This window comes from Schistocerca americana, chromosome X, assembly GCF_021461395.2.
Source record: "Schistocerca americana isolate TAMUIC-IGC-003095 chromosome X, iqSchAmer2.1, whole genome shotgun sequence".
Taxonomy (NCBI): domain Eukaryota; kingdom Metazoa; phylum Arthropoda; class Insecta; order Orthoptera; family Acrididae; genus Schistocerca; species Schistocerca americana.
In genome coordinates this window covers 948629859-948901222 of record NC_060130.1, presented here as the reverse complement: position 1 = coordinate 948901222, position 271364 = coordinate 948629859, and the positions used below count along the sequence as shown (strand labels likewise).

General features: G+C 40.6%; 1 protein-coding gene across 2 annotated transcripts; it reads right to left on the bottom strand.

Moving 5' to 3' along the window:
• Positions 1-35134: 35134 nt before the first annotated feature.
• Positions 35135-187821, bottom strand: LOC124556468 (solute carrier family 22 member 7-like). 2 transcript variants are annotated; one of them, XM_047130420.1, is made up of 8 exons: positions 187568-187821; positions 179844-180071; positions 151157-151314; positions 124766-124934; positions 118664-118885; positions 98591-98805; positions 98199-98386; positions 35135-35404 (listed from the first exon to the last, which is right to left on the bottom strand). In XM_047130420.1, exons 1-8 carry the CDS (start codon positions 187681-187683, stop codon positions 35207-35209), a joined length of 1494 nt encoding a protein of 497 aa, XP_046986376.1. In that variant the 5' UTR covers positions 187684-187821; the 3' UTR covers positions 35135-35206. The 2 variants fall into 2 exon arrangements, with proteins under 2 accessions (XP_046986376.1, XP_046986377.1); XM_047130421.1 differs by having other exon boundaries at positions 35257-35404; positions 98591-98800.
• Positions 187822-271364: the final 83543 nt, after the last annotated feature.

Below are 271364 nucleotides of genomic sequence, written 5' to 3'. Positions count from 1 at the left end.
AGCAAAAAATTCATATAAAAAACCTGTTCCACAAGCACCATAGAAGTCATCAAATTAAAATTTTCAGCGAGAGTAGTTATTAAATTTTGAATGGTACCAAAAAATGAAATATTTATAGAATAATTTGGTTTATAAAATTTTGGTCCTCTAAACTCAGCACTTCGTTTAAATGAAGAAATAATAATAAATTCTCAATGAATATTATCATTACCTTTAACAAATATTCTATCAGCTACATTAAAATTCATTGTTTTTAAAGTTCAAATGGAATGATTTTAGGAATGTTATTAGCAATTGCTTTTTCATATGCTCCAATAATTTAATTATTAAGTCCTAAAATTTGACCAATCCAATTTCTTTATCTGTAAATAGTTTAATATTACTTTCAATAACAGCTCTATTTAACATTTCAACTTCTTTAATGTGTATCTTAAGTTTTTTCCATTGAATAAATTTTCAAAAGTTTTCATATTATACTCACCAACAGGAAACTCTATCATTCATTCATCAGTGTATAATTTGTTATTATTCATTGTAATATTTGGAGTTAAAAAGTTGAATAAAACCAAATAGGGAAACATTTTTACTAGTATATTTATTAGAACAGTTTATCTTTTTTTTCAGAAAAGGTGAATTATGACTGAATTGAAGTAATGTACTCATTTATATTTAAAAAATTTGTTAATGACAGATTGGGAATAAAAAACAAGAATGCTTGAAAAAATAGAAGAAAGACCATCTTACTTTTATCAAATTCCATTCAATAATAGGATCAAGTGATTGTGGAAAATCAACATTCATGATTGATAATTATATTCTAGCTCCAGAATGGTTAAACTGGAAAAAATTCATCATTTTTACATTTATTCTTATAGCTCAGATCGACCTAAATATCTAGATATAAAATTGGATGCAAATTAATGAAAAATTGTTTCTTTTATTGAATATAATAATGAAGTTATTACATTACACGAATGAAAAGATAACTCAGTTGTAGTTTCTGATGACTGTATTCTTGAATATCATGATACAGTTAGAGAATATTTTACTAGAGTTTCATGAAGCAATATGTGGTCATTTTGTGTTTATATGTGATCAAACTATTATTATGGAGTTGAAGTTTAATAGTACTTTACATTTCATAAATGGAGATTTTAGGCAATATGTTATATTTCAAACACAATAACAATTTATAAAAAATAAATGATTTTCAGCCATTAGGACCAAAAATTATTATGGAATTAATCTGAAAATTCAAGATTCTCAGCCAAAAAAGGTTATAAATGAAAACTAAAATTAATTAGTCAACAATAAATCCACAAATTCAAGAAGAATTGGAGTAAGGATTATTAAAAACCGTCAATGCAATTATCAGAAATAAAATTTAATGATATTCCGACAGCAGTAGACTCAAAATTAAACAATTAAAAAAGTTAAATCTTATTTTTAATGTAACCATAGGTTATACTAGGTTTAAAGGTAGAAGAATTGTAAGCATAAAATAGCCAACTGATGTAAAAGCTCCAATGAACAAAGAATTTTTTAGATTAAGTTGAATATACAATAATTTTCACACACTTGAATAATTATCTCACTAAAACGGATTTCAATCAGCTTAACTGAACTGATCTAACTAACGACTTTACAAAAAACGAAATGGAATAAGTTATACGGAATATTTCTCGAAAACTGTTTTTACTTCATACTTAAATGATGGAAGTATTCTTGAAGATGAGTATATAATAAACAAATATTTAAATTTATTTTTATGACTGGAAGCGAATAAAACTGCACAATTTAAATGAATATGATTTTATTCTTAGAAAGTTTGTCGTTTTTGGTATAAAGAGATTTAACAATTAATGATTTTTATCTGTATATGAGTGCTTTTACAAACTTTAGAAAGTAATTCTTTCAGTTAATAATAACAGTGCATAAATCGAATTTTCCAACTTTAAGTAATTTTGTTAAAACAGTCCCAGTCGATAAAAAGTTTATTTTATTGGCTATAACAAAATCAATTATTATTTATTATATATAAATGGAAAATTATACTCACACCTACTGTTTGTAATATAAAAAGTTTACTCTAACACATATTCCTCATAGCGTAACCCTAAACATGAGAAATAAAGAATGGAATGCCTTTGTTCAATTTGTGAAACAAAAAAGCAAATTTTTAAAAAAATTGTAGGTAATGGATTAAACATTTGCAAAGAAATTCTTAATGAATTACATAAACAAACAAGAAAAATTTTAAGGAAAAATGTAATTTCCTTGGAGTAGATGGTTTATGGCCAGCTGATTTACTAGAAAATGATTTGTGAAAATTAAAAGGAATTTCAAAAATAAATAAAGGGTATAAATATTTATTAAATGTTATAGGTGTTGTTTCAAAATTTGCTTGTACTATGATAGTCAAAGATACAAATTGGAAAAATAAAATTAATTTTTTTGAAAAAAATATTGACCCAAGAAAGCCAAATAATTTACAAACAGATAATGGCTAAGAATATACAAAAAATTAACTATTATTCATTTTTCAACATTTAGGGAATTAAAATAATTTGTTGTTGAACAATTTAACAGAACATTAAGAGAAATAATTTGGAAGTAATTTGACTTACACAGAAATTATAAATTTATGTATGTAGTTTTTTAATTAATTCATCAATATACCGACACAAAACAGTCAACAATAAAAATTAAAACAAAAATTTAATCAACGAAAATGAAAAAATTATTGAAAACTGTTTATGTAACAAATTGGTTAGATGCTAAATATAAAATTGGTGATAAAGTAAAAATAAGAAAATCAAAAGGAAATTTCGAAGAAGGTGAAACTTAAGATGTTTTTCGTTCAATTAGAATCACATGTAAATTCATAGATTTATTCGATGAAAAGATAGGAATGTTTTCTGAACAAGCATTGCTGAAAGGTAGTTTCGAGTTGTTTATCATTTTGCAAAAGTTTTAAAAACGATTGATAATTCATCATATTTTAAATGGTTAAGAATGGTAATTCAAACAGCAGTTACATAAATAATAATGATGTAATTTTTTAAAATGTTACATAAATTTTTATATATAAACAGAGTTAGTTACCGGAATTTTAAATGTATTTCGTATTGAAAATAATTTTCATTATGTTGATTGTTTTATTAAAGAAGATAGATTGTAATTTGATACTGAAATAAAGGTTAACAAAAAAAAACTTAATGTTGTAATTACTTGAAAATTTTAATTTTGTATCAATGGAATCAAATGGTTTTAATGAATTTTCTTTATTTTTTATCCAGGGTGTTGCAAAAAGGTATGGTCAACCTTTCAGGAATCATTCCTCACACACAAATAAAGAAAAGATGTTATGTGGACATGTGTCCGGAAACGCTTAATATCCATGTTAGAGGTCATTTTAGTTTCGTCAGTATGTACGCTCAGTGGAGTACATTATCATGATTTCATACGGGATACTCTGCCTGTGCTGTTAGAATATGTGCCTTTACAAGTACGACACAACATGTGGTTCATGCACGATGGAGCTCCTACACATTTCAGTCGAAGGGGTCGTACGGTTCTCAACAACAGAATCGGTGACCGATGGATTAGTAGAGGCGGACCAATTCCATGGCCTCCACACTCTCCTGACCTCAACCCTCTTGACTTTCATTTACGGGGGCATTTGAAAGCTCTTGTCTACGCAACCCCGGTACCAAATGTAGAGACTCTTCGTGCTCGTATTGTGGACGGTTGTGATACAATACGCCATTCTCCAGGGCTGCATCAGCGCATCAGGGATTCCATGCGACGGAGGGTGGATGCATGTATCCTCGCTAACGGAGGACATTTTGAACATTTCATGTACCAAAGTGTTTGAAGTCACGCTGGTACGTTCTGTTGCTGTGTGTTTCCATTCCGTGATTAATGTGATTTGAAGAGAAGTAATAAAATGAGCTCTAACATGGAAAGTAAACGTTTCCAGACACATGTCCACATAACATATTTTCTTTATTTGTGAGTGAGGAATGCTTCCTGAAAGTTTGGACGTACCTTTTTGTAACACCCTGTATATATAAGTCGTTATGGATGTTATTTAAAATTAAGTAATTAAAAAAGTTTGACATTTAATTTAAGTTTTAAGAAACTTTTGCTACATTGGTTAGATCTAGATACAATTGTTCTTTTGAATAATTATTCAAAGTATTGAAATAATTTCGACAACTGTAATTCTTACAATTACTTTCCTTTGTTGACATAAATGTACTGAATTTCCTAAATAATTAGTTCTTAAAAATTCTTCACAATTTTGATATCTGTTTTTATTATAATCTATTTCTTTATGAATATTTTTAAATGGTATGCAAATAATGTATATCAAATTGTTCAAATAGCTCTAAGCACTATGGGAGTACCATCTGAGGTAATCAGTCTGCAATAATTTAGTAATGATCATTATAATCATAGAATCTTCAAATAGGTCATAAATTTGGATGAAGTATTAGAGTAACCACATATAGTAATAATCTATGTGTTTGCTCATTTGTTTCACGTAAAATTTCCACAGTTCTATAATATTTTTCACATGTTTTTTTTTTGTATAAAAGTATCCTTAAATTTATTCAGATCTTTTAAATGACTTATTTGACCTTCAAGGAGTTGTTCAAAATTAATTCTTATTCTATATTCACCATATTTCTAACTGAAGGTAAAACATGTTGAGTAACCCTGTTTTAAATTGTTTTGCTTCCTGTTTTTTTTTTTATTTTAAAGAATGTGATCTGGATTCATTAATTAGCATTGTCTGTTCTTTTGTCAGTTAGAGTCTGAAATTGTGGGTCTTAAATTATATAAATTGTTTTGTCATCTTCCTCTACATGTTAAAACGTTAACTCTATGGTTTTATGTGGTAAATTTTTATCGAAATCTTTTCCTTTAAAAGAAGGATTATTATTTTCAACAACAATTGTAAAAACGTTTTATCACTATGTGTACGTGTGAAATTATGTATATCTAATAGCGACTCCAAATATATATAAATAGATATATACAATGTAAAATATATTTATTTCATTTAATTCCAATAAATTTTTTCTTTGTTAATGAAAAGTGAAAATAAAATGTTTTTCCATTGTGCAATCAAGAAAAAGAAATTCATAAAGAAATAAGAAAACAAAACACAATAAATCTGAAAAATGGGTGTGTGAAAAATCAGATAAAGAATACAGGGAAAGTAAATATTGAGATAGGATAGAGCTTGATGATAACTGGAATAACAAGCATTAATATGTTACAATTCGAAAAAATAAAAGTTCTAATTGTATTAATAACTGTGATCACATCAATTGAAAAAGAGATACAAATTTTCCATTATCAAAATCGTATAGACAGGGTTTAACAAGGAGTTGAATGTGCATGGAAAATTTGTTTTTAATATGTATTTGAAAATTCATCAAAAATTTCCATATCTGGAGAAAACATAAAAAAGTGGTTAATTTTTTATTTCATTGTATGTTTTGTTAATCTGCTATGCAACTGTTTAGTTACCAAAAGGAATAAATCGTATCATCGGGAGTTGAAGCTACAGTGCCCAGCCCATATCGTAAAGTATCAAGTGCATCATTATCAAAACTAAAAATAATTTCGTTACATTTCCCTGTATACAACATATATTTAAAGTATCTAATTTAATAAATTGTGGGATATCGTTTTATTTTGTTATATTAACAAGTTTGTGATCGTGAAAACTAATTTCTCTTTTACAACAGATTTTCTAACTTTTTTAGATTTTTTGTTTTAACACCAACTTTATAAGCATACATTTTCGATCTCAAACTAACATGAAATAGCATAGTATTCCATAATCTTCATCTTTAATTTTAATAAATCTTTCTTTCTTTCTTATGGAATTCCATAAATGTTATCTTTAGAATAATCAGTCACGTCAAATTCTTTTGCCATCGATTTAATGTACTTATAAAAATCTTCAGTTCATAAATTATAATTAAAGGAATCTCTACACATATAACATACACATATATTTTCAATGTATTTTGGTTTCATTTCATTTAATGAAAATATTACATTTTTATTTTCGAAATATCTACAATACTCATTCGAATATAAATTAGTTATTTCAGTGTTACTTTTTTCATATGAATTACAAGTAGATTTATTGAAAATATAATAGCATGTTCATAATTTGCTTTGGAATATATTTCATATATTTTTCTCTATCTGTTATTATTTGGCTACTTCTGATATTTTCCATTGTTTTTCCAAATACTGAGTTATTTATTATTTATAGAAATCTTCTTCAATATCATTTCACGCTTTAGTTCCCATTTCAGTATCAAAATTAATATTTTTTTAATCAATCTGTTTGTTCAAATGATAAGTTTCTGTGTAATTTCCTTAACTTTAATCCTAATTTTAAACAATGTTTAAGGTTTCTTTAATGTAAAATATATCTTTCTTCATTATTTAATGTTTTTACTATTTTATTTTCTCCTTCTGGTACTAGTGGTAAATCAATACGTGAATCATGTAACTTTTTTGGCTATTCTAAATCGACTTCTAAAATATATTTCATATTTGTTACCATCTGAGATTTTAAGTATTTTTTAAGACTGAAATAATTTTCACTCTAAAAAACTAAAATACCTTAATGTTGAAAATTGAGGCATTACTAGTCGTATAAATTATTTGCGTCTAAATAAGTAATATAATTTGATTGATTTTGTATCACGAAATTGTTCATTTATTTATTTTTTGATTTAGCATATCTTTTAATACTTTGGGACATGCCACCTCAAATTCCTTTTCCAAGAAATTAAATCATATCAGATTCGTTTCATAATGATAACTGAATTTCCGTCATTTTTAACATAGAGTCTCAAGATGAACCAGTCGCTCCAAAATACCCAAATGCATTTAGTTTATAAGATTTATTAAACCTGCTGGTATTAATACATTATATTTATTATATATTCTTGTATACTCATTTAAATTTATAAGATTGAAGTTTTTCCAACTGTTTTTGCGCGATTATTATCTTCAACAGAAATATTTTTTTCTTAACTCTTGGTTGAAAACATTTTTTAGGTAATTTAGTTTATTGTAATTTTTCTTCAGAATCTGTGTATTCATAATTTCCTTTTTTATTTATTAAATTAAAAATGTTCCCTCAAAATCTTTTGCTGTTTCTCTAAATTGTTATTCTGTAAGTTTAGAAAATATTTTATGATTACTGGAGGCCATACATTTAAATGAATATAAAATATTTAATTTACTCCATATTCAACTCTTTTACTGAAAGAAATATATTTTGTTCATTATCTACAGGAGTGTCAATATCTCGATTATCTGTTCCTAACTCTTTATTTAACAAATGTACATCTTAATTTCTTGAATTATGAATATAAAATGGAATAAATGATGAATTTTATTACTTAAGCGTATAAGTTTTTTAAGCACTTCTCACTAGTTTCCTCTTAAATGACAATGATCACTTACTTTTTGTCACACACAGTCAATTCCTTTTCACAATTAAAACATTTTTTAATTTTTAAACATTATTTTATCTTCATTGGTTATTATCTTTGGCATATTTCGTCTGAATGTATGAATCTAGAGAATTTTTTTCTAGATTCTTCTTTTAACAAATCAACTAGTTTTTTTATACATCTTTAACAGCGTAGGTGATACATGAAATTAGTAAATGTTTTGATTTTTATTAATATTAGCTTTTTCAGAATTTGGTTGACCAGTGTCAATATCTCTTAATAAGCATTCGATTCTTCATACATTATAAAAGGTAGTCATGATGAATGATAATATTTCCGAAATACAATTTTATCACCCCCTAGAGGCTTATCTACTTTTACTTCTTTGTGTTCTTTACAATTGTTTTCATGATGGTTTAATTTTCCTTGTGAATGAAAATATTTTAAACATCTATCACAAGCATAAATTCTTCAATTGTGTTCAATTGTTTGTGAACTAATTAGTATAGATAGATTTTTATCCAATAATAATACAATAATTTTATCTCCAATTAAAAGAAGATTAACATGCTTTTTTGTAAAATTTTAGTTTGGCGAAGAGGATATACAAAAAATATTTAATAACAGGCATAAATATAAATAGAAATATTTGAGTATTGGAATATCTGTTAACAGAATGGGAAAATTAATGTTTTCATTTTCAAAATTTCTCTAACATTTTTCTGATATTTTTATATTTACTAACGATTTCTCCATCAAGATCTGGTGGATGTAAGGTAGATTGTATTGAATAACAAAAAACGTTTTTGATCTGTATTTTTACATTAATTAGTGTTTTTCTACCTTTAATTTCTTTTGGTAAATCGGTATCTAACAACCAAAACTAATTATGTCTATTAACATTTAGTTCCAAATTATTGATTTACAATAATAACCAACCAAATTTTTTCTTTGCATTTCTTCCATTCAGTTAATAGTTTATTTGCAAATTTTTTGTAATAATCAGCTACATTACTTGTTCTTAATAAAACTTCATTACTTGTTTTCAGATTAAATTCTTGTGTTTTGTCTTTATTTTTATAATTACTATAAACCTTCATATTAACTTTAATTGCTCTTCTTTGTATTAAAATTTTCTTTAATTTGGTGATTACTTCTTGTTTAATTTGTTAAAAATCCTTGTGGTACATTATTAATCCCATCAGATTCTTAAGTTAATTTAAAAAGGTCATCTAGAAAATTGAACCCTGTTAAATGTCAGTGATAATTATTTCCTTAAAATTTTTTGGTATTTATCTACTAGAAACTTGTGATATTAATTCTCATTTTCAATAATTTTTGTAGTGATCTCTGATCTATTGATAAGATCTGTTAATTCCTGTGTACTAAGATTAGAATATTTTCAAATTTTTTTTTCCAGATTTGGTGAAGTTTTTTGGTGGTTTTTTAATTAATATTTTGTCATTGTTACTAAAATTTCTCTCAGATTTTTGAAATGTTTAATTAACTTTTGTTTATTAAGTTTCGAATAATTTTTTAAATTTGTTTTAGTTTTTATGAAGTTCTTTTAAGGATTTTTTTGTATTTTTATTGTTATTACTGTCAACAGGATGTAGAATAAGATTGATTAATTTTTCTTTATTAAGTTCAGTATATTTAAATTTTTTGTTTTGCAAACTGATCGAAGTTTTTTGTATCTGTAGTTCTGAATTCTTTCTTATTCGTTTATTTCATATTAAAATAATCAATAAATTCCCACAGATCTTTTCTAGTTACATATGATTATCTTTTCACTTTACAATAATTTTCTAAATCTATATAACCCAACTATCAATTATATTTTTTACTAGTTTTCAAAAATTTGAAATAGCTCAGCTTTGGAATATATCGGTTTTTACATTTTATTTATACAGAAAAAAATTAGATTTTTTTCACTTTTGCTTACTCAGAGAAATTCGCTATAGAGCAGCAAAAATGACTGAATCAACATCTGCTGTCTGTGATAAACCAGCACAAGAACAAATGCCAGATGCAAAAAGGAGATGCATCATCTAGCCTAGAAATAAGGATATAAAAACTCAATATACTTGTCATTAGTGTGGAAGGCATATGTGCATCAAACATTTCCTGACAGTCTGTGATCAGTGTCTAAATGGTAATTGTAATGAGTTATCTGAAGAAGACTGTTGAATCACTGAATGTTCATTTTACATTGTTTAAACATAATTGTAGGTACTGTATTTTATCTAATGTAATGAAATGGATTATTTATTTAAATAAGCATTAGTTGTTTAAATTTCACAATTTATATGGTTACCTCTACATTAATTTGTATTAAATAACCTATTTATTAATGTTACACATAGGTAGCATCATTAACATATCATGCGGATCCAATGGACCCTACATTACCACTTTTCTAAAATAATGCCACATTAACAAAGCAAGGCTAATTACAGAGTGGTGCTGCTTAGTGCAGCCTGACCATTGGAAAGCATCCAATGGGATGGGAGAATTCAAGCAGCCAGTTTCAGAAGTTATTTTTTCGCACATATTTTGTAAACAATTAGTTATGTGATGTAAGGGTCATGGATATCGATCCTGTACGTGGCAGATCGAATCTACCCTTATGCGTCTTTGCTACAGTGCAGCAGCATTAATGACGGAGATGCCATGTTGTTCTAGAAAGGACAGATTGGCGCCTGGAAATCATTTGACATGAGGTAGTGAGTCAGTTGCACCACAGCCATCAGGCCAGTAGGACACATATGCACGTAAGAAAAGCGATTGTGGTTAAAATAATAATTTTGAAGCGCAGCATCAATTTTGTATCAGGAAAACGTTTATACAATTAAAAATATCGACTTTACTGTAAAGAATCAGCAGTGGTAACCTAATATATACTCATGACAAATGAGTACCTGTAATTGTAGTGTGAGTGTGATCAGAACAAGCAGGGACATGCTACTTGAAATTAAATTGAAATAGACTGTGTCATATAAAAGTGTTCATATATTGCAATCTCTTCATTATTATTAGAAAAATTTGGAGCAGTGTAGGAGAATAGACAGCGCATGCATGATAGTTCCAGAGTCAGAACTTTAAGTATCGATGCCATGTATCTTGGGATTTAGATCGCACTCCAAAAATGGCTACTATTGAATATCCGATGGCTAATTTCACAACCGGCCAGACCACAGCATGTAATAGTCAAGTATAAATCAATAAATAGTGGCAACCTACATGCGACCCTAATGGCACTCATCCTTCACCCACATGCTCTTCCCCCCAGTTTCCCCTTCCTCTGTTCTGTCACACTGTCTCTGAACCATCATCTACCCTCTCCCAACTTTCTCTCTCGCTCCCCTCCTCCTTTCTCCTGGCTCCCATTCTACCCAACACAGCCTCTCGCCCCATGCAAGATACAGAAAGTCGTCTTGAAATTATGTATTCATCTGCCACAATGCATTTGTAAAAGTGTACACTCCTGGAAATTGAAATAAGAACACCGTGAATTCATTGTCCCAGGAAGGGGAAACTTTATTAACACATTCCTGGGGTCAGATACATCACATGATCACACTGACAGAACCACAGGCACATAGACACAGGCAACAGAGCATGCACAATGTCGGCACTAGTACAGTGTATATCCACCTTTCGCATCAATGCAGGCTGCTATTCTCCCATGGAGACGATCGTAGAGATGCTGGACGTAGTCCTGTGGAACGGCTTGCCATGCCATTTCCACCTGGCGCCTCAGTTGGACCAGTGTTCGTGCTGGACGTGCAGACCGCGTGAGACGACGCTTCATCCAGTCCCAAACATGCTCAATGGGGGACAGATCCGGAGATCTTGCTGGCCAGGGTAGTTGACTTACACCTTCTAGAGCACGTTGGGTGGCACGGGATACATGCGGACGTGCATTGTCCTGTTGGAACAGCAAGTTCCCTTGCCGGTCTAGGAATGGTAGAACGATGGGTTCGATGACAGTTTGGATGTACCATGCACTATTCAGTGTCCCCTCGACGATCACCAGTGGTGGACGGCCAGTGTAGGAGATCGCTCCCCACACCATGATGCCGGGTGTTGGCCCTGTGTGCCTCGGTCATATGCAGTCCTGATTGTGGCGCTCACCTGCACGGCGCCAAACACGCATACGACCATCATTGGCACCAAGGCAGAAGCGACTCTCATCGCTGAAGACGACACGTCTCCATTCGTCCCTCCATTCACGCCTGTCGCGACACCACTGGAGGCGGGCTGCACGATGTTGGGGCGTGAGCGGAACGCGGCCTAACGGTGTGCGGGACCGTAGCCCAGCTTCATGGAGACGGTTGCGAATGGTCCTCGCTGATACCCCAGGAGCAACAGTGTCCCTAATTTGCTGAGAAGTGGCGGTGCGGTCCCCTACGGCACTGCGTAGAATCCTACGGTCTTGGCGTGCATCCGTGCGTCGCTGCGGTCCGGTCCCAGGTCGACGGGCACGTGCACCTTCCGCCGACCACTGGCGACAACATCGATGTACTGTGGAGACCTCACGCCCCACGTGTTGAGCAATTTGGCGGTACGTCCACCCGTCCTCCCGCATGCCCACTATACGCCCTCGCTCAAAGTCCGTCAACTGCACATACGGTTCACGTCCACGCTGTCGCGGCATGCTACCAGTGTTAAAGACTGCGATGGAGCTCCGTATGCCACGGCAAACTGGCTGACACTGACGGCGGCGGTGCACAAATGCTGCGCAGCTAGCGCCATTCGACGGCCAACACCACGGTTCCTGGTGTGTCCGCTGTGCCGTGCGTGTGATCATTGCTTGTACAGCCCTCTCGCAGTGTCCGGAGCAAGTATGGTGAGTCTGACACACCGGTGTCAATGTGTTCTTTTTTCCATTTCCAGGAGTGTATTTTTGTGCATATGTGTCTGTGGGTACATGTAATCTAGCTTCAAGAAAAATTCATCCGAAAACTATCAAAGTTAATGTACCTCGTTTATATGCATGTTGATGACTCGATACCTCTATTGTTTGGTGAGTTGTCTGCTGTTTGTTTTGTGCAGCTAAAGAAAGACCAATGATGGTTACACTGGCTTCTTTATTGAAGCTTATTTACAATCGTTTGTAGGCGGTGCAGAATAGATCATGGTGTTTCCCCAGAGCAGCGGGCGGCGGCGGCTACGAGGACGTCAGACTGCATCACCCTCTATGATCTGGAGTGCTGCGGACTTCTGTATAGACCCTGGTGAGGGCAGAGATGGCTCGATCCTCACGTCGTCGTCTCGGGACTGCAGCAAAGTTTAGGGTAGCCCCTGACACCAAGATGCCTAGGTCGCAGACAGCTGTTCATGTCCCAGTCGAAGTAGAGTTGTCTGCATCATCGGTGCAGTGCTCAACAGTTCGGGCTCGCCATCACATATCTGCCACTCAGTCTGACGACGTGCTGGTTCGGCCACCATTAAATACTTCTTATCCTTGCTGATTTTACGGTAAAAGTGGTGTTAGTGTATCACGCCTAATAGTCTGCAATGCGGCATCAACCCAGTCGTCGTTATTAGTCTGCTATATATCCTGCATGTTGCCCTAGCCTTGGCACATGCAGCCTGTCATCATAGACATGGTTGAAGGCTGCCGAACACACAATTCACCAGCCGTACTCTGCCTCAGATGTGGCCCAATTTCGTCGTGCTGCTGCACTGCTAGTCCCAAGTCTCGTTTATAACTTTACCCTCTACTTTTCCCACCTTCTATAAAGAAAATTCGCACTCGAATTTTGCTGAAACAGAGACACTCGTTTTTTACAATTATTTATCCTTCACAATTTCACTTCAGTTCATAGTATCATTTTGCCCTTTGCACTGTTTACATTTGCCGTTCGACTGCATTAGTATTTGGCTCTACACATGGGTCTTTGTTCATTGTTCATCTTGACACTCGTCAGTTTGCTTCTGGTTCGTGCCATTGTGACTCACCTGTTGGTTGAAGGTTGGTGGGGATGTAATTTGGGCTACTTTTGGCTTGAATCATACGGGTCCTACTACTGCGAAAACCATACAGGCAGGTGAGGTTGAGGATCCTACAACTTAGTTGCTGTACCTTTTTATATGTCCTAGAAGATATTCCACTGACATGAGGCCATGCTGCATGATTAAAGTTCAGTTTAGGCAGGCAAGCAGGGTTGTGTCCGTTGCCGTTATTTAGGAAGCTTAGATTTTCTGTGGATAACATTTCAAGGGATAGATTGGGTACATAAGACAATGTGTGGGTTACATTCAGGATGGTGTTACTATCATAGTGACGGATAATCGGAAAGTTGGTCCGGATATCTCAAATAAGGTAATTATGATTATCAGACCCCGACTTCTGAGTTCTGTTTGGCACTTCGTCGACCCTGCTTGTGACAAGTACAGATAATGACTGTTTGGTTTGCTGCAGAGCATAACCAGCGTAGACGCACTCTTCTCTAAACCTCTGCTTTTCTGGCACGACTTCTTTCCGACATTCTGCAGCAGAACTGTGGGAGTGGAGTAAGGAAAACACACATGACCTTGGAACGATAGGCACCTGCTTGGCAGGGCAAATTGTGATTGATCTAGCTCAGTAGTGTAGAAAATTCAGCATAGGTAGTGAGCCATTTTGTTGTCTGTTGTGTGCTACCAATAGCACTTTGTGCACTTTTGATTGTTTAAATTTTTAGGGGTTTCCGCAACATGGGGTAAGCATGAAGACTGTAACATTATGGTCCTTACACATTAATGGTGTTTCAATATGGATTTCGCTGATCCGGTGGCGGTAGTGTTGGTGTTAAAGGCCTGCGGACAGTGTGTAACATGGCTTCCTTATTTCTCTAGTCTTAATTTGTGCATCAGTGATACTATCAGTAATGTTGCAGATTAATGGGTTTGTGGTTTTGGAGGAGGGGACTAAACAGTGAAGTCATCAGTCCCATCGGAGTAGGAAAGGATAGGAAAGGAAGTTAGCTGTGCCTTTTCAAAGCAACAATCTTGGCATTTGCCTGGAGTGATTCAGGGAAATCACGGAAGACCTAAATAAGGATGGCCGGACGCGGGTGCGAACCGTAGCCCTCCCGAAAGGGAGGCCAGTGTGCTAACCACTGCGCCAGTTCACTCAGTAGGCTATAGATTAATTTTGCAGTCATTAATTGTATATGTTATTCAGGCAGTCCTTGAATATGTCCATGTCATGATTAGTTGTGTCGAATGCATGAATGTGGGACATTGTCATAGTGGCCAAAGAGCACAGCTGACTTGTATTATTCACAACGTCCTTTTCCAGACTGGTGAGGTACATAGTCTGCAAGTTCTCTGTTTCCTGGTTGCCGTTCACATCCACTTCTCCTTTTTCTAGTTCCTTATTAAATTTTGTAGGTCCTCAGGATCTGCTGTTGCGAAAACTATTTTCAAAAGTCGTCTGCCGCGCCTAACCACCGCCTTTTTTTGTCGGTCTCGAGGGACTGACTTCATAGTCTGATGTACCCGTGCCTGTAGCCATTAAAAACGCGAGCAAAGCAACTGATACTCTTCCCGAGTATCGCTAAACCTTGTCTGGCTATTTATCATGAGATACAATTCGCCAAGTGTGTCTTCCAACCTCTGAATTTCGTTCTCTAGTGCGCAAATATTGATATCTAGTCTTAGGGTCCTCTAGTGATTTGAAAGTCAGTTTGTCGGATCGGGCCCAGATCTATGGGCAGGGGGGGGGGGGGGGGGGGGGCGGGGGGCAAACCGGGGTATTTGTCCCTGGCGGTAAATTCAGGGGGCACCAAATTCATATTCTTGAAGAAGGAAAACCTTGATTCACAAAGCGCCTAGCATCCTTTGCACGGTGGTGTGTAGATAGTTCGTATGATTTAGAAATGCACCCCTGTTGGTTTTTCAACTTTTTTGAACACATACTTTAAGTTGACATCTGAAAGAATCGTAAGTTGATTTTTGAATGCGTGGATAGTGTACGTGATGTCTCTGACAGGAAAATCCCCGTCGCATCTAGAAATAAAAACTTTCCCGCAGACAAAAGGGGACGGGGCTGTACGAGCTGAGCCAAATAAACCCTTACGGGTGAATGTCAATTGCTGTTTCTTTATGTGGTTGATTGGTTGTGCGAATGATAAGCGTTTTTATAATTACTAGCGAATTCCATAGATTCAGACTACCAGAGTGGAAATAAATGACTAACAGGAATAATAGGTAATATTGTTTTCTCGGTGTATCCAAGAAAAAGAAATTTTGACAGAAAATTTTTGCCAGATCGCTACACTACTAAGGACCAGTTTTACAGTCCCAGGTTAGCAGCCGCTTAATACTGTTCTCGTAACAGCGAGAAAAACTCGTTGTACGAACACATAATAACGCCTAACCGGAGAATAAACGCGGGATAACTGGACCGGCGATTCTGGCACGGTTAGCAGAGTGAAAAGGAGAATAAGTTTTGACAACGGCAGGAATATTTACAGAATTAGTGATGACAAGATTGTTTGCTAGAAGAAGTGAGGAGAAGAAACGGGGACATCTCACAAATTATATGGAAGAATACGACGATTCCAAATATATATAAAAATTTCCTACTACTACTACTTTTCGATCTCATGCTTGAGAAACTGAAGTATATGAATGAAATTTGAAACTATTTCTTATAAAAAACTTTCTGCTTGTATTAGGCCTAATAGGCACTTGGTATTGTTATTTTGTAAATTATTTATTCTGACGTGTTATTTACGTAAATGAGGTACATAAACATGACAATTTCTGCCAGATCACTTTCTTTTACTTGGAGTGTGTTACAAATGCTACAATATTGGAAAGACTTATTTTATTTTATCTGTCAGAAAGTGACAAAGTAGACGTAATCGAATCGATAAACCACATCAGGTTTGGGTACTATTCGTACTATCAGTTTTTTCAGTATTAGACAGCGACATTTTGATTTTTCATGTAGCAAAACGTTTGACGAACTTTGATGAGGTAACAGATTCTTTCGCAGAGAGGAAAGCACTCCGTGTAAAGCTGTAGCAAGATTAGAGAGAAAAAATGCTAGGACCTAAAAGTTGAAGATATGTTTACTATCTTACTTGTCTCATGGCTTTACAGCTTTCATGTTTTCTATATTGAATTTTATGTCACAAAAAAGAGAAAATTATTAGCTGATAGGCAATAAAGAGTGCAAATTTTCTGAAGAGTTCTTATTCTCCCGATCACAAATAATCACACCCAGTATTAATTGTGAGCTTTTTTCCTCTTTTTTAAGGGAGCAGACAGACTGGAAGCGGGAGAGGCACCAGAGGACATTTTAATTTCCACTGTCGAGAATATAGGTTTGATAGCTTCCATTACAAAATATACACGTTTGAATTCCACAGAGCGAAATACAGTGACGCGCGATAGAAGAATGCTGTGTGAATGAAAACGCGTGGCACTAGTCCTTGGCACACTTAAAACCAAATACCATGTCTTACATTTCCTCGAACCTACATGCTTCATATATCGAACTCTTCAGAAACATGTGCTCTACAAACTGAATATATGTTTGAAAAATCGATTTTTTTTTTTTTTTTAGATTTTTGCGATCCTATCTCAAACACTCGAGGGGGAGGGGGAGCGCCACTAGCAAGTTTTTGCCCCAGCTCGGAAATATCGTAGATCCGGGACAGTGTCGTATAAACAAGACATCGCCTGCTTACAGGATGTACCTTAAGAACTTTTGTCACCCCGAAACAACGTATTAGACTTATTATGACGAGACTTTTCGTCTTCTTTTTCCTTTCATCTCAAGCCCGATGCTTGGTGCTGGAACTGCTTCTTCTCATTGTGGGATGGAATCATATGCTCTCAAGGAATAGGAAATCCTGTATTATATATATTATTCTTGCTCGTGGCCTATGTGTGTAGTGATTGTTGTGTTAACTACAGAACTGCTTCCCTTTCCTTGTGTAATCTATCCCTTCTTTCCCTTTTTCCCAAAATCATCCCTCTTCTCTTTTGGAAAGCCTGCCAACAGTGGAGGGAGCACCTCTATGGTTTCTTTAAAAAGATAAATTCGACTAACGTGAACTATCGCCCGGCGAGTTGGATGCTGTAGCATAATGTTAACAGATGAAATCATTTCTGTCACTTGAGAGGGGACGAGATATCATGTCACAAATTTCTTAGTCGTGATCAAAAGTATCCGACACTCCCAGAAACATACGTTTTTCATATCATGTGCACTGTGCTGTCACCTACTGCCAGGTATTCCATATCAACGACCTCAGTAGTCATTAGACATCGTGAGAGAGCAGAATAGGGCGTTCTGTGGAATTCACGGACTTCGAACGTGGTCAAGTGATTGGGTATCACTTGTGCCATATGTCTGCACGCGAGATTTCCGCACTCCTAAACATCCCTAGGTCCACTGTTTCCGATGTGATAGTGAAGAGGAAACTATAAGGGACACGTACAGCACAAAAGCGTACAGGCCGACCTCGTCTGTTGACTGACAGAGACCGCCGACAGTTGAAGAGGATCGTAATGTGTGATAGGCAGACATCTATCCAGGCCATCACACAGGAATTCCAAACTGCATCAGGATCCACTGCAAGTACTATGACAGTTTTGCGGGAGGTGAGAAAACTTGGATTTCATGGTTAAGCAGCTGCTCATAAGCCACACATCACGCTGGTAAATGCCAAACGACTTCTCGCTTGGTGTAAGGAGCGTAAACATTGGACGATTGAAGAGTGGAAAAACGTTGTGTGGAGTGACGAATCACGGTACACACGGGATATTCACAGTAGCTTCTCAGTATATATACTCTCTTATGAAATTTGTTATTAACAACCAAACCCAATTCAAAAGTAATAGCAGTGTGCATAACTACAATACTAGGAGAAAGGACGCTCTTCACTATTCAAGATTAAATCTAACTTTGGCACAGAAAGGGGTGAATTATACTGGCACTAAAGTCTTTGGTCACTTACCAAATAGTATCAAAAGTCTGACAGATAACCAACAAGTATTTAAGAAGAAATTAAAAGAATTTCTGAATGACAACTCCTTCTACTCCATAGAGGAATTTTTAGATATAAATTAAGAAAAAAAAAAAAATATATTAAAAAACAAATAAAAAAATAAAAATAAAAAATAAATAAAAACAAAAAACACAAAAAAATTGTTTTATTAACTTAAGTATGTTGTTAAATTAACCTAATTATGTCATGTATTGGAAAATTCGACTCGTTCCACATTATTACGAAATATCGTATTCATGATCCATGGAACTAGTATTAATCTAATCTAATCTAATCTAATCTGGCGATCCGATGACAGGGTATGGGTATGGCGGATGCCCGGTGAACGTCATCAGCCGGTGTGTGTAGTGCCAACAGTAAAATTCGGAGGTGGTGGTGGTGTTATGGTGTGGTCGTGTTTTTCATGGAAAGGGTTTGCACCCTTTGTTTTTTTGCGTGGCGGTATCACAGCACAGGCCCACGCTGGTGTTTTAAGCGCCTTCTTGCTTCCCACTGTTGAAGAGCGATTCGGGGATGGCGATTGCATCTTTCAACACGATCGAGCACGTGTTCATAATGCACGGCTTGTGGCGGAGTGGTTACATGACAGTAATGTCCCTGTAACGGATTGGCCTGCACAGAGTCCTGACCTGAATCCTATAAAACACCTTTGGGATGTTTTGGAACGCCAACTTCGTGCCAGGCCTCACCGACCGACATCGATACCTCTCGTTAGTGCAGCACTCCGTGAAAATTGGACTGCCATTCCCCAAGAAACCTTCCAGCACCTGATTGAACGTATTCCTGCGAGAGTAGGTTCAAATGGTTCAAATGGTTCTGAGCACTATGGGACTTAACATCTGTGGTCATCAGTCCCCTAGAACTTAGAACTACTTAAACCTAACTAACCTAAGGACATCACACACATCCATGCCCGGGGCAGGATTCGAACCTGCGACCGTAGCATGCGAGAGTAGGAACTGTCATCAAGGCTAAGGGTGGGCCAACACCAAATTGAATTCCAGCATTACCGATGGAGGGCGCCACGAACTTGTAAGTCATTTTCAGCCAGGTGTCTGGATACTTTTGACCATATAGTGTACCTTTTGGTACGTACAGATTGGTCGTAATAACCCACTGACCTATGTGATACTTAGGTAACTCTGCTTTCTTATTATGTCTCCTGTCCTGTCGTTCGAAAGCTTTCAAATCAGTCTTTTTCCCTGTTGCCAAACAGTTTTTAACCTTTTGAGAAAATTTTCACTACCAAAATAACTCTTCATGGGAGAAACTTACAAAACTCAGAAGGAGACGGCTTTTGCTGATAAAAATCAGCCATGTAAGGGGACAACACAACGCTCTCAGGGATTTTCGAATTATATTTTCATGTGACGAATGCAAAGAGGGCATCCCCATTATTATGCTGTGAGATAACGTAATAGCTTAATATCTTTGCACTTGTCTGATGGATCCATTGATCCTCTGTATTCGACTGTTTGCATGTGGATGTAAATCCCAAAGTTTCTTAATCCTCAACGATATACCAAGAGCGGGGGGGGGGTTACTTTATGCCCACATTTTAAAAATATTGTAATCTAGTCATGTATTTAATATTTTGAAAAACTATTTATTGTTTTAGTGACTTCTTATGCCACATTCCGCAACTGTTTTTGATTTGTCAGTTAAAAATAGCCCAAAAATTTATGTCTTAGTAGTAAATGCGACTGTTCACAACAAATGTAATATCCATTTTTTCAAGTTCAGGATCCTTCTTACAGATCTACATATCTTTATAAAGTATGTTGTGAATAAAACTTAAGGATAACTAACGAAGTCAGTATTTTTAAAAAAATTTACTGTGTACGCATTGTTATAATGCATTGGTAAAGTTGTGATTATGTTAAAAGATATTTTCAGGTTCTGGATATTTCTTACACACCAGTACGTATTTACAAAGGATGTTATTAGTAAAAGTTAATAACAATTAAGGAAATTTTTAAGTTTTTGTGGAGGTTATAAAAAACTCGTTACAGAAATTATGTTGCTATTGCTAGAGTTAACATCCAATAACTAGCATAACTGTTTCATTAAATCAACAAAATTTGTTCCTTGATGAGCTATCATTGTTGCAGGCATTCCGAATTTTGCTATCCGCTCTTTCACCATTGCATTTGCTAGTGATTAGGCCTGCTGGTTTGTTACGGCTGTCATAGAAACAAATTGCGAAAAATGATCGATTATTGTCAATACATAATGATTTCCTGCTGTTATTTGCTCAAATAGCCCAAAAATACCCGTACTGATCATCTGAAGTGGTTTTTCTGCCTTGGCTAATCGTAACACAATCCTTGAATGACTGAGTTCCACCCTTTGTGGTTGTCTGCATGTTACCCATCACAAATTTTGCACTACCCTGCATTCCGTTGCCCTGCTATAAGCATGTGCCGCTGAAATCGAATTGTGGACCTGCTTCAGTATATCATTTCGTAAGTTCTCTGGCATTATGATGCATAGCCCACATCTCATCTTCCTGTACAACACTCTGTCCTCTGTGCTGAATTACAATCGTCTATAAAACTACTAACAATCTGGGTCATTGGTTTCTGCTTCCTTCTGTTCATTATTTTCTATGCTAGCACATTTCATGGCATATATTTAGCAACTCAGACCTTCTCCAATTGTGTGTGATCTTCCTGGATGATGCATTACTTCGAAGTCAAACTCACTAAGACGCAAGGCTCACATAGTTAATCTACTAGTTGTATCTTTAAGCCCCATTTGAGTGCTGCGTGATCAGCTATTTCTTTTAAAAAAATTGAAAATTTGTGGTACGTTCTGTGGGGCCAAACTGCTGAGGTCATCGGTCGTTACGCTTACACACTACTTAATTTAACTTAAACTAACTTACACTAAGGACAACACACACACCCATACCCAAGGGAGGACTCTACCTCCGATGGGGGGGTGCTGTGCAAACTGTGACAAGGCGCCTCAGACCACGTGGCTACCCTGCGTGGCTGTTACTTTAAAACTTATTCTGTATTTATGATATTGGAAATAATTTATTCTGAATATTAATCCCAGCATTTCTTCCTCAGTTATTCAATGACTGTACACTACCTTATTAAGCTGTATGTATGCATACTCTATTAGGTGTACCTGTCCATATATTTCCTTACTAAAGACACAACCTAAGGTAAAATGGCTGGAGTCACGTGACAGTATAAACTGTTTCTGGCAATCCCTTTACTGTAGTGGGTGTCATAAAAGTTTTGGTGATATTAACAAGTCGTGGATCGGTGCAGACCCTATGTTGGTCGATAACATGGCCAAAACAACACATTTCTTTTAAAATGAAATGCCACTTTTCTAGGCTAAGTGTTATCTGTGCTGCATATAGATAATCAAAAACTTTATATGGACACTGTGGTGTCACCGCCAGACACCACACTTGCTAGGTGGTAGCCTTTAAATCGGCCGCGGTCCGTTTGTATACGTCGGACCCGCGTGTCGCCACTATCAGTGATTGCAGACCGAGCGCCGCCACACGGCAGGTCTAGTCTAGACTCCCTAGCACTCGCCCAGTTGTACAGCCGACTTTTCTAGCGATGGTTCACTGCCTGCATATGCTCTCATTTGCATGACGGCAGTTTAGCATAGCCTTCAGCTACGTCATTTGCTACGACCTAGCAAGGCGCCATATTCAGTTACTATTGATATTGATATTGTGAATCATGTACCGTCAAGAGCGACGTTCATCATTAATGGATTAAAGTTAAGTATCAAACTACTTCCGTCCGCTTTCTGAATTCTAATTCCTTGTCATGTTCCAGACCTCACGTCAGTATAGTTCTTCCCTCCTCACGCCAGCCTGCGTGAGCTAAAACGCGTGCACTTCGGCCTCCTCTAGTAACACGGTGTTGGCTCTTCTGCCAACACTACAGACACATTATATGATCCTGGATATCTTTGGAGAATAGTCGGAAATTACACGTCACATACTCCATACGACTACATGTAAAACGTTTAACATCCATATTACCTTCTTGTCCCATGGCTTGGTGACCACATCTATATCATCTAGCACCATAGCGATTTCTACTGTTTCATTCAGAGTCTGGAATTTTTTCTGAACTCTTCACGACCTTTCTGGCTGTAGCCGCCATAAACAAGCGTCAAGTGACCTGTGCTATGCTTTCTGCAAAATGGCTTTGGATGCATCATCATCTTCCATGAGCTCATATGTACTGACATCACTTTTGTCAATACAATCAGTAAAACACACTATGGTTCCCCATATTTTTGAAACAGTTTTAAGTTACTCACGGTAGTATCTGGACGTATTTTTTCTCCTATATCTGTCCACCAATCCTTCCTTGAAGTCATAAAATGACGGTGCTTCCCTCAACTTTTAATGGTTCATAACTGAAGTAAAAACGAAAAGTAAGAAGAAAGGGCAAAGAAGCAAACTTGCTGCATAGGACGCCCCTGCTGCAGAACGTCCATTGTTTTGGTTGCTGTCTTCTGCCTGCCCATCTTCATCCTCAGCATTCGTTCTGACACCAATTCTAATTGGGTAGATGTAGTAGTCATTCCCTGAAAATAATTCTAACAGTGTGTGTAGAATGACTTAGTGTAAGCTAGGATTCTCTGCTGAGGAAGGATGTGTTGCGTAACTGAAGAAAGATCGATAATTGTTACAACTGCTTCTTTATTGAGGCTTGTTTACAATTGCTAGTTGACGGCATGGGACTATCACAGCAGAGGCTTCCAGCTGCTGGCTGCGCGTTCTGCTGCTGCTGCTACTGTTGCTACTGCCAAGTCACTAGATTCCCATATTTCCAGGCCATAGTAAGTGTGGCTGACAGTGGTGGCTACTAGGACGTCAGCCTGTGTTATGCTCAAGGTTCTGGAGTGATCTTCTGTAGTAAATGCGGATATGGTTGGACCCTAACGTCATATTCTCTGGATGGAAGCTAAGTGGGAGGCTGTCCTGGCGCCCAGGTGCTTAGACAGTAGGCTGCGGTTTGGATCTCACTGGCGGTAGAGATGTCTGTAACATTGGTGTGGTACCCAACTGCCAAGGTGTTTGATATTGACGAGCTGGTTGAGCCGCTTTTAAATACTGCTTCTCTGAGTTGATTTCATGGTAACAGCAGTGTTGGTGTACCATGACCATTAGTCTGGAACGTGGCGTGGACGCAGCTATCGTTATTGGGCTCCAATACTCTCTGGAGGCTGGCCCGGCATCGGCACATGTGCCCTGTCATCGTAAACACAGTTGCGAGGCTACTGACCATGCAGTCCACTGGCCAGAGCCCAACTCGGCTTTAGCCTGATTCTGTCATGGCTCTTCAATGCTCGTTCGAAGTCTGGTTTGTACCTTTACCCTTTACACTGAATATTTTAGAAGCTTCACTGCTGTCACTTATTGTTTGGATGTTTCCATTAATACCAAAGTTCTCACATTCCCCAACTAATTCCTTGTTTCTCTTTCAACTATTGCTCACACAAATTTAAGTTTTGTTATCGATAGTAATGGAAGTTATGGTAGAATGTAGATAACTTAGGAAGGAATATACAGGAACGACTATTTTAATCCATAATGGGGAATAATTCGGTATAGAGATGAGATACAGCAACATTTTTAGATAAAAGTTGTAGGTGGCAATGAGGTTTACGCACTGCTATTAATGGACGTGACCTTAAACTTGATTATTGGGGTTATTTGGAAGTTAAAGTGAGTTTTTTTAAATCGGAACCCTAATATTTGATTTAAGATTTTAAAAGAGCGGCAGATTTTACGTATGAAATGATACATTATTCAAGGTCATGGCATGGTTCAATGAAGGTCGAATAAGCAAATATGTTTTTAGTTCTAGTAAGGATTAATTTATAATGGAGGAGGCATACAGCAGAATACAATGTTAGATACAAATTGGAAGCAGTATCCCGAGGAATCAGAGACGAAGGGACTCACTCAACGATGTATAAATGAATGATCTACGTTTTAATTATGTTTGTTCCTTCTGCCAAATATCAAAACTACATTGATATCTTGTGGTGTATTAATTTTGCCAATAAACTCGTTGTTGAAAACTTAAATTCAAATCTCTCTGCCCTCTTTCCAAATCCGACGCCACAAATAGGGGTTTCCATGAAACAAAACTCAACCAAGTGACATTCCATAATTTCGTTTAAGACCAAGATCATTGGTAATGATACGTGACTCCTTATGCCCCTTCCAGTTCGTATCTAATATTGTATTTTACTGTATACCTCCTCTATTCAAACTTAATCCCTACTAAAACTAAAAACATACTTGCTTATTCGACCTTCATTGAGCCTTCCCACGACCTTTAATTATAATGTATCATTTTATACATAAAATTTGCCCTTCTTGTCAAATCTTAAATCAAATATTTGGGTTCCGACTTCAAAAAAATCACTCTACCCTCCATATCACCTCGAAAATCACGTTCACGGTCGTGGTCATCAGCAGCAATGCGTGACCCTCGTTGTCACCTACAACTTTTATCTAAAACATTTTGCTGTGTCTCATCTCAGTCCCAAGACATTTTCCATTGTGGGTTAAGACAGTCCACCCATATATATATTACAAGAGATAGAAGAGGACTTCCAACGAGCTTATGCTTCAAACGCTTCAAACGATAGGACGGAACACTGGAGACAAACTCGAAAAAGGACTGCGAAATGTTAGTGCAATTCTTTGACACACTACCAAGTTGGGATAAACCGATGCAGATCCTAAAGTTCGAGAAGCCAGAACGCAACTTCGATTCCAAACCGCCAACACATGAAGACATCTGAAAATAATAAAATCATTAAAAAATAACAAAGAACCTGGAGAAGATGGAATGCGGAAACCTGGAAATTAGACCACATCACACCCAAAATACACAAAATCATCAAAAACGTCTGGGAAACAGAAAAGGTACCAGAAGAATGGAAGTCAGCGATAATACAACCCTCCACAAGAAAGGAGACAAAACTGACCCTAACAACTACAGAAGAATTTCACTACTGCCTGTGACATAAAGTTTTATCAAAAGTCCTCTTAAATAGCTGGAGCCTCAAATGGACCTACAGAAAGGATAGTGCCAAGGAGGGTTCAGAAACGGAAGATCATGCAGTGAACAGATCTGGTGCATGAGAACAATATTAACAACAAGAAAGTCCAGGGACACCAATAACATTCGTCAATTTCAAGAAGACCTACGACTCCATAGACAAAGAAACATTCTTCAACACACCGGAGGAAAAGAAAGTTGACAACAAAACCAGAAAGCTAATTCAGGAAATATTAACAAATAAACATCCAAAGTGGAGTTTATGGGAGAAATCTCGAACAGGAGAGATCTCGGAACTATTCGAAATAAAGACAGAAGTGAGGCAGGGAGATGGCCTGTCAACCATTCTATATTACTCGGTTTTGGAGAAAGTAATCAGGACATGGTGAAGAGGAGACAGTGGCATAAAGCTGGGGAGACACAAGGATAGAATCGTCAAAATAAAATGTCTGACCTGAGCTGATGATCTAGCTTACATAACAAATAACAGTATGGAAGCAAAGGAAGCTCTAGAGACACTACACGAAATCTCAGTCAAAACAGGACTACAAAACTCATATGAAAAAACGGAATACATGGACACAAAAACCACAGAAAGCCAACCAACTGGTAGCAAAGTATGGAAAGACAACACAAGTAGAAAGTTTCAGATAACCGGGAGAGATTGTACAGAAAACAGGACTGAACGCCACATTCAATGAAGGAAGAAGGAATACAAATCTACGAAAAGCGTACAAACTTACATGGAACCATTGCAACAAAAGAAGTATTTCTACCAATGCCAAATGAAGACACTACAATACAGTAATCTTAACAGAGGCCTTGTGAGCCTCAGAAACAACAGTAATCAAGGGAAGATCGAAAATGAAGGAGAAGGAAAAACAAGAGAGGAAAATACTGAGAAAAATGTACGGGCTAGTTCAGAAAGAGGCGATCTGGACAAAGAGACCAATAAAGAAACTGTATAGACAGACAAAGGCTATTACAGACAACATCATAAAAGAAGGACAAAGTTCTATGGCCACATACACAGGATGAACGAAAATAGATTGACCAAGAAAATTTTTAACATTGTGACAACTAATACAGAGAAAACTAACTGGGTAAAGGAAACCATGGAAGAACTCAAGAAACTGAACATCTGCACAGAAGACATGACACACACGGAAAAATAGAGAGCAAAAATCAGAAAACAGAAATTTCAACAAATTCCCAAAGAGAAGAAAATAGTTAAGAAGTGGACCGAAGACGAGAAGAGGAAACGCAGTGAATAGATGAGAGATTTTGGGAAGAAAAAAGAAAGACAGAGAGACACAAAATGACATGAAAATTGATTGTGTTTTAGCGCTCACTTTAAGAGGGAATTAACGTTAGGCAACAGGTGTACGCTAGCCCCATGCTCCACACCCATCTCCATCCTGTCCCTACACACTAATTTCACTCACCTTCATCCGTATCCTCTTCCCCAGTCTGCCGTTCCCCTGTTCTGTCACCTCATTCGAATCTACTGTCGCTCTCCTATCTAGTGCACCCTCTGCCTCTCTCTATTGCAACCCTATCCTTTACACCTCTTGCTTTTTTCTTAACCATCATCCACCCTCACCCAACCATCCTTTTTTGAGCTAGTTCGCACATTCACACACGTAGCACGGTTGGTGGATATCAGGTTTGTAACGTAGCAAATAATTACGGATTGTTAGCTTGCATTGAAAGCGTAGCTTGCCGTAGAACCTGGAGGAGAGCTGATCTTGATTCTCACGCTCGCCCAGCTGACGCTGGCTACTGGGTCCGAAGGGCCGTGTGCTTGCCTAATGCTGCGCGCAATACGTTATACATACTCTATATGAATCTTAAGAAGTTCTATTAAATATTAATCGATCATTTTCATTCATAGAATATCAAATTATATAGAGAATACAGCCATACTGTTAATATTTCAAATCAATAACTTCCATACTTTCAGAGATATAAATTTTTACCTAAAACAATGATAGCCATTTTGGCATTGTGAAACCGAGTTATGGACTATGATGTATTCATCTATAATGTCAATTGAAACTTCAACCAAGAGCATAGGTTAACAAAATCTAATTTTCCGGAATTTTCTTTAGTTTCATTACCACAGACTTCTGACGTAATTAAAAGTACTTTAGAAAGTATTATTTCATCGTGGTTTGGTTGTGTGAGTGTTTTGCAGAGACTGAGAGAGTGAATGGAGGATATATGTAAAGTCATAATGTGATGTTTTATTAAAATTATGCCGGCTGGAGTGGCCGAGCGGTTCTAGGCGCTATAGTTTGGAACCGAGCTACATCTACGGTCGCAGGTTCGAATCCCGCCTTGGGCATGGATGTGTGTGATGTCCTTAGTTTAGTTAGGTTTAAGTAGTTCTAAGTTCTAGGGGACTGATGACCTCAGAAGTTAAGTCCCATAGTGCTCAGAGCCATTTGAACCATTTGAATTAAAATTATGTAAATGTATGCGTTAGGAAGTTGTTGTGTAACAGGGGAATTTTTGACGTGCGTGTAAGTTAGCTCGATTTTGTAAAAGACAGCCAGAAGGGGAGTTGAGTATTAAATTTATTAGTAATTTATTTTGTAAAAGAAATCGTATTTTGTGTCCGTTAAATTTTATTTAGTTTCGGAATTACGAGAGTTCTAGTCTAATTTACTTGTGGTAATCTGATTGGCTGTCATAAGAAATACCGCGAGTATAGAAGTGCTCGAGATCGTCTCATTGGCTGCTTAACATACTACCCAATAGGAATTCAGCATTTCCCATGCATTTGAGTAGGGCTCTGTGCCTTAGCTTAATGAGTCGAGAGATTCGCTTGGGAACTGTCTTCTGATAAACACCTATGTTAAACCGCACTTATCAGATTTGTACCAAAATGAAGAAATTCACGCGTTTGACTGGTTCTCGTGTCGTTGACGAAAAGCGATTACGGTGTTGAGTATTTTGTGAAAGTTTGACCTTTATGAGCGATTTAATTTACGAGATATTCGTCGATAAACACCGCGTGGGGTGTTTCGTGCAGATAACGAGACATTATGGCGAGCACTTCTTTACAACAAGCCACCTGAATGTATTAACTCGCAAGTAGTTGTGGGTCAGTGACTACGACGTTCAAAATATCGGGTCAGACTAAATATCCACAGGCTGCTTTCGGTTATGAATTTCTAACGGAGACAGTCATAATTGATGTCGAGATATTACACTGGAGTCAAAATTAAAGCAACAAGTCGCTATTTCCCCGCCATGTGTCTAATTCAGGATATTATCATACAAACTGTCAACAGATGTTTGTCCGATCGTGTTCTGCTCGGAAGATTGCATCCTAGTCAACGGGCATCCACGCCAACGACGATGTCAGGGCACCTATCCAATGTGTCCGGTAGTCCCACATCCTGGAAGCGGGACAGTGGCAAACTGATGTGACCTGATGCCTTAATTAGAATCTTTCTTTTGTTTCTCGGACGTGGCGACAGTTTATAGAGACCGAAACTGTACCCCGAAGACCAGAGCACGGCCGACCACGTGCGACATCAGAAAGAGAGGACCGTTGTTTGACTGTAAGGGAACGACAGTACCGCATAGTACTACACAGCAACTGGTATCTGACATCGCAGCATCCACCGGACGTGTTGTACCGAGGCAAACGGTGTACATAAGGCTTCAGCAGAATGGTCTTTATTGTTGAGACCTGCTGTATGTGTACCTCTGATGAGTCTTCGCAAAAGGGAACATTTAGATTGGATTGTTGTGGGGGGAGGAGACCAGACAGCAAGGTCATCGGTCTGATTGGATTAGGGAAGGACGGGGAGGGAAGTCGGTCGTGCCCTTTCAAAGGAACCATCCCAGCATGTGCCTAGACCGATTTAGGGAAATCACGGAAAACCTAAATCAGGATGGCCGGACGCGGGATTGAACCGTCGTTTTCCCGAATGCGAGTCCAGTGTGCTAACCACTACGCCACCTCGCTCAGTGGAACATTTAGAGTGTAGTCGTCAACATGCCACCTGGGCGGATGAAAAGTGGGCCAGCGTTCTTTTCACAGATGAGTCCCAATTTGGTCTGGAGAGTGATTCTCGAGGGATTCACATCTGGAGGTAACGTGGAACACAATTTCGGGATTCAAACATTGTGGAAAGAGGCCAGTTTTGAGGAGAATCCGTAATGATATGGGCGGGGATTATTGTGAGCACTCGAACACCTTTTCATAAAATTGTATGGGTGTATCGGCAAGGTTTACCTGCTGTCAGGTATCGTGACGGTATCTTGGGGCCTCAAGTGCGGTTGTTGCACCGTGTTGTGGGTCTATGCAGTGTAGTGGGCCCAGACTTCATATTGATTTGCGACAATGCCCGACCGCACAGAGCACAGGTGGCTGATGTTTTCTTGGAAACAGAGAAGATATTGCATGCATGGCGTGAGCTGTCCGCTCTCTCGGTATGAATCCCATGGAGGATGTCTGGGATGCACTAGGGAGACGGATTGCATCACGTAAGCATCCACCAACCACTATCCAAGACTTGCGAGCAGCTGTGCAGGAAGAATGTGCGTTATTGCCTGAGTATGAGATGGATGACATCATCCACAGCATGTCCGCTCGTTGGCCTGTTTTGCACATCCCATACTGAGCATATTAACCAGTTGTAAGCACGTGTCTGCAAATCCGTTAAGTTGGAATAAAACGAAGAACATTTTTTTCTACCGTTATGCATGTTGCACTTGCTAACGTTTTGTGTTCTTTGCATTGGTCTCCCACAAGTCCAACCCCTCGTCCAAGTCGTGGGAGATGGGCAACGGCATGAAGTAGGGGATTGCCTGAAGGAGCGAGGTACAGTGGGGACTGTGTGTGCCCCGGGACCGCTGCAGTAGCTGTGAAGGAACCTTGAAAAGTGACGGCTAAGGGGGCTCTGTTGAAGCTACGATAGGCCCACCAAGCCAGTTGTGGATTATGATTTCTGCTTTCAAAAATAGAACGGGCCTCGGAAAGGACGGATTTAATCGACAACGAACTGGCTGTAAACAAGGACTACGATTTGGAACATTAAACATACAAACATTGACTGCAAAGGTGGAGGAGATGATACACATGATGGAAAGAAGGAAGTTAGACATATTGGAGTCAACTGAAACGAGATGGAAAGGAGAAGGAAGGAGAGAGCTGAGGAAAGGCTACTGATTGTATTGGAGTGGATATGAGGAGGGAAGGAGAAATGGAGTCGGAATAGTAGTAAGAGATGGATTTAAAGAGGAAGTGAAAAGAATAAGTGATAGGATGATGAAGACCAAAATATCACTCAAGGGGACGACCATAGAGGTAATGCAAGTGTATGCGCCGGAGGTGGGTTGCACTTCTGAGGAGAAGCAAGAGTTTGAAGAGTAAATGCAGATGCAGATGGGAAGGACGAATATGATAGTAATGGGAGATTTAAACGTGCACGTTGGAAGAGAAAGACAAGGCTGCGAAAGTGTGCTTGGACCAGAGGGTTGGGGCTGCCGAAATGAGGAAGGTGAAAGACTGTTGGAGTTCTGTCAAAGGAATGGCTTGCTCGTTGGGAACTCTTGGTTCAGGAAAAGGGATAGCCACAAGATTACCTGGTACAGTCAAGACTTAAAGAGAAAGTCGATAGTTGACTACTTCCTGTACGATAGTGAGACAATAGGAACATCACTGACATTAAGGTTATACCATCACTGGCCTTCGATAGCGACCACCGTTTGCTGGTAATGAACCTGAGAGGGACTAAGGATAATAGAGGAGCAGAAAACCAGGAAAGACGTATGAGGGTATGGAAGTTGAAGGAGGAAGAAAGCAGGATACAGTACTTACAAGTAGTAAAGGAAAGCATCCCAAAGGATGACCCAAAAATGGTAGAAGAGGAATGGGGTAGATTCAAGGGAACATTAGCAAGTGCGGCGGGAGCAATATGTGGGAGGACAAGCAACAAAAAGAGAGGGAAACAAATACCCTAGTGGAATGATAAAACAAAGGATATATTACAGACGAAGAATAGAGCCTTTAGAGAATGGTTCCAGAAGAGAACAGTAGAGATAAGAGAAGAGTATCAGGCAAGAAAAAAAGAAGCAAAAAGAGTGGTGGCGGAGGAAAAAAGAAAGTGAATGGAACAGTGGACTAAAATGATGGAGGAGGATAGTGAAGGTTCAAGAAGGTGTTATATGGGATGATTAAAAGTAAGAGAAAAAACAGTACGACGGATTATGCTCGAATGGTGAACAAAAGTGGACAAGATGTAGAGAATAAGGAGGAAGTCAAGAATATGTGAGAGGAGTACTTTGAAGAACTTCTGAACCCGAATGGAGGCATGCATAAGGAGGAACAAGCCGAGGAAGAAAAAGAGGAGGAACAGCAAATAGAAAAAGACGTTACATGGGGAGAAGTGGAAGAGACATTGGGCAAGATGAAGGGAGGCAAGTCACGAAGTCTAGATGAGCTAAGTGTAGAGATGGTGTGAGCAGCAGGAGAGGTGGGGATGCAATGGCTATATCGAGTAATGAAAATTGTGTGGAGACAAAAGATGATATCAGAAGACTGGAAGAAGGGAATAACTGTCTCGATCTTTAAGAAGGGAAATAGAAAAGAGTGCAAGAACTATCGGGGGATAGCACAGGTGAGTCATTGTGCGAAGATTTTTGAGAAAATTTTAGAAGCACGAATTCGCGTAAAATTGGAAGGAAGAATGAGAGAAGAGCAACATGGCTTCAGAACAGGAAGTTCCACGGTGGATCTTATTTTTGCTATAAGACAAGTGTAGGAACACCACTATGAATATGGAATAGATCTGCTAATGACCTTCCTGGAGATCGAAAAAGCGTATGATAGAGTATGTAGAAGCAAAGTGTGAAAGCCCTGGAGAACAGAGGAGTAGCAAAACAGATTATTTGGAGGATAAGGTTCAAATGGTTCAAATGGCTCTGAGCACTATGCGACTTAACTTCTGAGGTCATCAGTCGCCTAGAACTTAGAACTAATTAAACCTAACTAACCTAAGGACATCACACACATCCATGCGCGAGGTAGGACTCGAACCTGCGACCGTAGCGGCCGCTCGGCTCCAGACTGTAGCGCCTAGAACTGCACGGCCACTCCGGTCGGCGGAGAATAAGGGAAATGTACCATGGAAGTGTGAGCTATGTGAAAGTGGTAGGGGAGAGATCAGCTTGGACTGAACAGAAGAATGGCTTGAGGCAGGAAAGTGAACTTTCACCATTACTCTTCATTGTAGTGATGGATGTTATAATGAGTACAGTGGTGGTGTTTAGTGTTTAACGTCCCGTCGACAACGAGATCATTAGAGACGGAGCGCAAGCTCGGGTTAGGAAAGGATTGGGAAGGAAATCGGCCGTGCCCTTTCAAAGGAACCATCCCGGCATTTGCCTGAAACGATTTAGGGAGATCACGGAAAACCTAAATCAGGATGGCTGGAGACGGGATTGAACCGTCGTCCTCCCGAATGCGAGTCCAGTGTGCTAACCACTGCGCCACCTCGCTCGGTCTGAGTACAGTAGCACATGTAATTGGTGAAAGGAAGATGAAAGCTGTGGTGTTTTCAGATGATCTGATGATTTGGGGGAATAAGGAGGAGGAAGTACAAGAGCAGTTGGACGTATGGGAACGAGCAGTACAAGAGTATGGGATGAAATTTAGTATAAGTAAGAATGAGATGATTATCACAACAAGAAAGAAGGAGAGAGGAACAACTGGAATAACAATTGGGGGGTAATGATTGAGGAGAGTGGAAAGTTTCAAGTACCTAGGAAGTCTGATACACGAAGATGGGAAGAACGACAGAGAAATAAACGGGTGGAGGAGAAAAGCAAAAGCTTTTCGGTAGAGTGTTGGAAGCCTGATATGGAGCAAAGATGTACCCCAAATCAGTAAAAAGGTTATATTCCGATCATACTATGTCTCGAACCTGACATATGCATCAGAAGCCTGGGTTATGAAAGGAAGAGAGAAAAGCAAAGTACAAGATAGCGAGACGAAATTCTTGAGAAACAGTATTGGAGTGACAAAGATAGACAGGTTAAGAAATGAGAGGATCAGAGAGGTAATGAAGGTGGAACCATTACAGGAGCAGATAGAGAAATCAAGGCTGAGATGGTATGGACAAGCCGGCCGGAGTGGCCGTGCGGTTCTGGGCGCTACAGTCTGGACCCGAGCGACCGCTCCGGTCGCAGGTTCGAATCCTGTCTCGGGCATGGATGTGTGTGATGTCCTTAGGTTAGTTAGGTTTAATTAGTTCTAAGTTCTAGGCGACTGATGACCTCAGAAGTTAAGTCGCATAGTGCTCAGAGCCATTTGGTATGGACACGTTAAGAGAATAGAGGAGAAGAGGATACCTAGGAGGAAACACGAGACGAAACTGGAAAGAAAGAGACCAAGAGGAAGTCCGAGAGACAGATGCCTGAAAGGAGTGGAGGAATGCGTCCAGAAGAAAGGATAAGACTGGACCAAGGTGAAGACGGAGAGATGGTGGCAAGACATAAGACAATGGAGAGGCCTATGTTCCATACAGACCCGCCCAGAGGCTGGAAACTGTCCAAGATGATGATGATGACGTTGGTTCTACTTTACTGTTACCTGTTTATACTGTTTTTTGGCAAAATAAAAGCAACGTTACAAAATTTCCATTTGTTGCTTTAATTTTGGTCACCAGTGTAAATACGGGCCTGATAGCCATTTTCGTTGTTTTGAACACAATAAAACAACTTCAAGGAAATCTTGACATTTTGACAAACGACTCACGCTAGTATCCCGAATGTTCAATAATTTAACAAACATTCAGCTACTGCCCATGGACTGGAGTTATGTGGCCTTTGCGTGTAGGTATTTAGTCAAATTTTCGTCAACGCTGCTTTTGTCGGCCAAACCAGTATCTATTATCGCAGAGTGAAGGGCAGACAGCCCGAAACTTATCCAGATAGGTGGAATGATTGTTTAAAGGATCGTGAGGGGCCAACCCTCCCCGCCGTAGGCTGCCAACAATATGTTGCTAATATACTGTATAAGAAAAATCTTTGGTTACTTTTTGGAACAGATCATCTATTGTGACAGGTATTATGGATGTTTCTCCCATATTTACAAATATTTACTGAATGCAGATACAGTCTCATAAAAAATATAAAAGCACTGAAATGCTGAATTTTATTTGTTTCAACACTTTCCTGCATGAGCGACTGACGTGATTGACTGTGTTCAGTGCATTTTCCTTCTCTCTCTCTCTCTCTCTCTCTCTCTCTCTCTCTCTCCTTCCCTCCATCCCTCCCGTCGCCTCTCCCCCCCTCCCCCCGCTACACACACACATTAATTCATAGACCATACAATAGTTGACTTGGTTCCTTATTTCTTTGGTTTTGGGTGACTTTTGTTATAGGTGTTTTCATTGGGTATTATATTTATCATCTTGTTCCCAGCGAAATGCATCTGTGGTGTTATGTTAATGCTTACTAAAAAAACAGCAGTCATTATAATAGTGGTACGGCACACAGCAGACGTGTAAAATATTACTCAGAATTTCGAGAAATTATACTTTATTCACTCATACATAAAAATAAGCTTACAGGCTGAGGTGTACTGGTATATAAACTAGGGCTTTCTGCTTCCTAACGTTCCTTTAGGGAAAAATATCCAGTACTTCTGCGACTGGCCAAATGTAGAAACATCCACTAAAGTCTCTGGAAGTATCTTGTTCAAGGATTCTGGTAGAAATGATATCAGAAGCGAAGTAATAAGCATAATGGTTCCAAGTATCCCAAACATGTACCGAGATTCAATTTCTGCTCCCTGAGAAAGAAAAATTGAAGTTACGTTATGTTAAGATACAGTTCTGCAAGACTTATACTGCAAAGGATTAAACAAGAGTATGTAAAATATACGCTGAAGCGCCAAAGAAACCGATACAGGTATGCGTATTCAAATACAGAGATATGTAAACAGGCAGAATACGGCGCAGCCGCCGGCAGCTTCTATATAAGAAAACAAGTGTCTGGCGCAGTTGTTAGATCGGTTGCTGCTGCTACAATGGCAGGTTATCAAGATTTAAATGAGTTTGAACGTGGTGTTCAATCGGCGCACGAGCGATGGGACACAGCATCTCCGAGGTAGCGAAAGTAAAGATGAAGTACGACGATACAGTAAAACATCAAATCTCCGACATCGCTGCAGCCGGAAATAGATCCTGCAAGAACGGGACCGACGACGACTGAAGAGAATCGTTCAACGTGACGGAAGTGCAACCCATCCGTAAATTGCTTCTGATTTCAATTCTGGGCCACTAACAAGTGTCAGCGTGCGAACCATTCAACGAAACATCATCGACATGGGCTTTCGGAGCCGAATGCCAATTCGTGTACCCTTGATGACTGCACGACACAACGCCTTACGCCTCGCCTGGACCCGTCAACACCGACATTCGACTGTTGATGACTGTAAAAATATTGCCTCGTAGAATGAGTCTCGTTTCAAATTGTATCGAGCGGATGGACGTGTACGGGTATCGACACAACCTCATGAATACATGGACCCTGCGAGTCAGCAGGGGACGGCTCAAGCTCTGTAATGGTGTGGGGTGAGTGCAGTTGGAGTGATATGGGACCCATGACACGTCTAGATACGACTCTGACAGGTGACACGTACGTAAGGATCCTGTCTGATCGCCTGCATCCATCCATGTCCATTGTGCATTCCGATGGACTTGGGCAACTCCAGCATGACAACGCGACATCCCACACGTCCAGAATTGCTACAGAGTGACTCCAGGAACACTCTTCTGAGTTTAAACACGTACGCTGGCCACCAAACTTCCCAGACATGAACATGATTGAGCATATTTGGGATGCCTTGCAACGCGCTGTTCAGAAGAGATCTCCACCCCCTCGTACTCTTTTGGATTTATGGGCAGCCCTGAAGGATTCATAGTGTCAGTTCCCTCCAGCACTACTTCGGACATTAGTCGAGACCCTGCCACGTCGTGTTGCGGCACTGCTACGTACTTGCGGTGGCCCTAAGCGATATTACGCAGGTGTAGAAGTTTCTTTGGCTCTTCAGTGTTTATAGTGAAAAAATAAAATAAAAATACATTTAATTTTAACTCAAAAGCCTAGTTAACATAAAAAGCAACTGATTTTTGGACACTCTGGTAGAAGCTGATGGGTTTATAGGTATGGTACGTAAACATGTGACCACTACATTTCTAATACCGTACTTGAATATTTTATCATTAATATCCCATATGACAGTCTGTCTAAGCAAATATTTTATAGATGACATCGTGATCTATGGTTATAAAGAGCTAATAGAACTCGTGTCCACTAGAGCCACTTATAGTAACAACAGTTCAATAGATCCTGTTATAATGTATAAAATGCAGTAAAATTTTGCAAAATAGTCAGTTTTATAGAATTAATAATATTTTAGCCGAATACAAAATACTCTCTCGTATTTATTTAGTCGTACTAAGCGAAATGAGTAAAGCAACCTATTGAAAAAAATGCCTATGTACTTACAGTTGTTATGATCCATAGCAAGACAAGCATTGAAGAAGGCAAATACAACACTTGTCAGTTTCTGGTACTGTGAACAAGCACATCACATTTCATGTGAAGTATCTCCTGATTTTCTGTAGCATATATATCAATAAGGGCTATGGGCTCTCGTTATGCTGAGACATTTAAAGTATAAAAATAAAAAGTTACAGTATAATACACAGTTTATTTATTTTTCTGTGGGAGACAATTCGTTCCAGCTATACTAACCATCATCGGACGAAAATTGCGGACCACTGAGGAACCCAAACTAGGAACCACTGTGCAATTCTATACGATGTCTGTCACCAGCAGTCAGTAATTTTACTAGTTTCAGTAATTTTTCATACTGGCGTGAATGTAAACCACACGCAGATATAAGCTGCACCCTTTATTTTGAAAGAGGGATGGAGGTGGGTGTGGAAGACAGAAACTCAGTGGAGAAAATTTTACATCACAATACCCACTTACATTTGCATGACTACTCTACAATTCTCACTGAAGTACGTGGCAAAGGGTTCATCAAATCACCTTCAGATTACTTTTCCAGTTTTATTCTCGAACAGCGAGTAGGAAAAACGAACACTTAAATCTTCCTTTTACTGATTACAACTTTGTTATAGTTTAAGTGTGTTGTAGTGCTTATTAGTTTACTGCAAGAGTAGCGCCATAGGTAACAAACGTGAATGTTACCGTAGGTTGATTGGTATGGGAGAAAGATTTTAGGATTGTAGGTTGTGTTTCACTGGCGACAATGCAGCGGGGAAGTAACAAAGAGTGTAAGATGAGCCACTTCCATGGAGTTCTGGATTATGTAGTCGAGACAAGAAAATTGTGGAACAGGGGAGAAAGATTTGTGTCCTCCAAGCAAAAATAGAACTGGCATATTTTGAATTAGATACGTTAACAGGTGAAACAGATAGTATGAGCTGGGAGTAGGTGACAAGTAATGGGCAAAAAGAGAAAATCTCATAAATCACACTTCCAATTCCGATTAGCAACCAGTTTGACCACTGTCTGAGCTTAATAGGGAGCAGCAGATTCGTAGGAATGACTTTAAGATTAGGTCGGTAGAAGAGTCACGTAGAAAGAAAAGAGTCTTCGTACTAGGAAGCAGTCACGCAGAGGTGTGGGCTGACTGCTACAAGAAAAACTAGACCTAGAATACCATGTCACAAGCATCGTGAAACCTAGCGCCAAACTCAGCCAGGTGACAGAGATTTTGATGGCAAAGGTAAGGTATTTACAGTAGGAGGACCAGGAAACAGACTGGTAACAACAACAATATAGCATTAAAGGTGGCCTGGAGGAAATACGAGGGTTGTCCAGAAAGTAAGTTCCGATCTGTCGTGAAATGGGCACCACAGTGAAAACTCAATGAAGCTTTACACAGATGTGTTGGGTAGTGCCTCTAGTATGACCGTCGATCGCATCAAGATGCTTTTTTCAGTTGTGAGCGCACTCTAAGCGAGTAAAGGTGCCTAGAACAACAATGTCTCCCGCCAAGTAGGAGGGCCCGCTGAGAGGCTTCGCCTTAATGAATGCAGCCCACCTAACACCACTGCTACGCACTTCCTTCCTCATAGCAATTCTCAGCCGCACTCTGCAGGGGCAGTGAAGACGCTCCTGCAGCCTTTTCGATGGGAAGTGCTCTATCACCCACAACACAGCCCTAATTGGCTCGTCCTGAGTATCATCTTTGTTCACATGAAACACTGGATACGAAGAAAACAATTGGGTGCAGGCTACGCACTATAGGACCAGTGTAGAGAATTATCGGAAAGCACAGGCAGCTGCCTTCTATGACGATGGTGTTGGAAATTTTGTATAACGCTCCGACAAATGTTTAAGCTGGAGAGGCGAATATGTAGAGAAGTATCTGGAAAGTGTAACTAACTCTTGCAAATAAAATGTTTCTGATTTTCACTGTGGTTTCCATTTAGCTAACGACTGGAACAACCCTCGTTGAAGCAGAAACAACACACACTCGTGGGAGGGGGCGGGGTGGGGAGAGGGGGGGGTGTTCTCCAGGGTTTGCAGTGATATGACCAGCCCTGAGTTAAAAGGCAGTTAGCAGCGTGAACAAAGAGCTGAGCGAATTGCTTTAGACTGAAACAGAGTCTCATAAGTGTGTTGTGCCTGTTACTGCGATTGGGAGATGGGGATACACTATGCATGGTCTGCACCTGAACAGCAGGGGAAGGAAAGATTAGCTAAGCCCCTTGCATAAAATATAAGGGAGGCCACAAGCACACAAGATAAAATCCCTGTGATTGCTGGAATCAAGAGGCGCACTTTTTAGAACAGAGTCAGGTTACAGATAGAGAGTATCGAAAGATATTAGAACAGTGCTAGACGTGTAACAGTTTGCAGAAAAATAAAATCAGTTGTTTGATTAGAACATTTGATGGTTGCAAAGCAAGACAGATGAACTTATTGTATGCTTGGAACACGTCGAAAATTCTGAAGTGATAGATGTTGTGTGCCTCTCTTAACACTATGTAACCACAGGGATGGAGAAGTTAAATATCAGGGCTTATAGTCTTGCGTCATTGTCGTGTAAAGTTATCATAATAAAGGAGGAGTTTGCACCATATGTAAAAGTTAGAATAAAGTCAATAATATTGAAACAAATAGTTTTCGTATTGATCTGAACCTAGAAGCAAGTGCTTCTGAGTTGTTATTGCAGAATACTTCTCTGATAATTGTAACAGTTTACAGATTCCTTCTAGCAAACTTTCAGCCATTTATGAGAAATCTAGATGCTTTATTGAGCTACACAAGTTCCAAGTAGTCTTAACAATCACTTTCTAAATGTAGCAGAAAATACAGGAGTAAACGGTTTGGTTGAAGGAGCAAGAGAATACATTAAAAATTTCATTCCACAAACACTTAAACAGCTAGAAGTAGCACCAACATCCTTCACAGAAATTAATACAATCATAAAAATTCTAAAAAACACAAAAGCTCATTTGAGGTTGAGGGAATTAAAAACAGAATTATGAAAAGTTGTTGCAACTTAATAAGTAATGTCTTTTGTGATATATACAATACATCACTGGCTCAGAGAATTTTTGAATACAGGATAAAACATGCAATTATTAAACTAGTCCATAAAAAAGGAGTCAAAACGGACTTAAACAATTTTCGTCCAGTTCCCTTACTGACATATTTTTCCAAAATATCCGAAAATGTAATGTACTCAAGAACAGTCCGACACTTAAGTGGAAACGATTTACTTAGCACATCACAAATTGGATTCCAGAAGGGTTGCTCGACTAAGAATGCTACTTATACATTAACTAATCAAACATTATAAACCTTAAATTATAATATATCATCAGTTGGTATTTTATGGGCTCTTTCAAAGGTGTTTGACTGTGCAGGTCACGATACTCTCTTAGAAAACTCAAGTTTTATTGAGTTGATGGCTTTACACACTGCGGGACCGAATCATGCTTAACAAACAGAGTGCAAAAAAGTAATGATGAATAATTCAGACAATGTTAGAGAGGTAGAAAATTTTAGTGGCTAGGAGGAAAAAAAATTACAAGGAGACTTCCACAGAATTCAGCTTTGGGTCCACTCCTATTCCTAATACATTTGAATGACCTTCCACTTAACATTCAACAAGCAAAATTGGTACTTTTGGAGACGATTCTAACGTTATGATAAATCCCATTAGAGAGAAAGGAACAGTAGAGTTGGCCTATAATATTTTCCAAAGAATTATTAAGCGGTTTTCTGAAAATGGACTCTCCCTAAGTTTTGAAGAAAAACACACTACATTCTGTTCCGTATAACAAACAGAGTCATAGCAACAACTGATGTAGTAACATGATCAGGAGGCAGTAAATAGGGTACAATGCTCCAAATTTTTGAATACATGCATTGAGGAAAACTTGAACTTGAAGAAGCATATTACTGAGCTTCTAAAACAATTAAGTTCAGCTACTTTGCTCCTCGTACACTTGCTAATCTTGGAAAAAAACCTATCAACCTCATCACATATGTTGCATATTACAACACAATAATGTCGTGCAGAATAATTTTCTGGGGTAACTCATCACTTAGAAAGAAAGTATTGATTGCACAGAGACGAACAGTAAGAATGATATGTGGTGTTGACCCACGGGCGTCATAAAGGTACCTTTCCAAGCAGCTAGGCATTTTAACTGTGCCGTCACAATATATACATCCGGTAATGAAATTCTTGATGAATAAAACATAACAATAGAACAGTGATGTCCATACCTACAACATTAGAGGGAAAAATGACCTTTATTATCTATTGTTTAAGCTGACTGTGGCTCATACATGAGTTCAATATGTAGTAACATGAAAAATTTTTGGTCATTTGCCCCATAATATAAAATGACTAACATGTGGCAAGGCAAGTTTTAAATTTAATTTAATATCATTTCTGTTGGACAATTTCTTCTCTTCCACTGATGAATTTCTTCTTAAAAACTGACAGTTATTGGAAAGGTAATACGAGATTAACTTGGAATTTTTTTTTCAATAGAATTTCCGAGTTAAGCTTGTACTACCTTTCCAGTAACTGTAAGTTTTTAAGCAGAAATGAGAAAGAAAACTGGTGTTCTACGGATCGGAGCGTGGAATGTCAGATCCCTTAATCGGGCAGATGGGTTAGAAAATTTAAAAAGGGAAATGGATAGGTTAAAGTTAGATATAGTGGGAATTAGTGAAGTTCGGTGGCAGGAGGAACAAGACTTTTGGTCAGGTGAATACAGGGTTATAAATACAAAATCAAATAGGGGTAATGCAGGAGTAGGTTTAATAATGAATAAAAAAATAGGAGATCGGGTAAGCTACTACAAACAGCATAGTGAACACATTATTGTGGCCAAGATAGACACGAAGCCCACGCCTACTACAAGTTTATATGCCAACTAGCTCTGCAGATGACGAAGAAATTGATGAAATGTATGACGAGATAAAAGAAATTATTCAGATAGTGAAGGGAGACGAAAATTTAATAGTCATGGGTGACTGGAATTCAAGAGTAGGAAAAGGGAGAGAAGGAAACAAAGTAGGTGAATATGGATTGGGGCTAAAAAAATGAAAGAGGAACCCGCCTGGTAGAATTTTGCGCAGAGCATAACTTAATCATAGCTAACACTTGGTTTAAGAATCATGAAAGAAGGTTGTGTACGTGGAAGAACCCTGGAGATACTAAAAGGTATAAGATAGATTATATAATGGTAAGACAGAGATTTAGGAACCAGGTTTTAAATTGTAAGACATTTCCAGGGGCAGATGTGGACTCTGACCACAATCTATTGGTTATGAACTGTAGATTAAAACTGAAGAAATTGCAAAAAGGTGGAAATTTAAGGAGATGGGACCTGGATAAACTGAAAGAACCAGAGGTTGTACAGAGTTTCAGGGAGAGCATAAGGGAACAACTGACAGGAATGGGGAAAGAAATACAGTAGAAGAATGGGTAGCTTTGAGGGATGAAATAGTGAAGGCAGCAGAGGATCAAATAGGTAAAAAGACGAGGGCTAGTAGAAATCCTTGGGTAACAGAAGAAATATTGAATTTAATTGATGAAAGGAAGAAATATAAAAATGCAATAAATGAAGCAGGCAAAAAGGAATACAAACGTCTCAAAAATGATATCGACAGGAAGTGCAAAATGGCTAAGCAGGGATGGCTAGTGGACAAATGTAAGGAAGTAGAGGTTTATCTCACTAGGGGTAAGATAGATGCTGCCTACAGGAAAATTAAAGAGACCTTTGGAGAAAAGAGAGCCACTTGCATGAATATCAAGAGCTTTGATGGAAACCCAGTTCTAAGCAAAGAAGGGAAAGCAGAAAGGTGGAAGGAGTACACAGAGGGTATATACAAGGGCGATGTACTTGAGGACAATATTATGGAAATGGAAGAGGATGTAGATGAAGATGAAATGGGAGATATGATACTGCTTGAAGAGTTTGACAGAGCACTGAAAGATCTAAGTCGAAACAACGGACCGATGACCTCAGATGTTAAGTCCCATAGTGCTCAGAGCCATTTGAACCTCGAAACAACGCCCCAGGAGTAGACAACATTCCATTAAAACTACTGACAGCCTTGGGAGAGCCAGTCCTGACAAAACTCTACCATCTGGTGAGCAAGATATATGAGACAGGCTAAATACCCTCAGACTTCAAGAAGAATATAATAATTCCAATCCCAAAGAAAGCAGGTGTTGACAGATGTGAAAATTACCGAACTATCAGTTTAATAAGTCACAGCTACAAAATACTAATACGAATTCTTTACAGACGAATGGAAAAACTGATAGAAGCCGACCTTGGGGAAGATCAGTTTGGATTCCGTAGAAATGTTGGAACATGTGAGGCAATACTGACCCTACGACTTATCTTAGAAGAAAGATTAAAGAAAGACAAACCTACGTTTCTAGCATTTGTAGACTTAGAGAAAGCTTCTGACAATGTTGATTGGAATAGTCTCTTTCAAATTCTGAAGGTGGCTGGGTAAAATACAGGGAGCGAAAGGCTATTTACAATTTGTACAGAAAGCAGATGGCAGTTATAAGAGTCGAGGGGTATGAAAGGGAAGCAGTGGTTGGGAAGGGAGTGAGACAGGGTTGTAGCCTATCCCCGATGTTATTCAATCTGTATATTGAGCAAGCAATAAAGGAAACAAAAGAAAAGTTCGGAGTAGGTTTAAAATCCACGCAGAAGAAATAAAAACTTTGAGGTTCGCCGATGACATTGTAATTCTGTCAGAGACAGCAAAGGACTTGGAAGAGCAGTTGAACGGAATGGACAGTGTCTTGAAAGGAGGGTATAAGATGAACATCAACAAAAGCAAAACGAGGATAATGGAATGTAGTCGAATGAAGGCGGGTGATGCTGAGGGAATTAGATTAGGAAATGAGACACTTAAAGTAGTAAAGGAGTTTTGCTATTTGGGGAGCAAAATAACTGATGATGGTCGAAGTAGAGAGGATATAAAATGTAGACTGGCAATGGCAAGGAAAGCGTTTCTGAAGAAGAAAAATTTGTTAACATTGAGTATAGATTTAAATGTCAGGAAGTCGTTCCTGAAAGTATTTGTGTGGAGTGTAGCCATGTATGAAAGTGAAACGAGGACGATAAATAGTTTAGACAAGAAGAGAATAGAAACTTTCGAAATGTGGTGCTACAGAAGAAAGCTGAAGATTAGATGGGTAGATCACATAACTAATGAGGAGGTATTGAATAGAATTGGGGAGAAGAGGAGCTTGTGGTACAACTTGACTAGAAGAAGGGATCGGTTGGTAGGACATGTTCTGAGATATCGAGGGATCTCCAATTTAGTATTGGAGGGCAGCGTGGAGGGTAAATATCGTAGAGGGAGAGCAAGAGATGAATACACTAAGCAGATTCAGAAGGATGTTGGATGCAGTAGGTATTGGGAGATGAAGAAGCTTGCACAGGATAGAGTAGCATGGAGAGCTGCATCAAACCAGGCCCAGGAATGAAGTCCACAACAACAACAACAACAGAATTTTTTTATTTGATATAATTAGACGTTGCTGTATTTTGCATACAATTTGACATCCGATCTACTTTACTATGTAATTACCGTTCGAATTTAGGCACTCGACTTAGTGTTATCCACTCAAAAAATCTTTCAATTTCGGGAATAAGTGACAGTCACTCGGGGGCTGAGTCCAGATTGTATGGCGGATGTTGAAAAATTTGCCACTGAAACCGCTGTAGCAAGTCCTGTATCACTCCCGCTGCATGCGAACGTGCATTATCGTCGAGGAGGATGACTCCACTGGTTAGCATTCCGCGCTGCTTGTTATTAATGGCGAGGCGAAGTCGTTCAAACGTCTAACAATAAGCCGCTACAGTCTACTAATTTTGAAACGCCTATCTACTTGGACTTTGTGTTTCACTCCTCGTGTTGAGTCCGTCAGTCACCGCTGAGGGCTGGCCCGAGCGATATTCGTTGTGAACATTCGTCCGCCGTTAAACAAGATATACCACGTTCGAACTGACACCTCGTTCGTCACGTTTCCATAAACCTCAGTTATCTATGCATAAACTTCGATGGGTCGGACTGCCTGCGCGTTGAAAAAGCGGATGACACTGCTTGCTTCACACTTGGCGGGATCGTCATTTTTGTCACACATTTTAAAGTCGCACACCTAAGCAGTGATCAACCGTGCCGTACTGGATCGTAGCTGCCGCTAAGCTGAAGCGGATGAGTACCAAGTTCAGTGGTCGGTCAGGGGGGCTGCGGTCACGTGTCAAAACAAAACGTTCTTTACGTTCCGAACGATCCTAATAATAATAATAATAATAATAATAATAATAATAATAATGATGATGATTATTTAAGAATAGTTGCATGAGTAGGGCTAAAAACTATGTGTTCATTATTGTTAACACTAATCGTGTATTGACATCTTGTAGACTGACACGTTCCACATCATTTCGATAAAAGGAAGTTCAAATGATCTACTGACAAGCTTTCTGTGGGGGTTCTAATGCCTCTAATTTTATTACGTTGGTCACTTCCTCGTGTTTAGGTGGGCGCCAACAAAATTATTTCGCATTCGGAACAGAAAGTTGCTGATTGAAATTTCGTGGAAAGGTCTCGTCACAGCGTAAAACCTCTTGCTTTTAATGATTACCACTTCAGCTCGAGTATCATATTCGTGACTCTCTCTCCTCTATTTCGCGATAATACAAAACAAGTTGCCCTCCTTTGAACTTTTTCGGTGTCCTCCATCAGTCGTATCTGGTAATGATCCCATATCGCGCCGGTCTACTCCAGATGAGGACGGAAAAGTGTAGACATTTTGAATCTTCTAAGTTTCTGCCAATAAAACACTGTCCTTGGTTCGCTTTTCCGATAACTTTTCTATGTGATCGTTTTAATTTAACCCCCTTCTGCATGGTATTCTTCCTTTAGGGAAAAATATATGTATTGGCTTTTGAGGTTACTATACTGAGGTGTTGAAAGTCATGGGATAGCTCTCAATATTGTGTCGGACCTCCTATTGCCAATCGTAGTGCGGCAACTTGACATGGCATGAACTCAACAAGTCGTTGAAAGGCACCTGCAGAAATATTGAGCCATGCTACGTCTATAGCCGTCCATAATTGCGAAAGTGTTGTCGGTGAAGGATTTTGTGCACGAACTGACCTCACGATTACGTCCCATAAATGTTCCATGGGAGTCATGTCAGGTGATCTTGGTGGCCAAACCATTCGCTCGAATTGTCCAGAATGTTCTTCAGACTAATCGCGAACAACTGTAGCCTGGTGACATGAAATCTTTGTTTGGGAACATAAAGTCCATGAATGGTTGCAAATGTTCTCCAAGCAGCCGAAGATAAACGTTTCCAGTCAATGATCGGTTAAGTTTTTTATTTTACACGTCTAGTTACGTAAGACCAAATTGAGGAGGAAAGCTCCAAGGTCCTGCAACATGTCAGTACATGAAATTACAACATAAAAGTAGCAACAGATAAAATAAAATGTTTATGGGCCCAAAAAAGACAAGCCATAAATTTATGGAAACGCAATCAACAATATAACACAGAAATCAGCTTAATTTTTCAAGGAACTCCTCGACAGGTTAGAAGGAGTGTCCCATGAGGAAACTCGTCAGTTTCGATTTGAAAGCGCGAGGATTACTGCTAAGATTTTTGAATTCTTGTGGTAGCTTACTGAAAATGGATGCAGCAGTCTACTGCACACCTACCTGCACAAGAGTTAAGGAAGTACGATCTAAATGCAGGTAGGATTTCTGATGAGTATTAATTGAGTGAAAGCTGCTTATTCTTGGGAATAAGCTGATATTGTTAATAAGAAATGACAGTAAGGAATATATATATATATATATATATATATATATGTATATATATATATATATATATATATATATATATATGCTAATGTCAAAATACCCAGACTCATGAACAGGGGTCGACAAGAGGTTCGCAAACTTACTTATTGCCCGAACCGCCCGTTTCTAAGCCAAAAATATCTTTTGAGAATGGTAAGACTCACCCCAAAATATAATACTATACGTGATAAGCGAATGAAAATAAGCAAGGTAGGCTATTTTTCATGTCGAACTATCACTTACTTTAGATAGTAAAAATGGCAGCATTAAGTCTTTGAAGAAGATCCTGAACGTGGGGTTCCCACGACAGTTTACAATCTATCTGAACACCTAGAAATTTGAACTGTTCAGTTTCACTAATCATATGTCCATTCTATGAAATTGAAACATTGACATTGAGTTTTGTCGATATATGTGTTACAAAGTGTAAAAACTGAGTCTTACTGTGATTTAGCGTCAGTTTATTTTCTACAAACGATGAAGTTATGTCATGAACTGCACTATTTGAAACAGTGCCAATGTTGCACAGAACATCCTTTACTAACAAGCTGGCGTCATCAGCAAACAGAAATATTTTAGAATCACCTGTAATACTAGAATGTCTATCATCTATATAAATAAGGAACAGAAGTGGCCCAAGCGCTGACATCTGGGGCACCCCCATTTGACTGTGCCACACTCAGACCCTGCATCATAGCCATTCTCAGCACTGTGGATAATGACCTTTTGCTGCCTGTTGTTAAAGTAAGAGGTGAACTAGTTGTGAGCTGGTCCCCATATTCCATAATGGTCCAACTCCTGGAGCAATATTTTGTGATCAACGCAATCAAACGCCTTGTTGTTGTTGTTGTTATGGTCTTCAGTCCAGAGACTGGTTTGATGCAGCTTTCCATGCTACCCTATCCTGTGCAATATTCTTCACGTCTGAGTAACTAATGCAACCTACATCCTTCTGAATCTGCTGAAACGTCTTAGTTAAATCAAAAAAGATGCCTGGCGTTCGAAACCTTTTGACTAATCCGTTCAGTACCTCACAGAGCAAAGAGAATCTAGTATTTTCAGTTGTTAAACCACTTCTAAAACCGAACTGTATATTTGATAGCAAATAATGTGAAATAAAATGACCAATTACCTTTACATACACAGCCTTTTCAATAATTTCAGCAAACACTGATGGCATAGAAATAGCTCTAAAATTTTCTCCATTATACCTTTCTCCCTTGTTATAAAGCGGCTTTACTACTGAGTGCTTTAATCGTACAGGAAACTGACCATTATTAAATGAAGAAACACAAATATGGCTCAGTACTTGGCTAACACGTGCAGCACAGTACTTTAATATCCTGGTGGACACTTCATCATATCCGTACTTTAATATCCTGGTGGACACTTCATCATATCCGTCAGTCCTTAGTCTTCAATGATTTAATTATTCTCTCAATTTCCTCCTTGTCAGTATCACAAAGGAGGATTTCAGATATCAGTCTGTTGGAAAAGGAATTTTCCAAGAGGGTTATATGATTCCCTGTAGAAACTGTTTTTATTTAATTCACCAGCAATGCTCAGAAAGTGATTGGTAAATACTGTACGTATATCTGACTTATCAGTAACAGAAATATTTTTACTACCAACTGACTTTATATCGTCAACATTGTGCTGCTGACCAGGCACTTCCTTCACGACTGACCATATGGTTCTAATTTTACTCTTTGAAGTAGCTACTCTATTTGCGTACCACATGCTCTTTGTCTTCATAATGACATTTTTAAGCACCTTGCAATACTGTTTGTAGTGAGCTACTGTAGGTTGACTGTGACTTCTAACATTTTGATATATTCCCCACTTTTTTCTACATGATATCCTTATCCCACTAGACAGCCACTCAGGCTGCCTTCTACTGCTAGTATCCTGTCTAGAACGTTCTAATTGAAAGCAACCTTCAAAGAGCATGAGAAATGTCTTAAGGAAAGCATTATATTTGTCATCTATGTTATCGGCACTATAAACATCCTGGCACTCTTATTCCTTAACGAGGATTAAAAAACTTTCTATTTCCGTTGGATTAGCTTTTCTACAAAGTTTTTAATTATATACAACATTTGTTTGAATACTAAAACCTTTGTGCGTCGTGGTCTGAACGGCCATTCACCCTTTTACTAACAGAATGCCCATCTAGTAATGAAGAATGAATAAAAATATTGTCTATGGCTGTGCCACTGTTCCCCTGCACCCAAGTTGGACAAAACACATTCCTCAACAGATCATATGAATTTAGGAGATCTTCCAACATCCTTTTTTTTGCACAATCACATACAGAATTAATATTGAAGTCACCACATATAATTAATCTTTCGTACTTCCTATAAAGTGAACTAAGAACCCTTTCTAGCTTGAGCAGAAATTCTCTGAAGCCAGAGTTAGGGCCGGCCGGATTGACCGAGCGGTTCTAGGCGCTACAGTCTGGAACCGCGCGACTGTTACGGTCGCAGGTTCGAATCCTGCCTCGGTCATGGATGTGTGTGATGTCCTTAGGTTAGTTAGATTTAAGTAGTTCTGAGTTCTAGGGGACTGATGACCTCAGAAGTTGAGTCCCATAGTGCTCAGAGCCATTTGAACCATTTCAACCCGAGTTAGGGGACCTATAAACAGCAACAATTAGAAGTTTAGTTTCACTAAATTCAACTGCCCCAGCACAAAAATCAAATACCTGTTCAGTGCAGTGCCGTGATACATCTATGGACTCAAATGGAATATTGCTTTTTATGTACATGGCCACTCTCTGACTCCGCAAAGGACTCCTTGAAAAACAGACAGCTAATCTGCATCCTAGTAGAGGAAGTATCTGGATTGTCAAATTATTTAAGTGGTGCTCCGATATACCAATAATGTCAGAATCAACATCTATAAGCAGTTATTAACTTTATCTCTAATACCTCTTATAGTTTAATGAAATATGCTAATTCCTTCATCACATGGATACCTGACCACCTCTGAAGGTGATTCCATCGTTAGAGGGGCTTTCTTTAAGCAGGGATACCTATGAGCTGACTTCAATCTAAAAAATATGCAGCTCTAACACCAGCTACTACAGGAATTTTATCATGAGTGATCTCGCCAACGCCCACTAAACTGTCACTTATAAGCTTTTCCAGCCTCCCCTTTTCATACCTATTGAGGTGCAGGCGATGCCTACTGAAACCCGATCTATTCAGAGACTCAACTGCCACCACTGCAATGTGAGCCACACCATCCGCCATCAGTGCCTTCTCCAGCCCCATGTTAACACGCCTAACAGCAGCATTAAGATGAGGCCGATCATGACGCTGAAACAGTTGCAATTGAGTACCATAAGTTTGAGTAACTACCTCTACTAGGCCACCACTTACATCACACTTCCCGTCGTTGTCAAGACTATTCTCATCTCCACCCACAATCACTATCTGCTCCTCTTTCGTAAAATTCCTACATAACTCTTCTATGTCAACAGTCACCTGAACCAGTCCTGCACTAGGTTTCACAATTCTGATGACCTGGCACTCACTCCCCAACACTTCCTGCGGCTGCTGGCCCACACCTCTGCCATGCGAACTACCTAGCAGCAGAACCTTCTTTCTGTTAGAATTTGCAGCTGACTTACAGAGTGCATAACTGCTGAGGACTGCTGCGTATTTGCTACACCTACAGCTACAAGAGGCTCCTCTCCACTCAACTCTGACAGTTGGCTATACGAAAGTACAACTGTTTGAATACCTCCTCCTCCTAGCTGCCTTCTTACCAACTGCGAGTTCCCATTGCCCAGCGCCCTTCACCCTCCTCGGCCTATCTAGTGCCTCCTTTGCGTGTTGCAACTTCACCTGAAGGGCACAGATCTTACGCTCCTGCTCCTCCATCAACTTATTTCTGCTACGAATTCTGCATTTCCTGGAGAGGATCTCGCTAGAATGCCCACTGTCTTCCCCACTGCAGTCCCCCCGATGAAAATACTTTGAACAAATGCCACATTGTAACCCACTAAGCCGGCCGGAGTGGCCGTGCGGTTCTGGGCGCTACAGTCTGGAACCGAGCGACCGCTACGGTCGCGGGTTTGAATCCTGCCTCGGGCGTGGAGGTGTGTGATGTCCTTAGGTTAGTTAGGTTTAATTAGTTCTAAGTTCTAGGCGACTGATGGCCTCAGAAGTTAAGTCGCATAGTGCTCAGAGCCATTTGAACCATTTGTAACCCACTACCCACAAACCTATGATGAAGCCCACACTTCTCACTCGTGGTAAAGTTTTAAGAGTTACTGAGAAAAACTAAACGTCTATGTTTCCTACGTTCAGTTACAACAGTAGAACTATTTAAAGAACTAACAATAATGATCTCGAATTTCGCTCTCTACTCAGAAAGCAACTACTTTAATACTACTAAACAATAACTAATGCGATATCACAAAAGCTTCACAAAATTTCTTATCTAAAACCAAAAATTCAAGGGACCGCTAGAACATTCAACGAAATTAAACACAGTGAACAAATATTTTACTGAAAATTGCGCTACAATAAGAAACGTCAGTTGAAAACTTTTTGATAAATGACTTCAACGCACAAACAACTTTAAAGAACACAGTAGGCGAAAGTTTCCGAACGTTTATTAAACCGTTATTTCTCCAGAAACAGCACGAGACACCGTTGAAAACTACTAAATTTTATAACCGAATAACAGTGCACAATCAACTTTGTCAGAACTTAGCTTTAGAACCGCTACAGCTGACGCCGCAAACTGTAAACACACTGCTAGAATTTGGATTAACGATTGACAACTACCAAATATAATATTCGAATACAGCGTACAAACATCTTTGTCAGTAACTTAGCTTTAGAGCCGATACAGCTGCAACCGCACGCCGCGAAATGTAAACACACTGCTGAGACTTCGATGAACGAAGTAAGCACGCTCACGAAAAGAAAGATCGAGATGAAAGGAAACCAACTAATAGGCTACTTCTAAAGCAAATATTAACACCAATAATCATTAAAATAAGTATCTGAAGTCTAAAACTTTATAGTCGCGTAAGGTAACCGAGCGTTTAGCCGGCAAGGTAGCTCAGCGTGTTCGGTCAGAGAGCCGGTTGGCATCTGTACTAAAATGAGTGGAACAATCAACAAACCCATTTGAACCGATGGCATGTGACGTCCGTAAAGACCAAACACAACGATCAACAAAGAATAAAATGAAAAGAAAAAAAAAGCGGTCTAAGGCGCATTGTCGCGGTTCGCGCGGCGCCCCCCGTCGGAGGTTGCCATAACACCTTAGCGCTATGTTAGTTTAAGTTATACAGGGTGATTCAAAAAGAATACCACAACTTTAGGAATTTAAAACTCTGCAACGACAAAAGACAGAGCTAAGCACTATCTGTCGGCGAATTAAGGGAGCTATAAAGTTTCAATTAGTTGTACATTTGTTCGCTTGAGGCGCTGTTGACTAGGCGTCAGCGTCAGTTGATGCTAAGATGGCGACCGCTCAACAGAAAGCTTTTTGTGTTATTGAGTACGGCAGAAGTGAATCGACGACAGTTGTTCAGCGTGCATTTCGAACGAAGTATGGTGTTAAACCTCCTGATAGGTGGTGTATTAAACGTCGGTATAAACAGTTTACAGAGAATGGGTGTTTGTGCAAAGGGAAAAGTTCTGGACGGCCGAGAACGAGTGATGAAAATGTAGCACGCATCCAGCAAGCATTTGTTCGCAGCCCAGGAAAATCGACTCGCAGAGCTAGCAGAGAGCTGCAAATTCCACAATCAACTGTATGGAGAGTCCTATGAAAAAGGTTAGTTATGAAACCTGAACGTCAACTACCCGAGGCGATGGATCGGCCGCCAGGCAGCCCGTGACAGAGCACTTCATCACTGGCATCCAAGAAGCCCTGATCTTACCCCCTGCGATTTTTTCTTATGGGGGTATGTTAAGGATATGGTGTTTCGGCCACCTCTCCCAGCCACCATTGATGATTTGAAACGAGAAATAACAGCAGCTATCCAAACTGTTACGCCTGATATGCTACAGAGAGTGTGGAACGAGTTGGAGTATCGGGTTGATATTGCTCGAGTGTCTGGAGGCGGCCATATTGAACATCTCTGAACTTGTTTTAGAGTGAAAAAGAAACCTTTGTAATGATGTATAACAGAAGGTTATATTATGTTTCTTTCATTAAATACACATTTTTAAAGTTGTGGTATTCTTTTTGAATCACCCTGTATTAAGTAGTGTGTAATCTTAGGGACCGATGACCTCGGCAGTTTATTCCCATAGTCCTTACCAAAAATTTCCAAAAAATGTCTAAAATTTTATGCAGTATTGGAGAGCGATTTGAACTGCAGTCCAACGCCAAAGATCATAGTTGGGCTACAGGACCCAGTCAGTTCCATGTAAACACAGCCATTATAAAGCCACCATCAGCTTGCACAGTTTCTTATTGACAACTTGAGTCCATTGTTTCGTGGGGTCTGCGCCACACTCGAAACGTTCCACCAGTTCATACCACCATGCCAACTGAAATTATGATACATCTGACGAGGCCACGGTTTTCCAGTCATCTAGGGTCCAACCGATGTTGTCACGAGCCCAGGAGTGGCGCTGCATCCAATATTGTGCTTTTAGCACAGGCACTCGCATCGGTTGTCTACTGCAATTGCCCATTAACGTCAAATTTCTCCGCACCGTCTTAACGGATCCGTTCGTCGTACGTCCCACGTTGATTTCTGCGGTTATTTCACGCAGTGTTGCTTGCCTGTTAGTACTGAAATCTCTACCCAAACGCCGCTGCTCTCGCTCATTAAATGAAGGCCGTCGGCTACTGCGTTTCCCATGCGAGGGGTAATGCCTGAAATGTGGTATTCTAGGCGCACTCCTGCCATTGTGGATCTCGGAATATTGAATCTCTTAACGGTTTCCGAAATGGAAAGTCACATGCGTCGAACTCCAACTACCGTTCCGCGTTTAAAGTCTGTTAATTATCTTCGTGCGGCCATAATCACGTCGAAAATCTATCCACATGAATCACCTGAATTCAAATGACAGCTATGCCAACGAACTGCAGTTTTATACCTTGTGTACGTGATACTACCGCACTCTGTATATCTTCATATCGCTATCCCATGACTTTTGTCATCTCAGCGTAAACCATAGTCACAAGCAGTTTTGAAAAAATATTTTGCTTTCATAATATAAAAATGGTTTTTCACTTTCCTCACATACCAAGCACGTAAGGTGCAATACCTAGCAGTTCTGTACCTTTTTACTACTATACTACTGGCCGTTAAAATTTCTACACCACGAAGATGACGTCCTACAGACGCGAAATTTAACCGACAGGAAGAAGATGCTGTGATATGCAAATGATTAGCTTTTCAGAGCATTCACACAAGGTTGGCGCCAGTTCCGACACATACAACGTGCTGACAGGAAAGTTTCCAACCGATTTCTCATACACAAACAGCAGTTGACCGGCGTAGCCTGGTGAAACGTTGTTGTGATGCCTCGTGTAAGGAGGAGAACTGCGTACCATCACGTTTCCGACTTTGATCAAGGTCGGAGTGTAGCCTATCGCGATTGCGGTTTATCGTATCGCGACATTGCTGCTCGCGTTGGTCGAGATCCAATGACTGTTCAAAAAAATGGTTCAAATGGCTCTGAGCACTATGGGACTCAACATCTCAGGTCATCAGTCCCCTAGAACTTAGAACTACTTAAACCTAACTAACCTAAGAACATCACACACAGCCATGCCCGAGGCAGGATTCGAACCTGCAACCGTAGCGGTCACGCGGTTCCAAACTGAAGCGCCTAGAACCGCACGGCCACACCGGCCGGCCCAATGACTGTTAGCAAAATATGGAATCGGTGGGTTTAGGTGGGTAATACAGAATGCCGTGCTGGATCCCAACGGCCTCGTATCACGAGCAGTCGAGATGACAGGCATCTTATCCGCATTGATGCAACGGATCGTGCAGCCACGTCTCCATCCCTGAGGCAACAGATGGGGACGTTTGCAAGACAACAACTATCTGCACGAACAGTTCGACGACGTTTGTAGCAGCATGGACTATCAGCTCGGAGACCATGGCTGTGGTTACCCTTGACGCTGCATCACCGACAGGAGCGCCTGCGATGGTGTACTCAACGACGAACCTGGGTGCACGAGAGACAAAACGTCATTTTATCGGATGAATCCAAGGTTCTGTTTACAGCATCATGATGGTCGCATCCGTGTTTGGCGACATCGCGGTGAACGCACATTGGAAGCGTGTATTCGTCATCGCCATACTAGCGTATCACCCGGCGTGATGATATGGAGTGCCATTGGTTATACGTCTCGGTCACCTCTTGTTCGCATTGACGGCACTTTGAACAGTGGACGTTACGTTTCAGATGTGTTACGACCCGTGGCTCTACCCTTCATTCGATCTCTGCGAAACCCTACATTTCAGCAGGATACTGTACGACCACATGTTGCATGTCCTGTACGGGCCTTTCTGGATACAGAAAATGTTCGACTGCTACCCTGGCCAGCACGTTCTCCAGATCTCTCACCAATTGAAAACGTCTGGTCAATAGTGGCCGAGCAGCTGGCTCGTCACAATACGCCAGTCATAACTCTTGATGAACTGTGGTATCGTGTTGAAGCTGCATGGGCAGCTGTACCTGTACACGCCATCCAAGCTCTGTTTGACTCAATGTCCAGGTGTATCAAGGCCGTTATTATGGCCAGAGGTGGTTGTTCTGGGTACTGATTTCTCAGGATCTATGCACCCAAACTGCGTGAAAATGTAATCACATGTCAGTTGTAGTATAATATATTTGTCCAATGAATACCCGTTTATCATCTGCATTTCTTCTTGGAGTAGCAATTTTAATGGCCAGTAGTGTACTTTTGAAAATTTGTGCAAGTTCCTATGGGACCAAATGCTGAGGTCATCGATCCCTAGGCTTATACACTTCTTAATCTAACTCAAACTAACTTGCGCTAAGGACAACATCACACCCATGCCCGACGGAAGACTCGAACCACCGACTGGGGAGCCGCGAGAGCCGCCTCAGACCCCGCGGCTTCACCACGTGGCACTACTACTTTACTGCACGATATAACTACTATTTTACTCATGCTGTACTGTGACACATGATCTGTATCAGTACTCCTTTACACAAGCAGTGCAGAGTATTTTGAAACGGTTTCTGTCTTTATAGCCTTCCGCTGTGGTCGAACGGGTCTAAGCGCTTCAGTCCGGAACCACGCGGCTACTACGGTCGCAGGTTCGAATCCTGCCTCGGGCATGGATGTGTGTGATGTCCTTAGGTTAGTTAGGTTTAAGTAGTTCTAAGTCTAGGGGACTGACTGATGTTAAGTCCCATAGTGCTTAGAGCCATTTGAACCATTTTTCTGTCTTTATACATACTAATGACCTTCATACTTCGAGCACACGGCAAAGAATCTGCTCTTATGTTGTGGAAATTTGCATCGCTGTCGATCACCCCACGTAGGTAATTGTCGTATATTGTCCAGTCAGGAACAACTGCAGAGTGTCCACTTTGTCCATTCTTGTCCACTTCATGTTCAACTTCATTGCTGGGGCATCCTCTATAGCATCTGAAAGGCTTTTTTCAATTTGTAGAGGGCATCAGTAACTCAGTTTTTCTGTGAACCAGTGGGATGGACAAACCTGTCTTTCATCATCACATAAGCCAAGCATTTACTATGGCTGTGTGAAGTACATGATGAAATTTTCTCATGTGCCACTTCTTAGATCGAGTCATTATACAGTAATAGCCTAGAATTTAATGCAAGAGATCGACCGTTCGCATGTGCCTTATAAATTTTCACAATATTTGGACATGGAATCTGTTGAAATTCGATCTCTGGTTTCAAGAAACTTTTTTTTACCCGACTGGCTGGCTTCCTGCAGTTGATGATAGTACACACACAATTTTGCTGTCGTATCAAGTGACTGTGCATAGCTTCACACTGTCAGCAGTTGAAGTTCTCCCAATAACGGCTCCCACTCATTTTTCTTCACGTTTATTCAGTTGGCATATCAACGACTCTAAGTCTTTTGAACCTTATAGTTCCTATTGCAATTATACCTTCCTTTCTCAGATATACCTATAATTGCATGTTCTTGAACGTTTTCAAACAGAACTGTGTAGTTTAGGCTCCTTGGAACAGTATGTGAAAGACTAATAACAACATTCCTATTAACACCAATACCTGGTTCACTTGGAAATAGTACATTATCTGAAGCATCAGTAAATACAGGGTGATTCAAAAAGAATACCACAACTTTAAAAATGTGTATTTAATGAAAGAAACATAATATAACCTTCTGTTATACATCATTACAAAGAGTATTTAAAAAGGTTTCTTTTTCACTCAAAAACAAGTTCAGAGATGTTCAATATGGCCCCCTCCAGACACTCGAGCAATATCAACCCGATACTCCAACTCGTTCCACACTATCTGTAGCATATCAGGCGTAACAGTTTGGATAGCTGCTGTTATTTCTCGTTTCAAATCATCAATGGTGGCTGGGAGAGGTGGCCGAAACACCATATCCTTAACATCCTTCATCACTTAACACAATCTTTGAAACGAAGGATTCATCTGCTTCCATTTGAGAAAGGATAAAATCACAGAAATCGATTCTTTTAATCTTATCAGCTGCAGACAGTGCTTGAACCAATTTCAGACAACAAGGTTTCATAACTAACCTTTTTCGTAGTACTCTCCATACAGTTGATTGTGGAATTTGCAGCTCTCTGCTAGCTCTGCGAGTCGATTTTCCTGGGCTGCGAACAAATGCTTGCTGGATGCGTGCTACATTTTCATCACTCGTTCTCGGCCGTCCAGAACTTTTCCCTTTGCACAAACACCCATTCTCTGTAAACTGTTTATACCAACGATTAATACACCACCTATCAGGAGGTTTAACACCATACTTCGTTCGAAATGCACGCTGAACAACTGTCGTCGATTCACTTCTGCCGTTCTCAATAACACAAAAAGCTTTCTGTTGAGCGGTCGCCATCTTAGCATCAACTGACGCTGACGCCTAGTCAACAGCGCCTCAAGCGAACAAATGTACAATTAAATGAAACTTTATTGCTCCCTTAATTCGCCGACAGATAGTGCTTAGCTCTGCCTTTTGTCGTTGCAGAGTTTTAAATTCCTAAAGTTGTGGTATTCTTTTTGAATTACCCTGTATATCAAAGTCATAGCTGAACCCAGATTTACCACTAAGAACGAAAGCTGCACGTACGATGTTTCACTGGATTGTAATGTTGTATGGACATCCTGCGAACCTCAGCTCGCTGTGTTCCTCCATGAGATCCATAGCGCCGGGCTCAATGGCGCTCAGGTTGATGCCGTGTTCCTTAACTTCAGGAAGGTAATTGACACCGTCCGCCACTGACGTTTAATGAAAAACGAATACGAGATTATCGAGTATCAAAGCAGATCTGCGACTGGATTCAAGACGTCGTTGTGGACGGAACGCTACACGTCGCTCTTAACGGAACAAAATCGACAGACGTAATTTCCGCAATACCCCAAGGAAGTGTGGCATGACCGTTAGTGTTTACAATATATGTGAATGATATAGTAGAAAGCTTCGGATGCTCTTTAAGGCTGTTCGAAGATGATGCGGTTGTCTACAACAAAGTAGCAACTCCAGAAGATAGTAACGATTTGCAGAATCATCTCCAGAGAGTAGATGAATGGTGGAGTCCGTGACAGTTGGCCCTAAACGTAAATAAATGTAACATATTGCTCATATACAGGGAAAGAAATCCACTACTGTATAGAATGAGATGTTCACTCTGCAGCGGAGTGTGCGCTGATATGAAACTACCTGGCAGATTAAAACTGTGTGCCCGACCGAGACTCGAACTCGGGACCTTTGCCTTTCGCGGGCAAGTGCTCTACTATCTGAGCAGATGGTAGAGCACTTGCCCGCGAAAGGCAAAGGTCCCGAGTTCGAGTCTCGGTCGGGCACACAGTTTTAATCAGACAGGTAGTTTCATATCAGCGCACACTCCGCTGCAGAGTAAAAATCTCATTCTGGAAACCTCCCCCAGGCTGTGGCTAAGCCAGGTCTCCGCAGTATCCTTTCTTTCAGGGGTGCTAGTTCTGCAAGGTTCGCAGGAGAGCTTCTGTAAAGTTTGGAAGGTAGGACACGAGATACTGGCAGAAGTAAAGCTGTGAGTACCGGGCGTGAGTCGTGCTTCGGTAGCTCAGATGGTAGAGCAATTGCCCGCGAAAGGCAAAGGTCCCGAGTTCGAGTCTCGGTCGGACACACAGTTTTAATCTGCCAGGTAGTTTCACTACTGTATAGGTCCACTATTGATGACAAATCGCTGGAAACAGCACCTGCCCTAAAATATCTAGAAGTAACTAACCTGAGCGACCTTAAGTGGAATGACCACATGAAACAAATAGTGGGAAAAGCAGATGCCAGACTCAGATTCATAGGAAGAATCTTAAGGAAATGTAACTCATTTACGAAGGAAGTGGCTTCTAATGCGCTTGTTCGATCGATTCTTGAGTACTGTGCATCTATCTGTAATCCCTGCCAGATAGGACTGATAGAAGAGATAGAGAAGATCCAACGAAGAGCAGTACATTTTGTCACACGATCGTTTAGTCGGCACGTGAGAGTTACGGAGATGATCAACAAACTCAATTAGCAGAAGCTTCGTTCTAACTGAATAGAATGTTCTTCAGACCAATCACGAACATATGTGGACCAGTGACATAGCACATTGTCATTCATAAAAATCACACTATGGTTGTAATTGTCTCTAAATAAACATTTCCAGTCAGTGATCGGTTTAGTTGGACTATCCAGTCCATTCCACCGAACACAACCCACACAATTATGGAGCCAACACCAACTTGCACAGTGTTTTGCTGACAACTTGAGTCCCTGGCAGCTCTTATCATATGAAATCGGGACTCATCTGATCAGACCACGGTTTTCCAGTCGTCTAGGGTCCAACCCAATACTGTCAAGAGTCCAGGAGGGGCGCTACAGACGGAGTCGTGTTGTTAGCAAAGGCACTCGTGTCGCTCTTCTCCGCCATAGCCCATTAACATCAAATTTTGTCGTACTGTCCTAAGAGACGTTCATAGCATGTGCTATGCTCGTTCATACTCGTACATTCAAATTGCCGCATTAAACATGCCGCTTTAATTTTTTTACTTCTTTACTATTCACTGTATTCCTGACACATTTTGCAGGCAGTAACCACATATGCCATTGAATGTACCTACAAAAAAACATATCATAGTGTGACATATAGTTTAAGAGATATGACGTCATAAATATTCAGTTGCGCGAAAATGAAACTTCAGGGCGAAATTCGCTAGAGATTGGGGGCACCAAGATATTATACGGGCCCTGCAACAAACTTGGGACGTCACGGTAGTCCCCTTGTCCGCCACACTTCTCCAACACTTGGCTCCGTACAGGGCCCTGGGAAAATCAGTATGTAACTGAAAAGGTACCAACTAAAGGTCTTAAATTTCCCAAGTGCTATCGAGAGCTTACATACATTTAAACGTGCAGTGAAGAATTATTAAATTCATCTGAAATAGTTACTCGTCCCCGCCAGAGATAGTTGCTGACACTGGTAAGACCTGCAGTATCACATGCTTTGATGTACATGTCATAGCCGGTCTTTCTCGTGGGCCTCGCTAGAGATACAGGTGAATTATGTGTACAAATACTTGTGAAATATATAAAATATATTTGAGAACAGTGTACGCAAGTTAAGACATGAGTAAAATGCTCATCCTAAACACTTCAAACGATTTAAGCCATATTTGGTACATGTACTAGCTACGATCTGGAAAGGAATACTGTGAGGATAGGAATCACGAGCCTCCTATTAGGGTGGGTGTGATTACATGGAGAGAGGAGGGACAGAAGGATATGGACAGACAGAGTGGGAATGAGGAGATGGACACAGATAGAAGAGGAGTAGGATATGGACTGAGTGAAGGGTAAGTGGAAATGGACAGAGAGAAGAGAGAGGAGGAGATGAATAGAGAGAGGGATGAGGAGGAAATGGACAGAGAATAGAAGGAGGAGAAGGTGGACAGAGGAGGGAGGAGGAGATGAACAGGAAGATGGGTAGGAGGATGTGGGGGAGAGGGGGAGGAGGGGACGGACAGAGAGAGGGGAAAGAGGAGATGGAATTAGAGGGGGGAGGAGAAGATGGGCAGAGGGGGAAGGAGCATAGGGACATTTTTTCTGTCTTAACATACGTGACAACTCCTCCTTTTCACACATTAGTTCTGCATGTAACTTCTCTAACACTGTGGCTAAGTGGTGCTCAGATAGGCCAGGATGTCTATATTTTCAGAGTTCTATAAATATTCCAAACAGAAAAGAGTCTCTTCTCCTTTATCACTTAACCCTCTAATATTCTGATAAAATAAGCTAACCTTACTTTTCAGTGCATTCGTAATCATTTTGTGAGGCTCTTCTGTTATTTACACTCCTTTCATAACAGGATGCCTGAGCCTTTATTTAAATCTAAAGCAGGGACCCCTCTTCACCAGTAAGCACAGGGTTCTTGATGTATGTGATGGTGGCCGCCCACACATTTTCTGGAAGAAGCTCAGCCAATTTATCTTTGTATCATTTATTCATTTTACGTGGACGCTAAAGCATTGCAACCAACGTTTTTATATTATAAAATAAGGCAACAATGATAATATTCAGCAAGGCACCCAGAGCTCAGTGTATCTAGCTTAAGAAAACTTAAATATTTATTTTGTAGTGTTTATTGTACATCAAGGAGAACTATGACAACTACTAACGGTATTACCTTTTCCACAAGCACAGTACCAGGAACAAACGTGGCTTAATATCTCTCCACTTTATCTATGCAGAAACACAGATATGTTTTATGTACAAATCAATAAAAATTTTAAAGCCATTCTTCTACATATTAGGAACGTAACAATTCACCTAATCAAAAGTAAGGTTGAGGAATATTAATTACACCCGAGGACCTGTGAATACGAAGAATTTGTGAGTGATGTAAAGGAAAAAGTGAGAGTGAAATATTTGAATTCTTGTACTTATAAAGTGTCATGCATAATGTATCCTTTATTTCAGAGATTGTGAATCTGGTGTTGTATTAATGGTTATAGCTATATTGTACTTGACATTTTAAAAGCCTCACATGACCTTTGAGGAGTCTACAATAAAAATTAATTCATTAATTTATAATTTTAAATTGAAGGAGTTGTTACAATGGCAACTTGTCAAAGAGGTGCACACCAGATGATCATGGGGACCACAAAACTGCTTGCATTTGTATAATTAACACACTCGAAGACCACAATAAAACGCACCACAAAGGAATTATCCGGATGGGACGGAAACTGGTAGATGTAAAGTACAGTCTTAAGACGTGAAACTCAGCTTCTGGTCAGCTGCCGCCAAGACAAGTCGGAGTCGTTCAATTAAAGTCGGCCATTATAACCAGCCTGGCCACCCCTCCGAATTCAAAGTCCGGCCATATGTAAAATGTGGCAGCACTGTATGATGTGGAAGTGTGTGAAGGAAGTGCTACAATTCCTCACGAGTTGTTACAAAGCTGTGTCTACTTGTGGGCTAGTGGTAAAAGTCGCACACTGTAGACAGAAATTCACGAGTTCGAGACCCCTCGATGCCTTATTCTTTTAGACCCCATTTCGGGTATCTGCTTAAGTTATGTCTGATGGAATCTCAAAGATAATTCGCTTCACTAACACACCAGTAATAGAAAAAACTTGAAGAAACAATTCCGCCAAACAGCTCGTAGCTGCGTGAAGATCAGAAAGTTCACACTCGAGACTTTCCTCGCCCTTCAGCAGCCAACAGCCACCGGCTACTGTCCGTAAGCCCCACCGCAGAACTTTCGGGAGTTATCATTGTGAGCCGCACTGGGTAGCCGCGGAGTCTTGGGTGCCTTACCATTTCCTCTCAGACAGCGGAGGTGAGCGGATTGCTGGACGTTAAGCACCCGCTTGCTACTTACGCCGTCGCTCCCCAGCATGCTTGGACGACACGAAAAGGGAAGCAAAGCTGCCGCCCTGCTGCAGTTGCTGGGCCTCGTGCTCAGCGCATCAGAAGATGGGGGACGCCAGAAAACGACCGAGCGGAAGGAGCAGTGTTACCGCTGGCAAAAACTTGGCGACGTTGCCAAGTACTGTCGGAATCCAGTGGTGTGCCTTCGGTGTGCGCAGGCACACGATTCACGCCACTGTACGAAGAAGGACACCACACGCTATTGCACCAACTGTGGCGGCGCTCACGTGGCGAATTACCGAGGCTGCTGTTATATTAAGAGCTGGAGTCGCGGTGAGAAGACAAGACGGGAGACGCAAGACCACCAAGAAGGCGGACACAGCCGCGGTCGCTGCATCGTCGCCACCCCCCATCTCTGGCGGATCCGGGGTGGTCGATGACGCGGCTGTTCGTACGGACGCAGTCAGCGAGGCGTGTGCCAGGGTCTGCGCCGCCGTCGACGAAGAAACTGCTGCCCTCAAAGCCGCAATGGCGGAAGAGAGGGCAACACTCCGAGCCGAACTAGCCGACTCTCGGCAGCTGGTGCACAGTCTCCGTGATGGACTGGCCAGCCCGCCCCGCCCAGCACAGAAGAAGGACGCCAACACGCAGACTGCCGCCTCACTGGAGACTGTAGTAATACAGGAAGCCACTTGGGTGGTAACAGAAGACGCAGACGTACAGACAACCGTCGCGGCGAAGACCAAGGCAACCCAGGTTATCGTGGAGGAAGCTCCTTGCCCCCTATCCAAGACGCAGCTGCAGAAGATAGTGTCCATCCACTTGGACACTCTCAGGTCCTACTCCTGTCGAGTGGGAAGTTCTCGTTACCTCGATAGAACAAGCCGAGAACGGAAGCAAAGAACAAGGTGCGAGGACCGCCGAAGACGCCGAAGCCGCCAGCTGGGAGGATGTGACAGATCCCGAAGAGTCACAAGCAGACATATACAAGAAGAAGAAGAAGAAGGACAAGAAGAAGCACCCAGATGCCAAGAGGACTTAGAAGACTCTCCTCATTACCGCGCAGGACACCCATCATCATCATCGCCGTCATCAACCACTCGCCCTGTCAGTCGCTGACTGGCAGTCTCAGGCGTCAACAGGTCCAGTCAAGAAAAGGCCCCTAGTCGACGCGTCTCTGTTATTCATGTAACCTACCGCCTGTCCCTGACCGGCAATCATTAGTAGCTATTACGCACAACAATCCCAGCTATTCCCAAACGTCCCAGCATACTTCAACCCATCCCAAGTGTAGTAAACGTCTAACAACTACAGACTCCTCATTACCTTTCTCAAGAGGGAAATTCAAGTGCGAAGAGAGAGGGCGCCTTGTCATGGTTCGCGTGGATCTCCCCGTCGGAGATTCGAGTCCTCCCTTGGGCATTGTTGTGTGTGTTGTCCTTAGCGTAAGTTAGTTTAAGTTAGATTAAGTAGTGTGTAAGCCTAGGGACCGATGATCTCAGCAGATTGGTCCCATAGGAACTTACCACCACCGCTACCAGTTACCAATGTCGTTTCCATAAGCCATTTGATACTAAATCGACGTTTGTGATTTAGTTGCTGTAACACACATTTTAACCAGCTTACTGTGTTATGTCTGGTTTTCCCTTTAGGAGCAGTGTACATTATCTACATCTACCGTATATTAAAGTGATTTCGAGTTTGTTAGGGACTATAACCTCGAAAAGTTTTAAGAAACTAGTAATTTTTTCCAGAGGTTTTCCTATTGCTTCAATAGAAGTCTTCTTTCGTGAAGTAAATGCTTCATTTCTTAAAGGAAATTAGTAATATTCAAAGCTCAACGTATTATAAGATAATCAGCAAGCTAACTTTTAAGTTATTTATTCACTTTCCTGTAAAACATTGCAATACGCACAATGCAGCCCCACAGTGAATGCGGTTCTCAAACACGGGATGAGTTAGTTGACGTTCGTAAGCAACTGTAAATCGTCCTGACTACTAGTATTGGGGCAAGGGAACCTATGCACCAAAGTACTGTTATCCAAGATGGTGGCGATGACGTCATCAACTGACGTCAGTTGATGACGTCATCCAAGATGGCGTATGTAACGTCAGTTGATGACGTCGTCCAAGATGGCGGTCGTGACGTCACCCAACCCCAAGGCGTTTTCTGCGCCAAACTACCATTACCCAAGATGGCGGCGATTACGTCACACAACCCTAAGACAGTTTCTGGCACCAAGTACCAAGATGGCAATGATGACGTCATAAACTGACGTCAGCTGATGACATCATCCAAGATGGCGTTAGTGACGTCAGTTGATGACGTCATCCAAGATGGCAGCCATGATGTCACCTGATGACGCAAGGTGGCAGGAAATTGTAATGCCCCTCTGCCACACCCCTCCTGCCACCCCCCTCTTGGTGGGAAGTTCAGATTCCATCAGGACAATGCAACCTCTACTAATCTAAGAAAATGGCGGGAAAGAAAGGTCCCCACTAACCCAAGTCACCCGGCCGCCACATCACCCTATGAACTGGCGCCAACTCTGAATTTTGGCATAAAGAGAGGTCAGTTGGGCTGCCTCCACTGACCTAAGAAAATTGCGGGAAAGAAAGCTCATCTCCACTAACCTAAGTCACCAGTCCGCCACCTTGTCCTAGGAAATGGCGAGAAGTTTGAACTTTGGTGGTAAAGAATGGTCACTTGGACTATCTCTACTAACCTAAGAAAATATCGGGAAAGAAAGGACAGTTCCACTAATCTAAGTCACTGCAACGCCACCTCCTCATAGTAGGGATTGGTACAGGAGAGGACTTGACCTGTGCTGGACATAAGTCTTTATTTTGCATAAACTATTTATTTAAACAATTAGAGGCAGTACCACCATCAAGTGTGGTCACCACAAGGTCTGGGTGTAGTACACAGTACCACCACCTGAGGGCACTGTCATCCCTTCCATGATGTAATCCAAGATGGCCATCTGATGGTGGAGAGGAAGGGCCTCATAACTGGAAATTCAGGGGTATACTGTTCATTTATAAAAAAATCAGTTTGTGGGGGTTGGATTTCTCTTGCTCATCACTCTCTACTGTTCAGAAACATGTAGGTCTTGTAAGAAGTAACTACAGGGAGCATACATGATGCATAACCTAAGGTTCAGCACTGTACTCTGGGTGTCTTAACATAAATAGCATTTAAGCTATAGTTCTGTTAAGTGATTTTCCATGTCACCCCAATTTCCTTGAACTATTCTACTGTCATTGATACAAAATTAAGTAATTAGTTATGTCCTTCCATCATTTTCTGGTACACTTTTCGGATTCCACATGCTTTTGAACGCCTTTTCTGCCACATTCTTCTTTGTCACCCACACCTTAAACTTCTGTACTGCATTTACATAAAAATTATGCAAATTAACCTAGTGTTCTGCACTTAATCTGCTGTTTTGCTCCATGACACCCACTCACACACACCCTCCCCTTAATTATAGTGCCACTAACACCATGTTGATATAAAAAAATTATTCAAATTAATTAAATCGATATTTTTCCCTTGTTTTAGGTAGTTTTTTTAGTTTGCAGCACCTACTGCTCAGTGAAATCGATGGAACACAGTTTAAATAAAGGATCACTAATAAAAAACGCATGCCCAATGCCACAGACAGCCCCGCCACCGCCACAGCCACCGCCGCCACTCCCCCAGTCCAGACTCCACCCCGGCATCGGCCACCACAGCATCAGTGTGGTGTACATGGGTCACCCTCCCTCAGGCTAGCGGGTTAGGGCTGCAGCAACCAAACCTGCCACAGCTCTCCCAGTAAAAAGCCGCCCGCACCTTCTCTGCCGTCACGTCCTCGCCGATCACGTGAGGTACAGCACGCACCCATGTCCACCTCGCCGCAGAACTCCAAGGTGCACTCACACCAATCCATGATCCAATACGCGTAACACCTGAAGCTGAAACGTGTGTTTACCATTGCTGGCGCTAAACCTATGGATACTGACGTCACAGACCACGCTATAGAAACCTGTTCCAGAATAGCACAGGCTGCTTTCCCCCTAGCGATTCTAATGGAACATACGAGCTGCGTCCAGCCATGCATACCGGCCCCAGCGTGACTGATACCTCGCCGTGAAATGTCTACGTGGTGACTTGCCATGTAAAATGATCTCAGTGTTATTCTGACATCACATGGCTTTGTAAAATGAGAGACAGGTAAACCACTTGAAAATTGTATAGTGTCCCAGAAATGGTTAACGCTCGCTTTCTTGATGTCTCAGCTTGTATGCATGGAAATACTTGCCCTAACAGAACCTGTTTACGAAAATAGCGCGGAATAACGTCGAATGCATTCCTCATGATGGCCCTAACTTGGCACCCCATCCATCACGTGTTACCCTTCATGCTTTCAACATACACAAACGTTCTCACTGCTATGTAGAGACTCCAATATCCCAGCACAAAGGACGTCTTGTGAATGAATGGGAGATTATGATTCGCTATTAGCGAATTTTCCCGCTGATTGCTGATGTCGTCTGTGTGGAAGCACTGTCCGCCTTTTCTTTTTCTTTCAAGTGTTCAAATGTCTGTGAAATCTTATGGGACTTAACTGCTAAGGTCATCAGTCCCTAAGCTCACACACTACTTAATCTAAATTATCCTAAGGACAAAAACCCACTCCCATGCCCAAGGGAGCACTCAAACCTCCGCTGGGACCACCCGCACAGTCCATGACTGCAGCGCATGAGACCGTTCAGCTAATCCCGCGTGGCCTGTTTCTTTCTGCAGATGAGACTTTCAGTGGCAAAAACTATTTTACACAGATAGCCATATTGAATCGACAATTAAATCCTGAAAATGATCAAATACAGAAAGACTCTTACTCATTTACACTTCACTTCCACTGAGGACAGGTGATTGAATATTAGAACGTGAAACCAATCTCCGACCCATCAATATATCTCCGCATACTGTATCGATCTAGTAAACATGCAATTTGTATCCTGCGCCATACAAAAATCACCCCTTTTACATTATTCGTACATATACCGTATAGACAGACAGCATAGTACTTATACTCGTGGCACATGATATATCCCTGCGAGGTCAGCTCGCATCCACTCCCAATGGGCGACCAGAGCGCCCTCAGCAGGCCAAAGTCAGAACTGTTCTACAAATTCGGCCTCGTTTCCCCCTCGACACAAACACGTTACTGTTTCTTGTCTGGACCTGCTTCCCTTCTTGCTTTTTCGTACACCCATCTCCAGACTCTGGGATTACAACAACAAATATATTTTGGCATGGTTTGCACACGGCAGTATCCTACCGCCCGCTCACGCAACATAATTCCAAAGATGTGGACTGGGAATTATTTCTCAACAAATTCCAAACTTTAGCTAGGTGGAGCGTGCTCTATACCATTGAGTAACTAGAAACCAATCACATCCACGAAGGCCTTTATGTGAGAACTCGAAACAAATGATAAAATATACACTTAGCCTCGCGAATACTGATGTTGGTGGTGTAGCAGATTCCAAATCATCCCTATAATTTACAAAGTGAACTAAGGTGTTTCTCATGTCTAGAGAACCGGCAAACGTGTCTTCCCCCTGCTAGATGTGCACACCACAATCGATCTTCTCTCAACTAAAGAAAGACGGTAAATGTGAAGAAACAGAAAACCGAATGATTTACATGGGAGGGAATAATTGCCCTGCACAAACACATGTCCATATTGAATCTCGTCAAATTTCCACCCGATCACAATAGCTATCCAACACATACTAAGTATTAGTTCGCTATTCGGTCGTCCAGAACACAACACAGTTAATTCATCTACATTCCTACACTCCAACAGGCCTCTCCAGTCTGACAGCTCCTACCATTAATGGGAAACGTGAATCAATCCCACACAGGGCACAGGCGCTACGGGCTGAGCTAGCACAGGTAGAATGTTTATTCTAAGAAATGGGGCAAATGTATATTTTAATCCTGTACTTAAAACTAAATGTTACAATCGTGATCTCAGTTGAACGACATTCAGCAACGACTGAAGTATTGGAAATACACCCTGTTGATGGCTGTGGCTCTGGAAATAGAAATATCAGTACCATTCTTATGACTTGAAATACTCTTCCCTTTGCTATCATGGTACTCGATGTGAAATCCATACCTTCCTCACAACTTGACATAGTCATTCTCTTTTACACATGTCAGAACATATACATTAAAAAGCTGATGCTCAAGGTGAACCTGTCATGCATCCCCTACTAGTACTAAGTATAATACTTCATCAATAACTGATCGCTGGCGATATGAAATAATACTGACCAAAAATCTGAGAGGGGTGGACATTTGTCATAAGTTTTTCTTGTGAATGCTATCACCAAATCTTAGAAAGAGAGATCCACAAGCAGTCGTGGTTCTACAGGTGCACACAAGTATCAATGTTAAAAGCTATACTGGCTTTATAAATCAAGGTACGACATTACCTCTAAATGAGGCGGTTTTTTATCTGGACAAATACCAAGACGACTATAGCTGGAGTGTATATTATCGGACCAACACATCACCTATGGTGCAACATCATGATAAAAGTACCGCATTTTGAAAGTGATTCGCCTATGAAGCTTGGTATGTAAGTGGTATTTGAGACACCCTCACCCCCCCCCTCCCCCTGCACCCCATCTAGATATTTCTCCAGTATTTGTAACGCATTCTGACTCAATGAAATGTCAGAGTGTCGATGATATATCCACTGAGTTATTTAAAATCATCCAGTGTTATGGTAACAGCGGTAATAATATGGTTTACACAGTGCGACGTCTAGAGGTGGCCCAATTGATCTACTGTCTCTCCAAAATTCAAACTTCCAGCTGTGGAGGGCTTAGCAGGGGGTGTGCAGTACTTTCCAGCCATCTTGGGTAGCAGCACTCGCTTCATCAGCTACCGTCACGGCAGTCATCTTGAATGATGTCAATCGCGTCACAGTGCAACATCTTGGATAACTGTACTTTGGGGTGATGTCCTTGTTGCCTGTGAGAGGCCACAGATCAGAATGTCTTAATTAATGACGTCAATCGTGTCATCAGCTGACGTAACAGCAGCTATCTTGAATGACATCAATCACATCACAGTGCAACGTCTTGGATAACGGTACTTTGGGGTGATGTCCATGTTGTCTGCGAGAGGCAGTAGATCAGAGCATCTTAATGTCAGTTTATAACCTGACAAAGACCTCAATGTCTTGGCATAAAACAAAATGTTTGCCAGTGTACAAAGCGTATTAGAGCACAAAAAAATTATGTTTCAAACAACGAGACAGGGAGCGTCTCTTGCGGCTTACAGTATGGTCTGTGGGGTATACGGTCATCCTCCTACAGTACAGGTAATGGAACTTTAAACTGGTCTGTGCAGTTCATCAATACCTTTATATTTAATAGGATCGTCACATGTGTCCGATGCCTGCATGCATGTGGTATTTGTTTTCGATATACGGGAGGAGGGAGATGCGGTAAAAATCTTATCTACTTATATATCGGATGTAGTTAGTTGAGCTTTCATAGGTCTTAATTTTTCTCTGATGGATGGTACAGAATAACGAAGATGGCATGTTGGGGAGATAGATGTGAATGGACATGGATCTGTAGTATTTGTATGTAGTTTGGAGAAGCACCACAACGCAGTAGCAACATCCACGTCCTTCCCCCAGTTCCCGCACTGTCTTTTGTACTACTTCATGTTGCAGGTGCAGGGTTCGTTTCCATCGAATGGTCAAAACACATTTCTGTCAGTAACTCAGCTTCGCCTGCTTCTGCACGGATTGCAGGAGGTGGTAGATATAGTTTCTTCTAAACCCTACTCCGTTCTGACTTACGCTGGAACGATCACATGCGCAAAGGAGCAGGGATGGTAGCGTAGAGTCTGAGGAGGCATTTGCAGGATGCATAGGGGCTACCTTAAATGATGCGGTAATTTTACTATAGCAGATAGATTCGAGAAAGGTGGATCGTTTGGAGATATGAGAGTGCCAGAAGTATGATTGAGTAGTGGTTGTAATCATTAAAGGACCCACTGCTGGTATGTGCTTAAATGGAAAGACTTGATTTTAATCCAAGACAGCATTTCTAGCGGATAGAGTGGCTTTAGATATCTTATAAGCTTGTGTACATTTCTTACGACCTCACCCATCACACCATCTACTACTGTTTGTAATCCTTCTCATCTACATCTACATCTACATGATTACTCTGCAATTCACATTTACGACCTCACCCATCACACCATCTACTAATGTTTGTAATCCTTCTCATCTACATCTATATATACATGATTACTCTGCAATTCACATTTAAGTGCTTGGCAGAGGATTCATCGAACCACAATCATACTATCTCTCTACCATTCCACTCCCGAACAGCAGACAATGGATTCGCATTCGGGAGAACGACGGTTCAATCCCGCGTCCGGCCATCCTGATTTAGGTTTTCCGTGATTTCCCCAAATCACTCCAGGCAAATGCCGGGATGGTTCCTTTCGAAGGGCACGACCGACTTCCTTCTTCGACATTCCCTAATCCGATGAGACCGATGACCTCGCTGTCTGGAACCCTTCCCCAAAAATAACCCAACCCCAACCCCCGAACAGCGCGCGGGAAAAACGAACACCTAAACCTTTCTTTTCCAGCTCTGGTTTCTCTTATTTTATTTTGATGATCATTCCTACCTTTGTAGGTTGGGCTCAAAAAAATATTTTCGCATTAGGAAGAGAAAGTTGGTGACTGAAATTTCGTAAACAGATCTCGCCGCGACGATAAACGTCTTTGCTTTAATGACTTCCATCCCAACTCGCGTATCATATCTGCCACACTCTCTCCCCTATTACGTGATAATACAAAACGAGCTGCCCTTTTTTGCACCCTTTCGATGTCCTCCGTCAATCCCATCTGGTAAGGATCCCACACCACGCAGCAATATTCTAACAGAGGACGAACGAGTGTAGTTGTAAGCTGTCTCTTTAGTGGACTTGTTGCATCTTCTAAGTGTCCTGCCAATGAAACGCAACCTTTGGCTCGCCTTCCCCACAGTATTATCTATGTGGTCTTTCCAGCTGAAGTTGTTCGTAATTTTAGCACCCAGGTACTTAGTTGAATTGACAGCGTTGAGAATTGTACTATTTATCGAGTAATCGAATTCCAACGGATTTCTTTTGGAACTCATGTGGATCACCTCACACTTTTCGTTACTTAGCGTCAACTGCCATCTGCCACACCATACAGCAATCTTTTCTAAATCGCTTTGCAACTGATACTGGTCTTCGGATGACCTTACTAGACGGTAAATTACAGCATCATCTGCGAACAACCTAAGAGAACTGCTCAGATTGTCACCCAGGTCATTTATATAGATCAGGAACAGCAGATGTCCCAGGACGCTTCCCTGGAGAACACATCGTATCACTTCAGTTTTACTCGATGATTTGCTATCTACACTACTGGAAATGGAAAAAAGAACACATTGACACCGGTGTGTCAGACCCACCATACTTGCTCCGGACACTGCGAGAGGGCTGCACAAGCAATGATCACACGCACGGCACAGCGGGCACACCAGGAACCACGGTGTTGGCCGTCGAATGGCGCTAGCTGCGCAGCATTTGTGCACCGCCGCCGTCAGTGTCAGCCAGTTTGCCGTGGCATACGGAGCTCCATCGCAGTCTTTAACACTGGTAGCATGCCGCGACAGGGTGGACGTGAACCGTATGTGCAGTTGACGGACTTTGAGCGAGGGCGTATAGTGAGCATGCGGGAGGCCGGGTGGACGTACCGCCGAATTGCTCAACACGTGGGGCGTGAGGTCTCCACAGTACATCGATGATGTCGCCAGTGGTCGGCGGAAGGTGCACGTGCCCGTCGACCTGGGACCGGACCGCAGCGACGCACGGATGCACGCCAAGACCGTAGGATCCTACGCAGTGCCGTAGGGGACCGCACCGCCACTTCCCAGCAAATTAGGGACACTGTTGCTCCTGGGGTATCGGCGAGGACCATTCGCAACCGTCTCCATGAAGCTGGGCTACGGTCCCGCACACCGTTAGGCCGTCTTCCGCTCATGCCCCAACATCGTGCAGCCCGCCTCCAGTGGTGTCGCGACAGGCGTGAATGGAGGGACGAATGGAGACGTGTCGTCTTCAGCGATGAGAGTCGCTTCTGCCTTGGTGCCAATGATGGTCGTATGCGTGTTTGGCGCCGTGCAGGTGAGCGCCACAATCAGGACTGCATACGACCGAGGCACACAGGGATAAAAACACGGCATCATGGTGTGGGGAGCGATCTCCTACACTGGCCGTACACCACTGGTGATCGTCGAGGGGACACTGAATAGTGCACGGTACATCCAAACCGTCATCGAACCCATCGTTCTACCATTCCTAGACCGGCAAGGGAACTTGCTGTTCCAACAGGACAATGCACGTCCGCATGTATTCCGTGCCACCCAACGTGCTCTAGAAGGTGTAAGTCAACTACCCTGGCCAGCAAGATCTCCGGATCTGTCCCCCATTGAGCATGTTTGGGACTGGATGAAGCGTCGTCTCACGCGGTCTGCACGTCCAGCACGAACGCTGGTCCAACTGAGGCGCCAGGTGGAAATGGCATGGCAAGCCGTTCCACAGGACTACATCCAGCATCTCCACGATCGTCTCCATGGGAGAATAGCAGCCTGCATTGCTGCGAAAGGTGGATATACACTGTACTAGTGCCGACATTGTGCATGCTCTGTTGCCTGTGTCTATGTGCCTGTGGTTCTGTCAGTGTGATCATGTGATGTATCTGACCCCAGGAATGTGTCAATAAAATTTGCCCTTCCTGGGACAATGAATTCACGGTGTTCTTATTTCAATTTCCAGGAGTGTATTACTACGAACTGCGACCTTCCTGACAGGAAATCACGAATCCAGTCGCACAACTGAGACAATACCCCATAGGCCCGCAGCTTGATTAGAAGTCGCTTGTGAGGAACGGCGTGAAAACCTTTCCGGAAATCTAGAAATACGGAATCAGCTTGAGATCCCCTGTCGATAGCGGCCATTACTTCGTGCGAATAAAGAGCTAGCTGCGTTGCACAAGAACGATGTTTTCCGCAACCATGCTTCTCAATCAACCACTGTCTATAATTCAGTGGATATATCACCGACCCTCTGGCATTGCATAGAGTCAGAATGTGTTACAAATACTGGAGAAATACCTAGCTGGGACGGTGTGAGGGAGTCGCAAATACTGCTTACATGCCACACTCCTTAGCCGAGTCACTTTCAAAATGCAGTACTTTTACCTCGAGAGTGCACTGTCGGTGACGAGTTGGTCTGATAATATACACTCCAGCGATCACCATCTCAGTATTTGTCCAGATAGAAAAACCGCCTCATTCAGAGGTAATGTCGTACCTCAATTTATAAAACCAATATAGCTTTTAACATGGATACTTGTGCACACCTGTAGAACCGCGACCGCTTGTGACAGTAGCATACAGTAGTTGCTGCGATTGGATTTTTTAACATCTGGCCGATTACATCTCTCTTTCTAAGACGCGGTGGTAGCACTCGCAAGAAAAACTTATGAGAAATGTACACCGCTCGCTGATTTTCGGTCAGTATTATTTCGTATCGCCAGCAATCAGTTATTGACGAAGTATTATACTTAGTAGTAGTAGGGGATGCGTGATAGGTTCACCTTGAGCATCAGGCTTATAATGTATGTGTTTGTGTTCCGACATGTGCAAAAGGGAATGACTGTGTCCAGCTGTAAGGAACGTGTGTATTTGACGTTGAGTAGCGTGATACCAAAGGGAAGAGTATGTCAAGTCATAAGAGTGGTACTGATATTTCTATTTCCAGAGCCACAGCCGTATACAGGGTGTACATCCGATACTTCGTTCATTGTCGAATGTCGTTCAACTGAGATCGCGATTGTAACATTTAGTTGTAAGTACAGGGTTAAAATATATACGTGGGCGATTTCTTAGGATAAACATTCTACCTGTGCTTGCTCAGCCCGCAGCGCCGGTGACCTGTAAGGGGGTGATTCACGTTTCCTGATAACAGTAGGGGCTGTCAGACTGAAGAGGCCAGTTGGAGTGTAGGAATGTAGATGAATTAACCGTGTTATCCTCTAGACGACCGAATAGTGAACTAATACTTAGTATGTGTTGGATAGCTTTCATGTTCATGTGGAAATTTGACAAGATTCAATATGGACATGTGTTTGTGCTGGGCCATTGTTCACTCCCATGTAAATTGTTCAGTTTTTTGTTTCTACACATTTCCCGTCTTTATTTAGTTGAGAGAAGATCGATTGTGGTGTGTACATCTAGCAGGGGGAATGTCTATTTCTTCATTTGTTTCGAGTTCTCACATAAAGGTCTTCGCAGACAGATTACTTTCTAGTTACTCAATGGTTTAGAGCACGCTCCACCTAGCTAAGGTTTGGGATTTGGTGAGAAATAATTTCCAGTCCACATCTTCGGAATTATGTTGCATGAGCTGCTGTGTGCAAGCTATGCGAAAATATATTTGTTGCTGTAATCCCAGAGTCTGGAGATGGGTGTATGAAGAAGCAAGAAGGGAAGCAAGTCCAGACCATAAACAGTAATGCGTTTGTGTCGAGGGGAAAACGAGGCCAAATTTGTAGAAAAGTTCTGACTTCACCCTGCAGATGGTGCTCTGGTCTCCCGTTGGGAATGGATGCCAGCTGACCTTGCAGGGAAATATCTTGTGCCGTGAGTATACGTACTGTGCTGTCTGTCTTCGCAGTGTATGTACAAAGGATGTAAAAGGGACGATTTTTGTATGGCACAGGATACAAATTGTATGTTTATTAGATCGATACGGTACACGGTGATATATTGATGGGTCGGAGATTGGTTTCACGTTCTAATATTCAATCTCCTGTCGTCGGTGGAAGTGCAGTGTAAATGAGTAAGAGTCTTTCCGTATTTGATCATATGTAGGGGCACTTTTCAGGGTATAATTGTCGATGCAATATGGCTTTCTGTGTAAAATAGTTTTTTGCCGCTGAAAGTCTCTTCTGCAGAAAGAAAAAGAAAAGGTGGATGGTGCTTCCACACCGACAGCATCAGTAATTCGGCAGGTAAATTCGATAAGAGCCAATCATAATCCCCTATTCATTCAGAAGACGTCCTTTGTGCTGGGATATTGGAGTCTGTACATAGCCGTGAGAACGTTTGTGTATGTTGAAAGCATGAAGGGTAACACGTGATGGATGGGGTGCCAAGTTAGGGCCATCATGACGAATGCTGTCGGCGTTATTTCGCGCTATTTTCGTAAACAGGTTCTGTTAGGGCAAGAATTTCCATGCATACAAGCTGAGACATCAAGAAAGCAAGCGTTAACTATTTCTGGGACACTATATGATTGGCTCTTATTTTACAAAGCCATGTGATGTCAGAATAACATTGAGATCCTTTTAGATGGCAAGTCGCCATGTGGACATCTTGCAGTGAGGAGTCAATCACGATAGCGCGGGTACTCATGGCTGGGCACAGCTCATATGTTCTGTTAGGGTCGCTAGGGGGAAAGCAGCCTGTGCTATTCTGGAATAGGTTTCTATAGCGTGGTCTGTGACGTCAGCATCCATAGATATAATGGCAGCAATGGTAAACACACGTGCCTCCCATATGCGTTATGCGTATTCTGTGGCGAGGTGGACATGGATGTGTGCTGTACCTTACGTGATCGGCGAGGACATGACAGAAGAGGACTTGCAGACAGCTACTTACTGAGAAAAAGGCGGCAGGTGTGTGAATGAAAAAGACTACCCCATACATGTGAAAAATATCGATTTAATTAATTTGAATAAATTTTTTATATCAATGTGGTGTTAAGGAGAGGGTGTGCATGAGTGGGTGACATTGAGCAGAACAGCAGGTTAAGTGCAGAACACTAAGTTAAATTGCTTAGTTTTTATATAAACACAGCACAGAAGTTTAACATGTGGGTGACAAAGAAGAATGCGGCAGAAATGGAGTTCAAAAGTATGTGGAATCCGAAAAGTGTACCAGAAAATTGTGGGAGGACATAGCTAATTAGTTAATTTGGTATCAATGGCAGTAGAATAGTTTAAGGAAATGGGGGTGACATGGAAAAACGCTTGACAGAACAATAGGTTAAGTGCTGAGAAATGGCCCAATATTATGTTAATACACCCAGAATACAGTGCTGAACCTTAGGTTATGCATCATGTATGCTCCCTGTAATTACTTCTTACAAGACCTACATGTTTCCAAACAGTAGAGAATGATGAGCAACTGATATCCAATGTCTACAAACAGATTTTTTTTATAAATGAACAATATACCCCTCAATTCCCAGTTATGAGGCCCTTCCTCTCCACCATCAGACCGCCGTCTTGGATTACATCAAGGAAGGGATGACAGCGCCCTTTGGTGGTGGTACTGTGTACTACACCCAGACCTTGTGGTGACCACACGTGATGGTGGTACTGCCTCTAATTGTGTAAATAAATAGTGTATGCAAAATATAGACTTATGTCCAGCACAGGTTGAGTCCTCTATCCAACCAATCCCTACTACAAGGAGGTGGTGTTGGGGTGACTTAGGTTAGTGGAACTGCCCTTTCTTTCTCGATATTTTCTTAGGTTAGTAGAGATAGCCCAAGTGACCTTTCTTTACTGCCAAAATTCAAACTTCCCGCCGTTTGTTACGACGAGGTTTCAGTCAGGTGACTTAGGTTAGTGGAGGTGAGCTTTCTTTCCAGTGATTTTCTTAGGTTAGTAGAGGTAGGCCAATCGACCTATCTTCATGCCAAAATGCAGACTTGGCGCCAGTTCATGGGGCGATGTGGCAGTCGGATGACTTAGTTTAGTGGGGATAGACCAAGTGACCTATCTTTCCTGCCATTTTATTAGATTAGTAGAGTTTGCATTGACCTGACAGAATTTGAACTTCCCGCTAAGAGGGGTGTGCAAGGGGGATGTGGCAGAGGGGATGGCACTTCCCCACCATCAGTACTTGTGTCATGAGCTGACACCATGGCCGCCATATTGGATGACGTCATCGACAGACGTCATGGACACCATCTTGGATGACATCATCAACTGATGTCATGGATGCCATCTTGGATGACGCCATCAAATGACTCATGGACGCCATCTTGGATGACGCCATCAACTGACATCAGTTGATGACCAAGTGACCTATCTTTCCTGCCATTTTATTAGATTAGTAGAGGTTGCATTGTCCTGACAGAATTTGAACTTCCCGCTAAGAGGTGTACAATTAGAATTAAGTGAATTGTTTGAGACTATCTCATCAGCTCACAAACAAATCATCACACTTGGATCTAACCTAAACCAAAGGCAACATTGCAGCTCATCAGTTGCTGACTTCATCCAAGATGGTGTCCATGTCGTCATTTGATGACGTCGTCCAAGATGGCGGCCGTGACGTCACCCAACCCCAAGGTGGTTTCTGCGCCAAAGTACCGTTATCCAAGATGGCAGCGATGATGTCACACAACCCTAAGGCTGTTTCTGGCATCTAGTACCAAGATGGTGAGGTGTGCTTGCTTGTGTGTATGAACGGTGTGTGTTTCTTTTTTTATGAAGATGGTTGTGATGGAAAGCTTTGTGTAAGTATCTTTTAATTGTGTCTGCATGCATTCTATGTGTTATCTTTATGGTATGTAACAATCTATCTTTTCCTACACTGTTGATATTCCTACCTGGAGATTCCATTGTTTGAATCACTGATAGATGTAGATGTAACTTCTGCTGTGTGATAAGGTAGTGTGTTGGAACCCTTGCTGTGCATGTTATACATTAATGACTCAATAGAAAACATTAATAGAAACCTCAGACTTTTTGCAGCTAGTGCAGTTATTTGCAGTGAAGTATTATCTGAAAAAAGCCATACAAATATGAGTTCTACATTAAGGTTCAAAGTGGTGCAAAGACTGGCAACTTACTTGAAATATTCTGAAATGTAAAATTGTAGGACTATATGGAAGCTTTTGATATTACATTCAAAAGAACCTACTAATACCAGATGTTGTCTTTGATCTAATAGGTAATGATGTTATGAAATGAGATGTTATATGTGTGAAAACAGATTGAGAACAGAATATCATTTTTTGGAACACATTTTGCAGTGACAGTCTGAGCTGCAATGTTGCCTTTTGTCTAGGTTAGATTCAAGTGTGATAATTTGTTTGTGAGCTGATGAGATAGTCTCAAACAATTCACTTAATCCTAATTGTACACCTCTTAAAACAAAACAAAAACATAGTGTCCTATGACTATAATTTCAATGAGTCATAACTGAAATAATCAACTCATTCAAATAACTGGTTGTGACAGTTTGTAGAGATATGAATTGGAATGATCACATAGGCTCAGTTGTAGCTAAATGATGTGCTAGACTTTGCATTTTATTAGTATCCTCCCAATGAACCAGACAGTCTACAAAGGAGATTGCTTGCAAAATACCATCCTGGAATACTGTTTGATGACTAAGAGGAGATATTGAATGCATATGGAGGAGGGTGACACTAATGTTCACTGGTTTGTTTGATCCATGGGATAGTGTAACAGAGATGCTGAAAAACATGCCAAACACCTGACTATAGATACTAACTGTCCTGTGGAGATTAGATTAGATTAGATTAGTACTTGTTCCACAGATCATAAATACGACACTTTGTAATGATGTGGAACGTGTCAGGTTAATAAAAGGTGTCCATACAAGATATTACATAGGTAAGTGACCAAAGACTTTTGTGGCAGCATAATTTACCCCCTTCTGAGCCAAAGTTAGATTTAACCTTGAGTAGTGAAGATCATACTTTCTCCTAGTGTTGTAGCCATGGGTCCGCCGGCTCTTTCTAGGGGGTCCGCGGCCACCTTTCACCAAATCGTGTAAACTAATGAGTAAAATTATTGAATAAAAATGTGAAAATCAAATTCATCACTAATGTTTTTTCGTGTGAAAACCGTGTGTACTTTTACTTCAGGTCGTATTCCCAAGCAGCCTTTGCGGTTCCTAAGTGAGAACGCATACACAGTTTAGTGCCGGAGAATGCGGCTTCTCTGATCGACTGTTTCGCAACAATACGGGGGTCATTTGTACGCCGTCTCACGACGCTAGATGCGCTGAAACCTTTTACACATACGCGGAGCGCAATCACAATCGCTCGCTGGCATGTATGCGGCCCCAGGCATCATTAAAATTAATGTTAAACTTGCTTTGTCAGTGCACTACCTATCTCATAAGTCGAGTTTTGACCAGTTTATTACTTCTAACATGGATCGGTGGCTAAAGCCACAGTTTCTCCATCGCCTTCACAACAAGGGAAGTTTCCAGTTGATATGAATGAGGAGGGAGGACGACCAAAGGAAGAACAGTCACAAGAAGTTCCACAGCCGAATTAATTATGTGAAAACGCTGCAAGTACTCCATTGGTTGCAATATCCTGTGGAAGTGGAATAACCAAGAAGCGTAAGTACAACGAAAGCTATTTAGAAATGGGCTTTATGGAGACAAAGGATGGTAAAGCTCAGTGTGTAATTTGTGCACGAGTCCTTCCGAACAGTTCAATGGTTCCAGTTAATTGAGCCGTCATTTTAAAGGTACTCACCCGGATTTCCAGGCTAAAGACATCGATTTTTTCAAAAGGAAGAGTGCTGAACTAGCTGCTTCTCAGCATTGCATGAAAACCCATGCAAAAACAATTAATGAAAATTCATTAAAAGCTTCTTTCTTGGTTAGTTAGCGAGTGGCAAAAACAGGCAAAGCGCATACCATTGTAGAAAATCTCATAAACCCGAGTGTTAATGATATTGTTTCTTGCATGCTACACGAAAAGGCAGTAAAGCTTGTATCTTCGGTGCCATTATCAAACAATACTGTCTAGAGACGTATTGTTGACATGTCAAATGATGTGAATGACACTCTTGTTTCTCGCATCCAACACAATTCATTTTCTCTGCAGATAGATGAATCCACTGCTGTTGCAGGATAAGCGATTTTATAGGCTTTTGTCTGTTATGAATATTCTGGATATTTTGAGGAGGACCTCTTATGGTGCAGACCACTACCTGCCAACACAACAGGTGCTGAAATATTCAGTCTGTTTGATGATTTTTTAAGGACTAACGAAGTTTCATGGTCAAATTGTATAGATGTGTGCACAGACGGTGCAAAAGCTATGACGGGTCCTACAGTCGGAGCAATAATGAAATAAAAGAAAACGCCAAGAATTGCAGCAGTAGTCATTGTGCTCTCCACAGCCTGTTTCGTTCAAGAAAGTTTTAGACGAATCCATTCAAATCACTAACTACATAAAATCAAGGCCATTGAAGTCAAGACTTTTCACAATACTGTGTGAAGATATGGGAAGCCTTCATCATTCCCTGCTTCTCCACACAGAAGTGAGGTGGCTGTCACGTGGGAATGCACTCTGTCGGTTGTACGAATTAAAATTGGAGGTCTTAGCTTTCCTTTTGGAGCATAACACCAAATTAGCAGCAGACCTTATCAATGACGAAAATTGGCAGTGTACACTTGCCTATTTCTCAGATATTTTCTCCAAAATGAACGAAATGAATATTTCGCTCCAAGGGCAAAGTGAAACAAAGGTCACTGCTATCGACAAATTTCGAGCATTCAAGACGAAAATCAGTTTTTGGGCAGAGAGTGTCGAGGAGGGGGAGGTCGAGTGTTTTCCTCTTCTCAAGGAGTTTTTGAAAAACAAAACATTGGCGCTTGGGAAGAATTTGTTTCATCAAATCCTGGAACACCTCCGAAGCTTGATGTCATTGTTGGAGCATTATTTCCCAACAGCTGATGATGAGAAGCTGCAGAAATACGAATGGGTGGTCAACCCATTCACTTTATCCAAATCTGAGTTGTTGATAGAAATTGCTACAGACCCTACAGTACCTTGAAATCAAGTTTAGACATTGACAGTTACTCACACTTTTGGATCCATTTGGATAACAAGAAATACTACCCCCTTGTTAAAAAGGCAAAATGTGTACTTCCGTTTGCCACAACATACATGTGTGAATCTGGATACTCGATCTATGCTGCCCACAAAACTAAGTAAAGAAGCTGTCTAGATGTGGAACCAGACATCCATCTCCAGTTGTCAAGAACTGAACCCAACTTTTCAAAATTGTGTCAGCAGAAGCACCCTCAACCATCACATTAGGATTCCATTATTATTCTTACAGACTCATCTAGAGTAAAGAAGAAAGCATTTTTCTTCGTAGATGCTCAGTGAACGTACCTGACTATAACTCCGTAGGAATTTTGTTTCTGTCTTCTATCATTTACAAAATAATTATTAATTGAATGCTGTTGGCATTGATATTTTTGTTACGAAAATTAAAATGATCTCTAAAGCTAATTCCTTTTCTTTATAATATATTCCGCCCTCTTAGTTAAAATATGACCTGCCTATACTTCAATTACAATTACTTGTTCTTGCTCTGACACTATATTGTGCCAACTGGCTGCGAGCGTGGTAAACCTCCTCTGCTAGAATTGTTTCCTTTGAGAAAAAAAGTCTTACGTTGTGTGAAATGCTTTGTATTCTTATAGAGAAATAAGAGAGTCTGTTTGTTTGTTTTCCTAATTTGTATACAGTCAAGGCTGACTGCCATGATATAGTGTCCAAGTAGTAGTTGAAGTTGCCAGCTGTGGCTAAACTGTTGCCACGCCGCCTGCCAGTTGCCAGCTACCAACTGACAGTACACTGTTGCAACGCCGCCTGCTAGCTGCCGGCTATGAACTGACAGCTGCCGTTCAGTAGATACGCAAAGACATAAAAATAACTACACTTTCCGAGCTGTTTGCATGGGCACGAAAATCGATTGTGGAACTGGAAAACGGCTTTATACAAGCAGATTACCAGAACAGATTTTGAAATGTTTACCTGACCAACCAAAAGCGGAACTGGGACATCGGCTTACAAATCTGGTTTTGGAAACGCATGTAAACTGGGTGAATGTATTCCCACACATTGCACAACAGATGTCACAATAGTCTTTTAAAGGCAATTCCTTGGCCTCTTTCCTTTCGTGATGTGTTTGTATCCCAAATCATGGGTCTGCCTCTTTGCCTCATGGCGGCGCAGTTTTAAAGCGCCACGTCGTCGTGGATTGCGCGACCGCTCCCGCCGGAGGTTCGAGTCCTCCCTCGGGCATGTGTGTCTCTGTGTGTGTGTGTGTGTGTGTGTGTGTGTGTGTGTGTGTTGTCGTTGTTGTTGTTGTTGTGGTCTTCAGTCCTGAGACTGGTTCGATGCAGCTCTCCGTGCTACTCTATCCTGTGCAAACTTCTTCATCTCCCAGTACCTACTGCAGCCTACATCCTTCTGAATCTGCTTAGTGTATTCATCTCTTGCTCTCCCTCTACGATTTTTACCCTCCACGCTGCCCTCCAATACTAAATTGGTGATCCCTCGATGTCTCAGAACATGTCCTACCAACCCTTCTTCTAGTCAAGCTGTGCCACAACCTCCTCTTCTCCCCAATTCTATTCAATACATCCTCATTAGTTACGTGATCTACCCATCTAACCTTCAGCATTCTTCTGTAGCACCACATTTCGAAAGCTTCTATTCTCTTCTTGTCTAAACTATTTATCGTCCACGTTTGACTTCCATACATGGCTACATCCACGGCCGCCTGTATTAGAGGCTGGAGGACTGAAATGTGGCAACGTTACGTTAAGGCCTACCGCATGGCTGTGGCTATAAGGTAGCGAATGGAAGCAGTTGTTTACGTACTTTCGCGGTGTCTGTTTTATCCGACATTACAGTGCACTTATGCTACACTGGACTCTGCAAAAATTATAGCAGGTAGTCGTGACTACAGTAGAAGATATAACACAATGTAAGTATACAATTCTGTGAAGTTTGTAGTGTTTTTACATGTATATGTGCAAGTGTGCTACGTGAACGACATTCGACTACACAATTGCAACAAAAGTTCTACTATATTCTATATACAATTCGAAAATAAAGTTTTGAATTCATAAGGTTAGTATCAGAATCTTCTCCTAAGTGATTTGTGTTAATATTATGAATATTTCTACACATTTGATTCTATTGTAGACTTGTGTTTCGTGATGTCCAAGCAGTAGAAAAAACCAGTCCACTCAAATTTTCATTTGCTATTTTTACATAATAGTATTTTGATTTAAGATGTTAGCAATTAATGCATCATTCTATTTGCAGATGCCAGAAAAATGTTGTGTTCGTGGTTGCAACAGCAACTACAAATCCAGCAATGAAGAGGGTTACATCTCAGTGTTCAGATTCCCTACTGAAGAGGAAAACAGAAAACGATGGACAAGAAATATCCCCAGAAAGGACTCGACTCCATCAAATGCATTAAACATTTTGAAGAAAGTGACGTATCAAGAGTGGAGATTTACAAGGATTCTGATGGGAACTGTCACGAGTTTCCTCGTCAAAGGCCAGCTTTTACCAGAAGCTGTGCCAAAAATATTCCCTGGGTTACCATCGTATTTAAGTAAAGTGCAGCCTCCAAGAAGGTGTTTGTCATGTTTGTCATTTATATAGGAAGGAATATGATAATACATTCCAAATAACAGACTGAAATAATTGCAAGTCTGCAAATAATGCTAGTAGGCAACTCACAAAATTGTTTGCTGAACTTGTATATCCAAATCTCGGGTAAGAAACGTCATAATATGAAGAACATGTGAGTTATTGAAAAGTTCATCGTTGCAAGGAAACGAGAATAAAATGCGTAATTCCGACATAAAGTCGGCGTAATACCGCGAGTAATTAGCTTTTCTAGGTTACTGTCTTATTTATAGGGACCAAATCTACAAAAAAAAGTGATTGCGTATTTATATCTGACACGTCTTCTCCATTCGACGAAATCTAAACTTTAGTCTCGGCCTAGGTCGTTGTCAGCTTGACGACTCCGGCGTCTAATACAGGCGGCCGTGCTACATCCTATACTAATATTTTCAGAAAAGAATTCCTGGCATTTAAATCTATACTCGATGTTAAAAAATTTTTCTTCTTCAGAAACGCTTTCCTTGCCATTGTCAGTCTACATTTTATATCCTCTCTACTTCGACCATCATCAGTTATTTTGCTCCCCAAATAGCAAAACTCCTTTACTACTTTAAGTGTCTCATTTCCTAATCTAATTCCCTCAGCATCACCCGCCTTCATTCGACTACATTCCATTATCCTCGTTTTGCTTTTGTTGATGTTCATCTTATACCCTCCTTTCAAGAAACTGTCCATTCCGTTAAACTGCTCTTCCAAGTCCTTTGCTGTCTCTGACAGAATTACAATGTCATACGCGAACCTCAAAGTTTTTATTTCTTCTCCATGGATTTTAATACCTACTCCGAACCTTTCTTTTGTTTCCTTTATTGCTTGCTCAATATACAGATTGAATAACATCGGGTATAGACTACAACCTTGTCTCACTCCCTTCCCAACCACTGCTTCCCTTTCATACCCCTCGACTCTTATAACTGCCATCTGCTTTCTGTACAAATTGTAAATAGCCTTTCGCTCCCTGTATTTTACCCAGCCACCTTCAGAATTTGAAAGAGACTATTCCAATAAACACTGTCAAAAGCTTTCTCTAAGTCTACAAATGCTAGAAACGTAGGTTTGTCTTTCCTTAATCTTTCTTCTAAGATAAGTCATAAGGTCAGTATTGCCTCACGTGTTCCAACATTTCAATGGAATCCAAACTGATCTTCCCCGAGGTCGGCTTCTATCAGTTTTTCCATTCGTCTGTAAAGAATTCGCATTAGTATTTTGCAGCTGTGACTTATTAAACTGATAGTTCGGTCATTTTCACATCTGTCAACACCTGCTTTCTTTGGGATTGGAATTATATTCTTCATGAAGTCTGAGGGTATTTCGCCTGTCTCATGCATCTTGCTCACCAGATGGTAGAGTTTTGTCAGGACTGGCTCTCCCAAGGCTGTCAGTAGTTCTAATGGAATGTTGCCTACTCCTGGGGCGTTGTTTCGAGGTTCAAATGGCTCTGAGCACTACGGGACTTAACATCTGAGGTCATCAGTCCGTTGTTTCGACTTAGATCTTTCAGTGCTCTGTCAAACTCTTCAAGCAGTATCATATCTCCCATTTCATCTTCATCTACATCCTCTTCCATTTCCATAATATTGTCCTCAAGTACATCGCCCTTGTATAGACCCTCTATATACTGCTTCCAACTTTCTGCTTTCCCTTCTTTGCTTAGAACTGGGTTTCCATCAAAGCTCTTGATATTCATGGCAGTGGTTCTCCTTTCTCCAAAGGTCTGTTTAATTTTCCTGTAGGCAGTATCTATCTTACCCCTAGTGAGATATGCCTCTACATCCTTACATTTGTCCTCTAGCCATCCCTGCTTAGCCATTTTGCACATTTTGTCGATATCATTTTTGAGACGTTTGTATTCCTTTTTGCGTGCTTCATGTACTGCATTTTTATATTTTCTCCTTTCATCAATTAAATTCAATATTTCTTCTATTACCCAAGGATTTCTACTAGCCATCGTCTTTTTACCTGTTTGATCCTCTGCTGCCTTCACTATTTCATCTCTCAAAGCTACCTATTCTTCTTCAACTGTATTTCTTTCCCCCATTCCTGTCAATTGTTCCCTTATGCTCTCCCTGAAACTCTGTACAACCTCTGGTTCTTTCAGTTTATCCAGGTCCCATCTCCTTAAATTCCCAACTTTTTGCAGTTTCTTCAGTTTTAATCTACAGTTCATAACCAATAGATTATGGTCAGAGTCCACATCTGCCCCTGGAAATGTCTTGCAATTCAAAACCTGGTTCCTAAATCTCTGTCTTACCATTATATAATCTATCTGATACCCTTTTGTATCTCCAGGGTTCTTCCATGTATACAACCTTCTTTCATGACACTTAAACCAAGTGTTAGCTATAATTAAGTTATGCTCTGCGCAAAATTCTACCAGGCGGGTTCCTCTTTCATTTCTTAGCCCCAATCCATATTCACCTACTATGTTTCTTTCTCTCCCTTTTCCTACTCTTGAATTCCAGTCACCCATGACTATTAAATTATCGTCTCCCTTCATTACCTGAATAATTTCTTTTATCTCATCATACATTTCATGAATTTCTTCGTCATCTGCACAGCTAGTTGGCATATGAACTTGTACTACTGTAGTAGGCATGGGCTTCGTGTTTATCTTGGCCACAATAATGTGTTCACTATGCTGTTTGTAGTAGCTTACCCGTACTCCTATTTTATGATTTATTATTAAACCTACTCCTGCATTACCACTATTTGATTTTGTAGTTATAATCCTGTATTCACCTGACCAAAAGTCTTGTTCCTCCTGCAACCGAACTTCACTAATTCCCACTATATCTAACTTTAACCCATCCATTTCCCTTTTTAAATTTTCTAAATTACCTGCCCGATTAAGAGATCTGACATTCCATGCTCCGATCCATAGAACACCAGTTTTTCTTTTCTCCTGATAACAAGGTCCTCTTGAGTAGTTCCCGCCCGGAGATCCGAATGGGGACTATTTTACCTCTGGAATATTTTACCCAAGAGGACGCCATCATCATTTAATCATACAGTAAAGCTGCATGCCCTCGGGAATAATTACGGCCGTAGTTTCCCCTTGCTTTCAGCCGTTCGCAGTAACAGAACAGCAAGGCCATTTTGGTTAGTGTTACAAGGCCAGATCAGTCAATCATCCAGACTGTTGCCCCTGCAACTACTGAAAAGGCTGCTGCCCCTCTTCAGGAACCACACGTTTGTCTTTCCTCTGAACACATACCCCTCCGTTGTGGTTGCACCTACGGTACGGCTATCTGTATCGTTGAGGCGTGCAAGCCTCCCCACCAACAGCAAGGTCCATGGTTCATGGAGGGGATTTTGTCCTTAGCGGAAGTTAAGCTTAGGTTAATAGTGTGTACAGGGCCGGCCTTAGCCATCCAGGTGCCCCGGGCGAGTCGTCCAGTTGGCGCCCTTTATTGTATAAATAACGAACCTGGCAGTGCTTTGCAACACGGTATTTGACTGTTTTCTAGAAATTGTCTTATGTGGTTAATGGCGTCATCTTATGATCATAACATGGTTTTTTCCATCTTAAATTTGAGTATTTTATTTTTTTAAATGGAAATGAAATCCAAATAATCTGAAAGACCGCGAAGACGCTCCATGTGAGTCTTGTGTAGCCTGTGACGTCAGTCCAGCATGCTGCTGTCGCTGCCGTAACAGTCAGTATAGCAGTGATATATTGTTTGGGCATTCACGTTTTGGGAAATTGTCTAAAAATATTGCGTAGTACTGCACTGTACATCTACAACAACTCCAGAAAATTGTTTTTGCGTGTTCCAAACAAAGAAAAGATGCATAAAATGTGGTTGAAACAGGCTCGTATATCCCAAATATTTCTTTTCTTTTCTGAAGCACCCCTGTACTAAAGCGAACAAAACAAAACAAAAATTATTCAAATTGGTAAAGCCATTTCTTTGTTTTGGTGAGACTAACACACAACAATTGATTTTTATATATAGGAGGTAATATGTATAACGAAAAAACACTAATTTTGAATTGGGTACCATATTTTTATTGAATTTAATATAACTGTAAGCCATAAACCTATATTTTCTGTCAGTCATCTGAACACAAAACATATTACGCCTAATGAAAAACAATTATAAACGACTAAAATTTTACTTTTCTCGCTTTTCTGTCGGCAAAGTCTCTGATCAGATTAGCAAAGTCCAGGTTTTCTGCAACTTCATTTTCAATGGACAGTGAGGCCAAACTGGTTAGTCTTGTTTGAGACATTGTAGACCGCAAGTACGTTTTTATCAACTTCAGTTTGGAAAAACTGCGTTCGCCGCTTGCGACAGTCACTGGTATTGTTAGCAAAATACGTAACGTTATCCAGGTGTTGGGATATTACTCTTGAAGATTATGCTTCTTTATGAAGTTTAAGGCTTCAATAGGCGTTGCCTGGCTGTCTTCGTGATAGTGTTGCAGGCCTAAAATTTCGTCACACAGCAAATTTCCATCAATATCTGACTTCATGTTGACAGTTAACTTTTCTTGTAATTTAGAACAGCATTGTATTAGTTCTTCTTTATTTTGATTTTTTTTAATGTCAAACAAGAAACTCCACGTCGCAGAAAATTCTTGCATCTGTTCAAATCTTTCTTTCATGGATATGTGCACGGTGTCTAACAGTGCATTGAAAAACTCTACTTTAAACTTCTTTTTTGGGTCAGTTATTTGATCATCAACAGCCTCTTCACCCGGCCTGCGTTTAATACGTCTTAATCGCATTTGTGGTTTAAATAATGGCTGCATATCAAGATCTGAAGCCAGTTCAGTTGCTGTTACAATAGCTTGTTCGAAACCTGTTTGTCTATATGTTTCCAAATAAGAGCAACATTTGTCAAGGATTCCCATAAACTCGCCAAAGTTGATTGTGGGTGACTGACTTGCTTTACTCACAACGTTAATTTGAAACAGAACATCATACCATGTCACGAGAGAAACAATGAAGCTGAAGTCTTTTAATTGTCCTCCTAGTGTTGTCGCTTCGTGTGACACCGCAGCATCGCTTTATTCAGTAGCATCGGCCAAGGAAACCAAAGCGTCATGCATTTCGCATAATAGATAACGAACCGCTTTGACGCTATCAATTCGAGCTTCCCAGCGTGTGTCACTCACATTTTTCAGGGTGTATATCTTCAGATGGTCGGTCAAAATTTTCCATCTATTTACCGATCCAGCAAATAGATTAAACATTTTTTGTAACATTCCGAACAGTGTCACGGATTTTACTGATGATTTTGCCGCATCACACAATACCAAATTATAAGTATGGCATCCACATGGCACAAAAAAAGCTAGTGGATTTAACTTCTTAATTCTGTTCTGGACGCCTTTATTTTTCCACTTCATGTTCGCGCCATTATCGTAGCCCTGTCCTCTGCAGTCATTAATGTTAAGGTCAAGATCACTCAATGTTTTTAAAATGCTTTCTGTGAGGCCTTCACCGGTTGTATCATCTACACTCCTGGAAATGGAAAAAAGAACACATTGACACCGGTGTGTCAGACCCACCATACTTGCTCTGGACACTGCGAGAGGGCTGTACAAGCAATGATCACACGCACGGCACAGCGGACACACCAGGAACCGCGGTGTTGGCCGTCGAATGGCGCTAGCTGCGCAGCATTTGTGCACCGCCGCCGTCAGTGTCGGCCAGTTTGCCGTGGCATACGGAGCTCCATCGCAGTCTTTAACACTGGTAGCATGCCGCGACAGCGTGGACGTGAACCGTATCTGCAGTTGACGGACTTTGAGCGAGGGCGTATAGTGGGCATGCGGGAGGCCGGGTGGACGTACCGCCGAATTGCTCAACATGTGGGGCGTGAGGTCTCCACAGTACATCGATGTTGTCGCCAGTGGTCGGCGGAAGGTGCACGTGCCCGTCGACCTGGGACCGGACCGCAGCGACGCACGGATGCACGCCAAGACCGTAGGATCCTACGCAGTGCCGTAGGGGACCGCACCGCCACTTCCCAGCAAATTAGGGACACTGTTGCTCCTGGGGTATCGGCGAGGACCATTCGCAACCGTCTCCATGAAGCTGAGCTACGGTCCCGCACACTGTTAGGCCGTCTTCCGCTCACGCCCCAACATCGTGCAGCCCGCCTCCAGTGGTGTCGCGACAGGCGTGAATGGAGGGACGAATGGAGACGTGTCGTCTTCAGCGATGAGAGTCGCTTCTGCCTTGGTGCCAATGATGGTCGTATGCGTGTTTGGCGCCGTGCAGGTGAGCGCCACAATCAGGACTGCATACGACCGAGGCACACAGGGCCAACACCCGGCATCATGGTGTGGGGAGCGATCTCCTACACTGGCCGTACACCACTGGTGATCGTCGAGGGGACACTAAATAGTGCACGGTACATCCAAACCGTCATCGAACCCATCGTTCTACCATTCCTAGACCGGCAAGGGAACTTGCTGTTCCAACAGGACAATGCACGTCCGCATGTATCCCGTGCCACCCAACGTGCTCTAGAAGGTGTAAGTCAACTACCCTGGCCAGCAAGATCTCCGGATCTGTCCCCCATTGAGCATGTTTGGGACTGGATGAAGCGTCGTCTCACGCGGTCTGCACGTCCAGCACGAACGCTGGTCCAACTGAGGCGCCAGGTGGAAATGGCATGGCAAGCCGTTCCACAGGACTACATCCAGCATCTCTACGATCGTCTCCATGGGAGAATAGCAGCCTGCATTGCTGCGAAAGGTGGATATACACTGTACTAGTGCCGACATTGTGCATGCTCTGTTGCCTGTGTCTATGTGCCTGTGGTTCTGTCAGTGTGATCATGTGATGTATCTGACCCCAGGAATGTGTCAATAAAGTTTCCCCTTCCTGGGACAATGAATTCACGGTGTTCTTATTTCAATTTCCAGGAGTGTATTTGCAGAAATGAGATGAAATGTTCTTTTACACTTACGCCATCCTCTGTTATGTCGGCGCATCTTAAAGTTATTGAAAGTTGTTCTTTGTGGCTTATATCTGGAGTACAGTTAGCTGTGATTGCAGAATACTTTGAACCCTTTATGCGGGATACGATTGTAGACATAAATTGTGATGCCATGAGTTCTATTCATTCATTTTGTATATTTTTGCCGCAATAATGGTCAGCCAAATCACCATTCAATGCCAGTCTGACGTGCTCTTCCATGATTGGATCAAACTTTGCCAATAACTGTACAAGACCTAAGAATTTTCCATTATTTGGGGTAAATAATTTATCTGATAACCCTCTGAATGCCATATTATTTTCAGCCAAATACAAAGTAATGTGCATCAATCTTTGAAGCACATTGCTCCATCGTAAACTTTCTTTAGAAATTAGCTTTTGTTCTTCCTTGTCAATAGTTAATCCAGCTTTAAACCTGATTTCAGCTTCAGTCCATTGAGTAAATGCTTTTTTGTGGTTAGGACTATTTTCATGCAGTTTCAGAGCTTCACTTAAATGTTTCCAATTTCTGAAACCCACAGTGGTAGTCAAATTAGTAGTTGACTTTAAATCAAACAGTCGACAACAAAAGCAAAAGACACTGTCGTTTGATACAGAATAAACTAGCCACCGTCGTCTGATAGTTTCTTCGTTTGATAGTTTTCTTGTGTAATGAGTTGAAGAGAAATGACACCCATTTTCATCTTTTGGAAAGTTATTTAGACATACTTGTGAGGGTCCACATATTATAATGCGATCTATATCTCTAGCATTAAGTACTTTTGGCCACGTACCTACATCAGAAACATTGTATTCTTTTATTGCAAGAACGTTGATACTTTCATCGACCACAGATGTCATGTATTGATTTTGACTTGGAGAAATATCAGAGGATTCATGCAAAGATGTACTGCGCTGGTCAATTTGATCACCTTCAATAGGTGATTGTATATTTTTTGTGTATAATTGTTCACAGTCTGAAGAAATATTTGCTGATACATGGACTTTTGATTCAATATCTGAAGTATTTGCTTTAGAATTTCCTTTAAGGTACTTATAAATATTCATGTGCTTTTTAGTTTCTTCAAGAACTTTTTCTTTTTCAGCTTTTCTTTTCCGATTTTCTGAACCAGAAAGCTTTTTTTTAATCATTTCCTTCTCTTCTGGCATGATTTAATAATTTGACAAATTATTGCTTGGACACTGCTCTATTTCGCGACCACAATATTCGATCTATAACAAATAAAGAAATTCACCTATCAGTAGACGTAACTAGAAAAAAACCTGAACTGAAAGATAAAAATGTTTTTCGCACCTACCAGAAAATTAAAATGTTGACACAGTCACGACACTCGTTTCACTCACAATTATTCAGCCACGAAAACATGACCGCTGCCTCCGACTCTTACTGACAATTACTGACATGCGGGTGCAAATCGTAGCGCTGCCAACATATGCAGTCTAACAAACATTGTGTGGCGCTGTATTATTTCAGTAAGTTAGGGGGGAATTCTCTTTGAATGCAGCGCACGCATTGCATGATCTATTAATTAATGTACATGAGTCATTAAGTCACAAATATTCGATATAAATACATTCGTATTAATTAAATCATAATGTAATGTGTATTTCACAGTCTGTATTTTCTTTTATTTGGAGCGACCGGTAGTTTCTGTTGTAAACGAGAGATGGTGCGGCTGCATGGGCTCTTCCCTGTTGCAGTTCTTGAAACAAATAAGAGAGGCGCTTTGGTAGAGCCCGTGCTAGCCCGCGTCAAACATGGATGGTTGCAGACAATACGAAGATTGCATTCAGCATGATTTCTCTTCTGCTACCACGAATTCATCGCGCATTCGTGAGATTAGCGACGTATGTTGAATGAGACTGAATAATATTTTAGTTTCGCGAAATGGGTGATTGTACATTGTAATTTTTTTTTTACATGCGTTTAGTACGTGGCGCCCCTTGGGCCCCGGCGCCCTCGGCGACCGCCCGAGTCGCCCCACCCTAAAGCCGGCGCTGAGTGTGTATGACTAGGGACTGATGACCTCAGCAGTAAGTCCCATAGACTTTACATACATTTGAACATTTTTCTTCGGATTTCACGAAAAACCACACACACACACACGACTGTTTCGAAATATGCATGCTCCTTACACAACAGTAGCCAAACAGTGGAAGTGAACAGACCACAAGCGGCAGCTTCTGAACGGGGAACAGTTTGGACGTGACGTTGATTGCTTTTGGAGGAAGGAAGCTCCAACGTGTAAAATGTCAATTACCAAGTATTTTTATCCAGGCTATAGCGTGTTGAACAAACGGAGTAAATCCACTAGTAAGTGTCTGGATACAGTGGAAATTCAAATTGGATCGTTAATTTCAAGTCGTTTTCATTCATCTCTAAACCAAAGACTATTGATACTTCGGGAGGAGGGGGGGGGGGGGGGAGGGGAGGGGGGGGGTCATTGTTAACATGACACTTGCATTAAGAAGCTTTCAGTTCCCTGGGTTTCGCTCTGAAAGTTACTGTGCTCTTGACTGACTAGGGGTCCGCCGTGGATTTTCGACTGACAAAGGTGTCCACCAGCTGAAAAAGTTGGGAAGCACTGATTTAAACCATATGAGCGCTGTCCCATTCATACCACAGTACTTGAGCTTATCCAGAAGTATTCCATGATTTACACAATCAAAAGCCTTTGAGAGATCACAAAAATCCCAATGGGTGACTTCCAGTTACTCAGAGCTTTTAATATTTCATTAGTGAAAGTACATATAGCATTTTCCGTTGAAAAACCTTTCTGGAAACCAAACTGACATTTTGTTAAAACTTTATTTTTATAAAGGTGTGAAGCTACTCTACAATACATTACTTTTTCAAGAATTTTGGATAAGGCAGTCAGAAGAGAGATTGGGCGGTAGTTGTTGACATCAGACGTATCCCCTTTTTTATGCAGTGGTTTAACAATGGAATACTTCAGTCTATATGGGAAAATATCCTGTTTCAGATAGCTATTACATATGTGGCTGAGAATCCCACTTATCTCTTGGGAACAAGCTTTTATTATCGTGCTGGAAATGCTATCAATTCCACGTGAGCTTTTATTCTTGAGAGAGTTTATTATCTTCATAATTTCAGAAGGAGAGGTAGGTGGAATTTCAATTGTATCAAATGGTGTGGGCAAGGCCTCTTCCGTTAACTGCCTTGCTTCTTCTAATGAACATTTAGATCCTATTTTCTATAAAACATTTAAAAATTGATTATTCAAAATGTTTTCAACTTCTGGCTTGTTGTTTGTCAAGTTTCCATTCGCTTTGATGGTAATATCATCATCCTGTACTCTTGGTTGCCCTGTCTCCCTTGTAATAATATTCCAAATTGTTTTGATTTTGTTATCAGAGGTATTAATCTCAGATATGATGCACATGCTTCTGGACTTTTTAATAACCTTTCTTAATGTAGCACAGTAGTTTTTATAATATTTGGCTGTTTCTGGGTCATTATGCTTTCTCATTGTTAGATACAGTTCTCTTGTGTGGTTACAAGATATTTTTATTTCTTTAGTAAGCCAAGGTTTCCTTGCATGGTTTCTTATAATTAGATTTAACTACTTTCTTGGGGAAACAGTTTTCAACTTCCCTTACAAGTGTATCATGGAATAAGTTACATTTTAAATTAGCATCGGGTTCCTTGTACACCTCATCCCAGTCTAACTGCTGAAGATTTTCTCTGAAATTTCTAATTGTTGATTCATTAATTGAAAGCACAACTTTGGAGGGTAGTTTTGTATTTACTGAATGGAGCTGTCATATACTGTAACTAGCTGAGCACCATGATCAGCAAGGCCATTCTCAACAGCACAAGAATTTATGTCTTTAAACTTATCTTGGTCTATAAAAGTGTTATATATCAATGTGCTGCTGTCCTTTACTACCCGAGTAGGAAAATTAGTGACAGATGTCAAATTGAAAGAACTGAGCAAGACTTCCAGGTCATTCTTCCTATTACCCACTTTCAGTGAATCAACATTGAAGTCCCCACAAATAATAATTTGCTTTCCCCTATCTGACAGAAAGCACAACATGGCATCCCAGGTTTCCAGGAATAATTGAAAGTTTCGTGAAGGGGACCTATATACTGTTACAATTATAAAACAATCATATGTACACAGTGTCATGAGACACACTAGCAACAAATTGAGAAATATACTACATCCCTTTGTGCACTGCTCCTATAGGGACCTTAAATACAGTAATAAACAAATTAAAGTGTGCAAAAAGGAATTTAAGCACTCATTCCTATAGCATTCTATACGCAAATGGAATGAGAAGAAGCCCTAAAAATTGGCACACTTGGAAGTACCCTTCACTATGCGCTTCTCACTGGTCTGCAGACTATAAATGTAAATTTAAGTGTTGATGATGTCATGCATTCTCCTTCTGACAGCTAATCAGTCATAATTTAGTATCTTTCTGTGTAAAGCCCTATCCTTTGTTTTCAGACTATTGTGCAATAGTCACTGTTTAGAATTGTCTTTAGAGACATTTTACTGCATGGAGTCTCCACGTCATGAACTGTTCCAGTAAAATGATATATGCATATCCAGTGCTTGGTGAACTATTTTTCTGAACTTGAGCCACATTTCTTGTACATGCTCATGCACAGAGGTACAGGTTTAGATATGATGCTACTTCGTCTTTACCTACTTTACTGAAAATGTATACCTAATCTTTGTGTTACAGCTGCCTCATTGACACCAATATCAATTTCAGTGCAGAGATCCTCAGAGAGGTCAGGTCTATTTGGTGTTATTAAATCAAATATATTTCTATGATGAGTTGGCTTCAAAGCTAACTGTTCTATGTAGTTTCCAGAGAAAACTTTTACTGTTTCAAGTCTGCTAGTAAGACCCAAGTATTAAGGAACTTCAGACAGTAAGTATCACATGGCCTTTAACACCAAGAAGATTGCACAACAAGAGTAGCACACTGTCAGACAAGCGTATGTGTCATAGGTTTCCTGCAGACTCAGTTTTGTTGCAATATGCATAACAGGTGCATCACAGTGTGCAGCTGAACTGGTCTGACAAATGGAAACTTATTCCAAAGTTGACATTTACAGGACAGTATGATTCTTGAGGGCAAAAGACTAAATTGCACATAAATTCACTGTGAAATTCTGTCAATAATATAAAGTCCAAATTCAATGTCATACCCACCTGCAATGAAATGGTACGAAGAATTTGACTGAGGTCACACAGACGTGGGTAATGCTGATTGGGAAGGAAGGCAGTTGACATTGACCACAAATGACAATATCTTTACAACCAAGGAACTGATCCACAGCAACTGGAGGGAAAAGAAATTTTCCAATGATGACATTCACACAGTGAATGTTGAAAAAAACTGTCATGTATTTGTGTTGCTTTGAAGTGTAGTGCAGTATTCAATTAAAGTTATGGTACTTGGCCTACCATAAAGATGTGTAATTTACTTTTTGAATTTCTCTCATGTATGTTTCTGCCCACTACTGATACTGAGGATTGCCCAATTACTCAGGCTTGCAGTTTCAGTTTCTGTTTTCTATTTTACTTTCTTGGCTACTGCAGTGAATACATTACTTTCATTTTATAATAGCTTATTTTTTATATTCATTTAGATCTGTAGCAAACCACATTGCTGTCAATTTTGAGTTTTTAACAGCTTTCTGTACCTATTATGTTAACATCACTACTTTTTAGAAGCAGTTCAAAGTTTACCACTTTAATCAGAGTTCCTGAGATGATTGATCACTAGGATTTTAGTAGTCTCATCTGTTGAGGGGCATTTCTTTGATTCTTATACTGATATATCTCAGGGTCTCTTACAGGTCATTATCTCAACTGGATTTGCCTAATGATGAATATAAGAGGATCCTACATTTTTCAACCCCATAATACAGGTAATGGAAATCTTGCTCTTGTTGCAGAATCTTTAGTCTTCAGTTCAGGCTTTCCATTCAATTCTGTAACTGGGATGCCACGATCATTTCTGGGGACAACTCAGCAGATTGTGAGCTTCACTGAAATTCTGTGAGGAAAGTTGATCTTCTTAACTTAACCTTTGCTGCCAGTCACTGGAATGAAACAAGTATGACATCAGAGCTCAGATGAGAGGCATCATTGATGCCAGTGTGTGCAACAGTCCACAGCTGGTGGCACCATGCTTTCTCAGTGTCTGCCTGTACAACCTCTTCAATACCTTCAATGTGGATCCTAGACATACACACTGAGTAAACATAGTGATCCTTTTTATCCCTTGCACCCGCTTCCATTATTCAATGGAGACAATAAACAGCTTTTGAAGGGGAAAATACACTGTAACATGTTGGGACAGTTATAATATGTTCAAACACAATCTTATCCCATAACCGGCAACTTAACATGGTTTATGTTTACATCACAATCTTGAAGTATCAAGCATTTCCTCATAACAAGCTAGTTGTTGAGCATGAAATAGAGTAATATTTCACTAACCTTGTTAGTACAAACCTTTAGATACTTACCACAAAAGCAATGTATGGAGCTACACATATAACAGCATTCATAAGCATATATTCCATAGCCACACTTGTTTGTCTGACACATGTAGGATGTATCTCCAGGCTCTGCAAGTTTGTGAATGAGACTGATGCTTGAGCACAGAACTGCACCGCCAGAGTACTGGCAGTTACCATCCATTGTGGTGATGATGCTGTAATGTACAGTATTAAAAACGTTTGTACCTTTCGCTACTGTTCTTCATACAAAACAATAAAACTATTTTTAATAGTTGTCATCAGATAAAAATGATATTAGACACTCTGATAGCTACAAAATATCTAAAAGGTATAAATTTCTTAGGCATTAGTATGACTTGCTCAAACATTTGAAAAAGAAGATATAATTTATACTGTACCAGTGATTAAGCAGATGATAAGGTATAACAAAATAGCTGCAGTTAGCACTGTAAACGAATGTGAACATCGTCTTCCAAATTTGTTGCCAACATAATGTGACATACTTATGGCTGGTATATGAAGAGCTGCCTGCCCAATGAAGGGAACAAAAGGATTTCCTCCAAATGCCTTGGTACTCAACAGCAGAGTAAGTGTAATAAGTCCTGAAGCTGCCCTGCAGCAAAAGAATGTCACATAGATGTTTCTGGTATGTGAACTATGTAAATGATCAACATGTAGCTATGTTTCTATACCAAAGATGGCAATTTTAAGTAAACTAACTATTTGTACTTTATTACATCATACTGTGAAAAGTGACCAATGGAATGTGCAACAAAGTAATTAACTATGTAAAAAAGCAATATTAAACAGTTTGTCAGTTTATGACAGCAAAATACTTTACCTGGTTAGGAGTTACTAGGAGAGGTGAGATAGTGTATAACAAAACCAAAAATAATAGCTAATAAGAAGAAGTTCTGCCATTTGCCTCACAGAATTTCATGATTTTCAGCAGATTTAACTTTTAAGTTTTTCCCATCTTTAATAAGGAGAGAATACTTTTGGAGTATATGGACAGGTGTTAGTGTACAATGGACACAATAATACAGCAAATGGCCCTCCTGGCATAATTAGGTGAGCTAATAATGTTGGCAACATGCTTCTTTGTGATATGTTGTTCCTGTTTAACACTGAGACATGACTGTACTCACAAGAACTTTACTCTGCTTGAGCAGTGCTCTGTTAGAGCCCTACATTATGATTTTTGTTCAGTCACAGAATCAAATTAATATTCGTTCACAAAATTCAGTGTTTTCATCATGACAAAGGACATGATATTTACAAGGGGATGTGATACGTATGCAGTTTGCAACATAACAATCTGATTCCGGTTCAAGCTGCCGAAGTTTTTGGTCATGTGCACGTGAAGTTTGCTTGCTTGTGTGAATGAATGATGTGTTAATCTTTCTTTTTCTGATTAAGGCTGTGGCTGAAAGCTTATGCATAAGTGTTTTGTAATTGTGCCTGTCTGCAACTTAATGTATCATCTTTACAGTAAGTAGCAGTCTATTTTTTCCTTCATTGTACATGATAATTTGAGAGATATTTCATCCTGTATCAAATGATGCCATGTTATTAGAAACCTTAATGTGAAAACTCCACCAGCTGCTGTAAGCTAACGATGGTGGTAGCATGTTCACCTTATATTCCACTATTCATTATTCATGTCCACCAGACGTACTTTTATTAAACATTTTTTTATGTAAGATAACTATGCAAATTTACTTTGCTTTCATTTCCTGTATTGTTTTCAATGAAAATAATGAATTTGTCATCAATTGCAAAGAGGGAAATTTGACAGGAAATGAATAAGCAGTATTCAGTTGATTATCTATTTTTGAAATACATATTTTGGTTTGGGCTCATAATTTAACTGTGTAATAAAAAATTCTAAAACAAATCAGCAGTGCATATGCTGCAGGAAGACTTTCCATTAACAAGTTCCTAATGATGAAAAACAACTTCATGGAAATCTTTATATGCTCTTACTGAGACAGTTATTTAAGAGGTGTTTCTACTTACTTCTGCTGTATAAGTCTTTCAGTACAGAAGGTAAAAGCTTAACTTAAAAAAAACCCTTACCAATAGTGCTTTTTAAACCCTTGAATAGCGTTCTCGCTTCCCACGCCCGGGTTCCCGGGTTCGATTCCCGGCGGGGTCAGGGATTTTCTCTGCCTCGTGATGGCTGGGTGTTGTGTGCTGTCTTTAGGTTAGTTAGGTTTAAGTAGTTCTAAGTTCTAGGGGACTTATGACCACAGCAGTTGAGTCCCATAGTGCTCAGAGCCATTTGAACCATTTGAAACCCTTGAATAGTACCATTATTTCATGCAGATCAAAAACTTTTGCAAATGAAAAATGTCCCACTCCATACAAAGTGAGATATTCTTTTTTTCTAACCCTTATTAAATATTAAGTAATGATCCTTTCTCTGATTATACTATAATATTAATAAAAATACAATGATGAGCCAAAATTATTATGACCACCCAATTAATAGCATGTTGGTCCATGTTAGGAGGGCAATCCAGTAGCATGAATTCAATAAGTCCTTGTTAGGTTTCAAAAAGTATGTGGTACCAGATTTATATGCACAACCCACACAGTTCCCATAAATTATTGGCCAGTGGTTTGTAGATGCAGAGCTGGTGCCCAATAGCATCCCAGACATTTTCCATTTCGTTCAGATGAGGCATGTATGGTGGCTAAGTCGTCAATGTCAGTTAATTCTCATGCTCCTAAAAACCGTAGCAAGATTGTGACATGGACAGTTATCCTGCTGGAAGATGCCATCTGTGTCAGGGAAAAACATCAACCAAAAATGTTCACATGTTCCACACCTGTCATTGGTGTCTTCAGTCACTACCATGGGAGTGAAGGTGAATGCCCCACATAGCACAATACTAGAAAAACCAGCTTGCATCTGTGGTACAGTTCATGTTCTGAGTAGCTGTTCTCCTGGATTACAGCGTGTCAGGACACAACCACTGGCCTGGTGTAACTCTGATAGATAATGTATTTGTACAGCAAGATGATGTAGAACAAACACATGCTGTGGTAAATGGATTATCTGACCATGATGCACAACTGATTAACTGACAAAACGTAACAGGGTGTACACTTCAGAAACTATTAAGTGAAAGTGTGAGGGTGCTCAACCCGGTATCTGTAGATCACTTCAGAGAAAGTTTAGGAAATGTAAACTGGGAAGATGTATATAATGAGCCAAATGCTAATGATAAATGCAGCATATTTCTTGATAAATTTATATCCCTTTTTCAACATTGTTTTCCAAAGAAAATGACTAAATGTAACACCACAAACTTTTCAAATAAACCTTGGATTACTACAAGTATTAAAGTGTCTTCAGAAAGAAAAAGAAAACTGTATGAGACAACAAGAACCAGTGAAGATCCTGAAGTAGTTTTACACTGTAAAAATGATTGTAACATACTGAGAAAAGTTGTAAGGAAATCAAGAAATATGTATGTTAGAGAAGAAATTAACAACTCCAGCAATAAAATCAAATCAATATGGAACGTTATTAGAAGGGAGACAGGAAAAGTAACCACTGGGGTAGGTAGTATTACTGTTAAAGAGAATGAGACCATCTTAACCAACAGTACACAGGTAGCCAATGTATTTAACAATCACTTCTTAGATGTAGGAGAAAAAAATTGGTGAGAATAGTTCAAAAGAAAAAGCCAGGCAGTACATGGAAGAGTCAGTTTTGAAAAATTTAGTCAGATTAAGTTTCATCTAACAACCTCTTGTGAAATAAGGAAAATTATTAAATCTTTAAAAAATAAATGTTTTCTTGGAGTAGATGACATCTCTAACAAGTTATTAAAACAATGTGGAGCAACTACAGCTGATGATTTGAGTCACATATGTAATGCATCACTGACTCAGGGTATTTTTCCATACAGGTTAAAATATGCCATTGTCAGGCCTCTCTTCAAAAAGGGAGAAACTACAGATGTCAATAATTACCGGTCAGTATTCTTGCTTACAATATTTTCGAAAATCTTTCAGAAAGTAATGTACTCGAGAGTGGTTAGCCATCTCAACAGTAATGGGATACTTAGTAAATCACAGTTCGGATTTCAGAAATGCTGTTCCACTGAGACAGCAATATACAATTTAACTGTCCACATAATAGAGTCTTTAAATAGTAAAATGTCACCAGTAGGAATATTCTATGACTTATTCAAGGCATTTGATTGTGTGAACCATGACATTATGTTGGAGAAATTACAATTCTATGGTATAAATGGAACAGCATATGAGTAGTTTAAGTCATATCTACAGAACAGGAAGCAAGAAGTCTCTTTATATGCTTCAAGTGATTCAAAGGAGTTTGCCACTTCATCTAACCGGGGTGAAATTACGTTAGGTGTTCCACAAGGTTTGATCATGGGTCCCCTCCTGTTCTTGATACACTCCTGGAAATGGAAAAAAGAACACATTGACACCGGTGTGTCAGACCCACCATACTTGCTCCGGACACTGCGAGAGGGCTGTACAAGCAATGATCACACGCACGGCACAGCAGACACACCAGGAACCGCGGTGTTGGCCGTCGATTGGCGCTAGCTGCGCAGCATTTGTGCACCGCCGCCGTCAGTGTCAGCCAGTTTGCCGTGGCATACGGAGCTCCATCGCAGTCTTTAACACTGGTAGCATGCCGCGACAGCGTGGACGTGAACCGTATGTGCAGTTGACGGACTTTGAGCGAGGGCGTATAGTGGGCATGCGGGAGGCCGGGTGGACGTACCGCCGAATTGCTCAACACGTGGGGCGTGAGGTCTCCACAGTACATCGATGTTGTCGCCAGTGGTCGGCGGAAGGTGCACGTGCCCGTCGACCTGGGACCGGACCGCAGCGACGCACGGATGCACGCCAAGACCATAGGATCCTACGCAGTGCCTTAGGGGACCGCACCGCCACTTCCCAGCAAATTAGGGACACTGTTGCTCCTGGGGTATCGGCGAGGACCATTCGCAACCGTCTCCATGAAGCTGGGCTACGGTCCCGCACACCGTTAGGCCGTCTTCCGCTCACGCCCCAACATCGTGCAGCCCGCCTCCAGTGGTGTCGCGACAGGCATGAATGGAGGGACGAATGGAGACGTGTCGTCTTCAGCGATGAGAGTCGCTTCTGCCTTGGTGCCAATGATGGTCGTATGCGTGTTTGGCGTCGTGCAGGTGAGCGCCACAATCAGGACTGTATACGACCAAGGCACACCGGGCCAACACCCGGCATCATGGTGTGGGGAGCGATCTCCTACACTGGCCGTACACCACTGGTGATCGTCGAGGGGACACTGAATAGTGCACGGTACATCCAAACCGTCATCGAACCCATCGTTCTACCATTCCTAGACCGGCAAGGGAACTTGCTGTTCGAACAGGACAATGCACGTCCGCATGTATCCCGTGCCACCCAACGTGCTCTAGAAGGTGTAAGTCAACTACCCTGGCCAGCAAGATCTCCGGATCTGTCCCCCATTGAGCATGTTTGGGACTGGATGAAGCGTTGTCTCACGCGGTCTGCACGTCCAGCACGAACGCTGGTCCAACTGAGGCGCCAGGTGGAAATGGCATGGCAAGCCGTTCCACAGGACTACATCCAGCATCTCTACGATCGTCTCCATGGGAGAATAGCAGCCTGCATTGCTGCGAAAGGTGGATATACACTGTACTAGTGCCGACATTGTGCATGCTCTGTTGCCTGTGTCTATGTGCCTGTGGTTCTGTCAGTGTGATCATGTGATGTATCTGACCCCAGGAATGTGTCAATAAAGTTTCCCCTTCCTGGGACAATGAATTCACGGTGTTCTTATTTCAATTTCCAGGAGTGTATATGTGAATGACCTCCCTTCTTATGTGAAACAAGATGCTGAACTGACACTGTTTGCTGATGGTACAAGCATAATTACTAATGCAGTAAAAGAAAGTCTGATAGAAAATGATACAAATAAGGTCTTTGGAAAAGTTATTAATTGGCTTTCTGCGAATGGGCTTGCTCTGAACTTTGAAAAAACACAGTACAACCAATTTTCTGCTGCAAAAAGTATAATGTCTTCAATAAACATAACACACCAAAAGAAGTCAGTAGCCAGGGTAGAGAATACTAAGTTTTTGGGTGTACATATAGATGAGAATCTTAATTGGAAAATTCATATTTTGGATCCCCTAAAGCGACTAGGTTCAGCAACTTTTGCAATAAGAATAATTGCCAATTTTGAGGATGTATAAATTAGTAAGCTAACATACTTTGCATACTTCCACTCTCTGTAACTTCTGCACAATTTCAGTGCAGCAATATGTTAATTGTAAATAAGTGTGTGTGTGTGTGTGTGTGTGTGTGTGTGTGTGTGTGTGTGTGTGTGTGTGTGTAAAAAAATTTTTTTATTTTAAACTCAGTGCATTAGTATTTGTAAAATGATTCTTTCATATAGTGTTCATTAAAAAACTGACGATCATTCCACTTGGGACGTGTGGAATGGTACATTAGCTTATTTGATTGAGTTGTAAATATTTGTCATGTATTGTTGTTTTTCTGACATGTTCTACATCCTGGAGGACCTCCTCACTATGGATCAATTGGAATGAAAGTAAATCTAATCTAATCTAATCTTCACTGTGGCTGTGGTCACAGTGTTTTGACTCATTAGGGTAATATGTACTTCTATAGAAAAAAATAAGGACACAGTATCTACACAAACTGAAATTTAATCTTTAGTTCATTACATACTTAAAAAATGAAGTTGCAATTTGACAAAAATCAGAAGCATTTCAGCTTTTGAACGTATGCAATTCAGTTTGATGTTCAATAAATCATTGTAATTTTTAAACTTATTAGCAGTAACTATCATGCCAGAACTAGAGAAACCTTCTATAGAATCAAAAAACCAGGAAGATGGAAAAACTGGGCCATCACATTCCAACAATGCGGTAGACCACACTGAATCAACAAAAATAGAATCAGATGCAGCATTAAGAGCAGTATTGGAACAAGCATTGTCATTATCCTCCCAAACAGCAGAACCATAACCACCACTGGAAACAGTAGCAGAGCCACAGTCACCAGTGGCAGCAGCATACCCAGAATCATTATCATCAGAAACACAGGCAACAAGAAAAGAATCAAAACCAATAATGGTAAATACAACATAAACACTGGCAGAAGTAATAGGAGCCACTCATCCCCTTAACAAGACAAGAACTTTACCACCATGCCATCTGAAGGACCAGTCAGCTTTGGAAAACTCATCAAACTGTCATATACTGAGGAAGAGGAAAGCAGTAGTTCCATCTCATCTCAATGCTTTGTGCTGAGGTCTATAGGAAAACCACAGTAAAATAAGTAAAAGTATAATGTTCTTACATATTAATGTGCAGTCTCTTAAGAACAAACTTCAATATTGGCTGGAAAACTCAAACTGCACTGTGATTAGAATAAATGAACACTGGCTTAGCAATGATGAAATAAAATTAAGTGTACCATGAATTGGCAACCAGCTACTGTGGAACAAGTATTAAACATGATGGTGTATCGGTAATGTTAAAAATAGTATGATCATAATCTATGAAGTTATAGATGTAAGTGGACTGTGCATAGAAGCAAAATTTGAAGCTGCAGCCATAATGTTGCCAAAACAAGAAATTATAATAGCTTCAGTATACTGCCACCCAAAACATAATGAAGACCTGTGTGTGGAGCTTCTGGAGAAACTGATACTCTTGTTACTCAAATAAAAAGATCACAGAAAACTAATATTTGGTGACATCAATACAGACATTAGGTTCAAGAATAAAAAGGTTGATCACTTGCTAAATACAGTAAGATCCCTTAATTTCAGTTGTGTAAATGACAAATCCACGAGGCAGGAAGCACGTCTAGATAATATAATTTGTAATTTTCATCTAAACAAAACAGAATTCAACACAGTCAAGCTAGGCATTTCAGATCATGAGGGACTATGGCTCAGACAAACTGTTAACAGTAAAGCAACTGAAACTTTCATGGACTGTAGAAAAATTATAAGACCAATTAACAAATCAAAGCTAAACAAGTTGATAAGTAAATTGAATTTAATAAAATGGGATAAAATAATAACCACTTCAGGTGCAAATGAATCTACCAACAAATTTATAGAACTGTTATCTGAAAATTTTGAAGCATGTTGTGCTAAACACTGCAAGAAAATATCAAAGCAAAATCGTTACACCAAACCAAAAAATTTAAAAAGCTGGTACACTCCACATCTAAGTAGAATAAAAATCATGATGTTACTCTATCATAATATGTCCAAGCACAATAATGCTGACAAGAAAATGTATATGAATGTGAAAATGATTTACAGGTCTGAAATCAAGGCAGCTAAGTGCAAAGCAAATGACATGTATCTACTGAACTCAGTGAATAAATGCAAAGCTGCATGGGAAATGATTAAAACAGAAACTAGCTGTGATGATAAAGTATACCAGAAACTAATTCCACCTGATATTCTAAATGCACATTTTGTCAGTTCTCAATCAGATAAAAGCATAATGGGGAATGTGAGTAAGGCAGAGGCACTGCTGCCAGAAATGAACAGTAAGCAGACAGACAGATTTCACTGGATTTGTGTAACTGAAAAGATGGTCAATGAATCAATAGCTAAGCTCTGTAATTCTAGAGCAGAGGATTACTATGGTCTCTCAAATTATGTTATTAAATATATCAGAAATCAAACTGTAACACCACTGACTGAAATAATCAACAAAATTTAAGAGAAGGTAACTATCTAGAATGTTTAAAAAGAAAGGAGATATAGCATCTTCAGATAACTATCAACCAATACCACTTATACCCATAATATCAAAAATAATAGAATACTGCATGCATAAACAGATCAGTCAATATTTTGAACATGATATACTCACCTCCTCACAGTATGGTTTCAGAGGCAGCCGTTCTACAGTCAAAGCAGTTGAAAGCATGGTAGTAAAAATATACAATTGTTTTGAAAATAAAGATATTATCTGTGCAACACTGTTGGACCTCAGGAAAGCTTTTGATATGGTCTCCCATAATATTCTCATAAAAAAGCTCTACTACTACAGAGTGAGAGAGAATGCTCTATGCCTAATGCAGTTATACTTGGACAGTAGAAAACAGTTAGTTAAGGTAACTAATCAAATGTCAGAATGTCTCCCAATTGTAAAGGACATACCTCATGGATCTGTTCTTGGATCTTTCCTTTTCATTATTTATATAAATGATTTGCCTGCAGTTGTACCATGTGATGCAGTGCTATATGCTGATGACACAACACTCATCACAGGTGATACCAATATGGAAAATGTGCAACACAGCATGGCAGTGGCAATGGAGAGGTGCACTACTTGGTTTGAGGTAAATGTTCTGCAGAAGAATGACTGTAAAACTGAAGCTATTGAATTCAAGCTGAATCCTCCCAGTCATGATAACAAAAAATTAAAATTATTAGGATTTCATATAGATAAAAAGCTCGTCTGGGATACCCACTCAGGGAAGATATGTGGCAAAATGGCATATGCTGTACGAGCTGAGGAGCAGTGTCAGCAAAGAACTTCTGTTATATGCATATGTTGCATTCTTCCACTCACGCCTGAATTGTGGAATTCAATAGGCTCAAAATTAGTGTTTAAATGGCAAAAGAAATCCATAAGGTGCATAGCAAGACTTAGCCCATATGACTCATGTTGAGATTATTGTAAGAAACTAAATATAATGAAAGTGCATGATCTGTATATTTACAACTGCCTTGTCTTTGTTAAAGAGAATCTGAGTAAATTTGACTTAAGGAGAACAGTTCTTGATGATTACACAAGAAGGGGACATACAATTGATATTCCATATGCTAGGCTTACAAAGACACATAACAGTTACAAATATCTGGTCCTGTTTACTTCAACAAATTACCTGGAAATGCCTACACAGTGCTGGTAAATAGATTTAAAACTAGTCTTTTGAGGTGGATGAAATGTAAAGCAATTTACTTTGCTCAAAAACAAATGACTCACTTTCCTTATGAGAATGAACTGTAAATTAACTGCAAACTATACATATGCCACACTGTTTAATGTACTTATTGTTAGTTATCTGTTCAATTACTTAATTGTCATTCACTGAACAATGTAGTTCATTTACCTTGTAATTGATCTGTTGAGAAACTTCTTGTTGTTATTGACATTTGCACAAATGTGTATTGTATCCACCTTTAATTATTATATTGAAGTTAATAACATTTGTCATGTTGAAGTTTATATCATTATTATTGTTATTATTACTTCGTTAACACTGATGATGCCAATTGCATGTATATATGTTCAACGGTGGAATAAAACATTTTTATTTTTATTTATTATTATTATTATTACTACAGATGATTTTAAAAATATATGAAACATGAGATAATGTTATGCTAGGCTTCAATAATCCTCTTCAAGGTGGTACTTGATAAATGGAGATTTCTTACAGTTATAGATTAAACATACTGTGATCAGCCAGAATACTATGACCACTAACCTACTATTGATATAAACCCACCCAGGTGATAGCAGAATCACCTGATGAGGAATGACTGCTAGTAAGACACACACACAGTGCGTGTAGTATCAGTGAGTGTGCTGTCCATGTGTTTATTTATTTATTTGTTTATTGTCCTCTGAATCAATACTGTACATGACATGCACATGGTGATGCACAAACATACATTTGATTTTGGACATTATGATAATTTGCTGGCATGAAGTAATGTGCCAAAGTTTACACAAACATGAGCTTACATACATATTTTCTGAGAAGTTATGAACACACTAATTTATGAACACACAAATTACATACTCAGTTACACATTTGTATTTTAGTGCTGTATTCCTCTAACACATATACACAACAGTACCTGGTTGCATATTCTTTCTGCACTTAATTTGCTTAGTAGCAGATGATATAGATGCAAGATTTTTGCACATACTTGCATTAATGTTTTACTCTTTACAAAATTCTGTGCTGCAATTTGTTTCACGTTTATTTCCACCCATGTGGAGCAGAAATTCACATGCACTGCAGAAGCAATGATCAAGTAGGAATGATTTTAATTTTTTGTTAAATACAGTCAGGGACTTACTGTTTTTTTTTAATTATATAGATATATTTCTGATGGCAGGCTACTGAATATTTTAATGCCTTTTTTGAAGGGAGAGTTTTTAAAGTCAGAGGTGCATATTTCTTTAACACGGAGTTTCATTTTCCGTCTAGTACCATAGTCATGGACACTTACATTTTTATTAAATTTTGTAATATTACTTTTTACAAATTTGCATAGTTATAGTATATACAGGCTGCCAAGGGGTAGGATGAGCAACTTTTAGAAGAGAGGTGTGCAGCTATCAGTCGGCTTTGCCTTGTTCATTATTCTTATAGCTCTCTTTTGGGTGAGGAGAACGTTTGGGCTATGTGTAGAGTCTCCCCAGAATATAATACCATACTGCATTACACTGTGGAATTGTGCATAGTAGGCTGTGTGAACAGTTTCTGGGCTTGTGCTGTATGCGAGGATTCATAGGGCATAGCACACTTGGTTCAGCTTACTATTAGTTTCATTAATGTGTGTTTGCCATTTTAGATTATCCTGAATCCATAGGCCTAGAAATCTTGTTTCTGTATTTGGGGATATTTGGGAACCATGTAATTTCATATCAGGCATAATTTTATTTGATCTTAGGTGAAAGTTTAGGTAAGTGGTTTTCTTTGTGTTAACTATGAGCTTGTTTTTCTCAAACTTATCACCAAGTTCATCTGTATTTCTATTTATGGCCTCTTGGAGTTATGTTCATTTTCTTTGTTATGAGGATACTGGTATCATATGCAAAGTATGTACTGGTGCTGGCATTGATGCTTGACAGTAGGTCATTTATGTACACAAGGAAGAGCACTGGCCCAAGTATTGAGCCTTGGGGCACACCTTGTGTAATATTGCAATAGTCAGAGTAGTATGTTTCGATATGTCCTTGGTTGTTTTGATTTATTGACCATTTTTTGTTTCCCATTTGTCAGGTATGAGCTGAACCAGTTTAGTGGGGTGCCTCTGATGCCATATGACTCCAGTTTGTTGAGAAGAATCTTTTAGTCTATGACATCAAATGCTTGGACAAATCTAGGAAGATCCCAACTGCTTTTTGTCTTTTGTCGTGGATTTGTTTTTTCTGAAACTGTGCTGGGCATCAGATAGTATCTGGTTCTTATCAAGAAAATTTATTAGTCTTTGGTGACTTAATCTCTCCAAAAGTTTACCAAACACGGGTAACAGTGATATGGGTGTGTAATTTTTTGTGTTGAATTTTTCGCCTTTCTTAAAGATTGGGGTGACTTTAGCCACTTTCATGCATTTTGGAAATGTACCTGCCATCAACGATGAGTTGTACACATTTGAGAGTGGGAGAGCTATTTTGTTTATGCACTTTTTGATGATAAAATCTGGGATGTCATCGATTTCAGATGAGAATTTGTTCTTTAGGTACTTTGCACTTAGTAAAATTTCTTCAGGAGTAGTTTCCCAGAAGAATGTAGATTCTACAGGAGTTGTTATTTTGTTTTGTCTGTTGTGTGTGAGTTTGTTGATGCTTTGTAACAGATTTTTAACAATATTTTCATAGTAATTGTTGAAAATATTTTCAATTTCTTGTGGATTAGTAACTGTGGTGTTGTTGTGGATCAGGATAGTGTTTTCATGTTTACGTGGCTGTTGATTCGTTTCGTTCCTTATGATGTTCCACACTGCCGTGGTTTTTTTTGAGGATGTGCCCACATAGTTGCCATTTGCTGTTTGATTTGCTAGTACTATGACTTTTTTTAAGAATTTGACATATTTCTTGATATATCTTTCTTGAGATGGGGTGGCAATGGTGGTGTTATTTTTTAGATACTTCAACAGATCTCTCTTCCTTCTGCAGGAAATCTTTATACCAGTTGCTATTCATGGCTTCTTATTGGGTTCTTTTGATGTGGTGCATTTGAGTGTAAGAGGAAAGGTAATATTGAAGTGATATAGATATGTGTATAGAAATGATTCCATTTTGTTGTCTGTATCGTCTGCTTCATATACTTTGTTCCATGTTTCTGCAGCTAAGGAATCATTGAAGATTTTCATGTTTTCATTGCTGTAGTTTCTTACTGTAGTTGTGTATTTGTTGTTGCAGTCTAAAGGGAGAACAGTTGTAAGGTATAGGACTTGGCCACAGTGATCACTATAGCCCGTGTCCAGAGGTTCGACTCTGTGGTAGGGACAGTTTACAAATATTTGGTCGAGTGTGATTTTGGAGTTGTTTTTGCACCTTGTGGGGAATGTTACTGTGGGATTCAGACTGAATGAGTTAGTGAGATTCAGTAGGGATCCTTTCACACACCCTGTAGACTGGAAATCAACATTGAAATCACCACATAAAATTAGTACCTTTTTGTTTTGGTGAATTTTGTTTAGGAGTATTTCAAGGTTTTTTAGGAAGACACATACATTGCCTGTTGGAGAACGATAGATACATGTTATCTTTATATTTGCTTCTAGAGTTTCAATTACAGCTGCCTCAAAATCGTTTTCTTTATTTAAGTGGTCAAACTGGCCAAAACTTCTATAGTATATGGAATTTTTTATAAATATGGCAGCACCTCCACCTTTCTGGCTTTTCCTGCAATAGTGGAAAGCTAATGTGTAACCAGGTATGCTAGCTGAACTAATTTGGTCTGGTTTCAGCCAATGTTCTGTAATGCAAATGACATTTACATATTGTAGGTCTGCTATGAATAGGAATTCAATTTCTGCAAGCCTGTTTGTTATTGATTGCACATTTTGGTGGTATATGGAGAAGTTGTATGTATGTAGACACTGGCGGCTCTTTTTTATCACCTCTGCAGAGGTAGGGGGCTAGGCCATAAAAAAATTTCTAGATTTAACATCCTACCATTGTTCGTGTAACCTGTATAGTTTACACTGGTTTTTTCTTTGGGTGTAAGGTTTTTTTACAGTTATGTTTTGTTCCTTAAATCTAAGAGGTATTATAGGATCACTTTGTCCTTTCTTTTGCTCTACAGATTGTGATATGTGATTTGTAATTTCTCTTCTGCCAAGGTCATTCAAGTGGAACCTATGTCGTGTGTAGTGTTCTCTGCAAAATTTTCTAGCTTCAATTACGTTGGCATTTGCAAATTTTGAACAGAATCTATAGATTTGTGAGTTTGTGTTTGTTACGTCTGTGTTTACACGTGACCTGTTTGGAAGGTCGTGTCTAAAAAGTACGTCAACTAGGAACACTTTCTTTGAGGAAAAGCACAGTAGTTTGTTTCTTATTGTTTTTAGTAGATTCTGGCTGTTGTTGCAAGTGACATCGTTTGTTCCTGCTGCAATTACAACAAGTCAGAGGTGCATGTTTTTGGAGAATGGGTAAGACACATGATCTGTCTGAGTTTGACCAAGGACAAATTGTGATGTTCCAGAGGGTTGGCACAAGCATTCTGGAAACTACACAATATGTCAAGTGTTTGAGGAGTGCTGTGGTGAGTGTCTCCAACACATGGTGAAACTGGGATTAAACCGTGTCCAGTCATCATGGGGGTTGGGCGGCCACCCTTCATCACAGATGTTGGACGTATAGGTTGGGAAGACTGGTAAAACAAGACAGGCAGTGAATTGTGGGAGAACTAACATCACACTTTAATGCTGGGCGGAGTACAAGTGTGTCTGGACATGCAGTGCACTTTTTTACACACTCTGTTTTAATTTTTTTATGCCTTCACAATGCATTTTCTGTAATGGCACATTCTTTACCTGCTCAGTTCACTTAAATTATTTGAAGATTTACATTACTTGTATGTAACAGAATTTCTCTGTGGATATCCACATTTTACAATCAATGCTGTGCTGCTGTCTTCTCAATTGTGTTTCCCTGCTTTTGGGGTAGATCAATGACAGTGTTCACAAGAAATGCATTTTTTAAGCCTCTAAAGATCAAAAGATGAGGTAAGGTGTAATGCTTAGATTACAATCACTGTATATGCTCAAAAAAATGAATCATGTCTGGTGAATGAGAATTTCAGTTTATAGTGTGCTTAAGAAAGAAAACCAATAATAATTGTTACAACCACTGGTGTATGATATATGATTTTTCAGCTTGCAGTTGGTGAATCTGAGAGTTATTAGAGTTCAAGCTCTAGCCCCTATGCCTGGTTATAGAAATGAGAGTAAAAAAAGTCATTGGCCAATACTTTTCATATTTTGGTGTTGTGATGCATCTTTGAGACACGAGCTATGCTCCTCACTTCCAAACCTGCTCATGGCAACATCAGCTGTGCAAACACATCAGTTGTGAATAGTATAACTGACAACATCACATTACATGTTTGGCAACTCTTCGTCAAGCTACCTCCTGGATTGGCATGGAATTATTGTGCTAAATTCTTTTGCTGTTTCCTTGTCATCTTCATTACATAAGCTGAGTGATTTTTCACATAAGGTGCAACATCAGGTTATCAAATTTGTAGTTTTGTGTCTAAAATGTTGTTCCACAGAGAAAATACAACTACTCTTGTTTTTATGTTGCAAATTATTTATATTAGCCATCAGTACGTCAATGACAGACCAGGGAGCACAGCAATGGCTTGCTAGCACAGTGATAATATGATTTCTTTAAACTGCTAGGCTAAAAATGGTCAATGATATCTCAAGGAAACTTCTGCACTGTAAGTCTTCCCATAACCTTGATTCAGTATTTTATAGATTTGAAGGCGAAAACCTTATGAAATTCCTGAAGTGCACATTTTTCCTGCCTTGACCAGCAAAATTTAAATTTTTTTGTTAATAAATAATTTAATTAAATACTGCATGATGCTGAACAACCTGTTAAGGAGTAGACAACTTACTTTCGTCTGTAGGAGACTGAGACTTTGCCATGCAAGTGATAAATAGTGCTTCCAGACAAACACCCTACCTTGGACTTCCAGCATGTGAATTGAATGTAAATTATGTTCCTGGACATAATTTAATTTTGTGTTATGTAAATATCATTTACTATTTAGGCTAAATCATCTGACAGAGAGATATAGCTGAAATGCTTAATGGCAGTTAAATGAAGTTGTTTGACATGTTTTGAACTCTGGTAGGCTATTGTAAAGGTAGAATGTCGCATTTGAGATAGGTCCTAATAACATCAACCTGTCTACTCATACTGCTGCTCATCAGCTCTTGCTTACATGAAAAACTATGGGCCATATAAATAAAACATAAAGGAATGACAAATGGCTATCTAGGCTAACAACCCCACTGTTGGTATTGCCATGGAAGAACTTGACAAAGTACTTAGGAATTCAAAAAAATGCTAAATGACCATTTTAGGTGATGTGGGAATGGAACAGATTAAACCTTCAGGCCCAAAGGAAGTTCATTACATCTATTAGTTGATTTGTGTATGAGTGATGAACATTTGAGTCCAGATGCACACACAGGAATTTACAGCTGTTTGCTTTCATCACTGTTATCCCACATACATTGTTTGTACATGAGTGCTGTGAGCTGCCAGTCACAAATATTAGCAGCTGGGATTTGCTTACAGTGATCTTTAGTCCTTGAGAATGGAAATACATCTTGACTCTAATACACCATTAGTTTCTGAAAATTCCACATCCTCACAGTCTTTACCATAGAACAAAGCCCAGATATCATCAGTATAATTTACACTGTGTTAGTTAAAGGGAGAAACAATGCCATTAATGTAAGCTAGAAAAAGGAATGGGCCAAGAATTGAGCCTTATGAGGTTCCTTGTATCACTGCTCCATTTCTAGATTTGAAAGCTAAAATCTTATCATTTTAATATGTAAGTTCAGTACACTGTTCCTGATACGTTGTTAGGAGGGCCTAGACGTTTAATTGGCACATCATTTATATTCTACAGCCACAGACTTTTTAAGATAAGTCCATAGTTTACAGAGCCAATAGCTTTCTTCAAGTCTAGAAATATTCCAGCAGTGTTCATACACATTTCTATGTTACTGTACACTTCATGGAAGAAACTGGTAATAGCAGTAGCCATGCTTAAGTCTTTCCTGAATCCATGCAGTGATTCAGTAGGCATTTAGTGTCTGGACAAGAAGGCTGTGAGTTAGGACAGGATAATTGTTTCAAATATTTTACTGAAGGTGGGTTGATATTAGTCTCCCTTACTTCCCTTCTTATGGACTGGCTGAATTACACTTATTTTTAAGGCCTTTGATTATGAGTTTTCACTAATAATACAATTAATGTGTTGTATCATGGTATTTTTGCCTGTCTTATACATATTTCACACAAGATGGTTAATTTTGTCATGGCTGGCCCTTCCAAGGGTGATATCAGTTATGAATAAATTATGTCTATCCCAGAAGTCTTGTTTTGGCTAAGGTCTCTCAGTTCTCTGTCAAATTCATTTCACAGCATCATTTCTCTCATCTCGTCTTCATATAATTCCTCTTCTCTGCCAATAACATTTCACTCAGCCTTGTTTCTCTCATCTAGACTTAAAATATATTCCTTCTACTTTTCAGCTTTTCCTTCTTTCTTTAGTGCTGGTTTGCCATATGAGCTCTTGATATTCATATAGCTGCTTTTCTTTTCTCCAGAGGTCTCTTTAATTTTCCTATAGGTGGTGTATATCTTTCCCATTGTTATGTGCATCTACAGCCTTGCATCTGTTCTCTAATATTCCCACTTGAACATTTTGCACTTTCTGTCACTCTCATGTTTTACGTGTCTGTATTCCCTTTTGCCTCCTTCATTTGGTGTAGTTCTATATTTTCTTCTGTTGTCAATTAAATTAAATACCTTCTGTGGTATGCAGAGATTTCTAGTAGGCTTTTCCTTTTTACCTACATTATCTTCAACAACTTTCCCTATTTCATGTCTCAAAGCTACCCATTTATTTTCTATTGCATTCCTTTCCCCCGTTTTGGTCCACTTTGTCTGATGCTCCCTCTGATACTCTCAAAAACCTCTGATTCCTTCAGTTTATCCTAAATTACTTAGATATATGCAATGTTTTCACATTCAGTCTGCAGTTTACAAGCAATAACTTGAAGCCAGGATCCACATCTGCCAATGGAAATACTTTACAGTTTAAAATCTGATTCTGAAATCTCTGTCTTACCATACTTTAATTAATCTGAAACCTTCCAGTGTCTGCAAGTCTCTTCAATATACATACTATTCTTTCCTGATTCTTAAACCACGCATTAGAAATGATTAAATTATGCTATGTGCTAAATTTTATCAAGTGGCTTCCTCTGCCATTCCTTTTCCCCAGTCAGTGTTCTCCTGCTACTTGTCCTTCTGTTCCTTTTACTACTACTGAATTAATGTCATCCATCACAATTAAATTTTTGTCTCCCTTAACTATATGTATAATTTTCTTTGTGTCATAATACATTCTTTCAGTCTCTTAGTCATCGGCAGAGCTAGTTGGCATATAAATCTGTACTACTATGATGGGTCTTGGAGTCATGTCTGTCTTAGCTATTGTAATGTGTTCATTACACTGTTCACAGTTGCTTATATGCACTTCTATTTTCTTGTTCATTGACAGGTATACTCCTGCAATTCTTTTTATTGTTATATAACCCTTTACTAACCTTACTAAAAGTCCTGTACTTTCTGCCACTGCTTTTTACTAATTCCCACTACATCTGACTTCAACCTATCCATTTCTCTTTTCAGATTCTCTAACTTACCTATCCTGTTACTGGATTTAACATTCCCCACTCCAACCTGTTGAATGCCAGTTTTGTTTTTCCTGATGATGACATCCTTGTGAGTAGCACCACCGGGAGTTCTGAATGGGAAGTGAATTTACTTATGGAATATTTCATCCAAGAGGATACCATCATCATTACAATACAGCGGAGATGCATGTCATCATGAAAAAGAAAGAGCAGCTGTAGTTTCCCTCAATTTCAGGTATTCACAGTACGAACACAGCAAGGCCATTTTGGCTTATGGTGCAAGGCCAGATCAGTCAATCATCTGTGTTGTTGCCACTGAAGCTAATGAGTAAGCTGCTTGCCCTCTTCAGGAACCACATGTTAGTCTGGCTTCACCACTGATACCTCTCCATTGTAGTTTCATCTACAATACAGTTCTTTTTAGTGTTTAGCCATGCAGGCCTCCCCACCTTGGCAAGGTCCATCTGTATTTCAGAGGGCTGGCAGAGCCTGCTGTAATACATAAAATCTGTCAAAAATGGACATTTCACTACATGATTTGACTCAAAGTGAACATATTATTCTTAGATCCTAGATTAGTTGCCATTTTTCTTATTCCATTTTTAACACCATATCATTTAACAAGAATAAAGATATTACATGCACTGTTTCGTTGGTTTTGCTTCATTTTGTCAGTGTCTTGCACTATTATTCACTGTATGAAAGTGTGTAAGATCACTTTTTTTGAAGATGTATGGTTAAATTATTTTCTATAAAGCAAATTAGATAAGATTTTGGAAGATATATGGTTCAAGAATTTGCTATGAAGCTTTCATAGAAACAGTTAATTGATTTTAGTATTTTATCCATCCTCAGCAACTGTAATTGTATATGATGAAATAATAATCAACCAGTTGCACAAAAGAAATTTAATTTCTTCACCAGTTTCATGCAGATAGTGCCCTACACCAGTAAAGAAATTAAATTTCCTGTATGCAACTGGTTGTTATTGTCCATTGATGTTTTTCTTATGCAGTATTTTGTGTATTTGGAAAAACTTGTATAATCAGCAAACAATTCTATCTTTACGTATATGCATAAAAGAACTGGTTGATCATTAGTTTAGAAATAAAAATGAATGGTTTGATGATTTAATGTCAAGGAATTCTTTGATAAATATTTTCTCATTTTTTCACTGATAGTGTTACACTTGTACCTTCTTTGGTCATGGCTTTCAGATCTTGCACCTAACACATGGAAAAATAAATTCTGATGGCAAATTCATAATTTCAGGATCAATACATATTACTGGAACTACCTACAGTAGAAGAAAAGAACTGTACCAGTACATCCATTAATGTAACACTTTGATTGATTTCTTAATGGGCCCAATGACAGGGGTCAGTTAGTAATTAATTTTAGTTCTTTTTCAAGCACCACTGGTTTTATAGGTACATGTACAGCCTTGTGAACTGTAGTTATAACCCACCCACTCCAATCCATCCCATGGAAATCTGTCAATCACAAAGTTATTATACTCAGGTTCTAACAATAAATTTATCTGTGTACAATGCACAAACTTTAAGCATTTCTTTTATGCTTTACTATTTTTGCAGCAATTTAAGACACATATCCTGTTATAATTTTTAGAGTTCCATTTGTATATTCCCATTTATATATTCATAAGTTAGGAAATTATAACTCAAAGTACCAAAGTTCAACATACCGGCTCCAAATGAGAAGCAGTGTATTCTTTAATAGAATTTTATTCAAAAATATAGTCTTCAAACTAAGTTTTCCTGTTGTTTGTTTAGACAGATTCTTCAGTTTGATGAGAGTATCATCTGGCAATACCCTACCATTTGTCGTAGCAACACCCCGAAGCACTTTAAGAGCCCTTTCTGGATGCCCCTTGGCAACACACCAACGTGGAGACTCAGGCAGATACCTATAAAAAATTATGTTATAGTATTTTTGGATTCTTTGGGGTACAAGTATGTATTAATCATTACACAGAACTAGAAATGCCATAAGGGTTCTGAGAATCAATTAAATCAATGAAATAAGCATTTATGAAAAGTATTTAACAAAAGAGTGTGCTAATATATGTTCATTAGTTGTTTTTTCCAATTATAAATGCCTAGTATCATATGCAATGTTATTATGACTCAGAATTACTTTAATACCATATATTCTGTCAAAAAGGAACAGCTTTTTATAAAAAAACATGCAAAGTATACAGCTGCATTAATTAGTGAATACCAGATACTAAGTGCTGTTAACTGTTAAACAGATAAGATTACCAGTATCAATCATAAAGTATTATTGAAGCAGTAGTTTTCCTTTTGCTCTTTCAATACATTCCTTAAAAAATAGCATAATTAAATTTTGCCACCTTATTATATTCTGTCACAGATATTAAACTTGGTTTATCAGATTGTTTATTTTGATAATAGCTTATTTCCATAACTTTCTACTTGTAGCTCATTCTAATGTTAATTTTTGACTGCACTTTTCTCACAAGGAACCCACTGAGTGCATGGTCACAAAAGGCCAGTGATGTTTATAACATTTGATGCCCCACATATTGTCTACCATGCAATCACAATATTGGCTGCTAATGGCAACATGGGACAGGACAGGAGGCATCCAGTAGTCAGCACAGCATGAGCCTTTGGAGCATAGTTGAACCACTTGGTTGATGAGTAACTAGCTACAGTGTTAGTGGTGTTGATACAAAGCAGACAAATGGTAACATTACACAAAGCAGTCATTGCCTTATATCTACAACAACAGTTGCCAAAGTTGGCATTTCATCGGAAAGGAATTCCAGGAATTTCTCAGAGTGAAAAAGAAATGGCAGCTTAAATATTAGCATTTCTGCAAGGTAAGTCGGTGGAATTTGTAGTGTTATATACACTTTACTGTGCAGACAATGTACATGAGAAGTACAGTGATCATTATACGTGCTTAACAAGTAGAAGTGGTAATGAAACAGGTGTTAAGCCATGTAGTTCAGCATCCTTATTGGGCAGGGTGCCGCAATTCATGTCTCCAGTGAAACATAGTGAAGGACAATCATTGTCTAAGGTACGGGTTCTACACACAGTTTTGTACATGGAAGATCATCCATAGCATCATATAAGAACAATTAAGAACATATTTTGAATAAATTTGCAGCAATACAACTATGTAGTGTATAAGAAAAACTATGAATATTCAAGAAAGGACAAGGCACACTTGTTACAAAAATGGGTTTTGGCACATTTCATGGATGTTTGATGCAGTTTACAGGAGGTGACCTGCTACATTATGCATGTCAGACTTCAGATGACATAGATTATAGAGATTTCAAGGAAAGGAGTGGATGGTTATGTAACTTCAAACAGTGCTATAGAATTGGAAGATGTAAGATAATGAAATTTCAAACAAAGCGTCATCTTTATGATGCACAGCAAACTGCGGAATCAGCCCAAAAATTTGTAGATGAGATAAACAAACTTATCCCATCATTCATTAAGGAAGTTGTCTTCAACTCTGAGGTATCAGCCTTTGAAGAGGAAATGCATACGAATGGAAACCTGGAAATTAGAGGTACCAAGAGAGTTGTACCAAGATCAGCAGTGCCATAACACATTCATATACAATTATGCCAAGTGTTAGCCTGGATGTTAAATTGACTGAAAAGTAATTTATTGTGCTGCAAGAAGATGGATGTGTTCTTCCTTCTATGATTCTTTCTTGTGTGCGTGATCTTGCAGGGGGACTACGGAATATTTATTTCACAGTAAGCAAGTGTGGGAAAATGGGCAAAAAGATCAATTATGGTAAGGGCACTGCTTTTGTCCAATAGCTGGTTAAAATAACTTGCTTTTGTCTGGTTTCTGATCTATGTATAAAAATAATACTCCTTTATAGCAAAATACCCCTCCTGAAAAGTGTGTGTCATTGCAGTTCATAATAACATAATAACTGGAACTGCTGGACAAATTCAGCCTCTGGATGTTTGTTTTCTCTGTGCCTATAAAAAATATTATTGGACTATCTGCAGCTACACCTTAAAAGACAGCCAGTTTCATGATAAGCTCCAAGACAGACTGTTTGGTATTCAGTTGCATGCCATTACATTCCATCAGTTCTCATCACCCTGTTACATCAATATGATTTTGTACACATTCTTTAAGAGTGGATGCCTGGTTGAACATTCTGCATGACTGGTAGCTCCCAAGGAATTTGCCTTTGATCTTGATGGTATGAACCTCTATGGTCATTGTGGTGTGCTATTTTTCATTCAGTGTTCATGGTGCAAGATGATGGTTTGTTTTGAACACTTCTTGAATGTCGATGCTGTACATTTTGTGAAGTGTAATACATACGTCCCATAGAAGGTTGATCTCTGCACATCCCAGACACTCATTTTCTGTTGCCTTTCTAATGGAAATGGTGAGTCATTAGCAGCTAATATTTTTCCTATCATAATTGTTAACAGGACTCTTTCAAATGAACCTTCCTAAAGATTGAACTTGCAACTTCCCATTCAAGTAGTTCCTTGTCAGTTTGCTTCTCATCACTAACATTTCAGCAAAAAATTTTCCAGCTATTTAACACAATAATAAAAAGCTCTGATTGGTTACAAGCTTTTTGTAGTGGAAGCAATGCAAGACATATAGTCATTTTTTTAAATGTGTGACATCTTCATTAAAGTTCAGACAGTAAAATGTGATAGTAAATGTTTTGTAAACTATTGCCATTACTGAGTTTATTTATATCCAGTTTTATGCCCTTATAATTTTCTCCTTAACATAACTGAACAAGATTTAGCATGGGACTATATATTTGTCTCAATTCTGTTTTCATCTTGAACATTTCATAAAATTCAACCTGCAGATTGGTGGTCTAGAATGTGAGAGGTTGCTAACACACAAGTTGTTAGAATAGATTTTTTGGCATACTTGAATATTACTACCAAAGCAGTACATTACATCAGTTAGTGGCAGCCAATAGCACACCCACGTGAGCCAAATGCCTGAAGTCAAAGATTTTTCTGTGCATAGTAGTTGCTGGAAATCTAGAAAATGCCAAAGAAATTAAGATGACTGGAAGAAAAGAAAGGCAGAAGTATGGAGAAACTTGGACTACACTACATGAGTGCAAAAAGTAACATATCCACTCCAGCAAAGAAAGAAGACAGTAGCTACAATTTCTCTGTGAAGTCTTTGAAAGCTAACCTCAGCTGGTGTAAAAATCACACACTTATAGTGAGTAATAAGGACAATCTCTTTACTGAGTTTTATAAACTAAGAAACTAAAATCTGCAAACTGCTTCTTTGTGCCATCTTGCATGTGGTACAGCAGGGTGCACAGAACAAGTGCTGATTTTGACAGTGGAAGTCAAAAAAATCTATTGAATACATATTGTGAATTTTCTTTCAGTGACATTTATGCTAAAGGAAATTGTGATATTTTAGCAATATTCTGGCAGTATTTATCTACTACCTGAGGAGTCCAAAATACACTAATATCTGACATTCATCATGAAATGCCTAATGACATTGATTATTCTGATGGCAAGTCTCATAATGCACAAACATTAGAAAGCAGAGAAGCTGTAACAGCCTGCAAATTTTCTCCTCATGTTGATCGAAGAGGGAAGCATGGCAAACAAAAGTCAAAGTTTATCAGTTTAGAAAATGGACATAAAGCATAGTTTCTTGAGCAAGATGACGATCTTTAATAGTTCTGTGTGGTTAGCCTCAGCTGAATGGCCATTACAAAGTTAGTGACTGATGATCAGTTGTGATACACAAATGCACAAAATTTGTTTATGGAACAGAAGCATTTATTGTCTGTTGAAGTCTTTCAAGAAACTGAGAGCTCTGAATTTATGTGTTGTTTCTGCAAGTACGCTCTCAACTGCATGAGCAAGATGGAAGAGCAAAGTGAAGAACAGTATAAAGACTCAGTTATAATAGCAATTTCCATAATTTTTAAAGTCCTGGGGGCAGGTCAGCTATAGCATTCAAATAGTATCATCATTTTATAGCATATTGCCTACGAGCTGAGCTCTAGAAGGATGCCCTTTGTTAGCACTAAGAAGAATAGAACCACTAATAGCATCAGTATACAGCAGAACAATAGGTCACAGCTTCACTTCCCTGTTTCTTTGATCCACCAAAATAGTGTTCTCCATAATAAGAGAGTTTATGTGCCCATCATTGATTATTTCTGTCTGCATTAGTAATACAGAATGTAGTTTAATAGGTGCAAATAAAAATCAATCTAATCATGAGCATGATGCTCTAGAAGTTTTATGTCCAAATCTGTAGTTGTTTCACATTCCATATTTGGCTTTATTTGTCACATTTTAAATAAGTCACACTGCTAAGATACTGCCTCACCTTTAGTTCTATTGAAGGGGAGATCATAATTGAACACACAACTGTGAGAATTCCAAGAGTTAAACAATGTCCAGTGTATCAGCTGTATGTTTATCAGAAGTGTCAATTTGAGTGGAGTATCCTTCCTTCAATAGGAATACTTAGAGGTTATGTTCAACATTGTCTCAGACATAAGTCTGTCATCAGGATGTGACTAATTGATGCCCTAACTGTTCCATTCAATCTAAATACAATAAGACTAAGGATGATTTTCTCTTTACTAGCAACTATTCCCTATGGTACTGATAGGGATTTCAAATCCCAAAGAGAGATAGTTATATGTATAGATACAACTTTATTCCATAGAATCACAGTGAGGAGATCCTCAAGGATGTAGAACATGTCACTAATACACTCACTACATACTTACAAAAGAGCAAATGAGTTAATGTTCCTTCCATAGGTGCTAAATGAAATGGTTCTCAAGGTTATGAATGATCAAATTTTGGTATAAAACACTAGTAAGGCACTGAGCGGACTAATCAATAAGTACAAAAAGCTATGGATGGAGTTTACATTATGTCTCCCACATAAAAGAAGAGGGCATGTATTAAAATTATTGCGAGGAATTAAACATTTGTGAATTAATAAATCTGGGAAACCCTATGCCTCAATGAAATTTTAGATTATATTTCCAAGAAGGGAGCCAGTAGTTACAATGATCTGGCATTTTCAGTAAGCACTGTTAACTAGACAACTCATACCAACAGTAGATGCTAGAGTGCCGTGGCCTGATAAATGCAGACCCAATTGAAGAAAACTGCCTATAATTGCTAACTTGTCTACTTCTGATTTTATATAACGAGGAACTCACATTCGCAACTGATGTAGAAAATCTTTTGATGACAATTTTTATCTTGCAGACTGTATGCAGTGCCAAGTGATTAACACCTGTTAAGGCTGATGATGATGCTGAACTGATAATACACAGATAACTGTAGTTGTAACAGGACAGATTTCTGTGTGTGTGTGTGTGTGTGTGTGTGTGTGTGTGTGTGTGTGTGTGTGTGTGTGTGTGTGTGTGTGTCTATATATATATAGTAACAACTCATTGGGGAAGGAATGGTGAACATTGTTAATGTGTAAGTACTCGACTCCTCGTTCCTTTCCCTTTCATAACAGTATTTCTAATTCTAACAGCCATTTCACAGTTTAATGCTTATTGTGGGATAAATTTTATGACAGAAATTTGTATTATTTAGTGAAAACCTACTCCAATTGCCATTAAAAACTCTGTTGAGTCCACTACTAGTTTTGGCTTTCCTATTAGGCTACTTTCAAGTGGAAAAGATGAAGAAACAAAGCTTACATATGAATAATTTCAGTATAGAGCACACAGAGAAACTAATAAAAGAAACTTGTCTTTTAATACTACCAGATTTTAATATTACCTGATAAAAAATAAAGGAATGGCACACAATACTGCTGCTACCAGCGTAAAGTAAACCCAGTTTCTCAAAATCCAGGCTATCAGTATTATACTAATAGTTCCCATGGCAAAACAGAGAGACAACCTAAAATTATTGGCTGATCGATGCCTGATGCCACACAACTCTATTCCTGAAATGAAAAAAGCAGAAGACATCAATGTTGAGTGAAACAAAATATTTAAAGCTACACTGTTATAATGTCAAGTTGAACACATATATTTCAAAAAACGACACAACACATGTAAGCCACAGAGTAACTTGACAAAGCAAGACATGTGAACACGGTAACATTCAAATCAGCACTGAATCCAAGTCTGGCGGCCGCTGGCTGCCTGGCCACGTAGGTGGCACGGCTGCTGCATGGCTGGTGGGCAGTGCCGCATATAGAGGATGCACGTAACTGCGCGGCGGAACTTTGAAAGATGGGCGAGTCACAACATAAACGATATATATATGGAGCAGATCTGACAGTAGCTAAAATAATGTGATTGTGTGATTAAATTACAAGCTCAAACATATTTGACAATAATGCAGTTGAATGTTCTTTGTTATTTTTTCTAACTGATTACATATTTTTAAAGCTTCAGTGTATCAGGACCTGGCTTTGTAATGTAGATTCACACTGTTGTAAGTGCTGCCATCATGTGATTCACTTCCAACTTTGTGACCATTACAAACAGTAAACAACCAGTTGTGCTCCAGTTGTAGACCAGTAAGCAGCTACCTGCAGCAGCAGCATGTAATTTCTATACTGCATTTAATTATTAACTTTTTTATGTACCCAGCTGGGGCCCATACGATGTTGTGAACATGTTCAGAAATGTTCCTAACACAGCTGGTGGGATAACTTGTGCCACTTGTCTGTCTGTGACAGTCTGATAAACTGTGTCTGGTTGGTAGCAAAATGGGTTACACTTGCTACCAAAATTGCCCAGAGAGTCAGCACTCATTACATATCGTTCATGTACATAAGGATGTTCCCAACACAGCTGGTGCAATAACTTGTCCCATTGTGTCTGTCTGTAACAGTCTCATAAACAGTGTCTTGTTGGTAGCAAAATGAGTTACACTTGCCACCCAAATTGTCGAGAGGGTCAGCACTCATTATATATTTTTCATGTACATGAGGGTCATTGTTGGCACCAACAGCACAGTACAGAAGAGTGTCACTTTCGTATTCCACAGAAAATGTAGAGTTTTCCAGATGATTTGGAGAACTGCACTCAGAGTTCACCAGAATTGTAATTGTGTGATGGGTCTATTGTTAGCATGTAAGTCATGAGATAAAGCATGCAGAGTAATCCACGGTAGATGCTGATATTCATTGTGACATCACCAATGTGGGGAAGATCCACATGGGAATACTTGTACTGGAACAATGTAGGGATTAATTGCATTTATTGCTGGTATCACAATACACTGGAGACTGCATGCACACACAGCTATTGTTCAGGGTGAACTGCTAGCCTAAGATAGTGCCCTTGCGGAGCTCTGCCACATGGTCCAAAGAGTTTGCTAAGGGAGTCAGTGTTGAGCCACCATGAGGGAATCCCTATAAAGCAGAAAATTGTTTCATAATATAGTTCCTATAATTTCAGTGATTTCCTGGTTATCCAGTCAATAGCTAAACAGACTTGCTCCTTTGATCTCTGTAATTTCATGTCCACTACTTTTGCTACCTCTCCTGTTATAAGGTAAAATACACTGAAGAGCCAAAGAAACTGGTGCACCTGTCTAATATCATGTAGGGCCCCCACGAACATAGAGAAGTGCTGCAACATGATGTGGCATGAACTCAACTAGTGCTGCAGGGCTGCCCATACATCCGTAAGAGTTCAAGGAGTGGAGAGCTCTTCTGAATAGCATGTTGCAAGGCATCCCAGATATGCTCAATGATGCTCATGTCTGGGGAGTTTGGCAGCCAGCAGAAGTGTTTAAACTCAGAAGAGTGTTCATGGAGAAATTATGTAGCAATTCTGGATGTGTAGGGTGTTGCATTGTCTTGTTGGAATTGCCCCATTGGAATGCACAATGGGCACAAATGGATGCATGTGATCGAAGAGTATGCTTATGTATGTGTCACTTGTAAGAGTCATATCTAGATGTATCAGGGATCCCATATCACTCCAACTGCCCATGCTCCACACCATTACAGAGCCTTCACCAGCCTGAACAGCCACTGCTGACATGCAGTGTCAATGGATTCACGAGGTTGTCTCCATTCCAGTACACAGCCATCCACTTAATACAATTTGAAATGAGACTCGTCTTACCAAGCAACATGTTTCCAGTCATCAACAGTCCAATGCTGGTGCTGATGGGCCCAGGCAAGGTGTAAAGCTTTGTGTCGTCCAGTCATCAAGGGTACACGAGTGGGCCTCTGGCTCCAAAATCCCATATTGATGATGTTTCATTGAATCGTTTGCACGCTGACACTTGTTGATGGCCCAGCATTGATATCTGCAGCAGTTTGCAGAAGGGTTGCACTTCTGTCACATTGAATGATTCTCTTCAGGCATCATTGCTTCCGTTCTTACAGGTTCTTTTTCCAGCCATAGTGATGTCAGAAATTTGATATTTTACCATACTCCTGATATTCACAGCACACTCATGAAATGGTCATATGGGAAAATCCCCACTTCATCGCTATCTCAGATATGCTGTGTGCCATAACTTTTGCATTGTCTATAACACCACATTCAAACTGAATTAAATCTTGATAACCTGCCATTGTAGCAACAGTAACTGATCTAACAACTGTGCCAGACACTTGTTGTTTTATATAGGCATTTCCAACCTTAGTGCTGTATTCTGCCTGTTTTCATACCACTGTATTTGAAAACGTATGCCTATACCAGTTTATTTGGCTCTTCAGTGTATAATAACAGATTTTGATTTTATTCATATGCATTTCTATAACCAGTTCTGCAGAACAATACTTCAATCAGTCCTTGCTCAGCAATCAAAATGTGGTCATCTCCATGTCATTAGTAATTGTTCAGTTGGTAAGAGTCACCCAAAAAAGTGATCATTTCTGTTTTATTTGTTTCATTACTATTATTTAATTTGTTAATAATGCTGAAATTCTGTGAAAATGAACATTTACACACATGAGAAATTATTGCTTTATTAAACATGATCCACTACATACCATAGCTTACAGAGACTACACACATGCATTCTGCCAACCTCTGAATACAAAATTCAAGCTCCAGTTATTAAAAATCCATCAGTGCTCTCCATTATTTAATAACTTGCAAATTCCAGTATTATTGTTGAAAGCATTTGTGTAATAATACTGAAATTGTAATAGAAAATAATGGTTTTGTTAGTATGCCAGCAAGTTTTTCTTCAGTGTCTGCTTTTGAAACTGCAGTTTCACCAGCACTGGCTAATTCATGAATAAAGAAATGCCTTTTATGAATATGTTTTGCTGTTCCATGAAACTCAAGATTCTGGACAAGCCAGATGGAAGCCTTATTGTCAATCTGTAAACTTGATGTTTCTTTCAACTGGGACAATTCTGTACAAATTCTTGATCCAGACAATTTCTTGAGCAGCTTCACTAGCAGCCACAACCTCAGCTCCAGTTGTGGATGTGGCAATAAAGAATGCCATTCACTGCTCCAGAATACATATGCCCTAGATACCAACTGAGAACACCTGCCGTAGAGTGCTCTGCGGCAACTACACTACCACGTTCAACATCACTGTAACATCTAAAATCACCTTTTTAGAACCATTTTTGTAAAAATCATGTAGTTTCTTATGCCTCCCAGGTACTGATAATCCTTTTAACTCTAACTACAGCACCATCTGTTGGATTTTCAAGATTTCTTGATACAACACTAACAACATATGCCAATCAGGTGTGTTCCACACATCAGAAACATTAGTGCTCCAACTGTCTGGCTGTATGGAAATTCAGAGTTATGAGGACTTTCTTCTGCGTCATTATCCTTTGTAACAGGAGTAAATACACCCTTAAGGTTACTCATGTTGGAGCATACTAATTTCTTCTCTGTGTAATGATTTTGAGTTACATATACAGGTCCATCTTCTTGTCAGTCAGTTTCCAGACCTAAGAAAAATGACACAGGCATAAAAGTAATTTTGAACTCTGTAGTTGATATTAATTTACTCTGTGGTTATTTATCTTGTGCCGCAAGAACAGAGAATAGATTCTTTTGAATCTGTGACACACACCACACATCTGCCCTAGTAATTTTGTACCATTTTACTGTAGCTGCAGCATCCATTGCATCTTTTCTGATTGGTTCAGTTACCAGTACATCACTGATAGCTGTAGTTACTAAGTTTTTTGTTAAATAAGACTATAAACTCTATTTATATCTGTGTTAGCTAGGTTTGGAGGTTTGTCATCAGCTGCTCACTTTCTGCACTCTTTAATTGTGTGGTTTGGTTTCCTACAGTACTTACTTGTTAATTTATGTTTAATCTTTCTCTCTGAGATTACTGCCTTGATGAATCTTTAGTGAGGCTTTTTGTTTACTAAAATCCTTCTCCTTTGTCCTCAAATATTTCTCATAAGCACAGAATTGATTTTTCAGATTTTCAGTTGTTCTACAATCTCTAGAAATTAGCATCCAACTAGATTTGAACTAAAAATAGTCTTCTGTTAGTGTACCTAATACTTCACAAATCAAAAACAAATCAGGTATTTCTGGATTATTTACAATATTTTTAGCCACTACCAATTTCAGTTTGCTCCACATATATTTCAGTTTTGAAATATGAGATGTACCATTTTCAGGAGCCTTTTGTAAAAATATCCCCAGTCCACTCCCCCTCTCTGAAAGATATTTAATAAACTCACTACGCACCTCATGGCAAAAAGAATGCCAATCCAAGACACACACATCATTCACACTCTCATGCACACAAAAACATATAGAAGAATGATAACATGAATGGTACATTAGAAAAACAACATCCTGCAGGGCCAGTCTAGATTGCTTGAGCCAGGTACCCTTCCTACTGGACCTTTAAACATTACCACTACAGCACTGCCATGTGTACAGAGCCCTCATTTGAGATGCAGAAACTCTTGTTTGTTTCACCAATATGCCATACTGGCTTAGACGATATAACTGTAATTATCTTATAGTCACCGCCATATCCTCAGCCACTGCATCCACTACCGGATGACCATTCAATTAAATTTTTAGGTCCATGCCTAGAAACGAACTACAAATGCATAAAATTAAGTTCTGCAAATGAAAAAATTCAAATGGCAAATCAACAGCTCCAAAACCAAAAACAAATTGGTAGCCAATAACTACCAAAACTAACACAACTTGCTGACAAGCCAACAACAACAACAATAACATCTGAAGATACCAAGTACTAAATAGGGAAAATTCCAATGCCCGACTAACATCAGTCACAAACAGATTAGGGAAACAAATATTCAACACTAGCACTGCATCAGCAGTTCTTCCAACATGCCCTCCAAAAACAAGATCCACTTCAAAGATGCTGTGCCTCAATGATTTTACTCAACAAGACACAGTAACCGCACAGATAAAAGCCGATGGGTGGTATTGCAGCTGCTGGTTGACACTGTGTTAACAACAATTGGATAGTGAAAATGTTCTATAAATATGGTGCCACAGCCATGTTAAGTATAGGATACTGAACTGAAATACATTAACGATTGAAATCATTATTGTAAGCCGATCATCAATATTTTATACATGTTGATAACTGTGAAAATATTGTGAAAATATCACAACTCAGACAGTGTGTGATGGTTTGCCCTGCTTTGTTTATCTCTTCATTTTTTGTCCTTGGTGTCGACATCCTGGTTGAGAAAATAGGGGGTGGATATGTAGTACTGTCTTCTGTAAATGATGTAGGCGACAGATGCACAGCTGTGTTTCTCACTCTTTTGCTTTCACTTTTCACAACCCCCCCCCCCCCCCCCCCCCCCCCAATAACACACAGTTATATATGGCCAGTGCACTATTGTTCTAATTTCCTATAAGCCTCATGAATAGTTAGCAGGCGAAAATCCACATACTGCTACAATAGTTTACTGTTGAACATCTACAAGCAGAAATAAGATAACCATATAGTTCACAATCCTTCAAATAAACTGAACAGTCACTGTCATCCTTTTAACACATGGCCTAATTGTGTAACACTTATTACACTGTTAAGTTGATGGATTGTTGTCATTCTGACCAACACAGGTTCCTCGTCTGAAATTTGGCTGTGAACTGACTCTCTCGTGACCAAAAACTGGGCCCTTATATATCATCACAATAGTAGGTGCTGAAACTACGCATTGTTTGATGTTTAATTTAAAGAAATTACAATTAAAATAACTCATTAAATTAACTGAATACATCAAAAAATTTGTTCTTTTTAATAGTTTCTTCTACTACAAGAGTTAAACCAAATTATTTGTTTCAATCATGAAATTAACAAATATAGTTATGCAAACAATACTTTTGACAAAATGTTAATTACTTTGGAATTAATGAAGGCCTGGTTTCACTAATATGTTTTTGTATATCACCAAATAGATCCTTTAAGAATGCTATTGTTTCATCTCCCAAATGTTTATAATTAGTACCATATAGAATTTATATTTGTTTATACATCAACAATAGAATTTAAATTACGAAAAAATTACTGATTTCACCCTATAACAAAAGATACTACCCAGGAATAGTCAAAATAAATTAGAAAATCAATTACATATCTAAAATTAACCACAAAATTAAATCTGGTGTTATATTCCCTTAAAACTGAGGGCCTACCTTTCTCTTTTATGAAAATGTAGATTATACTCACATATGTTACTGTTAATTAGTTAAAAGTGAAAAACCGAATTTAAGGAGGCAGATGGCAAAACAAGAGGGGAAGTAAAAAATATCCCAGCTTGCTTTGTCGCAAGTGTTGTGTTCGTCATTTAACAAATTGCCTAATAAAACCAGAAAACAGCAAGAAGCAATACACTAATAAGCAGCAACACTATGTCAGAGGAAAATATCAGGTTAGTATCACAATGCCGATTCCCACTAAACACCAACTGAATGTCATTCAATGTCATATCAATGTCAGGGTGTATTTAGAATGGATATTGTGTCTCATCATATAACATCAATTCACATAGCCCAGAACTGAAGGTGAATACGATGTCATGAAATACCATCCTTGATACAAAAAGTCAGAATAGCTGTAGCATCTATAGTATCAGAACTGAGGAACTAACAATGTTATAGTTTATTAATGGCCAAAGCAACCTTCATAGCGGATATTCTTGATCAGTTTTTATAATAAATTGCTGAGCAGTGAAGCAACATTTCAGAACATCAACATTTATTTGTTAGTTCAAATACGTACTTACAAACACATCAAACAGTATTTATAAGGGAATACGTAGAGCCTGTTTACCTTATCCATTATTACATATTTACATGTTAGTAAATAACATGATAAACAACTGTAGTTTTCTCCTTCAATAGAGCTAACTTTTCATTTAATAAATGGTTATTTAATGAAAATTGTTTCATCAATTTATTTTGTTACTTATACACAGTTCTGGCGGCAGTTCTATTATGTTATCGTAAAATCTAATCCATTTTTCATTTTCAGATATCTGGCTTTGCTTATAAAAGAACTTGCAAAAGGAAAAATGTCCATCTCTTTATGAAATATCTACAATTTGTCATAAAAACAAAGAAAAATCATAACATACAGTTTAAGAAGACACAAAAGTGTAACGTACACAACAGTAACAAGAGTGACAATGGGAAATAGGATGACCCAATGTTCACAGCCAACAGCACATTTTCCCCAAGCAATTTCACCATCAAAATCTTTCTGCTCAATAGCTCTGCATTTTATTTAATGTGTAGTGCTTAGAACTGCTGTTTGCATCATGCCAGGCATTTCTTTTGTGTTCCAAGAGCCACTTATGATAGTTAGATGTCCCAGTTAAGTGATCTCTCTTGTAGCAGCAGCAGCATATCGGAGTACGGTGAACTGACACAAAGTCTGATAAAAGTGATTTATTTTAAATTTTGTCAGCATTCTTTAGCATCAACTCCTATATTTTGTGTATGTTTGTGTATTTATCAGGCACAGTTCTGCACTTTAATAGCTATGTAGTGCATATAAACTGTTTGTACCATGCCACACATTTTTTGTGTTTCTAGCGCCATTCGTTGTAGTTAGACCCCCTAGTCGAATGATAGCTCTCATAGCAGCAACAGCAGCAGCAGAAGCTCTTTGGAGTACTCTGTGTTGACAGAGTTTCTCATAAAAAGCAAGATACTTTACATTTCATTAGTGTTCTTTAGCTTCTGGTCCTATATTTTGTGTGTGTTCATGTGTTTGACAGGCCATCTTTAGTATGGATATGAACTGTGATTGCTGTGGGCTGATGTGAGCCACGTTGGTGACCCTTTTCTCACAGCTCCAGATGGTGCTGATTTTGGTCACACAGCTTGAGGCTGTTGCAAATAGGCATCACTTTGTTGGGCCAGACAGAGTGATCCAAGGAACATCCAGCACAACCCATGACGTCCCTTGATTGGTCCACTACTGTGGCCACCCCTGGTACTGCCCTCAGTGAGGTTGATGCCATGGTCAAGTGAGAGTCATTTCTGGGTGTGGGCAGCAGCAAAAGACTTTCTGAGGGACCAATCAGAGAGCCTCCTTGGTTTAGCTAACTAACAGGTTTCAGGAGCTATCTATGACTGATGAAGTCCCTGAGCCCAATGAAGTCACTTGCCCCACCCCAGAAGTATTCTCTCAGCCCGCAAGGTCTGGGTATTCACAAAGGGTGCAATTACAGGTGGTTGGGAGTTCCAACATTAAGTGCTTAATGGGGCCCCTTAGAAATATGGCTGCGAAGCATGGACAGAAATCCAGTGTGCACTCTGTGTTCATACTGGGAGGAATCAACCCAGATGTGGAGTGGGTGATTCCAGATGCCATGAAGAGCACAGAGTGCAGCCAACTTCAGGTGTTAGCTCATGTTGGTACTAATGATGTAAGCTGCTTTGGATTAAAAGAGATTCTCTCTGGTTTCAAGCAGTTAGCTAAAGTTATACAGACTGACAGTCTTACTTGCAAGATGAATGTGGAGCTCACTGTCTGTAGTATAGTCAACAGGACCAGCTGTGGTCCTTTGGCACAGAGCAAAGTGAAGGGTCTGAACCAGAGGCTCAGGCAGTTCTGTGCCCATTGAGGGTGCAGATTCCTTCACTTGTGCCATAGGATGGTGGGTTTCTGGGTTCTGCTTAATAGGTCAGAAGTCCACTACATGCAGGAAGCAGCAACACGAGTAGTGGGGGCTGTGTGGATGGGATTGGAAAGTTTTTTAGGTTAGAGAGTCATGGGAAAGTGCAGAAAGGGCTTCAGCTTCGAAGGTTGCAGGACGACCACAGGAAGACGATAGACATAGGAACAATCAATATTGTAGTTGTAAAATGTCGTAGCTGAACAGTCAAAGAAAACGTGTCATTTCAAACAGGTACTCCACTTATACAATTAAAGTTGGTTGTGACTTCAATCTACCCTCAATATGTTGGTGAAAACACATGTTTAAAGTCAGTGGTAGGCATGAAATGTGTTGTCCAAAATCGTACTGAATGCCCACTCACAAAATTTTTTTGAGGAACTAATTCAGGAGCCCACTCAAAGTGTAAATGGTTGTGAAAACATATTTGACCCCTTAGCAACTATTAATCCTGACCAAATAGGGAGCATCATGACAGGTACAGGGATTAGTGAGCACAAGATTGTTGTAGCCAATGGCAATTGAGAGCTATATACCAAATAAATTAATAGGATATGGTACCAATCCCCCATAGCACACAAAATGTGTCAGAACACTATTACAGAAGCATCAAAAACAGCACACCAAGATTAAAAGAATACAAAATCCCCAAAATTGGCAAAGTGTTACAGTAACTATAAATTTTGCTTTTAAGAGTTCCACAGTGAAGTTCTGTCTAGAAATCTGGCAGAAAATCCAAAAAGATTCTGGTTGTATATAAGACACACAAGTAGCAAGATGCAATCAATCCCTTCACTGCACAATAACAATGGTGATGTTATTGATGACAGTGTGACTAAAGCAGAGTTACAACATACAGTTTTCCAAAATTCCCTTTCAAAAGAAGACATAGTAAATATTCCAGAATTTGTATCCAGAACTACCATCAAAATGAGTAACTTAGAAGTAGATATCCTTGGTGTACCGAAGCAGCTTAAAACACTTAAGAAAGGCAAGGTCCCCAGTCCAGATTAAATACCAGTCAAGATATCCTTGGTATACCGAAGCAGCTTAAAACACTTAAGAAAGGCAAGGTCCCCATTCGAGATTATATACCAGTCAAGTTCCTTTCAGAGTATGCTGATACAATAGCTTCATACTTTGCAATCATATAAAACCAGCAGCTCATAGGAAGACATGAACCCAAAGATTGGGAAGTTGCACAAGTCACACCAATACCTAAGAACGAAAATAGAAGTAATCCACTGACTTACAGACCCATATCACTAACATTGATTTGCAGTAGGATTTTGGAACATATACTGTGCTTAAACATTATGAATCACTGTAAAGGAAACAATTTATTGAAAGATAATGGACACAGATTGAGAAAATATTGTACTTGTGAAACACAACTAGCTCTTTATTTTTTCAAAGTAATGAATGCTATCAACAATGGACATCAAATTGGTTCCATACTTTTAGATTCCCAGAAGGCATTTAATTCCATTCATCAGCAGGAACTTCTAATTAAACTGCATGCATGTGGAGTCTCATCTCAGTTGTATGACTATATTTGTGATTTCCCATTAGAAAGGTCATAATTTGTAATAACTGATGGAAAGTCTTGGAGTAAAACAAAAGTAATATCTGGTGTTCCCCAATGAACTGTTATAGGCCCTCTGTTGTTCCTGATCTACATAAACTATCAAGGAGACAATAACACTCTTATATAGTATGCAGATGATGTTGTCATTTACCATCATTTAAAGTCATGAAATGATCAAATTGAATTAAAAAATGATTTAGATAATATATCTGAGTGGTGAAAAAGTGGCAATTAACTCTAAATCATGAGAAATGTGGTCATCCACATGAGCACTAAAATAATATACTAAATTTCAGTTGCACAATAAATCATACAGATCTAAAGACTATAAGCTTGACTAAAAACTTATGGATTACAATTATGAATAATGTAAAGTGGAACAATCACATAGACAATGTTATGGGGGAAGGAAACCAAAGACTGTGAGTTATTGATAGGATACTTAAAAAATGTAATGAGTCTACTAAAGAGATTGTTTACTCTATGCTTGTTCACCCTCTTCTGGAGTATGGCTGCACAGTGTCAGATCCGCATAAGATAGGATTGATGGAGGACACCAAGAAAGTTCAATGAAGGGCATCTCATTTTGTATGATTGTGAAATAGGGTTGAGAGTGCCACAGATATGATACATGAATTTGGGGTGGCAGTCATTAAAACAAAGGCATTTTTCTCTGTGGCCAGATGTTCTCACAAAATTTCAACCACCAACTTTCTCCTCAGAGTGTGAAAATACTTTGTTTGTGCCAACCTGCATAAGGAGAAATGAATATCATAATAAAATAAGAGAAATCAGAGCTTACACAGGAAGATTTAAGTGGTTTTTCTTTTCCTGCTACCTGTCTGAGAGTGGAATGGTAGAGTAGTAGCTTAAAGATGGCTTGATGAACCATTTGCCAGGCACTTAAATTGTTAATTGCAGAGTAATTGTATGGATGTAGATTTATATGGGAAGCCTTGATAGTGACATGATGTGTCGTGACATTCACATAGGTCATCAACAGCATGGAAAGTCATATCATATCACTGTTCTTATTTCTTGGGAAGTAAGTTTGGATGGAGACCTCGGTGAAGGGAGATGGGTTGCCATCTGCTAAAATTCGAAGTTGACCTTATTCCTATTATACTAGTAGATTTGATAAATTTGTTTCATCTTAATATTTATTTAATTATTTCATTCTCTTTTCATGATAAGCTGCAAATGTTCTATGAAAACTTGGAATCTTCTTCCATTGAGTATCCTCCTGTAAGCAAGGCCAGATATATGAAAATGAGAAATGATTCAGGTTTTACAATAACGGAACACAGTTGCCACCTATAGTGTGTATAAATGAGAACATAATTGAAGAAGCTGTAGAAGTTTTCCTCTGTATAGTGTAAGGGAATTCACCAATATAACTGTATACAAGTATCAGAGGTTAAAAATTTATTTATGACTGCACAATACACATATCACTCAGTGTGAACTGCCTGCCCAATGTGCAGTCGCTCCACACCTTCATCAGCCATGTCAGATAGTGACCTTCTTTGCCTCAATGTGCACACAGAGCCCCCACCCCCTTGCTCCCTTGGAGTACAGAGCATTGGAGGGCGTGGTATGAAGTAGGCATTTGCAGGTGTGAGGGTTGTCAATTGACATCACCGGTTGTTGCACAGATATTGAGTACATTTGGAACAGCAAGAACTGTGGCGGAAGCCCATGTACTCAACTGTAGCGAGAGGCAGAGGGGTCCAGCATTGGTTCTTCCACTGGTGATCATGGTGTTGAGTCATCTGTGGTTGGCAGGTGGTTGAGTTGTGTAGCTGAAGCTGGCAAGCTACTTGGAATAGTAACTGGCAGAGTGATCACGAGTTCACCTGCCAAGGAGAGGCATGAAGACACCTCCATGCAATTCACTGTTGTTGGTAGGTGTAAGGTGTTAATTATCATTGTAATCATGATATCCAGGTCTTTAAAACATTACTGAAAAAAATATTAAATCTAACAACTACAGACAGCAGTAATAGTTTATTCAAAGTTGATGTATGTACACCTACAATGTCAGGACATGAGTACCTCCAATGTAAAAAGCCTTTGTAAATTACGTACTATGTAAATACAAATAAATATGATTGCTTGCAAATGTACTGATGAAGGCAATGAAGTTTAAATAAGTTTATATGCAAAATAAAATATCAAGCAGTGTACCGCGCGCTAATTCTCTGAATTCTTTTACTATACCGTACTTTATTAAATTCTATTTTTGTATTTGCATGACTGTGGACATGACTAAATTTTTAATTTTGTAATTGTAATTATACTGATTTTATTTTTATTTAATGGCCACTGACTATCGCTGATGTAATGCTGCAGATAATGGGTGGGGATCTTGCTACATATGTGATGGAATCCGTGTGTTATGAAACAGTTGTTCTTCACACCTTCCTAGAGCTGTTCATGTCCATGCCACCATCTCCAGCAATCAGCTTGGGTATTTAATTTTCTAGTTATATTGCAGTTATGGCACTGTTATTCTTGTGTTTATTTTTTACATACTCTTTAATAACTTTGCTATTACTCCATTTATACACCGATGGGGCAAAAGTCCTGAAATGGTATTTGTGTAGAGTTGTCAGCACTGACAGACAAGCAAAACCATGCAAAATAATGGTAGAAATCAATGTGGGACTTACGATGAATGTATGTGATAGGACAGTGTGGTGAAATCTGGCATTTGTGGGCTATGGGAGCAGACAACAAACGTAAGTGCCTGTGCTAATCACCTTCAGCACCCCTACTAGACTCATAGTCATATCAGTTGGACCCTAGATGACTGAAAAACCTTCACCTGGTCAGATGAGTCTCAGTTTCAGTTTTTAAGAGCTGGTAGCAGGGTTTGAGTGTGGCATAGCCTCCACGAAGCCATGGGCCCAAGTTTTCAACAAGGCACTGTGCAAGCTGGTGGTGTTGCCATAATGGTGTGGGCCATGTTTACATGGAATGGACTAGGTCCTCCGGTCCAATTGAAATGATCATTGACTGGAAATTGTTATGTTCACCTACTTGGAGACCATTTGCAGCCATTCCTGGACTTCATGTTCCCAAACAACAACAGAATTTTTATAGATGACAATGCATCATGTCATCAGGTCACAACTGTTAGCAACTGGTTTGAAGAACATTCTGGACAATTTGAGTGAATTATTTAGACACCCATATCACTTGGCATGGGACATAATTGAGAGGTCATTACATGCACAAAATCCTGCACTAGCAACGCTTTCTTAATTCTGGACAGCTATAGTGACAGTATGGCTCAATATTTCTGCAGGGGACTTGCAACAACGTGTGGAGTCCATGCCTCACTGAGTTGCTGCACTATGCCAAGCAAAAGGAGGTCCAACATGTCATTAGGAGGTATCTCGTGACTTTTGTCACCTCAGTGTACAGTAATGGTCTGAAGTTGATCAAACACTGATTGAAACCAGTCACCATTTTTAACATAAAATTATAGTATGCATTCTAGACTGCTTTTATTATAGAAAATTTTAATATTGTTTTGTAACTGCCATTATTTCTAAGAACTATGTTTCAGACTATTTTATTTGAATGGGAACTACAAAACCTCAGGTCCATCTCTGGAGCCACTGGTTATGGAATGAACAGATAAAACTAAGATGATGAAGTATGAAGGTAATAGGGAATGGCAGGATGAAGTACAAAAGATTGACCTATTAATCTACATACAAAGAGTGAGCAAATAAGTGGGCAAAATGCTCTGCAGAGCAGGTATCAAGCCAATTTCCCAAAGTGTCAACAAAATATATAATGTTCATGGGTCACATCAAATTATATACTGCTGGAGTCTACGAAATTGGCTGTAAGTGTGGACTAGCTTATGTAGCGGAGATGGGAGAACCAATCAGCACAAAGAATATCTGGCTGAACATGAACAATAAATTCATTTGAGGCATGCCACAATACCAGTAGTGGCAGAACACCAGGATGAGTGTGATTAACCAATAATATTTTGAGAAGCCCATGTATTGGTAAAACAGCCACTTACCTTGAGGAGGAAGATTAGAGATGCAACAGAAAAAGCTTAGCAACCCCCCAACATGACCAGAAAAGATGGATGCATACTTCCAGTGTAACAGTGCTATGGGGCAACAGAATTTGCTAAGCAACTCACATAGACATGTGGGCGACCACAGCAGCTGTATGTACACAGAGTACTTGCACACCTTAGTTGGCACCAGGCAGCAAGTAACCAGCACTATGTCACAACTGCCACCTGTTTCTGATTCGCCTATTTCCACCAGTGGCAAGAAACAAACTCAACACCAATAAATGATGTCTATTTCCACCAGTGACAAGCCATAAAACAAACACCAATAAAGGATATCTAACACAGCTCCTCCTCATTCTCAACACTGTATCAGATTACAAAAACAGCTTCTTCCACTAGTTTATAAGAACTTAACTTTTTCTCATTCAGCAGTCAGTACAACACCCTGAGAAAGGCCATTTGCAATGATGGCTGAAATGCTAGAGTATTTTCCTTGTTGAAAGTGTGGTCACATATCGCAACGAATTTTACTGAAAGTGACAGTGGTTGCAGAAGCTTATGCTTACATTGTTTGATGTGTTTGTACAGGGTGTTTCAAAAATGACTGGTATATTTGAAACGGCAATAAAAACTAAACGAGCAGTGATAGAAATACACCGTTTGTTGCAATATGCTTGGGACAACAGTACATTTTCAGGCGGACAAACTTTCGAAATTACAGTAGTTACAATTTTCAACAACAGATGGCGCTGCAAGTGATGTGAAAGATATAGAAGACAACGCAGTCTGTGGGTGCGCCATTCTGCACGTCGTCTTTCTGCTGTAAGCGTGTGCTGTAGACAACATGGTTTATTCCTTAGAACAGAGGATTTTTCTGGTGTTGGAATTCCACCGCCTAGAACACAGTGTTGTTGCAACAAGATGAAGTTTTCAACGGAGGTTTAATGTAACCAAAGGACCGAAAAGCGATACAATAAAGGATCTGTTTGAAAAATTTCAACGGACTGGGAACGTGACGGATGAACGTGCTGGAAAGGTAGGGCGACCGCGTACGGCAACCACAGAGGGCAACGCGCAGCTAGTGCAGCAGGTGATCCAACAGCGGCCTCGGGTTTCCGTTCGCCGTGTTGCAGCTGCAGTCCAAATGACCCCAACGTCCACGTATCATCTCATGCGCCAGAGTTTACACCTCTATCCATACAAAATTCAAACGCGGCAACCCCTCAGTGCCGCTACCATTGCTGCACGAGAGACATTCGCTAACGATATAGTGCACAGGATTGATGACGGCGATATGCATGTGGGCAGCATTTGGTTTACTGACGAAGCTTATTTTTGCCTGGATGGCTTCGTCAATAAACAGAACTGGCGCATATGGGGAACCGAAAAGCCCCATGTTGCAGTCCCATCGTCCCTGCATCCTCAAAAAGTACTGGTCTGGACCGCCATTTCTTCCAAACGAATCATTGGCCCATTTTTCAGATCTGAAACGATTACTGCATCATGCTATCTGGACATTCTTCATGAATTTGTGGCGGTACAAACTGCCTTAGACGACACTGCGAACACCTCGTGATTTATGCAAGATGGTGCCCGGCCACATCGCACGGCCGACGTCTTTAATTTCCTGAATGAATATTTCGATGATCGTGTGATTGCTTTGGGCTATCCAAAACATACAGGAGGCGGCGTGGATTGGCCCCCCTATTCGCCAGACATGAACCCCTGTGACTTCTTTCTGTGGGGACACTTGAAAGACCAGGTGTACCGCCAGAATCCGGAAACAATTGAACAGCTGAAGCAGTACATCTCATCTGCATGTGAAGCCATTCCGCCAGACACGTTGTCAAAGGTTTCGGGTAATTTCATTCAGAGACTACGCCATATTATTGCTACGCACGGTGGATATGTGGAAAATATCGTACTATAGAGTTTCCCAGACCGCAGCGCCATCTGTTGTTGAAAATTGTAACTACTGTAATTTCGAAAGTTTGTCTGCCTGAAAATGTACTGTTGTCCCAAGCATATTGCAACAAACGGTGTATTTCTATCGCTGCTCGGTTAGGTTTTATTGCCGTTTCAAATATACCGGTCATTTTTGAAACACCCTGTATGAATATGTTTTCACTAGCAAATAATGTCAAAATTTAGAAATGTTGTTTTATTTCTCAGCAATTTACCGTACAAAACTGATCAAGATTATCTGTTAGTATGTTTGCTTTGGCCATTAATAAACTGTATTGTTGCTAGATCCTCAATTCAAATACTCTGACTTTTTGTATCAGAGATGGTATATCGCAAACCCAGCTTTCCTGTTCTGCCATGAGGTAAGCAAATTGATGTGATGGACATCACCCCCGCCTAATGCAGCCTGGCCGCGCGATGTGGCCAGGAAATGTTGCAGCCATTGCACGGCAGGAAATGCAGCTCGCAAGGTGCCATAGGTGCAGCGTCTCATGCGTAGGAAAAAAGATGCCTTACAGCAGCAACAGCATCTAACACAGTAAGCGCTGACAGTTCTCTATTCACTCTTGACCTCATCTCAGGAACTAAATTCCTCGTTGACAGTGGTGCTGATACGAGTGTAATACCCCCAGCTCTCGCACCTACTGTGTTAACTTCCTCGCCCAGACTGTTACACATGGCTAATGACTCTCATATCAAAGGGTTAAAACTGTCAAAAGGCTTGAAGTTTTTGTGGACTTTTCATGTGGCACAGGTGACTTCTCTGGTCTTAGGCATTGACTTTCTGTGACACCACAAATTTTCGCTAGACATTCCATGAAGTACATTAGGCCACCAACCTTTGCAAAAGACTATTGCCCTTACAGCCACTGTGTCTGTATCACCCATTCAGTCAACATTGACATTTCACTATTGCAGACCGAATGTGCTCTTCTTGCGGCCAAGTTAACTAGTAAAAGTTGTGGCGTGCTACTACAACGACAAGAAATCAGTGAACTCAAGCAAACGCAGGCATAGCTCAGCTCCCTTATCGAGCGTACCGAACAGACATTACAGAGCACGAAATCTGAACTCGCCTCACTTTGAGGTATTCGCTCTTTGCACAAACCGGCGTGTGCTCAAATCATTGACTCATTGCACAAGTGTTCCAACACTAACGACGCACCCCACACGCGTAGCATGTTATCAATCACGAGAGGCGCATGTCACAACTCAATACGACTGAGGGCCCTCCGGTCACACACCGACCACAACGCCTGAATCCACACAAACTCAAAGCAGCGAAAGCAATAATCTCGGACCTATTAAAAGCAGGCATTGTACGCTCATCCTCCAGTGACTGGTTGTCACCGATTCATCTCACACAAAAGAAGGAAGGTTTCTACAGACTCTGTGGTGACTATAGACGTCTCAAAGACCGCACAATCATGGACAATTATCCAGTACCAAACATTCAGGACTTCGCTTCTCAGTTGGCAGGCGTTAAAATTTTCAGTGTGGTAAACTGTGAGAAAGCGTATCACCAAATACCAATGTACGAACAAAATATCCCTAAAACAGCCATCACCACACCCTTCGGCCTCTTCAAATATGTTTACATGCCTTACGGATTGGAAAACGCCACCCAAACCTGGCAGAGGTTCTTAGATACAGTGTTACGATCCCTACCTTTCTGCTATGCATACCTGGACGACATTTTGATCATTTCTTCCTCTCGGGAGAAACACGAGCTTCACATCCGGGCGCTGTTTGACACATTACAATCCCATGGTGTGATCGTCAACAAAGACAAATACAAACTGAGACAGGATTCTGTTGCTTTTCTGGGACACATAGTTTCAGCCGATGGTATCTGGCCCACACAAGAGAAAATAGACATTATCAAACAGCTACCAATACCAGAAACATACCATGAACTTCGCCAGTTCTTAGGAATGATCAATTTTTTCCCGCCACCACATTCCAAGAGCCGCCAAACTACAGGTTCCCCTCACAGACGCACTGCACGGGCCACAAACATCAGAGGTGACAGGCGCGTGCCGTGGACAGAGGTGATGCGTGCGTCTTTCAAAAAACTCAAAACCACACTCGCAGAAGCCATCACACTTGCCCATCCACACAAGGATGCAACACTTTCGCTCACCACAGACGCTAGTGAAATATCTATCAGCGCAGTACTTCAACAACACAGAGGAGAGGTGGTGCAACCTCTTAAGTTCTTTTCAAAAAAACTTTCTCCCTCTCAGTGCAAATGGTCCGCTTTCAACAGAGAGCTCTTAGCTGTCTATGAAGCCATTAGATATTACCGCAAAGACATCGAGGGACGCCCCCTCACTATCTTTACAGACCACAAACCTCTCGCCCAAGCACTCACAAACCCTCCTGCCGACCCACCTCCTAGGAGGTTCTGTTATTTCGACCTCATTTCACAATACACAACTAATGTGCAATGCATTTGAGGACCCGACAACATAGCCGCTGATTATTTCTCCCGGATCTCAGGCATATCTTCCTCAATCGACTTCGACGCTCTTGATCGAGTGCAAACAAATGATGACTCCTTGGCGAGCCTTTTATCTGACAATAATCACTCTCTGTGCCTGGTGCGCAAGATGATCCCCGGCACATGCTCGGAGCTATGGTGTGACACTTCCACTGGCGTGCCACGTCCCCTCCTCTTTGCGTTCCTCAGTGTATGACGCACTGCACAGTCTCGCCCACCCGAGCATTCGCACGACTACGTGCATCATCACCGGGCATTTCGTATGGCCTTCGCTTCGCAAAGACTGTCGTGACTGGTGATGCACTTGTACTTCGTGCCAGCGGTCCAAAGTTGGACGCCACTGCACGCCCCCCCCCTCAGGTGTCTTCCACTCTCCTTCTGGCAGACTCCGCCACATCCTCATCGACATTGTCGGCCCCATTAAAGGTGGATGGTTACCGATACATACTTACTTTTATCGACAGAACAACTAGATAGGTCGAGGCAACGCCTCTAGCTGATATTTCGGCCGAAACAGTCGCTAACGCTGTCCTCTCCACATGGGTCACACGTTTCGGCTGCCCGAAACCATTACTACAGACGAAGGCTGTCAATTCGAGGCTGTCCTCTTCACAAAAATGTGCGAGCTCTTCGGCGTCGGCTGCATTTGCACGACAGCCTACCACCCCCAATCAAATGGCTTAGTGGAACAATGGCACCACACATTAAAGACAGCACTAATGTGCCACGAGGAACGGTGGTTACACGCCCTCCCGTGGGTACTGCTAGGCCTCCATTCTGTATATAAACATGACCTGCACTGCTCGGTGGCCGAATTGCTCTATGGCGAGCCGTTGACCCTACCAGCCGAGTTTGTCGAGCCTTCACTGCTCCGGATGGATGGATATGGTGTTATGGGCGCTCAACAGTGTAGTCTTTAGCGCCCGTCACCGCTCCAAGATGCCACCATCGAATACCCCGTGCTAATTGAGAATGTACGATAGACAATATGAGCAGAGAGAGCACCCACTCTGAAAGCACACACTCCGCCTAAAACATTCGTGCACCAGCGGTTAGACACGTGTGAAGCTGTGATGCTTAGGGACGATACAGTGTGCACCGCTCTGCAACCCCCATACACAAGCCCTTACAGGGTACTTAGGCACTCGTCCAATACATTCGACATCTGTATCAAAGGCAAGCTCTCGACAGTGTCAGTGTCTCAACTGAAGCCAGCATGGGTCACTGCTGACGACAACAACTCCAGCGACCCGACGCCACTGACCACAACCGACGACGACATCCACATGGCCGCCTCCTCAAGGGACGACACACCGGCCACGCCCCCTCCCTCAACGCCGGTAACCCTCACTGGGCAGAGTCTGGGGTCCACACCCTTCACCCCACCCTCTCCTGCTACGCCTGTCAAATGCTTCTCACCCGACATTCAACAACCCACTACCGTCTCCATCGACGTCTCACACTTTTCACCGGCTGACATCTATATAACTACCACAAACGATTCTCTCTTAGTCATCCACGCTCCCACCCACTCCACTGACGATGACACCTTCCAACTTTCTGTTGTCCAATCCTCACCAATCCCCAATTCCTTAGATCCTTCCCTCATCCAATCTTTAATTGTCGCCACAGGAACACTGTACGTGTTGTGCCCCATGTCTCCGTCTATTCTCCCCCACCCTCTCTGTCACCTCACGAACCAGTTGCCACATACTCCCACCGGTGTGGCACCGTGATTACATTTTTCCATCCGAAAGGGCTCGAACCCCGGCCCCACCCTGCCCAGTCCCCCCTCCGGACGAAGATGGCACGACACCTACACCCTCCACCCATAACAGCCAGAACCTTATTCTCCTCACTGCAAGGGGGGGGGGGGGGTTTCTGTGGCAACACTTATGTGCCATAACATCTCTGGCATGCAAAAACTCTTTGGGCCAAGGCAGCCATTACGTTCTGTCTATGTGATACTTTTGATGTGTAATGACGTATTTCTGAAGTGTGACAATAAAAATGTGCTAATTGTTTTAACAAGTGTATCAACAGGTTGTTATTTATAACGATAAGGACCCAAACACCCACAGATCTCTACAACTGAATTAAACAGTCAGAGTTTTATCTCAAATAAAATAGAACTTATTATACTAGAACTCTATGGAACTGAAAATGATCCTGAGACACTCAAAAGCACATTTCCACCACCTACAACATCGATGTGACAAATATAAGCACATTATTCTTTGAAAGCAATTTGCTTTTCTCACTAATTTCGAGTTTTTTGTGCTAACATCGTGTGATGCACGATAGCAACCACAGATTCCCACTGAGAATTGTGTGTGACATTTCAAGCTACGAAGAAAATTTCTTGCCATGTGGATAAAAACACCTTTTGGATTCCTGTTAAACTTATATGTTGAGCTTCTTCTTGAATTTAAATTTTGTTAAATTGTTTATATAATTTACTTCCAGTTTCTGATATGCAAAAAATTGTGCACAGATTTCTCTATAATGTACTTAAAGAATAATTGAGGAAACTTGTTGGAGTGGTAATTTTGCTTCCATACACTCTTCCACACACTCTCACTATCACTTTTTCTGAAGTACGCTGAATTTTGAAAATATCCAAAGCACATCCTTTAACAACTGTTTCTCACAAAGCACATCCTTTAATAACTTTTTCCCTATACTAAAAATAGTGGAATATTTCTCAGAAACCCAGTGATAGAAGACAGTTAACTATACATGCTATGGCAACAGTTGTATGACAATGATCAGAAAATTTTTAACAAATAAGGTAAAAGTGATTACTAAGCTTACCGTGCAAGCCGTGCCTTGTTTGGAGGAATGTCAGGAGTACATTATCACTGGTTTTTGGGATATTACAATTCTTCCTTTCACGTTTGGTGTCATTGTCTGTTCATGGTGCATTCCCATGACTTAGGTACCAGAACCAGCATAAGTTGCAGGTCAGGAGTAGTTTGTAGTGGATAGGGATTGCCAGTGAGACGCTCTTTGCAAGCAGCGCCTGTAAAGTTTAGTGGAAAACTTGGGAAAGATGTCATGTGTTGTGCCAGAGGTTGTGGGCAGAGCTTTGATTCCAGACTTGGCCCACTCTCTGTTCCCAGTTGCCCACCCAAATGCGTATGTTTGTCTCACTTTCCTATTTCATTCTTCAGACTTAGGTCCATTTCATTTCAGCTTCAATGGCTCCTCAAATTGGCTAGTTACATGTTCGACTTCCCCAGATGCACCTCTCGTATCTCGTGCATGGAAATATACTTTTTACATTCATTTCTTAAATATTCTGTTCTCATTATACTATAAACTTATTGGATACCCTATTGCTCAGCCATCCTGGCACCTGGTACATTACTCAAACAACCAGTTTCTTGGAATTGTTCATGCCATCATCTAATGCTGGGTGCAAGGCAGATATTTATCTGCTATGCCCACCCATGTAGAAATCACATGAGATGCCACTACCCACAACCACTCATCATCTCATCTCAAAACTCCTCCCTGTCATCTCAGTTGATTTGCTGGCAGACCAGCCATTTGAGATTGAGCAAAACAGTGACATTAACAAATGCAATATTACAAGGAAATATTACCAGCTCTACCCTCTAGAAACCTAATTTTGACACATAAAGGAATCAAACACATAGATACACAACTATTTGACACTAGTCTCACAGCAAAAAAAATGTCAGACAGACAACAGTAGTGTTTACAAACACATATTAAAATAGTTTCATCAGTACAATTTCTTCTAATGCTGCAGAGGAATTCTTATATAAAACGAAAAAACGAGTAGTGATTTATAAGCCTGTAAATGACCAATGTGTAGGAACATAAAATTATTATTTAAAAATATGTGCAAATACAGGGTGTATCAAAAAGTATCAACTAACTTAAAAAGTCATAACTATTATGTTATTTGAGATATGTGCGTGAACAATGTGCTGTTGGAAAGAGCAAACTCTTGAGTTTTACATGGCTCTTGCTAGGTAGCAGCAGTGTGTGCCACTTCAGTTCTAGTAAAAATGGTGTTGGGACAACAGAATGCATTTTGTGTTCTATGTTTTGTACAGTGCAAGTCACTAATAACTGTTCAGCATGACTTTTGTATTAGGTATGGTGTGGATCCTCCTACAGCACCCAGCATTAGATGATGGCATGAACAATTCCAAGAAACTGGTTGTTTGAGTAAAGGCATATTGCTGAGCCATCCCCGAGTGTCTGACACAGGCGTTGGAATGCATCCACTGTACTTTCACAAGGAGTCTGCAGAAATCTGTTTGCTGTACAGCTCAACAGCCCAAAATTCCCCCGATGTATGTGTGGCGTGTATTGTGTTGATGGTTACACATGAAATCATACAAAATTCAGCTACTGCAAGCTCTTCATAAAAGTGACAAACAATAATGTGTGGAGTTCTGTAATTTCATTCTTGGCAAGATGCAGAATGACAGTTTTCTTCCACACTTAGTGTTTAGTGATGAGGCAACATTCCATTTAAATGGAAAGGTGAACCATCATAATGTGAGAACATGGGGTATGGAACAATTATATGAAGTTGTACAACGTGAGAGGGACTCTCCAAAATTTAATATGTTTTGTGCAGTTTCATGGGAAAAGGTGTGTGGCCCATTTTCTTTGCCAAGAACACTGTTACAGGAAGCACATATCTCGATATGCTTGAAAACTTTCTTTTCCCACAGTTGGAGACTTATTTTAACAACTTCATTTACCAACAGGATGGAACACTACCACACTGGCATCAGGAAGCATGCGAATTTTTAAATCAAAGTATTACTGAATGATGGATCGGTCACACTGGACCAAATGATTCAGTCTTACATTACTGGCCTCCAAGGTCACTGGACCTGACTATATGTGATCATTTCTTGTGGGGGTTTATAAAAGACTCTGTTTATGTGCGTCCATTACCAACAACAATGAATGAACTAAGACATTACATAATGGCAGCTGTGGAAGCTGTAGCTCAAGACATGCTTGCTGCAGTGTGGGAACAATTTGAATACAGCACTGACGTATGCCATGCATCTCAAGGGGGGCATATTGAATACCTATAAAAAGGTATGAAAAAAAACTTTTTGACTTTCCTGTTCATCAAAAACAAAATTCATTGTATATTTATTAGTTTCATAAATATAGACATGCAAAACCAGATCATTCTTTTTTATACACCCTGTATTGTTCATTTCAGACATTATTGTTTGCTATTAATATGATCTTAACTAACTAAATTAAACCTATCCAGAATTTAGAATTATCATGAGCATTACAAACATGCAATAGATCTCACATGACAAACAAGCAAACACAGTGCATGTTGCTTTGGAGAGGGGCTGGTGGATTAGATTTCCATCATATCAGTCTGCATGGTTCTGGATTTGCAAGCTGTAGTCAGCCTGGGGAATTTTGTGAATGGTGATTTATTAGTCTCGTAACATACACTTACTTACAAATCATGTGATCATGGTACAGCAGACATGTCAAAAATTACAAACTAGAATCTAATATTAATTTTTAAAACTATATTTAGTCTATGTAGCAGTATCTATATTTTTTTTTATTTTCCAGCATAGGTAAATATCTTTCCTGATAATGGACAATTTGTTTTTTTCACAATATAATGCTAATTTGTGGTTGGATTCTGCTCAAATTATCAGTTCATCTTCCATGAATTCTTCTACTGAGTAATAACATTTGTGTATAAGAATTTCATGTAACTTCTTTTTTAGTATCCCTAGTTCCATGTTTAGAATGTTTTTGTCTTTAAGTTTGTTGTAGACTTTCATGCCCATATATTGTGGGGGCTGAGCATATAATTTCAATCTATGGGCAGGCAGCATAAAATTATCTTTATTCTTTGTACTGTATGGATGATCAAATTGGTTTTTAATGAACAATTCTGGTTTGTTGTGTAAAAATGTCATTAGCTCGTATATGTATAGGGGAGGGACAGTCAAAATTTTTAGTTTCTTTAATAATGTATGACATGATTCTCTTTGCTGTGCAGTGCACATATTTCTGATAATTTTCTTCTGGAGCTTCAGTACACTAGGTATATTATTGGAGCTCCCTCAGAAAATAATGCCATATCTTATCACTGATTCAAAGTAACTTAGATATGCTACTTTGCAAGTGGACATGTTAGTAGCACTTGATAATATATGCATGGCATATGCAAAGCTACCCAGTTTGCTGCACAGGTACTCAATATGTGTGTCCCAGTTTAAATTCTTATTGAGGTGTAGACCTAGAAATTTGACAGAATGCACTTCAGTTAATTCTTCACTTTTATGATTTATACTAATTTTCTGGTTCTGAATTGAATCAAATTTGTTTTTGACATGTTAAGCTTCCGGTCGTTTAACTGGAACCATGACTCTAGCCTGTCTAATGTGCCAGTGACTATCAGGAACTGTTTCTGCTTCTTTGCTTTCTATCAAGACAGACGTGTCATCAGCAAACAGAACGGATGGTGAATTTATGTTTAATGGTAAGTCGTTGACATACAATAGATGCAGTACACTAAATGGACCTGCACAGACTTACTATAGAGAGCAAACTGAACAACTCAATACATTTGAGCATGAGTTAGTAAGCAAGTAAGTAAGTTAGTTAGTTGGTTAGTTATGTGTTCCATTGATCAATAGCATGGAAATCCCTTATAATGTGGAACATGTCAAATGCACAAGAAGTGCACACAGGAAACAAGGTTTTTTTTCACATTATAGTGTTATACCTAAATATTTCTATTATCTATCACATTCCCTTAACTGGCAAAAAATGCATATATTATATCTCCAGATTTATTTACTCATATTCAAGAATTCATCTATGAGTAAAGTGTCTACCAAGGAGGATGGCCAATAATCATGAACAACAGTATAACATATTGACAGAAATATTTGCAGTACAGGTAGTAATAATTTCTTACTCACCTATAGCAAGGACTGATTCTGCAGCAGGCATTGAAGCTGCTGAAGCTATTGCTGATGCTGTGACAAAGAGTGGAAAAATGGAAGCTGTAAATGGCTGCATTCCTCGAAATATGATTGCCAAACACATACAGAAAATGTATTGCTTTCTTCTTCCAAACCTACAAAATATAATGTGCTGTGTCAGCTTATTATGTAACACACCAAGTAAATGCATGACAAAGTTTAATACCAGTAGACAACTAGCATCAAAAATTACAATCGAAGAACATAAAAAAGACAAGTGTTTCTGTGTATATCAAGAGATGAAAAATGTGGGTGAGGCAGCAATAAATGAGCTCTACCTATAACAACAATAATAATGAAAATGACTACAACATTAAAATTAGCTCTAGCAAGTTTATATGATAATTATTCTAATAATAATACTAACAATTTATCCAATTCAAATAATCCCACACAATATATATAGTAATTCAGTTTTAGGACTTACTTATATATTCATTCACAGAAAATTTCCACTGTATGAATGTTGCCTTTGCACATGCATACAATATATAATTTTGAAACAATATGAACTGCTACTTATCATGTAGAGGAGCAGAAGCCAGGTGTATTTAAAAGTAGACTAAGCTGTTAGAAAAAGTGTGTTATCAAATTTAGAAAAAATTCATACTTTCGTGTAGGCACAACACATATGCACATGGCCGCTGTCATCCCTAGATGCTGAGGATCAACTGCATATTGTTGTTAACGCATCCTGGGTTATACACAATGTTTACAGTATTCATAACAGAAATATGTAACATGAGAAACAAAAACAGGGCCGGCCGAAGTGGCCGTGCGGTTAAAGGCGCTGCAGTCTGGAACCGCAAGTCCGCTACGGTCGCAGGTTCAAATCCTGCCTCAGGCATGGATGTTTGTGATGTCCTTAGGTTGGTTAGGTTTCACTAGTTCTAAGTTCTAGGGGACTAATGACCTCAGAAGTTGAGTCCCATAGTGCTCAGAGCCATTTGAACCATTTGAAACAAAAACAGGAATAGAAATGCAGACATTAAAAATGGCACACAAAACTGTATGGGTTAAACATGTTGTCCATTTTATGATTAGTTGGTATAATTAACAAATAAGATATGCTCCATTCTCATTACAGAACAATAACATCTCCTGTAGCTGCTTTGTTAATGATGATAATTAATATGAATTTGCAACATCAAACATTTATATGGCATCTGCTTTATAACTGAGTAACAACTTCTTTTCCCATCCCCTTTCCTCACAAGAACCATGGACCTTGCCAGTGGGTGGGGTGGCTTGCTTGCCTCAGCCTTACAGACAGCCATACCATAGGTGCACCCTCAATGAAGGGATATTTGCTGAGAGGCCAGATAAATGTGTGGTCTCTGAAGAGGGGCACCAGCCTTTTCAATAGCTGCAGGGAAACAATCTGGATAATTGACTGATCTGGCCTTATAACATCCACCAAAATGAACTTTTTGTGCTGGTACTGTGAAAGCAAGGGGAAACTACAGTGATAACTTTTCCTAAGAGCATGCAGCTCAACTGTATGGTTCAATGATGATGGAATCCTCTTGGGTAAAATATTCCAGAGGTAAAATAGTCCCCTACTCAGATCTCTGGGTGGGGACTATTCAGGAGGATGTTATCATCAGGCAAAACAAAACTAGCAGTCTATAGATCAGAGCATGGGATGTTAGGTCCTTTAATTGAGCAGAAAGATTACAAAAATTAAAAAGGGAAATGGATAGGTTGAGTTAGATACAGTGGGAATTGGTAAAGTTTGATGCCAGTAGCAACAGGACCTCTGGTTGGGTGATTACAGGGCTATAAATACAAATTTAAATAGGAGTAGTGCAGGAGTGGGCTTAATAATGAATAAGAAAATAGCAGTGTGGGTAAACTACTATGAACAGCTAGTGAACACATTATCATAGCCAAGGTAAACACAAATCCCACAACCATCACTATAATACAAGTTAATGTCCCATCTAGCTACACACAAGATGAAGAGATTAAAGAAATGTGATATGAGATAAAAAATATATATTCATATAGTTAAGGGAGATGAAAATTTAATCATGATGAGGGACTGAAATTTGGTAACAGGAAAAGAAAGAGAAGAAAAAATAGTAGATGAATAAAGATGGGGGGAAAGGAATGAAAAGGAAGTCACCTGGTAGAATTTTGCAGAGCATAATTTAATCGCTGCTAACTCTTGGTTCAATAATCAGGAAAGAAGGTTGTATACATGTAACTGGCCTAGAGACTCCAGAAAGTTTCAAATTGATTACATAATGATAAGGAAGAGATTTTGGAACCAGATTTTCAACTGTAAGACATTTTAAGGGAAAGATTTAGACTCTGATCACAATTTATTGGTTATGAACACTACATTAAAATTGGAAAAAGGTAGCAAATTAAGGAGATGGGACCTGGATAAGTTGCAAGAACTAGAGGTTTCTGAGAGTTTCAGAGGAAGCATTGGACAGCAGTTGGCTGAAACAAGGGGAAGGACTACAGCAGAAGATAAATGAGTATTTTTGAGAGATGAAATACCAAAAGTAGCAGAGGATCACATAGGTAAAAAGACAAGGCCTAGTAGAAACACTTGAATAACACAGGAGAAACTGATACTGAATTTAACTGATGAAAGGAGGAAATATAAAACACAGTAAATTAAGTAGGTGAAACTTAATACAAATGTATAAAAAATGAGATTGACAGGAAGTGCAAAATGGCTAAGCCGGAATAGCTGGAGGAGAAATCTAAGGATTTAGGACCATATTTTACTGGGATAAAAACAGATTCTGCCTACAGGGCAATTAAAGAGGCCTTTGGAGAAAAGAAAAGCAGCTGTATGCAATCAAGAGCTCCAATGGAAAACCAGTTCTAAGCAAAGAATGGAAAGCTGAAAGGTGGAAGGAGTATACAGAGGATCTATGTAAGGGAGACGAACTTGAAGACAGTATTATAGAAATGGAAGAGGACCCAGATGAAGATTAGATGGGAGATATGATGTTGCAAGAAGAGTCTGACAGACCACTGAAAGACTTAAGCTGAAACAAGGCCCTGGGAGTAGGCAACATTCTGTCAGAACTACTGTTAGCCTTCCATCTGGTATGCAAGATGTATGAAGAAGGTGAAATACCCTCAGACATCAAGAAGAATGTAATAATTCAAATTCCAAAGAAAGCAGTTGCTGACAGGTGTGAATATTACCAGACTATCAGTTTACTACGTCATGGCTGCAAAATACTGACATGATTTCTTTACAGAAGAATGGAAAACTGGTAAGAGCTGACCTTAGGGAAGATTAGTTTGGATTCTGGAGAAATGTAGAAACACATGAGGTAATACTGATCGTATGACTTATCTTAGAAGATAGGTTAAGGAAAGGAGAACCTACATTTACAGCATTTGTAGACTTAGAGAAATCCTTTTAAAATGTTTACTGGAATACTCTCTTTGAAATTCTGGAGGTAGCAGGGGTAAAAACACATGGAGCAAAAGGTATTTACAACTTTTATGGGCATCAGGTGGCATTTGTAAGAGTCGAGGGAAATGGAAAGGAAGCAGTGGTTGAGAAGCGAGTAAGACAGGTTTGTAGCATATCCCCATTGTTATGCAATTTGTACATTGAACAAGCTGTAAAGGAAAATGAAGAAAAATCTGGAGCAGGAATTAAAGTCCAGGGAGAATACATAAAAACTTTGAAGTTTCCCATTGACATTATAATTCTGTCAGAGATGGCAAAGGACTTTGAAGAGCAGTTGAATGAAATGGACAGTGTCTTGAAAAGTGGACATAAGATGAACATCAATAAAAGCAAAACAAGAATAATTGAATGTAGTAACATTAGTTCAGGTGATGCTCAGGCAAATAGATTAGGAAATGAAACACTTAAAGCAGAAGATGAGTTCTGCTATTTGCGAAACATAATAACTGATACTGGCCAAAGTAGATAGGATATAAAATGTAGACTGGCAATTGAAAGAAAATCGTCTCTGAAGAACAGAAATTTATTAACTTTGAATATAGATTTAAGTGTTAAGAAGTCTTTTCTGAAAGTATTTCTTTCAAGTGTAGCCATGTTTGGAAGTGAAAAATGGACAACAACATAAATTTACACAAGAAAAGAATAGAAATGTTTCAATTAATGTGCTACAGAAGAATGCTTTTTTTATTTCATTCATTTATTATTTAGCAGCTTATGATGTACATCTATGGACTAAGTCCAAGTATATATTTGCTTTGTCAGTTTTCTAATAAAATACATTACTTTTACTGATTCTAACTATAGTTTTGCTAAGATAGCTAATAAATTTTTACCACAACAAAATTTTAGATACTGTAAACTGAACAGATTTTATTAGGCATACATAATCTATGTATTACAGAACATTTAATTGCAATAATTCTATGCTATGGGTCCATCATTTTATATATACGGTATAATACAATCACATAGCACACACATATTCTAGATCCCGTTATGTTTACATTTATATAAAAAAAATTTAACAGCAATAATACTGTAGAAAAACAAAATCTTTAGATAAAACAATGCTATTAAGAAGTTAACACATTTTAATTTTTCTTTTTCTCTATACCTGTATACATTTTTCTTTTAGTGTACTATGCCTGTTTGCTTCAGTTATTTTCATTTGAAAGAAATTCTCTGATTGAACATAAAGGGGTTTCTAATAGCAGTTGTTTGATTGACTGCTTAAACTTATCCTTCAATTTGGCATTAGTGATGTGTGGTGGTAAAGGGTTGTACAAGTTTACTGCCATGTAACCACTGCTTCTCTCATATTGTGTTGTGTTATGCTGCAGAATTCTTAATTTTTTAGTGTTTCTAGTGTGGAGGTGGAGTACATCTTCATTTTTGTTGAATTTATCTTTATGACCCCAAGCAAGGAGCAGAACTGTATATATATACAAGCTGTACAAGGTTAGACTCTTACATTTTTTGAAAAGAGCCTTGCAACTATCTCTTGTTCTTTTGTTTCCTATTATTCTAACTGCTCTCTTTTGCAATTCGAATATTTTATTTGCCTCCGTGAAGTGGCCCCAGATTTCTATACCATAGCTCATTACAGCACTGAAGTATGAAAAATATACAATGCGCACATTATCTTCAGTTATTACTGTCTTAATTTGTCTCAGAGCAAAAACAGCACTGCTACGTTTATTGCTTATATTGGAAATATGATCTTTTCATGCTAAACAACTGTCCACGGTGATCGCTAAAAATTTAGCACTTTCAACTACTCATACATCTAGCTCTTGCAAATTTATTAGTTCACTTGTTTTTCTTTTGTTGTTCCTAAATAGGATTGCATTAGTTTTCTCATAATTGAGAATTAACCTGTTCACTTCAAGCCAGTGGGTGAACATTTCTACTGTTTGATTACTTTTACTTATAGCCTCCTGTAAGCTCGGTCTCACAGTTATGCTTGTTGTGTCATCTGCAAGGAGTATCAGTTCACTCTGCACGTTACAAGGTAAATCATTTACGTATATAAGGAAAAGGAGGGGTCCTAGAATATTACCCTATGGCACCCCATGTTTAATATCTTGTAGTTCTGATAGCTGTTTCCCTTGATTGTATGACACTTCCACTGCTTGTTTTCTGTTCTGAAGATGTGACTTTATGATATCAAGAGCAGTTCTTCTAATTCCATAGTGGTGTAGCTTCATTATTAATATGTGGTGATTGACAAGATCAAAAGCTTTAGACAAGTTACAAAAGACACCAACCAGTATTTGGCCTCGATCTACGCCTGCAGAGATTATATTAATAAGTTCAAATGCAGCTGACACTGTAGATTTTTCCTACTGGAACCCAAACTGTCTACCATTTATGGGAGTGTTTTTATCAAAAAATGCCATTAACCTAACAAATGTTATTGTTTCTAGGATCTTTGACAAAATGAGAAGGAGGCTAACTGGTCTGTAATTATCTGGGCACATTTGATCACCTTTTTTTGAACAATGGTAGCACTCTGGCAATATTCATTCTATCTGGGAAGATTCATTTTTCAAGACATGAGTTGACTAAGTGACAGAGGGGTTTAGCAATCTCCCTAGTAGTTAGCTTCAAGATTTTATTTGACAGGCCGTTTATGTCTGTGGATGCTTTATTTTTTAGTTTCTCTAATATTTTTCTTATCTCTTGTTCAGTTGCCAGATACAGGTAACATGAGTTACTGGGTGACATTTGTTGAAGACATTTGTTTGAAGAGTAGATGGGTAGGTAAAATGACAAACGAGGAGGTAGTGAATTGAGCTGAGGAGCAAATAAATTTGTGACACAACTTGACCAGAAGGAGGGATCAATTGATAGGACACATTCTGATACATCAAGTGATCACAGATTTAGTATTGGAGGGAAGTGTGGGTGCATAAAAATTGTAGAAGGAGTCCAAGAGATGAATACAGTAGGCAGGTCTAGAAGGATGTAAGTTGCAGTAGTTATTCAGAGATGAAGAGGCCTTCCCAGGATAGACTAGCATGGAGAACTGCATCAAACCAGTCTTAAGACTGAAGATTACTTCCATTTCAGAAAAAAACGTTTTAAGAAATTTTAAAGCCAAAAAATTTATTTTATATATTTAGCATTCTTTGAGTTTATCATACAGTTTTAATCCTCGGTAAAAAGATAGTGGACTTTAATTTAATTTTATTATTTTTTCCTAATACAAGAAATTCCTGTACCCGGTTTTGTTAATATGAACAGAGCTGTTTTTTTACTACATGTTGCTTTCTATGTTCCTTTATTAAAACTACAATTTGAAAGATACATTCACTTGTAACTGTCAAATTTCCAATCTTGTTAAGTAGTTTTATTTACCATATACACCCATTTGCTACGTTGGTAGTTATTCTGATGGTCTTTATTACAGTCAACATATGGTTTTCATATTTCATGTATCTGTGGCAAGGGCAATATTGCATCACTAATGGTGGAATATATGTATTCAGATTATATTGTTTTAAGCATAAAATATTGCACATTACAGTCAAATAATCATACTGCACAAAAAATTAATCACCTTGAAACAAAGTATGGTAGGACAGCTACACTTGCTATAATCTCACATCTTAAATATATATATATTTTTTGTATTCTCTGTTCTATATATAATACATGTAATTAGAGTATATGAAATCTAATTCTTACACAAGTTCTATTTTTCTAAACATTATTATTCTGTATGTAATTTACAGTCTACTGCTGACAACAGTGTGGACATTACTATAGCAACATTGTACTTAGAAAAATATTCGTAGTTTACAATTCATGAAAATCTTATGCCCCGCAAAAATTTGGCCCATCTTAATTCTATGTTTTAATATAGGCATACCCTATTTGAAAGCCTTCATTATAGTCTTTGTAAGGAAGATCTTTTTTTCTGAAGACTGTGTAATTTAAAACTCACCTCCATTCAAAATTGTCAGCTGTTAGAATGCCCAAATCTTAAAATAAAATCCTTTCAAAATTCCAGTGTTATTATCTTGTAGCCTATAATTTTTCTGTTTCAAAAATGTTTAATTTCCCAGGATAATTTTTATGAAATGTGAGAGTGGTTTGAAAAGATCACAGAACAGAATTTAAAAAAAAGTGCTTACATCACTGAAACTTATATTATTTTTCAATGTAGTCTCCTTGTAGATTAATGTACTTGGTCCAACAATGTTCCAGTAACTTGATCCCATCTCGAAAATGAGTTTCCTCCAGGCCTGCAAAATAGTTGTCAACTCCGGTTATCAGTTCCACATTTGAAGTGAATCTTCATCCATCAAGAAAAATTTTCAGTTTTGGGAAGAGATGGAAGTCTGATGGAACCATATCAGGTGTATAAGGTGGGTGCAGCAATAATTCATACCTTAGTTTGTGTAATTTTGCCATGGTCACAGCACGTGTGCGGGCGCAGGTCAAAAATTGTAACACCCATCTTGCAGATATTTTTTTCATTTCTAATTCTTTAGTGAAAATGTGATATACCATTTCAGATGACATCTGGCAAGTGTGAGCAATTTCATGCACTTTCAATCGGCAATCCTCCATGACCATTTTGTGCAGTTTTTCAGTTACTTCTGGAGTAGTGACACATCTTGGCCGACCACTGCACTGATCATCATCTGAGCACTCCCGACCAAGTTGAAATTCATTTGACCACTTGGCAATAGTTGAATGTGAAGGAGCAGAGTCCCCCAGTGTATTCTGGAAATCAGCATGAATGTCCTTTGCTTTCATACCTTTCTTTACGAAGTACTTAATGACTCCTTGAATCTCAATTTTTTCCATCTTCACAAATTACTGCGTGGGAACAACAGAGCCACATCACCACCACAGCTCACTTCAAGGAGCATTGATATGGCTCATGCATACAGTCCAATGAATATGACATGAGAAACTCGTTCTGCTAGTGTTGACCTTTGTGGTGATTCTGAGAACTTTTCAAACCACCCTCATATGTCAGTTACAAAATTTGAGTCTCTAGAAAAATTTTGATATGACTCGTAAAACACTGTGCACACTCTAACCTCTGTCTCTTAATATTAGAACCATCATTTGTATCAATTTAGGGACATTCGGCCAATTGTTAACCGAATTATCATTTTTGCCTAATGTGACTCTATATTCAACACTTTTCCTATTTTTTATGTTAATGTCTAAACATATACTTTACAGTTTTGTAATAACTGCCCTGCCCTTAAATAAAAGAAAGGAAAATTCAGAATGGAATGTAACAATATTGTTGTTGTTGTTGTGGTCTTCAGTCCTGAGACTGGTTTGATGCAGCTCTCCATGCTACCCTATCCTGTGCAAGTTTCTTCATCTCCCAGTACCTACTGCAACCTACATCCCTCTGAATCTGCTTAGTGTATTCATCTCTTGGTCTCCCTCTACGATTTTTACCCTCCACCCTGCCCTCCAATGCTAAATTTGTGATCCCTTGATGTCTCAGAACATGTCCTACCAACCGCTCTCTTCTTCTCGTCAAGTTGTGCCACAAACTCCTCTTCTCCCCAATTCTCTTCAATACCTCCTCATTAGTTATGTGATCTACCCATCTAATCTTCAGCATTCTTCTGTAGCACCACATTTTGAAAGCTTCTATTCTCTTCCTGTTCAAACTATTTATCGTCCATGTTTCACTTCCATACATGGCTACACTCCATACAAATACTTTCAGAAACGACTTCCTGACACTTAAATCTATACTCAATGTTAACAAATTTCTCTTCTTCAGAAACGCTTTCCTTGCCATTGCCAGTCTACATTTTATATCTTCTCTACTTTGACCATCATCAGTTATTTTGCTCCCCAAATAGCAAAACTCCTTTACTACTTTAAGTGTCTCATTTCCTAATCTAATTCCCTCAGCATCACCCGACTTAATTCGACTACATTCCATTATCCTCGTTTTGCTTTTGTTGATGTTCATCTTATATCCTCCTTTCAAGACACTGTCCATTCCGTTCAACTGCTCTTCCAAGTCCTTTGCTGTCTCTGACAGAATTACAATGTCATACGCGAACCTCAAAGTTTTTATTTCTTCTCCATGGATTTTAATACCTACTCCAAATTTTTCTTTTGTTTTCTTTACTGCTTGCTCAATATACAGATTGAATAACATTGGGGAGAGGCTACAACCCTGACTCACTCACTTCCCAACCACTGCTTCCCTTTCATACCCCTCGACTCTTATAACTGCCATTTGCTTTCTGTACAAATAGTAAATAGCCTTTTGCTCCCTGTATTTTACCCATCCACCTTCAGAATTTGAAAGAGAGTATTCCAATCAACATTGTCAAAAGCTTTCTCTAAGTGTACAAATGCTAGAAACATAGGTTTGTCTTTCCTTAATCTTTCTTCTAAGATAAGTCAAAAGGTCAGTATTGCCTCACGTGTTCCAACATTTCTACGGAATCCAAACTGATCTTCCCCGAGGTTGGCTTCTACCAGTTTTCCATTCATCTGTAAAGAATTCGCATTAGTAACAATATTATGAAAAGGAAAGTTGCTACTCATCATATAGCCGAGCTGCTGAGTTGCAGATTGGCACTACAAAAACACTGTCACAAATAAAGTTTTCAGCCAGTAAGGCCTTCATCAAAAATAGATCACACACACACACACACACACACACACACACACACACACACACACACACACACAAATGCAACTCACACACATGAATGTAATCTCAGGCAACTGGAACCACATTGTGAGCAGCAGCACCAGTGCATTATGGGAGTGGTGACTGGGTGGGGGAAAGGAGGAGGCTGGGGCAGGGAGAGGGAGGGATAGCAGGGTAGGGATGGCAGACAGTGAAGTGCTGCTGGTTAGATGGTGGGCAGAGGTGAAGTGGGGGGAGGGGGGTAGCAGAAAACGAGAGAAGTAAAAAGTTATCTTATAAAGCTTCCTGTAATCAACACAAAAGTGCCAACTGCCATCCTTCTTCCTGACGAGGACCACTGGTGATGACCATGGGCTCTGCAAAGACTGAATGATGTTATTCTTCATCATTTTCTCTACCTCATCACGAATTATTTGACATTCTGTTGCTGACACACGGTATGCTCTCTGGCTTATTGGTTGATGGTCCCCAGTGCTAATCCGGAGCTTCACCATCAATTTGTCTAATTTGCTTTTCACCTGTGGATTGAAGCATTGAGAGAACTCTTGAAGAATGGCAAGTAGCTTCTTCTGTTGTGCCTTAGTGAGATATGGTGACAGTTGAGCTAGGCGATCTTGTCTCATAGTGGTAGTGCTAATTTCCCCCACAGTCTCAGCATGGGAGGTTTCTATGATGCTCAGCTGTACTTCAATTAACGGCTCAGCGTTTGGTATGCACATGCATCTTGGAAGGATCTGTGGTTCTCAGCAACAGTTAACTATCCACAATTCACTGAATCGGTTCTTAAACGAGATGACAGAGGCTGTGATGACCGAGTTATTCTTCAGTGGTATGCTTCTCTTACATTCCTCTACAAGCTCCATGGGTTGATGCATGGCTTGACACATGACAGTTACCTTTCTAGCGCTGACTGCAGAAATGATCACTTCATCCAGCACAAATAGTCTCCACATATTCGGATGCACATCTTCCTGTCCACAGTAACTCATCTAGTCTAGCATAATCTTTGAGCAACCACAATCTATAAATTGCTCAAATGGTTCAAATGGCTCTGAGCACTATGGGACTTAACATCTGAGGTCATCAGTCCCCTAGAACTTAGAACTACTTAAACCTAACTAACCTAAGGACATCACACACATCCATGCCCAAGGCAAGATTCGAACCTGCGACCATAGCAGTCGCGCGGTTCCAGACCGAAATGCCTAGAACCGCTCGGCCACCACGGCCAGCCTATAAATTGCCCGAGAGGCTTTCAAAAAGTCCCATGCAAGAATGACATCGTGACTACACTCTTGTAAGACGATGAATTCTAAGGGTTGTGTATGGCCTCGTATACCCACACGAATGTTACATCTTCCTGTAAGGTTTTACATATTTCCCATTAGCCATCTTCAGCAGAGATGTTTTGATGTCAACGAATACGGTTTTCTGCAACTGGCGACGGTACTTCTCTGAAATGACTGAATATGATGCTCCAGAGTCCACAAGAGCCTGGGCTGGTCGGCCATCCATGAGGATATCAATGTAGTTTGCTATCATTTTTGTAGTGATTGACAGTGGAGGATTTTTCTCTTCGGTGACCTCACCTCCAAGGAATGTCGTACCCTTTAGTTTTACAGGTTGTGGCTACTAGGTGATTGGCTGCAGCTTCTAAACGGTGATGGAGACCTTGATCGGCGTGTTAGGGAGCATCCTCTCCAGCGTCTAGCCCACGGCGATGGTGACCTACGGCGTCCAGAACCCACATCTTCTTGTTCATCTTCGTCATCTGTTCATCTTCGTCATCTCAGAGTTGGCGTTGGCTAAGATCGGTCTACTGTCTTCTGGTGTGGGCATCATCAAATATCCACCTCCTTTCTCGACAATAGTGCACCACATGCCCCAGTCATCCACAGCGGAAACATACTGGTTGGTTATCCTGGGTCCTCCAGACGTCAGTCTTCCTGGGTGGCCAAACAGGTTCCTCATGCGACATTGTAGGAATGTAACTCCACAAGGGTCTCGACTTTTTCATCATTTAAAGGGAAATGAAGGACGAGAGATTGGGTTCAATGTCTGTTCAACTTCCTCCCTTACGACCTCTTGAAGCGTCTCTGTTTTTTGCTCACCGTGCAATCCAAGTGCCTTCTGAACTTCATCTCTCACTATCTGATGAAGAACACTTGTGAAATCAGTTGCTCTCTCCATCACAGACATTGATATGACATTTGGAAGCCATTCAAACTTCTTGTGTGTAAGTCTTTTTTGATGCATTGTCTCGATATACTGGCATGACTTTATGAAGTAATCTGCTGTCAAAACCTCTTCAAGAATAGGGCTTGGTACATGTCCTCTGCAACACCCTTCATGAGATGTACAACCTTATCTTCCTCTTTCATTCTATGATCCACTATTTTACACAGCTCCAAGACATCTTGAATGTAGGATGCTGTAGTTTCTCCTGGACACTGTGCCCTGCACTTTAGTTTATCTTCAGCCTTGCACTCCTGTCATTGTGTGTTGCCGAAATACTTGCACAGTTCTGCCTGGAATACTTTGCAGCTTGTGAACTTCTCCTCATTGTTTTCATACCATTTCTTGGCAGTGCCCTCCAAGGAGAAAAATATGTTAGCCAAACACACGGTGTCATCCCATTTGTTAAATTTGGATATATGCTCATATACCTTCACCCACTTGTTTGGATCCAGAGAACCTGGAAGGCTGTCTCATGTGGTGGCACACAGTTGCTGTCATTGTAATGTCCTCTTCTTCATCTGTCTGCGATAGATTGTGATCTGTTGAATATGGCTCGAACTCGGGTTTCTTGCCACGTAAATGACGGCTCTGTCATGGCCTGAGGAGAGCCTCTGTGTCATATATAATGTGCGCTACCACAAGGTCCAATTCCCCTGCACCTTCACCAGAATAATGTCACGTAGAAGGTGTAAGTAGATGAATGACGAACACTAACTTCACTTAATTAAGGTTTATTCAGCACTTGCACATACAAGAGCATGGAGCTAACTGCCTCTGGCCAGACCACATACAGTATATATACAGCTACAGAACATTCCAGTACAATGATGCTTGACATTTGTGGATACTTCTAGAATGTATTCGAATCAAATATAGAAATTAAAACTGTACAGTCCAGGTGAGTTTTGAACTCACATCCCTCCATACAACACTTCAGTTTCATAACCACTACACCACAAGGCTCCTCAGCTTTTTCTGCAACAATATAAATGAAATTGGTGAGGGGAAGTTGATACAGTCCTCTTGGTAGATGAGGTACTGTAGTGTACAAAGTTTATGTCATGTAATATGTTTTCATTTAAACTACTTTTGGTAAGTTGAGCAATGTTAGTTACCTTTGTATACTATGTTAGGATTGTTAACAGATTGTTATGATGGCTTTCTATTTTGAATGTGGGTTTAGATTACTTTGTGTCTTGGATCCAAAGCTATTCTGGTGTTTTGTTTCTAAGTCCTACGTGGCAGAGAGTGCTATGGTGGTATTTAATCTTGATTAATTACTTCATTGGAGGTGTAAGGCTGGATTTGCAATGGGGAGTAGTTTTCAGTTGCGTAAGCTCTGTGAATTCTGATGAGCATACTTGTAACGTTGCATAATAACTGCAACACATGTACATCATGCAAACCGGCAGACACAGCATCTCAACAATTTATTACAATTTTACTGCATTAGTTTATTCTTTCTTTAAAAGTGTACCAACCTCTCCCAGAGTGTTGTGTTAAAGTAAAGTGTGGGCAGATTTCACATATGGAAGTGCAGTGTATGGACAACAGCATAATAGGTAAGGACAAGTAAGGTTAACAGGCCCTGTACGTGTGTCTCAACTTCAAGTACGCAGCACCAGAATGTAGGTATGTGTTGTCATTCAGTCACACACCCTTTGAATACAAGTTCCATTTCCTGTTAGTCTCCACCTACTTTGTCTGTCAGTTTGTAAATTACTTTGCAGTTTAGGGTTTCAGCCAATATTTTTTCTTTGGTTAAACTGATGTATGCACAGTTCAGAAATAATTAGCTGGAGAACTGTTGATTATGACTGCTCTTATTCTGATGAGCATCATAATTGCCAAATTGAATTAAATTCAATCACCAGAGGGAATTTAACATATTTCAAAGAGTTGTTCATACCAGTTAGAGACAGCTGGTGAAGCAAGCTTTACAAACATTGTCTAAAGTGACCAATAGAAAGTGTGAGAAGATGCTCGTGTGAGGTTCTCAGGCATGTAAGAACAGCATTGTTTCCAAAAGTTACTCTCTCTGCCCTCAGCCTCTGACCTGACAACACACAACTTTCCTTCATGCCCTAGTATTCTGGACTTCGGTCCTGCCCTAACTTAGCCATGGTGGCCCCTCCAAGCAGCATGTGGCCCGTTTGCCTTCCCGAGGTGTGTCCCTTGTATATTGTATACTGAATTACACCATGCTTTTGCCTAATCAGTTCTCCCATTATCATTTGAAGTTACCCCTATTCGATGCTGTCTCTCTCATCCTTCCCTGCAACTGCACAGAATGGGTGTCAGTCCAATGAGACTGTGTGCTTGTTGTCATTGATTGGGGATGCAGTAGACCCAGGCACAGCACAGCTGTATGACAATTGGAACCAATATTTGCAACAGATCCTGTCTGATTACAACAGTAGTTGAGTCCATGGGGCACACACCCTAAGTGGTGGTGTATGGATGCCAAATGAGTTTTCCCCTATGAGTTAGATAAATTGCCACCAGATGTTGATTTGAGTGGAGGTGAAGGGTTTAGACTGACAACTTAAAATGTTCTAGTGAAGAGTACAGCAGAGTGATCTAAAGGCCACTACTAGACAGGTGTGAAGAAGTAAAAAAGGTGCAATGTTACTGGCCTAACAATAGATTGACTGTGTCTTATTGCAAATCCCAGTGTTCAAAAAGGAGAAAACAAAACAGTTCTGCCCCTTTACAAAGGGCCTTACCAAATTATGTGGTTGAAATCCCCGGTCAATGATGAACTACAGTTGGCAGATTGCACTTGATTGTGCATTTTTGTAGATTGAAGCCCCATCACGGATAAATAGTACTGCCTCCATTGGTGGTTCCAGTGGACTCACTGCCAGTAAAACCCAGTGCTCCAGTGCTGAGAATGGTGTTTGAAAGAGGAGAAATCTCCAGCCTCCAGCGCCACACAGTTACCACTTACAGTCACAGATCCCTATACCTTATAATCATGAAACTGAGTGTGATAATTTTAATTGTTTTGAACTATTAATGACCTCCAGTAAGTAAATGCAAAAATAATTATCTAGGGTCACCCCTTCAGCAATAAGTAAGTAATACACCATGAAATGCCTTTATGCCTCACTATTCTCACTCCATCACTTCTTTATGTATTTTTTGTGTATTACTTTATGTTCAGTGTCTTATGCTTTGTATATGCAATTGTAGCTGTTGAATGCTTTCTTTGTTGTTGTTTTGGAGATGGACCAAACAGGAGCTTCTATATGCTAAATGATGATTAATTGAAACACTCAGCAGCTGACAGGTGTTGTTGATATACCTCAATGGGAACAGCTGAAAATGTGTGCCTCAACCCGGACTCAAACCCGGAATCTCCTGCTTACGTCACAGATGCTCTATCCATCTGAGCCACTGAGGGCACAGATGAATAACGCGACTGCAGGGACTTATCCCTTGCGCATTTCCCATGAGATCCACATTCCCAATTGTCCACAATCTACATACGTAATGTACCTAATAGATATTTGCCCATCCACTCATTACTCACGCCAACTAAGGTGACGATTGTCATAAGAGTTCAGGCAACCTGTGCGCATTCGCACAGATGAAGATCAATGACCGGGTAGCCTTTTAACTATGTTTATATGTGGGTCTCACAGGAAGCTTGCAAGGGATAAGTCCCTGCAGTTGTGCTTATCATCTGTGTCCCCGGTGGCTCAGATGGATAGAGCATCTGCCATGTAAGCAGGAGATCCCGGGTTCGAATCTGAGTTGAGGCACACATTTTCAGCTTTCCCCATTAAGTTATATCAACAACACCTGTCGGCAGCTGAGGGTTTCAATTAATTATCATTTATTCTAGAGAAGCTGTATGGTCATCAATGGTATCTGTTCTTTCGAGAACAGTTACTATCTTCATATATAGTTAAAGGCTACCCGGCCATTGACCTTTATCTTTGTGAATGCACACAGGTTGCCTGAACACTTACGAGAATCGTCACCTTAGTTGGTGCGAGTAATGAGTGGGTGGCCAAAAATCTATTAGGTACATTATATATATAGATTGTGGACAGATGGGAATGTGGGTCTCATGGGAAGCATGCAAGGGATAAGTCCCTGCGGTCGCACTATTCATCTGTGTCCTCGGTGGCTTAGATGGATAGAACGTCTGAGATGTAAGCAGGAGATTCCGGGTTCGAGTCCCGGTCAAGGCACACATTTTCATCTGTCCCCTCAATGTATATCATTAACACCTATTGACAGCTGAGGGTTTCAATTAACTATCATTTATTCTAGAGAAGCCCCACGGTCATCAATGGAATCTGTTCTTTCGAGAAAAGTTACTATCTTCATATACTTCTATATGCTAGTTTTGCTTTATAGTGCTTTGCTGCCTCATACAGTGTATCTCCTTGTCAGCTACACCTCAATATTTTTGCCATTTCTCCACCAAGCCCACATGGAGAGTTTCTCATGTCATATAGTGTACCCTCCTAATACGAAGGGTGTTCAGTAAATAATACAACACTTTTTTTTCTAAAACCATGTTAGTTTTATTCAGGATTCCAATACACCATATTGTTTGCCACTCTTCTGGCTATGAAACCCTATTTTTCAACATAATCTCCATTCAATTCGATGGACCTGATGTACACACAAAGGAATGGGTAACACCACTATCTATCGCTAGAGCAGTTGCCTCACCACTACATCCCACATCTCATCAGTCCACTAGCCTTCAAAGCCTGGTGTGTGCAGTCAAGCTGCAGAACTTCAAGCCCCCTGTCATGAGCTGTGACCCCTAACTTTTCCTATTATACATTTTTTGAACTTACACTCATACATCAAAAATTTCAGATTGTTCAACACTCATCCTCCCACAGGTGGTAAGTCCCTTATCTGAGCAACCTATCTTTCCAAGGGAGTATCCGATGCAAATTATAAACATTGTAAGTACTACTCCTGCAGAATGAGGAAGAGTTGTACAGAAGGCTACCTGCTTTGCCGAATTCGGGAGTGCTTTGTTAGTGATTTTGAATTATTACATTTTCTTTTTTCCATGTCTGTAGTTGTCATGAGTTCATAGGACCATTCCAATGACTATCATACTGTAACCAGCATATGTTGCAGGCCAAGAGTTGGTCATATTGATCAGAGACAGCTGGGGACACTCACTTTATGAATGTCACCTAGAGAAACTAATGAAAAGTGTGAGAAGATGGTCACGTGAGGTTCTGGAGGATGTGAGCACTGTGTTTGTTCCAGAACTCTTTCTCTACCCTCAGCCTCCAACCTGACAACAAAAACCTTCCTTCATGCTCATAGTTTTCCGGACTTTGGTCTACCATAACTTAGTCATGATGGCCCCTCCAAGCAGCTGGTAGTCTGTTCAACTTCCCCTGCTGTGCCCTTGTATCCTACATATTGAATTATCTGGTGATTTTCCAAGCTAATTATTATTTTATCATTTCAAGCTACCAAATGCTCACCCTCTCATCCTGCCCTGCACCTGTCTTGCATAGCATGCTTCAAGGAAAAGATATATGTTGATTCCTGTGCTGCTAAAACAATAATTCTCAAAGTTGGCCAGAATCTCTTCTTCTGATTCATCAAATTAATGTATAAAACTTAGAATTCCTGTGTATAGCTTACATATATACATTTGGAGACATAAAATATAATTGAGTCTTCAATACATTTATTTTTTTAATACTCAAGGTCTGTGTAACAATCAATGGTTTTCAATCATCTTAAAATATGTTGCCAAATATACATAAAGTTGGGTCACTAAACAGTGAACACAGGAGGTGCTGAGCACATAATAAAGTTTCTATGTGCCTGTCAATTGTCCACAACGTCCTTTGGTTACTGAACTAAACTCAGACGCAGTATGTGTTGTAACTGTGACCGGGATGGTCGCGGGGTAGCAATGACGGAAAGCGCGGCAGGACCCACGGAGAGGCCCACGAACAACAACATGACGAGAGAGGACAGACATGACCAACGAAGGACAGAACGAATACAACAAGATCGAACAATGGAGTCACAAGGAAACAAACATGTCCACTCGTACACAGAACAAGGAAGTAAGCTGTCTAACGCGAGGCGGGGTGGCAACCGACATACGCGAGATTAGACTGACTGGCTGAGCGAGAGGCAGGAGCTTAAGTATGCTATCGGGGGCGCCGCTATTGGCCACTGGAACCACGTGTTCCACTGTGGTGCCCTCACACTAAAAGCGGGCCAGGAGGCACACGCCGCCACAGCTTACGGTGCGATGGTGCAGAGACCTCTATGGGTCTTAGACGTCCATGACGTCTGGCGTGGATTCAAATTACATGGTGCACGGTACCAGTGTATGGACAAAATAAAACTGGCCAAGAAAACATCTGCAATAATGCTGATGTGGGACTGACAATTGTTAATGAATGTCACAGTTCTGTAATTTTAGATAACCTGACAGGATGAACCATGCCTCACATGAGAACATGAAAAACTGAGGATCCAAAGGTCTTGTTTCCACCTCACTCAGAAACCACTGACAGTACTCAACATTCACAAATTCATCTGGATGCTTTAACTCATGCATGGCAGTAAATTTGTAAGGATACAGATGAAGGTCCTTTTAGATAATGTTTGCACACAGCAACCTCTTAATTCCCAGTTGCACAGATAAACAACATTGAAACTTGATAGGACTTCAGTTGAGAAATATTTTCTGAGGCTCAGAGTTTCTTTCAGATAGTTCCAGTTTTTATTAGCTGCAGAGCCTCTTTCATGGAATTTTGCCACTAAGTTTTGCGTTGAAGACTTTGCTTGAGATTTTGCCAAAACTCTTCCAGTCTTAAACTCTTGCTAAATACTTCCAATCATGTTTTTCATGAAATGTGCTTCACATAACACTCAACAATGAAAATGCATCTGGATCGCCATGAATGTCAAAGCATCACTTCTGGCATGGGTAGGTGCAATGGCTCCATATTGAGTCTGCCTGGTGGATCCATGATAAAAGTTGTTGTGCTAGTCATCCTGAATGTAGTTTTCAGATGTTTGCCCACATCCCAATAGTAGAATACTGGGCTGATACCAATGTCCCATCCCAGTTACACTACTTGCAAACATTGCAAAAACTTCACTCACTTTCACATACATGAACACTACATGCAAACAGTTGGGGTACACATATTCCATCCTGAGGGCAGGGGGATTATGGGGTGGGAGTGGCAACACCAAAAGGAAAGGCACCTGGCAACCCTTTAAACCAACAATGCCAAGTCTATTAATAACATTACCAACCATGCACTGATGCAGTGCAACAACACAGCAAGAAGGAGATAACAATCAACAATGATCACATGTTGTTTTATTGTGAGCACTATTTTGTGTTGGGACACTAAATATGTCTGCTCCTCTCACTCACTCAGATGTAATGACAAAGAAAAATACTCAGGGCAGAGCATGCAGGATATGTGCATGCATAGAAATTTGACAGCAATTAACTGGAACATTTAAATACGGTTTTTCAGCATTTTCTGAATTGGGCAGTTCTCTTCATTAAATGGGGTCAGTTCCACATAAACATTATATATAATTGCTGGGCCAGTTTTAATCATCCTATCATAGACTTTCCTTCAGTGTCTAAAGCTAACTTAAGATTAATAAACATCATACTTTATCAATAAAGCTAAGATTGTTGCAGATTACAGACAACATGAGAGGAAAATATTTTTGAATTTAACTCTTAACTAATAGCTGCTGCCCAACTGCCTACTTATTTTGCATTAATACATAGAAGACTTCTAAGAAATAAAGTGGATTTTCAGTTAAAATTGTTTCTACAGCTACATCTGCATTACTACTCAGCAATTTACACTTCAGTGGATGGTAGAATGTTCATACAACCACCTTCAGACTACTTCTTGATCTTTCAGCTCTCGAATAGCACATGGGAAAAATGAACACCTAAATCTTTCAGTGTGAGTTCTGATTTCTGTCATTTTCCCTATGTTTTCTCTTATTTTTCTGATGTTGATTGAAGTAAACAAAATTTTATTGAATTTGGAGGAGAAAGATAGTAATTAAAATGCTGTGAAAAGATCTAGCTGCAACGAAAAATGTTTGGTTTAATGATTGTCACACCAACTCATGTGTCACATCTGCGACACTCTCTCCCTTTTTTCATTGTAATACAAAATAAGCTACTCTTCTTTGAATTTTTTGATATCCTCCATCAGTCCTATCTGGTAAGGATCCCATTTCATACAGAAATAGTCCAGAAGAAGGTGGACAACCATAGTATAGGTAGTCTCTTTAGTAGACTTTTTGCATCTTCTAATGTTCTGCCAATAAAACTCAGCCCAACTTCACCACAACATTTTCTATGTTATGGTTCCAGTTTAATTTATTCATAACTGTAATTCCTATGTATTTAATTGAATCAACAACCTTTAAATTTGAGCAATTTATTGTGTAACCAAAATTTAACAGGTTTTTTTTAGTACCCATATAGAGGACCTTACAATTTCATTGTTTAGGGTCAGCTGCCATTTTTTGTACTATACAGATACCTTGTCTAAATCACTTCACATTTTGATCTTCTGATGACTTTACTAGATGGTAAATAATAGTATCATCTGAAAACAATCTTAGTGGGCTGCTCAGATGGACTCCTAAATCCTTTACATAGATTAAGAACTTCAGGGGGCCTATGAGGCTTCCATGTGGAACCCCAGATATCACTGCTGTTCCACCATATGACTTCTCTTAATTACTATCAACCATGACCTTCCAGACAGTAATTCATGAATCCAGTCACTGAACTGATATGACAGTCCATAGGCACACAATTGAAATAGAAGCATCCCATGACAAATGTTGCCTAAAGCCTTCTGAAAATCTAGAAATTTGGAATCAATTGGAGGTCTGCTGCCAATAGCACTCATTACTTCATGTAGATAAAGAGCCAGCTGTGTTTCATGAGAATGATATTTTCCTGAATCTGCACTGGTTAGGTGTCAATAGATCATTTTCTTTGAGGTACTGGCATTTCATAATGTTTGAACACTTTCTACATCCCAAAATTGTACAGCAAATTGACTTCAATGAGATTGGGATGTAATTCAGTGGATTACTTGTACTTCATTTCTTGTGTACTGGTGTTAGCTGCGCAACTTCACTGTCTCCATGGCCTTTTCTCATCAGAGCCAAGGTTTATGATTACTAAAAATGGCACTATTTCATCAGCATACCCTAAAAGGTACCTAACTTGTGTACAATATGAACTCAGAAGACTTGCTTTCATTAAGTGACAAGTTGCTTTGTTTAATCAATGTTGTCTTTTTCTAAATTGCTCATGTTGACAGCTGTTCTCAATTCAAATTCTTGAATATTTACTGCGTCTTCTCTGGTGAAGGGATTTCAGAGGACTGTGTATAGTAACTCTGCTTTAGTGTCATTGCCTTTGGTGAAGGTAGTGATTGAGTCTTGCCACTGGTATTCTATACATCACATTTTATTTTAAAAAAATAAAAGGGAAGTCTGTGATGATTGTGGATATCCATTGGCTGACTTCAAGACAATATGTAATGTGTCACCACATATAATGCTTTTATATGGTTCATTACATGGGGGGGTCTTGATTTTTGTCTGATATTATGCTGGTGTATGTCACAGATTTTGTTGCACTGTTTTGGTAAAGCAAATTCTTAGACAACAAGTGGGTGCCAGATCTGTTAATCACAGCAATAATTCATTGACCCCACATTAGCAGTTAGTGCCCTCAATTGCTGTCTCAAACATAGCACAGCATAACACATCATGAGAAACTGCTAGACTATAAGGGAGCACATCCACACTCAAAAATTCACACAAGGGCATTATTCATGTATCCAGCAAGATCTGAGGAACTGCCTAATATTATAAAGGGATTACCTAATAAATATTTGCTGGATAATGATGAGATAACAGATGTTATAATCAAATCAAGTGCAAATATTATTGTAGAATCAGTAACAGACTTTTTAAGCTCATCATTCAAGGATGGTGTATTTTCAAATAGTTTAAAAGATGCAAAAGTAGCACATTGCACAAGATGGGTGCCAAATATGGCATTAATAACTACAGACCAATGTCAGTTTTGAGAGATTTCAGCAAAATTATGGAAAAAATGTTCCTTAATCCAGGTGACTCCAGTATATACAAATGGTAAAAGAATGGACTCACAAAATTATACAACAGTATCCCAAACTTCAGTTTACTGCTGAATTCTTGAACATATTCTCAGCCTGAATATATTAAACTTTCTTCAGGCTGAGAAGCTTATATCCCCGAATCAGCATGGTTTTAGAAAGCATCTCTCATGCGAACCTCAGCTTGCCCTTTTCTCACATGATATACTGAAAATTATGGATGAAGGTCAAGAGGCAGATCCCATATTTCTATATTTCCAGAAAGCATTTGACACGGTGTCTCACTGCCGGCTGTTAATGAAGGTATGAGCATATGGAATAAGTTCACAGATATAAGAATGGCTTGAAGACTTCTTAAGAAATAGAACCCAGTATGCTGTCCTCAGTGGCAAGTGTTCATCAGAGGCAAGGGTATCATCGGGACACACCAGAGAAGTGTGATAGGACCACTGATGTTTTCTATACACATAAATGATTTGACTGACAGGGTGGACAGCAATCTGCGGTTGTTCACTAATGATGCTGTGGTATATAGTAAGGTGCTGAAGTTGAGTGACTGTGGAAAGACACAAGATGACTTAGACAACATTTCTAGTTGTGTGATGAATGGCAGCTAGCTCAAAATGTGGAAAAATGTAAGTTAATGGGGATGAGTAGAAAGAAAAAACCCGTAATGTTCAGATACAGTACTACTAGTGTCCTGCTTCACAGTCAAGTTGTTTAAATATCTGGACATAATGTTGCAGAGCAATATGCAATGGAAGAAGCATGAGAGAACTGTGGTAGGGAAGGCAAATGGTCGACTTCAGTTTATTGGGACAATTTTAGGAAAGAGTGGTTCACCTGTTAAGGAGACTGCATGTAGGACATAGGTGCAACCTATTCTTGGGTGCTGCTCAAGTGTTTGAGATCTATACCAGGTTGAACTGAAGGAAGACATCAAAGCAGTTCGGAGGCAGGCTGCTAAATTTGTTACCTGTAGGTAAGGGAAATGCAAAGGCTCAATCTAGATATAGTAGGGGACAGTGAAGTGAAGTGGAAGGAAGACAAGGATTTCTGGTCAGATGAGTATCGGGTAATATCAACAGCAGCAGAAAATGGTATAACAGATGTAGGATTCGTTATGAATAGGAAGGTAGGGCAGAGGGTGTGTTACTGTGAATAGTTCAGTGACCGGGTTGTTCTAATCAGAATCGACAGCAGACCAACACCGACAACAATAGTTCAGGTATACATGCCGATGTCGCAAGCTGAAGATGAACAGATAGAGAAAGTGTATGAGGATATTGAAAGTGTAATGCAGTATTTAAAGGGGGACGAAAATCTAATAGTTATGGGCGACTGGAATGCAGTTGTAGGGGAAGGAGTAGAAGAAAAGGTTACAGGAGAATATGGGCTTGGGACAAGAAATGAAAGAGGAGAAAGACTAATTGAGTTCTGTAACAAGTTCAGCTAGTAATAGTGAATACCCTGTTCAAGAATCACAAGAGGAGGAGGTATACTTGGAAAAGGCCGGGAGATACGGGAAGATTTCAATTAGATTACATCATGGTCAGACAGTAATTCCGAAATCAGATACTGGATTGTAAGGCGTACCCAGGAGCAGATATAGACTCAGATCACAATATAGTAGTGATGAAGAGTAGGCTGAAGTTCAAGACATTAGTCAGGAAGAATCAATACGCAAAGAAGTGGGATACGGAAGTACTAAGAAATGACGAGATACGTTTGAAGTTCTCTAACGCTATAGATACAGCAATAAGGAATAGCGCAGTAGGCAGTACAGTTGAAGAGGAATGGACATCTCTAAAAAGGGCCATCATAGAAGTTGGGAAGGAAAACGTAGGTACAAAGAAGGTAGCTGCGAAGAAATCATGGGTAACAGAAGAAATACTTCAGTTGATTGATGAAAGGAGGAAGTACAAACATGTTTCAGGAAAATCAGGAATACAGAAATACAAGTCGCTGAGGAATGAAATAAAGAGGAAGTGCAGGGAAGCTAAGACGAAATGGCTGCAGGAAAAATGTGAAGACATCGACAAAGATATGATTGTCGGAAGGACAGACTCAGCATACAGGAAAGTCAAAACAACCTTTGGTGACATTAAAAGCAACGGTGGTAACATTAAGAGTGCAACGGGAATTCCACTGTTAAATGCAGAGGAGAGAGCAGATAGGTGGAAAGAATACATTGAAAGCCTCTATGAGGGTGGACATTTGTCTGATGTGATAGAAGAAGAAACAGGAGTTGATTTAGAAGAGATAGGGGATCCAGTATTAGAATCGGAATTTAAAAGAGCTTTGGAGGACTTACAGTCAAATAAGGCAGAAGGGATAGATAACATTCCATCAGAATTTCTAAAATCATTGGGGGAAGTGGCAACAAGACGACTATTCACGTTGGTGTGTAGAATATATGAGTTTGGCGATATACCATCTGACTCTCGGAAAAGCATCATCCACACAATTCCGAAGACGGCAAGAGCTGACAAGTGCGAGAATTATCGCACAATCAGCTTAACAGCTCATGCATCGAAGCTGCTTACAAGAATAATATACAGAAGAATGGAAAAGAAAATTGAGAATGCGCTAGGTGACGATCAGTTTGGCTTTAGGAAAAGTAAAGGGATGAGAGAGGCAATTCTGACGCTACGGCTAATAATGGGAGCAAGGCTAAAGAAAAATCAAGACACTTTCATAGGATTTGTCGACCTGGAAAAAGCATTCGACAATATAAAATGGTGCAAGCTGTTCGAGATTGTGAAAAAAGTAGGGGTAAGGTATAGGGAGAGACGGGTCATATACAATATGTACAACAACCAAGAGGGAATAATAAGAGTGGACGATCAAGAATGAAGTGCTCGTATTAAGAAGGGTGTAAGACAAGGCTGTAGACTTTCGCCCCTACTCTTCAATCTGTACATCGAGGAAGCAATGATGGAAATAAAAGAAAGGTTCAGGAGTGGAATTAAAATACAAGGTGAAAGGATATCAATGATACGATTCGCTGATGACATTGCTATCCTGAGTGAAAGTGAAGAAGAATTAAATGATCTACTGAATGGAATGAACAGTCTAATGAGTACACAGTATGGTTTGAGAGTAAATCGGAGAAAGACGAAGGTAATGAGAAGTAGTAGAAATGAGAACAGCGAGAAACTTAACATCAGGATTGATGGTCACGAAGTCAATGAAGTTAAGGAATTCTGCTACCTAGGCAGTAAAATAGCCAATGACGGATGGAGCAAGGAGGACATCAAAAGCAAACTCGCTATGGCAAAAAAGGCATTTCTGGCCAAGAGAAGTCTACTAATATCAAATACCGGCCTTAATTTGAGGAAGAAATTTCTGAGGATGTACGTCTGGAGTACAGCATTGTATGGATTGTGGGAAAACCGGAACAGAAGAGAATCAAAGCATTTGAGATGTGGTGCTATAGACGAATGTTGGAAATTAGGTGGACTGATAAGGTAAGGAATGAGGAGGTTCTACGCAGAATCGGAGAGGAAAGGAATACGTGGGACACACTGATAAGGAGAACGAACAGGATGATAGAACATCTGCTAAGACACGAGGGAATGGCTTCCATGGTACTAGAGGGAGCTGTAGAGGGCAAAAACTGTAGAGGAAGACAGAGATTGGAATACGCCAAGCAAATAATTGAGGACGTAGGTTGCAAGTGCTACTCTGAGATGAAGAGGTTAGCACAGGAAAGGAATTCGTGGCAGGCCGCATCAAACCGGTCAGTAGACTGATGACCAAAAAAAAAAAAAAAAAAGGTTCAAACATCATGTAAATATTACAGAGATGTTTCAGGCACTCAAATGGGAATCCCTGGAGGGAAGGTTATGCTCTTTTGAAGAAACGCTATTGAGAAAATTTAAATAACTGGCATTTGAAACTGACTGTCACGCAATTCTACTACTGCTAAAATACATCTACATCTACATGGATAATCTGCAAATCACATTTAAGTGCCTGGTAGAGGGTTCATTGAACCACCTTCACAATTCTCTATTTTCCCAATCTCGTATTGTGAGCAGGAAGAATGAACACCTATATCTTTCGGTACGGGCTCTGATTTCGCTTATTTTATCTTTGTGATCATTCCTCCCTATGTAAGTCAGTGTCAACAAAATATTTTTGCATTAGGAGGAGAAAGTTGGTGATTGGAATTTCGTAAGAAGATCCTGTCGCAATGAAAAACGACTTTCTTTTAATGATGTCCATCCCAAATCCTGTATCATTTCTGTGACACTCTCTCCCATATTTCACAATAATACAAAACATGCTGCCTTTCTCTGAACTTTTTTGATGTACTCAGTCAGTCCTATGTGGTAAGGATCCCACACCGTATAACAGTATTCTAAAAGAGGATGGACAAGCGTAGTGTAGGCAGTCTCCTTAGTAGGTCTCTTACATTTTCTAAGTGTCCTGCCAATGAAACGCAGTCTTTGATTAGCCTTCCCCACAACATTTTCTATGTGTTCCTTCCAATTTAAATTGTTCGTAATTGTAATTCTTAGGTATTTAGTTGAATTTACGGCTTATAGATTAGACTGATTTATTGTGTAACTGAAGTTTAACGTGTGCTTTTCAGCACTCATGTGGATGACCTTGCAATTTTTGTTATTTAAGGTCAACTGCCACTTTTACACCATTTTGATATTTCTTCTAAATCGTTATGTTTATTTTAGTTAGACTTCTTGAGATCTTTGTACATTATTGACCTGTTTTATGATCATTATGGAACTTATTATCTGTATGCCAAACAACATCAATGTAACCAGTGATAATAAATGTTTATAAATTAAAAATTAACTTTGATTGTGTTGATTTGACTACTTTAAAAATGATTAAGCATCTGTCAGTTCATATATTGGATGCTGAATAAAAATGAAGGATGAGGTAATCAAGGTCAGTAATGTTACACAATGCTGTATCAGATTCTGTGTAACATGCTATATCAAGTTCATATATTATCACATCATTATTATTACAATAATTTCGTAATTACATTACATCACATACATAATTTCACTGTCTTAATAACTCCAATCTCACATAATGACCTATTTTTAATCTCTAGTTTCTTTTTCTTAATAGCACTTGCACTCTAGTCATCTGCCGCAGTATTTCACTTTGAAGCTAGTATCACAATTGTAATTACATTACATCACATTCATTACTATTACAATTATTGATACAGGATTTTGGAGCCGAAGGGCTACTCGTATACCCTTGATGACTACATGACACAAAGCTTTATGCCTTGTCTGGTCCTGTCAACACTTACACTGGACTGTTGATGACTGGGAACATGTTGCCTGGGAGGACAAGTCTTATTTCAAATTGTATTGAGCAGATGAACGAGTACGGCTATGGAGACAACCTCATGAATCCTTGGATGTTGTATGTCAGCAGGGGACTATTCAAGCTGGTGGAGGCTAGGTAATGGTGTGGGGCATGCGCAGTTGGAGTGATATGGGATCCCTGATACATCTAGATACAACTCTGACAGATGACACATATGTAAGCATCCTGTCTGATCACCTGTATCCATTCTTGTCTATTGTGCATTTTGACGGACTTGGGCAATTCCAATAGGACTCTGTGACATCCCACACATCCAAAATTACTATAGAGTGGCTCCAAGAACACTCTTCTGAGTTTAAACTGTTCCAGTTCTCCCCCCCCCCCCCCCTTGTACTCTTACGGATTTATAGACAACCCTGCAGGATTAATGGTGTCAATTCCCTCAAGCACTACCTCAGACATTAGTCAAGTCCAACCCACATCATGTTGCGGCACTTCTGTGTGCTCGTGGAAGCCCTACACGATATTAGGCAGGTGTACCAAATTTCTTTGGCTCTTCAGTGTACATGACCCTTGAACAAGAGTATCAGCATATTGTCTTCGAACAGCTTTTCATGTTGTAGCCAAAATCTCTCAGTAGTTGCATAAGGCAAAATCAACCTTTCCTAATAATTACTCACTAATCCAAAGAATGATCATAGATTCTGAAGTTGGTAAATTTATTCAGATATTCACTTAAAATGCCAACTGAAGTGAACAATGATGTAATAAAACTGATTTACTGACCTGTCTCCAAAATAGAAGAATGTCACTCCAAAAAATGTTGAGAACAAGAGGGCCATTGAAATTGATGTATGTACATATACGGCTTTATCACACACCCAGTTTTCTTGAGATGCAGCAGTGAGGGAGAACCAAGAGTCATCATATTCCCAGCCATACATGCATGGGATAGTCTCGTTCTTTTCTCCTGGACTCTTGTACATGAGACACGCACTGTAGGTCTTTCCATTCCTAATGAACAGAAAAAAATAAGTTGTATGAGAATATATAAATATTTCTTAATTTTTACATTTTGTATGCTCTGAATTTAATAATATCAAACAGGTAATATTAACTGGATTCCTGAAAGAAAAAAGGAACAGAATGTCACAACCTATTGTATCTGTGTTCATGGGGGCAAAACTTATGTTGTATGAGTATTCACAGAAGAGGGTGAACTACAATGAAAAAGAAAGATAAAACTCTGGTTGTTGAATTGAGTGTGTGGCAAAATAAAAGGTTTCAGTTCACCAAACAACTATAGCTCTTCACACACAAAACATTGTCAAAGATACTCCTGCTTCCAAAAGTATTAACAAAGAATTATTAAATTTAGTGGAGATTTTAATATAAAGCTGATTTTAAGTCTGTTTTACACTCATTGGTGTTCTCATTGTAGATGCAGAGTTGAAAATTGTGAGATATAACCAGTGTAAACATGGGGTCATAGGCCTATAGGTAAAGTACAGGATAATTACTAAAATGACACTTCCAAGTGGCTACGTGATACATTTTTATTACCAGCAAACCTGCTCATATTAAATGAAGCAATTATCTGCAATAAATGCACTTTAGTAGTGAGCTTCTCACCTTGTTCTCCACCCAGAGAACAGAATTTTTTAGTCATTGGAAGACTTCCACAAGGATATAATAATATCTATGTGCTGCAGATCACTGTGAAGCATATGGAACAGGGTATTTCCAGTTTATTACATATCTGGGTTTCTCCCCACTCCATTTGCTTATGGAATGCTGAAAGAATGATTGATTACATGCTCTCTGTGTGCTATAATTTGTCTAATCTTGTTCCTGCAATCTCTGCAGGAGGAAGTATGAGAGTATGTACCATATTTCTAGAATCCTCACTTAATATTTGTCCTTGGAACGTTGCAAGCAGACCATCTATATCTACACCTATGTCTGTTCCTAGAATCATCATTTAAAATTGGTTCTTGAAATTTATGTCTATCTTCTAGAATCTGCCAGTTCAGTTCATTCAGTATCTCTATGAGACTTTACCACAGGGGGGAGGGGAACACCATGTGACCATTCCTGCTGTCCTTCCCTGCATACATTCAATACCCCACACACTTCCTTGGGGCACACCTGAAGTTACTTCTACATCTGACAATGAGTCTCCTTCCAAGATTACGAACTGTGTCATCCATACGAAAAAGTCCTAAATCCAGTCACGAATTTCACTTGATACTCCATATGGTTTTACTTTTGACAGTAGGCATAGGTGTGGTTCTGAGGTAAATGCTTTTCATAAATCGAGAAATACTGCACCTACCTGACTGCTTGATCAAAAGCTTTCAGTATGTCACATGAGAGAAGTATGAAATGGGTTTCACATGATTGATGTTTTTGGAATCTGAGCTGGTTGGCATTGAGGAGCTCATCCTGTTCAAGATATCTCATTATATTTTAGCACAGAATATATTCTAAGATTCTACAACAAACTGATGTCAAGGATATTGGGCGGTAGATTTGTGGATCAATTCTACTACCCTTCTTGTAGATGTGTGTCACCTGTGCTTTTATCCAAGAACTGGGTACCATTTTCTGTTCAAGAGATCTATGGTAGATTGTAGTTAATAGAGGGACTAACTCTGATGCAAGTCCAGCATAAAACCTGGTAGGGATTCCATTCGGTCCTGGAGCTTTGCTCAGCTGTTTCTCAACACCACTGACACTAATACTTATTCATTCATCTGTTTAGTGCTATGGGGATTAAAATGGAACAGTTCTCCTGGATTTTTCTCTGTAAATGTGCATTTAAAAATGAAATTAAGCATTTCAGCTTTTGCTTTTCTACCTCAATTTCAGTTCCTGTCTCATTTGCTAGGGACTGGATGCAAACTCTAATGCCACTAACAGCCTTTACATATGACCAGAATTTTGGTTTCTGTGGAAGATCACTTGACAATGTTCTACTACGGTAGTCACTGAAGGCATAACGCATTGCTCTCTTGACATCCAAATGCGTTTCATTCAGCATCTCTCTATCTATATCCCTATGCTTTGTTTTACACCCTCTGCACAGTAATCTCTGTTTCTTTAGAAGTTTATTTACAGTGGCTGTATACCATGGAGAGTCCTTCGCATTATGAATTGTTCTACTGGGTATGTACCTATCCAGTGCATGGTCAGTTGTTCTTTAAATTTGAGCCATAGTTCTTCTACATGCTCCTGTCCTACACTGAAAGTTTCAAGCTCTTCATTGAGATAGGACACTACTGATATTTTTTGTATGGTAGCTTACTGAACATGTATATCTTTCTGCTTGGTTTAGTTGCCATTTGTAATTTGGTAATCATTGTTGCCACAACTACATTATGGTCACTGATACCAGTTTCGATGTGGACATCCCCAAAGAGGTCACATCTATTTGTTGCCATTAGATCCAATTTATTCTCACCATGACTATGATTCATATCTATCTGTTCTGGGTAGTTTCCAGAAAAGCCATTTAGTAATGTTTCACAGGATGTCTTATCACACCCATGACTAACAAAACTCTAATTTTCCCAATTAATTGTTGGATGATATAAGTCTCCACCAGTGATTATAGTATGATTGGGGAACTGAGGTTTTCTTTAAAGTTTTTGGTTACATCAGGAGATGAGTCTGGTGAGTGATAGAAGGATCTAGTTATTATTTTGTGTCCACCCCTGACACTGAGTCTTACCCAAACAGTCTTACATGCAGCTTCAATTTCTATCAGGTGGATTTGAGTTTCTTGTCTATGGCTACAAACACACCAGCTCCATTTCACATTTGCCTATCCTTTTGATATACACTCAAATTTTCCCCCAAAATCTCACTGCTATTAATTTCAGCTTTCAGACAGCTTCCTGCACGTAGAATTATATAAGGTTCACTGCATTTTAGGAGTGCTTCAAACTCTGGCACTTTGTTGCATATGCTTCAGCAGTTAACCATTAGGATTTTACTAATCTCACCTGTGGGAGGCATTTCCTTGAATCTTACACCAATACTTCTAGGTTTCCTACAGCTATTGTTATCTGGATTGTATACAGAGTTACCTAATGTAAAAACCCACTGTGTGTGCCCCACACACAGTCAGCTACCTGAGTAGCAGCCTCTGCTGTGTAGTGTACACCTGACTCATTTACGGGGACCCTACAGTTGTAATAGCCTCTTCAACATGTTGAATGAGGCCCCCAGGCACACACACTGAGTTCACATGATTTCCTTCCCTGTCTCATGCTGTCATTTCCTTAATGGATAACTGCTGATGATTAATAGTCCCCTACTGTTTTGCATTTGTCTCCTGAAAATGGACAGGACAGGTTTCCCCAAAACAGGTGAAGTGAGTCCCATTGGCTCAGTTTCAGTTTCAGTGGAAGAGACCTCCTCAAACTTGTTGGTTAGGGGGATTAATACAGGAGCCTTAGTCTTCGCTGGTACACTGCAGTATAGATGGCATCAATCCTTCTAAGTTATCAATATGAGAAATTTCATTCAAACCTGTAACCATTTATGCTGGCCTTATTGATGTATATTCAGTACACTGTAACACTGTACCATATTAGTCATATTTGATGTGAATCAGACACATGCTTGAGCAATATTCTCTGATGCAGAAAACCTGTGACAGTTCATGGTGCCGTTATTTACATGCATTCAGTATACCCTGTTAGCCCTATTTGGTATCAATCAGTTACATATTAATAGAATGAAGGCTTTCACAGCAGGTGTTGTCATCACTTAACACTTCTGGGCTGAGATGCTGTGGTCCATACATAGAACTCTCCCCTGATGTTTTGCCTTCGACTGCGGAAGGCATCCTCCGAGGACAATCGGCGAACTTCAACGAGAGCGTGAGTGAGCACTGTATATATAAGCTTATATATACGGCACTCACTCGTGCTCTCGTTGCAGTTCACCAATTTTCCTCGGAGGATACCTTCCTCAGTCAAAGGCCGAAACGTCAGGGGAGAGTTATACGTATGAACCACGGCATCTCAACCCGGAAGTGTTAAGTGATGAATCAGTTACATGCTTCAGCAATATTTTAGGACTGGACTTATGAGCATTTTGTAAGCAATCTCCTTTGTAGATTGATAGCATTTTCATAGTATCCTACCAATGAACCCACAGCTAACACTTGATTTACTTATAACTGAATCTTATGGCTAGCCTCACAAATTTCACATCCAGGTATGAGTATGAGCTGACTGTTTCCAGTTGTGGCTCATTAATATAGTAGTCATAGGATAAAAAGATTTTTTGTTTTTTGACATGCACTTTTTCAACTTTATGAAAATTAAAGCAAAGTAATGATTCCCCCAGGCTGTGGCTAAGCCATGTTTCTGCAATATCCTTTCTTTCAGGAGTGCTAGTTCTGCAAGGTTTGCAGGAGAGATTCTGTAAAGTTTGGAAGGTAGGAGATGAGGTACTGGCAGAAGTAAGGCCGTGAGGACAGGGCGTGAGTCATGCTTGGGTAGCTCAGTTGGTAGAGCACTTGCCCGCAAAAGGCAAAGATCCCGAGTTCGAGTCTCGGTCCGGCACAGTTTTAATTTGCCAGAAAAGTTTCATATCAGTGCACACTCCACTGCAGAGTGAAAATCTCGTTCTGGAAGCATCCTCCAGGCTGTGGCTATGCCATGTCTCCGCAATATCCTTTCTTTCATGACTGCTAGTTCTGCAAGGTTCGCAAGAGAGCTTCTGCAAAGTTTGGAAGGTAGGAGATGAGGTACTGGCAGAAGTAAAGCTGTGAGGACGGGGTGTGAGTCATGCTTGGGTAGCTCAGTTGGTAGAGCACTTCCCCGTGTAAGGCAAAGGTCCTGAGTTCGAGTCTCGGTCTGGCACACAGTTTTAATCTGCCAGAAAAGTTTCAAATTAATGATATTTTCACAACTTTGGAATGTTATCAAGATTTGACTTGTTAAGTTGCAAGTATGACTTTCCCTACTTTACTCTCTGATATTTAGAAGGTGCTCTGTATTTAGCTTGCAGTGCAGAAGTGTTTTGATTATAACAGCAAGTGTTCTGGATGTCATCTGTGCCCAGCACAGCTATTTGATGTCACATTGATTGTACGATCATTCATGACTAATAATAACTGTTTTTATAATAACCATTATATCATTAAACTGTGGTAGACAACAGTAAATGAATACAGACAGTTCAAATTTGGCATAAACATTTATTCTCATATACAAAACACTTTCATTTGATTTATTCCCTTTTCTTTACAATTTTGAATAAGTTATTTCAGTAACAACTAGTGATTGCAAATTTTAGTGAATTCTGTGAACATTTACTAATTTTTAGTTTGGATCTCAACTTTGAAAATTTACTATTTTGAAGAGCCAAGAAATTAATTATCTGCTGTGCATTCTGACTCCTGTAACATAAATATTTTAACCACAATCCTCATCTGAAGGAATCTGTCTGAGCACAAAGGCGTACATGTCAAGTCTTTAAAAAATTATTTGACATTTATCTTGCAACATAGGGTGATACTTGTTATTGGTCTTCACTCTTTTTGGTATAAATATATCTGATCACTATTAAGTCCCAAATGATAAGGCAACAATGAGTTTTGGTGCTCAAGAGGGTTACTGACTACTAGGGGCAGCTGCAGGATGTAGCTGTTACCTGCTCTGTCCACAACCACAAATGAAATCTGGCCTTGTGGACCACTCAGGAAGGAGTTGTGCATGCCAATTATTGCAGTCTCAACATGTCATGCTCTACATCAGGTGAGATAGAACTTCTATAAATTTTTGGTGTTACTTGTGCAGAAGTTAGAGTCTCAGAACTATATTGAAAACGTTTATGGAGTCAGTGTGAACCTCTTATTGGCTGCCTTCCATAATCTTACAAAGTGCAAACTTTGGTAATTTCTGTTTCTACAACTGTCTCATGTTTGCTGATCACATGTTCAACATTGACATCCCCGAAAAGTTCAGGTATATTGGTTACCATTTAATCTATTTCCATCATGAGTGGCCTTCAAAACTATTTCTTCTAGGAAAGTTTTATACAGGGCCTTTAGTATTGTTTCACAAGAGGTATTGTTATGACCAAAATTTATAAAACTGTAATAATCACAATCAATTGTTGGATGATTGAAATGTACCTCCAGTTATGAAATTATGACTGTGGATGACACATACAAGTGAGCTGAGGTTTCCTCAAAAGTTTTTGGTTGCATCAGGGGGTGAGTATTGGTTGATAAATAGAAGAAATTATAAGTTATCCTCACCCATGACACTGAGTCTTGGCCAAACAATCCTGAATGCATCTTCAGTTTCCACCTCAGAGGATGTGACTATTTTGTGTACTGCAATGAATACAACATATGTAGTTCCCATTAGCCCATTATTTTGATGTATACTTAGATTTACTCCAAAAATATTTCTGCAATTAAGTTTGTGTTTTAGGCAGCTTTTTGTACCTAGTATTATGTGAGGTCCACTACTTTTTAGGAGCTCTTAAAGCTCTTGCACTTTGTTGTGAATGACCAGCAGTTTATCACCACGATTTTAATACTCTTACTTGTAGGGGATATTTCTTCAGATCTTTCACTAATATTCCCTGTGCTGTTCTCTCAACAGATACTGGAGGAGCCTCTTCAACATACTGAGTGGGACATCCACACATACACACTGAGTGCACAAGGTGATCTTTCCTAGCCCTTGATGCTATTTCTCTAAGGATTATAATTATTTAATGTATGTCTGAATTGTCAACAATTAACTACCTCTACCTTTCTGCACTTGCTTATCCCTGACATGGGAGACAGCAGTATTCCCAAATGGAGAAGTGTGGTTCAATGGCTCTGTTTCAGTGGAAGACAGGGCCCCAAACTTTTTAGTTAGGAGGATGGGTGTAACATCCTGTGTTCTATCTTTCCCCTGCCTCTCCTGTACAGGTGTCCTAGACCTGCCATTGATGAACCACTCAGTCAAGTAGAAGAGAAGTAATAGAGCCTGTACCCTACATAAAAGAGATAGTGTCCACAAGAGGGGATGGTATTTGATGTGCCTTTGGTATCTCATGTCTCTTGGTAACCCTCCAAACACACCAATCACTATACAGCAGTCAGAACAATTTCTGACTTGTTATGAACAGCAACTAACTCATCCTTTGCCCAAAAAGAGTATTCACTCTAGGGCTGCATTCTCTAATGACCATACTGTTGACAAGACATTAAATTCTCATCTTCCTTGGTTCTTCTTTCAGTTGACAGAAGACAGATATAACTTTAGAGCTGCTGTTTTCTACTGACAACTACAGTCAGAGACTGAACATTGCACAGTTGAGGGCCATCTAAGTTCATGACTACAGCCAACTAAAGTTGGGTATAGGTTCCAAGATGAGTTATGGCTTAATAAACATATATAAAATAAAATAATCACTAAGGACATGATGATACAAAATGGTAAATCTATTTTTTGAAAAATACCATCCTGATGTTTCCATTTACTTACCTGGGAATTGTCATGTCCTTCCAAGTGTCCACACTGACATTTGCCTTCTCTATTCCTGGCACAAAACACCAATGATCAGGGACTGTAATTGCTAACATTTTGCCATAGATAGTCATTGATAAAAAAGTGGCTGATAGACAGATGAAAATTATGTTATGCCGTAATTGAAACTTTCCATTACCACCTATTTGATCAATAATATCTTCAAACTTCACATTCTCAGATGCCTCTTCTGAGCTCTGTAACTTTAGAGAAACCTGTAAATAATTATTCAGTTTATGATACCATGAACAAAATCTGAACTTATCAACATGCAAAAATAAATAAATAAAGGCAGATGTGCTAACTAGACCTCAATATTGTACTTGTCTGTAGAAATAATTTTTTATTTACTTTTTCACAGGTATTTGGAAATACCATTGGAAAAGCTGTAAAAAAAGAAAAGAATTGTTGGTAGCATATGGCACAGTTGAAGAGAAATTCTGTAAAGGAGACTGTAATCAAAATATTGCAATTTGTTTCACTTAAAAGTATTTCATAGTGTTGTTATTCAGTACAACAAAGTTATTATTAAGACAGGAGTATCATCAACACAGTATCTCAAATGTATAGTCAGTAACTATGTGGTAAGTCATTAGGTATCAGGTATATTAGAAAAGTAATGACACTGGCTGTTTTGTAACTATGAATTTTATTCTCTTTATACAATATGGTTATCCTCTTTAAAGTTGTTCCTTTCAGCTGTTACACAATGACAGAGATGCTCTTTTCAGTCTTAAAAGCAGTTATCGAAGGGTTCTGCTGGAATATCTTTCAGCTCATCAATTATGCTCCACTGGATATTATCCGAAGCATGAAAGTGATGCCCTTTCAAGAGGTTTTTGAGTGAGGGGAATAAACAGCACTCATAAGAGCTAATATCCACCAAATAGGTCAGGTGAGTAACAAGAGGGATGCTGTTTATTCCAAAAACTTCATGTATGGAGATTGCTGTATGGCAGTGTGCGTTATAGTGGTACAGCATCCGAGAACATGAAATACTTTCACCTAAGTCTTTCTAGGAGTTTCTGATGAAGTGTGCAAGTGACAGCCTGTAATGTCAGTGACCTTAATGCCTCATGAGATGATTTCTTTTCTTGTCCAGTGGATGAATACTAGGTGCTCCGAACAATTTTCAGTAATTAAGAAAATGTAGTTAATCTTTAAATTTCATTCAGTGTCCATTTATTTTCGCTAAACACTTCATAATGGTCAATTTGTGAATAAGAAATTCCTTTATTGTTGGAAGAAATCTAACTTAAATTTGAGAGAGACAGTTTATAATATCAAAGTGGAGCAGTGACTCTGGGTTCCTCACTCCATGAATACTCACTTATGACTGACTGAATGACTTGTGCCTGTTTCTGACTGGCTTCTACAGTACCTTGGTAACTAGGTAGAGTGACTACTAGCAACTATATAAAACATTTTTAATACTATCCATTACAGATGTTAGAAATCATTGTTAAGTTTTTATGGTAATAATTTGTAGTATTTGACCACATTTCTGTCACACACACAGCTGAACTATGCACTTCTGGAGATAACAATCGACTTGTGAACTTATAACACTAAAAAATCTACCAACAATACTAATGTGGTCTTACATTAAAATAATCAACATCAGTCAGAGACTGCTGCCATTTAACAAAAAGATCCCAAAGGAAATGACTGCTGCTAGTAGCATGACAACCTAAGTTGCCAAATTAAATGATAATGAAAATGGTCACGTTAGTCAGAAGTTGCTAGAAGTAGTAAAAACTGAACTGAACAAGAAAAACAATAATATTTATAAGGCTAAATTTGACTAATTATTTGTAAATTCCATAAAGAAAATGAGGCGAATACCACTGTCATGAGAGCAGATACGTGAAACACAGTCGTGATATTACAAGACGAGGAGTACATTGGGAAGATATTATCATTTTTTCCAAAAATGACTACTGAAATCCCAAATCACTTAACAGCAGATTTCCAGGCTAAACCAAACAATATTCTTAAATGCACATATTCCCTATTAACAGATGCTAAAAAAATATCCCTTATCATGAACCCAAATGTGCCTAAATTAAGATCACAGCTGAAGATGCATAAGGATAACCATCTAATCCATCCAACAGTGAACTGTAGAGAAAGCACACCCTACAAGATAACTGGACTATTTGACTAAATTCTTAAAAATACTTACACATATGAGAACAACTATTTGTTGCTCAGTAATATGGCTCTGATTGACAAAATTAAGGAGAAACCAGTCACTAGCACTTCCCATTTGGTTTCACTGGATGTTAAGAATATCTACTCCAATGTTCTGTTTAATGAAATGATAGGGACTATCAAAAGAAATTTCCTTAAACACAGTAAAAATTCTAGTCACAAGACCATCATTAAACTTTTAAAGCCGATTACAATTTTTAACTATTTCACTTTTAATCATAAGTTTTATATTCAAGACAACAGTTTAGCCACAGGGTCCAGAAGTTCAGGGATAATGATCATGCTGACATTTTTATCAGTGACCTAGAACACAAAGCCAAAATAAAATGTTTATGAACCCGAAAAAAGTCAAGCCATAAGTTTAAGTTTACACAATCAACTGTACAACAAGAATTCGCTTTATTTTTCAAGGAACTCCTCGACAGAATAGAAGGAGTGACCCATGAGGAAACTCTTCAGTTTGGATTTGAAAGCGCATGGATTACTGCCAAGATTTTTTAATTCTAGTGGAAGTTTATTGAAAATGACTGCTGCAGTATACTGCACACCTTTCTGCACAAATGCAGGTTTGATTCCAGCTGAGTATTAACTGAGTGAAAGCTGCTTATTCTTGTGAATAAGCTAATATTGTAAACAAGAAATGACAATAAGGAATTTATACAGGGTGAGTCACGCTAGCATTGGGTGGTGTTATAACACCAAAAATAATGAAAATGGTAGAGCAATGGAGAAGATGCGACGGAAGCCAAGACGAAATGCAAGGTAAGGGAACAAGAGAATACGCGATTATCGTCACGATGACGCGCGAGATCAGCATGGCTCCCAGACTTGATGAAAAGAAGCGTAAAAAGAAGTGGAATGACTGAAATGATATCGGTCAAAGTGAAACAAGTATGCAGAAACTGGCGTGAAGCGGCTTGAGCAGAGGTGAAGTGACACATTGTTGTTTGATCGCTTACAATAACGTAACTACACTGACGGAAAAAATCGCAACACCAAAAAATAATTAATGTAGAATAATTAAATTTTGGGAAAACATTTGTCTAGGTAACGTACTTAAGTGATTAACATCGCAAGATCGCAGGTTAATGTAAGGGCGTGATAAGCCATTGCTAATGTGAAATGCTGATACTTTATTAACAGACGTAACCACCAGAATGTTAGATGCAGGCATGAAAAATGTGCATGCATTATATTGTACTGGTGTCGGATGTTAGTTTGCAGGATGAAGTTCGAAGCCTGCTGGTCTTGGTCGGTCAATATAGGGAGATTTAATGCTGTTTGTGGATGACCCTCGAGTTTTCTCCGATGATGTCCCATATGTGATAGATTGGAGACAGATCTGGTGATCGAGCAGGCCAAGGCAACATGTCAGCACTCTGTAGAGCAGGGCTTCACAACATACGTGCTCGCGGAGCAAGCTGTGAGCAGCAAGGCGCGAGCACGGAGCAGCGCGAGCTCGCTACCCCCACTACCGGACCAGAGCGGAGAGTGGGGAAAGTCACGTGGGGCATACAACAGCTGCCGCCAGTCAATGTAAATCCACGGTCACCTGCAGGGATATCACTCACGAATTATTACTGCGACAAATGAAACAAATAAAGGAGAATGTACACATGCCACATAATTTTATTAGCTTAGTGTATGCCCCTACATTCCCATTAATTTGTGAACTGTTAAACAATAAAAGGTGTCACTGAAGTGTGGGATTCTCGGTTATCTTGTACTTTTTGCACATCTTGTACTTTTTGCACTTTACAATTGCGTCATGTTCGGAGTAATTGTTTTTGTGCATTTTAGGCGCAGCGTGCAGTTTAAATTTCGGCCAGACAATGCGTTTCTCAGGCGCGTCTTGTTACATTTTCATTGCAGAGAACAGTTGTTCACAAACATACGTGGAACCGAACATTGATATTATTGTAGCTGCCAGTTTGTGCAAACGAGGAAACCTATCCTGAGGGAAGCGTCTGTAGAATTCCAAAATGTTTTTCTTGTTCTGAAATTTGTCTCTGTATTCTCTGTCACACTGCAGGTCAATAATTTCTTGCTGCAGCTCAGGACGAATCTCTTAAATATTCGCTGAATATGGAGAGAACAGATCAAAATCACTGTCTAGTGCTGTCAGATCTTGAAAGCGCTGATCAACTAAACTATGTGAATAACGTTCACAGTCTTTGTGAACATCTTGCATGGATGATAATTTAGGAAAATGAGCTAGGTTTCCTGTTTCCAGCTGACTCACCCAAAGTGTCAATTTCATTTTAAAAGCTCGTATTCGATCTATGAAATGAGTAATTAGCAATCTTTACCTTGTAGTAAAATGTTCAAAGCATTCAGATGGCTAGTTAAATCTGCTAAGAACGCGAGATCACATTCAAACGTGCGCGCGCATTTCCCCTCCCTCCCCTCCCTCCCTACTCCACGACCTTGTACCTGCTCGCGAGCACGTGCCTGAGCAGATGCGAGTACTCGCGCTCAAAACCGGCCAGTTGTTAAGCCCTGCTGTAGAGCACGTTGGGTGGCAAAAGCGATATGTGGGCGAGCGTTATCCTGTTGGAAAACACCCCCTACAATGCTATTAATGAATGGCAGCACGACAGGTCGAACCACCAACTGACGTACAAATTCTCTGTCAGGGTACGTATGAAAACTACGAGAGTGCTCCTGCTATCGTACGAAGTCGCACCCCAGACCATAACTCCAGCTACGTCCAGTGTGTCTAAATCGAAGACATGTTTGTTGCAGATCCTCAACTGGTCTCCTTCCAGTCAACATAAGGACATCGCTGGCACCGAAGCAGAACCAGCTTTCGTCAGAAAACACAACAGACCTGCACCTTGCCCTTCAATGAACTTTCGTTTGGCACCACTGAAGTCGCAAACGGCGGTAATTCAGGGTCAGTGGAATGCATGCTACAGGATGTGTGTAGCTCAGAGCTGTCTTTGAATTTACCTATTTGTAAGAGTTCGTTGCGTCACGGTGGTGCAACGGCTGCTTGGATTGCTGCTGCAGAAGCAATACGATGAGTCACAGCTGTCCGCGGAATACGACGGTCTTCCATCTCGATAACGCCACGTGGTCATCTGAAGCCCGGTCTTCTTGTGACTGTACATTCTCCCAGCAATCATGTGCATTGGCTACATTCCTGCCAAGTCTTTCTGCAATATTACAGAAGGAATATCCAGCCTATAGTAGCCCTATTACACGACCTCGTTCAAACTCAGTGAGGTATCTTTGTCGCCTTAAAGGCGTTCTTGACTAACATCAACTCACCATGTCCAGTCTCAAAGGAAACTAACTCTCATGACGGTTTCAGTGTGTATTTAGCGCCACTTTTATGTCTCTGGCACGAAATTTGTGGAGCAAGAGAAGGAGGAGATCAGTGTTTAACGTCCCGTCGCCAACGAGGTCATTGGAGACGGAGCACGAGCTCGGTTTGGGGAGGGATGGAGAAGGAAATCACCCGCGTCTTTCAAAGGAACCATTCCGGCTTTTTCCTGAAGTGATTTACGGAAATAATGGTAAAGCATAAATCAGGATGGCCGGGTGTGGGTTTCAACACTCGTCCTCCCGAATGGTGAAATTTGAATGGACATCGTCTTGCAGATGTAGAAACACGCCTACAAACTTTCGTTTGTGTCGCACAAGACCGTGGTGTTGCGATTTTTTTTCCGTCAGTGTGTTATGAATTGGAAGAGAATAAAAAAGAGCTAAGTGAGACCGAGGGGATGCGATGTCCAGTTGTGCAGCGGCAAGCAGCGTGTGTAGCACTTGAAATTTATAGGACTGTCAAATCTTTGTGGACAGTGATTTATTTAGTAATTTTATATTCTTTCTGTTAAAATACTGCATGTTTGTTATGCTAGCAGCAATGTACACTGTCATAATGAACACTGAAACTTTCTTTTCTTTTTGCATTTCGTGACTGCAACACTTACAAAAAAGTGGAAGTGCCACGCGCTGCGCGTACTTTGATTTCTTGTTGCGCGTACTTGGGGAACGCCGGATATGACTTCTGTTTTACATGCTTGGTGTGCGCAGTCACCGCACCTCCGCGCCTCACCTCGTCCTCTGCCTAGACGTGGCGGATGCGCCGTTCCAGACGCGCACTCACCCCGGTGCTTTTCGCCTCCTGCTGCCCCAACGGAATCGACACTTTGTGGAGCGGGCCAAGCAATTATCGTGTTTACATCTCGTCCGGGCCTCTGGAGGCCACTGACCTTTGTTCGCAAGGCCACCGCCTACACACCGATCAACGACCGCCCGCTTTCCGCAGCCGGTGCCCACAACGCCCGTGTCTTTTCAACCGCACTGCCGTTCAATTCGCAACAAACGACGTTCACCGCGGTCGCTTTGCGCGCCCGCCTGACATCATCAGTCAGCTGCTATGTCCACCTGTTAGTGAGTGTGTGCGTTTGTTGTGTGGCAAAGTAAAACGCCAAATGTGCGTGTGTTCGTGGGTGTCTTGTTTCGAGAAAGTAGCCTCCAACTTTTGTCAGTTGCACTTCTTAATATTTTTAACTACAGATATCATATTTTCTGCCCGTTAGTTACACAAAAAATGAACCTTTATCTAATTCGTTATGTAATGCTAACTACACTGTTGGCCATTAAAATTGGTACACCAAGAAGAAATTCAGATGATAAACGGGTATTCATTGGACAAATATATTATACTAGAACTGACATGTGATTACTTTTTCACGCAGTTTGGGTGCATAGATCCTGAGAAATCAGTACCCAGAAAAACCACCTCTGGCCGTAATAACGGCCTTGATACGCCTGGACATTGAGTCAAACAGAGGTTGGATGGCGTGTACAGGTACAGCTGCTGCCCTTGAGCTTCAACACGATATCACAGTTCATCAACAGTAGTGACTGGCGAATTGTGACGAGCCAGTTGCTCGGCCACCATTGACCAGACGTTTTCAATTGGTGAGAGAATGTGCAGGCCATTTTTTTTATCCAAAAAGGCCCGTACCGGACCTGCAACATGCAGTCGTGCATTATCCTGCTGAAATGTAGGGTTTCGCAGGGATCGAATGAAGGGTAGAGCCACGGGTCGTAACACATCTAAAATGTAACGTTCACTGTTCAAAGTGCCGTCAATGCGAACAAGAGGTGACCGAGACGTGTAACCAATGGCACCCCATACCCTCACGCCGGGTGATACGCCAGTATGGCGATGACGAATACACGCTTCCAGTGTGCGTTCACTGCGATGTCGCCAAACACGGATGCGACCATCATGATGCTGTAAACAGAACCTGGATTCATCCGAAAAAATGACGTTTTGCCATTCGTGCACCCAGGTTCGTCGTTGAGTACACCATCGCACGCGCTCCTGTCTGTGATGCAGCGTCAAGGGTAACCGCACCCATGGTCTCCAAGCTGATAGTCGACGCTGCTGCAAACGTCGTCGAAGTGTTCATGCAGATGGTTGTTGTCTTGCAAACGTCCCCATCTGTTGACTCAGGGATCGAGACGTGGCTGCACCATCCGTAACAGCCATGCAGATAAGATGCCTGTCATCTCGACTGCTAGTGATACGAGGCCGTTGGGATCCAGCACTGCGTTTCGTATTACCCTTCTGAACCCACCGATTCCAGATTCTGCTAACAGTCAGTGGATCTCGACCAACGCGAGCAGCAATGTCGTGATATGATAAACCGCAATCGCGATAGGCTACAATCCGACCTTTATCAAAGTCGGAAACGTGATGGTACGCATTTGTCCCCCTTACACGAGGCATCACAACAACGTTTCACCAGGCAGTGCCGGTCAACTGCTGTTTGTGTATGAGAAATTGGTTGGAAACTTTCCTCATGTCAGCACGTTGTAGGTGTCGCCACCGGTGCCAACCTTGTTTAATGCTCTGCAAAGCTAATCATTTGCATATCACAGCATCTTCTTACTGTCGTTTAAATTTCGCGTCCGTAGCACGTCATCTTCGTGGTGTAGCAATTTTAATGGCCAGTAGTGTAGTTACTCTTGAACAGTTATTTGTGTTATACAGAAAAAAAGTTCAAATGTGTGTGAAATCTTATGGGACTTAACTGCTAAGGTCATCAGTCCCTAAGCTTACACACTACTTAACCTAAATTATCCTAAGGACAAACACACACACCCATGCCCGAGGGAGGACTCGAACCTCCGCCGGGACCAGCCGCACAGTCCATGACTTCAGCGCCTTATACCGCTCGGCTAATCCAGTGCGGCTGTGTTATACACATTCATGGTATATTGTTTACTCTTGAGGTAAAAATATTCTTTTTTTTATTTTTGCTTTAGTGCCTACAGATGTGGCAGTATACAGTAATAAACTCTTTTGATTTATTCTTCTATCGTTTTTTCTATTGACATAAACAGGATAATTTTTTTCCAATTTATTGGCTTTCGGTTCATGCCCATTCTGCCATCTGAATAATGGAAAGACGATACGACATCATACTGAAGATGATTTTCTTGTCAGTTACGTCTATACGAACGTAAGAGCTGCACAAAACCCACTCTCTGAGTGGAGATGATCTTCGAAAGTGCCGGGAGTCGAACCGGCGCCTCTTTGTTCAGCAAACTGGCGCGCTAACCGCTATTGAGAAGCACACAGGAAAAATTTGCTTATCACATGAGTAATGGTATTTTATCGATTACATTACGCTATACGGCTGTAAAAAGTATTTTCATTAACTTAAAGATCCGATAGGGAGACTTACCTTTTCTATGTTGCCTGTGCACATAACTTCTGAACTTCTGTAGATTTCACGTGAATATGCATTAACAATATTATGATTATGACGTGCTGTACGCTCTACGCATTTCATTGGATTGCATTAAGTATTTTTTTGGTACAATTTTCATGAATATCTGTAAAAAAGCATTTCAGTATTTTTCTTACTATTTAACCTAGTTGTTCGATCAGTTTGATTTTTATGTATGGTAACAGACTGCTTATCGTTTATACAGGGTGCAAAAATGTAACACGACATAGAGGATGCTCCACTGAACGATTCGAGGTAGGCAACTTGGGGTCGGAGAACCCAGCTTAAGGAGATAATAGGAATAAAATCACATTACTGTGTACTTTTTTGTTTACATTAGTTAAAGGTAAATGCAAATACCGTCACTGAACACAATGAAGGTATCATTTGTACAGTATCTTAAAAAATGTGCTGAAACTGACGGCTATCAACCTCAATGCAAGCATGACACCGGCGAAAAAGATTGTGACGCACCCTGAAAAATACCCCTGGTGTGTTTCGAACCACATCACAGACAGCTACAATTCTGCCAACTAATTCCACGTGCGTATCCACTGGTATCTGATACACAAGTGACTTTAGACATCCCCATAGAAAATAGTCAAGGCGATTCAGGTCAGCTGAGCTCGCAGGCCATGGAATAGGACCTCCGCTTCCAATCCAGCGACCAGGAAATACAGCACTGAGATTGTTACGGACATCCACACTAAAGTGAGGCGGTGCACCGTTATGTTGTATCCACATCCTCTCACGAACAGCCAAGGGTACGTTCTCCATCAACTCAGGTAGAACTCTTTGCACGAATATTAAGTAAACAAAACCTGCATCATCACTTCCTAGTAATCAGGCTCGCCCTCTTTCTTTCCTTGCAGGAAATAAAGAATTTTTATGTAATTGAACAGCGAAGTACACGTAGGTTGGTTGGTTGGTTTGGAGTGAAAGGGACTAAGCTGCAAGATCATCAGGCCCTGAAGTACACGTAAAGTTGTACGCATGTTAGATGTAAATGAGCTGGAAAATATTTGCTGAATAAAAATTTCTGTGAGATTTCTACTTCCTTTTCCTTTCGGTCCTCAAAATATGTCTTTCTCGCGTTCTTGAAAAAATTCTACTGGGGGTTGTAAGGAGTACTGCTATCTTTAATGTAATTACGTATCAATATTGTAATCCTTACTTATTGCTCTCTTCTGGAATTTTCGGAGCCAAGCCCGCCTTTTCCTATGAGGGAGCGTTGCCTTGGCGTATAATGACAATGTCCCATTGCTAATGGACACGCGCAGTCTTAGCACGGGCAGTGTTGAGCTTCCGTGCAGGGCTGTTGAGTGCCACTGCGCAGCGAGTAAGTAATGTGCAGAATTTACCAAAAAAAAAAAAATAGAATTAATGGGTAAAAGTCTTACATCGGTTTGTAGAAGAAGGGTATTTCAGTTATTTCGTCGGAAAGCACCCGGGATTAATTAAGATATTTAAAGTTGATGCAGTGTCGTGTTTCAGAATCAGTATTTTTCGTGGAGAAACATATTGTTATTAGAAAGTAAATGAAAAGGCTTCCGTGATCAGTGGTTACCTCTCTAATGAATGTCGAAACGCAACGTAGCAGTGGTTACTTCAGTGTGAATGTAAAACAAACATAACTGTTTATCGAGACATCATGGAAGTAAGCGTTATTAGGAAAGTGTGTTGTGCATAAGGAAAAATAAACACACGTAATTTGACTTGTACTGTTATTATTTGAAGTGACATTTTTCTTCTTTAATTAGTTACCTTCAATATTTATAATTTGTAAGAGAGACATATTCGTATTAGGCATATGGTCAGGTTATTTTCGTAATGAAGGATGATCTCTATGTAGTGCCCCCCATACTCGAGGTCGATAGTCCGATAACCACAAAGAAATATAAACGCGAAAAGACATTCAATGAAGAGATGAGTGAGGGGAGTTACAGGTCGCATCACATTGGATAGGAAAAAAGGTTTTTAACGCTCCTGAGGCCAAAAACCGCTTAGAAAGCAATAACGATATCGGATTTTAATTTACTGAGGCCAAAAACCACAATAGATAGCAACAATGGTATCGGCTTATAATCGTTATTAGGCAAAAAATCGCATAAAAGGCAAAATAACATCGGATTTTAATTGTCCTGAGACCAAAAATTGCATAAAAAGCAACAGTGAAATCAGTTTTTAATTCTCATGAGAGTGGCGCAAGACATGTTTGTCCACCATCTTCTGCCACAAGCTGAGATCGAGAAACAGCATGTTGCACAACAAGTCGGAGTGTCTCACGGGTCACGTGAGGCAATGTGTGCCTTTATTTCAGCTATGGCTGTAATCGGAGCACTGAACGCAGTATCTTTCAGATAATCCTACAGCCAGAAGTCACATAGATTAAGATCAGGTGATCTTGAAGGCCAGGCTGTAGGGAAATGACGGCTGATAATTCTAATATTTCAAAATTCCTCTTCAGCAGTTGCTTCACTGGGACTGCAATGTGCACAGGGGTGCCATCTTGCATAAAAATTATCATATCCACATATCCACGCCTTTGAAGGGCTAGAACGACGTTGGTGCCTTCAAGTCTCTAACAGTGTTTACCAGAGACGATGCGGGTAACGTAACCCACAGGATCCATCTCCTCAAAAAAAAAAAAAAAAAAAAAAAAAAAAAGGGGGGGGGGGGCAGGGGGTGCTATGTTAAACGATGCTGTCATCACGCACCTTCACAGAACAAAGTGGTACCACTTGATGTGCAAGAGGATTTTTCGTTGCCCATATTCTGCAATTCTGAGTATTGGCGTGGCTTCTGAGATGGAAGTGGGCTCCAACTGTCCATAGAATGTTCCATGGTCATTCGTTGTCCACTTCCACGAGAGCAAGAAATTCTAGGCAAAAGTTTGTGTTACTGGTTGGTCAGCATGAAGCAACTCCTGAACATGATTAATTTTGTGTGGCTAGCAATGCAGGATGTTTCATACAATTCTGCAGACCCTTGGCAGACATCAGTCCAACGCCTTTTTCATACCCTTGAGTGAACAGAACTTCTGCAAAGCTACTGGCGCACGTTCACCATTCTTATAAAAGACCTTTACTTGCAGCTCACGATCCTGCATTGAGACAGTCCTTCCGAGTATCTGAGATGCCAGCTGGGGACCACCCATGTACCCCACGTCTGTTACTAATATATTCTGCCGCTTACACTGTCATACGGGGTTAAAATTTTCGTTAATTCTTTCCGTAACGCTTCCACCTTCTTCGATAATATTCCGTTCAATTTTGACGTCATTCTGAGTACCGGTTCGCTTTTTACAGCGTTTTGAAACTGGAGCTTTAATTACAATCACTCTGTATTCGCTAATGAAATTGACATAAGTAATCCATCACAGTTTGGGAACAATAGCAATGTCAATACCTACAACAACAAAGGAGAAAATGACCTTCGTTATCCATTCTTAACGCTGTCAGTGCGTCAGAAAGGAGTTCAATATGCAACAACAAAAAGTTTTGATTTGTAGCGACCTGAGTTGAGTGTAAAGGTGGTGGAGTGGCGAGTGTTGAGGTGGTGGTTAGGAAATCTCGGCTATAACGTGAAACAACTTTGTTCGGTCTTGCGCTACAATGATCGAAGAGCTGCGACGCCACGGCCAAACACCCCCTCCCCAAACATACAGGCGCGTGGTCTACCACCTGTGCTCTTATTCTGTCAGCTACAGATGGCCGGGGCAGTGTACTGGAGTGTGACGTCGGTGTCCTGCTTTGCTGGCACTGTTTGCTTACATCAACAGCATGTCTCCCAGTTGGCTCTGTGTGGTCATGAGCGAGAAGTCCCAAAGACGCAAACGTTTGCCTGGATTCTCATAGAGGTCCACTGCTACCGTAGGAGAAGCTCCCACCAGTGCGAGTGGTTGGCAGTGGTACTGCCCTGGGCGTGAACCTCTGCCCTCCAAGTCAGAAGCTCGTCTGCTACCGTGCTGCTCCAAGTCTACGGGTGAGGACGTAACCCTGGTGGAGATGGCTGCCCAGACTGGCGTCAGCTGCTCGATAGCCCATAACGTGGTGGAGAGTTAGGCGGTCCTGGTGCCGTGGAAGTGCTGCCACACTGCATATAAATGTACAAGAGTCTAAGGGTATTTACAGTGGTTAATGGTACGTTTGTTGTACTGATACGTTGCCTCCAGACAGGTCCAGATCAACATTTTTGTGGCCCAATGATGTGGAAATTCTCCTCAGGTTGGATCGTAGTTACACTGCTTTGCGGCAACGTCGCCAAAATTGCGTGGATTGGCATGGCCGCTTTATGGGAGGTCAAGAGACTCGTTCATGAAATCTCCTACCAGTGCCTCTGTGCCTTCCTGCTCGTCTCACTGCTGCTATGGAGCTCCTTTTCTCACAGTAATGCCCAAATGTAGCGAGGGTGTTACATTCCCCCTCTCTTTTGGAACACCTAAACCTTGGGTCTGAACCCGTGCCTGGTGTGCAACAAAAGGTTTCACATGCGTAGTTGCGACACGCACCATTTACTGTTTCCCTTACAACATTAAGCAGCTCGAGCTACAATGCTCAGAGGTCCCATACTCGGTGTACAACTATTAGCCCATCGGCTCAACCACCCTTCCTTACTGTTCTCGTTTAAGTTGCCACACAAGCATTAACTCCTCCAAAACATTTAACAACTATTTACATAAATATTCACTCATCATAACCCAAAGTCGTCTCATACTATAGGCAAAAATGCCTATCCCGCCCAGGACTCCCTGCCCTCCGAAATACAAACAATCATACCATTAGAATACACTGCTTCTACTATTACGTTTAGTTTCTTGCACCTGTCGTGCCAACTCAAGTGCGAATTGTGAAACAGTCCTATGGTATCATATGTACTGGAGTGTTTGATTGACGAACTGCGCTCCCCTAAGGAAGATGCAAAGCAGATTGAAAATCAGCACAATGCCTGTGGCTATGAGACTCATAGCCATGATCGTATGCTACTGATCCTCCCGACACTGTTGTATATATGAAAGCATTTGTTTTACTGATAACTCTTGAGTTTCTAGTAGCCGGTTTAAGGATAGGATTGGGCTAGGATCCAATGTCTCATGAAGCCAATTCAAATTTCTTGCTGGAAGTATTTTTAACGACTTCCTCTGGCCAGTATAACTTTGACTGGGTAACGTTCAGTTTGGTTTCCCTGTAACAGAGACTGACAGGTGAAAGGTTGCCCCTGTTATAACAGTCTGTACCCTTAATAATTATGTATTCCACTCCCGTGCAGTTTTCTACCGATTAGCTCCTACGAGCCTGCTCTGACTGTAGCAACTTGCTGCTACAAATTTAGCATCATTTACGGAATAAACCCAGTATGTCACGTCGGCAATCCTGACCTTCTGCCCTACCTAAACACAACAGAAAATCGCATGTACTGGTGTGCCTGAACGCACCACCCGGATTGACCAGATTATAACCCTCTCCCTTTGACGGTATTGGGCTCGGTTAGTGACATCGCCGTGTGACCATCCCGATCCTCTGAGATAAGCAACATCTCTTTTGTTACAACTTCGACAAATTTTCCCAAGATTCCCCGCCTTACTGGCTATGGGTGTGTAGTGAAACACTTGAACCAGGCTCGATCACTGTTCAGAAATTGAACTAATATGCACAATCGCGCTGGATCCACTTTGATCTCTACCGTTGCTATGTGGTAATACAGTGATAAGTTTGATCCGTCTGGACTGGCGACGAGTTTTTATCCCAGTGGTAACTCCTTCTGCACTTTCCGCAGGCCTAACAAGAACTGACCCGGTATTAACAGAGCTAGTCTTAGCTTCCTGTGCACAGCATGTAAAACCGCTTGCTGCAACTCTGTCACCGTCATCCGAGTATTCCACAGGCTATCAGTTAAATACAGTATCAGTCTCGCTACTGCCATTCTTGTATCTAACGTAGCCACCCAGGCCTGTATAGCTTCCAGGTTCCAGCTTACAGTATTTACCATCATCTTCACAACTTGCATTATCTCTGTTGCTAGCTAGTCTCTGCAGCACACATGTATTATTCAGTACCTCTTGTTCCATGCTGGTTAACTGTGTATTAATGCTCGCCGGATCTCTCTCTCTCTCTCTCTCTCTGTTGTACTGTTTACTTGCCAGATGTCACCATCAGCCGGCCTCTGTGACCGAGCGGCTCTAGGCGCTTCAGTCCGGAACTACGCGGCTGACACGGTCGCAGGTTCGAATCCTGCTTCGGGCGTGGATGTGTGTGATGTCCTTAGGTTAGTTAGGTTTACTTAGTTCTAAGTCTAGGGGACTGATGACCTCAGATGTTAAGTTCCATATTGCTTAGAGCCATTTGAACCTTTTTTTTTTTTTTTTTGTCATCATCATCCGGAGTTCCAAAAACCGTTTTCATTGTTTTTCTCCCTGCATCCAACTAACCTCTTTATGTCACCATACTGTGTGTGGTACCACTTCTTATAACTGCTGCGTCTGCTCTTGCAGTTGTTCATATGATAGGTCAAACTTACTGCAGTCACCTCTCATTGTTTAAACACATCTTTCCCGTCCATCTCCCGCCATAATTCCACGAACCCAACCTTTAATCGTCTCAACTTGCAACGCATTTTCCAGGTGTTCACGGTGAGATTAAATGCCTATTGATGTATTGTGAGTAATACATCATCCTGTCTCGTGAAAAGTACTTTAGTTTCCATTGGTAGTACATGCTACAACCTCACTCCACTCCTCTTGAAGAGGTGGAACACAGTCAAGACAAATACTCCACTCATCTCTACCTCGACCTGTGCCAACCTGGGAACAAGGAATTCACATCACTCCCTTCCCGTCTTTGAAAGATCTGCCGTCTTGTAGACAAGCAAGAGAAAACACAACCATAAAATACCTATGCAAGTTAACACAGAAGTATAACACCATAAATAATATGAGAAAAACTTATTTCCGCTATTCTCATAAATCACCCGATATATAATCACTTAGTCCTTAGGTTAGTTAGGTTTAAGTAGTTCTAAGTTCTAGGGGACTGATGACCACAGATGTTAAGTCCCATAGTGCTCAGAGCCATTTGAACCATTTTTTTTTATTCTTTCCTACTTTCTTTTCTTACTCCATGTGGAATCTGACATGCAGGTGGAGCAAGGTTTTTGCACTTCCCCTTGTTCTTACTATCGATAGCTTTTATCCTCACCTGATGATAACACTTGCATCAACGCATCAGGAGCGCCTTGAAACGGCTTCAGGCACCCAACTTGAACAGTCGTTGTACATGTCGGTAATGAGTCTGACATTAACCAGCCACACTGCTTCAGTCACCTGATATAGTCATTGATATCTAGTTAAAAATTTCTTGATGTTACCTTTCATGATGTAAGGGCTGACCAACTTTATTCCCCAGTAGTCTGCTCAAACGATTTCCTAACTGCTCGTGGCATTCCAGGGCTCTGGTGTCAACTCTCTGAATGCGCATGTTTACCTTCATGTTTCAGCAAAATTCTTGACAGACTCCCCCTCGTTGCCAACGTTTGGTCTTATCTTGTCAAACAAAAATGGCCTACATCTCCCGTAAACTACCTCATTAGGCAACAACCCCCAGAATGGATCACTGAACTGTATGTGGACACAACAAATGATTGATGCATGTCCCAATATTTATGGTGTGAGTTCACATAATGACTCAACATCCTGCTGATAGTGCGATGTACCATCTCTATTTTTGCGTGAGACTGAGGATGCAGCACACTAGCACTTAATTTTCTAACTTTTAGCAAATTAAACAGCTGCTTTAATAATTCTGAGATAAAATTTGTCCCTTCATCCATAATGATTGTTTGAACCGCTCCAAATTAGGCGACCCCGGTTTTGACCATTGCTTGGGCTACTGTTGCTGCCAACTGGTTAGGGATTGCAACCATTTTCTAAACTCGAGAAAAATTTCCTTTGTAGTGGTTACCACAGCAATGAGTTTGTTAGAACAAGGTGGCATTTTCCACTTCCGCCGTATTAATTATATTTGATCAAAACTAGGCCAGTCTCAAGTGATTTTGTGGTTTTTTACAAAATAAAATATATTACTTCCAGAAATAGAAATGTAATTATGTGAATGTAAACGTATTTTAAATACATTTACCTGCAATAGAAAATATGACTTACATATTGAAATGACAGTGTCTTCAATTTGTGTTTTCTACTCGTTTTTGATCGCAAATGCTGTCCTGTTGTTTTGACAGCTTGACATTTACAAAGATATCATATTGATGAAAGAATAAAGCTGAGTGAGGAATAAATGGAATAACAATTTCAAATACTATGACTGCACATTTACATGTGCAGTTGAGGAAAGTTAAAAAATAGTAAGAAATAAAATTGCATGGAAATTAAAATGAAATAAATATTAAAATATATGATAAGGTGGGATTAAACGTTAACTCTCATTATATTGTATAGATGATTTCTGCTTGGCCATTAGCGTAATGTAACTGAAGTTGTTGAAGAACTTTTCGTTCTGAAGATCTGTTTGCTCATTAAGAAGGGTATCAGGCGGAAGTTTAAAATGACTAAAAATTTCAATTTCTTCTAAGATATTTATTTTCTTCCCTTTCTTAGCATAATGCAAAGTTTTGAGGTTTTCGTTAATGTTTTTGGATGTATGTTTGTGTTTGAGGAGATGTAGTGCAAAGACACTTTCCCTGTAATCCTTAGATTTTACGTGCTCCTTAAAATGTATCCGAAAGTTTCTACCAGTTTGCCTGATCTATAATTTGCCACAATCGTCACATCCAATTTTGTCCATCTCTGACTTATTAAATATGTCTTTTGTACTGGTGGTGGTGTTGTAATATTACTAATATTGTTTTCAGTGCATAAGCCAATGCTGATATTTCTATTTCCAAAAGTTTGGACTAGTTTATTAGAAATGATTCCGCAATAGGGCAGAACTGCCGATTTAGTTTTTTGTTTGCCTTCCTCTCTTTCTGAGTAATTTTTTTGCGTCTGGTTTTGGCATTACTTCTACTTTCTGTCTCTACATTTCCTTCATTATTCGTGGTTTGAAATTACTTTAACTTTTCCTAAATTTTCTATTACTGCTAATTCTTTGTTGTGCTCATCTTCTTCAAGTTGAATATTTATTAATCTCCCCACAATTGAGTGAAAATATACCTTTTCATGGGTTTGTGGATGACATGATTCGTTATTAAATTAATATGTCTGTACGGGGTTGGTTTTCGAGAAATTCCAAATCTGTGCATTGAATTTTCTTTCTTTATTGTGATATTGAAGAAGTTAATACGGCTATTTCTTTCAATTTCATAGGTAATTTCATTTTATCATGCATACTGTTTAGTTGTTACTCTATGGAGGCTATGTCTTCTAGTATATTATTTAATAGGCTTAACAGGTCATCAGCTTAACGTTTGTAATAAACGACTTCGTCTATTGTTTGTTTAGATTCCTCAAAAAAATTTTAGTTTAGTATGGTTAATGAATGTGTCAGCTAAGGTTCCTGCCACGCAGTTACCCACAGCTAAACCATCTGGTTTGGCGTACGTATAATATTCAAAGTAAAAGTAGTTATATGAAATCGAGAGTTGTAACAGTTGAATGAACCTGTGGATTTCAGTTGGAATTAGTTTTTTTTATTCAACTAGATTACTCTCTAAAACAAAAGAGCGACACACCACAAAGGAATAATCCGAATGGAACGGAAACCGGTAGATGTGATGGTCATATACAAACAATGCGTTGGTCCACGTCTGACCATTATGCAAGCAGTTACTCGGTTTGGCATTGATTGATAGAGGTGTTGGATGTCCTTCTGTGAAATATCGTGCCAAATTCTGTCCAAATGGCGCGTTAGATCGTCAAAATCCAGCCGATTGGAGGTGCCTGCCCATAATGCTTTAGAGGTTCTTATTTGGTGAAGAATCTGTGACCTTCCTGACCAAGGTAGGATTTGGCAAGCACAAAGACAAACAGTAGTAGCTCTCGCCATATGCGGACAGGCATTATCTTAAGTGTAGGCCCAGAATGGCTTGTCATGGAAGGCAAAAAAAGGGGTGTAGAATATCGTCGACGTACCGCTGTTCTGTAAGGGTGCCCAAGATGATAACCAAAAGGGTTATGCTGGGAAATGAATTGGCACCCCAGACCATCATGCCTGATTGACGGGCCGTATGGCAGGCAACAGTCAGATTGGTATCACACCGCTGTCTGGGGCGTCTCCAGACAGGTATTCACCGGTCATCAGCGCTCAGTTCGAAGCAGAACTCATAACAGAAGGCAGTTCTACTCCAGTCTATGAGATTCCAGACCGAATGTGCCTGACATCACTGCAAAAGGCCTTGTTGGTGTACAGTGGTCAATGGTAGTCGGCACGTGGGGTGCCATGTGCTCAGCTCCATTTCTGTGAGTCGCCTGTTAATGACACCTGTGCTCACCGAAGCACCTGTTGCACTTCAGATCGATGATAACGATGAGTCCGGTGCTCTGAGTGCCTGTCTGACGATTACTCGGTCTTCATGCTCTGTCATTTCTCTTACTCGACCTCTTCTTTCGTGATGCTTTGTTCAGCCATGGTTTCACTCATTCTGCCAACATTGTCGAACAGTGGCGACACTCCTATTGAAATATTGAACGATTCGCCAATTACTCCAGCCGACTTCTTTAAGTCCATCTACACGTTCTCTTTCAAATGTTAACATTTGTGTATATTGTACACGTGACAGTCTGTGAGGCCTAGTTACTGTACAACCGTGTACATGGAATGATGTTCGCAAGGCCTTATGCATTGGCATTGACATGTTCCCTGTTTACTACCCTTGCCAGCCGTGTGATGAAACTACGCAGCAGCGTCACACATTCATCCATAAGCCGCCAAAGTTTACCATTTTGTATTTTTTGTCGAGACCTGTATGAATATCAGTTTATAACCAATTTGCATAACTCCTTCATGGTGTTTTGTTGTTTGCATTACAGTGTATTTCCAGTTATAGTTGTGGTTTGTTTAATACGAATATTCGTGTAAAGATTAGTGATGTCAGAAGAAACTAGTTTACTGTTACCAGGAAGACATGTATTTTTGATTTGGTTTGTCAGTTTATGTGTATTTTTCATTGTGAACTTATTTCCATGTGTGTAGAAATTGTTGAGTAAATAATTAAGTTTTATACATAGAAAATAAAAGGGGTTCTCAATACTATTGACATTAGGATGGATGGGTAGAGCCTTTATATGGAGTTTCGGATATTCTTGTATTGTAGGGGCTCTGGGTTTGATAATATATATTCTTTTACTTCTTTGTCTGTGAGAATATAATCGCAATTTGTAAGGACTTTCTTGATTTATGCATTAAGTTTGTTTGTGGTGTCATGTTTTAACTTAGTTACAGTCTTCTTTTCAAAAATCTCATGAATTGTTACCACGTTTTATTTGCTCTAAAAAAATTATGTTAGACACTTATCAATCAATTTTGTTTTTGTCTACAATGGGAAGTTGTGCAATATCTAGAGTTTTTTTATTAACTATATTTTTAATCATACTACTTTGTAGTTTGGAAGGTAGATTTAATTTTAATCATTTGTTCAGGAAATTCAGCTCTGCTTCTGTGAATTGAATATGCGTCAATTTCTGAATACATATGAAAATCTGAACTTATTGGAGTGTACTTGTTCATATTTTTTGTAAGTTCCTTTCGTTTGAGCATGACTGTGAGATTGTTTATTTTCTTTATATATGTCTCTGTAATTTCATTTCTCACAATATGTGCATAATCGTTAACTAATCTGAGTATTAAATCACATTACACTGGAGGGAATGTTTTCCCTACTTGTAGATGTGCCAGATACAATTGACAGGTGAGACACAAATTGTATTTAAATTTGGCATGAATTTTATATTTGATCAACATAATTTCAATGCACTTTTCCTTATTCTTAGCAACTTGTCTTACAGGTTTAATAATCATATTCACAAAAGTTTGGGATTAAGTTTAGCTTGAGGTATTGTTTGTGAAATCTGATGATTTCAGTAGTTGGCTAAATTTCAAAGAACACATAAAAAATCTAAAGACTGCAGTAAAAGTGCCTTCCCACTACATCTCCTAAACAACAAATGTACATGAAAAAGCATTGACGAAAAGCTCATAATTTTGTGTTATTCCAAGAAAGACAGGCAAGTGAATACCTTAGAAGAAACTGAAATTTCCAGGCTTTTAAAAATTCAACCTGATACTCTTCTTTATGAGCATACAGAACTTCAGAGCAAAAAATTCCTCTGTAACTTCAATTACGTCATACTAATTACCAATCGGAAATCATCAATAGAGGAAAATGAAAGTTAAAATTTAATCTCACCTCAGCATGTATTTTAATATTTATTTTTATTTCGCTCTATTTTTTCCACACTGTTTTATTTCTGGATATTTTTTAACTTTACTCAACTACACATATACATATACAGTCATAGTATCTGAAATTATTAATCCATTTACTCCACCCTTGGCAACAGGACAGCATTTGTGATCCAAAATGAATAAAAAACAGAAATTTAAAAATTTGCCATTTCAATACATAACTCATATTTTCTATTGAAGGTAAACTTGCTTAAAATAATTTACATTCACATCATTACACTTCCATTTGTGGATGTAATACAATGTATTTTATTTTATACAGAACCACAAAATCACCTGACAATGGCCTAAAGGGCTGAAACTAGTCGTGAACAAATAAACTTAAAGCAGAAAAAGTTGTAAATGCCACTTCCTTTTAATCGAGAAAAATGATCAATAACAGTCAACACGAGTCGATTAACTGATCGAATCTGGTTAAATGGTCGACGGATGTATAAACCACTCGTTTTCAAAGATTCAATCACTTCCGATAACCTTTGCAAATGTATTAACTTATGGCTCGTAACTGCACCTTGTACACATTGTATAAAACCTATCATGTAGTGATCCACATCTTCTTTCCTTGACTCTCACCAGTAGCGTTCTGCTACCCTCCTATTCATTATTATACAACTCCCATGTCCCGACAATACATGATCACGCTCTTCTTTTAGAAACTCTTCTTTTAAGTTTTCTGGTAGTACTACTACCTGCAGTCCCAACTTTATCTTATACATCATCCCATCACACACAGCGGCTTGCAGCTGTGATGTGTACGCTTTAAATTCTGTGTCAGCACATTGCGCTGCTTGCCATTGTGCAAGGTCATAACCCAGCGTCTGTATCATCGCTACCTTTATACGCAAACTATTTGCGTTTCTGAAACTTCCTGGCAGATTAAAACTGTGTGCCCGACCGAGACTCGAACTCGGGACCTTTGCCTTTCGCGGGCAAGTGCTCTACCATCTGAGCTACCGAAGCACGACTCACGCCCGGTCCACACAGCTTTACTTCTGCCAGTATCTCGTCTCCTGCCTTCCAAACTTTACAGAAGCTCTCCTACTGTAATTTATTTCCAGTCTGTTCAGTTGCCTAGAGGCATATGCTACTGGATGCGCCTCTCCATTTACTATGTGACTAAGAAGACAGCCCAAAGCATGATTAGAAGCATCACACGACAAGACAAGTTCCTTATGGTAGTCCAGAAGAATTCGTACTGCTCCAGATGTCGCTGGAAAAGGCCCGTAAGGAAAATCAAAACCTCAAACTCAAACAGTAATTTCTCAATTTCCAATCTGCGTTTCTGTTTCTTGTGAGGCATGTGTAAGACTTCATACACAAACTTGCTCAATCTCAGTGGCCATCTAGTAATTCTACTTGAAGGGTCTTTAAGTCCCAACAACCACTTAAGAGCTTCATTGTCGGTCACTACTTTAAGCTTCTTTCCGTAGAAATAACATCAGAAAAACGTGATCCCATATATCGCACAAAGTATAACATTTTCTGTTGTGGAGTAATTTATTGCCACTCTGTTCAGATGCCTAGAGCCAGATGCTGCTGGATGCGCCTCTCCATTTACTATGTGACTAAGAAGACAGCCCAAAGCATGATTAGAAGATAAGACAAATTCCTTATGGTAGTCCAGACGAATTCGTACTGTACTTTATGTTAACACACTTCTTTACTCTTTCACTCATTCAAACTTCATGTCCTTTTAACAATTATGTAACGTGTCCCACCAAGTCTGCAAATCCTTTTATGGATTTTCTGTAATAATTCGCTAAACCCAAGAAAGAATGTAATTCCCTAGTATTATTAGGAACTAGAAATTCCTGTACTGCATTTACCCACCATGGATCGATCTTAACTTCTTAACTGCTAATCAGGTGCCCTAAATACGCCACTTCTTCTAAAGCACCCATGTTCCCCGTTAAATGCGTTGCTTGTAATTAAAAACCTCTTGCAAAGGTTGTGTATGTTCCACCATATCTTTCATAAAAACAATTATATCATCTAGGTATACCATGTACTGGTGGGGTTTCGATCTCTTCAGTACTCCATCTAGAAAATTCTGAAAGGTTGCCAGAGCATTCTTCAACCCAGACGCTATCCTACGATTTTTATAGTGGCCCCTGGGACAAAGAACCCTGCTTTCAGAGGGTCTTTGGCGATTACCTCTATCTGATGGCACCCACTCCTTAAATACTAGTACAGCAGTACTTGCATTGCCCTGAAGTTGTCAGTAGTCTAGGTAATACTTGGTACTGCATATGCATCAGTTGTAGATTTACTGTTAAGATGTCTATAGACACAGCAGAATCTATATCTCTTAATATCATCTGATGACTTTTTTGGCACAACCATCGTGGTTCCCCGGCCTTCCCCCCCCCCCCCCCTCCCCCTCCATGGACTAGTGATCCCCTCCAAAACTCCATCTGCTAGCTGTTGATCAATGAATTGTTTCAACACTGATTGCAAATATTGTGATATGTGACAATGTTTATGACGCTCGGTGACTCATTTCCTGTAGAGATATGCTGTTCTGCTCCAGATGTCGCTGGAAAAGGCCCGTAAGGAAAATTAAATCCTCAAACTCAAACAGTAATTTCTCAATTTCCAATCTGTCTGTAGATTTATGATGCTCTACGTATTACAAGATGCAGCTTTATTAGTGTTTTGCATATTGTCCTGGTGCACATTGACTGAGTCCCATCTCCATCATCCAGCATATTCAAATTATGTATCAACAATCCTTTGGCCAGCTCTACTCCATAGGCTCCAAAATTATTCTAATTCATGGGTACAACTTTCCTGCCCAACCTCTCCTGTGTGTGTACAATGTTTCGCCTTAAAAAACAACATGGTGTGTCTGATACATCATTTCCTGTAGGTGGCTACACCAGGCACAATGCATCAACAGGCCAGTCCAGTTCCACATTTACCCAGACCAACTTTCTGGTATCTTTCAGCACAATAACATGCATATTAATCCTTAGTGTTGTTGACTGTATTTCAAGTGGCTAAAACCTAAGACTGATGCACCTTGCAACAGTACTTCACTAGCGACAGCCTACCCTAGCTGGACTGTTCTCCTTCTAAGTTCAACTAAACTAAGATCAGTTTTAGTATGCTGTGTTATCAGAAAGACAAACCTTAAGATCACACAGTAGTCTTCACTTACCTGGACCACAACTTCTATGTATTGCTTAAAACGCTGTACACCAACCTGAACCCATAGAATTCACATCACTGTTTCCAAGTCCGCATAAGTTATAGCATGGAGGGTTCAATCGCCACTGACCGATGAGATCCATACTTACTACCGACACATGCACGCTGTGTCTAATAAAAACTTTCTTCCCTGCACTACCTCCATGATACTAGGTTAGGTTAGGTTAATGGTTAACGTCCCGTCGACAACGAGGTCATTAGAGACGGAGCGCAAGCTCGGGTTAGGGAAGGATTGGGAAGGAAATCGACCGTGCCCTTTCAAAGGAACCATCCCGGCATTTGCCTGAAACGATTTAGGGAAATCATGGAAAACCTAAATCAGGATGGCTGGAGACGGGATTGAACCGTCGTCCTCCCGAATGCGAGTCCAGTGTGCTACCACTGCGCCACTTCGCTCGGTTCCATGATACTTGATTCAATTTCTGCATCCATACTTCTTGCACCGAAATTTACCAGGAAACCTGTGCGGTAGACCAGCGGTTACTTCTTGCATTGAAGACCTGCTTATTTGTCTCTTGCTTCTCTCATGGTTCCTACAATTGAGTTGGTGGTGTCCCACCACATGACATTTACTACACTGAGATTGGCAATATTGACTCTGCACAAGTCCCATCCTACCACACCTGTAGCACCTCACGTTAGAGGAAACCACTCCCCTCTTACCCCACATGCCTGTTGATACATCAGTTTCTTCAAAATCTGTAGCTAATCTGATCACAGAGCACAACTCCTTTGTGGTACCCATTCTCAGCATTCTTGATATAAAAGGGTACAAGCCTTTCAAAAATGTGTCCATTGCCCTCTGTTTCGTTTCCTGCAATATGATTTTATTTGCCTCGTCTGTCTACCCTAATTCCTATGCTATCACATTCACCTTACGTATCCTGCCTGCCAAGTTCTCTATTGACTCATTACATTTCTTCGACAGACTACTCAATCGTTCGTGAAGAACCTCACTTTGCTTCTTGTGCCTTTGTAGTGGGTCTTGTTTCAGTTCATCAAATGTTTGCACATCTCTTAGCCTCTCTGTACATCTAACTTACGTTTTGCCTTCCCCTACGAACCGTAACTTGGCCACCTGCCTTAACTGATTCTGCGACCATTCCCCAGTTCTGGCTATTAATTGCAAATCATCCAAAAACGGCATTATGTCGTCAGTCAACTTTCTAGAGAGGGGTGTGATCAAGCTGACGGTGGCTGGATCTAGTAAAGAACTAGGCTGCACATCTAATTCTAACTGTTGCTTCCTAGTTGCAAGCTTGTTAAATAAGTCCATTTTATCCACTCTCAATTGTGCTCCTTAACCAATGCTTGAACTGCCTTCCAACCAACGACATCCTGCGTCTGAGACTCCGTCATTGTGAAAGCTTCGTCTTCAATACACACTAAGTAACACAGAACACACGTGCAACAGTTTGTATGTCACAATACAGCATTTACATCTTATTATCAGTCATCATGACTCTGTGAATTGACTAGCCACATGCCTGTACTACGACAGAGAACACAAATTACCGATACTGATCCCCTATATGGTGCAGAATGGTCTTAGTAAGTTACACTGAGCGCGTCTCACTGGTTATAAATAATCCTTCGTATTACTGTATAAGCACTACTCTCGAATTTCTGTGAATCTCCCGCTTAGACACCACATGCTCCACACAAAAAACATGGAAAACCACCACAGAAACCAATAGTCTGCTAACTCATTCTACTGTGAGACGAAACTGCGTGCTGTGGTTGCAAAGCAGTGCTGTGTGGAGGCCGATGGTCCTAGCACCAACTGCCAGACTAGGTACACTGATAACAAACTGCTTTTGACACCAGTTTGTCGCGACCCAATGTGAGTGGGGTCAGTACAGTATAGAGATGGTGGATTGGCAAGGTGTTGAGGTAATGATGCTGGCCAGTGGTGGCTGGGAAATCTCGGCTGCAAGGTAAAGGAATTTTAATCAGTCTTGCACTACAGTGATTTAAGTGCTGTGAAACCATGAACATGACCCCCCATGTAGGCTCATGGTCTGCCGGCTGCACTGTCAGCTGCAGCAGGCTGGGGCAGTGCGCTGGACATATGACGTCCACATCCTGCTTTACTGGCACTGTTTGCTTCAATCAGCAGATTGTGCCCCAGTTAGCACTGTGTGGCCCTGAGCAAGAAGTGCTTGCAACGTGAACGTCTGCCTTGTAGAGGTCCACAGCTACCGCAAGAGAATCTTGCCCCAGTGCTGGTGGATGGCAATAGTGTCGCCCTGGTCGTGAACTCCTGTCCCCCAAGGCTGCAGTTTGGCTGTTGGCATAGAGACTGCGGACAGGTCATTCATTGTGCTGCTCCAGGCCCACAGGTACGGTCTGATGCAGATGGCTGCCCAGACTGGCGGCAGCAGCTCGTTGACCCATAATGTGGTGTAGACTTGCACGATACTAGTGCGTGGAGGGTGGTGCAAGACTGCACATAACTGTACTAGAATCAAAAAGTATTGATAGCCGATAATAGCAAGTTTGTTGTTCCGATACGTTGCTTCCAGGCACACACAGATCAACGGCTACGTGGCCCAGTTGTGTGGGAAACTCCCCTCGGGTCCGTTCATAGTCGCATTGGTTTTCTTCGATATCGCCAACACTGTGCAGCTCGGTCTGGCTGCCTTGAAGTAGACTAACAGGCTCGTTCATGAAATCGCGTAGCAGCGTCTCTGTGACTCCCTGCTCCCCTCGCATACTTCTGGAATGGAGTTACTTTTCTCACAGTAATGTCCAAAATTAGCAACAGTTTTATAGATTAATATCGGAAAATTATAAAGTTAGCAAACTAAGCCTTAAATCTAATCTAAAATCATTTCTCCTGGCCGGCCGGGGTGGCCGAGCGGTTCTAGGCGCTACAGTCCGGAACCGCGCGACCACTACGGTCGCAGGTTCGAATCCTGCCTCTGGCATGGATGTGTGTGATGTCCTTAGGTTAGTTAGGTTTAAGTAGTTCTAAGTTCTAGGGGACTGATGACCTCAGAAGTTAAGTCCCATAGTGCTCAGAGCCATTTCTCCTGAACGGCTGTTTCTATTCCATGGAAAGATTTTTATTTAAAAACTGGTAGCTGTAAAAAATTGTTTTTAAGGATAGTTGCACGATTATGTCTAAAAAATATGTTCATCAACGGTAATCAAATCGCTTATAAACATCCTATAAACTGATTCGTTCCATATCATTTCGATTAAAGAATAGTTCATATTTTCTATGGAACACGTAGCTAATTAACTTACTAACCTGCATGTTTACTCAGGAAGAAATACTTGTACTAGGGGCACGTGGAGCAAGGCGCATACATTATGACTTATCGTTTTACGACAAGTTGACAAGTAAATGACAATGTTCTATGTAACATGCAGGTAACTAACAAACTAAATTGCAGGTTTACTCAAGAAGAAACACTTGAGCTAGTGGCACGTGGAGCGATGCATAGTTATTACGTGACATGTTGTTTTTCGACAAGTTGGTAAGGAGTAACAATGTTTACCACAAGCGAAATGGCAATATTAAATAAGTGTCGATTTATTAAAGGAGGAAGACAATATTTGCATTACAGAAACTATTAGTGCTGCGACAAAAGGAAATTAGAAGGTACAATCGTTGAAGTATTAGTTGACAATGGTACAGAATTTTCAGCAGTAAATTAGAGCTACTAACAATCTTTCTAAATGAGGAAAGACAAAGCACCAGTGCCTGTCTCGGGTTTAAAGATATTTGCAGCAACAAGAAAACTGTCCCGACTCATACAGGATTGCGTTTTGTCGTCTTTTAGGATCGACACAATACAAACAAACGACCAATACTTCATCAACCCTTACCCAGCGTAAACAATTCACTTGTCACTGACTTCTTTAATGAATATGAAAATGAATTAAAGTTTATCACAGATCAGTTAGAACTGAAATCAGAAGATCTCGCACCATCTGGTAATATCTTTTGTTTCAGGATCCACAGATGACAAACTATTAGACAAGAACTCTTGGGTATCAGTGGCGGATTTGCATATAGGCCCATTAGGGTATGGACGTAGCAGTGGCACCTTAAGGGAGGCGGCATTTTTGCTCTGTAGTCATTTTCACCTTTTATGTTTTAAAATAACTGCACTTACAAACGACAAAAATTTTAATGTTATTAAACAACGTGCTAGTTTAAATAAGCCTTAAGAACGAAATTCGACAGTACAAACTTGGAAATATACGTAGTTTGTCTGTTACACAGAAGATTACAGCAACCAGCCACTGCTATTTATTTAAGTTAATAGCACCGTACCCGGTTTCGAAATGGCAAGTTCATCATCAGACGGCTGTTCACATGATTTGCAAGATACACTTCACATAGTCGTCATTTTTTGATTTTTATTCTTCCACTGTGGCGAAAAGGAGTTTCGGAAAATGGTGTTTAATGACTTTGCTTTAGTGGCACTGTTATCAGTGACTTCACCGTTCTTCCCGCGCAGTGAAGCTATTGATTGTGTCTTGCCACTGGTGTGCTTTACGTATGACCAGAATCTCTTTAGGTTTTCTGCCAGATTTCGAGACAGAGTTTCGTTGTGGAAATTATTGAAAGCATCTCGCATTGAAGTACGCACTATATTTCGAACGTCTGCAAAACTTTGTCGGTATTGGGGATTTTGCGTTCTTTTAAATTTGGCATGCTTTTTTCGCTACTTCTGCAACAGCGATCTGTCCCGTTTTGTGTAGGGATCAGGACCATCACTTATTAATTTATGTGGTACATATCTCTCAATTGCTGTCGATACTGTCTCTTTGAAATCATTCCACAACTTTTCTACGCTTACATCATAAGATGGGAAGGAGATCAGGCTGTCTCTTAAAAAGGTGTTAAGAGCATTTTATCAGGTTTTTTTTAATAGATATGCTTTGCGTTCCTTTTTGATGGCTGTAGGAATTACAGTATTCAGCCTAGCAGCTACTGCCTTGTGGTCGCTAATCCCTGTATTCGTCACGATACTCACTATTTGTTGCTAAGAGCTCAAGTACGCTTTCGCAACCATTTACGCTTCGAGTGGGCTCATGAACTAATTGTTCAAAAAATTTTCTGAGAAAGCATTCAGTACAATTTCGGATGACGTTTTATGCCTGCCGCCAGCTTTAAACGTATAATTTTTCCAGCATATCGAGACAAAAGTTAAAAGTGAAGAAAAGCAAATTGTTCCTGATTTCGAGTCTCACAAAGAGAAATAACCTCGTTCGTGATGATCTTGCAGAATGGTGTGTCAGTCAATCAACAATCGACATCCTCTTACAACGTGGCACTAATCAAAATTGTAACGGTGATTTTTCTAATTCAGGAAGATCAATAACCGGATATTTGAAAAAAAATATATTTTACCGTAAGCTTTGAAATGGTGAATCAACTTTGCGTGTACACTCCTGTAGTACCGGTGCTGTTTTTTGTGCCCCATGTAAATTGTTCGGAGGTAAGGTCGTGTTTGCTACTAATGGTATTGCTGATTGGAAAAATATTTCTAATATTTTCATCATGAGAATTCACTTGAACACAAAAATTCTTAGTTATCACTCTTAACAAGAAAAAAAGTCACTTGGAACAGTACATACCCATTTCGAGTCATATGTTGAGACAGAAAAAATGTACTGGCACACTGTGTTGAAAAGGGTGTTAGCAGTAGTTAAGAAGCTAGCAAATCGTGGACTTCCCCTACGTGGACACATTGAAAGATTCCATTCATTACATAACGGTGAATTTATGATGTTTCTTGAACTTATAGCCGAGTTTGATCCTTATCTCGCAGAACACATTGAACGATATGGAAATCCAGGGCAGGGACATACAAGTTCTCTCTCTTCAACAATCTGTGATGAAATAACAGAGCTTCTTTCTGAACGAAAAAAAAGAACTATCGTAAGTGAAGTAAAACAGGCCAAATATTTCTCTATAATAGTTGATTCTACTGCAGACATTTCACATATTGCTCAGTTATCTTTATATATATATATATTGGGTGGTCCATTGAGCCGGCCGGAGTGGCCGTGCGGTTCTGGGCGCTACAGTCTGAAACCGAGCGGCCGCTACGGTCGCAGGTTCGAATCCTGCCGCGGGCATGGATGTGTGTGATGTCCTTAGGTTAGTTAGGTTTAAGTAGTTCTAAGTTCTAGGGGACTGATGACCTCAGAAGTTGAGTCCCATAGTGCTCAGAGCCATTTGAACCATTTTTTTTTTTTTTTTTTTTTTTTTTTTTTGTCCATTGATCGTAGCCGGGCCAAATATCACACGAAATAAGCGTCAAACGAATAAACTACAAACAACGAAACTTGTCTAGCTTCAAGGGGGAAACCAGATGGCGCTATGGTCGGCCCGCCAGATGGCGCTGCCATAGGTCAAACGGATATCAACTGCGTTTTTTTTTTAAATTAGGAACCCCCATATTTTGTTACATATTCGTGTAGTACGTAAAGAAATATGAATGTTTTAGTTGGACCAATTTCACTTTGTAATAGATGGCGCTGTAATAGTCACAAACATATGGCTCACAATTTTAGACGAACAGTTGGTAACAGGTAGGTTTTTTAAATTGAAATACAGAACGTAGGTACGTTTGAACATTTTATTTCGGTTGTTCCAACATTTTTGAGATTCCCAATCCTCGCGCAATTTGTCTGCTACTGATGTGCGAATTAGCCGCGACAGCAGCTAAAACACCTACTTGGGCATCATCATTTGTTGCAGGTCGTGGATGACGTTTCACATGTGGCTGAACACTTCCCGTTTCCTTAAATAGCGTAACTATCCGGCGAACGGTCCGGACACTTGGATGATGTCGTCCAGGATACCAAGCAGCATACATAGCACACGCCCGTTAGGCATTTTGATCACAATAGCCATAGATCAACACGATATCGCCTTTTGACCTTTTCCGCAATTGGTAAACGGTCAATTTTAACACGGGTAATGTATCACGAAGCAAATACCGTCCGCACTGGCGGAATGTTACGTGATACCACGTACTTATACGTTTGTGGCTATTACAGCGCCTTCTACCACAAACCGAAAAATGTGGTCCAACTAAAACATTCATATTTCTTTACGTACTACATGAATATGTAACAAAAAATGGGGGTTCCTATTTTTAAAAAATGCAGTTGATATCCGTTTGACCTATGGCAGCGCCATCTGGCGGGCCAACCATAGCGCCATATATATTAAGATATGTGAATGAGAATGCTGAATCTGTTGAACGTTTTCTTCTGTTATTACCAAACCCAGAACAAAAGTCCGAAAACTTAGCTGAGGCCGTGCTAAAAGTTATGTCTACAAATTCCATTGATATTACTGACTGTAGTGGCCAGTAATATGACAACGCAAGCAGTATGCCAGGAACCTACACTGGTTTGCAGGCACGCATTAAACAGCGAAATCCTAAAGCACATTATGTGCCCTGTGCAGCACATTCTTTGAATTTAGTGGGCACTTGTGCTGCAAGCTGTTATGGGAAGCATGTTCATCTTTCAATATAATGCAAAATCTTTGTATTTTTTTCTCTGCCTCTACACAGCGCTGGGATAAACTTCTTTCTTTCATGAAACTGGGAAGCAATATGGTAAAAGTTTATCAAAACGAAGTTGGTCAGCGAGAGAGGAAGCGTGTGTAAGTCTATATGAAAACTGGATGGGCGTTATCAATGCCCTCACACATATTGCCAATAATACGTTTGAAAAACCACTTGTGCGTATTCTCGGCGTCTCCTGAAATGTATAGTTGTCGCAGAAATATACGTTATCGGAGAGTACGCTCAGATGAAAAAGTGTTAATAAATAACGTAGTTCAGTTCTGTCGATAAATACGTAGAAGTTTTGCTAAATCCGTTAGAAAGAGCTGTGGTGAGAGCAGTAGCTGCAGTACATAACTGTTCAGCCCTTACATAGATTAAAGGTACTGTGTACACTTATAATGCAGCATCTAGCTACACAGACCCTAATGCTTTACACGTTATCTATTAGATTATAAAACAAATTTAATTTTTCCACACTAGTCTGTAAAATTATGTAATAGCAAATCCAGTTCTGAATCTGTTCGACTGTATTTAGTTATTAGTTCGTGCACCGAAATCTCTATTTCATTTTCATTTCTTACGCTTTCCTATAGATTCACGTGTTAATACCGAACGTGGTTTATTTATCTGATACACATTCTAGTTATTAGATCGTAAAACGACAGTTTAATTTTCTTTTTGAACACATTTCTGTAAAAGCACGAATTAATTTCTAATGTATGACACGTTCGCTTCAATTTTTAGATCTTAACGCAACTTTTTTATTTTCAGTTTCAACGGTTTGGTGTAAAAGAACATATTAAAAGTGATTGTATAACAAAAATTCGTTGTGTCCTACACGCTCTGCTGCATGTTTAGGCCATCAGAGAAATGTTATTTTCCTTGTGTTCGTTTCTGTTGTCTTTCAACAGAAGAATGTGTTAACGCAATGCAGTTTTAAGTTTGCTTTATGTACAGTTCAGGAACCATATTACACTTTGAGCGCGACAAGACTGCTGACGCGTCGTTCATAACAACGAATAGCAGAGTACGGAAACAGCTCACAGCACTCCCACCCAAAACGGCAATTGTGAAGTGATCGATTAATAGTTATTATTTAAAACGTGTTTTTTTGGGGCGCCATTTAATATGGTGTACCTAGGGGAGCAAAATTTTTAAATCCAAAACCATTGGGTAGATGTATAAGAGTAATCTTTTTATATAATATAGAGATCGAAAAAGAACGAGTAGATTTTAATTAAGCAGAAGTACAGTTGCCGTACAAAGCCAAGGAAAGGATAACATAATATGTAGATATGAATTATCGAGAATGCCGAAAAAGAGGAAGTCAGATGGAGCATGTATGAAAGGACCCAAGAATCGAGCCACAATGTGAAACTATGCTACATGTTAATAATGACACACCTTTCCTAAGTGGAACTATGATGTGGAAGGCCGGAAACTTTGTTTCCCATGTCACTGTGAGGATGCGTTAATAGATTTCACGCACCAAATTCATTGGCGTTATGCTGTGGGTACCTGTACCGAAAAAAATCCAGATGACGGCAATGTTTAACAGCTTACACAGATGGGTAAGAGAGTGTATTTCTGGCTCTGATTAATCTATAATGTACGTACCACTTAGATACCATTTCATGGGCTCATGCAAAATACTGAAGTCAAAAAATGGCTCTGAGCACTATGGGACTTAACATCTGAGGTCATCAGTCCCCCAGAACTTAGAACTACTTAAACGTAACTAACCTAAGGACATCACACACATCCATGCCCGAGGCAGGAAATTTGAGTGTCTCGAACACCCGCGTTACCCGAACTTCAGGCTGAGTGGCTTTCATCTTTTAGGACTGCTTACACAAGCATCTGAATATCGATGAAGAGCAGAAATGCTTTGAGCACGAGTGACTACATTCACAACCCAAAGAATTCTTCTCATGAGGTATACGTGCACTTCCGAAGTGGTGGAATACGTACGTTACACGCCATGGGGACTACAAGGAAAAATGACATATCTGTAATTTGCTCCATTATCTCATATGCATAATAAACAATTGATGTTTTCATTGGAATCACCCTTTTATTATTATTAAAATCGTATTCAATTGTACCACGTTAAAATTTGGGATGATAGCAATTTTTATTACGAAATTGAAGAGAACGTCAGGTGGCTGTAATGACCGACGACGAGCAGTGAGAGGAGAGGTGAACACCTACCTGCTGCGACATGGCTGGACGAAGAACTGCACTGGTTTGAGGACAAACAGCATTTCCACAACTAACCATATCAGCAGCCACGGCTAGCGCGACCAAACCGGTCGGCACTATTTCATAGCTAGAGATCCGGTTTTCGTGCACTATCAAATCGTAAAACATGTACGCATTCACACAGTCTCATATCACTAACCCCTCCTGACGCAGTGGCGAAGAAAGTCTGTCCTCTGCCTGCAATAAGGCGGATAGCGTAGTCGCGGGCTTGTGTCACATTAATACCGCTAAACATGCACGAAGAGGTTGCAAAACAAAAATATTCGCTGTCAGAATTCACTTCTAAATCTATATGTATTTTCTTATAAAACAGTACGCAAGAACCAATTTCTCTAAATTTTGTTTTCACTTATGATCTTTTCATTATGTGACAGATCATTTTTGGACAAAGAAAATGACTTTCTAAGGCCCAAGAAGTGACAGGTGCATACTTAAATGAAGAAATTTCGGGCAGAGTTAGATCACGATGATAGTCTTTTGCATTTTCGCCACAATTTTTTTTTCTTCGTCAATTTCATACACTCATAATCAAGTTTTGCTCCGACAACTTCGTTCAGCTTAATTTTTTCTGCGACATCCACTTCTCCAATGGATGATTGCAAATATTTTTGAATCCCTTCAATAACAAAGATTCCACCAGTGGTAGATACGGGGCTTCCAACTTCTTTATTGCCGCAGACAAATGCGCAAAATTTGATTTGATGCGAATCAGGTCTTACTTCAAATCTGTTTTCTTGAATGCGACTTGCGCGTCTTTAATCCAAGCTGCATCATTGGGTTCAAAAGTGTATTCGACATAAAAAAAAGAGAAAGACAAAAAAACATTTACGAAGCATAAATTTAAAGCTTTTCGATAAAATGAAGCAGTCAAATGTTAACTTCAATAAATTTTAGGGAATTCGCGGTCTCTTGCTGACTTCATCAAAATTTTCACAGCAAAGATGGCTGCATTTATCCAGGTACCCCATCTGCTTAAACTAGGTTGTAATGGCAAAGCTACATAGTACTGTAGCTCACTATCAGTTCAATGTTGAAACACTTATTGATTATTATCACATTAATGGCGTTGTGCTAGATCCACCTATTCTCACTGCGATTCTTCCGACATCTGGGACGGTGCCCCATGTGCGGTGACTTAAAAATACTCGCGGAGGATTACATTTCGTTGCAATGAGTCGAAGCTATGATGACGTCTTCTAGTGGCGAACATGTCGCCATCCATCGGAAGACGGTGAGCTCTGGAGACAGTGAGGCCCGACGTTGGCGCGCTGTCGGGCTATTTGGAATCTCGTCTTGCACACCAACTTTGGCGGAGCGAAAAATTGCGCAACGTTGTCGCATAGTGTGGATGCCGACATGACTTGGGGAAGATCGGTGCCGTGATACAGCTGATAGAGTTCACAGTGACGCGATGGCAGAAGGCGCCAACCAACTCACGTCCCGACGTTCGCCTTACGAACCACCGGGACGTCTGCGAAAAACCCGGACGGTGGACGTCCTTCCAGCGGCACAGATGGGTGCAGCATTGGTGCTGCTGAGGGCACAGACTGAACGCTAATCCGGATTCGATGTCTGTCGCTGAGAACGGCCACAGGCGCTGTGGCTGGGGCTGCGTGGGCCTGCAGGAGTCAACCTCTATGGAGGAGGAGTCGTGTGTTGACCCATTCGCGAGGATCAGGCTCCGGCAAAGGCTGCTGGGGTCAGCAGTCTGGGTTGCAAGCAGTGTTTCTGAAACGTGAAAACGTACAGCAGGATCACAATAATCACGAAAAATTACTGGTTTTGGTATCGTCTGTGGGTGCCTGACTTGCAGTGAACGGCATAATGAAGTCGGCCTAACGTCTGACTGACGATGCCAGATTCTCAGTTGTGAAGCTTGTTAAAGGCTTTGTCCTTCGTGTGGAATTTCTTGAGGAAGTTGGAATCGAAAGCAGATGTCAAGATGTCTAGATCCAACAAGGTCTGGTGGTGGTGACCATGTAACAACTCTGCTGCGTCGTGAAAACGCATTGTGCAAAAGATGCCGAGAAACAACTATTAAACATTTTACATCGGGTGTGAATCGCAAAGTTTGGGCATCTAAGCCTTGAAAGTGAGAACTAGAAGTTCAGCATCATCGTTTCTTGTGAAGAGAATGGTGGAATGGTGCCATTCCATTTTGTTGGCAAAAGCATTGAAATTCCAACGAAGAAAACAGCGGACCATTGACCGAAACAACAGTTTGTTGCAAAGCTTCTACGCAAGAAAGAAAAGCCAGTGCTTTTTTAGTGTCAGCGCTATGTGTCTGATTTATAGGAATGACAAATTGGTATCTATGCATCAACAATAATGAGTCACAGTGTGCTCCAGATACGACCATCAAAATCAACGTGGATGTGTTGCTAAGCACCATCAGGCTAATGCCAACTGAAAAATTCTTGGCTCAGCACTGTCTGTTTATCCGTACATGCATGGGAGTGAGCAGTCATCTGTTTAGTCTGTCTGTGAAGAATGAGTCACATCAATACTGGCACGCTAGCTACACTATGTGATAAAAGTATCCGGACACCTGGCTGAAAATTATTTACAAGTTCGTGGCGCCCTCCATTGGTAATGCTGAAATTCAGTATGTTCTTGGCCCATCCTTAGCCTTGATGACAGCTTCCACTCTCGCAGGCATACGTTCAAGAAGGTGCTGCAAGGTTTCTTGGGGAATGGCAGCCCATTCTTCACGGAGTTCTGCACTAAGCAGAGGTATCAATGTCGGTCGGTGAGGCCTGGCATGAAGTCGGCTTTTCAAAACATTCCAAAGGTGTTCTATAGAATTCAGGTCAGGACTCTGTGCAGGCCAGTCCATTACAGGGATGTTATTGTCGTGTAACCACTCCGCCAGAGGACGTGCATTATGAACAGGTGCTCGATCGTGTTGAAAGATGCAATCGCCATCCCCGAATTGCTTTTCAACAGTGGGAAGCAAGAAGGTGCTTAAAAAATCAATGTAGGCCTGTGCTGTGATAGTTCCACGCAAAACAACAAGGGGTGCAAGCCCCCTCCATGAAAAACACGACCACACCATAACGCCATCGCCTCCGAATTTTACTGTTGGCACAACACACGCTGGCAAATGACGTTCACCGGGTATTCGCCATACCCACACCCTGCCATCGAATCGCCACATTGTGTACCGTGATTCGTCACTCCACACAACGTTTTTCCACTGTTCAATCGTCCAATGTTCACGCTCCTTACACCAAGCGAGGCGTCATTTGGCATTTACCGGCGTGATGTGTGGCATATGAGCAGCCGCTCGACCGTGAAATCCAAGTTTTCTCACCTCCCGCCTAACTGCCATAGTACTTGCAGTGGATCCTGATACAGTTCGGAATTCCTGTGTCATGGTCTAGATAGATATCTGCCCATTACACATTACGACCCTCTTCAACTGTCGGGCGTCTCTGTCAGTCAACAGGCGAGGCCGACCTGTACGCTTTTGTGCTGTACGTGTCCTTTCGCGTTTCAACTTCACAATGACATCGGAAACTGTGGACCTAGGGATGTTTAGGAGTGTGGAAATCTCGCGTACAGACGTATGACACAAATGACACCCAATCACCTGACCACGTTCGAAGTCCATGAGTTCCGCGGAGCGTCCCATTCTGCTCTCTCACGATGCCTAATCACTACTGAGGTTTCTGATATGGAGTACCTGCCAGTGGATGGCAGCACAATGCACCAAATATGAAAAACGTATGTTTTTGAGGGTGTCCGGATACTTTTGATCACATAGTGTACGTGTACCACTATCGTCATTCTTCCATTTATCTGCTATTGTGATATGAACACACGTAAGTTGGCTGATTTGGAAGTGTACTTTTCAGACAAGCACAACCGACTAAAGATTGTAAGCTATGCTCTGTCTGCTTATAGTTTTGTTATTTGCATGCAAACTATATGGAAATCTTTTACGCATTCAATTAGATTGCACTGCCGGAATAATGGCTAATCGTTGAAAGCTTTGACAGCAGTATGATGGAGGTTGGGCTGTATATGTTGTGCAAGACAGTGGTTTTAGTGGAACATGTGGCAATGGCGGGAGGCAGTACCACACAGCAATACTTTCCTAAGTAAAAAGTACTAACAGGTGTATTGTGACTATCTCCTGGTGGAAGTCTATGTTAAGCACCCGATTCTACTGCTGTGCTGGAATAGTGGTTATTCGTTGTAATAAGATTGTATTTCAGAATAAGGAGGATGGAAGTTAGGATTTACAGCCTTAAAAGACAGTAGTTCTAATGGTATATTTTGCGATGGCTGGAGCCAGTACCACACAGCAATACTCTGCTAAAAGGAGGGGGTCTAATACAAGTTGTAGGGTACGCTACTGAACAGATGAGGTTGACAGGCATAGTGTAGACGATCTTGGTTAACACAGGTGACACAGATATTATACATAAGTGCTATATTAAAGAACACAGATGACATAGCTATTGTACATAAGTGTTATATTAAAGCTGGGAAAATATTGTTTCCCAGTCCAGGACCTGTTAATGTTATATCCCATGCATCGAAATTCTATATTGAGACTACGCCATTCCCGGTTAGAAGATTTCGTTCTGCAATTTGTCTACTGGGAAGTAATAATGGCACGTGAAAGTGGACTGGTGTAGAAGAATACCTCCCAGACAAGACAGAGGAAACTTTATAAACTATTCTCTGTTTATCTATAGTTTTAATATTACAGGTTGATCAGAAGCCATCTGGAAAGCTTGTAAGGGTGTTTCAGTGTAGACTGTCCTAAAAAATAATTGTTAAGAAAATAATTCGATACGTTGCGCCGTTTCCGAGTTCATTAGCGTTTAACTTACAAGGGGAGGCCGCCAATTGTGAAATTCAGATTCGATTCATACTGCGCATAATAAAAGCTCATGGCCAGAGGTGTATTGTGGCAAAGCACCAAGATGCACTTCTCAGCCGTTGTCGAGAAAATCGACAGTTAAAAGAAACCGTTGCGGTGAAATACTCTCGACGATTAATAATTTTCTACAGCATCGTGGCGCAGCGGTAAGCTCTCGGGTTCGTAATCCGAAGATCGCCGGGTCGAATCTCGCACCATGCAATTTTTTTTATTATTAGTTTTTTGTAATTCAAATATATATATATATATATATATATATATATATATATATATATATATATATATATATATATATATAAAGTATTAATGAATTGCTTATGCATGTTGGCGAAGGCGGATCGGTCTCCAGTTGTACCGCCTCAATTTTTCCGTTTTTTTTGACAGGGTGTACCAAAGCTCTCTCGTCCGCACTGATTTTCGACAACGTTATAAGTTGCGCTAGGCACCGCATCTACCTTCTTTCGAAGTTAGCAGGCAACTACGCTGTTATGCGGCGGCTCGTTTCGGCCCATTCAACATCTGTCATTCAAGTGCAACGAGCGAGTAACGGAGTTTATATTTCATACCTGCCACAGCAAATTTGTGTTCGTGGGGTCTCTAATTCGAACGTTTGACTTACGCTATACGTATTCGTTTCGGAATATCGTTTCTACGTCTTCTGTTAACTATACGTGGTTAACACTATGAAGACAATTAATAACATTTGTGAAATACAACTTTGTTTGCGGAAAACATAATGATGTTCGAAGTCGCCAGTTTTTCCACGACAAACGACTTTCAACAACTTATTATACGCATAATTGTTGCAACTGATTGCCGGGAATTATATATATATATATATATATATATATATATATATATATATATATATATATATATAAATTATGAAAAACAAATACTAAAAAAAAGGGTTGCATCCGGCGACCTTCGGAGCACGAACCCGAGCGCTTACCGCTGCGCCACGACCCTGTATAGAATTATTAATCGTAGAGAGTATTTCACCGCAACGGTTTCTTTTAACTGTCGATTTTCTCGACAACGACTGAGAAGTGCATCTTGGTGCTTTGCCACATTACACCTTTGGCCATGAGCTTTTATTATGCGCAGTATGAATCGAATCTGAATTTCACAATTGGCGGCCTCCCCTTGTTAGTCAATCAGGCCGTCGCACACGTAAATTCAAGCGGTGCAATGCACCCAATATGAAAAACGTTTGTTTTTGGGGGTGTGCGGACACTTTTGATCAGATAGTGTACTTAATTTTAAGTATTCCCTGCTGTCCTCTACGTAAAAGCTCCAAAACATGTTGGGATAACCATGACTTTCGTGTGTTCGTTACGAGTATGCAACAAAATTACACCACTCTGAAGAAAAACGTTATTGAGTTGAGCATTGTATTTTCGCACTAATGCATCTGAAATTGATTTCGGATTACGAGGTCAACCAATGTGAATGTAGTACATGAGCAATTGTAGCGAGTGATCCCGTACAGCAGCTTTTGCAATCTGCCGACAATGAATGGAAGAAACTTGTAGTGCTCGCGAATCAAAATGATCAATTTGAAATCAAGAAGCTTCTGATGCATCGAATTCCAGTAGTTGCCCATAGGTAAGCGATATAGAGTTTGTGCGTTTGCATGCTATACCATAGGGCGATAAAGAATTTCGTACTGGTAACTGGAGTGAAGCAATGGCCAAAGCTGCAGCTTCTGTGTTGTACGATCAGGCACAGCTTTCGTCGGATGAAAGAGAGTAGTCTGTGATTTGTAATCAATCAAGAGAAAAAAAATTCTGCTGTACAGATATTAATGAAATTTCGTTACACCATAGATTATGGCTAAGGCTTCCTTTCCCAGCTGACTGTAAAAGACTTCGGTGTTTTTTCGACGTCTGGGACGCGTATGCTACTGGTTGTTCAGTGTTGCCAACATTGTGAGAGAAAACGACCACTATTCCACGTGAAGATACATCAACTGCAAGCACTACTGGTATTTGCAGATCAAAATATCGAACTGAATAAGACATGGCGACTAAGGAATACATCTTTTATCTTTTGAAATGAATGTTCACACTCGCCACTCCATTGGAAAGGAACATATTTACGCCGGAGGCGATGCGAAGGAGTAGCAATTTGCACTGCGTTCGGAATGAATTTTATGTAGCAGGCTAGCTTTCCAAGAACAGCCCGCTGTTCTACAGTTGGCGACAGAGTTCGCGAAATCCCTCGACTTATTATGTTGAACTGCACAGTTTTACTATCCGTTAACACAGCAGAACAAGGCAACGGGACAAAGTAGGCTTATGGTCTACAGACATGACGTCGAAAAACTACCCGAGCATTGTCAGACGATTTTACATAATGTAAGACAAAATACTGCAGCTGATTAATTTATCTCTTATGTTCACCCGCTGCACTAAATAAACTGACCAAGAAACACTATAATAGTATGCACTGTACTAATACAAATAAATTCCACCTAATGATAACATTATGAAAAAATATTTTTTTAATAAAACAAAGTATCCCAAATTGTCTCGAATTTGCTGGATAATACGCACATTTGGATTCGAAATAGTCTGTGTCTACGTTCAGTCCACAGTCATACTGAAGTAGCGTTACAGGACCACCATGGAAATGTGCCAGTGTAGCAGTAGGAATACATACATAAAGAAATCCATACACCAAATCATTCAGTGCAACAAATAAGTCAATATATTTGACGGAAGCAGAAAAAGCAACGAGCGTACAAGTCGGCAAGTTTTTCGCCGTTAGATACACAGGATACAGAAACAAGGTAGCGACAAAATTTATGTGGAGAACTTGTCTTATGATTTCTCTACTGGTTGTCGATCTGACTGCTAGTGACCTTTTCACAGAAGAGGTAAAAATCTTGTCTCTAGTGAAATTATAACCGAAAAGTAACGCAGGCTTCTTCTTAAAGGGCAAACACTTTAACGCTAAGCTAGCGTACAACTGCATCAGACAGCCCTCCTTTGTTTGTCCAAATAATGGCTAAAACCTAGAATTAGCAACGTAAATGGCAAAGTAAGCTGCAGTTGCTGCTGGAAGGAGCTTCCTGGACACAACACACAAACATTTTTTACCTCTAAGACATATCTCAAATGAAAATCATTCAGTCTATTTGAACTAAATGACAAGGATCATCCACAACAACTTCAGGAAATAAATCACTGTCAAACAGTTGCAAAAACGTGTTCTGCAATTCTGGCAATTTTGTGTTAGGCTAGGACAGGCAAAATAAATTTGCTCGTAACATGTGTTTCTTGAGCTGGCTGGCACTGGAGAAGATGACCATTCAAAAGCGGGGCAACGCTGGTGTCACTGAATTGACTGGAAGCAAAAATACCTGCAACTCGAACACTATAAATAAAGAGTAAGGGAAATTATTTGTGCCATTCTCTTCTTAAGTTGCTGTTTTTGTTTTTCAGCGTTATTTGAACTGTAAACCAAAAAGCTCATTCACTGGAAGCAATTTCCTTTTTCGGCATGAAGAGATACAGTTAACATTGTGAGTAAATAACATTCGCATATATTACATTTGTAATTTGAAACTATATGTTCTTTGCTGCTTAAGAAATTTCATTACAATACGCAAACATCCTCAAACAGTGGTATGTTGCTTTTAGGCACGCGGGGTGGACGTGCGGTTAGAGGCGCCATGTCACGGATCGCGCGGCCACTCCCGCCGGAGGTTCGAATCCTCCCTCGGGCATGGGTGTGTGTGTCGTTCTTAGTATAAGATGGTTTAATTTAGTTTAAGCAGTGTGTGAGTCTAGGGACCGATGACCTCAGCAGTTTGGTCCCTTTGGAATTCACACACATTTGAACATTTTTTATGTTGCCTTTTCCTTTGTGTTGTTATGTGTTAGAGGTGGGTCTAATGCAAGTATTCGCAAGGAAAATTAATTCAGAGTATATGATAATAAAATGAATACTATTTACTCATAATATTAATCGTGTCTGTTTACATCGAAAAAGAAAATTTCTTCCAGTGAATCAGCTTTTTAGTGTACAGTTCACACAACGCAGAAAAACAAAAATAACAGCTGAAGGGGGGAACCACACAAATAATTTTCCCAGCTCTTTACACACAAGCGAAAAAAGTCATGGGATACCTTTTAATATCGTGTCGGACCTCCTTTTTCCCGGAGTAGTGTGGCAACTCGAAGCGGAATGCACTCAACAAGTAGTTGGAAGTCCGTCCAGAAATAGTGAGCCATGCCGCCTTTGTACCCATCCATAAACGCAAGTGTTGCCGGTACACAATTTTGTGCACGAACTGATCTCTCGATTATGTCTCATAAATGTTCGATGGGATTCATGTAGGGCGATCTGGATGGCCAGATCATTCGCTCGCATTGTCCAGAATGTTGTTCAAATCAATCGCGAGCAACTGTGATCCGTTGACATGGCGCTTTGTCATCCATAAAAATTCCACCACAAGTTGCTGCAAATGGTCTCCGAGTAGCTGAATATGTGCAGTCAGTGACAGGTTCAGTTGGGCCAGAGGACCTAGTCTATTCCGTGTAAACACAGCCCGTACCACTATGGAGCCACCGCCAAATTGCACAGTGTCTTGTTGTCAACTCGGGTCCGTGGCTTCTTGGTGTCTGCGCCTCACACGAACCCTACCATCAGCTCTTAACAACTGAAATAGGAATTCATCTGACCAGGTCACGGTTTTCCAGTCGTCTAAGGTCCAACCGATATGGTCACAAGCCCAGGATAGGCCTGCAGGCGATGTCGTGCTGTTAGCAAAGACATTCTCGTCGGTCGTCTGCTACCATAGCCCATTAACAGCATGACGGAAACGTTGGTCGTACGTCCCACATAGATTGCTGCAGTTATTTCACTCAGTGTTGCTTGGCTATTAACACTAACAACTCTGAGAAAACGCCGCTGTTCTCAGTTGTTAAGTGAAGGCCGTCGGGCACTGAGTTGCCCTTGGTGAGAGGAAATGCCTGAAGTTTGTATTCTCGGCACACTCTTGACACTATGGATCTGGGAATATTGTATTCCCTAACGATTTCCGAAATGGAGTCCCCACACGCCTAGCTCCAACTACCGTTCCACTTTCAAAATCTGTTAATTCGCGTCTTGCAGCCATAATCACGTCGGAAACCTTTTCATATGAATCAAATGGTTCAAATGGTTCCGAGCACTATGGGACTTAACAGCTATGGTCATCAGTCCACTAGAACTTAGAACTACTTAAACCTAACTAACCTAAGGACATCACACAACACCCAGTCATCACGAGGCAGAGAAAATCCCTGACCCCGCCGGGAATCGAACCCGGGCGCGGGAAGCGAGAACGCTACCGCACGACCACGAGCTGCGGACTCATATGAATCCCCTGAGTCCGAATGACGGCATCGCCATTGCACTGTCCTTTGATACCATCTGTACACGATACTACCGCCATGTGTATCTGTGAGTACTGCTATCCCATGACTGCTGTCACCTCAGTGTATCTACACTCCTGGAAATTGAAATAAGAACACTGTGAATTCATTGTCCCAGGAAGGGGAAACTTTATTGACACACTCCTGGGGTCAGATACATCACATGATCACACTGACAGAACCACAGGCACATAGACACAGGCAACAGAGCATGCACAATGTCGGCACTAGTACAGTGTATATCCACCTTTCGCAGCAATGCAGGCTGCTATTCTCCCATGGAGACGATCGTAGAGATGCTGGATGTAGTCCTGTGGAACGGCTTGCCATGCCATTTCCACCTGGCGCCTCAGTTGGACCAGCGTTCGTGCTGGACGTGCAGACCGCGTGAGACGACGCTTCATCCAGTCCCAAACATGCTCAATGGGGGACAGATCCGGAGATCTTGCTGGCCAGGGTAGTTGACTTACACCTTCTAGAGCACGTTGGGTGGCACGGGATACATGCGGACGTGCATTGTCCTGTTGGAACAGCAAGTTCCCTTGCCGGTCTAGGAATGGTAGAACGATGGGTTCGATGACGGTTTGGATGTACCGTGCACTATTCAGTGTCCCCTCGACGATCACCAGTGGTGTACGGCCAGTGTAGGAGATCGCTCCCCACACCATGATGCCGGGTGTTGGCCCTGTGTGCCTCGGTCGTATGCAGTCCTGATTGTGGCGCTCACCTGCACGGCGCCAAACACGCATACGACCATCATTGGCACCAAGGCAGAAGCGACTCTCATCGCTGAAGACGACACGTCTCCATTCGTCCCTCCATTCACGCCTGTCGCGACACCACTGGAGGCGGGCTGCACGATGTTGGGGCGTGAGCGGAAGGCGGCCTAACGGTGTGCGGGACCGTAGCCCAGCTTCATGGAGACGGTTGCGAATGGTCCTCGCCGATACCCCAGGAGCAACAGTGTCCCTAATTTGCTGGGAAGTGGCGGTGCGGTCCCCTACGGCACTGCGTAGGATCCTACGGTCTTGGCGTGCATCCGTGCGTCGCTGCGGTCCGGTCCCAGGTCGACGGGCACGTGCACCTTCCGCCGACCACTGGCGACAACATCGATGTACTGTGGAGACCTCACGCCCCACGTGTTGAGCAATTCGGCGGTACGTCCACCCGGCCTCCCACATGCCCACTATACGCCCTCGCTCAAAGTCCGTCAACTGCACATACGGTTCACGTCCACGCTGTCGCGGCATGCTACCAGTGTTAAAGACTGCGATGGAGCTCCGTATGCCACGGCAAACTGGCTGACACTGACGGCGGCGGTGCACAAATGCTGCGCAGCTAGCGCCATTCGACGGCCAACACCGCGGTTCCTGGTGTGTCCGCTGTGCCGTGCGTGTGATCATTGCTTGTACAGCCCCCTCGCAGTGTCCGGAGCAAGTATGGTGGGTCTGACACACCGGTGTCAATGTGTTCTTTTTTCCATTTCCAGGAGTGTATGAGGTTCGAGTTGCAGTCGGTGCAAATGGATATTATTCTTAACTATGATTTAGACCAAAATCGTAGTTATGAAAATGCGATTGAAACTCATTGGTCTATACTAGGTACTTGTATTTCTGCTCTCAGCCAGTTCAGTGGCAACCAGCGACGCCTCGCCTTTGAATGGTAATGTTCCTCAGCGCCAGCCAGCTCCAGAAACACAGCGGCTTAGCAAACGTATTCTGCCTGTCGCTAGTCTAATGCAGCATTGGCAATATTGTAGAATATGTTTCGCAGCTATGTGACAGTCGATACTTTCTAGAGTGAATCAGAACTATCCTCGTAAATTCACTCAATATTTTCTTGTCAAGTATCGTGAATGATTTTCACTTGATGACGAGCTGAGAGTTATCAAATTTATGTTTTTCAGTCCAGGAAGGTCATTTCAACAGAAACTGCAGCTTTTACGTTGCGAATCCCCTGTCTCGGCTATCATTTGGACAAGGGACTGCAGTCTGCTGCAGCTGTATGCTAGTTTAGTAGTTATGTGTTCACCCGTTTAGTAGAAGAGTGCGTTAGTTTTCGGTTCTAACCTTCCTGGGTACGAGATTTTTACCTCTTCTGTAAATGAACTACTAGCAGACACACCGACAATCAGTATGGAAATCATAAGAGAATGTATCCCCCACGAGTTTTGTTGCTACCTTGATTCTGCAAACATTATACCTAAAGGTGAAAAACGTGCTGAATTGAACACTTATTAACGCCTCCTTTTTCTGCTTCTGTCAATTATACCGACTTATTTGTTTCACTAAGTGGTTTGTTAGATGGATTTCTTTATGTATCTATTCCTACTGCTACAGTTGCATACTTGTCTACTTGTCCTGTAACACTACTTCAGTATGACTGTGGACTGAAAATAGGGACATACTGTACCGAAGCCAAAAGTATGTATTAGCCAGCTAATTCTTGACAATTTCGGATACTTTGTTTTATTAAAAATATGTATTTTTCGTAACTTTATCTTGATTAGTTATAATTCATTTGTATTATCACAGTGCAAATTAAATATCATTTTTTTCATTAGTCTGTTAAGAACAATCTGACAATATTCCGATAGTTTATCGACCTAATGTCTGCAGACGATCTGTCTGTAGCATTTCATCTCCTTGCATGGTATGCTGTGTTAACAGACTGCAATGCTGTGCAGTTCGGCAAAATGATGAGGCAAGCGTTCTCGTGAATTCTGTTACTGACTGTACAGTTTGAGGAGAGGAAAACCTGCAGATGGGACGAGCGCGATGATCGTCAATGGGAAGTTACAAATATTCACTTACATTATTGGAAAATGATCATCTCTGTAAAGCACGCTTGAGTACTCCAACAGTTAAAACTTGAAATAGGGTTCTAAATTTTTGAGATTCTGTTCTGATGTTTGTCTTGACACAATGATATCATCCAAACAGGTTGAATCCGACGGGACTTTTAATGTATCTTGCTCAAGAAAGCGTTGAAACAGCGCAGGAGCAGATGCGTATCCGAAGGGAAGGCGCTAGTATTGATACAAGTCGACGTGCGTGTTGACGACCATTAACGTTTTTGTTCCCTCATGCAGGGGATGTCAACATCAGCTAAATCGATTTTATAAAAGAATCGTGCACCAGCTAGTCGACCCATAAGCTCTTTAGTATGCGGAAGTGGAAAAGGATCAACAACTGTTTAAGCGTTTACTATAGGACAAAGTTTGATTTTCTCGTTCGATTTTCGTCTTATCACTAGGGAAGTTGTCCATTGATTGCAGAAGTAAATTTAAAAACTCTGATTTGTTCCAGTATGTTTAGCAGGAGCAACTTCATTGCAAATGGCATGAGGCACCGGACGTGTGCGGTAAACTATTGATTTTACATTGTCCTTAATCGTAACGTGCGTTTGAAAATTCTTTGCATGTTCTAATGTGTAGTCGAACAAATGTCCATATTTCCACGCAACTGATGGGAAAACAATGTAGATAGTTTGCACATTGTACTGAATATCTAAAACAAACAAATAAAATGCATTTGTGCCAAAAAATTTGGACCAGAGTATGACTCCGCTAACGTGAACATTTTTTTCCTTTATTGAATTTCGATTCCCCCGAGGGGGGTGGGCTGGCGGCAAATTAATACCCTGCTCTTCGGCCTACAGAATTTTTAAAACTTATGAAGATAAGTTCATGGTGTGGGTTCCTGGTATCATGTCCTAGTTCATGAACCACGGGCAACGTATGAGTGGCCAAGTAAGTGGTCCTCGACAGTCGGGATACCAGTTACTTTGGAATAAGGCTGGGCATCTCGGACGTATTCCGAGTCGTGGCCACCTTTGTGCTCAGACGGCAAACACTACCAAATCCACCGGTTAGTCCCTCAACCGTTAGGGGTAAAACTCAATGGGACCCGGGGTAAGTAAGGCTAGCAACCTGCTTCCCTGGTACTATAAATATGATGCTGGCAACAATCAGAGCAAAATGCCTCGGACCTTTGGAGGTGACGGAGTCCCACCTCTAATTGACAAACGAGGGACTCCTAAGATACGACTCGGCAAACGAATGGTAACGAGATGGGGAGCTATTAATATCAATGGGGGCTACTCTGGGGAGAAGGTAGAGCTGGCAGAGGCTGCAAGTAAGATGGGGTTGGACGTTTTAGCTGTTAGTGACATTCGGGTAAGGGGTGAGAAAGAAGAGGAAGTGGGAGAATACAAGGTCTACTGTCAGGAGTCAAAGCAGGAATAGCACAATGGGGTGTAGGGCTTTTCATCAGGAAAGAAATGGAACCCAGCGTAGTTGCAATAAGGTATGTAAACGAACGACTGATGTGGATAAATTTGGCAGTGTCTAGCAAGAAAATTAGGATTGTGTCAGTATATTCGCATTGTGAAGGGACAGATCAAGATAAGATGGATAGTTTTTATGACGCACTCAGTGATGTAGTTGTTAGAGTAAAGGACAAGGACAGTGTTCTGCTCATGGGTGATTTTAATGCCAGGATTGGAAATCGAACAGATTGGTATGAAAAGGTTATGGGTAAATTTGGAGAGGATATGGAGGCCAATAGGAACGGGAAACAACTCTTGGATTTCTGTGCCAGTATGGGCTTAGTAATCACAAACTCCTTTTTTAAACATAAGAACATTCACCGGTATACTTGGGAAGGCAGGGGAACCAGATCTATCATTGACTATATAATAACAGATCAGGAATTCAGGAAGGCTGTGAGGGACACACGTGTATTCAGGGTATTCTTTGATGACACTGATCACTATTTAATCTGCAGTGAAATTGGTATTGTGAGTCCGAAAGTGCAGGAGGTCAGGTCCATGTGTAGGAGGATAAGAGTGGAGAAACTTCAGGATAAGGAAATCAGACACAAGTACATAACAGTGATCTCAGAAAGGTACCAGTTATTTGAATGTAGTCAATTGCAGTCACTGGAAAAGGAATGGACAAGGTACAGGGACACAATACTAGAAGTGGCCAAAGAATGTCTTGGAACAGTAGTGTCTAAAGGTAGGATGAAGCAAACAGCCTGGTGGAATGACACAGTCAAGGCAGCCTGTAAAAGGAAAAAGAAGGTGTATCAAAAATGGCTACATACTAGAACTCAGGTAGACAGAGAAAGTTATGTTGAAGAAAGAAACAAAGCCAAACAGATAATTACAGCATCCAAGAAGAAATCTTGGGAAGTCTTTAAAAACAGGTTGGAGACCTTGGGTCAAGCTGCTGGAAAACCATTCTGGAATGTAATTAGCAGTCTTCCAAAGGGAAGTAAGAAGGAAATGACAAGTATTTTGGACAGGTCAGGAAAACTGCTGGTGAATCCTGTTGATGCCTTGGGCAGATGGAGGGAATATTTTGAAGAGTTGCTCAATGTAAGTGAAAATGCGATCAGTAATGTTTCAGATTTCGATGTACAATGGGACAGGAATGATGATGGAAATAGGATCACATTTGAGGAAGTAGAGAAAATGGTCAATAGATTGCAGTGCAATAAAGCGGCTGGGGTGGATGAAATTAAGTCGGAACTCATCAAATACAGTGGACTGTCAGGTCTTAAATGGCTACACAGGATAACTGAAATGGCGTGGGAGGCGGGACAGGTTCCGTCAGACTGGACGAAAGCAGTAATCACACCAATCTTTAAACATGGAAACAGAAAAGATTGTAACAACTACAGAGGTATCTCTTTGATCAGCGTCGTGGGTAAAATCTTCTCAGGTATTGTTGAAAGGAAAGTGCGAGTATTAGTTGAGGACAAATTGGATGAAAATCAGTGTGGGTTTAGGCCTCTTAGAGGTTGTCAGGACCAGATCTTTAGCTTACGGCAAATAATGGAGAACTGCTACGAGTGGAATAGGGAATTGTATCTATGCTTTATAGATCTAGAAAATGCATATGACCGGTTCCTAGGAGGAAGTTATTGTCTGTTCTACGTGATTATGGAGTAGGAGGCAAACTTTTGCAAGCAATTAAAGGTGTTTACATAGATAATCAGGCAGCAGTTAGAGTTGACGGTAAATTGAGTCCATGGTTCAGAGTAGTTTCAGGGGCAAGGCAAGGCTGCAACCTGTCTCCACTGTTGTTCATATTATTTATTAATCATATGTTGAAAACAATAGACTGGCTGGGTGAGATTAAGATAGGCGAACACAAAATATGCAGTCTCGCATATGCGGATGACTTAGTTGTGATGGCAGATTCTATTGAAAGTTTGCAAAGTAATATTTCAGAGCTAGATCAGAAATGTAAGGACTATGGCATCAAGAGTAGCATCTCCAAAACAAAAGTAATGTCAGTGGGAAAGAGATATAAACGGATTGAGTGCCAAATAGGAGGAACAAAGTTAGAACAGGTGAACGGTTTCAAGTACTTATGATGCATATTCTCACAGGTTGGCAACATAGTGAAAGAACTGGAAGCGAGGTGTAGCAAAGCTAATGCAGTGAGCGCTCAGCTACGATCTACTCTCTTCTGCAAGAAGGAAGTCAGTACCAAGACTAAGTTATCTGTGCACCGTTCAATCTTTCGACCAACTTTGTTGTATGGGAGCGAAAGCTGGGTGGATTCAGGTTACCTTATCAACAAGGTTGAGGTTACGGATATGAAAGTAGCTAGGATGATAGCAGGTACTAGTAGATGGGAACAATGGCAGGAGGGTGTGCACAATGAGGAAATCAAAGAAAAACTGGGAATGAACTCTATACAGGGTGTTACAAAAAGGTACGGCCAAACTTTCAGGAAACATTCCTCTCACACAAAGAAAGAAAAGATGTTATGTGGACATGTGTCCGGAAACGCTTACTTTCCATGTTAGAGCTCATTTTATTACTTCTCTTCAAATCACAGTAATCATGGAATGGAAACACACAGCAACAGAACGTACCAGCGTGACTTCAAACACTTTGGTACAGGATATGTTCAAAATGTCCTCAGTTAGTGAGGATACATGCATCCACCCTCCGTCGCATGGAATCCCTGATGCTCTGATGCAGCCCTGGAGAATGGCGTATTGTATCACAGCCGTCCACAGTACGAACACGAAGAGTCTCTACATTTGGTACCGGGGTTGCGTAGACAAGAACTGTCAAATGCCCACATAAATGAAAGTCAAGAGGGTTGAGGTCAGGAGAGCGTGGAAGCCATGGAATTGGTCCGCCTCTACCAGTCCTACGGTCACCGAATCTGTTGTTGAGAAGCGTACGAACACTTCGACTGAAATGTGCAGGAGCTCCATCGGGCATGAACCACATGTTGTGTCGTACTTGTAAAGGCACATGTTCTAGCAGCACAGGTAGAGTATCCCGTATGAAATCATGATAACGTGCTCCATTGAGCCTAGGTGGAAGAACATGGGGCCCAATCAAGGCATCACCAACAATGCCTGCCCAAACGTTCACAGAAAATCTGTGTTGATGACGTGATTGCACAATTGCGTGTAGATTCTCGTCAGCCCACACATGTTGATTGTGAAAATTTACAATTTGATCACGTTGGAATGAAGCCTCATCCGTAAAGGGAACATTTGCTCTGAAATGAGGATTGACACATTGTTGGACGAACCATTGGCAGAAGTGTAGCCGTGGAGGCCATTCAGCTGCTGATGGTGCCTGCACATGCTGTACATGGTACGGAAACAACTGGTTCTCCCGTAGCACTCTCCATACAGTGACGTGGTCGACGTTACCTTGTACAGTAGCAACTTCTCTGATGCTGACATTAGGGTTATCGTCAACTGCACGAAGAATTGTCTCGTCCATTGCAGGTGTCCTCGTCGTTCTAGGTCTTCCCCAGTCGCGAGTCATAGGCTGGAATGTTCCGTGCTCCCTAAGACGCCGATCAATTGCTTCGAGCGTCTTCCTGTCGGGACACCTTCTGTCTGGAAATCTGTCTCGATACAAACGTACCGCGCCACGGCTATTGCCCCCTGCTAATCCATACATCAAATGGGCATCTGCCAACTCCGCATTTGTAAACATTGCACTGACTGCAAAACCACGTTCGTGATGAACACTAACCTGTTGATGCTACGTACTGATGTGCTTGATGCTAGTACTGTAGAGCAATGAGTCGCATGTCAACACAAGCACCGAAGTCAGCATTACCTTCCTTCAATTGGGCCAACTGGCGGTGAATCGAGGAAGTACAGTACATACTGACGAAAATAAAATGAGCTCTAACATGGAAATTAAGCGTTTCCGGACACATGTCCACATAACATCTTTTCTTTATTTGTGAGTGAGGACTGTTTCCTGAAAGTTTGGCCGTACCTTTTTGTAACACCCTGTAGATGTAGCAGTCAGCGCGAACGGGCTTAGATGGTAGGGTCATATTACACGCATGGGAGAAGCAAGGTTACCCAAGAGACTCATGGGTTCAGCAGTATAGCTTTGTGTTTCTTGCCCTTGCATATGCAGTTCTTTTGAGTATTTTCACACCGAGCGAGGGGGCGCAGTGGTTAGCACACTGGACTCGCATTCGGGAGGACGACGGTTCAGTCCCGCTTCTGACCATCCTCATTTAGTTTTTCCGTAATTTCCCTAAATCGCTTTAGGCAAATTCCAGGATAGTTCCTTTGACAGGGCACCGACGACTTCCTTCCCTATTCCGTTGAGGCCGATGACCTCGCTGTTTGATCTCTTCCCCCAAATCAACGGAACGCAAGTGTTTCCATGAAGATCAGGAGAGGATTCAGGATGTGAAATCCTATTGATTTCCATTTTCTCAGACTGAGATTTGTGTGGAACAGATTTGACTTTGTGAATCTATTGCAGGCATACTTGCTGTGTGTGATCTAACTTGTGACAGTGACTGCATTCCGCTTGGCGAAAAAGCAATGTTATATGAAGGATTCCTTCTCTGCCAGAAATCGCTTAGGATGTCGGGAGAGCCATGCAAAATGTTGCTGCACTCTGCGTTTCTTGGTGTTGCCGCTAGGAAAAAGATTACCATTATAAAATAAAGGAAAATCAAGCATTTACTTTAATTTATTCATCTCCCATTCTTCAATAATCCAGCTATTGGCCCATTCACTGCTTGTTTCTGATAACTCTTTAAAAGATGCAAGGGATAATTATCTTTTTCATTTAATATATTAAATTAAGGAGGCAGAATATCATGTTTAATTTCATAAATGTGATTTTGTCTTACTCCTCCACAAACACATTAAGGATGGGGAAAGAGCTTGCTATGCAGAAGTCTTAGTACTTTCGAACGTATGGACAGTTAGGTTAAATGTGAATTTTTATACTCATTCATACCATAATAAATCAAAATAAACACCGCACTGCTGGCACCAATACCACCATAAAGCCCAATGCTTACTCAGTAGAGAATTTCTTTGTTATAGATGCGAGACACAATGTGCTGCGACCAATACGTTTTTGCACATGCCACTATACACCCAAATAAACACTCTTTTGAAAACTCGATAAAAGTTCGGAAACCTTAATAAGATTCACAAACGATCTACAAAGGCCGAAGGCGTAACCACATATCGAAAAATTAATGAAGGGACGAACTGAAACTGAACAACTTCTACACACCACGAATATCCAGTTACACAATTCCTGACCCATGAAAATACTTTGGGCATATAACTACACATTCCTCGCAAGAGATTGAGGTCCATCGACTGACTGATAGGCAATTCCTACACGCTTTACCCTGAATACATGTGGTTGGGAACACCCAAGTTCACACACCGAATAAGTATCGGATTACCACAGAAAATTCAGCACAAATTTGGAATAGGTTGCGGATAATATACATTGTGATGTTACAAAATAAAAGTGATGTTGTTATTCAATGGAAAGTTGGAAATTGAGATTTAGCTTACAGTTTTATCAATCACAATTGGCGTAAGAATCATCGATTGACCACTGTCATAAAATATTGCATTATGAGATGTGAATAGTTTTTTACTTGCAGTTTCGCGTGGCTTGAGGCAGTCACAACTAGCGTGCTATTGATTAAGAAATTGTGTTATCGTCTTTCTAATTACTTCATGATCGTAGATACGATTATACCCGGTTGTGAAGTTATTGTTATGACAAAACAATTTCCTAAGGGACCAGAAAGTTCTTAAGGGCGCAAAAACAACTGTAACATCACACAAAAGGGAAATTCAATATTAAAGCTGATAAAACAGTTTTCTTTTTATCAATGTAACACGCATATTGGACTGCTGATCTTGGTGTCTGTAATATTAGCAAAATGCATAATTAAAATGAAAATAATACTGAGGAGGTAATAGGAATGAGCACTGCTAAATGATTCAGTATTCCCAGAACAAATATCTATTATAACTAAAACATATATCGTACCTTAAGCTTAGTACTACAATGACGGTAGACTTTTATGTCCGTATCATGTCCATTGAGCGCTCTTTTATATAGCCATTGTCTTCTTTGAGTCGCTCGTGCGTCGTCACGGTAAGTTATAACAGTTCTTTACACTTCACTCAAACTTAGACATAACACGATTTTATACATTTAGTAAAAATTAGATCAGACTGCCACAAATCTGCGTCCGTCTTACTTGAGAAAAACAATACAAGTCTTTAGCGCTCAAGGCTTCATTTGTTCTCCAGCGAACAAAATAGTGAAGGATCGCATATCTACCCGTATTCTTCTGTTTATATTGCCGCCCAAAGACGACGAATTACCTTATTTAGGAAATTCCACCGTCACTATGCGACGCCTTATTATACATTAATCATTATTTCTAAACAAGTATTTGCCTTCTGGCTGAAAGTATTAACTACTCGTATTTGCTGTTTTAATGAAGTCAAAAATAGCGAATATCACAACGTGTACTAAAGGTGCACACATTTACTATAGATTAATAAGGAACAGCCTTAAGTGCTGCCATTGTACGCGTGGAAGTGTTGTTTTACAAAGTCACCAATTTTTAATTACCGAAAACTCGTGAACAACCTAAAATTCAGCTTCGCGCCTCTCTTAATTACACTTAGTAAATTTATTCTATACATTGAGAACGTTTGAACTATCCTACGTATCTGGGCAGGTAAAATCTCTTCGTCCCACCCCACACGCGTAGCCTAACTCATTTGCACGTACGAAGTATTCCAAACTAAATACTCAAGAATGGTGTTAAATTCTCATACGAAATTACTCATATGATAACTAGGATTATTACCTTGATTACAAAGAACACAAAAATGCTTGAAACTCACTCAGGAAATAATTCAGATACCTTCATCTATGGACTGCCCACAGACATTTTCGTACTCACACAGCTCCAGCAGAACAGTCAGCGTCTCGCAGACATGAAAGCGTCTTCAGACACATCATCGGCCTGGACTCTCATTGAGTGGAGTCTGATTGTCTTCAGTGATGAGTCCGGCTTCAAAATGAGCCCCGATGACCAGAGAAGACTTGCGTGAGACGCCCCAGAGAGCGCTGGGATACCAACCTGGCAGTCGCCGCCATATTGCTCGTCAACCAGCAGTGATGGTATGGTGTGTCATTTCTTTTCATAGCAGGACCCCTTTAGTTGCCATCCGCGGCAATCTTACAACGTAGCGGAACGTCGACGATATTCTGCGCCCCGTTTTGTTGTCCTTCATAGCAAGCCATCCTGGGCTTACATTTCAACAAGATAATTCCCGCAGCACACAGTGAGAATTTCTACTGTTTGTATTCGTGTTTGTCAAACCCTACCTTGTTCGCCGGATCTCTGTCCACTTGAAAACATTTGGAGTATTATGGGCAGGGCCCTCCAACCAGTTCGGGATTTTGACGATCTAACGCGCCAATTAGACATAATTCTACATCTACATCTACATTTATACTCCGTAAGCCACCCAACGGTGTGTGGCGGAGGGCACTTTACGTGCCACTGTCATTATCTCCCTTTTCTGTTCCAGTCACGTATGGTTCGCGGGAAGAACGACTGTCTGAAAGCCTCCGTGCGCGCTCGAATCTCTCTAATTTTACATTCGTGATCTCCTCGGGAGGTATAAGTAGGGGCAAGCAATATACTCGATACCTCATCCAGAAACGCACCCTCCCGAAACCTGGCGAGCAAGCTACACCGCGATGCAGAGCGTCTCTCTTGCAGAGTCTGCCACTTGAGTTTGCTAAACATCTCCGTAACGCTATCACGGTTACCAAATAACCCCGTGACGAAACGCGCCGCTCTTCTTAGGATCTTCTCTATCTCCTCCGTCAACCCAATCTGGTACGTATCCCACACTGATGAGCAATACTCAAGTATAGGTCGAACGAGTGTTTTGTAAGCCACTTCCTTTGTTGATGGACTACATTTTCTAAGGACTCTCCCAATGTATCTCAACCTGGTATCCGCCTTACCAACAATTAATTTTATGTGATCATTCCACTTCAAATCGTTCCGCACGCATACTCCCAGATATTTTACAGAAGTAACTGCTACCAGTGCTTGTTCCGCTATCATATACTCATACAATAAACGATCCTTCTTTCTATGTATTCGCAATACATTACATTTGTCTATGTTAAGGGTCAGTTGCCACTCCCTGCACCAAGTGCCTATCCGCTGCAGATCTTCCCGCATTTCGCTACAATTTTCTAATGCTGCAACGTCTCTGTATACTACAGCATCATTCGCAAAAAGCCGCATGGAACTTCCGACACTATCTACTAGGTCATTTATATATATTGTGAAAAGCAATGGTCCCATAACACTCCCCTGTTGCACGCCAGAGGTTACCTTAACGTCTGTAGACGTCTCTCCATTGACAACAACATGCTGTGTACTGTTTGCTAAAAACTCTTCCATCCAGCCACACAGCTGGTCTGATATTCCGTAGGCTCTTACTTTGTTTAGCAGGCGACAGTGCGGAACTGTATCGAACGCCTTCCGGAAGTCAAGGAAAGTAGCATCTACCTGGGAGCCTGTATCTAATATTTTCTGGGTCTCATGAACAAACAAAGCGAGTTGAGTCTCACACGATCGCTGTTTCCGGAATCCATGTTGATTCCTACAGAGTAGATTCTGGGTTTCCAAAAACGACATGATACGCGAGCAAAAAACATGTTCTAAAATTCTACAACAGATCGACGTCAGAGATATAGGTCTATAGTGTTGCGCATCTGCTCGACGACCCTTCTTGAAGACTGGGACTACCTGTGCTCTTTTCCAATCATTTGGAACCTTCCGTTCATCTAGAGACTTGCGGTACACGGCTGTTAGAAGGGGGGCAAGTTCTTTCGCGTACTCTGTGTAGAATCGAATTGGTATCCCGTCAGGTCCAGTGGACTTTCCTCTGTTGAGTGATTCCAGTTGCTTTTCTATTCCTTGGACACTTATTTCGATGTCAGCCATTTTTTCGTTTGTGCGAGGATTTAGAGAAGGAACTGCAGTGCGGTCTTCCTCTGTGAAACAGCTTTGGAAAAAGGTGTTTAGTATTTCAGCTTTACGCGTGTCATCCTCTGTCTCAATGCCATCATCATCCGGGAGTGTCTGGATATGCTGTTTCGAGCCACTTACTGATTTAACGTAAGACCAGAACTTCCTAGGATTTTCTGTCAAGTCGGTACGCAGAATTTTACTTTCGAATTCACTGAACGCTTCACGCATAGCCCTCCTTACGCTAACTTTGACATCGTTTAGCATCTGTTTGTCTGAGAGGTTTCGGCTGCGTTTAAACTTGAAGTGAAGCTCTATTTGCTTTCGCAGTAGTTTCCTAACTCTGTTGCTGAACCACGGTGAGTTTTTCCTGTCCCTCACAGTTGTACTCGGCACCTACCTGTCTAAAACGCATTTTACGATTGCCTTGAACTTTTTCCATAAACACTCAACATTGTCAGTGTCGGAGCAGAAATTTTCGTTTTGATCTGTTAGGTAGTCTGAAATCTGTCTTCTATTACTCTTGCTAAACAAATAAACCTTCCTCCCTTTTTTTATATTCCTATTAACTTCCATATTCAGGGATGCTGCAACGGCCTTATGATCACTGATTCCCTGTTCTGCACTTACAGAGTCGAAAAGTTCGGGTCCTGTTTAATTGCTCGAGGTAATTTTCGGATAGTGCACTCAGTATAATGTCACTCGATGCTCTGTCCCTACCACCCGTCCTAAACATCTGAGTGTCCCAGTCTATATCTGGTAAATTGAAATCTCCACCTAAGACTATAACATGCTGAGAAAATTTATGTGAAATGTATTCCAAATTTTCTCTCAGTTGTTCTGCCACTAAAGCTGCTGAGTCGGGAGGTCGGTAAAAGGAGCCTACTATTAACCTAGCTCGGTTGTTGGGTGTAACCTCCACCCATAATAATTCACGGGAACTATCCACTTCTACTTCACTACAGGATAAACTACTACTAACAACGACAAACACGCCACCACCGGTTGCATGCAATCTATCCTTTCTAAACACCGTCTGTGCCATCGTAAAAATTTCGGCAGAATTTATCTCTGGCTTCAGCCAGCTTTCTGTACCTATAACGATTTTAGCTTCGGTGCTTTCTATCAGCACTTGAAGTTCCGGTACTTTACCAATGCAGCTTCGACAGTTTACAATTACAATACCGATTGCTGCTTGGTCGCCGCATGTCCTGACTTTGCCCCGCACCCTTTGAGGCTGTTGCCATTTCTGTACTTGCCCGAGGCCGTCTAACCTAAAAAGCCGCCCAGTCCACGCCACACAACCCCTGCTACCCGTGTAGCCGCTTGCTGCGTGTAGTGGACTCCTGACCTATCCAGCGGAACCCGAAACCTCACCACCCTATGGCGCAAGTCGAGGAATCTGCAGCCCACACGGTCGCAGAACCGTCTCAGCCTCTGATTCAGACCCTCCACTCGGCTCTGTACCAAAGGTCCGCAGTCAGTCCTGTCCACGATGCTGCAGATGGTGAGCTCTGCTTTCATCCCGCTAGCGAGACTGGCAGTCCTCACAGAATCAGATAGCCGCCGGAAGCCAGAGAGGATTTCCTCCGATCCATAGCGACACACACCATTGGTGCCACATGAGCGACCACCTGCAGATGGGTGCACCTTGTACCCTTCATGGCATCCGGATGGACCCTTTCCACATCTGGAATGACTCCCCCCGGTATGCACACGGAGTGCACATTGGTTTTCTTCCCCTCTCTTGCTGCCACATCCCTAAGGGGCCCCATTACGCGCCTGACGTTGGAGCTCCCAACTACCAGTAAGCCCACCCTCTGCGACCGCCCGGATCTTGCAGACTGAGGGGCAACCTCTGGAACAGGACAAGCAGCCATGTCCGTATCAGCCTGAGACAGAGCCTGAAACCGGTTCGTCAGACAAACTGGAGAGGCCTTCCGTTCAGCCCTCCGGAATGTCTCTCGCCCCCTGCCACACCTCGAGACGACCTCCCACTCTACCACAGGTGAGGGATCAGCCTCAATGTGGGCAGTATCCCGGGCATCCACAGTCGCAGTCCGATCGGGGGATGCGTGGGACGAGCTGGCCGTCCCCGACAAACCCCCATCCGGACCCCCACAGTGATGCCCATTGGCAACAGCCTCAAACTGTGTGACCGAAGCCAACACTGCCTGAAGCTGGGAGCGAAGGGATGCCAACTCAGCCTGCATCCGAACACAGCAGTTGCAGTCCCTATCCATGCTAAAAACTGTTGTGCAAAGAACGTCTGAACTAATCTACAGAGAGCACAAACAATTCGACACAAAATTTAAACGGTTATTAAAATACAAGATTGCCTAATAGATGTACTATTGCTGAATAATTGCTTGCATGAGGGTTAGAGGTGGATCAACATGGTATTGACTTAATTAATTTGTGAAGCTCTTCCTCTTGAATAAATCATCCAATTTTTCTGAATCTGAAATCACTGGTTTGTCTATATATATACATCACGTCTACCGACTTCAGTCTCATTCGGGTAATTCCTTTGTGGTGGTTTTACGACATGGTTGAATGAAAAAAAAATTGGTTGGTTTGATGACACTCTATCCTGGTTCACTGAATCCTCGACTACGCCATCCTCGTCGCAGAATGATGTGGCACAGATATTTCAACATTTATTAAATATTTTAAACATTAGAATATTTATTAACACCGTTACAGTATTGATAGACTTATACCTAACTTTTATGTATCTCGATGCTCTTATTCCACACTCTGAAGGTTCGGCAGTATTGTGGATCACTGGTTATCAGTACAGTGTTTAGTTACTTGCTAATTATTATCAGATTGAGTATCGTGACGAATACAGGGATTAGCGACCACAAGGCAGTAGCTGCTAGTCTGAATACCGTAACTCCTACAACCATCAAAAAGAAACGCAAATTATATCTATTTAAAAAAGCTGATAAAAATGCTCTTAACGCCTTTTTGAGAGACAGTCTGCACTCCTTCCGATCTGATCACGTAAGCGTAAAAAAGTTGTGGAATGATTTCAAAGAGATTGTATCGACAGAAATTGTGAGATATATACCACATAAATTAATAAGTGATGGTATTGATCCCCCATGATACACAAAACGAGTCAGATCGCTGTTGCAGAATCAGTGAAAAAAGCATGCCAAAATTAAAAGAACGCAAAATCCCCAAGACTGGCAAAGTTTTGCAGAAGTTCGAAATATAGCGAGTACTTCAATGCGAGATGCTTTCAATAATTTCCACAACGAAACTCTGTCTCGAACTCTGACAGAAAACCCAAAGAGATTCTGGTCATACATAAAGCACACGAGTGGCAAGACGCAATCAATACCTTCACTGCGCGATAACAACAGCGCCTCAAGGGACAGTGAACGATCTAGATCGTTATTTAAATTTGTCGAGGCAACGGACAAAGCTTTTAACTTCGCGATTTATAAGAACTGATGCGAAACGGAAGCATGACTGCGATGCTGTCTTTCTCTGAATAATTTTCCAAGGACAGCGACTTTTTAAAATGATACTGAGTCCATTATGGGGACTCATGACCATGATTTCAATTCAAATGAGTGGGGCTTGTTCGTAGATTCCAGCAAAGTTAGACTGAAAGTGGTAATTCTTCACAATGGGAACAAATTTCCTTCTGTTCCGACTGCTGACGCAGTTAATATGAAGGACGTATGCGTGAACGTTAATCTGATACTCACAGTTATGCAGAATGACAAATACAAGCAAATGACTTATATGTGGAGACCTCAATGTAACTGCAAGTCTTCTCATCATGCGACTCAGGTACACAGAACACTGTTGCTTTTTATGAGAGTGGGACAGAAGAGACAGAAAAAACACATTAGCCTACTGGAAGATTGGCCTGCTTACATGAACTACAGCTTCTGCTGAAAAAAGGGATGAACATTCCTCATTTTAACCCCAAAAATGTGTGTCTATGTCCGCTACATATTACACTGGATCTCGGGAAAAACGTTGTGAAAGCCATAAACAACACTGGGCTTGTATCGATATACAGGGTGTCGGAAAAGACTTTCCTTGATTACATAAATTGATAACTCAGGCTAGAAGTAAGATAAAAATATGAAAATGGTGTCTAATTGTTTACAAACTGTCAAAGTTTTTTTCACAAACGTTTATTGTTTCATGCATACAAAGTGCAAATCGTTCAGGTCTTGTTGCCCAATGACAGTACACGTCGATATGACTTTGCGGTCGAAACGCTATCACCTATTGAGGACGATGATGGTTATCTCAGACGAATTGCCTTTTCTGACGAAGCGACCTTTTTTGTCAGTGGAGCAGTGAATCGCCATAATGTGCGCATTTGGGGTTCACAACTCCCTGGCGAGGTCATGGAGTGCACCAGAGGCAGTCCAAAGGTAAATGTTTGGTGCACGCTATTGCACGATCGAATTATCGGGCCATTGTTCTTCGCTGAGGCTACCATCACATCTGCAGTGTGTCTGGACATGTTGCAACTGTATGTTGTTCCTTAGCTGCTTCAGTATCACTCCGATGTCTTGTTTCAGCAAGACGGTGCACCGCCTCATTGGGGTTTGGACGTCCGTGCCTATCTCGATATGACCTTTCCTGGGTGATGGATTGGTCGTGATGGGCCAACAGTTTGGCCTCCACGCTCTCCTGACATAACTTCATTACACTTCTTTTTATGGGGTTATGTCAAGGACGAGGTCTACCGAACATGTGTACCAGATCTTGAAACCCTGTGGCAACGGATAACCACAGTCATTGAATCGATCCCTTTAGTGATGTTGGCTAATGTGTGGACGGAAATTGAATATCGCCTAGATGTGCTACATGTTACCAAGGGTGCTCATGTGGAAGTTTACTGATGTGTGAAAAAAACTTTGATAGTTTGTAAACAATTAGACACCAGTTTCATATTTGTATCTTACTTCTAGCCTGAGTTATCAACTTATGGCCGGCCGAAGTGGCCGTGCATTTAAAGGCGCTGCAGTCTGGAACCGCAAGACCGCTACGGTCGCAGGTTCGAATCCTGCCTCGGGCATGGATGTTTGTGATGTCCTTAGGTTAGTTAGGTTTAACTAGTTCTAAGTTCTAGGGGACTAATGACCTCAGCAGTTGAGTCCCATAGTGCTCAGAGCCATCAATTTATGTAATCAGGAAAAGACTTTTCGGACACCCTGTAACAGAAAGTGGTGTGTCAGCACAACTCGGCAGCATGGCAGACTCGGCAGAATCGCTGAGTCAGCAGCTTCGCAAGTGCGGCGCAACGGCAGGCTTTCCGCCGACAGCAAGGCGAGGAAGCGTCGAGTAGGCAGCAGTCTCCAGCCGTAGGTCAGGTGTGGGTAGCATCTAGGCACAGGCTGCGAACTTGAGGCCCCTCAGACGCGTCCAGGAGTCGACTGGTGACAGCCAGAGGGAGACTCCTGCTGGATGGCGCCAGTTCAGGCACTTGCAGCATGAGGCCTAGGAGCAGCACATCCCCCAACTGCTGGCAGAGGCGGACACTAGTTGTAGACTAACCTAGACCCACAGCAGGTGTGAAGTAGATCTCAGCATTGGCATAAGTCGAAGACAGACAAGGCTAGGACGGAGCGGCTAGTATAAGGTGTGATCAAAAAGTTTCCTTTGGAAGACACTGCTGCAGCGTATATGCAACGGAGCGCTTTTCCGGTGTGTGCATGTAAGCACCGACATGTAGGCAAGAGATTAGTGTGCATTCGTGTTTTGACGTACGTGCGGTAAATGCGGAAACATGAACTATGGCAACGTTATTACCAAATGCTTCCCAAAAGGTTCCGCTGTTATTCTTTTCTTGGCTGCCGAAGGACAAACGCTGGCACTCATCAACTGGAGAATGAAGAATGTGTATTGGGCAGCAAGTCTGTCGAAAGCCACTGTTGTGTAATGGTGCGCCAAAGGGTGCTGCTGCTTCACGTTCCCGTATTGGAAATATTGCAACATAAAAGTTACGCCAACTCAATGGGAGACACTCAAGCATCCGCACTATAGTCCTGATCTTTCCCCATGTGTTTATCACGCCTTCGGTCCCATTTAAGGATCGACGATTCCTGTCGAGCGAAGGTATGCAGCAGGCAGTTGCAGACTTCTTCACACAGAAAGACACGATGTTTTACCAAACGGGTATCTTCGAGTTGGTGCATCTGTGAGATGATTGCCTCAATGCCCATGGTGATTTTGCCTGATTAGCATATCTATTCTGGACTGTATGGCCTTCAAATGGAAACTTTTTAATCGGCCCTTATATTTATACTCTCTCACCACGGTTTTATTGTGACAAGGCGCCGCTTCTGGGCACGCAGAGAGCCAAGAAAGTGCAGAAAGAGGTGAGTCCTTTCTCCACTGCTCCGGGTCTTCACCACTGGTCTGGGTCTGTGTCCTGCATTTTGCCGCCTCAGCAACATTCCGGCCCTGGCAGCAGAATTTGCCAGGTTGCAGGCTGCCTCGTCTGGCCACACATTGTGACGTCTGTCGTGGAAGGAATTGACATAATAGCCCTCCCCATGTAGAATATTCAGTCCGTCAAATCTAAGGCTGCCTACAAATCTGTGGATCACTTAAAAATTATATTTTATATTCTTTCTTAGCACTTCTGTTTACACAATGTAGCCTCGTTATTCTTCCAATAATTCAGTCCAGTTTACAATGTTCGATAAAAGATATGCCTGTGACCACTTATACTCTAGGAGTGACCCACTCGGTCGATATAATGTTGGATGGGAAGTTCACGAGATTGTGCCGTTCTCCACTGTAGATAGACATAGGCTGCACTAGTGAGAACAAGAATCAAGATGGAACCTCAAGACGAGATTCCCATAGCCATGATTTTGTGGTGGTATCTACTGTGATCGAAACAAGGCCCCAGGCGTAGTCAACATTCCATTCGAACTACTGACAGCCATGGGAGAGCTAGGTCTAACAAAACTCTACCATCTAGTGAGAAACATGTATGAGACAGGCGAAATACCCTAAGACTTCAAGAAGAAAATAATAATTCCAATCCCAAAGAAAGCAGGTGTTGACAGATGTGAAATTTACCGAACTATCAGTTTAATAAGTCACGGCTGCAAAATACTAACGCGAATTCCTTACAGACGAATGGAAAAACTGCTAGAAGCCGACCTCTGGGGAGATGAGTTTGGATTCAGTAGAAATGTTGGAACACGTGAGGCAATACTGACCCTACGACTAATCTTAGAAAATAGCATAAGGAAAGGAAAACCTACGTTTTTAGCATTTGTAGACTTAGAGAAAGCTTTTGACAATATTGACTGGAATACTCTCTTTCAAATTCTGAAGGTGGCAGGGGTAAAACACAGGGAGCGAAAGGCTATTTACAATTTGCACAGAAACCAGATGGCAGTTGTAAGAGTCGAGGGGCATGAAAGGGAAACAGTGGTTGGGAGGCGAGTGAGACAGGGTTGTAGCCTATCTCCGATGTTATTCAATCTGTATATTGGCAAGCAGTAAAGGAGATAAAAGAAAAATTTGGAGTAGGAATTAAAATCCATGGAGAAGAAATAAGAACTTTGAGTTACGCCGATGACATTGTAATTCTGTCAGAGACAGCTAAACACCTGAAAGAGCAGCTGAACGGAATGGACAGCGTCTTGAAAGGATGGTATAAGATGAACATCAACAAAAACAAAACGAGGATAATGGAATGTAGTCGAATTAAATCGGGTGATGCTGCGGGAATTCCATTAGGAAATGAGACGCTTAAAGTAGTAAATGAGTTTTGCTATCTGGGGAGCAAAATAACTGATGATGGTCGAAGTAGAGAGGATGTAAAATGTAGACTGGCAAGGGCAAGGAAAGCGTTTCTGAAGAAGAGAAATTTTTTAACATCAAGTACAGGTTTAAGTGTCAGGACGTCGTTTCTGAAAGTATTTGTACGGAGTGTAGCCATCTATGGAAGTGAAACGTGGACGATAAATAGTTTAGACAAGAAGAGAATAGAAGCTTTCGAAATGTGGTGCTACAGAAGAATGCTGAATATTAGATGGGTAGATCACGTAACTAATGAGGAGGTATTGAATAGAACTGGAGAGAAGAGTAATTTGTGGCACAACTTGACTAGTAGAAGGGATCAGTTGGTAGGGCATATTCTGAGGCATCGAGGGATCACCTATTTAGTATTGGAGGGCAGCGTGGAGGGTAAAAATCGTAGAGGGAGACCAAGAGATGAATACACTAAACAGATTCATAAGGATGTAGGTTGCAGTAGGTACTGGGAGACGAAGGAGCTTGCACAGGAGAGAGTAGCATGGAGAGCTGCATCAAACCAGTCTCTGGACTGAAGACCACAACAACATCTACTATGATACTGCTGAATATCCTGAAACATTTTCCCTGCACTAATGTGCCCCTTCTGCGCAGCTATAACCTCTTCCAGCGTACTGATTAACGTGTAATCCAAAGTGAAGTTCAGGAAGGTCAGCTTCTTGGTTGATAATAGTCCCGAAGGTTTGTCAGGCAATTACAGTACCTGACGCATTAAGGCTCGAAGACCCTGTTATATATAGTTGCTGGGAGCTGAAAAGTTGGCTCCGAAATGTAACATGTCGTACAATTTACTAATAATCCGCTGCCCAGTAGCTCCAAGCGCCCTGTGCCCTTAGATCGTAGCAATCTCTGATAACTACCACTGGCTCATACATTGAGGATACATTGTGGTGACCTGCCTTCTGGAAACAAAACTGTGATGCAAGATGCCCCTTGGGCATCCATCCACTCGTGTCACTCCTGGACGAGCATTACACGGAAACCACTCACTATGTGTTGCCTCCTCTCCCAGCATTCCATGCCAAGAATCTCAGGTACCGTAAGCCCTTACTAAACCTACAAACCAGTAATTAAAACGAAATTTCCTTCCATTTAATTCCTTCCTTCCTAAAATCTAAATAGACGTCTCTATCTCTTGCGTTTACTGCTCTGAAAAATAAAAAAATAAAAAGAACGCTGCTGCGACAGCTGCGACCACAGTGATACTACCAGAAAATCCACACCGCTATAATATTCTCATACTACATACAACAAAGCAAACGAACATATTCTCAAGTTCATTGTGGAGCAAAACAAGACAAACCTCAATACGAAAAAAAAAAAATGTGTGATAAATCTTATGGGACTTAACTGCTAAGGTCATCAGTCCCTAAGCTTACACACTACTTAACCTAAATTATCCTAAGGACAAACACACACACCCATGCCCGAGGGAGGACTCGAACCTCCGCCGGGACCAGCCGCACAGCCCATGACTGCAGCGCCCTAGACCGCTCGGCTAATCCTGCGCGGCAAACCTCAATACGCTACTCTAACAACACACATTATGTACTCCAGACTGTTAACCTACTGAACAAAAGCCATCCACACATCATAACGCCTAAACTAACATAGCACCTATCAAACCACACTTGACTGTCCATCCAGAACCATACGGTGGTATAACCATCTCTACCCTACGAGAAGTTTGCATACTCGCGAGCAAAATATACAGGATGAACAGTAATGAAACCGACAGATTTCAAGGACTGATTCCTGACTGGAAATTGAGGAAAACAAATCCTATAAACATGTGTCCAGAAATACATTGTACCACGGTAGATGACGCTGTCGAGTGACAGTTCCTCTCATCCTCATCTACATCTACATCTACATCCATACTCCGCAAGCCACGTGACGGTGTGTGGCGGACGGTACCTTGAGTACCTCTATCGGTTCTCCCTTCTATTCCAGTCTCGTATTGTTCGTGGAAAGAAAGATTGTCGATATGCCTCTGTGTGGGCTCTAATCTCTCTGATTTTATCCTCATGGTCTCTTCACGAGATATACGTAGGAGGGAGCAATATACTGCTTGACTCCTCGGTGAAGGTATGTTGTCGAAACTTCAACAAAAGCCCGTACCGAGCTACTGAGCGTCTCTCCTGCAGAGTCTTCCACTGGAATTTATCTATCATCTCCGTAACGCTTTCGCGATTACTAAATCATCCTGTAACGAAGCGCGCTGCTCTCCGTTGGATTTTCTCTATCTCTTCTATCAACCCTATCTGGTACGGATCCCACACTGCTGAGCAGTATTCAGGCAGTGGGCGAACAAGCGTACTGTAACCTACTTCCTTTGTTTTCGGATTGCATTTCCTTAGGGTTCTTCCAATGAATCTCAGTCTGGCATCTGCTTTACCGACGATCAACTTTATATGATCATTCCATTTTAAATCACTCCTAATGCGTACTTCCAGATAATTTATGGAATTAACTGCTTCAAGTTGCTGACCTGCTATATTGTAGCTAAACGATAAACGATCTTTCTTTCTATGAATTCGCAGCACATTACACTTGTCTACATTGAGATTCAATTGCCATTCCCTGCACCATTCGTCAATTGGCTGCAGATCCTCCTACATTTCAGTACAATTTTCCATTGTTACAACCTCTCGATACACCACAGCATCATCGACAAAAAGCCTCAGTGAACTTCCGATGTCATCCACAAGGCACACCTGAAATCGCTGTTACTTCGGAAAACTTCTCTCCATTGAGAATGACATGCTGCGTTCTGTTATCTAGGAACTCTTCAATCCAATCACACAATTGGTCTGATAGTCCACATGCCCTTACTTTGTTCATTAAACGACTGTGGGGAACTGTATCGAACGCCTTGCGGAAGTCAAGAAACACGGCATCTACCTGGGAACCCGTGTCTCAGGCCCTCTGAGTCACGCCGTGTGTTCTTTGTGTGTTTCAAGCTGTGTGATTGACGCAGCCTATTGTAAGCAGCGGAATAGTCCGGTATTCATGTCGGGAACAAGATGGTGTTTGTGTACGGCCAAGCATGTGGAAACGATCGAGAGGCAGCACGACTATACCAAAACAAGTACACTCACAGATACCAACCACATCACACGTTTCAATCCGTTATTTAGCGTTTGTGTGATCGTGGGTCCTTTCGGACAGACGAACGTCCAAGCAGCCAGCGGACTGTGTGTGCACCAGATTTGAAGCTTGTACTAGTGTTCATCTCAATGTGCTGTAGAACCCAATCCTACAAGCATGGTGTACGCACAGTCCGCTGCCTCCCTGCACGTTCGCCTGTATGAATGGACCCATGATCACACAAAAGCCAAAAAAGGATTGAAATGCTGTGTGATGTTCGGTTTTGTAATGTTCACCCTGTATACACGCAGAACTAAAAACACAACCCCTTCACCACTTGAACTACAATTACACCCCATACTCCCATTACTGTGATACAAAACATGAGTTGCAAAAAAATACCTAATAACTGCAAGATTCTAATATACTGTGATTACTGTACCGTGCTGTACCCACGTCTTTGTTTCGACTACGATGCAGAAGTTTCGGTGAGAAGCCCTTACTCTTTACACATTCTCCAAACAGTCCCGATCTCTCTCCATGCGAGTTCCACATTTTTGGAGACCTGAAGAAAGACATTCGGTGGCCGTCATTTAACTTCTGACGAAGAGGTGCACTCGAGGGTACCATCATTACTACGTAGGGTAACCGCAAACGTTTTTCCATGAAGGCATTCATTGTCTTGTCTAACAGTGGTGTAAATATATTAACAGCTATGGTGATTAGTTTTGAAATACCAAACACTTTACTTAATTTTTTCCATCCCCCCCCCCCCCCCTTTTTCATATCACTGCCCCTTATGATAAAAACTGAACTGCTTACGGAGTGGTAACCATTTGCCCCTAGATTTACCCATTGTGAAGATTGTATCTAACTATAGAAGAAAATATAATAGGAAAAACATCGGGAAACACTTAACCTTAGCAGTAATAAACCATTTTTAACAACGGTTAACTTTTTTTACGCCATGCACATTCTTTGCACTGTATGGCGTAATATCCAAGGCGTCTACATTTAAAACAAACTAATGGTGACGATAGCATACAGGGGGCACTATGCCCCAGCCTATTACATTGCGCACACCTGACTACATCCATACCCGTGTATGTCTCTACAGGGTTCCCTTTGAATTCGTACAAATATATCGCAGAGCCTCTTTCCACAAACCGCACTGTGAACCCCATTCGACAGTCCATATAACCAGGGATCCCGGTCCACTCAATAACAAACAACAAAAACAGTTTGTCACCACTCATCACACAGTCATGACAATGCTGTACTCTGGCCAACAATGGTGCTTCATGCCACTGGTTCTTATGACACCAGCTGTAACAGGGTGCTACTGCCAAGTTACTTCTGGCAGCAGATGTTACGGGTAGGCAGCCTTGTCAGCGTCGGCATGGTCCAGTAGTCACTGACACCGTAAAATGTCAGAATGACGACTCTGGATGGGGAACAGGGCGAAGGGTTCTAAGCATTAGTTCCTTGGCGGCCGTGGAATCAGGAACGCAGCAATAAAAACATCGTACTGTATTTATTAGTAACTCGTACTGTAGCGGTTCGTAGCGTCTTGCTGTTGTCCGTCGATCCCGAATTGTAGTGAATGTGCCAGCACAACAAAAGCTTGTGTGCTGGAACAGCACAGATGCCAGCACCAGCAAGGCAGCCTCGATAAAGTCGCTGCACCAGTGGCTTCGCGAGCACGGCGCTACGTCAGGCATTCCACCGACAGCAAGGCGAGGAAGCGCTACGTAGGCATCAGTCCCCAGCAGTAGGTCAGGGGCAGGACGCACCCAGACGTGGGCTGCGAACCAGATACGTCCAGAGTTAGTTGATGACAGACGGTAGGAGACCCTACCCAGATGGCTTCCATTCAGGTACTGACACCATGAGGTATAGGAGCAGCCCGTAACTCAACAGTTATTGGAGGCAGCAGCTTGCTGTAGACGACCTCAGGTGACCCACATTAGGTCAATTGCTGGAGTGGAAAAGCTCTCAGCATGGGCAGCAGTCAACGAGAGACATTGCTAGGAAGGAGCGGCTAGTATTGATACTTGCCACGGTTTTACTATGAAAGGAATACATAGAGGGGCCGAGACAGTGCAGAACGGGGTAACTGCTCACCATTGTTCTGGGTGGGTGTATTTCATCGCGCTGTCCCAGCAGTATTCCGGCAATGGTAACGGAATTTCCCTGGCAGCTTGCTGGTCCGCCGGGCTAAAGGTTGCGACATCTGCTAAGGAAGATGTTTGCGCAACAGTTTGTTAAATGATGTCGCGAGAAGTTAAAAAGGTCTTCTAGAACTCTTTAGGCAACCATAGGGTAGAAAGCTATCAGGATATTGTACAAGGACTATTAATATCTTACTACATTATTGAATAAACATTGAAAGGTGCCTGCAACCAGCTCTTACATTTCTTCAGAGTATATTTTACCTTTTTGTGAATCATGAGGTTTATTTAGCTCCAATCTTTGACATCGTGCACTTATCTGTTTCAATATATATGAACACAAGCTCTTTCGCAGTCTCTATGCTAAAACACTGAGTCAATATTTAGTCTGTGGCAAGTAGTTTTCCTCTTTTCCAGTAGTGTTTATTCTCAGATTATAAACCATGTGGCATCCTTATTTGAAAGTAATTCGTTCGTCATTACTCTCACACCTGGTCGCTTTTTTGTTTGCACTTGGTACGGTTAAGTTGAAGAGGTGCCTTGTACAGTGTTCCGACGCTGAGGAGGAAGTTGCCATTGTCTGACGGAGGTCCTTGCTGTTGAACAGACATTACAATGCACGAAGAACGTGGTAAGTTCAGTCCACTTTCTGTGTTAAAGTTTAGTACGATGATTGATGTTGACCTGCCCATATTTACAGGTATCGGCCTTAGCATAGGTAGTGTCGAGTGTTTCCACACAGTGAGTAGGAGCAGATATGTAGCTATTTATATACCGCACTATGTATTTCATTTCATATTACTATACAGTCATAGCGTTACCTTTTACTTAAGCGTAAAAGCTAATTTTTAAGGAACATGAATCACGTACTTCTTACTGTGTTATGGTGGTTTGTTAAGTGGAAGATAGATTGAAATATCCCTTCAGCTGGTGTGGGATATTACCCAATTCTAAAATATCTGTTAAGAAGTTTGCGAGCCATGTTCTAGTATATTTTCCAGAGTGAAGTAGGAATTCCGGGTGGATGCCATCGAAGCCGGGAGCCTTGCCACTTTTGATTTTTGACAAGGCTGCTGCAACTTCTTCCGCTGTGATAGGCTGTGAAAATTCGGAGGTAGGCGATGCCCTTTGTTTTAAGGATCTTAATTCACGTTTGACGGCCGTGGTGTGTGTTCTGTCCCTTGGTGCTCTTGAGGTTCTAACTGTGTGCGGCCACATTGTTAGGGGTTGTCGGGTGGGTGTCTTTTATTTTGCGTTTACTGCCTCCCAGGTTACGGAGTAGGGTCCATGCTTGCCTACTGGATTTAGTGAAATCTAGATTCTCCACGGTGTCCATCCATTTTTCCCGTCGAGCTGCGTCTAAGCTGTGCAACAGTTCGTCCGCGATTTCTTGGTTGTTGGTTTCGGTAAATTCCTGGTACAGGTCTTCGCATCTCTCATTCCAGCCAGGGATGCACTCTTTCCGGTAGCCTCTGGGTACATTCCTCTTAGCCGTGGCGATGACTGCTCCCACAAATCTGTCATAGTTGTCCCTAGTCGGGGGTATCCAACCTAGACACTTGTCAAGGTTTTCTGCAAAGGTGGCCCAGTCTGCCTTCTGGAAATTCCATCGTGGGCGAGGAAAGGATTTTATAATTGGGATGTTAATTCCGACTTTTAAGATAACAGGGCGATGCTGGCTATGTGGGAAATCAGACAGGACTTCACGAGTTGCGGCTAGCGGTTGGTTGTTTTTGTTTTTAGTGACAAAACATAAATCAGGGTTATAATCTCGTCTCCATGCTGCTGATCGAAATGTTCCGCGGTCCTTGGCGTCGAAAATCAGGTGGGTGTTAGTCTCCTCACTCCAGCTCATCAGGGATTCACCGTTCTGGTCGTTTCGTGCGTACTTCCAGTTCTCATGGTGACTATTAAAGTCTCCTACGTAGATAGCAGGGTGGGGATATTCTTGGAGTACTTCTGGAGGCCATGGACAGCCGGGGGGCTTATAGATGTTAACTATAATGGTCTCGCCAATTTTGACAGCAACTTCATGTATGTTGTTGTCTGTAGATATCTTACACAGGGAAGCATTTTCTATCTTATTTCGTATGTAGGTTGCCACGCCGTAATTACGGTGATAGGTGGCTCCCAGTATCTCGAATCCAGGGATTTTTCCTCTAGAGGCCAGCTGATCTATGTTTTCCGCATGAGTCTCTTGTATCGCGACTACGTCGATTTTGTTCTGAGTGAGAACTCTCTGGAGAAATTCACATTTGCTCTTACTTATGCCTTCAATGTTTAGGTGGCAGACTCGGAGGCACGGTCCGAGTGCTCTAGTCAATTCTTCATCGTTCATTTGGTCGGTATCAATCATGATGTGTTTACCAGGAGATCCAGCACAGGATTATCTGGATTATCTGGATGCCTTTAGTGCTAATTCATTTAGCGTTACCCAGGGTGCACGTGTAGTATTCTACTACGGACGCGAACTAGCCTTACACCCCACCGGTTTCGATCATGGACCATCTTCACAGTGGAAAAATATCTGTTGTGGACAAACTCAATGACGTAAATATTACCCAATCAGGAAAGTAAATGCCATTGTTAACTTTAAAACGTAAGAAAATTTATACTTAACGCCGTAACACAGGCTTGACCAAGCAGAAAACGACGTCGAAAACATGTAAGAGCAGAAAGTGCACAATGCCATTGTTCAGGCACAACAGTTGTGCCTGAACAATGCTCAACTGTTGTACCTGACCAATGGAGCTGTGCTATTACTGCTCTTACGTGTTTTCAGCGTTGTTTTCTGCTTGGTTAAGCCTGTGTTACGGCGTTGTGTGTAAATTTTCGCCGCGGGGGATTACCCGAGCGGTCGAAGGCGCTGCAGTCCTGGACTATGCGGCTGGTCCCGGAGGAGGTTCGAGTCCTCCCTCGGGCATGTGTGTGTGTGTTTGTCCTTAGGATAATTTAGGTTAAGTAGTGTGTAAGCTTAGGGACTGATGACCTTAGCAGTTAAGTCCCCTAAGATTTCACACACATTTGAACATTTTTGTAAATTTTCCTACGTTTTCAAATCAGCAATGCCATGTACTTTCCTGATTATGTAGCATGTACGTCATGTGAGTTTGTCCCAATAGATATTTTTTCACTGTGAAGGTGATCTATAACCGAAACGGGGAGTGAATAAATGTATTGTAAGACAGCACAGTGTGTATCAAACATTTGTTTTCTTGGTGATTACATGATTAAATTTGATATATCATCAAAGTATCGGGGCTTATCCATGAGAATAGTCTATGCTTTTTCACACACACACACACACACACACACACAAGCGCGAGTGCGCGCGCGCGGTTTTCAACATGTCACATAACCTACATTCCTTGAATTTGGATTTCATGCCAGACAGTCTTGGAACCACAAGTAACGTGCTTGGAAAACGGTTCAACCAGGACATTTCGCAATTGGAAAATAGTTATCAAGGCAAACTGAGGGTCGTTTGCTCTTTGGTGTGACGTCATAAGCGCGTGACTGCGTGTGAGATCGCTCTCTAAGTTTTCATATATTTTTAGGTTTCAGATATATATTTTAACGGTTTCTCTGATAATATTTACTATATAAGTGACTTATTAGTGGTTTCTTCATTCACTTCCGCCTTTCTTGTGCTGTGACCCGATATTTGTGAGTGTTTCTTATCGAGCAACATAACCTCTTACCTGTGTTTACATTCCGCGCTGACTAGTTGCAGCTGTAGCGGCGCATCGAAAACTAAGTACTAATTAATTGTTTGTGTATGGTAGTTTATTTAGAAACTTTAGTAGTCTTCAACCGGTGTTCTTGGTGTTTTCTGGTGAAATATTTTAGAAGAAATTTGTGGGGACTGTTTTCTGTTTCGTTTCTGTGTCATTAGACGTATGTTTTTCTTTCTGTTTTAGTCTTTTGCTATTTTCTCATTTGCTGTTGGTTAATACTGTTAATAATAGTAGTTACTTCCCTTGTAGAGTAAGTTTGTGATTATTGTAGTCAGTTATTTAACATCTTCTTATTGCACTAGCGGAACTTAGATAAAGTAGTTTTCTTGTTTCAATAACTGTGAAATTTTACCATGAGTGATAATAAGTGTGGACTTTGCCGTAGATTCGTGAATAGTGGATTGCGGTGTGAGACTTGTTCTGAGTATTTTCACTTGGGGGGGGGGGGGGGGGGATGCAGTGGGGAAGCAAGTGGGCATTCTGGTGAGATCCTCTCCTGGAACTGCAGGTTATATAGCAAGAGTAAGTTGATAGAGGAGCAGGAGCGTAAGATCTGCGCCCTTCAGGTGCAGTTGAAAGACGCACAGGAGGAGCTAGATAGGATGAGGAGGGAGAAGGGGATTGGGGAATGGGAGCTGGCTGTTGGCAAGAGATCTGCTAGGAGGAGATTTTCAGATAGTTTTACTATTAGTGTCTGCAATAGATATGACCAACTGTCAGAGTCTAGTGGAGAGGAATCTCTAGTAGCTGTAGATGTAGGAAGTATGCAGCAGACCTCAGCAGTTACGGTGGCTAGGGCAGTTGCAAAGTCTAAGAGAAAGAAGAAGGTTCTGCTGTTAGGTAGTTCTCATGGTAGAGCTGTAGGCCAGCAGTTGCAGGAAGTGTTGGAAAGTGAGTACCAGGTCACCAGCATTGTGAAGCCTAATGCAGGGTTGGCTCAGGTGACTGTTAACATAGGGGGGTTATGTAGGGATTTTACTAAAGAGGACCAGGTAGTGATTGTGGGTGGGGCTGGTAATAGTATTGGTAGGGATGGGGAGTATAACATAGATGGTGACCTGGAAAAGATAGCCACTCAGACTGGCAACACGAATGTGCATTTCGTGGAACTGTTTCAGCGTCACGATCGGCCTCATCTTAATACAGCCGTCAAGAGTAATAACATGAGACTTGTGGTTGCGCTGATGCAGAAGGCATGAGTCACATTTCAGTGGTGTCGGTGGAGTCTATCAGCAGGACGGGTTTCACTAGACATGGCCTACACCTCAACAGGTATGGAAAGGGGAGGTTAGCAAAGCTTATAGGTGACAGCATAGGTGGGGGTGGTGGGATCACTCATGGGAAAATTCCTGTACCAGTGGGTGTTAGAGCTACACCTTTTTTAGATTGAAGTCAGCTGATAGGTATTCTTGCTTAAGGGAAGTCTCTCTAACAAAGAAACCACTCTCGACAAATCTTAGGTATCCAGGTAATGATGGAATTAGTATATTTCATAAAAATATACAGGGTATTAGAGATGAAGTTAGTGAACTGCTTATAGATGTTGACTCTGAAATTATTGGTATATCTGAACACTTCATAAATAAAGAGATAATTCAGAGACTTCCTATACCAGGATACAGGTTGGCTGGCAGCTTTTCTAGGAGTTCTTTGCGGTGTGGGGGAGTAGCCATGTATGTGAAAAACGGTATCCCATTTGAGTCAATTGATGTTTCAAAGTACTGCACTGAAATGGTGTCTGAATGTCGTGCAGGTGTGGTTAAATTTAACGGAGTTAAACTTCTAACTGTTGTTATTTATAGATCCCCAGACTCCGATTTCACAACATTTTTGCTAAAGCTAGAGGAGGTTGTTGGTTCACTTTATAGGAAAAACAAAAAGTTAATTATATGTGGTGACTTCAATATTAATTGTATAAGTGATTGTGCAGGGAAAAGGATGCTGGTAGTCCTCCTCAATTCATATAATCTTATGCAAACCGCCTTCTTTCCAACGAGAGTGCAAGGGAACAGTACAACAACCATAGACATCATTTTTGTTCATTGCTCATTACTAGAAGGGCATTCTGTTACCATAAAAGTGAATGGCCTTTCAGATCATGATGCACAAGTTTTAATTCTAAAAGATTTTTGTGCTGCAACACATGTTAAATATAGTTATCAACTTTTTAGGAAAGCTGATCCAGTTGCTGTAGAGACCTTTGTAAACCTTATCAAGGAACAAGAGTGGCAAGATGTTTATAGTGCTGATAAAGTAGACGATAAATATAATGCTTTCTTCAAGACTTTTCTCGTGCTCTTTGAAAGTTGCTTTCCGTTAGAACGTTCAAAACAGGGTACTAGCACATACAGGCAGCCTGGGTGGCTGACTAGAGCGATAAGAATATCCTGTAGAACAAAGTGGCAGTTACATCAAAACGTTAAAAACAGTCAAAATCTAAATTCAGCAGCCCATTACAAACAGTATTGTAAGGTGTTTAAAAATGTTATTAGGAAGGCAAAAAGTATGTGGTATGCAGATAGAATAGCTAAGTCTCAGGATAAAATTAAAACCATATGGTCAGTCGTAAAGGAAGTGGCTGGTCTGCAGAGACAGGTAGAAGATATAGAATCAGTGCGTAGTGGGAATGTCAGAGTTACTGATAAGTCGCATGTATGTATAGTATTTAATAATCACTTTCTGAATATAGCAGGTGAACTAAATAGAAACCTAGGCCCAAGAGGGAATCATATAGTGCTGGTAGAAAAAAGTGTTCCGAGACTGGTACCTGAAATGCTCCTCCATTATACTGACAAGAGGGAGATTGAGTTAATAATTAAATCACTAAAGACCAAGAACTCTCATGGATATGACGGGGTATCTAGCAGAATACTGAAGTATTGTTCTATGTATGTTAGCCCAGTACTTGGCCATATCTGTCACTTTTCCTTTAGGAGTGGTCGGTTTCCTGACCGATTAAAGTACTCGGTAGTGAAGCCATTTTATAAAAAGGGAGACAGGGATAATGTTGACAATTATAGACCTCTTTCTATGCCACCGGTGTTTGCTAAAGTTATGGAGAAGGTTGTATATACAAGGTTACTGGAACATTTAAATTCACATAATTTGCTGTCAAATGTACAGTTTGGTTTTAAAAATGGCTTAACAACTGAAAATGCTCCATTCTCTTTTCTCTGTGAGGTTTTGGACGGATTAAATAAAAGGTTGCGAACGCTAGGTGTTTTCTTTGATTTAACGAAGGATTTTGACTGTGTTGACCACAAGATATTATTGCAGAAGTTGGACCATTATGGACTAAGGGGAGTAGCTTACAATTGGTTCGCCTCTTACTTTAAGAACAGAAAGCAGAGGGTAATTCTCCGCAGTATTGAGAGTGGTAGTGATGTTCAGTCCCAATGGGGCACTGTTAAGTGGGGCGTTCCCCAAGGGTCGGAGCTGGGGCCACTGCTGTTTCTTATTTATATAAATGATATGCCTTCTAGTATTACAGGTGATTCAAAAATATTTCTGTTTGCTGATGACACCAGCTTGGTAGTGAAGGATCTTGTGTGTAATATTGAAACATTATCAAATAATGTCGTTCATGAAATAAGTTCATGGCTTGTGGAAAATAATTTGATGCTAAATCATAGTAAGACTCAGTTTTTACAGTTTCTAACTCACAATTCAACAAGAACCGATATTTTGATCGGACAGAATGGGCATATTATAAGCGAGACGGAACAGTTCAAGTTCCTAGGCGTTCGGATAGATAGTAGGCTGTTGTGGAAAGCCCATGTCCAGGATCTTGTTCAGAGGCTAAATGCTGCTTTATTTACCATTAGAACAGTATCTGAAATAAGTGACAGTTCAACACGAAAAATAGTCTACTTCGCATATTTTCATACGCTTATGTCGTATGGTATTATTTTTTGGGGTAATTCTTCTGATTCAAAAAGGGTATTTTTGGCTCAAAAACGGGCTGTTCGAGCTATATGTGGTGTAAGTTCGAGAACCTCTTGTCGACCCCTATTCAAAAATCTGGGAATTCTGACATTGCCCTCACAGTATATATTTTCTTTAATGTCGTTTGTTGTTAGCAATATTAGCTTATTCCCAAGAGTTAACAGCTTTCACTCAGTGAATACTAGGCAGAAATCAAATCTGCATGTAGAATGCACTTCCTTGACTCTTGTGCACAAAGGAGTGCAGTATTCTGCTGCATCCATTTTCAATAAGCTACCACAAGAACTCAAAAATCTTAGCAGTAGCCCAAACGCTTTTAAGTCTAAACTGAAAAGTTTCCTCATGGCTCACTCCTTCTATTCTGTCGAGGAGCTTCTGGAAGACCTGAAAAATTAAGCAAATTCCAGTGTTACATTGTTGATTTTCTTAATTTAAAATTACGAATTGTCGCCTGAATACGTTTCTTGTATTTCATTTTATCTATTTCTACTATCGTGTTTTAATTTCATGTATTGACTCGTTCCATGACCATGGAGACTTGTCCATAATTTGGTCCCACGAAACAATAAATAAATAAATAAACAAAAATAAATAAAAAAGTTCTCAGTGTAGTCTGACTACAGCCGGTCCTTCCGAAAAGGCGTTGCTGTGGCAAGGCATCACAGGAAATCAGAAAGAAAGTATTTTCAGATGCGGTTCCTTACTGTATTTTTTTTGTTTTTTTTTTTTTTTACTCTTCTAGTTCCCATTTATCTGACACCTTTGTGTACAGACAGATTTTTGTTGTTGTTTGCATTTTGAAGTCGCGCTGCGACAGCGTGTAATTTTGCAGTAGGTATAATACGTAGGGGTATTAGAAAAATCATTATTACATGAAGACTGAGGTCGGTATAGAAATTAAGTCGGGATGAAGGGTAGAATTATCTTCCATAAACAGTGCATGTCGTTCCTGTAACTGAAAAAAAAGTTTTTTGTTGTTGACCAGGGTAATTTGAGCGTAAGCTGACTCTGATTTTGCCAGAACATTACCGTGTGGAAATAAAAAAAATATAATATGTAAACGAAACATAGTGACAGGTGATGACCTTGAGATTATCGAACAAGAACTGTAGGACGCTATAAATGCAGGAACTGCCCCTATAATGAAGCTGCCGCTGTGGCGGTGAAACCATCGGAATCTACTGACCAGTTTTCTGTCAGTAGTACTGTGGAAATATTGTGTGTGATGTGTCAAACAGAGTGTAGTGCAGTCCATTCTTTTGCGTCCTGCGGCGAAGAGGTTCATGCAGTTTGTGGAATAAGTAACGAGGAGGACGAAGGGTATAGAGTGAAAATTACTTGCAGACTACGTCAAAATAAAGAAGAAATCAGGAAAAAGAGGTCGGGATACTCTCCTAACAAAAGTTGTGGACAATGTTCTGTCCGTATACCAGATATGTTGGAACACGTATTATGTTCGAGTATAATGACTTTTCTGGAGACTAGAAATCTACTCTGTAGGAATCAGCATAGGTTTCGAAAAAGACGATCGTGCGAAACCCAGCTCGCGCTATTCGTCCACGAGACTCAGAGGGCCATAGACACGGGTTCCCAGGTAGATGCCGTGTTTCTTGACTTCCGCAAGGCGTTCGATACAGTTCCCCACAGTTGTTTAATGAACAAAGTAAGAGCATATGAACTATCAGACCAATTGTGTGATTGGATTGAAGAGTTCCTAGATAACAGAACGCAGCATGTCATTCTCAAGTCTTCCGAAGTAAGAGTGATTTCAGGTGTGCCGCAGGGGAGTGTCGTAGGACCGTTCCTATTCACAATATACGTAAATGACCTTGTGGATAACATCGGATGTTCACTGATGCTTTTTGCAGATGATGCTGTGGTGTATAGAGAGGTTGTAACAATGGAAAATTGTACTGAACTGCAGGAGGATCTGCAGCGAATTGACGCATGGTGCAGGGAATGGCAATTGAATCTCAATGTAGACAAGTGTAATGTGCTGCGAATACACAGAAAGATAGATCCTTTATCATTTAGCTACAAAATAGCAGGTCAGCAACTGGAAGCAGTTAATTCCATAAATTATCTGGGAGTACGCATTAGGAGTGATTTAAAATGGAATGATCATATAAAGTTGATCGTCGGTAAAGCAGATGCCAGACTGAAATTCATTGGAAGAATCCTAAGGAAATGCAATCCGAAAACAAAGGAAGTAGGTTACAGTACGCTTGTTCGCCCACTGCTTGAATACTGGTCAGCAGTGTGGGATCCGTACCAGATAGGGTTGATAGAAGAGATAGAGAAGATCCAACGAAGAGCAGCGCGCTTCGTTACAGGATCATTTAGTAATCGCGAAAGCGTTACGGAGATAATAGATAAACTCCAGTGGAAGACTCTGCAGGAGAGACGCTCAGTAGCTCGGTACGGGCTTTCGTTAAAGTTTCGAGAACATACCTTCACCGAGGAGTCAAGCAGTATATTGCTCCCTCCTACGTATATCTCGCGAAGAGACCATGAGGATAAAATCAGAGAGATTAGAGCCCACACAGAAGCATACCGACAATCCTTGTTTCCACGAACAATACGAGAGTGGAATAGAAGGGAGAACCGATAGAAATACTCAGGGTACCCTCCGCCACATACCATCAGGTGGCTTGCGGAGTATGGATGTAGATGTAGATACTGACAGAGATCGTTGTGACCCCAGAAGAGTTCTTGCAGTTATGTAAATTGTAGGTGTAGGGTGGGGGGGGGGGGGGGGGGAGAGAGAGAGAGAGAAAGGGAAGGGACTATTCATGTCAGCGACATCGAGATTTCATATTTCATGCAGGATCATCGGCGACGAATGAAGACAAATTGTAGTAAGTGAGACTGATAAAGCCGGCCGGGGTGGCCGAGCGGTTCTAGGCGCTACAGTCTGGTACTGCGCTACCGCTACGATCGCAGGTTCGAACCCTGCCTCGGGCATGGATGTGTGTGATGTCCTTAGGTTAGTTAGGGTTAAGTAGTTCTAAGATCTAGGGGACTGATGACCTCAGAAGTTAAGTCCCATAGTGCTCAGAGCCATTTGAATTAGACTGATAAAATGAATATCTCGTATACAGTTTGAAACCATACAAACTCTTCAAAAAGGCTCAGTTTCTTTCTTCCGACTTTGGCCGACGGTTATACGTCGTTTTGCGAATTTCCCTGCCATATCCCTCAATCAAGAAAAGATAGGACATTGCTCTCTCAATTTACAGCGACACTGGCCATTTCCTGATTTGGCTGACCATTTCCCGCTTTGGGCAACTTCGCACTTTGGCCTTAACATGTACGCTGCAATTTGCCAAGTGGCCAGTGTGTTCTTACCTTTGTTTTCATGCGCATGAAGGGGGAAGAGTGAGATAATCACAGTTCTAGGTTTTAAAACAAGTCGAATTTCCAGCAAGCACAACTGGTAATTAACCAGAGTTGCAGGCGCTAACTTGTACGGACAGTCTCGAAATTTGTTATGAACGTTTTGCGGCATACTCGATAATACTATGCCAGACAGTGAAATTTCGTGACCCGCCAGCTGTGCAAGTCTGATCTATGTCGTGCTTAGCGATGGAAATTGGAAACTTAAAGTTGTGATATAGAGCACAAGAGAATGATTACACTTGCCTATAGTATCTGGATAGGTTAAACATAAAAGCACGCATGAAACATTTACAGAAATTTGTTGAAACATGGTAGACAAACATACTGTAGTGACACATTGTAGTTTAATTTGAAATTTGTGAAAGAAGCGGAAATACTAAGTGAGCTATATAATCGCTAACCTTAATTCAAACGAATTTCGGGCGTAGTTTGGTTGTCCGACTGTTTGGCATTATACGCTGTTTGTCGTGAGGGTATAACACAAAGCTATTTTTAAGTGATCTTTGTTTGCAGTCGACAGTTCTAAACCATCATTCGCTGTCGATAATACTGTAGCTCAAGTTGGCAAAAATATACAGCAGACGAGAGTAGAAGAAAAGCATTAAACAAAATCCTTGCGTCTGACTTCACTCATTCCAGTAAAACAATGTATCTGGATAAATGCTAGTTCTTGAAAATTGTGTTCTTTAATTTTCTGTCTAACCTTTTTGGTATCGGAGTCATAATCCAAACGGTATGTGTAGGCAACTTCACTACCAAGTTACACGTATCACAGAGTGGAGTGTCGGTTGTGGATGGGTGCATACCCCTATGATGCACAGGACCAAACCGTGCTGACCATCAAAATGAGGAACCACCCCTTATGATCACTCAAATTAATTAAAAACAGAAATACTGTCATGTAATGGAAATGTCTTATTTAAATGAACATTAACAGGAGTGCCCCAATCAAACATCATACTCCTCATATACACGACTGGCCATTAAAATTGCTACACCACGAAGATGACGTGCTACAGACGCGAAATTTAACCGACAGGAAGAAGATGATGTGATATGCAAATGATTAGCTTTACAGAGCATTCACACAAGGTTGGCGCCGGTGGCGACACCTACAACGTGCTGACATGAGGAAAGTTTCCAACCGATTTCTCGTACACAAACAACAGTTGACCGGCGTTGCCTGGTGAAACGTTCTTGTGATGCCTCGTGTAAGGAGGAGAAATGCATACCATCACGTTTCCGACTTTGATAAAGGTCGGATTGTAGCCTATCGCATTTGCGGTTTATCGTATCGCGACATTGCTGCTCGCGTTGGTCGAGATCCAATGACTGTTAGCAGAATATGGAATCGGTGGGTTCAGGAGGATAATACGGAACGCCGTCCTGGATCCCAACGGCCTAGTATCACTAGCAGTCGAGATGACAGGCATCTTATCCGCATGGCTGTAACGGATCGTGCAGCCACGTCTCGACCCCTGAGTCAACAGATGGGGACGTGTGCA

Excerpts from the sequence above, each read along its gene's own strand:
- LOC124556468 (XM_047130420.1), bottom strand. The coding sequence starts at position 187,683 with ATGACTATCTATGGCAAAATGTTAGCAATTACAGTCCCTGATCATTGG. Across the intron at positions 124,935-151,156 it reads AGAATCAGTCCTTGCTATAG|GAATAGAGTTGTGTGGCATC; the intron begins GTGAGTAAGAAA and ends TTTTCATTTCAG. Across the intron at positions 98,387-98,590 it reads TATCATCTGCTTAATCACTG|CATCATCACCACAATGGATG; the intron begins GTACAGTATAAA and ends TGTACATTACAG.